Source organism: Prinia subflava, chromosome 1 (genome assembly GCF_021018805.1).
Source record: "Prinia subflava isolate CZ2003 ecotype Zambia chromosome 1, Cam_Psub_1.2, whole genome shotgun sequence".
Classification (NCBI taxonomy): domain Eukaryota; kingdom Metazoa; phylum Chordata; class Aves; order Passeriformes; family Cisticolidae; genus Prinia; species Prinia subflava.
Window position 1 is genome coordinate 70,775,446 of NC_086247.1, and position 253,583 is coordinate 71,029,028.

Genomic DNA, 253,583 nt, shown 5'->3' on the forward strand with positions numbered 1-253,583 from the left:
ATCACTTATATTGATGGAAAGACTGTTCTCTATGGATAAAGTTTATGTGAGTATTAGTTATGATATAAACTCAGTTTAAGCGGTATAAGAGAACCACACCTTTTTGAGTAGGAGTGGCTATTTAAAACACAATTTAAGGTTTTTGAATTTTAAAACTGTTCTATAAGAACAGTCAAAAAATGAAGCATCTGAGATGCATGTTTGTTCTTAGGTTCTCACAAGAGGCTTTCCTTTGGTCACACTTGTGACCATCATATGGCACCAGGATACAGAGACACTAATTTTAGGTTGATCAATGTCACTGTAGCAGTCCATCTGTGACAAAATACTTTAACTCTAAATAGATCTGCGATCTGGTAAATCTATTAACCTATTAAGTGTTTCAGCCAGTCTATATTAATGGGGTTTTCCTCTTAATGGGACCTGAGCTGCCTTGCACTGTGCAGACTTCATGGGAGTAGTGGGCAGTGCCTTGAGCATTTCCAAGCCAGAGGGGCAGGGTCTTTTGGCAGTTTTCTGTTGGTGGAAATCTTTTTGCCAGGGGCAGCAACAAAGGTCCTGTCTGACAGCTCTCTTAGTGAATCAAAAGCCTTGTGCATTCCAGTTTCTGATGTACATTTTCTTCTCTCTTGCCTTCTAGTCCCTCCAAGTTTCTTCAGAAGAAGTCTGATTCTTTCATCTGGAAAAAGGAGAAACATCTATTTGTGTTACATCAAGAAAAATTCTCCCCTGGTTGTAAATAGAACAAGGCCTTGATTATTGACTCTACTACCAGAAATCAAATAATGTGACACCTTGCTGTAAACTCACAGGTCACTAACTCCTACTCAGAAACTACTCTGGTTAGTCACCAGTGGGTGAGTCTAACTCAAGAGGTATGCTTTAAATTACATAATTTTGCCAGGGCACGTGAATATTTTTAATAAAGTATTAAAATATTTTTATTAAAGCCTTACTCCTGTTTTCAAGTTACTAAGGTCAAAAGTCAAAATTTCTTTAATCTAAAGATATGTTTTCCCACCAAAACTGCAGAAAAAGTAACAGTAACCACTTCTCTGTTGTTCTTCTTTTAAAAATAGCAAATCTTAATGATTTTTATAATGTCATCATTTATGCAAACACTACAAGTATTTTAGATCTCATGGGCCTGAAGCTACGAACACAATTATTTTATATACTTCTCATAGAACAGAGTACTTTAACAGGAAATATAGTTATTATTTTTATGATTTCAGCAAACAGTGGAGCTCCATTAAAGTGTTATCTACCTTTAATAACATCTTAATTTTCTTTACAAAATTATATCCTTTTTCAAATATTACTGCTGAGAAACACTGGCAATTGAATTTGATAATAAAAATAGTATTATAGCTGAGCTGTGTGATCTTCTGTCATATAGTTACTGTATGCCAAAGCCAAGAGGAAACCTGAAGGGAAGTAAGGGATTAGTTTGGCGTAGGGGAAAATTTTATTCTTTTTCTAAGGAGAGAGAGAAAAATTATTTAATCAAAACTATAATTATTTTCAATTTTTATTCCAAACATTGTAAGGAGTATTAAAATTATGCTTTTATGTTCTCTCACATAAAAAGCAATATCACGTATACAAACTACACAGATTTTTTGAGGATTTATTCTACCAGTTGTCTACCTCTATAACAAAATTGGAAATGAACCTTGACTCAAGAACACTTGATATCAAAATATAATAAATTATAATTAGAGAAACAAAATATGTCACATTTTACATTTTCAGACAAATGATCTAGAGTTTTGTAGTAGTGAAAAGTAGGGTTGTGCTGCAGATTTTCTAAATCTCAAATTTCACAATTCTGAAAAAAAAAATCAAGAAAGTTCCTTGCAAATCTTGTCAAGAGCAGGATAAGAAGTCAGAATTATAAGAACTGCCCAAAATAAAAAATATGTGTCTTTTTGTTATATATCAATTTAGATCCTATCTTTTTTTCCAGAATTTTGTGTAGTGTATACTGTACCTCCCATTTGTACTGTCACATTTTTATTGGTTTCTCTAAGAGTATCACCATGTGAAATAAAGTATATTAGATATGGTGTTAATTTTGATTTATGTGCTTACATAATTTTATATTAACTAAAAATAAAAAGAAAAAAGAAGCAGAGGGTATGTATTGTTTACCTGGGAACAATCTTGTAGGTTGTTTCTGAATAAACTCTAGAGCATAATGAGGGAAAGATAAGAGAATACAATTGCTAGAGAAATTAGAATGTTGTAAGATATCAAGATATTAATAAATCCTATCTAACAGAAGTAAAGATTATTTGTTTTCATTGTAATTCTAGAATAAAATGAAAGATTATCTATTTTAATTATATCTCTCCTTTGAAAATAAAAAAAGAAATCTTTTTTATTGGTTTTCTTGTTTATTACCTCCCACCAATTGATTTCCCTACTGAGAAATGCTTGTTCCACATAAAAACTCATATTTCCTAACTTCAAACACTCTTTATATCCATTTTTTTGGTCCAAGTATTAGTGAAGATACATATCAAAGGGCAAAACACTTGAGAAAATCTCGTAAAGCTCAGTTAGAAAAAACCTCTGTGAGTATAGTGTTATTGGCTTTATACACCTTACATCAACATTCATTTAATTTCCTTCTGTACACAAGAGCAGTAGCATTGAGTGGGAAAATCAGAAAATGTTCAATTCCTAATCTAAGTCATGAGTAGATCAATTTTTTCTCTCTGTCAACTGTAGCCTCAAAAAACTAGTTTCCTGGTACTAATTCAATTAGACAATGAAAATAATCCAGTTAGCAATACTGTTAAGGGGAAAGCAATATTGAAACCTGGTTCAGTTTCAGAGTTGCTGTTTTGGGGGTTTTTTTGTCTTTTTTTTAAGTGAAAAGACTAACCATTCATTTCTGACAATATAGCTTTGCACATTAATTAAGCAAAGAAAAAACTGCTTATTTTAATGGGTGAGAATGACATTTGGTTGACACTTTCTTTAAACTCTAACATATTGTCAAATTGTGTGACCTACCACATGCATTGATGCAAGATGCTTTTCTCCCATTAAAAAAAGGTTATTCAGTATATTTTGCTGGAATTCTATGTCAATATTGCCAGAACTGAATACAATTAAAATACTTCTTCTAATAGTGAGAACCTAAATTTCTTCAAAAAACAGAACTTCTATCTAATATTTGGATGATTCATGAGAACAACACAATCCTATATATAAATAGAGTATTGAATCTTTTATGGCCTAATATCCTTGACTATTTTTTGAAATAATTGAGTTTGCAGTTAGTTTCAGTCTTGATCTCACTGAAAAATTGCCACAACTCTTTAAAGCGAGTTAGATAAAAGATATGTTAATTTTCTCACTAAAGTTTGAAATATTATACAGAATATCTAAAAACAGTTAACAACATTTTTAAAAGCAGTATCAAATTTCTGTATTCTGTTATATTTTTAAACCATTTTTCCTGCTTTTGGTTTAAACATGTTAAGAGATTAATGCTATATAGTAATTCCCCACCAGCAATTCAGATGGAATGCTTCTGGAGTAAAAGACAGCTAAAGAGGAAGGATGTACTTAATTTGAACTCTAAGTGAACTGGGCTGCTGGCCTTTAAATACAAAAAGTTTGTAAGTGAACTTTTAAACTGAAGATTGGGGAAAAACTGGGATGTATAAAAGAGCATCTTTCACACAGAACACCATACCAATTGTATGGTTTGTAAAGGATAAGAAACAATCCTGTAAGAAATGGCAGAGTGCCATTTAAGTGGGATGTGTATCTTTGTGCTGCTTTACACATCTACTCACATCTGAGGTGAGAGAAGGTTCAGAGAAAGGCTGCTAGCTACAGTGGCTGCTGCACAAGGAAGAAGTAAATCATGACTCTTTAAATTGGACTAGTAACAGAGTTTTGCACAATCAGGAGAGATGGGAACCATGCTATAGGATGGGCCAACTTTTTGTGCCCTCTTCAAGGACAAGAACTGAGGGTAAACTAGCAGCCAGGTTCAAATCCAACAGAAAGATGAAATGGTTCGTGCAACTAGATGTTAGAGAATATGCAGGCTCAGGTTCACATGAAATAAATTATTAATAGCTGCCATATAGTGACAGATTACAATGAGGTAAGTAATCCAGATGACTATTAAATGAAATATGCCTGCCTAATCTTGCTTTTCCTCTATGAGATGCTCATGACCACTGTTAGAAACAGAGTACAGAGGGACATGATTATTTGGTACAGCCTATTAGAGCTATTTTTCCAGTTGTGATTTGAGGAATACTTTATTCCCAGTTAGGTACTTGCTATGTGTTCTTGATCATTCACCTCACAGAGGGTATTGCCTCTACTTATCAGATATGGCCCAAACCTGAAGGAAAAAAAAGTTGAACCCTATGAAGTCTGCTTCTAAGCTCAAATTCAACTTCAAATATGCATGCATACATCACTATAAACAAAAAATTAGTCCCAGAAGAAACAGATTTGCTCACAATGGGAAAGGGAATAAGTGTGTGCACCTCTGGCATGTGTATTTTTTTTTTAACAATGTCTTATTCTATTGAGATTTTGATCTATTTCTATTCCTCTGAAACTTACTCCATGACAGCAAAGAGGGTGACCAAAGAGAGTGGAAAATAAACCAGTCAGAGATAAATGTCACTTTTATTTGTACCAAAATTAATTTATTATCACTAGATACAAGAAACTGGAATATAGAACCAAGCAACTGTATTTGTCTTCACTCTTCCTAAGCCTATTTAACCTGCACCTGATTTAGCAAAATCAGTGTTTATAACAGTATTGGGCATTCCATAAAATAGCTCAGATCTTTGAAGGGTATAAAGGAATTTGATCCACTGAAGACTGTTGTTAAATAAGTTAACATCAGAAGAAAGTTGTTAAAATCTACTCAGTTTTTTTTTAAAAAAACCCATTGTAATATATTAGCTTTGTGCAACACTATTTCTCTCTTATTTTAGGATTAAATACAGACAACAATGATACAATTATCCTGTCAGAGATTGATATTTTAATTTTACTGACTATATAAGCATCTGCCATCAAGAAGTCACTAAAAGAATCTGTAGATTTTAGTCTGTAGATCTCATATATTTAAGCAAATAGTACTGTCTATAAGGATTGCAGAAGCACAAAATGGTGACAGCAAATATTATTATGGTCAGAAGATAAAACGCTGTTGTTGTCTAACCCCAGCCAGCACCAAGTCCCACTCAGCTGCTCACTCACTCCCCTATCAGTGGGATTGGAGAGAGAAAGAGAAAAGCTTGAGAACTTGTGGGTTGAGATAATGACAGTGAACTGACAGATAACAGCAGGCAACTAGCAGTTTAATAGGGAAAGCAAAATACACACACACAAGCAAAGCTAACCAAGGATGCACTGCTTCCCACGGGCAGGCACGTGTTCATCTCCAGGAGAACAGCACATGTAATGCTTACTTAGGAAGACAAGATAACTCCAAATGTCCTCCTGTTTCTTCCTTTTTCCTTCACTTTATATGCTGAGCATGATGCCATACGGTCTGGAATATCCCTTTGGTCACTTGGGATCCTTTTGGACAGCTGTCCTGGCTGTGTCTCCTCCCAGCCTCCCATGCATCCATGCACCCCCAGCTCCCTCAGCAGTGTGGCAGTATAGAAAGCAGAAAAGGCCTTGGCTCTGTCTAAGCCACCTCAGCAATAGCAAACACATCTCTTTGATATCAACCCTGTGTTCAGCACAAATCCAAAACACAGCACCATCCCAGCCACTGTAAAGAAAATTAACTCCACACCAGCCAGAATCAGCACAAATGTAAGAATCTCAAGGATCAAAATGATCCAAATGGAAGATTGGCAGCTGAGGTTAGATAAATCTCATCTGTTTCATCCCCTTCATATTACAAAATAGTCTTTGACGTAAGAGGGTGTGTAGTCACAAACCACAAGGTGTCAGCTTCAACCTGGCAAGAAAATATGTATATGAAAATAAAAATATTCGGTGGTCAAAGGGTGAAAGAAGGTGATATATGTAAACTTTTTGGTCCTGAAACTCTGCTTGGGAAGCTCATACCTGTCACAATACTGAAAGGTAGAGGAAGACACTGGAGTTTTGAAAGTGTCATCTGGAGACATCAAGCAACACGAGCAACATGCCTTTCCTCCTTTCTTCACTGCACGTATTTCTGATACTGTTCTGCTTCTTTGAGTTTGCAATATTAGCAAAGAATATTCATTAGTCTCCCTGAGACACCTTGAGGTGCACTAGTGTTTCCTGAAGAACTGTCTTCAATATTCTACTTACTGAAGCATTAAAAAAAAAAAGAAGAAAAGAAAAAAGAAAGAAAAAGAAAGGGGAAAAAAAAAAAAAAAGAAAAAAGAAAAATTAACCAAAAATCTTCTAAAACACAACCTCATACAGCTAGGCCACTGAACTAACAAATCCTTCGACACCATGGCTGCAAAAGTATCAAGTGTCTCATTTACCTGAAATACCAAACTGTAACCCCCACCCTCTTTTCAGTTTGCGTCCACCAATATTTCATGACTTGCTTTTTAGTTTTCGTAGATGAATTTAAACTCCTAAAATCATAGGAAAGAAGGGTTGCAATTAAAAAATACACTTATTATTTTCTCAAATATTATTATTTTCCTGAGTCCTTCCTTAGAGGTTTCCTTAAATCTTCCTTTCATCTGCCATTCATAGTTACTGAGACCTTGATACAATCATGATGTCCTTCTGAATTTCAAAGAAAATTAACACCACCAGTACAGTAAGTGCCCAGCTTTCCATCACAGGGCCAGCTACCCGTATACACCTGGCTTTGTATGTTTTCACCATAAACCACAGTTAGCATTGGTTTGACATCTATTCCCTTAGAAAACTCCTTGTGAAGACACTCCTGAAAGCCAACAGAAACTGGTAGAACACCATGAATGGGAGGATTGAGAAGGGGCACTGAAATATAAACTGTACTATTAATGCTACAAATCAAAATAATGCAATGCTGGCTTCTGACACTGAGGTATTAAAAGGAGTAAATTCCCTCTAAGTCACTGTAATGGGGTGAATGCATCAACATAATCTTGCTTCTAGTGTAAAATCACCCACCAAAATAAGTGCAGACATTTTACTTCTCCAACCCTTCAAACTCCTCAGCATTATAAAGGCCCTAAGTTTTCACCCTTTTCAGACTCAGTTCTTGACTGCTGTTCTACAGATGACTTATTCTCCCTGTAACACAGTCTTTTATTTATATGCAAGAGACTGTATTGCAACAACTTGGAACAAAGCCTGATTTTGTCAAGTAGTTGATTTAAAGGATTTGCATTTCTAAACATTCTGTATGCATTTTAATGCACTTAAATAAGAAAACCATCTGTGCATTTCTTTCTTTATTTGAAACTATGGTTGGCAAACAATCATTACAATTATAAGTAGCATACCATTAAGCATATGGTTAAATGACAATGTATTTGCTTATTTCAAGATCAATTCACTTGAAAGCACTGCTTTGGTTAATATTGAAATTCATAAATCAGAGTTTTATAATAATAAAAGACATACACCTAAAAAATAATGCTGCTTTGCCTCAGGAGAAAGTACAGGACCATTGTGTCTAGAGGTTTAGAGCTGTATATAAAGTCAGGTGGTTGGCACAGTTCAACATCCCACTTGGCCTCCTGCTCAAGGAAACATTTTTAAAATTCTGACAATCTCAGACACAGGGCCTGGAAAATATTTACCACTTTTATACGAACTTAAGGAGACCTCATCTGAGCTGCAATATGTATTACTGCAGTTCTTGCCAGCCCATAATGAAATGTCACAGTCCCCAAAAGAAAGATACTGTATGAATATTTGCAATATCCCACTGCCTCACAGTCACCTTTGACTCCCAAGATACAAGACAAATAAAAGGCAGGAGGTCAGGTCTTATTTAAAAAAAGGGACTCATAAACAAAATTAAGCAATTTAGAGGCTTAGGTCCCCTTTAACATTTATTCCTTTTCACTTTTGCTATGGAAGATGGTGAAGTCTGCCTGTGAATGTCTGCATAAAAATCACAACTGTGCATTATCTCACAAGTCATTAAAAATGTACTTTAATTTGAATTAAAAATGTGATTCCATGAACACGTTTGACCTGCAAATTCAGTTTGGGATGTGATATTTAGACTACATTCTTTCTTGCTTCAGTGTCACTCCCAGGGTAATGTGTTAAAAAATTGGATGAAAAACTGAAAGCTTCCAACACGTCTCAGCAATACATTTAGTCAACTGAATGAGCGTGAAAACACAAGAGAGAAAAATGGATATATGACTATCTGGTCTCAATTGCATGTATAGGATAGTGTTGTATTTTCTTAATTCCACTCTTCACATGTAAAAACTAAATTAACAAAATTATATGCAGACATTTTACCTTTGGACAGAGCTGAAGAAATTCCTCTGTAAAACAGCTCGTTCCATTTTACCAATGAGGGTGTGTAGTCACAAACCACAAGGTGTCACCTTCAACTTGCCAAGAAAATATTTATCTGAAAATACTGAGTTTGTCAAATGGCAAGAGAAAATGATACATCTGAGCTTTTTGGTCCTGAAGGTCTAGACAGAATGGACACACCTGCCACAATCCTGAAAGCTGGAGGAAGACTATGGAGTTTTAAAAGGGCCATCTGGAGACATCAAGTAACATGAGAAACATGGATATTTATTTATTAGTTACTAGAAATAAAAACAGATCAGATACGGTTCTTCACTTGTATAATTTACCACAGGATAATGAGGAGCTGATGTAAAGCAGAGGTAATGCTTTGCATATTTAGGATTTAAAATCTAGTGTGGAGAAGGGCAGTAACAGTTTTCCATCGATTTCATGAGCAGGATCAACACAGGGCACGATGAGACCTTCTCTCATGAGGAAGTGTTTTGTACACAGAGAGCAAAAGAAAACACTTTCCAAGGTCAATGCATTGGAGATTGGGCGAGTCAGCCCTGCTCCCTCAAGTAAATCATGCAGCTTTTTCCTTTTGCTTTCTTTCTCTTTGCTTTTCATCAGAAGAACAGGTCTTTCTGTCCTCTTCACTCCTGCTCTGACCAATCTTTTAAACTTACAAGACCATATGGAAAATTATTTTTTTATTTGTGACAGGATGAAGCCAGAGTATTGACTAAACCTATTTCTCCTTCTTTCTTGCCCTCTGGAAATGTATTTATTTTTATCAATGGAATACTCTCAGTAGGAGAGCCCAAAAAGCCACCCTAAGACACTGCTATAGCTACCAGATTAGAGCCTTGCTCTCCCATGCAAATCACAGCTTCAGACTCTTTATCAAATCCCCTAAACATCCTAATTCCACTATGAAGTTTGATTAGAGCTCTACTCTATTAACACCCGCAGAAGGACAATATATGAATTCTACAATATTTCACCTGCTTTCCCTGATTTTTTTTCTCTTAAACCACTGTAACCTAACAATTTTTCTATGCTGCTTTTCACTGTCCTGTCTACTTTTTTTTTTCCATGGCCTCCTTCATAAAATCTCAGAAGAAATACTATCTTAATTCTGGAGCTTTGATAGTTTTCGTTTGTGCTAAATTACTAAAAGCTTTCACCTCACTGGTCACATAATCATTCACAAGACTGCATACACAAGTAGTGTCATATGGCATATTTTTCGTGATCTCTCAAGTAAATACACTGGGAGAAACATCCATGCAATTTTATGCTTTATCATTCCTTCCATCTTCTTTTCTAATTCACTCCTCTGAAGTTTTAATGTCTTTCTTGGGTGAATTCTGAGGGGGTTTTAGCCTAAAAAATAGTCTTGTCTATGTGATTCTAAAGGTCTAATTTTAGTTCTCCTCTAATGCGTTCTTCTTTTTATAGCATTCAGTATTTTGCGTAAATTCTTTTCATGATTTATGTCTTCTTCTGTTGTTGCTTACACTTTTCACATAGTTGTTGACTTTTATTCTCATCTAAATTGGTCTAGTGATTTTATACTATATTTAGTCAGGATTGTTTCTTATGCTGAATCGATATTTATATGAACTAGGATATTTAGTACTGAGTCCTTCATGTTTCACTCAAGTTCATTTCAATTCAATAAGAACTTTCAGATGCTTGTTATGTAAAGGAAGTAAGAGAAGAATAGTTTTGCCTTGAATCCAGCAAATTATCTAGAGGTCCCATCCCCCCCCACCCCAATTATGTTTTCTTAGTATTCATCATTTCACTTTCTATTATAAACTAATTTAAAATTTATTCAATATTTATTGTTTAATCATTTCCAAGAGCGATAAATAGCAATATTGCACTCTTTGGATGAGTGAGGGAGGACAAGTAGCCTTCAGAACTGTCTCTGACACAAGCTCAACTCCCTAATGATGGATGCAGGAAGCAGGAGATTTGCAACAACTAAAATTTTTGTTCTGCTTTTTGTGCCATGGCCATGATTATGGGGAATTTGAGCCAACAAAGATGCTCCATGTCCAGAATTATTCTAAGTACAGCTAGAATAAAAGGTTTCTAAAGGAACGATGGATCAGGCCTTGCAGGAAGATGATATGTAAACTGTAAATTATAACAGTTTAGACTCCTTCAAGCTAATCTCTGATATTGACCATTAGTCCTGCTGTAATGTGAGCCATAATAGTTTCATTCACTTTGCTCTTTTAATTATACATATCTAATGAATATTACAAGGTTTTGTTTCCATGTTGTAGTCTGTCTTTTTGAAATATTGCGTGACCCGAACTTCAGACCTAAATGATGGATCTTTAATGATCTGTAGGTAATGAGCCTCATAACTTCCTCTTGCCAAATAAGCTTTCATTTCAGACAATTTTATTACTCCTTAGCAATATAAACACAACTGCAGCTCTTTTGTTTATGAGTGCTTACATTCTTCGTGTTTTATCCATCCCTCACCCATTTCATTTCTACAGCTATCACAGCTTTTGCAGTCTAAATACCCAACTAGAACACCCTTTAGGATACCCTAAGAAACAAAGAACGATTGAACTGGCCACTCATTGCTGACTCATTGAGGGGTATTCAAAAGCACAGGGTATACAGATGATGATTTTAAGTGGTTAAAATCATCTTGCACTGAAATGAGCACATCAGTATCTGGTGTCAGCCTGTGTAAGGGTTTCTCTGCTCCCAAGCAAGAGCCAAGGCTTCCATTTACCTCTGCACATTGTGGACTTGTAAAGGATTTTCTTTTGCATGTCTCAGGCTGGGAAAGGCTGGTACCCTGCTAAAGTCTCCTTCTTGCAGTTAGTTTGTTCCCTTTTCCATCCAAAGCATACACTGGTGACACATTTCTTGGGATGCTGGCTTCACCCTACCACCTTCCATTAACTGGGAAAAAATTGTGATTAGGACAGGCAGAGTATAAAAAACAAACAGAAGTCTCCTGCTGAGCCTAAGGCTGAACCACATGAAGAGGAGGAAGCATTAAAATTTCTGTTGTCAGTTTTAGTTAAGGCTGATAGGTGTGTTGAATAATCAGCAGGAAATCAGTGTTCCAGCCCACTGTGAGTCATAGGGGCGGATATTGTTCTATTACACTGGCAACAGGACACACTAAGGCTTGTGATGATGCCAGATATTGGATCCCTGCATCAAAGTAGAACATGTGGGCTCCCAGAATCATAGAATATGATCATAGAATATGGTCACAGAATATAATCATAGAATAGTCAAGGAAGAGACCTTTAAGATCATCAAGTCACACCCAGTGCACTTGCTGGGTGCCAACCCAGCCCCATCACTATTACCACTAAACCACATCATCTAGCACCAGACCCAAATGCCTCTTAAACATCAGGAATCGTAGCTCCACCACCTACCTGGGAAACCTATTCCTATGCCTGGCCACCCCAACAATTAATATTTTGTTTGGAGTGGATGATTCTCTCTGTCATTTCAACATAAAGTAATGACATACATGCAAATTCTGGTCTAAGCTGCAATATTCCATCTCACCTTCTCCAGGATGTTAGCTTTTGCGGTTAATTTGTCCCATAGTCAGCTGTATTACTGACAAAATATAATATCCACACTAACAGATATTACCTTAGAATTTTTCTTTGCAGTTATTCTGTTTGTTTCTGTGCTACCATGCCAAAGAATTACAGGCTGTATTTATAGCTTCTTAAAAGGGCAGAGATGCTAATAAACAGATACCTCCCTAAGTCCTACAAACAGATCTTTGGAAACAATAAAAGTCTCCCACAGTTCAATGACAGAAACAGTCTTCACTGAATATATCTGTCCACAGAAACATAAGAAAAGACTCAAGAATATTTGCTACAGCCCCTGGTTTTTGTTTTTTTTTCCCAATGGAAGATTGCAGTACTGACTTTCCTGAGCATCAATATATGAATAATACAGAAGAAAGGGAGCAACAAATGTAGAAATACTGCTGACTTGCTGTTGCCAGATGTCAGATTTGTTCTACTAGATAGGGAACAAAGAAAACAAGCAGAAAAATGTCTTTGATATATCTTGATTGTTTAACAGTTTGTTCCTGTCAGCAACCTCTTAGAAACTTCATTGCAGTGAAGAAGCTGTACCCCAGAGATAGATGGTAATCTGTTTATTTGGTTGGGAATCACAAAGACTTTTGTGCTGCGGCTATGTGCTGTCATCCATTAGAGGAACTGCAGGACTGTCACAACCTACTGTTTGCTCTGATTACACCTGCAGCCCTGATTCCAAAATGCTCTGCAGTGTCTCCAACCCAGCCTTCTTTGGTCTATGCTGCTGTGGGAAGGCATAGTAGTATGGCAAAAATTTACCAAAAAGAACTATTCATTCTGATATCAATAGCCACGAACAGAACTGTTGCCTCCTTTCAGATGATGATTACCTGTAAGGTTAAAACCTTACCTGCATTTCTACATGTTACCTGAGAACTTTTTTACAAAAGAAAACACTGACTGAAAATTGTAATAAATCATAATAAGGTGAAATCAAGTGAAGATAGGAAGACCATGCATGTCTTTGACGTGCAATTGTTTGTCTAGTAGCAGAATCAGTCATAAATTTTGGTCACAAATAAAACTTGAACTTTTCATACCATCATCTTTGATGAATCCATTCAGTTTTTATATTTATCAGACAGTACTAAATCATGCATAGGCATGCAAGACCTTTTATTAAATTATTCTCTTTAGTATAAGTGTTTGCATATTTAGATAGAAATCTACAGATGTATAGAGAAGTGCTAACTTTATCTGCAGAGGAAGAAGGTCTACTTATGGGTGTTTTTTCTTCTTTTACAAAAAAATGGAAAAATATGGAAATACAGAAATACTATTAGACCCTCACAGCAGGACAGTAGGATGCCCTGTTACCTTTTACCTTCCTTTACAAGTTAGCTAAAGTTTAAATTACTATGCTACCTCTTCTGAACACCCCTCTTTACTATCTACTGCTTAATAAAGAAGTTTAGTAAACAAGAAACTCATTCTCACACAGGAGTTAGGTGTACAAGTTCCTGGAGATATCATCAATCCAGCCAGGCAACTACAAAAAACTTTATGCACTCTTTTACCTGACTGGATGAGAACATGCTTTCCCTTATCTCCAGCATCAGTGTTATCACTCCATTCCACCTTACTTTAGGAACACCTACTGCAGGCTGAAGCCATAGACACATTTAATCATTTGAATTTAGAGTCACCTCTTCTAGCAGACTCCAGCAATTCATAGCAGTAGGAATCAGACTCAGCCATCTCAACCTCACCCTGCTCAAAAGCTTTGTAAATAAACCTGAGATATTTACTTTGTGACTGATCCTCAGTGCAGGGTAAACATACAACTGAATATCACCACTATCCTGAAAACACTACTGCTGTAGATTTCACAGGGATCTTTTATATACCATATCAATCCCTGGAAGTGCTCAAGGACAAGATGGATGGGGCTTTGAGCAAACTGCTCTAGTGGAAGTTGTCCCTGCCAAGAGCAGGGAGGGTGGAACTAGATCATCTTTTAGGCCTCTCCCCTTTCAGATATTTATAGACAAAGATTTAAGAGAGAGCAGTCACCATCTCCATCATTCCTCATTTTGTACCTGATGCTAAATATTTCCTATCTTCACATATGTAGGTGTCCAAGCTTCTTTTATTCAGTACTCTCAAATCTGATTTCAAAGTATTTTATTTCAGAGCTGTGTGCCCTCTCCTACTACTTACAACAGGATTAGTACAGAAATGTATGTCATCTTTTACACCCACTCATCCCTCTGCAATCCCTTTTCTTTACTGAAAAGTATTACTGGCACTTTCTCATTCAAGGAGATTATTGTCAAACACCACTGTCAGATCTCACAAAAAAACCACAAAAACAAACAAACAAAAAAACCACCACCAAAACCACCCAATAAAACCTTCGCAATTTGTGCTACCAGAATAGTATATTCTGACATATTTTTATTGAGATAAAAATGCAATATCATTATTACAGATGACATAAGAAAAAGGGCTTTTAGTTAATAGTTTTTTAAAAAATTCTCTACCACACATCCTGAAAGATTGATCAACAGTGTCTTCAAGAACATAATTCTAGAAATAATAATATTTTTATTGGAGATTTCCAGTTCACTTTTATGACATATTTTTGAACCAGCAACTAATGAAATGCAACAACTAGTCAGAGTACTTGCAGACATCACCTACTGGGAGATGTAGTGATTTCCATTAATGTTGTCTCATGTGGAAAAGAACATTCTTTTGACTGAACAGCCTCCTGTGAAAATCTTACAAAGATTTTTTTAAAGATAACCCACTAAAATGATTAAGTATCTTTTATGCATAAAAAGCACTTGGATTGTCTAGAAAAACATTTTTTAATTATTAGTTGAATTGTTTCTTGCACATGAAAATAAAGCCTTGGCCTGAATAATTTCCCAGAATCACAGAATGTTAATAGATTCAAAGGGACCTTAAAGATCATTTAGTCCCAAATTCCCTACCATGGACAGGGACACACCCACTAGACCAGTTTGCCCCAGGTCTTATCCAATCTGGTTTTGAGCTCTGCCAGGGTTGGGGCATTTACAACCTCCCTAGGTAACTTGTTCCAGTGTCTCACTACCCTCACAGTAAAGAATTTCTTCCTTTTCATTCCCCTTCTTTAATTTGTACCCATTACTCCATGTTGTATCACTTCTGTTCCTGATGAAGTGTCTCTCTCCAACTTCCCTGTAAGTTCCCTTCAAATACTAGAAGGTTGCTGTACACAACCTTCTCCAGGCTGAACAGGCAGGCCCCCCTTTCTCAACCTGTTCTCGTAGTGGAGGTGTTCCAGTGCTCTGGTCAACTTCATGGCCCTTCTCTGAACTTCCTCCAGCAGTTCCATGTCCTTCTTATGTTGGGAGCATTTTTTCAACTTTTCTGACTTTGCATAGAGAACCTTGCATTACCTCTACATACCTTTTGATGCAGTATTTTTCATAACCTCTGTTATACAAATCGCAAGGCATAAGTGACCACTTTAATATTTCCACTTTAATCGCATATGGGAGAACTATTCACACATGGCTGCTGCTAAAAATTCAGTGTTCGGTATTAGTTTCTAGGGCAGTGGTACCTGACATTACACCTGCAATAAGGCACTTCAAGACAACCTGGGCACTGAAGGGATTAGGAACCAAGCAGCACATTATCTTAAGAAGCATTTCTGCTGCCTTCAGTTGCAATAAGCATTGAAAATCCAGTACCTCCCCATAACCTCTATGTGTGCTGTATGACAGCACTCAGAGGTTGTCTGCCTTAAATCAAGCAGCAACTCATAAAGTTGTTGAAAAGAAACAGGCAGCCATTGCAAAGTGTTCACTCCCTCCCACAAGAAACCAAAAAATTGTAAAAGAACCTTCTCAAAGTCTCTTTTCAAGCCGTAGACAGACACAGTCAGACCTGCCCACGGAGGACTGAGAATGTAATAAAACCCCCAACAAATTCCATGTAAATTCAGAAATCCAGAGAAGTACTATTCCACCAGAAGATACAAAAGAAAATCCCAGTGATATGAATCTGCTCAGTTGTGCATGGAATGGCATTCTCTCACTGAAAACAAAACAGTGGAGGGAAAAAAGATTAATAGTTACTGAAAATCTTCAAAGCATTGAAGTCAGATCTAGCTTCATGGAGATATTAAACCATCCAATAGAAAGAGAAAGGGGCAAGTTGAAAACATGAGCCAAATTTAGCTGTCAGTTTTTGAGTGATAAAAGTGGAATTTTCTTTATGTGTCCTTGGGAAATTGCTGATAGTTATTGAAGCACATGTTCTTTCCTATGTAACTCACTTATAAGAAACACAACATATGAAAATGCTCTGGTAAAATCCTACTGCTTCACCAACATTCTTTTAGATTAAAGAGTTTTGTTAATTCATCAGAGTTAAACTGAGGATCTCCAAAGTCCAAACTGCCCTTCAAAATTCTGAAAAATCAACAGTGACATTTGTTCCTGCTCAGAATAAGCTCTCTGGAGCAACAACTGATCTCACGCCCCATAAAGTCTCTGTTAATAATGATCATAATTGCCAACAAGCAAGCACAGGGGCTGTGCTTTATTGACTTTCAGGCTTGCAACTCCTATTTTATGAAAGACTAAGGTGCTGTTCAAATTATTTCTTTGCGTATAAATTATTCCATCCTCCCTTTTGATGTAGATGTTTGATTCTCCTTTGCTTTCACAATTTCAAAACTCAAAATCGAGTTTAGTGAAACTCCAGAAAACAATGGTGTGAATATTCAAGGCCATCAGCTCCACAGCAGACATAAACCAAGCAAAATGGAAACTTGAGAAACCTGCAGCGAGCTGATGCATGTATAAAGGATGCAGTTTGCTGATGCCCTTTAACTGCTTCATTGAAAGAAAGAAAAATTCCTGTAAAAATGCAAATTGCACCTTTCTTTTTGCTTCTTAATGCACTGGAACATCTGTATCTAAGGCATCAGTCTAAAAGCAAAGACTCAATTGAATAACAAAGTGTCAGTTCAGGAACATAAAGCTGGAAATATTTAGAAGGTTGTTTTGAACAGTCAGATTTGTGCTATGTCTGAATTCAAAGCTGGTTTAGCTGCAGTGTTTATTGCTGTGAAATTGAAGCAGGTGGTAACTTCAGACAGGGATAAAAATATACAAAAATTGTTGATATCTACAAATTGGAAAAGATATTTGTCATATAACATCCCCTGTTACATGATCCCAAGAGACATCCAAGCCTGAAACTATTTCAGAGGTGGTAATGGCATAAAATATCATCCTGAGAGATGATTAATCAGAATATCTGATTTTATTCTACGTACCACCTGATTTGATCACCAAGAGACATCCATGTTTTCTCTCTAACTGCATGGTCCTGGGATTTTCAATCTTTTTTAACTCAGTGGATTTTCTCTGGTTTTGGGGTGGGTGTTTTTTAATGTCTGGTTTTCAAATTCCTGCATTCCTAATGTTTTTGTTTATTATGCTTTCCCTCCTTTTTAAGAAGGACTGCTACAGAAGGCAGTAGTACAGGAGGGCAATCCTACCAAGGATTTGCATAATGGAGCCTACAAGTCCCATTTTGACCTGTTGCTGTATGCTATGTTTAGGCACCAAACTCATACAGGTGGAGTCCAATCTCCCTGTCTACAGGAGTGTACCTGTCCACTAGGCTGCCCAGGGTGGGACTGCAGCCTGTGTGTATGGTACACTCGAACCTGGAGATGTGCTGTTTTGGGTGAGGAAAGTGCAGTGGTTCAGCAGAGGATTTAAAGCCCTCCTGAGAAGCCATGCACGTGTATGTTTAAGCAATTAGGCTAGGCCATGCTGCTTTTGATGCAGCCAAAGGCACGACTGGCTTTCTGGGCTGTAAGTGAACTTTGCTGGCTCATGTCCAGCCTCTCATCCACCAGCAGCCCCAGGCCCTGCTCAGCAGGGCTGGTGTTATCCCCTAGGAAACTTATTGATGCTTAGGAACGTACCCACCACACATATCAGGAGTATCCCGGATGGCCCACAGCTCGCCTTCACACTTTTCCAGTAGATATCAGGGTGGTTGAAGTCTCCCAGCAGGACAAGAGCCTGCTACTGCAATGCCTCCTGTAGCTGGAGCAGGATGGCTTTGTCAATAGGTTCCCTCTATCAGGCAGCCCGCAGCAGACACCAGCCACAAGTGATCCCTTTGTTGCATCAGTCCCTGATTCTTACCCATTCGCAGCTAGTTTTCAGATGCATCCTCCCAAACACCCATCCCCAAAACTCAGGATAAACTCGTCAGTGTTTTTACTGGAAGTTCATTAGTTGTTGCCTTTGTGCTTCAGAAGATAACACTAATGACAGACTGGTTGATACTGCACACTTTTTCTTGCTTTGAATTAATTTGAGACAGATAAGAAATGTGTGATTTTGTTTTGGTTTTGTACCTTTTGTATTCAAAGAGTAAGAGCTGTCATTTTCAAGAAGAAGATGCACAATGGGGACATAATTTCTATTTTAAAAAATGACAAAAAGAATCCCTTCTTTTATATCATTGTTTTGAACTGCTGGTTTAGGAAGCCAGCCTTGATGATGCAATAATAAACAAAGCCTTCAAGTTTAAAAGATGTCTTCATCTTGTGTTGAACAAAGCACAAACTGAATTTTAAAACAAAAGAGATGGAGCTATACAGTTGTATTGGCAACAAATCTAATTTCCAAGCTGCCCTCTGGTACCAAGACCAAAAGAATATTTGAAAACACTGTGCAGAGGATTATTGTTTGATCCCTGTTTCAAGCTCAGAATTTGAACTGTCCTCCATTCTCTGATGATAAACATCTCAGCCTTCATAGGCAAAGCCAGGCACTTTGCATTATGACTCCAAATGCCTTCCTGGAGATTAGGTGAGCTTGCAGGGAGCAGGATTCTAGCTCAGAGGATGTCAAGCCATAGAGGAGAAACAAAGAACTCTATTGTGCTATTGTTTCCCTCTCTTTTTTTCTTTAATTAACATTTTTCAGCCAAAAGTACCATGGAGTTGAATATATAGTGTGAGAACAATAACAAGTCAGTTTACCTAACTTTCCTCTATTTGAAAATAGGGAAAATGTAATGAGGCTGGGAAGGAGTGTTTGAGATATAAGGTTTACACCTAACTCCATGTGTTTATGAGCTATTTGCTTTTGTAATTTTTCTACTATTCATAATATATCTCCATTGCTTCCATGATACCTTTCACCACCCTCTTGTATGCATCAGGTGTGAAGGGAAGGGGAAGAAATGGAGAGCTGCTCATCTCTGCAACATTTAACATTTTTTTTCTTTAGTGCTTCAGTTTCAAATGTTAGGGGAGACAGTGAAAAACTTTACAATTCTCAGATCAGTCCCATGACAATAATTTTCAGAGGAACGCCATTAGTTACTGAAAAAATAGAACACTAATGAGAAGTTAGGCCTATATAATTTTCATACATTGTACATAAGCAATTTTTCAAAAACCACACAAATGATTTTCCTATTTCCTCCTTATTTTTACCAGTGGTTTGTTATGTTTAGGGTTTTATATATTTTAATTTTACAAATAATTTTGCTTTACACGTTGGAGATCTAGATTGAAACAGTGCTACTTTGTTGCCTTAGGAATTACTCTAAACAAGAGTAATCGATCAATTATACTTTTTGTTGATGATTAAAATTGCTTCTGTAGTTTATTCAAGCACTTGCTTGTACTGCAAATTGAATTCAGAGACCTATGAATATTAAATCAAGATTTCAGGATTTAACATTTAAGAACGATGAGAAAAAGAATTCAGTGAATATTTTTCACCTTCCATGTTATGTTTAAAATGGAAGTACATGAATTGGCCACAGATGACCAAACTTGTCCACTGTTCAGAAAATAAGTCTGATTATTAACTATAGGTTATGTTTCAGCTTTGTGCCATGCTAAGTCAAAAACCTAAAAGTTGTCTGTTCTCTCTGACAGTATACAAACATTTTTGATTTACACACGCAAACATGCGTATACATGGATAAATCCACTGTGAGCTCTATTGCTAAATGGAAGACAAAAGGGGAAGTAAAGACTTTAAAGACTGTTCTCAGCCTTAACTTTAAACAGAAAAATTCTCTCAGCAGCTGTTGCTATTCATAGCAGCGAAAAAACGCGCTGTTCTTCACCGGACATTCAAGACAAATCCTTTGCAGAAAACATAGAATTGGGATGTGACAAAAGGAGAAAGCTTACAGTGAGCAGAAATAGTAAAGGAGCAGGCAGGGTCTCAAGTAGGTTTCAAAGGCTGTAATAATTACCATTATTTTAAAAGAAGCATACCTTCCTCTCCCCAAGTGAGCTAGGCCAAATAATTCTATGCTCACTGAGAAGATAGGTTTCATATTTTGTCCAGGAACAAAATAGGATTCCTATAATAATTCAACTTCATGACTTAGAGAGAAAAAAAATCAACCTGGACAGAAAAAATGCCTATGTAAAAGGACTTTCATATGTCTACAATAGATACAAACTTCTCTGGCAATCTGAAGTGACAGTCACTGTAATTGAAGAGACACAGGTTAAAATCAATGATTAAACTTTAAAGTGCTAATCGGAGCTACAGCGTTGATCGATTTTGAACAATTTTAACCCTACTTATCAAATTATCTGCACTGACAATTAGTAAAATATTAAAATAATGAGTTCAGGAAGAAATGCAGGGTATTGATTGGAGACTGGAAGGGGAAGCAGAGAGGAAAAGACAGAACACATGAATTTCAGAATGAAAATTTTTTCTTAGCTGATGGAAACACAAGTTCACCGCTGCCTAAATATGGACAATAAACTTAAAGCTTAATTAGATAATAAGCTCTATTAAGTTTAGATGACCACTGTAAGAGAAGAGTGGCAATGGGTATTACTCATTCTGAAAAATGTATTCAGAACTAGTAAATGTTTCTGGCTGAACATAAATTATGCAAAAAGAGTGCATATATACAGACATTATCTAGATATTTTTTAGACTCAGAAGCCTTTGGAGCTCTGCAGTGATATTTTTGTGAGTTTTTTTTAATATGTTTGACCATCTGTAGTTTACTGCTCCTATTGGGCAAATACCATACTTCCATCATACTTCCCTGTGCAAAGGGAACTCTGGGGGCCCAAGACCTGTCCCAGAAAAATGTACTGCCATTTTGCATTATTGAAGTAGCTCTAAGCAACTGCAAGCACAAAGAGAGGGAATTGTCCTGATTTGCACTACCCAAGGAAAAAATATGTTAAGCAAACGTCTACCAGAGTCAAGACAAACAAGTAATGGCATCTGAATGCACACAGAGAGAAACCAGAGCCACTGAAACAGTTCAAGTGGTGAATGTGCAGATTAAGACACTTTCTGTCAAACTGATGTATGTCCACTTAGCACAATGCCCTGACTGATGCTGTCCTTTGAAACAATAGGCTGTGAATACAAATAATCCCTAAATAGCAGCAGGTCTGGATTCTGGCACAGATTCTGAGTGCTTGCAAAATGGAGAATGAGGTTTAAAAATACAGCCTTTAACCCAAATTAACACTCATGAGTCATCCCTGACTGTCCTAGCTAAAAACAGAAGCCACCATCGGATTTGAGGAAAAGATTTTCAAAATCTGCAGCAGCACTACTGCACCATATGAGTGACATCACCCTAATAAGACTCATTTTACAGATGACCAGACCAGCTATTTGTGGACAGACACCAACACAACTGCACTTTTGTCATCATATATACGGGAAAGAGACTGATTAACAAGAAGGGAACAAACGGTGCCCAAGAAGCTATGCTCTGATTTCCTCTTGTTGCAGTTTCAGACTCTTGACTGCAGCACATATTGCCCTTGTTTATCTCTCTGAAATACAAACAGGCTCTGAACCACTCAATACTTCTTCCACTTTCAACTCTATTTTTTGCTGGCTTTGTAGGATAAAGCTCTTCATGGAAATGACAGAGCCTTTAGTACACGCATCAGTTATTCTCTGGCTGCATCAGTAGAATCATCCCTGACCTACTTTCCTTTATTTTTTTTCCATCTGCACTTTTGATTATGTTCCTGTTTACAGGACTGCCACTTGATGCCTTCCATTTCCTGTTTGAAAACATCTCATGTTATGGGAAATGTTCTCCACTACTGACCTTTCCAGATTTGATTACTTTGTGACTTCCCTACCTGTTACTACAAATAATCATGCTGCCTAGGTTAGTGATTAATAGCAAACCCAGAACAGGACAGCCCTGCAAGAGACTACCAAAAGAAACAGAAAATATACAGCTGCCAAGTCTGAAGATTGAAGTATCAAACCACAATAGAAAACATTCTCTTTAATATCCTGTTTCAAAAGGAAAGGAGGGGACTATAGCTTAACCAAATGGAACACTGTGGGCAAATTTTTCAATACACCTCTGATAGTGAAAAATATTCTGAAGCATCTAAAAAGAGACATTAGCCAAAAGAACAGGAAATAGTGGTAAACAGTGAATCGTATTTTTCATAAATTCATGGTAAATATATTTTCAGAATGCATGCCTTATTTTTCTTTTTTCTCCCCATATCATTGAAATTTCAAACCAGAGTTCCTTTTCCAGAGTTCAGAAATCTCAATATGTGCTCAAAAAAGAACCATTTGACAAAGTCAATAAAGGTAGATAGTCATTTCAGATAGAATTTGGTTGTCAGTTTTCCCTTTCCAGTCTAAATTAATCCTTTATGTTTCCTTTTGAGATGACAGAGACGTTCTACACCTTTCCAGAGCTTGATTAATCCTCCCTGTTTTATGATGGGAAGCAGGCAATTTAGTACAGAGAAAAATAGCGTGACTAAAAGAATTTGCATATTCAGAAACGAGAGAGATCCATAGATTATACTGGCTGAAACAACACACACAAAAAAACCCCAATGTAACAACACTCATGGGAAAAATAAATAACTTTAAGAGCAGTCTTGGAATATGGCATAGCCAATGACAATGTCCCAATTTTGTTTACATATTCATTTAATGCATAATGCAAAATCATCAGATGTTATAAACTATCATTTTCCCATTAAAGTCAATAAGATTTCATTAATTTACACTAGCAGGATGTTTGCTTAATAAAATTTACAATCAAAGGAAAAATTAGAGCAGATGGGAGACAGAAACTAAGTAACCCTGTGTATTTAACCAAAGCAGAGAACACGAACAAACAATGTCTTTATTCTTTGAAAAATAAACAAATGGACCTCATTCAGAAAAAATCCTGAAGGAGCAGGGACAAATATTTCAACATCATTTGAAAGACTGTCACACAAAAGAGCTCAGGGTATACACTGAAACCTAAGGAAGCCTTAGGATTGAAACCAGGAAAGTGTAGTCTCCTTCAGGGAACCACACAGAATACAAGTACATACTTGAACAAATCTATACAGAATTTTCTTCAGCTGATTCCCATAACCCATAATCTCCCTGTCCTTTCTGAACCCTGACATGACTGCTAGTGCAGTCATGGGACACTCTGGAATTTTATGTTGCTGTTTCAATACCAGGAATATTCACCAAAGAACAATTGTACACTTCAGTGTGATGCACCTTGAAACTGGAGGAGGCAAAGTGCTCCACAGCCAGATAGTCTTTACAAGCAAATTACTTTGTAAACTTCTTGGCTCTCAATTTATAAAATAAATGAGTTTATAAAAATTTGTGTAGTATGAACTATTTTACTTGGAGAACATAAGAGGGTATTATCTATGTATCAGGAAATATGAATAGTTCCAGGACCAACTGTTGGCATTCTTGAAATACTTGTAACTGCATTTACAAGAATAAAGCATTGTCACCTGTATTTACAACTAGCTATGATTTTGTGTACACAAAGCTCTGTGTGAAAATTTGCTTTGAAAGGCATATAAGAAAGTTAAAATATTAAGAGTGCTTTTCTCCCCTGGGGACATAGTTTGTTCTCTTCCATCTTAGCTGTAAATTACAGCAGTCAACATGTCAAATATTCTTCAAATATACCAGCAAAGTTTTTATACAGCTATGCATATCTGATAAACAAGAAGTGTGTTTGTCATCAGCATATTATACTAGACCTTTCAAGGGATTGCTGAAATACTGAGGAGTTTTAGTGGTGTGCACATACTTCTCTGGGGCACAGATGCGGGCATAATTACACAAATATTTTTCTAGTCTAACTCTGAAAAACACAACAGACTAGGTATTTGAAATAAGTTCTATGTTTGCTGCTCGTTATTATTCAAAAACATTGCTGATGATGCTACAATTAGATGAACTTAGGCTATGCTGCATTTATCAACCTTTGAATTTAAGCCATTGTGGATCCTCTTGCTAAATCCCACAATGCAGCAGTTAATATTTTTGCATATCTCTATGCTTTTTATATATTACAGAACCACAGAATAAGCTGAGTTGGAACCGAAAGGATCATCAGGTCCAACTCCTTGCCCTGCACAACACCACCTTCAAGAGTCACACCATGTGCCCAAAGCATTGTCCAAATGCTTGTTGAACTCTGTCAGGCTGGTGCTGTGACCACTTCCCTGGGGAGCCTGTTCCAGTGCCCTACCACTGTCTTGCTGAAGAAACTTTTTCCAATATCCAATCTAAACTTCCCTTGATGCATTTTCAGGACCTATTATATCTTCCCTCGTTCTCATTTCCCTCTTTCATGCTCATTACATACGTAATGTGTAAATATATGTGGATATATTTGTGTATGAAACTTACATAAAAGCTTCGTACATGCACCTCACTCCCACAAATAGAAGCCCCCAGAAGTACCGAGTCCCCCTCAGAAGTACTGAGCCTACAGTACTGCTCACCCTAAGCTCCCCATGCTGCATGACAAGGCTTCCACCTAGAGAAAGAGAGGAGTGGTGACCTCTGCAGATCATGAAACGCATCAGGAATGAGGAGCAAACAGAAACAGCACGCTCAGACTGCTCCCTTTTTAGGTTCCTGAAAAGACTTTGCATTCTGCTTTAATTTTCTTTAAACTTTCCCAAAGTAAAGATAGCAACATAGGTCACTCAAAACTGTGTTTCAAACTTCTGTGCCTTCACAGGCTTTCCTTGCGTCTCACCTCTTACTATGAGTTCTGTCTTCCTGAGTCTTCACATCTTCTCTATACAGCAAAGAAGACAAGACAATATGATGTTTGTCTCTGTGTACAGGATAAAAGCTTTCCACTTCCCCTTCTGCCCAATGGTGATGCTGCTGCTCAAAACACACTTTCAAGTTGAAAAACCCATAGAAAGCCAGCACACGCTACAGAATTTCTGTTCTGTTGCTGACTACAAAATATAGACAGCATAACAAGCAGCCAAGTGCATACAGAAACTCTGCAGTTACAGAGACAGTTTCATTTGCAATGCCATCTATCACAATAGTATTTTATGGATCTGATTACATCCAGCCAATTATTGTGTACTGTGAATGTGCCAACAGCTCCACAGAGTATTCTTTAAATGTCCAGAATTAATTGCCACTGGTTCTTGCATATGCAAAGAACTAAACTTACAAAAACCTGTTATTAACCACCTTAAGTAGTATTTTGCACTGACAAACAGAAAATCTGGAGTAGAAAATGCTCCTATGCTTGAGAATTACTCCTGCCAAAAAAACCCAATGCAGTAAAACTTGCCAGTTGTAGGATTGGATTGTATGCCATATGGCAAAGTATTGAAGAAATAGTTTGAAAGAAGATAAAGGTTCTCATTATTTGTAAGTTGTCTTTTCATTGGACTGAAAGAGAGAGGTATAAGAGAAATACAGGAGAATTCTCCTGCTAGCTATAAGGTTTCTTGAGAACATATAAAAGCACCTAAACTGACAAGAAAGCTAGCTGAAGATTCACCAGTTTATGCATTTGTCAGGACAACTAGCAGCAGAAATAAGACATTCATCTATGTTCTACCTTATAACTTTGTGGTCCAACCTGATGTCACATAGCTTCTTTCCTCTCTCCCATGATGAACCCTCAAGTGCCATTTTCACCACCAGATGCTTAGGCAAAAAGGAATAAGCAATTTCCATTATAAGTGCTTCCCTCCACGTCAGAGGTAGCAAAGGTGTAGAAATATTTCTGTTGGCAGAAAATTATAGAAGGCAAATGCAGAATGAATTTAATTAAAATCTTATCTCTATAACACTTCTTTCTTTGCCTTAGTATTCTCATAATTTCTAAATACACTATTGGCAATACTGGGATAAGGCTCTAAAAGTATTATATTTAAAAATAATAATTTATTTAACATCAGCATATAGCAAAAAAAAATTTCTATCTCACATTGAATCATTCAAGAGGAAGAAATTATACCATTTATTAGAGCAACTTAGAACTGAGAAACACACAGGCAAGCCTCAATGCCAGAGGCATAGTTGTTGCCAGAAGAGTTTTAATGAAAACATTTCCTGAGATTTTTCGCTCCTTAATATCAGAGTTTCTTTAACTTCATTTAAAGGAATAAATGAGGAAAATACAACTATGTCTTAGTGACTCTCCCTTTCCTAAGTATAGCTGTAAAGAGAAAATAAAGAGCAATGTTCAAAAATTAGCCCAGAGGGAAGATGATTAGCTGAGTGAAAAAAATTACCACCACTAAAGCTAAGCTGAACTCATTCAGTTTAAACCAAGAGACTTTCTTTGTCATGTTGTGGGAATGTAGCCCAACACCACTTGTGCACTTTATCAAAATTAATATGCTTTCAAGTAGTGCTATGGAATTTGCTAAAATTTAGAATTTTTTCAGCTTATCTTGGAGTTTAGATATAAAAAACCTAATAATTCCCAGTGGTAGCTACTTGTATGTTACCATTCCAAACATTTTTGTGCAAAGCTCTCCTGTGTTCACAAGGGGATAGCTGTTCGCAACATCTCTTGTGTTCTTCCAGTAAGGGATAACACAGAAATTCTCTTAAGAAGATATTACTGCTGAAAGGACTACTCATCGAGTATACTCGCACTCTTGCAAATCCTGATAATTCTTGGGGCTTATGCAAGGAGGATTAAGGGTTTCTGCAGGGACTTGATTTTTTTTTTTCCAAGTAATTCAGGGATGTGCAGCAGCAAACAGAGAAACAGCACGTATGATGTTAGATTCACTTGTGTTCTATGAAAGTACAGGGCAGTGCCAGATCTTGTTCTGTAAAAACTATTATTTTGTCTTAACATTATACCAAGTTACTCTACACATAAATATCACAACTTAGATTATAGCTGCGACTTAAAGTACCAAGAGGAGAAACAGGACTATTTGCTGCATTTCATTTAACAGTTACACAAAAGCACACTGTCCATGACATTTAACAAGTTCTTGCTTTCTTTTTGAATTCCTTTAGAATTCAGAAGCTCAGCTTATCAAGGCATTAGGAGAACTCGTCAGGAAAAAGCAATGGAATCAAATTAGAGAAAAAACAGCTTGCATTAGGTTGGGAAAAATTCACTATTAGTAGTTGAGTAAAAAGATGCAGCATCTGAGAATGAAGGCACAGAGCTGACCTTATAAATTCTCTTCATGCTGTTTTGCAGATTCCAAGTGGGATTTATCATAAACAACCTAATACAGCTAGACTTTAATGCCTGTACCATCAATACCCTGAAAGCAACAGCACTTCTGCATCTCACAGAGATATGAGAGCTGAGTGCTGGGTGGTAATGTGCTGAATCCTGGATATTCTTTTACATCTCCTGTTTCCTTTATTTCTACATTCAAATAGACCTGCTCTGGATATAAATGCTCTGGAAACAACAGGTAACACCCAGAGGTGTTTATGAATATCAGCTTTGCCCTTCTACGATACACCGAGCGTGAAAAGAGGAGGGCGCGTGCTGTAGATAACTTTGCCATTTCAAGAGAGGTTTGCACTCCAACTAAAGCCTACTCAAGCAAAACTTCCTGCATTTAAGTCCTGCCTTTCCCCTTGCCTAGTTCTCGTGCAGGCCCCCTCTTGAAGCATTTCCCTCCAGCTGTATTCATTAGTCTTTTGTAATAAACACCTTACCCATTCCTGGCTGTCATTGGTTCCTGCATTAATGTGACCATATAAATAGAAATGGTATCCCTCTAAAAAGGGCCTATGTCTGAATAAGTCTGGTTGTCTGTAGAATCAAACTATACCTGAAAGTCCATTGGTACACTTTTATCCTCAGTTATTATCTTTGTTTCCACTCAGTTCTGAAGAGCAAAGCAAAGTAAAGGGAAGCCAAGGGGATTTGCTGAATTTAGTGTAGTGAAGTAGTACCTTTGGGGCTCCTGATATCACCTTTTGGCCTACCATAGCTGTGCAATAGCCCCTGGTATTTATTAAATTTTTGAGTATTGTATGATATCCATCCAGAAATTTATTAAAATAACAGAAAATTTAAAGTTGCTCAATGAAAATTTTGCCTATGAAAATATAGCTCTCCCCAAAATATAACTCTTCCCACCACGCGTCTTTCAAGAACATGTTAAAAGAAGAAGAAAAAAAATCCTAAATCTTTCAAGGGTCTGAAAGTGGGTGAAATAATTTGTAACACTGTTTGGAACAATGTTTGCCCAAGATTGAATTAAATCATGGATAGACACGTTTACTTTAGCAAGACACAAATATAGGAGCCTAACTGTCCCAAATTCCATATATTAGCAACAGGCAGATAAACAGAAATGGGCTGAATCATTCCTGGGATATGCTTCTCTCTTCATACTAATTGCAAGACACTCAAAGGTGACCATGCCTCTAACTCAAGCTTTGCAGCTGAGTGTGTCAAATTAGATTAGGAGAATCTGTTCCAGGGTAAGGAAAGATGTCAAGTTTTCTAATATCACCAGATTAGTGCACAATCAAGAGGCAGGTAGAAATCCATATCAAATGTTTCTGATGTGCGTAGTCATGTGGAGCATAGGCTCTGCTTCTGGTAATGAACATCCTCTTGGTCAAGTGATTTAAAGCTGTACCAGTTGTGGAATGCATAAGCTTGTGTAGGGTGAATTTACCCTTTTCTTTGCACTAGAGAATTCACAAAACTCCTTGGTTATGTAGCAAAGAGAGCACATCTTTTTAGGAGTGTGTTGGCACACTGTTTAATTTGAAATAGCATATGAGAATCAAGTTTAAACAAGAGGGGAAAAAAGAAAATACACGACAAAAAAGAAAGGATTACTTTATCAGTCAACAAGACAAAGCAGACGTTTACCTTGCTGATGTGTCACACTGCTTTTTGCTCTTGCATTAGGCTACGCAGCCTCAAATCCCTTATTTAAGGCCTGAAAATCTCAGTAAAACAAATAATACAGAAAAGGTAAATGTATACAATTCTTTCAGCAATTCTGCTGAAGTCATCTTGAAGGTTAGGCCATATTTGACCCTCAAGCTGTCTCCTACCTATTGAGTTAAAATCCCCTAGTCTGAGTTTCAAGACACAGCTGTCCTCCTAACTATTGTGTAATAAAGGCAGTATTCTTTATAGTTAGTTCGTAATGCATTCCACATCATAGGAACTTCAAAGAGTATCTGGCTGAAAGCAGTTCCCAGGACAAGACATCCTTCTTTATTATTGTTTGGCCTATGGGTTCTGCCTAAAAAACCAATGAAACAAGAAATCTGTACTCAGTCTTAAACTATGATTAACTCAGAAAGTCCTTTTATTAAGAAACAAACCCATTTCTAGTTTACGGCTAGGAGCTGTTTCCCTTGAAATAGCTGCTAAAACTCCTGCTGACATGAAACATTCCGTATTTGCCCTTCACAGGAACAGAAATTCCATCCAGTTTCACTGACTTGGTGGAAGGCAAACTCAAGTTTCAAAAGGACAAGGTTCACTTTCATCATTACAGGTATACATTCTCATGTCTGTGAATGAGAAGGTGACTCAAAACAAGCAGCATGGATTTACTAAATGCAAATGACACCTGACCAGCCTGGTTGACTTCTATTTTAAAATAACTTGAGTCATGGAAGATGAAAGAACAATGGATTTTATTTACCCTGACTTGACAAGACTAAATACATGCAATATTTTTGCACAGTGTCTTTTATTCAAATTAGGATCTTGTAGTCTGTATGTGTGAACTAGTGGATTGATAAAAAAATGTCTAAGTCATCAGGCTCAGAGCACCATGGTTAATGGATGATATGGAGCCTGAAGGCCAAAAACAAGTTGTTATGGTTTAGGAATGGTATTTCCCAACTTAGTGCTGCCACAGCAACTGCCCCAGCACTTGTCTTAATTTGCCCTGCAGTAGGAAGCAAGAAAGTCAAAGATCATGGGTGGAGATAAGAAGAATTTATTGGGAACAGCAATGAGATAAGAAAACAAACAGTAACAGCAACAATACTAATAGCAAAAGTGTACAAAGAGAGAATGATTTACATGCAAAATGCTCTCCAACCCGAGAACAATTAAAAAAAATGGTGAACAGACTCTCTGCGCTCCTTGCTTTCCCCTCAATGGGAAAGGAACACACTTTTTTCTGAGAACAAAGCATCATTTTCCTTGGCCCTGGCAATGATGTAAGATGGTGTAGAATAACATGAGGGTATTGGTCACGTTCACACAGCTCCAGGCTGTGGCTACAGGACACAGTGCTGAAAGGAAAGCAGTGAAAATGTCAATTGGCCGTAGTGCTGAACTGACAGTTCCTGTGCTGACACTGCCATGGGGAAAGGAGCAGCTGAGGGCGGCACCAACCCAGCCAAAACTGTGGAGCCCAGTGGAAGGAAGCTCAGCTGAGCCCAGCTGAACTGACCAAAGGGGTGCAGAAGAATGGAAATTGTCAGCAACAGCAAGACTGACCTCCAGCACAGCAGAGCAGTAGAAACAACAGCTGAGGATCTTGTGCAGACTGAATCCCAGTGGAAATGGGATCCAATCAGATGAGCAGCTTTTGCAGGGTTTGTTTGTCATTGATTTTTCATTGTTCTTGGCTAGCGGGTGGGAAACACTATCCATGGAAGCCCCCTTGCCATCTTGCCTTTGTTCTCTACTGCCAAATGGGTGGCACATGGGAACAGTCATCATATTTCCTTTGTCTGGGAAAGCAACTGGACATGACCTACAGGAAACATATGTCATCTCATTTTTTTGTTTTCGGTGGTGAGTACTTTTTTGGGGGTAAAACACTTCTCTTTGCATACTTTTGGTATTATTTTTGTTGTTATTTTGCATTTCTTACTCCATTGTCTTTTGCTTTCAGTAAATTTTTACCTCAACCCATAGTCTGCTTTTGTCCCTCCCATACCAGAAGGAGGGAAATAGGAAATGTCTTTCTTGGAGTTTAATTAATTTAATTTCCTGCTGATGTTCAAGCACCACATGACTTCAGTGAGGAGGGCATCCCAGTATCTGCAGGGAGGTCATCCAGGAAACTAATCCATGCTCTTGATGGCAGTGTGTACTGCAAGGAAAAGACACATCAGACAGAAATTTAAATAAGAGACTCTCAGGCTGCATATAATGAAGAGGTTTTTTTGCAGTGAGAACTTGCAGATGTCAAAGCAAGGTGTACAGAGAGGCTTTTCAAACTCCATCTCTGGAGGTTTTCAAGTCCTGTCCAAAACAGTCTTAAGTAACCTGGCCTGACCTACCTGGTTCTGCTTTGATCAGGAGAATGGGCTGGAGATGTCCTGAGGTCTTTTTCAACACAAGTTAGATCCTGAAATATGGATGCAGAAAAACAAGAATAGACAAAGCAGGATAGGAAGAACTGTATGTCAAAATAAAATGAAGCTAGAACAGTGAAAATATAACCAAGAAGGAATTTATCAGACATTCTTTAGAAGACGGGCATACAAGTCTCGTCTTCATGGGCCATGTTTCAAAGTTTCTCTCTTGCACACATGAAAGATTTCTCCTTCCCAAACCTTCCTTCTTCCATTACCAGGGATACTCCCTTGACAGTCAGAGGATTACAGAGTGTAGCAGCTGTGCTTCTTACTGACAAATCGAGTCTTCTTACTGGTATGCACAAATCAGTAATTTTATCACAAGTTTCTCATTACAGTAGGAACTATCTTTCCAAATATTTCATGACACAATCCCTTAATAACTATTCTGCAAGATCTCTATATAGGACAGGCAGCAAATGAATTACACATAAAGCTACTATAAGAAAAACAGGTATAAGGCATTAGACCTGAACTGTGCTTCCAAGCACTACCTTGTTGAGGTTTGATCTCTGGTGATTCACACGTGCAAGTGTGAAATAGCTGTCACAAAGGAACTCTCCTCTAATTCCTCAGTGCTTTGCTTTGTAATCATAAAACAGTTTTAGATGTGGAAGATGAACTAAATTGCAGAATGAATCTGGTTGGAAAGGACCACAGTGCGACCTGTGGTCCAACCTCTCTGCTCAAGCAGGGTCATCCCAGAGCACATGGCAGACAGTTCTTTAATATCTCCGGTGAGGGAGACTCCACAACCTCTCTGGACAATCTGTTCCAGTACTTGGCCATCTGCACAGTCCTGTGCATCAGTTTCTGCCTGTTGTCTCCTGTTCTATTGCTTGGCATCACTCAGTAGAGCCTGGATCCACCCTCTGGACATCCTCCCTTCTGATACTGACAGACACTGATGACTCCCCTCACAATCATCTCTTCTTGAGACTGAACAGCCCAAGTTCCCTCAGTCTCTCCTCAGAAAAGCGATGCTCCAGCCCTTCATTCATCTTTATAGTCCTCTGCTGGACCCATTCCAGGAGCTCTGTGTGTCTCTTGTTCTGAGGATTTCAGAACTGGACACAGCACTCCAGACATGGCCTTGTGGGGGTTGAGAATAGGGGCAGGATCACCGCTCTTGACCTACTGGCAATGCTCTTCCCAATGCACCCCACTGGATGCAGAGATGGACTGTGCTGGAGCCCGTGAAGGTCCCAGGTGAAGGGATGGCCCTTGGGATCATCCCTGCTCATGTCTGTCTCACGTACTGGAGTACAGAAGGACAATGCTCATGCAAGGCATGAGACAGAAAGACTCAGGCAGCATCAGTCAGGCTTCATAGAATTTTTGTGAGTGCCATCTCTCTTAAAATACTTTGATTATAGAGAACAGTAATAACCCTCTTGAAGTGGACACAAGAGAGTGCCTCCATGCAGAATCGGTACTTTCAGAGAGGATAGAAAATCATTCTTTCTTTAGTGATCTTGTCCCGTTATGAAGGCAAGATACTTTGACGGGCAAAGCAATTTCATATCTTGCAAGTATCTTCATGTTATTGGATCTTTCTTGGTATTATCCTGCATTTTCCCTTTCATATGCTGGGATGGTGTAATTTCTAGTCTTTCAAAAGTTTATTTCTCCTTTTCAAACAACTTCCGTATACAAACTCATACAAAAAAACTCCACAGTATTCTGTTTACTCTAGAAACAGATAACTTTTTAAATTGAAATCATAATAGTTTATCCCAAAAAGCTCTTTCAAGGTCCCACTCCACCTTTCTTCAATTTGTCTCTGAGTTTTTTCAATTATTCTGTCTTGAAATTATGATCAATAAAATTCTCTTATAAAAAGTCTGAATTGCACTTCTAAGATTTCTTTTCTTTTATGACAACAACAAGAAAAATACTCTTAAAAGTAGGATAGTTCACTTAATCATCTCTGAGATCAGGGTGTTTTCTGTTTTGTGTTGCAATGCAGTTCAGCTAGTTGCTCCTTGACTATTTCAATATCATATCCTTGACAAAGATTTTAGCGATACAGGAAAAAAGTACCTCCATCATCTACACAGCATAAGTGTTAAACAGATGGCAAAGTTTCACAAATGCCAGGTAGCTGTTGCAAAATAAAAAATCATGAGGGATTTCCATGCCATACATTGTTGAGTAACTTTGGCACAGTTCAGACTCTAAGATGTGTGTATTTGAGGAGAAAAGGGAGGTGCTTGGATGGAGTATGTGGATATTCAGAATGCAGGTGTTTTAGCTGGAGGCAATTAACCCATCTGAATATTTCCACAATGTTGTGGAAGTTTTTCAAAACCCTGCTAATCCCAGGAAGGTGTGGGGTTTTTTTTCAAGACATAGCTAGGCATGAGGATGACTATTTTATGAAATAAAGGTAATAAAAGCAAAGAAACAGCTCATGTCCTTTATCCAACTAATTCACATATGGAACTACAAAAACAATCTTGTCCATAGCTATTGCAAATTATTTAACAGAGGGGTCAATGTATCTTTTAAAGATATGAAGTAAAAATTTTAATCTCTAAAACTCTAAGCACAGGCAAGCAAAAATAAGTAAGTGCAAGCGCATATTCATCTACCCTATGTAGACTTGAATTTTTCATACCTCATACCTGTTGATGCCTAAATGCACCAAAAGCCTTAGTTCTGCAAATCCCTAACAGGTACAGTAATGAGCCAGAGAAAACTTACAGGAGGAGAGCCAGGAATCTAATCTTCTAATATGTGCACTCCCTGGCACTGTAGCCTTTTTAAGGTTGAATGAAATCCGTGGTTATATCTAATGTCTTCAGAATGCGATCCTTGACATCATCATCATCAGGGAGTGATTATCAAATTCATCACTCCAGCCCATCTGAAAAGCCTTTTCTGGGCACAGTCTGGAGGCAGCAAGCATGAGCATGTACTTGATCATCAAAATTCAAGATGATCAGTTTAGCTTTAATTAAGTCCCACATTTCATTGTAGCTGATGCAAATGTATTGCCACTGGTCAGAGAGGGCCACAAAGAGTTTCAGATTTGCTCCGATATGCTCGGGGAAAAAGGATTTACCCTTCTAGGTACTCACATGCCTTCAGTGTAACTACTCCCACCCTCGCTAGAATAACTGGAGAGAGGAAAGAAAAGGCTATTGGGAACTCTGATTTAATTTACTAAAAAAAATGAAAACATGGTTTCACTTCCTAATAGAGGGCTGCCCACTACAAACTATGGTAAAAATAAGCACAAAATCACATTCCAAGAACACTGATGTGACTTCAAGCTATTTAGAAGCAGCAAAACTATCGCTTCTTTTCTACAAATTTATAAAAGATGTCCTTTTTCAATCACAGACAGGCTGCTAATCAATTAAATGCAAGGGAAACTTTTGCCTTCAACTATAAATTTAAGATTCCAGGCATCTTTTTTTTTCTGAGAAGCTTGTTTTTTAAAATCATGCATGAAAATATTTTTAAAAGCCCTGACACTCTGAGTTTTCCTTTTCATTGCAATCATTAAAGTTAACTCAAATTTTGAAGATTTTCACTGATGGTTAAATGTTATGTTATACTAACTTAATGAGCCTTTGGATGAACATTAACAGATCAAAGGTATTAGCAACAATCTTTAGCAGAAGTGGGGGGGCGGGGGGAAAGCCAAGCATTAATGATCCTGGTAGAATTACAACTTTTACTTTAGTAAAAACACTTCATACTGTGCCTTATTTGATGTCAAAATCAGAGTTCAGGAGAAATTGCTAGTTGCCTTTTTTTGTCAAGGTAATTGCTACATATTGTTTACGAAATATTTATCAGTGCTTCCATTATAGTGTACCATCATGAGCCAGAGAAAATACAAAATATAATATACATTACCAGCAATTTTGAGGAGTTGTGTTGGCTCTAAATAAATAACAGGTTATCACGCAACAGCAAAAAATAAGTATAATATATCAAAATCCCTGCCTACAACTACAAATCTTCACAGTTACTGGAAAAACACAGCACCCAGACCTGACTCACTCAGAGGTCCAGCTGGGGAGGTAAAGCTCTTCTTTGTGCAGCTGAAACACTTCACCCCCACGTTGCACAAGTTTTCACCTAGCTATGTCCTTTTTTACTTGGGCATGCTGGCAGAGCTTACAGGCTAAAAAAATATGTATGAAACACCTGAAGTGTGATCCAAATAACTCCAAAGCTTGACTGTTTCCTATGATAAATAATGAAAATCTGCACTAATGGCTGACACAGCATCTGAAAGCCAAGGTAGTTTCACACTTTGTATCGTGGGTATTGCACAGACAAAATGTGCTTTTGACACTTTGTGAACAGCTTAAACACTGCAGCCCACATTATCCTGTGACTGGTACAGATGAGCCACATATTTAATTTCCAAGAGCCCAGCTGACAGAAAGGGCTCTGCATTTCAAATGAGAAGCAGTGCTCTCTCTCCAGGGCGCTGTGTGCTGAACATCTCAGCCTCTCACTCACTTCCATTCACTCCCTTCATACATCAAAGAGGGACAGCAAGTAAAGTAAAACTCTAAAAAGATATGCCCAGCTATTGCCTCAAACAATGGAACACCTAGAATACTTACCTTGAGGATCTTCCTTAGGTAAAAAGGTATCCATTTTCCAGCTTGTCATAAGCAACTGCCAGAGGAAGGCACTACTTCTGACAGCGAATATTCAAGCAGAACTAAGCTAATCTTATCTACAGCTACCTATATGCATACAAAAGAAATCAAGAGTTATTCTCTTCTCTTTCAATAAGTTAAAAGCAGGGGCACTGGGCTGGATCTTTGAAGTTAGTTGCAAAACTTTATTCAATATCGTGTAGAGGTAAAAAGGCTGAGCCTGTACTTTTTTTGACCACAGATGTATTGCCTGATTTTAATAAGTGCTAAACACCTGCAGCTTTTGTACAAGTGGAGACTGTCTCTGACAATAGACACATAATTATCAAAACAGCTGCATGTCTGGAATATCAATATGATGAGCTAAAACATTGACCAGTTTTAAGAAGCCAGATTCACTTAATTGTTGTTCTGTAAGTACATAAAAGGATTACAAAAATCCAGATGTTATTTACCCAATAGATCCATTTCACTTACTGCTTTTGTGGTTCCTTAGCCCAAGCAGGGAAGCAATAAATTGAGGGCACATGAGTATGCCCACTTTCACAATTTCCATGCCTTTCAATGGAAAAAAATTTCTTCTTCTCACAACTTAATTTTCAGACTTTTCCAGTCTTCAACTTTATGTAAATACAGAATTACTCCAGAATTAGCAACTATGAGTTCATACCAGGATAACTGAAGTCTTCTGTTTTTCTTTTATAATCAGAACATCTGAAAGTAAAATTTAGTTCTTTTTTCCTGCATAAGAAATATATAATTTAAAAAGTCCTGCACTTATGAAAAAATATGTAATTAAAATTATAATGAAAACACATAAAGAAAATGTATTCTCTGACTTTGGAAAAAGTATGAGAGTCTGTAAGTATATTCAAGTAGGGAGCCATTCATTATTACCCTGGATAATACACAAATGTTGAGACCCATTTCATCTAAGGCTTCTCATCCAATGAGATGATTTCAATAATTTCATTTGGAAAACTGCAGGGAAGCTAAGATACATTTTATAGTCAAAACATATACAGTATACAAGTATTTATCAAGGCTGCCTCCTAGACTAGCTAGAATTCCAGAATCCTTCACGAAATGGAAAAGAAACCAAAAATATTACAAATGAAAATTCTTACCATTTTAGCTGCATCAAGACTGTGAAAGGATGGAAGGCAGCAGAAAAAATAAAACAGCAGAAAAGTTAGACTCATTCAGAGCCTATATTAAACTGGTCATTTGAACACAGAAAGTAATTGAAGATGGAAAGAGCTCAACAGCTTGGCTGGTCCTTCACTGTGGATCACGGGACATTCAGACAGCTTCTTTAACCTGTGACCTTCTCTGACTCAAAAAGTTACTATGGGCTTGGGGTGAAAGTTGAGCTCTGACCTAGAGAAGCCAGATAACATGATCAGAACTGTCTAAAACCAGCCCACAGCCTGTGAACCTGGGGCAGCTTTAATCTCTTACTCTGAGGAGAGTTTGGCTTCAGAAGGAGACAAAAGATGGGAGTTTATGTCTCTGTAATCTTGCATCCAGCTAGATAACCATCCAAAGATGGATTAAAGTCTTCCTTGTTGGGTGAAACTTTTTAAGTACGTGTTAAATTCCAGGCATGCATGAAATTCCCATTGATCTCAGTGAGATTTGAGATTATTACTGAATATTACTTTCAGTGCTGTCTTCAGGAGTGATATTTTCCTAAACTGGGATGTGCAATGGCTAAGTGTCCTGTTTCTGGCCAGGGCAGGATTAATTTTTGCAGTAGCCAGGACAGGGGCATGGCAAGGACCTGGGGTTATTCTGTACTACCTCACTCGTTTTCCAGGAAAGGGGAAAGGGGTAGCTTTGGGTCAGGGCAGCGTGGCAGAGAGAGCGGTCAGGTACTGTCAGTGGTTTCCACAGAGAGAGCAATAATGTTTCATTTCTTATACACTCTGTCATGAGTATTACTGTTCATTTTCTTATCTCATTGCTGTTTGCAGTAAATTGTTCTTACCTTTTGTGCCCCCAGTTCTCCTCTCCAGCCTCCCACAAGGGAGCAGAGTGGAGGCCTGAAATGATAGGGATGGGGCAGAGTGAGCGAACAGTGTATGCTTTAAAGTGGCTTCTGTGGGAAGGCTAAATTGGAGAACACAGTTCCTAAACCACAACACTAAGTTAATCTTTAGGGGCAGTGTTGTACTGCCAGACTACACTGCAGAGGAATATGCTTCTGTACAAAAATTTTGTTGAGTGGTACCAGTAATGCACTTTGGATAAGTAGTAACAGTACCTATTCTGGTCTTATCTTGTCAGACAAACAACCTTAATTCCAGAATAGGTTAAACCTCAAATTAAGCTTCAAAAGCCTTCTTGACACCTAACCTGCCACAGATACCTCAGATTGGATTTTGGAATAAAGTTTTGTTTTCATAAATAAGGATATTAAGAAATAAATATGATAGAACATTGTTGTTTAAATTTTGGGGGGTTCCCGGGGGGGTGGGGGGTCCCCCAGGAGACCCCCAGGGGGAAGGGGGAAGGGGAGAGTCCGGAGGCCCCCAGGGGGAAGGGGGGCAAAGAGCGCGAGACCCCTTGCCTTAGCATTCTTATCACAGAGGTTCAAAGGGGCGCGGTAACATTCTCCAGCCAATGAGGTTACAGATACAGGATACTGCAGGGAGGGTACAGACTTGGGATAAACCATACATTTTCCAGGGGTGAGCCAGAGCAAACCATTTCCATAAAATGCAATCCCACAAGTCACCCTTTTTTCCTTTAAAATGTGAGAAGAGAAATATGACATATGACAATTAACAATTTAAAAATGAAACAGTAATTACACAATTTTGCAGCATGAAACTAAATACAATTGCAGTAAGGATTATGTTATACTGTGAATGGTTTATCTGACTTTGTAATTGCAGTAAACGGGTTATGTGGGTTTATATTGTGAGATTTGAAACAAATTAACAAGTTTTGTTTGAGCCTTTCCAGTGTGACTGGCCTAATAGTGTCTAGCCTTTTCCAACTGGCTTTTCAGACCACCACAGCCCCCAGTTTTAGGCTGAGGCGCTGACCTCTGCTCCCACTCTAGGGTCAGGAAAACACGTGGAGTTCCCTGAGCTCCTCACACAGCCTCAGATTCTCCAGGGGGCCTGCTGCAGTTCCCTCATTGGGGCTGGGAAGGGGCAGTGAGGAATTTAAATTAACTCAAGCTGCCACTGATCTGCCACGAATCCTGTAAGGCCTGAAAAGCAAGTCACCGACACTCACGGATCTGAGCCAAATCACTCCTTTCACTTTCCAACTGGTTCAACCGAAAGGACCTAACTCTGCTTGCAATTGTTTACATTCGTCCATATGTACCCATTGGGGATTTTTTTCATCCATACTTGCACCAGAAGTGTCAGAGACCTAACAAAAGACCCCCAGTTTTAGGTCATCAAAAGAAAAACAAACGGAAAAAACTACAAAAACCATCAAATACTTTCTCAGACACCAATTTAGGTTATCAATCACCCTCAGAACTAACTGAGGACAGCATAAACTCAAAAGCGTTACTGATTCAATAGTCTACCACTGAATCACGCCTTACAAGAAGACAATTCAAAAAACTGCTTCCCTTGGATCTACCCTTGTGACTTGAAAAAGCCTCTGCTTTCTGAAACAGAAAACAGAGGAATCTGCAATATGAACACACACAAAACTAGAAAGGCATAATTGTAAAACTACTTCATGGGGAAAATAGAATTAACAATTATACAAGGCTGTAAAACTGGTATTACAAATTCACTTCAGCTTTGCGGTTTGGTTTCTTAACGTTTACCTTGTGGCACTTGGAAAGCGGAAGATGGGACTGAGGGCACGTGGCCATGGTGGCCATGCGGTCACAGCACACATGGCACTAGCCATGCCGTGCCAGGTTTAGCACGAAGGGGTTAACTCTCGGGGGTTTGTTAAGGGAAATAGGGTTAGGGAGAAGGAGCAGCGAGGGGAGGAGGGAGTAAGGGTGAGGAAGGAGGTTACACAATTTACAAAACTGAGTTTTGGAAGGTGCGGGGCTTAGGCACAACTGAAGACTGCTTTTTCCTTCTCTGATGGCTGTCTGGATGAGTTCCTTTCGCTGCTGTCCAGGGGCGTTGGCTGCTCAGGCTTGATTGATGGTGTACAGGGCCTTTCTCGCTGCTGCTGCCGGGTGGGGGGAGGGCCGCCTGTTCTCCGCGCGGCTTCTCCAGGTGCTGGGGCCCGCGCGCGCTGCGGCGGGGCTGGGACCACGTGTCTGCTCACGCCGGGACTGCCCCGCGCTGCGGCGGGGTCTCGCTGGGCTGGGGCCACTCTGCCGCTTCGCCATCCGCACCGGAGCCGCTGTGCTCTCGCTGCACCGCCGCTTCGCTGCCCGCGCCACGGCTGTCACGCTGCCGGGGCTTTTGCTGCCCGCGCCACGCCACCGCGGGCCAGAGGGGGCCGCGCCGCTGCCGCGCAGCCCGCGCCGCCGAGCTGAGGCGGGCCGGGGCCGCGCCGCAGGCACGCGCTGCAGCAGCGGTCCCGCCGCACTGCGGCTCACGCCGGAGCCTCGCCACACCGGAGCCGCGCTGCCCGCGCCGCACCGCCCAGCGGGGCTGCGCAGCCCGCACAGCGCCGAGGCAGGCCGGGGCCCCAAGGGGCCGGGACCCGGGCCCGCGCCGGCCTGGTCAGCGGTGGTGGAACAGCGGCGTGGTGGCTCACGAGGTCTCTGCGTGGTGGGGGAGGGGCCGCCCCGGGCCGCGATGGCCCGGAACGGCCGCTCCACCAGAGATGGCACCGAAACGGAGTTACCATGGTCCATCTTATCTCAGGGTCGCTGGTGCTGTTGCCTCATGTTGGGCACCATTTGTTGTTGTTTAAATTTTGGGGGGTTCCTGGTGGGGGTCCCCCAGGAGACCCCCGGGTCCTTGGGTCGTAGCTGTTCCCGTGCTGGCAGGCAAAGAGACTTCAGACGCTGGTGGGGTGCTGATGAGGTGAGGGTTTATTCACTGAGGGAGAGGGGAAGGGAAGGGAAGGGAAGGGAAGGGAAGGGAAGGGAAGGGAAGGGAAGGGAAGGGAAGGGAAGGGAAGGGAAGGGAAGGGAAGGGAAGGGAAGGGAAGGGAAGGGAAGGGAAGGGAAGGGAAGGGAAGGGAAGGGAAGGGAAGGGAAGGGAAGGGAAGGGAAGGGAAGGGAAGGGAAGGGAAGGGAAGGGAAGGGAAGGGAAGGGAAGGGAAGGGAAGGGAAGGGAAGGGAAGGGAAGGGAAGGGAAGGGAAGGGAAGGGAAGGGAAGGGAAGGGAAGGGAAGGGAAGGGAAGGGAAGGGAAGGGAAGGGAAGGGAAGGGAAGGGAAGGGAAGGGAAGGGAAGGGAAGGGAAGGGAAGGGAAGGGAAGGGAAGGGAAGGGAAGAAGGGGGAAGGGAAGGGGGAAGGGGGAAGGGGGAAGGGGGAAGGGGGAAGGGGGAAGGGGAGTGTCCGGAGGCCTCCAGGGAGAAGGGGGGGCAAAGAGCGTGAGACCCCTTGCGTTTGCACTCTTAACACCGAGGTTCAAAGGGGTGCGGTAACATTCTCCAGCCAATGAGGTTACAGATAACTTGATACTGCAGGGAGGGTACAGACTTGGGATAAACCATACATTTTCCAGGAGTGAGCCAGAGCAAACCATTTCCATAAAATGCAATTCCACACTAGTAGAGAAAAGCTTTTAAGGCTGTCCACCAAACATCTGAGCATCAGAAAGGGTCTTATAGACTGAATTTCCAGTTCAAGGGCAGAACTCTGTTCACCATGTTCTGTTCCTGTTGTTATAGCAGCTCTTGCTCTGCAGCAGGAGTCACTGAGCACATGCCTGCACGCTATTCAGTATATCACTGCCTCACCCAATGGGGTGAGATACAATAAAATCAGAGAACTGATATAAATGGACCGATTTTTGTTTATGGTAACAACAAAACCAGAGAAAACTGGGGTGAAACAAAGATATCAGCAAATGTAATCATCAACTGAAATTTGTACCAAGGGTTGGCATTTCTTTAACTGCCAAGGAATGATATAATTGCAAGGCAGAAGATATTATAACAAAACTACAAAAGGTGCACAAATACTGAAGTAAAATGTACTATCTACATGCTACATATCTACAAATAAGGAACTATTAAAGAAAGCTCCACATCTCACTGTGCATTGGTTTTTCATGCCACCATTGTACTTGGGGGTGGGAGGTGCCACTGCTGCCTTGTTGGTGTATTTAGGAGAAATATTGCAAGGCAAGGGCCAAAACCATCAACATGGAAGTCTTGAAGTGGCTCCACTTGTGTACATAAACCAGAGGACAGAAAGCAGGCACTGAGTTTCTTCCCAGTTCACCTTCAGAAGAGACAAATGCATATTGGAATTTGTCCTGCCTCTTGCTGACAGTGTTATAAAGCTCAAACAAAGCATCTCTTGGCAAGTTGGGAGAGACAGAAGTCCAGCTCTCTGCACTGGGAACCTCCTGCTACACACGCTCTGCTCTAGCCCTTGCTAGAGCATTCCTCTAGCAAGGGCTGTTGCCACCTGCCCGTCCACAGCTCCCCCTGAGCCTTAGGGGCAGGTGTCACCTCACACTATCCTCAGACTGTGCATGAGTTGGCAGATGTCCTAGGCCAAGCATCTTCAAACTTATCCTGCTCTTCATTTATCCAAAGCAGTGCTTAAAGTTTCCTAGAAACACAAAGGAGAACAGGAAAGGGAATATTTAAATTATTCAACACCATGATGCTTGTGGTGCCACATGAAAAAACAGACTTTTTCAGCACTGTAGAATCGTATTTAAAATTCATTGTACTGGCATTGTTGTTCACAAATCCCAGGAGGAGTCAGCCAGTAGTATCCAACACACTAAGATGAGAATATTTCCCCAAATGTCTTTGGCTTTCCAAAGCTACTGGCAGATTGTAATTGAGACGAACATGCAAGTGGGCTAATTCACTTGGGTAAAACATATTTTATTGGCTCAGGGTCAGTTCTGTGAATAATAAAAATGAAATGCTGTGCTCACCAGAATTTATTATTTTATTCTAAATATAGTCAATATGAGTGGCCAAGGGGGACACTAGGGAAGGGAAAATAATCTCTTATCTGCAATATTATTTGTTGCATACCATTTCTTTTTCTCTTTTTTCTTTTTCTTTTCCTTAGGACAGAAAGATTTAGGTCAGGAAATATTTTTCGTGGAAAACAACTAGTTCATTTGCAAATCCTCCTTGGAATGCACATGCTCTTGGCAGGTTAACATTTGCCTAAAGGGGTCTCTGATGAGGAGAAACAAGGACTTGTGGTTCCCTCAGAGCCAGCCCTTAGCAGCAGCCTAGATCAACACACACTCAGCATTCAGAGACATGAAAACAAAAGCATCCCCTCAAAACAATAAACAAAAAGGGAAGGGGGAGGAGGAGGAGAATGCTGTTAGTGTCTGTATGTGGGAGTGAACAACAATAATAAGAATAAAATCACTACAAAAAACCGAAACTCCTAAAACCAATGTGAGATGTCACTTGTTTTGATTATGGTTTGTGTTTTGTTGGGGGATTTTTAAGGGTGTAATAGTTTTATTTTACCTGCATGATAGGGTAGACTTCATCTCTAGCGATTCAACCTCCAAGTAAGTAGTTGCCTTTTAGAGAACTTTTACCTTCTTGCTCCCTCTAGTGCTCCAAGAAACCCTGCACAATTTTACATAGTTTTAACTAGAATGTTTTCCTCATTATTTCCTTTCTCATCATGAGCAGCCAAAGCAACTTGATAGGAAAGGACCAAGACTGAATTTATTGCTGCAATAATTTAAAATGTATACTTTCACTTGGCATGCTGCTATGTAATCCAAATTTTTGTAAGGTCCTTTCTATTGCTCAGATTATTATGGCTTATCTTTTGCAGAAAAAGCAATATTCAGATTTGGGGCAAGAAGTAAAAATGTGCACAACACTACAATTGCTTTTGAACATTTTTTCACATTGATGGCATAGACCCAAGCTGTGATCATTAATTAAACATTTCTATTACCAAAGGAAAAAAAATGTGTCTGCATGTTGTACTTAGTGACTTGTCTGCATCAGGGTGCAGAGCCATAAAGTTAACCACGCTCAGCTTCGACTAAAGAAGTCAAATAAGTTTCTAAGCTTAAAGGAAAACCCAGCCTCTACTATCTGTCACCATTTACATTTGCCACAGACTGCTAGAGATGGCAACAAGACTGAGCTACTTGATTATTCATGAGAAGCAGCACTGGTACATTTGCACAGGACAGCAGGTAGCAAATTTATCCAATTCCCCAAACACCATTGCTTCTACATTTTAAGAAGCTCACCTTTTAAATTTTTTTTTAAGAGAAGCTATAAAGATTGGCTCTGAAACATGAACATAGCACAAAACACTTACTGCCCATAACTGCAATTGGCCTAAGACAATGCTGCTTCCAGGCACCTCAGCGGAGCAAGTTAAAGACTGAAATGACAAGTTAGCATGACAAGACAGTGATAATTAGCTTCCTGAGGAGTAGAAGTACTTACAGTATAGGCATCTGCAGAATCTGCTGTGGAAAACATTGTTCTGTGATCCAAACATGGGCAGAGCCTAGAAAACTAGCACTTTTAGTTTTTCCGGTCTGACTTTTGCCAGTGGCAAGCTAAAAACGTCCTCATGGCAATGAAGAATAATGAGACCAAATCTTCTGCTGCACCAGCAAAATCCTCCAGCCACTGTGTAAATTAGGTATGGGGAAGAGCAAAGCCCTCAATTCTCTTAGTTCTCAAACACATTTTTAAGCTACTTTTGCTACACACAGGAATATTACGGATCAGAATTATATTAAAAAAATGCTGCATTTTTTTTAATGTCTACAGATTATTGTGTCAAGCTTGCCACAAACAACAGTGATCTTAATAAATAAATATAATTTCAAGTTCCCATGTCAAATAAACTGTCATATTCTTTATTGATACATCAAGAGGGCAACATTTTTTGCTTGCATGACTTCAACTGAAATTTTGTCTCTTTCACTATGCTATGTGCCTAAGTTTTTGAAGAAAGACTTAAGCCAACAGCTATGTAGAAGGAAAAATTATAATATAGCAATGAATACTGGAAAAAGTTTTAGCTACATGCCCAATGCTGATTGTCATGGGTTAGCACTGGCCAGATGTTAGTGCACCCATGAATATATGTTTTTTTCTCTAACAACCCTTGTGGGATGTGATCAGGAACAGAGCAGAGCAGGCTTAAATCTTGAAAACAAAAAAAAACTCACTAAAACTTTATTAATTACATAAGAACAGGGACAGAAATACTCTTAAACACACACAGAGACAGAAATAAAAACTTCTTAGAACATTTCTTCTCTTAGTTTCTACTTCCCCACCTATCACTCTTCACAGACTAACTCTTGGGTTTTAGATCAAACAATCACTACTCAAAAACAAACTAATCTTCAATTCAGCAAGGGAGAGAGGAGTCTCTCTCGCACTACAGACTGTTTTTCAGAAAACACGGGTCTACTCTTTATGTGTTTCTATGTCACTCATAGCACCGCCCGGAGAAGTCTGCTAAGGTGACACTCTCTTTTTCTTATGTCTAGCGCTCTCACCGCTGTCTCATAGGCTACAACTACATACAGGGCTTTTTAAGGATGCTGCATGCCGAGCTCTCCCCTTTTCACACAGGGGCCAGGGTTCTAGGAGCAGGTCTGCCCCGAGGGCAGAGGGCACCACTTTACTTTCTCCTTCTTTTCTCTGCTCGCTCTAACTTTTCAAGTGCCAGTCACTGTAGCAAAAGCAAGGGGCAGCTGCATCTACTTAAAAATGCAGTTTATGTTTAAAAGAGACTCAAGTTTAGTCTATGGCTGACATTATGCAAGAAAAGTCTAGCTCTAAGGCTACTCTTCTCATTCTTCTATCGAGTTCTTTCTAATCATGCTTTATCATCTCGGTCTCAGGCCGCTTCTCTCTCTTCGAAAACCACCAGTCATGAGAATCAATGTCTAAGAAAAGTTTTTTTTTGCTAAGCAAGGGTTAACAGTTTCTTCTCGGCAGGGTGCAGGCTCAGGCACTCTCAGGATCTGCAAACCTTCACCTGGTTGGGCACGTTCTCCCGGAGTTTGGGGGGGGGAGGAGGGGGTGAGCACACACAGCAGGCACTTCCACAGTTTTCTACTCCTCTATCTTGGACGGGGCAGCTCAGTTCCAGTCCTGTCCCTTCTCTTCTTCCCCCCCCCGGAAGCTCCGGCTTACTTGAGCCGACCACGTGTTTTCCCTCCCCCACCCAGCCTCGTGGCCAGGCGGGGGAAGGAGACTGGAGACGTCTCTCTGCTGAAGCCCGGATCTGAAAAGAGACTGAGCCCCTCAGACTCCCGCTTTTAACTCTTTGTGTCCTCAGAGGCGTGTCTAAACCTCCGAGTGACCAATCCAGGTGCCAGCAGAAAAGCTGATCACTGATTGGACTGCCCACATCTCCCTGGAAAAATTCACCTCCCCCCCCCAACTACGACAGTCTCTACCCCTCGCCTCTGAGGACACACTGTCTTAAAGTAACAACTAACATTACATCTATAAATTTACATCATCACTTAATTCATGCTTTGCTCTTGTTCCTTTTTGATCTTATCTCACAGTTTTCATTTTATCATTCTTTCGATTCGATTCCCGGTCAGGGAACCATGAATGTCATGGGTTAGCACTGGCCAGATGTTAGTGCACCCATGAATATATGTTTTTTTCTCTAACAACTCTTGTGGGATGTGATCAGGAACAGAGCAGAGCAGGCTTAAATCTTGAAAACAAAAAAAAACTCACTAAAACTTTATTAATTACATAAGAACAGGGACAGAAATACTCTTAAACACACACAGAGACAGAAATAAAAACTTCTTAGAACATTTCTTCTCTTAGTTTCTACCTCCCCACCTATCACTCTTCACAGACTAACTCTTGGGTTTTAGATCAAACAATCACTACTCAAAAACAAACTAATCTTCAATTCAGCAAGGGAGAGAAGAGTCTCTCTCGCACTACAGACTGTTTTTCAGAAAACACGGGTCTACTCTTTATGTGTTTCTATGTCACTCATAGCACCGCCCGGAGAAGTCTGCTAAGGTGACACTCTCTTTTTCTTATGTCTAGCGCTCTCACCGCTGTCTCATAGGCTACAACTACATACAGGGCTTTTTAAGGATGCTGCATGCCGAGCTCTCCCCTTTTCACACAGGGGCCAGGGTTCTAGGAGCAGGTCTGCCCCGAGGGCAGAGGGCACCACTTTACTTTCTCCTTCTTTTCTCTGCTCGCTCTAACTTTTCAAGTGCCAGTCACTGTAGCAAAAGCAAGGGGCAGCTGCATCTACTTAAAAATGCAGTTTATGTTTAAAAGAGACTCAAGTTTAGTCTATGGCTGACATTATGCAAGAAAAGTCTAGCTCTAAGGCTACTCTTCTCATTCTTCTATCGAGTTCTTTCTAATCATGCTTTATCATCTCGGTCTCAGGCCGCTTCTCTCTCTTCGAAAACTACCAGTCATGAGAATCAATGTCTAAGAAAAGTTTTTTTTTGCTAAGCAAGGGTTAACAGTTTCTTCTCGGCAGGGTGCAGGCTCAGGCACTCTCAGGATCTGCAAACCTTCACCTGGTTGGGCACGTTCTCCCGGAGTTTGGGGGGGGGAGGAGGGGGTGAGCACACACAGCAGGCACTTCCACAGTTTTCTACTCCTCTATCTTGGACGGGGCAGCTCAGTTCCAGTCCTGTCCCTTCTCTTCTTCCCCCCCCCCCGGAAGCTCCGGCTTACTTGAGCCGACCACGTGTTTTCCCTCCCCCACCCAGCCTCGTGGCCAGGCGGGGGAAGGAGACTGGAGACGTCTCTCTGCTGAAGCCCGGATCTGAAAAGAGACTGAGCCCCTCAGACTCCCGCTTTTAACTCTTTGTGTCCTCAGAGGCGTGTCTAAACCTCCGAGTGACCAATCCAGGTGCCAGCAGAAAAGCTGATCACTGATTGGACTGCCCACATCTCCCTGGAAAAATTCACCTCCCCCCCCCAACTACGACAGTCTCTACCCCTTGCCTCTGAGGACACACTGTCTTAAAGTAACAACTAACATTACATCTATAAATTTACATCATCACTTAATTCATGCTTTGCTCTTGTTCCTTTTTGATCTTATCTCACAGTTTTCATTTTATCATTCTTTCGATTCGATTCCCGGTCAGGGAACCATGAATGTCATGGGTTAGCACTGGCCAGATGTTAGTGCACCCATGAATATATGTTTTTTTCTCTAACAACCCTTGTGGGATGTGATCAGGAACAGAGCAGAGCAGGCTTAAATCTTGAAAACAAAAAAAAACTCACTAAAACTTTATTAATTACATAAGAACAGGGACAGAAATACTCTTAAACACACACAGAGACAGAAATAAAAACTTCTTAGAACATTTCTTCTCTTAGTTTCTACCTCCCCACCTATCACTCTTCACAGACTAACTCTTGGGTTTTAGATCAAACAATCACTACTCAAAAACAAACTAATCTTCAATTCAGCAAGGGAGAGAAGAGTCTCTCTCGCACTACAGACTGTTTTTCAGAAAACACGGGTCTACTCTTTATGTGTTTCTATGTCACTCATAGCACCGCCCGGAGAAGTCTGCTAAGGTGACACTCTCTTTTTCTTATGTCTAGCGCTCTCACCGCTGTCTCATAGGCTACAACTACATACAGGGCTTTTTAAGGATGCTGCATGCCGAGCTCTCCCCTTTTCACACAGGGGCCAGGGTTCTAGGAGCAGGTCTGCCCCGAGGGCAGAGGGCACCACTTTACTTTCTCCTTCTTTTCTCTGCTCGCTCTAACTTTTCAAGTGCCAGTCACTGTAGCAAAAGCAAGGGGCAGCTGCATCTACTTAAAAATGCAGTTTATGTTTAAAAGAGACTCAAGTTTAGTCTATGGCTGACATTATGCAAGAAAAGTCTAGCTCTAAGGCTACTCTTCTCATTCTTCTATCGAGTTCTTTCTAATCATGCTTTATCATCTCGGTCTCAGGCCGCTTCTCTCTCTTCGAAAACTACCAGTCATGAGAATCAATGTCTAAGAAAAGTTTTTTTTTGCTAAGCAAGGGTTAACAGTTTCTTCTCAGCAAGGTGCAAGCTCAAGCACTCTCAAGATCTGCAAACCTTCACGTGGTTAGGCACTTTCTCCCGGAGTTTGGGGGGGGGAGGAGAGAGTGAGCACACACAGCAGGCACTTCCACAGTTTTCTACTCCTCTATCTTGGACGGGGCAGCTCAGTTCTAGTCCTGTCCCTTCTCTTCTTCCCCCCCCCAGAAGCTCCGGCTTACTTGAGCCGACCACGTGTTTTCCCTCCCCCACCCAGCCTCGTGGCCAGGCGGGGGGGGGGAAGGAGACTGGAGACGTCTCTCTGCTGAAGCCCAGATCTGAAAAGAGACTAAGCCCCTCAGACTCTTGCTTTTAACTCTTTGTGTCCTCAGAGGCGTGTCTAAACCTCCGAGTGACTAACCCAGGTGCCAGCAGAAAAGCTGATCACTGATTGGACTGCCCACATCCCCCTGGAAAAATTCACCTCCCCACCCCCAACTACGACACTGATACAATGGCAGATGCTGTTGATACGCAGCTGTACCTTTTGAGAAATCAGCTCAAAACATTTTAAATGGTAGATATAATTCAAAGTCATATTCCTTTCTTTAGAAAATCAATTCAATGTGAACCAAGAAAATGAGTCATCCTTGTTTCCTTCAAGTCTTTAATGTTTCTGGCTGTTCAGAGTTTTCTTTCAGATCAAAGCAAGATAAAAGTGAATTAAAGATTCTTCTAATCTGTTATTCATATCTGATTAAAATATATTTCCTTTTACCTATTGCATAATATGTCATATATTTTGTTTTATTGTGTTTTGGCAAGAAAATGGAATACAATATGTTTGAGGAAAATGAAGTTTTATTTAAATTTAGTAAATCCTTTATCTGCATTTATATCAAAACATAAAATCTCTACAGAGGTAAGTAAATAAGTAAGAACAATAATTAACATATCTGCCACCAAAATAAATGTTTATACTTAGTTGATTAAATTTGTATGTTAAAAAGAAATAATAAAATTTTCAAAATAATCTAAGCAATTAATTGTCATTTAGGCTAAAAAAAAGAAAAGTATGGGTTTAGGATCATTTTAAAAGATCTGCTATTTCATTTGAAAAACTTCAGAGCCATAAGTATTTTCTTCATCCACTTCTGCTCCTGGCCTTTAACCCTCCCACATGAAAAAAACAAGAAAAAAATCCTACACAAATCCTACACAAAACAAAACATTTTTGCTACTGCCCTAGTAATAAAAAAAACCCCACAAATAAAAACAAAACAAACAAACAAACAAACAAACAAGAAAAGATGCACACACACTGCCCATCCCTCCCCCTGCCCCTCCCAAAAAAAACCAAAAACAAAACAAACAGGAAGAGAAATAACAAACAAAACCAAAAAGAATGGCTTGTATCTCCCTGGTCTCTTATCAAAGACTATTTACTATTCTTAGTAAAAGATAACTGTTGATGCTTTTGTGTAGATAAAATTCCATAATTGCAGACAATATATCCCTATATAAAGATCTTACTTCAATAGATGGTAAGTCCACATAAGGATTTTTTGTTTCCCCAAACCAAACAATAGGGAAAAAAGCTCTGCTGTATCCTCAGTTAAGGTACTATCTTTGCAACGCTGCTAACTGACATAAACGCTTCTGCTGGGAGAAACTGGATGAAAGGACAGGTCCTTGGTTTCTCGTGCTCTCTGGTACACTGCCATTGTTCTCAGGCATTCCTCTGCCTGTGTTACACCTACCATAGTGGCTTTTCTGGGCAGGTATTGTCTTTCAGATGGCCCTTGCCATCTGACTTTGCCTTCATAACGTAATTGACTTGGACTGCTGCACCCATTCTGGGCTTCATTAGTGCCAAAGGGCAACATAGAAACATACTATCTGTTTTTATGTCACTTTATATTATTGTGATCTCAATTAGTGTCACAGCTGTTTTATATGCTTCTTGGCAACAGAGGCAGGAACTTCAGCAACTGGGGTCACCTTGCAGCATTTTGTACATGTCTCCATGTCCCATTCCGTTCAGAAGGAAGGAGTGGACCTGAGGACACCAGTCAGAATGGCAACTGCAGCCCCACCTATACCAGTATGAGAAGATTCAAACATTGAACAGAAAAAAATAATTGTATAGATTTCCCAACTCTATCTGGATCCACTGAAAAAGGCCTAAAAACTGACCACTGCTTTAGAGACACTTTTACTATTTGGACCCTTGATTGTGTCAACAGGAATGTCTCTTTGAGACATCCACATTTTTCACCACTTTCAAAATGATATGAAGAAAGACTGGTAGTCAAGCTGGTATTTTTCTCTAGCCCATGAAACCAACTAAAACTCTAGTTTGTAGAGTCAATGAAAATTAGTTGCCAAAAGCCCCCCATAACTTTCTGCAATTATTGAGGAAGCATGTTCAAACCTCAGGACTGATTAGGCACATAGAGAAAATCTCACTCCCACCCTTGAATGTTGAATGTCGGCTCAAACAGAATCAAAAGTTGCTTTCTTGATCATTATCTAATGTTTTAAGTAGTTGTTCTTGTGAACACAGCTGCTAGGAAACATTCTTTAGTATATAGATCCCCACACACATATTTTTTAAGTGGTACAAAGTGTTGGCTTTCTTTAAGGTTTTCCCGAACAAGGTGTTTTTCCTCTGACACCTACTGATGCACTGTCTGATTGAAGACATGGAACTATTGGAGCAAGTCCAGAGGGGAACCATAAAGTTGATAAGAGGACTAGAGAATCTCCCCTACAAAGACAGGCCAAGGAAGCTGTGGCTGTTCAGCCTGGAGAAGAGAAAGAGACCTCACAGCAACCTTGCAGTACCTGAAGGGGCCTACAAGGGGCCTATTCTTCATCAGGAGCTGTAATGATAGACAAAGAGGGAATGGTTTCAGACTGGAAGAACAGGTTTGGACTAGGTATTCGGGAGAAATTGTTTACTGTCAGGGTGGTGAGGCACTGAAATAGATTGCCCAAAGAAGCCACAGATTCCCCATCCCTAAAGGTGTTCAAAGCCATGTTGGATAGAGGTCTGAGCTGTCTGGTCTAGTGAAAAGTGTCCCTGTCCATGGCAGGGGGGATGGAACTAGATTATATATCTAAGGTCCCTTCCAAACCACTCTATGGTTCTAAGATGCCAGATAAGTGCAAGTGTGAGTTCTGGTACTGAGCAGAATAGAGGCAAGACATCATCAGTGTCTTTGAACTCTCTGAGAGTAGTAAATTTATTTAGAGAAATTGCTCTGATGATTTAGCAGAAGTGAAACAGAAAAAGTCACAGCTCTTCAGTACTCCCCAAAGTGACAATTTTGGGGAAGCTTTTTGCATCCAAGATCTGGCAACCGATAGGCAGAGCAAAAGGCAAAATATCTACCAAGGGAAACATTTTCCTCAGATGCTGAAGCTTTTTCAGCTGGCATCTATTTAAAGACCTGTGTTGCACACAGTATCAAAAAAACATGAAGTCAGCTGCCACTTGACAGCATGGGGTAAAAGCCAAAGCCTGAAAACACTGATCGATAACTAAGAAAACTAAAGCCTTCTAAAAGAAGAATTATCATTACCAAAGTCATAGCAAATGCAACCTTGGTGCAGACAAAAATCTGGTCCTTCCTAAAAACTTGTGGCAGTTTCACTGCTACACCTATGTATATGCAGTCACAGGTAAGTGACTAAGTAAGGGAGTAAGACTAGCAACAAGAAGTTTTTCAGTTCTTCCTGCAGTCAATACCTTGGAGTAGTCAAAAAGAGGGCTCTTCACACTTTGTAGAGACCTTCAGATACAGAGTTACAGTGCCTTCTGTCAGTTTCCATCCCTCAGTTCAGAGACAAAGTAGATCTTCAGTGCTCTTGCTCTACTCAGCTGAAGGTTGTGGGTTAAAGCTAAATCTATCCATTTCACAGTTGGAAACGTATTATTACGGACATCTTTATTTGCACTTAGATTTAAGGTAGAAATCTATATAGTATTTGCAAAGAAAAACTCAATAATTTTTCAAACATTTCTGCAGACTATTTCAAAATTTACTTAATATTTTATATCTAGAAATACTTAAATGCTTCTATTTTACCCAATTGCTGGACACCCAGCAAATAATTTTTTAATTGCACAGCTTGCAAAGACCTCAAAATATAATTTTATGCATTAAATTTAATTGCTGGTTTGTCTACAACATGCAGGTAGTAAAATTTATCAACATGTAAACAGCCTCTGCTCTGGGCCATAAATAAACATTTTCAGTGTGTAGCTGGCCACTGACAAGTGCCACTTCTAATCTCTTAGTTAACTTTGAAAGGGAAAATAAACCCTAACAATACAACACTTCAACATGATTTGTATGACCTTGATTCTTACCTTTCACATACTGAGAATACTCTTTTAGCTAGATTCAATCTATTTTGTATTCACACTTTGCTAACAGAATTATTTATAACAGACTTCTAAGAAAACAATTTCAGGTTCTTCTTATTAGACAATTATCATTAGCTGCAAGGTATCAGATGACTACAACTGCTCAGCTAGAGCATTACATGCATATTCCATTTGATTCAGCACAAATGTCACATGCTCCTTCACTCACATACTCAGATATAATTATATAAGTTTTAAGGACCACTTCTCAATAAAATCTAAGGTAAAAAAACCTCCATGAGCTTTCACATTTGATGGAAGTTGAATCACATTTCAAAATATTTTAGTCTGAGGGAAGCACTGAAGTTTTTTGGGGGGTCTGCTTATTGCATATAGCAAGGTAAGTAGAACAGGGTTAAGAGTGATGGAAAAATGATATATGGAATAAAGTTTGCATTTCCCTGTTTCAGCACACACTAAGGACAAAGGCATTTCTGATACTTTTCTTGAATTACATGTGTTACACTTTACTATTAATCAGCATTTTTCATCTCAAAAAGAGGATGAAAGGACTCTCATTTGATCTTACCTTATACCACTGCACATTAGAGGGTCCTACTTTTTTCTGCTGGGCACCTCATTGCCAGTTGATCCCAAGTCACTTCTTTAAATTGCCCACAGTATGCACAGGCAGCAAAATTATGTATCTATGGTGTTCTATAGATGGAATAAATCAGCTGCACATGAAAATCTCAGCTATTGACTTTTGCTTATATAACTTATATTTCATTTTTCTCCATTTGTATATCATAGAAAGCAGATATGAACCTTGGTGCTTTGATCAGCCTAAGCTAAAAATGTGCATACACCTCTACAGTGCAGCCTCTGATCATGACTTTTACAGGGCCATTGTGAAAGGAGTCAGAATTTTTCCCAGCACACAACTCCATGTAGTAATAATCATGAGGATACTGCTGGAAATATATTAGAATATGATAGAAAAATTTAATAAAGAAGAAAGATGATTTGATTTGTTTCAGTGATCCCTATCATTATTCAGCATGGAGAATTCATCTGCTAAAACCTTCAGCAGTACCTGGCCTGTTGATAGCAGCAGATTGCTGCTTTCTGCTCAAGAATGAGACAGCTGTGATTTCTGCTCTGTACCTGCTGCCCACCCCCATCCCACCTGCAACAGCATCAGTTCTGTTGTAATGGAAGGGTCTCATACACAACTCAGGAAACATTTTCTCTTTAGCTGTTGTGGGTCTGAGCTAGTCAGCTCTCAATCACTTCAAGTAAGATTTTTTGCTGCTAGCTTTGATCTCCTTATTCTTAAGAAAGAAAAATTGAAAGTGCTGACATAAAAAGATTAGATCATATTAAACTGAATCAAAGAAAGTGTCAGCTTTACTACTTACTAGGAAAAGACCAGGAAAGCAATATCCTTACCTAAATCGGTTTTAGACAGATCTAGGAGTTGAGCAGTTCCAGTAAGAGTTCGATTCAACTTCCAAATTTATGTGATTTCAGACCTCAGTGATTCAAATTTCACAAGGACAAGCAAGTTCAAAAGGTACACAATTCCTTTGCTGAAAATCATATTATACATCTACTCTGGGCAAAATTTATCATCTGTGGTCATGACTGAACCAAACCAGAGAAATAAGTTCTTTCTTTCCAGAAATAAAAATCTATTCAGAACTTAAATATGCAGGCATATTCAAAGGGGCACTTTGTGAGTTTTGCCATCCTGTCCACTAATAGTATCACCTTTCCACCCTCATTGAATTTGTGATACTTTGATTTAAAGTTCAGACTTACTGTTTATTTTTGGTCACATCATTCTATTACTGTATGAAAATTAAAAGAGGCTTGAAACAATCTGCTCAAAGCTTGGCCAAAGCCCTGCTTTTGACCTAGGCTGTGGAATAGTCCCTTAAAAGGTATGACTATCATCTTCCTAGTTTTAGTGTTGAATATTTCAGATATTCAGTTGATTTTAAAATTTTGATTTTAATTCTATTTTATCATTCAGGCTGAAGGACTTACTTTCATAATCAGAGAAATTTCCAGCTGAAATAAAATGAAACTTTCCTAACAAGGAATCACACAAGAAAACTGTTGTTTAAAATCCTCTGCTGTGTTTGATTCCAAATCCAGAGGTGTTAAAAGAGCAGATATTTCTTCATGAATTATGAATTCAAAGATACTTTCATCATTAATGTATAATTGACCTTTTCTGTCAAGATGCCTAGTTTAGTGATTTATTTTGATAAATAAATAAATGAAAAATCTTCAAAATACTTTTGCTGAAACTTGCACACATTAAGAATGCCATAAGTTAAAGAAAGGGAAAATATCCTCTGAGACAGGACCTGGTACAGTGGCACTCAATTAGATTTTGACCTTCTTTACCCATAAAGGATTGGTAGACTGACATTGTTTGCTACTTGCCTGGATTAAATTGGGTCTCCTGAGATGCACATGAAGTAATTTTAAAAAAGAAAAACACAGTTAACTGAATTTACTCAACACTCAGTCTGAAGCAAACCTTTTTTACTGTATTCATCTATTAAACTAATATAATCTTTCATATTTTAATCAGAAAAAAGTGACACTTAATTAGTGTTACACAGCCAAGACTTGAAGAAGCTCCTCTCTCTGAGAATTCAGCTAGGCTACCATTTTTCAGTCTCACCACAGTGAGTCTTGTGTGTTTTTATGCTTCCCTTGGTCTAAGCAAACTGCAGGATTGTTTTATTAATTCAACTGCCTGACACCCTTCCTCAGCAAGAATAAGCATTATTTTCACAATTTCATACAAATCACGTCTTTTGGATCAACTGCCTTACACTGCAAGGACTGGAACCATCTCCTTTCCCAAATCCTTAAATTTCCTTGAGTACATTTCATCATCTTTTTAAGGACTTGTGGTGGTTGAGACAGAGATATTAGTTTGTAAAAACCAAAGAAAAACAATCAGTCATAATATCAGCAATCTACAGGTATAGACAAATCAACAAAAATAAAAGAAAAAAGCCAAAAACTCTGTGCATGTGACTGCCATACCTTTCCTTTTACTTTTTTCAGGTAAGAGCTACAGAAATGTTCTTTTGTTGAGTGGTTTCAGACTATGACTCAGAGATCCTTGGCTGTTCCTTGAACACTGAGTTTCTTCCATGCTGAGGCGCTGAAATTAAGCAGGCTACTTCAATGATGGCATATTTTCCATTTCTGCCCAAATTTTCTACATCTACCTTCTATTTTCTTTCATGTCCACTATTTCTCTCACTCTCTGCTTTGTAAAATTGACTGGTTTTTGTCCTAATTGGGGACCTTAGAAACCTTCCACTCCCAGCCTCATGAAGAAATTGAAGATAACTGTTGTCACATCAAATATGGGCATCCCATTGTGCTGTGGCATCTCTCCCAGGGTGGTGGCTGTTGGGGTTTAATGGTTCCTGGGTGCTTTGAGTCCTGGGTAGCTTGGCAGAGTTCTGGTATTATACCAATCCATTCTAATGATAAAGCACTTTCATAAGGTCACTCACTCTGATCCATATGTACATGCAGACAAAGCTTGTCAATCTTTAGGGTTTTATTTATTTTTAAAGGACTTAATTTCATCTTTTTTGAACTAGGCAACCTGAATTCCTGATTTTAAAAAATCATAAAAGGCCAAAGCAACATGAACAAATCAAGCCTCAATAAACAGTCTTCTGAGTCAGCTTGCAAAGCCTAAAACAAATATATATATATATTTAATGTTTCATCATTGTACAGTACTGGATTATAGTAGCAGCTCTCCAATATTGGCAATTTAAAATCAAATTCTTCTGTCTCAAAGTGAACTTCCCTTGCCACTGCCCACCCAAAATCACATTGTAGCAATTAGCTTCTAAGTCACTGGTTTTACAGTTTCAGCTATTTGACAGTGTAGTCCAATAAAAGTGGCATGAGCTAATTTCATAGGAACTTCAAAGACTTGTTTTGGATGAGGCAGCCACTTAGTACAAAAAAAAAAAAAAAAAAAAAAAAAAAAAAAAAAAAAAAAAGCTTTTTTTCTCCAAGCGCAATATACAAGGAGTTTTTATTCATTAAATGTTCATTTATTTTACACGAGTATAGGCTGAAGATAGTGGCCTCGTCTGAAATATCCAGCATTGTAATATATTTATTGAGAAGTTTATTGATCACAGTCTGAATGTATACCTTATTTGCTTTCAACATTCCTGTTAAACAGCATTTTAAAATTCTCTTTGAAGAAAAAGGAAACAAAAAGATTTGAAAAACAAACTAGGTCATTAAAAAGGTACTTGAGAATACTTCCAGCAGCAACCCGCAGGCTGAGGGTAAAGCTCATTGTCAAGTGTGATTTATGAAAACTTTTCAAATTTACTTAAGATAACTGGGAGGCAGACTAGGCTAGTACACTAATAACCTCTTTAACATAAAGCCTTATGGAATACACTGCACGCTTTATACAATGAGAAGGTTAATTTAGCTTGTCACAACATAAAAGTGAATTAACAGGGAAATCGAAAGGCTCTCAATTTGTGTGATAAAATAAAAATACGGGGTGATAGCCAAGCTATTGCTACCATTTATTTGCCTTTTCTTTCCTTATTATGTAAAAATTAGATATTAAGTGTGCATGCGAGTAAGTACTATAGTTGAATGCAGAGCTACCACAAAAAAATAAATCTACTATGCACTGATATTTCAGATCAGCTTTTTTTCCCTCTACATTAATTAATTAGGCCATTTGTATTTTAAAATTCCAGTTAAATTAAGAAAACATTACTTTTTGGCAGATTTTTGTTCCACATATAATCAGTTTCTTGCTTAACCAAGAACTGGTACCATTTCTACTGGCCTACAGATGAAAACTCACCTCTGCCTCTACTATTTGTTTCTCATACACAAATTTCTCACAGTTGAAAAGTTATTGCATGTAGCTTGTGTGTACATCTCTGCAAACACACACACACACACCTACACACACACACAAGTTATGTTGAGGCTGTATCTTATTCTGAGCCTAGACTGGGAGACGATCACGATGAACAACTGGAGACCCTTGTGAAGAACACGAGACTCCTTGTTGCTGTGTTGCAAAATTAATGAACACCTGTAAGATATGATAAAAAGTAGGATTTTCAAAATAAAAGCACTTGAATTCAGACCTTGGGGATAGAGGCAATGGTATTTCTTAGCTACTCTCCTTAGCTTTTTTGACAAAATAATTCATAACTCATGTTGAGGGAATCCCTTCTAAAAACCTGTTTTATAAACTCTAGAAATAATCCCTATTCCCCTTTTCAGCTAAGACATGGGTTGATAAATGATAAAAATTATGGTAAAATGAGTTACTGAGATACAAAAAATACATTTTATGCACAAGTAAATGTGAAACAAAGGTTTTAATTGTCTTTGAATGACATACCTAAAGAATCTAAGTCTGTTGTTTCTGTCAATAAATGTTACAGATGAGGGTGCAAATATTTCAAGGTGAAAGCACACTTCTGATTCAACGACTAACATTTCTCCTTGAATTGGTTTGGTTTACTTTAAACGCAGATCTTACTACTTAAAGTTGTTTCAATTTTAATCACACAACTATTTCACAGCAAGGCATGTAGAGGGAAAAATGACTCTTCTTTATTCAAATGATCCTCTTTGTATGTAAACAAACTTGGGGTGCATTATAAGTGCGTTTGTTACTATGAAGAACAATTTTCCTGTTTAAAACTGACACTCAGAGAGAGGAGGTAGTGGTAGGTGACTGAGGTGATGCATCACCATGAAAAATGGAGAGGAAGTAAACCTGAGTGAACAATGCCTGAAGAAACAGGCTGAAATTATCTTATATGCAGTCACTCAGTGAATAGATCATTTACAAGTAGTTAGTAGACCAGCATAGAGGAGAATAATTCAATAATGATTTGCACATGGGAAAAGGGAACAAATTCACACCATCAATCATAGAAAATTAATATTTTGACTAGATGTGCCTCTCAGTGTGCAGAATGAATAACAAGCAGTTGCATATGAAGATGCTGTGACACATCACAATCACCCAAAAATCCCATGCTTGCCATGAATATGTTCTTCTTTTTCTCACAAGAGGATTTCACAGTCTTTAGCAGTGAGGTCTCTTCCATCTGTTGGTGCATATAAAATTCTCACAGGAAAATGTTCCAAAAGTCTAAGGTTTACCATGATTTATAGAGACCAGTTTGGCCTTTTCAAGGACATTGGTAGGATCCCAACTCTTGGATTGTGGACGTGATGGTTCACAGTCCCACCTTGTCATCCCTCATAGTCGCAGATTCATCCAAGCACAGATTATGTTTTTGCACACAAGTATGTGGCCTGCTGTGATGCTTTTACTATGCTCACCTCCAGCATAAAAGCAGCGTGGGACATGGAATCACTGTGTGACCTGAGATGGCCTGGAACTGCTGGAGTATTGCATACAATCAGGTAACCCAGTAAAAGATAGAATATTCTACTACATCAATAGCTATGACACACAGCACATTTAGGGAAAAAAATAATTTTAAAAACATGGAATTTGGGAAAATATGGGGGCTGGGAAGAAAAGAAAGAAAAACTATAAAATACCTGCTCTAATGTGGTTTGGCTAATGGAGTAGTGTTTGATTTGGAGAAAAGCTTTGTGATTCTCTAGGACTCTGAAGAGCTCTGCTAAACATCCCTGTCTTCTTGGTACATGGTACTCGAGCAGGTTAAGATGTTGTCCCTGAAAACAAGCAAAAATTAAAAAAACCAGACACAAGTGAACGTACTTTGTGATGAAGCAACACTTGCTTATAACCAGTCTAACTTCAATATGCTCTTATTGCAGATTACTGTGGAAAATAGGAGCTTTAAAAAAGAACACATTTTGTCTACACTCACAGCACAAAGAGCGGTTCATACTGAGCGTGCAGATTTTGTGTGTATTCTGAGGTGACAGCTTGTTAATCTCATTTCAAATCAAAGATATAAAACTTTAGGGCAATTTTACTCTAACAGACTAGTGCTGTTAGAATGTTACAATGCAGCCTGGGAAAAGGCTGAGCATATACAGATGCCCAGCTGTCTGAGCTCCTGAGTACAGGCTTATACACATAACCCTAAGATAGACGTTGCTTTCCATTATTCTTTTCCTAGACACAGTTAAAGTAAAAGCCCTTGAGAATTTTTACTGAAACGTAATTGCTATAGGTCTCTTATAAGGCTTTGTATTAAATCAAAGAATCTCAATAAAGGCTGAGACTTATCAACTCTGGGCCTTATCAGAAAGCAAGCAAAGCAAATAGTCTTAGTGACTACACTGTAGTCCTACTTCAGGTAAAGACAGATTTGAGCTCAATTTTGTCAAAAATAAAACAAAAGGAAATTTTCAGTCAGAGAAAAGACCTTTTTATTTACATTGCCTAAATGCTTGTTTGGAGTTGATTTAAATAACATCATAAATCCATCTTTTATGAATCGCTTAATAGAAAAATAAAAGGGATATGTACTTTTTCCAAGAAGATCAGTATATCCAAACATGTAAATATCCAAACATGTATGTACTGTTCTTACCAGCCCCAAATTAATCCTTCCATATCCTACAAGGAGTTTTATCTGTACCTTAAACTGTGTTCCAGGAAAATGCAGCTGTAGACAGTCCAAAATCATTCTTCCATAACTTATTTCTTTGCTAAGCCAAACTTTGACAGAATAACCATCTCCAAACCTGGGAATGAAATGCAGAAATATAAGTCCATGAAGACACCATGAAAGGGAGAACACTTGGTTCAATTGACTTTTTTTCTATGATTATATCAAATATCACACATGCCTACTGTTTTATCACTGTGATTTTACTGTAATGTTATTGAACAACAGAATTTCAATCAGGAAGTTTTAAAATTAATAATAACAGAGACAATAACATGTTATGTCTAATTTTAGTTACTAGTGTGTTTCACTACTCAATATACCTCAACCTTTGTTATGTAAACTATGCTTTAATTGCTATATTGCTTTAGTGGTCGGTATAAAACCATGAAGATTACCAATCACATATACAGAAAAAGAAAAAAAAAATCCTTCAACTTTACTAATGAGAAAAACGGGCACATAGCATGATTTTTCAAATCTGTTAACAAAGCTACACATTCAAAAGCAGATTTCAGCAGTGCGAGTACAATGGTGTTTTAAAGATATGCAAAGGCAAGTGTAGGGATATTTAGGGATATGGGAAAGTTAATAAATTTTCTTTGTCTCTATGACCACACAATCTCTCGGATTAATTTAGGAAATTAACTTCTCTTTCTCAACAAAAATGTGCTAAAATTTAAGTACAGGCAATCTAACCAATACTGTATTTTTATTAGCTTTACTCACTGCAGATGGTTATTAAGGAAAGTTGCAGTGAACCAGTGAACACTGAAATGACAACCATGTTCTTATGCACATTTCTTCATCAACGGAGGTTGTGCTGCACCAGTCCACAAACTGGGGTACACAGACAGAGCTCAGCAGAGACATAGGACAAAAAGGGGCTGTGCTGTGCCCCTTCCCTGCTTTGCAGCTACATGTTCTCCTTCCTTTGGGTTCTCCTTCTTGGTTAATCGCTAGGGAAAAACACCAGCAGGAGCCACATCAGAAGAGTTTTCCACTGCCACTGCTGTTCCCCTGTTGCCAGTGAGCAATGGAAAGGAGGAGCTGAAAGGGGGAGAGGGACCTTGGGCAGAGCTGCCCATGTCTCCTCAGAAATCTGTCACTTCCTCTATCTTTCCACTGACCATCACTCCCATATCCTTCATTCCAGCACAATTCCCTTTTCTTTGTTCTCCAGTGTGGCAATTATTCATTGCCAAATCCTTTAATCTAGTGGTTTAGTTCCTAGAGATTACCTCTGCAATATGCACTTGTCCAAACCCCTTCTCTCTCGTGTCTTTCCTGTGCACAACTCATGATTCAGGCTAGCAGCTGGTTTAATTGGGTCTGTCTGGTGAGAGGCACATTTTCATGTCAACAAAGCAGAGGATATATCACAGCCCACTCTACAATGATTCCCTATTTCAATACATAAAAAAATGTCTACAGATTACCAATCAAAGGGTAAAAAAAGATAGTAAGAACTATTTTGAGATATATGTCCAGTTTAACCAGTGCATGAATGATTCCCAGCAAAATATTCCACATGAAACACCACATGTTCCTCACCTATAATAAGTACATAGCAATGTAAGGGCTTTAATTTTTATTTTGCATTGGGTCAGAAACTCTGTTGCTATAAAGGAACAGTCTGCATTTATTTAAGAGCACTGCAAGTCTCCATAATGAAATAAAATAGACTGCAGATTTTATTCTATTAAGAATTTCACATGAATTCAAAATGCAATTTCCAAGGATCTCAAACAAAAATCCTAATTTTTTTATAATAAATATTTTACAAATTTTTTTATGTAGTACAAACAGTGGCAGCTTCTTCATAAAAATGACAAGGCCCCTTACAGATAAATTAGTGTAAGGATTTTTAGTCTTTGCTTGGTTTGTGGGGTTTTTTGTGGGTTTGTTGTTGCTGGTGTTTTTTTCTTTGGTTGGGTTTATTTCTTTGTTTTGTTTATTTTTTTATTTTAGTCAAATGCAACCACTGAACTACTTGAAATGGAGTAGGAAACATCCTGATGCAGTGTCCTGTCTGTTGGTTCCTAAAGGATGTTCCGTGAACTAAATTGTATTCAGTCCAGACAGCGGGGTACTAAATATTTGCTGGAGAGTGTAGCCTGACAGATGAACAGTGCTGATTCATCAGAGATCCAGAATTAGGTGGAATCCAAAGCAGTGTCTGGCAGATTTGCTTTGCAATGATTTACTAAGTTTTAAATAGATTTCTAATTAAATGTTTTAAATGCATAGCATCATCCCTGAAAAAAATACATATGACAATAAAAAAGTTGTTACAAAGATGGATATAGTTAACAAGGGTATTCAATTTAGTTGACAGCTAACCTGAGGCAACATTTTACAAGAGATCATTGATTCTGATCAGTTTTTTGGCATTTCTATACAACGACTATTGAATTACAGTTTGAAAAATTCTGGGTTTTATGAGACATTCAACAGTCTCGTAAAATGAAATTGCTGTATGCAATGAAGTTTCCAAAGAAAATGAATCAAAATTCTGATTAGCAAAGACAGAGGAATCTGTGCTACTTTGGTTTAGCTCTAAATTGTGAATGGCATAAGTGCCAGCATGGCACCAATAAAAAGCTTTAAAAGATTTTTCTTCTTTTGGCTAGTAGAGTTATGATGCTTCTTTACCTTGATTTTATACTTCATTTTAGTACAAGAGCTCCCCATATAGAGTAAGCTGATCAGCAATAAACATTTCCCCCTGCTATAATCAGCAAGCTGCTTTCAGCAGTGCACTGAGCAATGGAAACTGAGTTGACCATTTTGTTCACTCTTCCTCTCTGATTCAGACAATTTAATTAATTCAGAAACCCAAAGTGGAATTACAGAGAAAATCACAATCTGGTTTGATTAGCACTCTTAAGATCAAACCTTTAGCACGAAATAGTTCAAGACCTAAAGAGGAAGACATTATCATTGAAATGGCCTAAGTTGAGCCGGCAGACTCATTCAGCAGCCATCTGCTGCAAAAGAATCATTTCTTCAAAGCTATTCAACAGAGAACATATTGTGCACTGCCATGTTACTTCAACAACACCTCCATTTCTATTTTTGTATAAACAAACACATAAGCCCACATATTCTGACAAAATATTTTTCTTCTCTCTATCCTTCCTTGTCTTCCTCAGTCTAACTACTAGTTCATGCATGACTTTCACCTCATTAGAGGTTCTGGGAGTATAACTTATTGAGTGTTTTTTCTGTTAAAATACCAACATAAGACTGAAGCTAAAATATAAATTCCCAAATTGACTGTAAACTAATTAATTTGACTATTTAACAAAAGCATCGGCTGCAGAAGCAGGAGCTTAGCAAGAACTACAGGAACTCCACACTTTTAATTTACATAGGTCCTGAAGGTATCTGAGCACCCAGATAACAGGGGAGCAAAAGGAACATAAAAAGGTAACAAAGAATGGAAATATTTCCATAGCAGGAATTACTAAATAGGCTAGAACTTTTCATCATGAAAGAAAGATGACGAGGTGGTCAAAAGGTATTTCTAGGGAGCCCAGAATAATGATTATGCAACCAAAAGAAGAAATAATTCTTCATCTATCTGTTTCTCATGCAAGAGCAGGGCACACAGAGTTAAATTATGGGAAAAGAAATGCCAAGTCAGTAAGATGAAGTAATCTTCCTTACACTGTGCAGAGAAAATGTACAACCATTGACATGGGATGTGCTAGATGTCAGAACTTGACATGAGTTGAATAAGAGACAGAAAAACTCATGGTGGGGATCTACTAAAATCACATCTGATTTAAGGAGCCTCACAAAAAGAAATTGCTAAAGGTAGTTGAGTAATGTGGTCAATTCCTATGCTTATCTTGTTCCTGTATTTTTCCCTTGACTGCTTTCAGAGTGAGAATACTGTGCTAGAGGTGTTTGATCTGACCTCAGGCTTCTCTTGGTATAAATGCCACCAAGAGGAGGTCAGCCTGGGTAAATCACCCAAATAGTTCCTTAGTTCTCAGAAGGGTTTTGCAGCCCCACAGCCACACTGCCAGCAGTACAAAAATAGTTTATGTAAATCGACTTCAGATGTGTCTACGCAAGCTCCAGTCATGCACTGAAATAAAGTGTAACCAAACCTATACTGATGAGGAAGTTCCCTGGATGCTTTCCTGGTCCTCTTTTAACCTTGCAATGGTAATGGAAGTGGATTTAGTGGCCCAAAGGCTGAAAATTCTCATGAATATCAAGGAGAGGAGTTGCCACTTGGGGCAGAATAGCTTCTCAGTGTTCCTTTCTGCTCATTCCTTGGGGGTCCTGGTTCAGAGGTTTCAATGGGGACAAGAATTCTTGTTGAAACATAGCTGAGCCTGCATTTGATCACAAGTATTCCATAAAGGAATTAACCCTATGGGTTTTCTTAAGCTTGACCCATGAAAACTTGCTTTATGTGAAGGGTGAAAAAGGAGTTACACTATCAGCAGATTTTTATTAGCTTAAAAAAAAAACCAACCAACCAAACAAACAAAAAAAAACCACCTACAAAACAACCAAAAACAAACAAACCCCCAAAAACCAACAACAAAAACAAACAAAACAAAACAAAAAAATTAAAAACAAAACAAAGTTAAAAAAAACCACAACAAAACAAAACAACCAGACAAACCCCCGTGTTTTCATTTAAAAGCATTAGGAGTTTGCTTGTCTACAAATGAACAAAACCAAACTTTGAAACCACTGTATTAAGTTACAGCAGGTCCAGATTAAACAGCTCATCAAATCACACTCTTCACAAAGCCTATTTATCAACTCTTCTCTCCCCCTGTAAAATTTGCTGCATACAGCCTCAGGAAAGGAGGAACATGGCCCCATTTCCTAAACTTTGAGAAATAAGAAAAGCATCTAATCTCCCATATGCTTTTTTTTCCCACTAATCAAAGCATACATTTCCTGGAGAATGTTGTGCTATATTTATATTATATATATATATACATCAAAAAATTACAGCTCACAGAAATTTTACTGATGGAAATATAATGTGCATACTTTGTGTATGCACTAGTTTGATCAAAGTATTGCTTCAAAATGACATTATTAGATTTAAAAAAAAAACAGTAAAGAGAACATTGGCACTTAATGTCTGCAAGGAATTGCATCTTTTAGAATATATGCCATATATCAAAGAGAGGGAATAATCTTCTACTGTGCTGTTTATCCCTCTGCTTTTGTTGATATTCATTTGCAGGCAGATATGGTTCTACTTTCCCTAAGTGAATAGAATCATGAAATCGTTTAAGGTAAAATAGGCCTCATCTCAGCAAGATAACTTAGTACACCAGGATAATTGCTGAAGCATGGGATTCACATCCAGGTCATCCCTCTCACAGCCTTAGTCACAAATACAATTTACAAACAGAACAAATCTTGAACAACATTGAGAACAAAACACTTTGAAAAACATTAGAAAGAAAAAGAAAATAAAATTGAAATAAAAATTTTTAAAACAAATTCATCACAGTTTAAGATAATTTTAAATCACATGATTTATTTAATTATTTCATCTATAAAATAGATGAAATGATTTAATTATTTCATCTATATAAAAAACAAGTAGTCAATACCAATGAGGAAAAAAAAGGTAATTAATTTTTAAATACTTGTGTTTTTTAAAAAAATGCTGAAAACAAATGCAAATGCCCTGTCACTTGTAAAATGAGATTTCCTTCTGCATTTATTCAGAACCTCAGCATTGCTGAACAGATAAACTTGATAAGATGCAAACAAACAGACATAAATAAATTATAAAATCTCTCTTCTATGTACTATTTATAGAGTTTGTTTTATCATTTTTTAAGCAATCATGATTTTTCCAGGGTAACAATAGAAACACAAAACCAGTTATTTAAATGATGACTAACACTCGTTTAGGTATATTGTACATGCACTATTTGTTCACACACACTCAGGCTTGTATATCAAACCATCTAAAGTTAATTTCTGTATTCAATAATACAATTGTCATAACAGTGACAGTCCCAGATTATGAGCACTGCAGGGTACAACTTTGCCTTGCTCTCTGTGCGCTTGTAAATTCTTAGGTGTGATTTCTAAATATGTGGTGAAACCCTCAAAAAATCTTGTTAATTGTTTATGTATGTGCACACAAAATCTCTCCATATTTGAGCTTGTTTATCTGCACATACTGGCAAGTATCAGGGATTTTTTTATTCTTGTATTATTTATATATTTTATTCCCAGAGAAACAGGAGCAGCAGCGCTATAATCCTGTGTAAAGTTGATGGTACAGACTATGAAGAACCTAAACTGTTTCCTCAAAGCACCTTCTGGGGCTCAACAGCTAAAAGGCAGAAGTAAAGTAACATTACCATTGTGGGTTTGCATGTATTGTTTTTTTAATAACATAATCATCACTGTATTACACATTAAAATATGTATTTAAAAACTTATCAATGCCTCAAAGTCAAATCTCAAGCTAAAAAGTGTTTAATGGAGACAAGGTGTGAAATTAAAATGTAAACCACAGTTATATTTGCTTTATGTAATAAATTTCAGTTGCATCAATCACACAGCACCCTGTCATGAAATCCTTATTGTGTATGCCTTACAAGATACACTGGATGTACCTGCTCAGACAAGTGGCTTTATTTGCTGCAGTGCTTAGAAAATGCTGCAAATAAGAGAGCAGACTGATGAGAAAAGGGAAGAAAAAGGGAAGAAAAAGGGAAGAAAAAGGGAAGAAAAAGGGAAGAAAAAGGGAAGAAAAAGGGAAGAAAAAGGGAAGAAAAAGGGAAGAAAAAGGGAAGAAAAAGGGAAGAAAAAGGGAAGAAAGTACTTCATGGTTCTGGAATGCCCTGGGGAAACAAATCTTACCCTTTCATCCTCATACACCTGGTGTGGTCTGTGGTAATTCACGTAGACCACATCTTTCTTTACTGCTTTCCTGTCTTGTTAAGGGCCCACCTGGAGAAGAAGGGTTCCAGCTGGCAGGAGCGATTCTCAGTGCCTTCTGGAACACCCACAGCTACAGCTGAAGTTAATAGGAGTTTTGTTTGGAATGCAATGTTGAACAAATGCAAAATATTTAGTCAGAAACTGCTCAGATGAAATACCCAAACTCTCTCAACTTTAGCACCAATCTTTGGGTACTCCTCTATAAAATGGGAATAATTGTTTCAAATCAAGTTTCCCAGAAGTGCTGTGGAAAACAAAAATGCTGATATTTGTGAAGCCCTGATCCAATAAATGCAGATAATACTGTACTTAAGGACAGGTTTGAAAAACTCCTAGTAAAACACATACTAGGGAAAGAGGAGAATATTAAATCTTAATTAGTTGCTGCTGATTTAATGATTTATTTAGCGATAACATGCAGCATCCTGTGGAAAACATAGTATAAAATGACCAAAAATAAAAGCATTCTAATGCATATGCACAGTAGGGCGGAATAAATATTGCACAAAGTTTTCAAAAGAGTCAAAAGATATTGTTCCATTCTGAACTCCTGATGTGTGCGTTTTTTAAATTCTAAGAACTCTTCTTCAAACTTTCCTCTGGAAAGATAAGCTAATAGCTATACTACATGACTACAAAACCTCTGCCTTAATACATTTTTTGTGTACAAGAGGAAAGCTTTTTTGGTCAAGAAGAATGAAAATTACATTAATTGTTGTATTTTATACCATGTAAGAAACTTATTGCTAGTATGTCAATTAATAACACTGTGTCCATCAAAGGCTGAAATATTGAAGAGAACTTTAATTTTAATTCTCACTTTTCCATTAAAAAAATCTACATGTGTAGCTTTGAGGAAAGCAATAAAACATTCCCAATCAACCTTTAAAAAAAAGGTAAATTATAAATAGTCTGCCAACATATTTTCCATTCTAACCCAGCTATAGCAAATGAATTAATTGTGGGGAAATTTAATCAGATGACTTGCTGATAAAATTTGAGCAAAGACTTGATGTCCAGCACCTGACAAATTGATATGGGTTTTTCTGATATGAGAAGTCTGTCCAGATGGCCCTAGAATGAAGGATAATATTCAAAATGTTGCTCCCAGAGAATTGGCCAGCTGTATCTCACATGAAAATGCTTCTGTGAATTTTCAAAAAAAACCTTTAAGTATAATGGAGAATACTGAAGAGAGCATTTAAATGTAATCCATTCACAATTTAGAGTAATTGACTCTGTTGGCAGGAGTTGTCTGAAATTAGGCTTTAATGGGCACAACTGTTAACACATCAATCTCAGACAAACTACATCTAGAACTAAGATGCTAAGTTTTTGAAAATTGTCCTTCAGTTTATTCTTCTACCTAATAAATTTCATGATATTGTTTATAAATTTGCCACCTACAATAAAAAGCCTTTCTAAAGAAGTTTTACCCTTACTATTCTGCTGATAAATATCTGCAGGTAGTTTAAATCTGTTTAAACACATATAAATATAGTCAAGGTTCAGCAGCTGGGAGCAGAAACCCAAACATCGACATTTGTAGTGAGAAGACATTTTTGGATAAGCATTTTCTAACAGGCTAGCAGAAGGGCTGCAAAACTGGAACAAGTCTCACACATTAGAAGTAGCATCACTTTTTATATCCCTATGAAGCATTTATGTTTCACATTAGCATCTTCCTGGAGTTCACCCATACCCTTCATAGCGGAATTTTGTCCTGCCATCTGACAAAGCTGTACTCAGTCCAAGATTATGATCTTTCACATCTGCCAAAAGGCTGAAATTGTAGCCATACAGAAAGAGCTCAATCCTTGAACTTGCCACCACAGAGAAGAAGTTAATTTAGCAGGGCCCCAAGGAAGATTCATTAAACCTTCATCACATATCCATCAAAAAGGTGATCATAATCTGAACTCTGTAGGATGGAATGGTACTAAAGAATAAACAAATGAAACAATTTTGAGAACTTCCATCAAGACAGACAGAATTCAACAAGAAGAGAAGAAAGAATGTCATTTTGGTATATGTTCCTACATTTAGAAGAGGAAAAATTATTGAGACATACTAATAGAATTAAATGTAATATCAAAATATGCTTCTATTTCTTATATTACTGGATTTATTCTTTTATAAATAAAAGCTGTATGAAAGTGATCTTTGTTTTAAGTATTTATTTAGTGGTCAGATTTCTCTCTTTGCAGTCTTCAAAGCCAGATCAGTACACTCGTTGATTTTAAAGTATTTGTTCAACTTGATTTGTAGAAACAAATTGAAAACATACTTAAGGATATCAAGAGCTGCTTATAAATAAGAACAATTTTTTAAAAAACAATCTGTAAAATCTAACAAAGAAACCATTGTAATCTATAACTATCACCCCATTAATTTATTTTAGTACCATTCTTCTCTGTTAATATGAATGTGTATACAACTAGCCTGATTCATTCAACACATAGCACAAAAAACACCATCCAAAAATACAAATTTTTAAGGGTATTGGTAATTAAATTAAAACAGATACAACAAAATCAGTTTTGTTTATGTTTTCCTTGTATTGCTTCATGGAACTTTTTTTTTTTAACAAAGTTAAAGAGGTGATGGGTTTTTTACTGTGCGATGGTGCATGGGACAAATATAATCGACAGTGGTAATGGCAGGAAAATACTGAAACACTAGGAAAAGTCTGGTGATTATATCAGTGGAGGTGGCTGTTGAGGAAAACATTCTTTCTTCCAGGTAGATATTTCCTAACAGAGGTGAATATTAACTAATCCTTGTGGCCTATCACTTTAGAAGAAACGGTATTTTCCTCTATGCTGATCAGAATGATAAGGCTATTAAATCATAGAGAGGGAAGGAAAATGGGAAGGAAGGAATCACTCAATAATCTTCCAAGTTCTGAAAGCTTTTCAAGATGTTCACAGCTGGAGTAGAAACTGAGAAAATGAAGATTTAAAATTATTAAAATGCAATTATTTCAATGGATTTCTTTGGAGTTCTGCTTCTCTGCCCTTTCCTCATCTCATGCAGATACGAGAATTCTCCATATGGTACATGGTAGCATACCAAGAAATTGTCTTCAAGTAAGTTTGGAACTTTAATTGCACAGAATCTACACTTTTTTCATTTCCTAACAATTACTTTAAGTATTAGGTGTGTGATTAGCCTGGGTTAGCCTGGGTTAGCCTGGGTTTTATGATGAAGGATCACACCGGCATGTGTTGGAGGCCTGTTAGGAAGCTAGACTAAGCCATAAAATAACAGGAGTACAAGAACAGTCTTTGACTTCTCCCCAGCACTTGTCAAAAGATTTCCAAAGAAAACACAGAAATGTCTTTTCTGCAAGCTTTAACAGCTGTGTGTATGTGACATTTGAAGACTGTGCTCTCTACAATGGTTTTGTTCTCTCCAGCCAAGAAAAGGTATTAGGCAGTTAGAAAAAAATTCAGAAAACTGCATGATTTTAATTAAGTCCTTTGATAAAGGATTTAATCATGGCTATTTTTTCTTAATAAAGGATTGTAAAGTTTAAAAAAAATTCAATATGTTCCTGAACAGTTAGCATGGAAAATTTGGAGACCAAATCAATCAATAAGCTAGGAGTTAAAGGGATTTTAGTCCTGCCTTAAATAAAAAATCTTCATGCAACTTGAGCTACACAGTTTGTGTAGACACTCTCAGCAATATTGATCTCAAGTACACATATTTTCCCATGTGAATGTCACTGATGGACGTACACTAAACTGCCCTGAAACACATACCTGCTGATAGTATGAAATATTCTTATTACAGAGAAAGTTTGCCTTTTAAAGTTACAATGATTTTTAAAAAATAATTGCTATGAACATGGCTGCCAAATATTCCTGTTATGACCTTGCTTTAGTGAATTTGAAAGAAGCACTCATACAGCCTTGATTCCAGAATGGCTGATCTGTGACTATCTCTATAATAATAACAGTACTAGTATCATCTCAATAAGAAGTAATATGATGGCACTTCCAGCAGGATACTTCTGCATTGATTTGCTAACTGTGATCTGAAAGAGGTTTATCTACAGAGGCAGTGCAGCAAATTGAGAAATCACTGCCTTATTTATATGAATACGGCACATACTTATGAGTATGCTTTTGATGTCTTGTTTCTGTAAGAGGGAAGATGAAAAGATGCTGCTAAAGGAAACATCAGAAGTGGCAAAAAAAATTACAAAGTCACTGATAAGATAAAGGGGAAGGTAGCCATGTGGACTGATTTTACCCTCTCCAGGTCAAGTGCAGAAGACAGAGACATGTACTCACTCCAGAGGGTCTGAAACATAAAAAGGGAGGACTCACATTCATCCCAGCTGACTTTATACACTCAGCTGAAGTGCCTCAGTAATACTGTTCTTTCCTGACTGGGAGGACACCCATCTTCAAAAAGCATTTTCACCTGTCCAAGATCTGCACTGTCCTCTACACAGTGAGCTACACTGTCCTCTACATATGAGCTGTTTCTCCTACAAAAGAAATAAAGGATGCCTTCACACTCACTAATCTACTCCAGTTAGTGAGATAACAGGTCATTCTATGCTATGAAATTTGGGAAGAGACAGGATAGCAAAGGCAAAGACCTCAACACAAATGAAGCAGAAACTGCTGCAGATCAATTGACCTTCATGCCTCCAGAACTTGAGGCAAACAGGGACTGAAAGGTGTGCAAACATGAAAAGAAGGCTACAATCACACAGAATCATCAGAATGAGAGATGCAAGCATCAATTTTTTTTCACCATCTGGATTGTAATATCTCTAACTGAAAGTTTGTCTTCATGAAAAAACTTGTAAGGAGAGAGCCAGTCTGAGTCAGGCCCATCTTGCTAATGAAGCTGTGAAGCAATGATCCATTGTCCCGCCCAAAGGGAAGGCCAGAAAGCCAAACATAATGTCTGCCTTATAAACGGGGCAGACAGCAATTCCAAAGCATTTCTACAGAGCTTGTTCCCAATGTCAAGTGCATCTGCACTTAAGAGAACTAAGTGCTGAGCCAGTACAAAGCAGTGTAGCTTTGCTGCTTGTAAATGAGCTGTATCATCTTACACAGCTGACTGTCTGCGTGTCCTAACAATTACATTTACAACTGAATGTAAATGTTCTAGCTATAAGTTGCAGCAACTTTCCCCTCAGCTTCTGATCCTTTTTCCTTTATGGTAGTTTGAGCTCATCCTCTGAATTAAACATCCTCATTAATAGGTATTAAATTAACTCATGAACAGAGTTCAAACAGAAAGAGGCTTATGTGCATCAGGAAAAGGATGCAGAAAACAGCATAAATATCTGCAATTGTCAGTGAATTTTGTAGGAAGCAGAGAGAGTTCAAAATAGATGTTCTTGCTGGCTGCTGACCTGTTAAAAACGCCTCTCCCTATTATGCAAAACCCTCAGAAGGAACCAAACCATATTTCATCGCCATGTTGAATTCTCACAATGTATTCCTTAGGTTGTGTGCAGAAGTGCTTCTTTTTAGATGCAGATCTGTCTCTTTCAATTACCAATGCAGACTACAAAGCATTTTAGCAATGTCACATGTCAATTTAGCTTCCTAAGTTATCCTAATTGGCTCTTTTTTAACTTCCATGACAGCAGGAAAAAGAAGATGTTTTTAGTCGTCATTAGTGTTTATGCCTTAGCACTACTAAAGCATCTAGCCAGCTCTTAGCTGGAATAAAGATGCAGGAGATTTGATGTTGATGTATAATACCTGTTTTTAATGTGCTGGGGAGAACCAAGACATTTGAAAGCTCCATCGACCATAATAGCAAGCCTTGTGCAGAGAGCTTCACATTCTTCCATACTACAAAATAAATCAAGGGGAAAAAATAAATATAGTTAGTAGCGAAAACAAAAATAAAAGGGAAAAACATAAATAATGAGTAGTATAAACATTGCTTATACCTGACTTTAACTAAAGTGGAAGAATCTGGACAGCTGCAAAAATAGGTGCACAAAACCTTTGGCTCCAAAAGGTAACAGCCAAAGTTGTAACCCTAATCAGTATCTACCAACAGTTATTACCACATGACAGAGAGAAGAGAGCCTTAAACCATTATTTATATTTTTAGTCCATGACTAACTGGACAATTCTGGTCAGAATGTAAAGGTATCATTACCACAGGCAAATGCCTCATAAGCAGTCTCAGGAATACCACTGAGGGAGTCATGAACTCTGTTATTCCCTTTAACTCTTGTTTATATTTATTCTGAGCTAAAGGATAAAGGGAAAAGTATGAAAAGCATGCTCAGCCTTTCTTTTGCATAGTACTTGGCCTTGAGAAAAAGTTACCCTCAGCCTGATTGCAGGATAGAAAATCCAAAACAGTGCAATCCAAACTGAATTTAGGAAATGGAAATGCATCTGAATAGAAAAGCAGGGTCCTCCTCAATGTGACTGCTTCAGATGGTAAATAATAGCTTTAACTTGTAAAACTTAGGGCAGATGGGCTGCTACCCTACACATTATGCAGCATTTTGTGAGCAGCTCTTTCAAATAAGCACTTTAGATATAAGGAACCAGTCAGGACACACCCATGGTCTCAAAGAGGACTCAAAGAGGTTTGGTGTTCCTACAATTCACTGCATGTCCTCCCCAACCCTTCTGAGACAGCTGAACAAGAGATGTCTTGTGGACTGCCATGGGCCAGTCCAAATGAAAGTGCTTTGACTGAACGAATGCTGGCAATTAAGTACTGCCCTAGGAACAATTTCTTTGTAATATGACAGGGCTGTGGTGAGAATTGCTGTGTCTGAGAGAGACAGGGGGGGGGCTGACACATCTTCCCACAAATCAGGAAATTCACTGAGTAACTCCTAATGCTTCCCTTGGCATAACGTTCCCCAGCTGTGGCAAAATTAAACAGATTTAGGGCTGTAGGGACAGTCGATAAAGCCTCACTCCTCCCCAGTTAACTCAGAAGTTTTGCCTCTGAAATGTAAGTAAAAGATTGTCTCTGAAAAAGTAGGTAAACAGTCCTCAAAACATGATTTTTACACAGCAAACCCTCTCTACACCTTACACATGTATTTGCTGACACATATGAAAGTTCATTTCATATGTAAAATTCCTGTAGGTATTCAAGAAAATAATCTCAAACCCCAAATGGCCTTCAGAAAATAGTATAAATAGTATAAAATAATTTCTCCTTTCTTGACCCTGGCACAACAATGTGAACAGTATCACTGTACTTATTGTCTGCTTCAAGTCATTCAGTTGTAGAGCTAAATGTGTAGTTAGCACAATTTGATGGATTCTGTTTGTTTGTTTACATCATATTGGTAATGAGATCACAGGTCTCTTCTATTTAGCTGGTGTTTGACAACTAAAGGCTCTTAATCTGCACTGAAAATTCAAAGCATATTTTTTCCTGAAAATCACTGAGCTGAATTCACAATGCGTAAGTATGTTCCCTAATTGAGTGTGCTGGTAAGTACCTGGCCATCAAACACAGGTTCATGATTTTCAAAACTCAGCTCCCATAAATAAAACACTAGAAATTTTTAGGAGAATTTTTCCATCAATGATGGACTGGGACAACATACATATTTTAAGAATTTCTAAAAAAATCTTAAAATTTAAAACATTGGAGGGATTTTGGTCACATTCCTTCATTAATTCATCTATACTTCAAATCTCATTTAGCCAAATGTTTCATTGCTATTTTGATTTTTGAATTTTGTCTTCTCTGGACATGATTTTATTTAAAGATATTTTATATATAATTATAAATACCATATATATATTACCTAAGGGAACATTTAATGTATTTCATTTCACTATAGATGTTACAAAACAGTATTGATGTTTCCTCCATTAAACCAATATACCAGTGAACATATCAGAGAACTGACAAGATATTTAATGCAGATGGACTCTTCTAAGAGGATGGGGTCTCTCCTACCATTTCCAGTAATGCATAACAGAACAGCTGATACATCCATCTTCAGGATGCCATGGCTTTTGCTCTCTTCAGACACTGATGCAAAGCAGAAGCTTAATAAAATCAGAAGGTTTTTCACTCACACCTCTCTTTGTAAGGATTTTTAAGGTAGCCAGATATAAAAAAGTAACCTAATGTTCCAAGAAAGAAGAGACACTGCAACACTCATAAAATAGCATGGAAAAAGAAGAATCAATTACACCATCTTTGCTGTGGCTGCAGCCCCTTGAACAACACCCTATTCTTTAAAAATTAAATATTAAAAAATATTTGGGATTTGAATAGGTTCCCTTTTCATGGATAGGAAGGAATTTCCATAAAATTTCAAGACTTAATCTGTGTTTTACAGCAAAGTGAGCATGTCTTCAGAACACACTCCTCTGCAGCACAGGAATAGCTGGCTGCTGGGATAAGGGTCTTACCTGTGGGACGTCAGCACAGCTGCACAGCCATCCTGAACTTCCTTCAGGATTGCTTTCCAAAGGTAACGTTTAGAGCAGGGATCCATCCCAGAGCTGGGCTCATCCTACAGGAAAAATGAAAATGACACAGCAGCATGGAAAAAGAATACCGCAAGTTCTGCCCAGCATGAAGAATCAACACAATTCACAGTAAAATAATATATTTGTCTCTTTAAATGTCACATTTTCAGAGGGTCACTTAAGTGACAACCTGATCAATGTTTTGCTTTAACACATACAGTTTAATGTCTAAATTTGTGGAAAGCACATTTTAATAAATAAGTATACATACATAAACAATATTTAAATGTAATCTATTTGTATTTATAAGTGCTTATATTATATATAAATTTTATATATCATATATGTGTAAGTATTATATAAAAGTATTTATTATATCTGTTTGCTTATATACATATACTCTTTTTGATAACAGACACTTGCAAGTGGTTTTTCTCAGTTTCTGGAAGGGTTTGGTGACAATTTCTGATCTGCATACACATCTGCCATGAACACAAAAAAAATTGAGAAGTCCTATAGCTCCCAGGTGGCTGCACTGCCCATCCTGTATCCAGGTGTTGGATGTTTGGATTTGACATCCTATACCAGTTACTCCTACAGCCCTTTTAGAGGAATTTTCACCCACAGTGGAGAGAATTCATGGGATTAAATAACATTAACTGAGTGTAAACCAACTGGCAGACCCGTTTCCCACTCAGATGGCTTTTATGGAGAAAGACGTCCTGCTACAAAATCTACATTTCCCCTTCTTATCTATTCCTCCTTTCCTCACTAAATCAAATTTTTACTTCATCCACTCATGGAAACAAAAGGAATTATATTTGATTGACAAATCCAGTCTCTGTTACTACAAAACTAGGAAGAAGGAAACTCTTCCAGTTGCCTTTTATCCAGTGGAATTCCACTGGGAGTATCAGCATCTGTTGGACAGATATGGCTTTGGCCTAAGTATTTTGTGCAAGAAATCCCAGCTGAAACCTGGAAGCAAAGTTTTCAAGAAACAAAGCACACAAAACACCCAGTTTGAAGCTAATTTTAGTGCTTCACTACCGATGTCAGAGGTTAAAAAATTCAGTTCTGTCTCCCATTATCTGTGGATTGCTAACAACAAAAACATAAAAAGCAATAAGCATAAAGAGCCCACAATACTACTCAAATTAATAGCTATGATCCTGGATGCAATTTAGAAACAGATTCAGTAGTTTATATTGGTGTCTTTGCTTTCAGACAAAATAATAATAAAAAAAATCCTTTTAAAATACTGAAAAACTCCTTTAAAGTCTGCTAGCTTCCTAAAGACAACAAATGCTTTAAAGAATTTGACATATTTATATATCTTTTTTTCCTCTTTTCATTCTATATTCAACAGTCTGTGCCCTGCAGCAAGAAATTGGCTGAAATGGGTACTTGCAGTGGTACACTGTCATAAAGACATTCAAAATCAGTTGAAGCATTTCCTAAGATCAGGAAAAAACACTGATTTAAGATAATCTCCTCCTTTTAATAGCTGGACCAGGGTCAGTTAAAGCATAAAATGTAAATAAAATGTCTTCTTTTAGAAGTGAAGCCATGGAAAGCAGTTAAGAGGCAGCAAAATGTGTCTAATCTTCTGAAACATGAACCCAAGAGAACATCGATTTTAGCTGGCTCAACTTAGCCTGCAGTCTCTACCTGGATGCCTTGGTTTCCCCCTCAACTCTGAGGAGCAGCTTTCCTACCCCTGACTGTTTTGAAAGGTTTATTGCACTGTTGAATTCTTCCCAGCCAAGTTTTAAGAAAGCAATGTTCACTATTCTCCAGTGAAACAATAGGCAATGGTATGAAAGAGAGTGCAGTGTCATACTGATGCAGTTCTCAAAGCTTTGTAGCTCCCTGCTCTTCAATACACAAGATATTGTTTACACTGGAGTGGCTGGTGTCAGGCCTAAATGGGCAGCAGTATGCAAGAACTAAAACAACCTGGGATAAGTAATTCAAATAATATAATTCTTAAATATTCTTTGACTGTGTGACTTGTGAATGCAACAAGTAAGAACTAGCCAGATTTATGAAATAAATACAACCAAGCAAGAATTAGGAGTATCCTGAAAGAACATGGGTCAATTAAACATGTATTTGGACCACGGAATACTACAATTGTATTTGTGTTGAGGGCTTTTTTTTCTGCTCACCCAATTGCTCCAAGGAAGAAAAAAATAGGAAAAAAAACCAATTTCACTTTCTATTTTTGTGAGCACTGGAGAATAAAATTAAAGTAATTCATATAGCAGCACAAAGAAGACACTTGTACATCTGTATATCAACTACTCCCTGACTGATCAGGAAACTACCTGATTTTCTTCAGAGCAACATAAAAGACAACAAAATTCAATGTAGCCTATTTTTCATAAGCACAATATTACTTTTACTCACCAGCAGAAGTATTTGGGGTTTACCAACTAAAGCCACAGCAGTAGAGAGCTTCCTTTTTGTGCCAGCACTGTAGGTCCTTACCAGTTTGTCAGCATGGGCGTTGAGGTGCAACCGGTTAACAAGGTCCTCTGCAACCTGTGGTTTGCAAATTTGAAGGACAAAAAGATGAGCCAGATTAGGTAGTGTTTGTGCATAGGTTAAAGAACATTCTGGTCATGCATGTTAAGAAAATGTACATGTTGTTTCCTTATTTACCCACACTTGCTGCATATTTTTACTTTTGAGTCTTAAGCACAGACAAAAAGCTGCTATGGGGCCTCTTCACTCTTCAAAAATGATATGGATTTTCTCATATAGAAATCTGTCTTTGTCACTGCTCAGCACAGTCATTTGTATCTGGGTTGTGTCCATGGGTAAATGATCTGAAGTGTCTCTCATTTCAACTTATTCTCCACTATTTATTTGATCAAATACCTGAGCAACTGAAAATTCAAGCGAAAAAGAAATTCTCCATCAGCTACAAAAAAAACGATGAAAATGTCAGAAAAGCAAGTCACGGTTGTGGATTTAGAGTTTCTTTAAGCCAAAATGTAACAGAATTTCAATTAATATAAATTTTGTAATGACTAAGAGGGGTAAAATGATCCTAGCTGGATTGGTTTTAATTGCTTTAACAAGAATGTATGTTCTGAGCAAGCTGGGAAGGCATGTGAGCACAGCTGGAGACAAGGCTCATGCTGTCCCCTACAGCCTTTCTTCTTTACCCTGTCAGAGAGAGTCCTGACATACAAGGCTCCCTAAAATACTGGTGCTAGAGAATATTAAATGTAGCAATAATCTTAATCCATCTGTATCAGCTACTACTGCTAGACTGTCCAAGGAAATATCTCTCTAAACCATGAGGGACACAGCAGCAACTTTCCTACTTGCTGCTGCCAAATGCACCCTGCCAAGCAGGAGGTGTTTGGTGTAGACTTCTGAGGGGCTGTGTCATCAGGAGTGATCAACTCTGTAACAAAGCAAGTGAGCTCTTCTACCTGCATGTAGGACAGCTGGAAGCTTCTTGTAAAACAGGAGTTGCATGGTGCTCTTATTGCCCAGCCTTAACTGCCAGAGCACCCCCAGCCATATGGTTCATTCTCTTTGCTTCCTCTATACCACCTTCAGCAAAAAGCAAGGAGGGACTTGAAGGCTTAGTCATATCAGATGGACAATCTCCAACTAATTGGAAAGTCCAAGTGAAAAAAAATTCAGTAAACAATATTGTGAATTAATATTTACTATTCATCATAGACAAACTGCCACAAGCATAATAATACTTTCTATGGGAAAGTACTATGCAAACACCTTTGGAAATTATCAAGATATTCAAGACCCTTTTAGCAAGATTTTTCAAGTGATACTTATAGAAGACATCTCTGAGAATAAGTTGTCTGTAAGAAGAAACAACAGTGCAGGGGTGAGAATCTATAGTATTCTTGTGAGGATCCTTGGACTGGTATCCATAGTCACTGTGTTTGGGGTACCTGGATGTATATTTAACCTGACAGCAGTGCGTGTTCTCATACAAAAGCCACATTTCGGAAATATTGCTGTCTACATTAGATGCAGAGAGGGTTTGTTTTTGTTTTATTTTTTTTAAGTCATAACAACTGTTGAACTAGCCACAGGTAATATTATACTGAAAAGTTCAAGCCTTCTGCTATATCAAAGTTAATTCACAATAATTTACTTCCAATTAGAGATTATAGATGTGGCTTTAAAAATGGTTAAGCACCTAAGCTATATTCTAAGGTAAGATAGTGAAGCTTTGTTTTGATATGTGGGTTTTTTCACTTCCAAATATAGGTCTCATTATACACAAAACCAACACACAAAGTCAAGTCTTCTAAAGAATATGGTAGACAGCTTATCTTGTCTACAAAAGTGACTCGACTGCTACCATGGAATGCATGACTGTTAGTGATTGAAGGATTATCCTCCTACATATTCACCAACAATCACACAAAGTACACAGAAAAGCTCATAAGAATTAAGATCAGAAAGTGAAAAAATATGCAATTCCATGTTTACACCAAATATACATTTTAAACTACAATAAGCTTCAAGAGTTACTAAAAAATAATCAAGAGAGGAATATGCATCACAGCTGAAATGTAGTCAAAATTATCCTGTAGCTATGACTAGAACCACTCTTTCTAAGACTGCTTTGAAATATCATCTAAAGTCAGCAAAATGCCTTTTTTGAAAGAGACAATGAATTCTCTGTGGGGAAGAATTTAGAAGGTCCAGAGAGAGACAAAAGTAACCATTCAAGTTAGATGGTCTTCTTGTAGTCAGTAGCCCCCAAGGAGACTCAATCATGTCAGGTATAAACATGAAAAAAGCTCCTTGTAGGGAGCAACATCAAAAAGAATTAACTTTGCAAGATTTGTAATTCCTCACATGGAATTCTCCTCTGTCTGGTGTGTGCTCAAGCATTCAGCATGACTGCAAAATCTCCTGTTTCACAAAAGGAGGTAAAGCCTGGCAAGCACCCTGCCACAGAAATTTTTCAAGACAAGGTTTAAAAGCTAAATAGGTAAAAAGAGAGGGGTGGGAATCATTTCATAGTACCCACTTTGCTGCTGCTTTAAATGTGGAGAGCTTCCAAGATAAACCGTGCAGATCATCACAGTGTATAACACAATCTGGCCTGATACCTAGATATGCTCCTTTGGTGCAAAACATATCAAATAGAACTGAATTGGAGCTGAATGACATCAGCAACATAAAGATAGAAGGAAGGGCCAACTTTCTCATTCCTGAATATTTCCAAGCTGTTCCTGAAAGTGTCTCCTATTCCTGATAACCCCCTCAACTCTTAAATTTCAAAAGAGCACTGCAGACTATGGTTCAGCAAATATAAGAATATAGAGCTCAATCTTCTTTGAAGAGATGACCCCAGACTTTTTTCTTTAATGCATATTATAAGATTTCCAGTAATGTTTCAGTTCCATCAATAATACCTAAGCAACTATAAAACAGTAATTTGAATGAAATTAGAAATATTACATATTAAGTATATATTACATATTAGCTATTTTGTAGAGGAGCCTAAATATCTCCATTGTAACTTCATTTGCCCATATAGCCAGTGGTTTGCATCACAGTAGACTGTAAAATAAATACAAAAATCCCTCTTAAACTACTTTAAATGGAAGTCAGAATTGAGCATGTGATCAACCTTCAGATATATATATTTATGCCAGAGAATTACAGTTCTAATTCTTCCTTCCTGTAGTGAATGTGAGATAAGTACAAAAGCACCTTCTCTCCCTCCTTGTCATATTCACCATGATGCTCTATTTGAATAACGTTTCAATGACCTTCAGCAGCAAAGAGTGAGGAAATACACCGATTTATTTAGCAAGCTCTTAACATTGAGGCAAAATCAAAAGCTACAGTTATATGCAAATATATACATTGTAAGCACACTTGAACCACGAAAATTTTTAATGCCGATTCATGGCATTAAAAACCCCTGTAAATTTATATTTAAACTTTTTCCTTCCTCCCCACATCAGCAGTAAAATTTGTAACAGACTTCACATCTATCAGCTAGATATTTCTCTATTTTCCAATATTTCTTAAATTTTTACTTCTTTTCCTCATCAATTGTAATATACTTAGCCAAAGATTTTCCCCAAAATTCACTTTGGCTAGTCCACTTAGCTTTAGAAAACGCATTGGAATGAGCCCTTCAATCTGTACCATCTAAACAAAATCCCCCAATACTTTGTGGAGGTCCTAAAGACCTATAAGATAACTCAACTTTTTGCACACATGCCGATATTTGTGGGAGTAAAGGTCAAAATAGGCATGGTCTCCTCCATCCACCATGTAACTAAAATTCCATTGAAAAGCAGTAATTGTGTAACCACTAAGGCCTATGGCTTTCCACTGCCTTTAAAATGACCTGTAATATTCAAGAAAAAAATTGAGTGGTGTTAAGGACTTTCTGTCTGTGTGACCTCCAGAAAAACTTGGAATTAGTGAAGACTCAATCTATTCAAAGACTAGAAACATCATAGTGTTTCTATCTTGACTTGAAAGGCTGTATTCATCAGTGTATTAGTTTTCATCATTGCTGACACAATAAATAAAATGCATATCTTCTTGCAACTTGAAAAATGTAATATGAAAAATAACTTTATATGTCGAAAGCAGTAATTCAAAGTGTCAGGTTCTGAGTCAGTGGATACAGTGTAGTTTGAACATCCTAAATAGGAATCATTCATCAATTCCAAAATACAAAACAGTATTTATTTGACTTTCAAGTTAACTCAGAATTGTTAGATTTTTTACATTTGGAAAGTGTACATGCATGGTCAGGTTTCTGAGAAATGATATTTTTTACCCCCAAATCTCATAAAACTATACACACTAATTCTGCTTGGGGTCCAAAAAAAAGTGAACATACAAAGAATGAATGAAATTACAGATTCTCATTTCCAGCTCATGTAGAGTATAGCATGTTAGGAAATCATTGAGATTCTAGAATCAGTGTAAAATCTCCCCGGAGTGTTAATGAAAAGAGAAACCATACTGACATTCCAAAAAGTTACCTCAGAATACCTGATAAAGCTTCTTTTGAGATTTGCAACAGAAGTTTTAAAGGTAATGAGGGATGCCATTTGATGCTGTGCTGATAATTTTAATTTTTTAACAAGCTGAGTGCTGTATTTTGGAACAAATTGAGATCTAGGAAGCTGATATTTAAAGAAATAAAAATTTTAAAAGTACTATGCTTAATCACTATCCTTCTAGATAACCTAAAATCTTTACTCTAATTTTTCCAATTTTGAACAAAAAATTTCAGAGCAGATTTGTGAAGTATAACAAAACTTCACATTACATGCGAAGCTTAACATTGATAGTAAATGACCCATTTTTCTCCTCCTTTCCCATTCATTTAATTACTGTTTTGGAACATTAAGTGCACTCAACTTTATGTCAGGCACTTAACTCCTGCTGCTGATAAATCTGTCTAGCAAAGGATTTGGTCCTTGAAGTTAGTGCTTCAATAGACAACTTCAGCAGCAACACAATCTGTAACTCACCTGCCTGCTCACCAATTTCTTAAAAAACAAAGAGAATTTATGTTTCTTTCCTTATCAAAGCAATGTACTCTCTAGAATATATGTGTCTGTGCATATTAGTGTAATTAGTCACTGGTAAATATTCAGAGGCAGGCTTGGAGTGCTGTATCATAGGCAGGAGGGAATGATGAGAAAATAATAGCTTATGTTTCCATACAGCTGCTCCTCTAAAGCATTCCAAAGCCTTATTTTCTTTATAGGCAGATAGAATGCTCACTTTCTCCAGGCACCAGCCATTTCTGAGTTGAAGCAGAGCAGCTGCTGAGTGCTTGACAGCAGTGCCACACAGTCAGAAGGGCGCGCTGACAAAAACATTTGTTTTCCTCTGAGATAGCTGCATTTCAGTTTTTGATGGAAGCAAATCAGAGCAGCTAAATATTATTTGCAGGAGTGCTTTGATGCCTTGATCGCAAGCATATGGCAACAAAGTCTGCTCTGCAATCTATGCAGACAAAAAATTAAGACAACAGAAAGGAAGAATTATCTCTCTTTCACAAATGTGATGCTAAGGCACGGAAGGCTGACTATACAGAATAGTCTAAGCCTACACCTAGATCATCTGAGGCCCAGGAATGTTAACGTTTGTCTTCTCTCAGTGCACACTGTAACACAACTCGTATCTAAATGAATGATTTTCATCCCTTTGAAGAGGGACATGTGACATACCATACCACTTGAGGAACTCTTTCCTAGCCGCTATGGAAGACCTGTCACTTCATGGAGAAAACAGGTAATTACAGTTGAGGGCTTGAGTGCAATAAAAACCATCCCTTAATGCATTTCTTTTGGATAGAGGGAAATATATGCAAGTTTTCAGTACTCTGCTAGTAGTCTGAAGTAAAAATTAACACAAATAAGTTATGAAAGGTAAGCAATCAAATAAAAGACTGTATTATAATTTCTGAGCAGTCTGCAAGTAACATGTTGTTAAACCAGGTGAAAGTCCAGGCTTTGTCCTGGACAAGGGATACTGCCCAAGACAAGGGGAAAAGACTTGCAGGAATAATATTTTTCCCCCAGGCTTTCATCCAAATATACCCAAATGATCAGCTTAAGACAGCAAAATTTTAAAATATTGCCTGTCCTGATGAATAGTCAATGTCCCTCATAGGAATCAGTATTTTTTTCTCAAATGGCACCTGTCTGCTGAGGAAAAGAAAACAGGCTGCAGAGAACCAGAAATCAGCCCTCTCACATACAGTCAAGGAACTGGTTGCAAACCACTTATTAGACCCCAAGGCAACAGCCAGAAAAATGCTGGGTAGTAGGAAAAAAAAAAAAAAATTCAGTTCATGCAGTTTTGCTTCTGGAAAAATGAAAGGAAAACAACAGGCAGTATTCTGGATGTTAGGAGGGCAGTGCTAAAGGAATAGCTACTACTTCAGACCAATTTATACAGCAGGAATTGACAGATACAAATTTCATATCACACTACAGTTTTCTCATTTTCATAGAGATGCAATTATGCAGAAAAGACTGACTAGCCCAAGTCAGGTCATATTGCAAACTTGCATCTGCTGATAGAGAAAATCCTCCCCTCCCCCCCACCTTCCCATATTTTACATTGTATCCATTTTGTACTTAATTTCTGGCATTAGTTGACTGGTAGCCTCATTACAGAAAAAAAGAGCTGTCTGCTGATCAGCACTGCTACACCTGTGTCTGTAAATCCAAGAGCTTCCAGTGATATTCCTAGATATTCTCAGCTTCTATGCTAGCAAGCTCTCAAAGCATTTTCTTTGGCCTGTTCTCCTTGGACAACCCCAAGCTTTGTGTGGCAGCTGGAGCATTTAAGAGACTGCTCCCATCTTGTGAATTTTAAGACAGCAGAGTGCTGACAGCTCCTATCCCAGTGCAACAACAATTTTTAGTTCCTTCAAAGTTAAGTCGTATCTCTGAAGATCAGAGTTTTTCAGAGAGACAAGACTCAAAGTGTGGTGTTCTCTCAGAATTCTTTAGATGTGATAGTGAAGGCATCGAACCATTCATAAATTTCATTTCTTTTAGGGTTTTTGTACCTGAGATTTCATTTGCAATAATGTTATTTTACTATCTGCAGTGATATTATTGTGTTTTGAACAGGCATAACAGACAGAAAAAATCCAAGTTATTTAAATAAAAATGTGGTAATAAAAAATCTTACTGCTAAAGATGCTAAGATGAAATATTAGATAGTTTTTCATGTTAGAAAGGTACAATTGTTCTATAAACCCTGTAGTCCAGCCTGGCAATAGCTCCCTCTGCAAATCTGTTTTGGGTAGTTACCTTATGGATATCCTGCTTTGGAATTCCACGCAGTGTGCAGTAATAATAAAGATGCTCCCAACCCGTTAAAAGTTCATCCAAGGCATCTTGCTGTGGACAATATCCAATAAGAATACCTTCAGAGCTAGCAGAGAGTATATCCATTTCAGATCTGTTTAAACAAAAAGAAGATTTCAGTGCTGCTTAACAAACCCCAGTGTCCCGGGTTCCACTCTTGGGATACAAGACAAACACACATAACCTCAATTCTGCTGCTAAAGGAGTTTGAGTATCTTTGCCATGGTTACTTAGTGCAGCACCACCCACACACAAGGCACCCTTTGTGTCCCTTTTGGGTTAGCACACCTACCAGCATGTCACTGTTGTGACAGCCTGTGTGTCAAGGTCAACAGACCAACACATGAAGAAGAGACATCCATGAAAATTAATGCTCACCACTTTTACCTCTCTTATCTTTTTGGCAGTACCTGCTCTGAGGAGACAAATTTCAAATGATACGTTGGACATATGGGATAGTATACTATGTACAATATTATACCCACATCAATCACATTGAATATTGAAGAGGAATGACTGGAGAGAGGGGAATGTTGCTGTGTAATCTTTGTGTGTCTGTGACCACATGTATGCATGCATGCATTCTCTAAACATGAGTAAAACACAGTATATTAAAGCCTAGTAACTTTAAATACAGGAAAAAAGTATACAGTTATCCTGATTTAAGAGACTTTGGCCTTCACTTTGTAGCTCTACAGCATTACTTGAAATTACATTCATTGCTAAGAAACAAGCTTGATTGCAAGGGTGTCTCATTACCCATAATGACACTGAATCTATCCTATTTATTCCAACATCTAATTCAACACTCAATGATGCTGATTTACATGTACAGAAAGACCTGTCAAAATGAAGATACTCAATAATAAAAAATCTGAGCTTTCAAAGAAAAAAGGTTTTCAAAAGATTCTAACAGAATGTTTTTCCTCTTAGTGGTTCTCTACATTTCTCATTAAAAGAACTAAATATATGATTAATCATTTAGACACAAAGTAAATGCATTAACTGCAGGATCTACAAATACCAGCACTAGTGAATATATAAATATGTATCTCCTGCTAACAAGATTCAGGAGTCTAGGCAGAAAAAAAAATCTCTCTTTTACATAATGAACCACAGCATGAAAATATATTTTAATGCTTTCAAAAGATAAATTAATATGATTATGACAAACTTTCTGCGGACTTATTAGAATGGGCCTTTGCTGTTAATGGCAAAGATACAAAATCATGGTATCTGTGTTGGTTTAGATGGTGCTACAGAAGTTATCTGCCTGTAGACACCTCTCTAAACAATGGATTAGCAAAAGGTGGAAGGGCAATAGGGGAAAGAGGATAACAGAAGTGTTCCTCATTAATTTATATCGACTTACAGGACGTTTTCAATGAAGTGTATATATATATATATATATACACACATAATTTTTACTGTCGCAGTTTCCAGCCATGCCTATGGCAAATTAAGCCCTTTTTCTGTAGTCATGTTTACGATAAGGTATGGATTCAATGATGCTGATCTTTTTGTACAACCAGTCAGAAGCAGTGGATTCCTTATTTAATTAATTCCAACATAGCAAAGTACTGTTCACAGTGAAATGTTATCTGGATGCTGTCAAACATAGAGAGATGTATCTGAGGCTTGTTTTGCTAGGAAGATTCACACACAAGGTTTTCTGTTGGTGCAGCTGCTGTCTTTTGAGAAAAAAAGAGACTGGGCTTTTGCTAATATGCCAAGTTCAGTCAGAAAAGAACAAATCACACTTAGGGGTAGTTTCAGGGACATTTACTCATATGAACCCTGTAGCTGGACAAAAACATCTTGTCTGCAACAGGCCACTACAAAGAAGAACAAAACGTTAAATATGGACAGCTGCAAAAGAACAAATGCATCTCATGTTCTTTAGCTAGAACTAGATTAGAGCATCCTTACTCGGTTTGCATTGGGCAATAAAAAGTGCCCTCAGTGCTAATTGTACACACAGGGTTCTAGTGCTCTTCCTATGTAAAGCACCCAGCTTTAGGTGAACAGTATCTCACCCGCTGACCTTCAGCTTTCATAAAGTGAGGGCAAAGTGAGAATGCAACATTCTTACTCAGTTTGGTCCCTTATCTTGCAACTTTATCCATTAGTGCTGACCCTGAACATTTCAAGACTTCCCATTAACTCAGAGATTCTACTGTATTTACTAAAGAACTCACGGACCTTTCCACCTCTCTCCTCCCCCTCATCTCTCTATCTGTCAAATCAAAAAGTATCCAACCAGAAGACCAAAAAAAAAAAAAAATTAAGATTCTTATCTTTTAATCATTTTTTTAAATGTGCAGTATACAGCCTCTTCTTCCCTCATCAACATCAGAGTAGATTTCCAAACCAAAATTCTGGTATTATCATTCAGTTTTGTTTAGCCAAGTCCTAAGCATTTTCTGAAGATATAAACAATATTAAAAAAAAATAGACTAAGAAAAACACATTATTATTTTTAATTATACAACATTTATTTTATTTGTATACTTTTTTGTATTTTATAACAGAAAACAAACTCCCATCCTCAGAAATTGATTTTCCTTGAAATTCAGTTAATCTCTCAGATTTAGTTTTTATGGGTCTAAATTAAAGGAACATTTAAAGTAGTGATGGCATGATACCAGAAAATCTTCTCAATAAATTATATACTGTAAATACTTTCCCCTTTTCTTTTTTTAATTTTTGATTCAATTCATTAAAATTATTTTAATCCTCTTCTTCCTTATCAAACATCATCATATATGCTATTATAAGAATCAAATTAGAAATATGTTTTTTAACATTTTCTGAAATATAGATTAGCATGCAGCAAAATGCTGATTCTTTTTTTCTCAAGCTAGAGAAAAACAGCTGTTTGGTTTCTGCCCAATTATTATCAAAATGCCAGAATTTTTTACTCACATTAAAAACAAGAAATACAGGAGGAAAAAAGCTCTCAGGCTTTTGTCCATAGTACAGTGGACACAATGACATCTTGTGTAATATCTAAAAACTATAGGGAGGAAAGCAGGCTTTTACACTAATATACAACTTTCTGTATCTTTATAATAACACAGTGTACTTGTTATCTTTAAATTTTGTTAGTAATTTTTGATTATATCATCTGATCAAGAAACAAAAAATTTTCTCGTTCATTTTTAGACTACATCTTTATGCCCAGTCAATACTTCCCCTTGTTAGTTAAGTTCTCCTTTAGAGTGAACAGCTGCAACAAATGACATCACCAGAATATTTCCAGAAATCTTTATATTTTAAATATAGTCTTAAAACTGCCGAATTGCATTTCTAGAACTCCTTTAGAAATGGTCAACAGAACATCTGGCATCCTCAAAAAAAATAGTGGAGTCTATTGCACTTGAAGTATGGAAGATTTTCTATTCTATTCCTGTCTAAGTACTTTGGTGAGAATCATGATATTTTGGTGCAAGACATCCTGAGAAAACATGCAGGACTCAATAAGACTTTCCTCACTATGGAGTGCTCATTTCATAGTTTTGTACTATTGAGGAAAGTAACTTGCTAAACTTTCAAGATACTGGAATCATAAACTAAAATCAGAGTATAGAAAATTTTTCTATTCAAAGTTGTTCCTCCACTGACCATTTCAAGGCTTTTAACATTAATCTATTTATTCTGAGTGCTTAAAGAAAGCCCTGCAATCTGATCTCAGGTTATATGGGGCTGGCAGGGGGCACTCCGGTCAGAAAGCCTTTGCTGACACTGAAAAGCAACATAACCACTGGGATGAGGGAACATGATCTTGGACAAAACCTGTTTCCTTCTCCTGTGTAAACTGGACCTGCAGTTTCCAGAAGGCCAGAGTGGCTATTGCAGAACTAGATTTGGATCTTCTTTGTTACAGTGGTTACCACCAACATTGCTTATAGGCGGTTGTGGGCTGGCATTCAAAGGTAAACCTCAGTGTTGGGTTTCCAGAGACAACTTAGTACTCCTGATATCAATTTTACTGCTAATTTTGGAAAAAACTGTTTTGCTTTTGGCTCCACTGTGCACTTTGTTTCACTTTTATATGCTTTTTCTAAGTGCAGTGATATATATGGTACTTACAATACCAGACATATATATATCTGCTTCTGCAGAGAGATAAATTCCATTAATTAGTCAAAATGAAATATAAATTTACAAATTACAAAAGTACTTAGACATTTCATTGTCTTCATAACTGCACATTCAATTCAGTGCATACTAATGCTCAATTACCATTACAAAAAAAATCAAGGTTAAAATGTAATTAATGTAACTATAGCTTCAGTATAATTAGACTAATTATACTGATATACAGTGTAAAAACAGCCATTTCAGCCATTATATTGATGTAAATTTATTCTTCCTTTCAAGTTAAGCTATTTGAACTACATTTTTAATTATTTATCAGGCTGAATATCATACCTATCAAAAGAGCTGAAGTTCTAGCTATAAAGAAATATTTTACTTTTCCCTCTTTGTAGAGTAGTTCTTTGGTCTTATGACTTTGTAATCCAACAGCTGAGACAACTGAAACTTAATTCAAATAGGATGGGGAATTGCTGTCATGGAGGATCTCTGTGCAGAAGGAAGATGGAAATTCATGGGAGATAAATTAATTACACAAGGAAGACTGCCAAATGCTTCAGTCCTTGATGGGGCAATTTATGAACAAGATGTCACCTGGTTTATCTATTTTTTTGTATATGCATCCCACTACACTCCAAGTATGAACTTAAAGTCATCTCTACCCAGCAAAGTACAAAAGACTGCAGAATAGAGGGCACCAAAAAGGCAAACAACCATCAGTCACATTATTCATTATTTTACATTGACCTTACCATGACGCTTAAAAGGATTTTGACATTTTCTCTTAAAAGCTGTGTTTAGCTCTCCTCACTTGAGAGAGGTTTTATGACAGAGTCACTAAAGAGGATTTAAACACGAGTATAGAAAGGGGAAGAAAACAAAGCTTGGCCAAAGTACACACAAGCAAAAAATGGAACAGATGTACACTATCTGCTGATACATTAGCCCAGCAGACATTCAAAGACTATGAAGACTCACTTTGTTCTCCTTTGTTATACCACTTTGTTAAGTGTCAGCTTTTCTTTGTACATATTTAATGCAGACCTTACCTCTTCAAGCTTTTTGACAGAAAAAGTAACTACAAAAATGTTTACAGTTTCATACACTACCTTTCATTTAGACAGCTCCCACATTGGTGGCAAACTAGTTATGGCAGTAGAGCCAAGCATGAGATAATTTTAGTCCATTTTTACTCCTGTAGAACAACAGCTGTGCTACAGAGAACACAAAGAACTCTTCTAATTGCCAAGCAGGCCATGCAGTTAATTATTAAACATATTTAAGCTTTGCAACTCTTTAAAAGCCTCTCGGTCTCATGATGCCTTATAAAACCATACTTTCTGAATACAAGTAAACAAATGTTATTAAAATAAGCTACTTTCTAGCAATTACCCTTTTTGTTTTTGATATTTCTCCCCATTATTAAGGGTACTGCTGGTACTTTGCTATCACTATCTTGTTTCCAAGTCTTCTGAAGTAACTGTTTCTATGCTGCTTGTTCCTTTGGCACTCTTCAGTATTGGGATGGCAAATATCCCTAATATGGAGACACGCTCCCCAGAAGCTAATTACTTCTCTGTTTCATTTGCACAGATATGTCACTGATAATAGCAATATAATGAGGTACACAAAACAGTGAAAAAGTAAGATCCCCTGTGAAAGACATTATCTTCACAAGATTAGCTGTGGTTCGTGTGACTCCTATTATTTCTCTGACTGGACTCGTTTAATCATGTAACAGTAATAACTAGAATGGGCCTGCAAAGATTATGTAAGTTGCCTAAAACATTTTCTGCAGAAGGTAATGAAAATCTTAAAATCCTAAGTTTTTGTAGACTGCTCAGCTTGTATACTATAAATGTGCATTGGTCACACAAATTGTAGGATACAAAGTTCAGGAACATAGTGCATTTAAAATATCTACTTAATTTGTAGTGTATCAAAAAGAGAAAACCCCAGTTAAAACAGATCAGAAGGCTTCCCTTCCCAAAAATCATCTCCCACCAAAGAAGGTCAGGAAAAAACAATTTGCAGAAAAGATGAAGTCAGCTCCAGTATTTAACAAACATTCCCACTTAATGACACCCTGACTTATGAATCCCAGTGATACTGAAAACTAACATACATAGTACCTAGCTTCTATGGATTTTATTAGCTTTTGTTATGAAAACAGACACAGATCTCTCTCAGAGTCTTAAGGGGTTTTTTTGTTGGTTTGTTTTTTGGTTTTTTTTTTAGTCTTAAACATTCAGCAAACAATCAACCTAGAGGCAAACAAACCTTTTTAAAGTACTTGAAGACATTGTGAATCTGCTCTTATGCCCTGTTGAAAAGGAAGTTTCTTCTCAGAGGTATATCCTTTAAATTTCTTTGACATTAAAGCAGCAGTTCCTTGAATACAAGTTGATTATTTGTGTGTGAGGCTGTTTCTCTATAACCTCCAGCACTTCTAAGATGGTTTAGGTTGACCTTTCAAAAATTCTACTAGGCATTCAACTTACACCTTTGAAAAATCCCATCTTCCATTTCTAGAATTCATGTTGTTCCAAGGTGCAACAGCTGTCCAATAAAATTCAAGGCCATTATCAGCCCACCTGCCTCAAAAGGACACTCCTGACTTCATTTTATATTCAATATCAATCAGGAAAACATATGCATGGATTTTTTTCAGGGTTTTTGATTGATTTCTTTGTTTTTAAATTTGTTTTTTAAACCAGAAACTTTCAAGCGTAGTTATTCAAGGAAATGGAAACCGTTATGAATTAAGGATTTTCTGTATGGAATAAAATTACTTAGGTTCTCCAATGTTTATAATAGTAATTTTACATACTATCATATTTACTTATTTGATCTTGAAGAATACATCATCCAGGCAGGGTTAGATTAGACATTAGGAAGACATTCTTTACTGTGAGGGTGGAGAGTCACAGGAACAGGTTGCCCTGAGAAACTGTGGATGCCATATCCCTGGAAGTGTTCAAGGTTAGATGTAGCTTTGATTAAGCTGGTCTAGTGGAAAGTGTCCCCACCCACATAGGGGGGTTGGAACTACATGACCTTAAAGGTCTTTTCCAACCCAAACCATTTTATGATTCTGTAAAGGATCAGTCAGACTACAGTATCTGGTCCTTTCACGGTGACAGAGGACAAAAGACATGGTTTTTCCACTCAAACCCTAAAGAGGTGGGATTTACATCCAAGCTGCACTATTCATCAGGAATAGGTATCAGGGGTAATGTTTTTATGGAATCTCCTTCATGATGTTTTTAAACAAATTTTAAACAAAAAAAAAATCTAGTGCTGACCAAGAAGTGTTCTGCAGCTGTGATCAGCAGCAGGTTTTTTCTGCTGATTGCAGTCTCTGTGCCAGGAACACCAGGCTTCTGAGTACAGTACCAGAGTGAGAAAAGGATAAGTCTTCTTACCATAATATCCCCCTTCCTTCATTTATCTGAGTCATAAACACAAATCAATCCACCTAAAATTCCCTGCCACTGGTAATTTTAGTTATCCTTAGCTGCTAAGGAATGGTTCTCCAGACCTGTTGGGGTTACCATCTCACTTCTGGAGGAGCCAGCAAACTTGCCTTGGTGATTTTCAGTGCTCAATGCACCATGATCTGCTCAACAGCAGTTTCCAAGGTATGAATCAAGGAACAAAGTCAGGAGGGACATAAATTTCTTCTCACAGCCTCAAATTGTTTGTTTCTCTAAGTTTAGCTACTGTATGATGGCAGCTCTTACTGAAGGCTGCCTTCTTGAATTAGCCTTAAGTTTTGAAAACTTGGGAATATGGGATTTACACTCACTTCATAAACCGTAAACACAAAAAAATCCATAAACTCGACTGACATCATCATAATACAAGGTGATAATTAATGTTGTCAAGGGTATTTTGTACACTGAAATTCAGTTGTCTAAGGCTTTCTCTCAAGCCTCCTACATGTGTCAAATTTCATTACCTATGTTTTAGTATATGGTAAACAATATTGCATCTTAATATATACTTTCATGTTGGATTTATAAAACACAGTATGGGAAATGAAAGTGACACACAAAATGTCCAGGGACAGCATTTAGCCTACTGTCAAAAGTCAGTAGCACATAAAACTGACCTCAGAAACATTTTTATCTGTTTAACCATAGATAAAACAACACATCTGACAAAAAGGAATCCAGGCATTGTTGAACTGTTTTGTAATATTTTTTTTTAAATTATCTTACGGAGTTCTAAAAAAATGTATGGTAGTCAGCAAACATATTGTGTCAGTATATAAAATAATGAATTGTATTCTTATAAATTTATATTTGCTTTCAAGTAGATGTTAACATTTTGGAACAGTCAGACCAGATCAAATTATTTGCCCAAATACAGACCTGGAAACCACATTGCACAGGGATCCATGAATAATGGAATAAACAAGTGGAACCCAAGGCAAGTCCCATTAAAATCTACAGCAAAATACTGCTCAGAACCTAAACAAAACATGGGAGCTTAAATACCCTGATGCCCTGATGGCATTATTTTATATAAAAAAAGATACTACAGATAATTTTATTTCTCCAAATCTCAAATCCTCTTCAGACTCATGCTATAAACTTCTGACTTTCATCATATCCTGGTACAAAGCCATCCATCAGTTCCAAAAAATGACAAATGCTGATTTTTACCTAGTTATAAATAACTTCTTTTTTCATTTTGCTTAATGTCTGAAATTTTTTTTATTCTGTTTAAGAAAGAAAATTATAAAAATTAAAATGTCTGAAAAATTATAAATGAAAACAACCATCTTAAAATTCTCACCAACCATTTTAAAATCTCACTCACACCTTCTCGTCTTAACAATAACTTCACCAAAATCTGCTTGTTTTTTTAAATCATTTCTGCTTTATGATCAACATTTTTTATGACTTGCTATGCTTAATGAAAAAACACACTAAAGTAAAATTATATTGATAGTGGTGAAATTGTCCATTTCAAAAGTGCAAATTTTCCAGAAAACTGAATTTTGCAGTTTTCCAAGACTGCAGCTACCTATTCTTTGAAGTTAAATCTGATCATAATTATCTTTGTAAAGAAGTAAGGAAAGCACTTGATTTCTAAGCCAAAGAAATTTAATTTGCCATTTTGAAAATTCAAAAATTCTTCCTTCAAAAAATTCTTAATTAAACTCTTGACCTGTCCTTTTCCAAAAAATATTTTGAAATGTACATCATCTAGGAAAAGAAGAGATCCCAAAATCCATTTTTATGTGTATATATGTATTTACTAATGACTGAAAAAAGTAACTTTCTTTCCCCTCTAATTTTGCTGGGAAAAATGAAAAGTATTGGTTACATCTAACCTGAAGTCCATTATTCATTTATCACTCCATCAGAATGATAAATATCACCAACAATACCTCCTATCCTAATTACATAACATATTGGTCAAGTAATTAATTAGTGGCTCTGAAGTACATAAGTGTAGGAAAATATTTTAAAATTACCCGCTTGAAACACTGCTTATCTGCCTAAGCCTGGAAAACTTTCAGTGCAGGACTTGTAGGGGAATATATGTCCATATTTAAAATATGTTAAGATTTTTTTTTAAGTTTTAAAAAGATGTATGTTAAGTCTTCTTAGAGTTTCTCTTCTGCTACCAGACAAGTTTATTCTCAATTAACAGAGTTGTCAAACAGAATTAAATAATGCTAAAATGCTTTTCCACAGGGACTTAACAGCTACAAAGCAATATACATTTAAAAGGGAACAAAACAGGTCCCTAGAGTACAGTATAAAGGACTGAAGACGTGCTGAGTCTTTGATCATGTGCATTATCAATTAACACTATTCTGATCAAACCCTGTGTTATTTACCCAGTAGGAGTCCTGATAACAGCACGTCCTGCAGATGGGATGATATCTCCAGTCAGCATCTTAAATGTTGTGCTTTTCCCAGCTCCATTTGTTCCCAGGAGTCCAAAACACTATCAAAGATATTAAAAAAAAAAAAACCCATATATATATATATGTTATACTTTTAAAAAAGGAGAAATATTACACTTTCAAATTTCTCCCCTTTCTACATTTCCTATTGTATGTCTGTAAGAAACTTTATATGGATATGTGTGCAAATTCCCTTTCCCACAGAAAATCAGTTTAAAAAAACCCATATATATCGTATCCTGATTACCCCCTAATTACTAAAAGTGACTTATTTAGGATTCAAGCCCTCCTCTTAAAACCCTGCCCAGCAATTAAACTCATTATTTATCCATATTATTAGTAAATGCTACATTTTAACAGAAGGATTTTAAGTCCTGCTTCCAAACCCTGGATATCAGTCTCTCAAGTCAATATTTCCAAGCTTCTCATGAGCTGCTTCACCCTGTACAAGTGAACACCAAACATCCAAGAGACACACTCATTTTGAACTCTTATTTCAGGCCCCTAGCTGCAATGATTTAATGTTTAAGCTAGGATAGGATTCATGTTAAGTCTACACATAGCCCTTTATGATTTTGAAATACTTTTTTCATGAACTTTCTTATTGGTTGATAGGCTTTAATCAACAATAACATCCTCCTGGTTACCTCAGTTACCCAACAGCTGATCAGTAAGCAGCAGGACATCACTGCACTTGTGCTGCCATGTGCAAGTTACTCAGATACTCCGATTTTATATTAGCAAACTGGAAAACTCTTTTCTTTCTCAATAATTTAGAAATTAATATCAGTAATTCCCCAAACCATCGAAATAATGAATAAAGCCCCCAAACACAAATGTGTTCAGCATTAAATTTATTGTATATATTTAATTTGTGATGATTTCACCATGGGAACTAAAAGTGTGTTGTGGTATCAAATTCAAGATTCAGTCCATAGTTTGCTATTGAGCTGGGTATTCTGTTTGCTCTTTGAACACTAAACTGCTATGCTACCTTACTTGCTATTTATGTTAGCTTATACTACAGCAATTTGGTAAAGATAACCTAGAAGTAAAAAAAATTAAGACTGATGAATGTTTAACCATGAAATAAATGAACAGTTGCTTCTGCTGCACCACCAGAGTTTCTGCTTTTATCCCGTTACTGATTTTCAGAAATTACTATAACTGAAATTTTTCTGCTGCTGTCTACAGACCTTTCTCTGTAGACACACTGAGTATGTCTCAACAATTGCTCAGAATAAAGTGTTACTTTATAAAAGGGGAAAAAAGGGACCCCTTTACCTCTCCCCTTGGTATGCCCAAGCTTATGTTTTCCACAGCTGTGTTCTTCTTACTGAAAGCTCCATAACACTTCCTGAGGTTGTACAGAAGTAGGACATCATTACCAGTCCTTCCACCAAAGAGTCTCTGTCGCTCCATTTCTACATCAACATCTTCTGAAGGGCTGTCCATGCCGTTAACTGAGCAATGACTCCTACAAAAGAGGATGACAATAAGTGATACATGGCAAATTGGTCATTGCTCCTCTCTGCATAATTTATTTTCTTGGCTGTAATCCCTTGGCATTTGGTGATTAATTCTCTCAGAATTCAAGGGAAAAACACCTACTCGTATTTTTTCTGTAGTTTGCATTAATTCAGGTACACCATGTTACCAGAAGGATTCCTTTTCAGTTGTTCAAAGAAACACACTGTTTTCTTTCTCCAAAAATTAGTTCAATGCCCACTGTGGCAGAATACAAATGATAACACACCTTGGTTTCCAGAGGAGATCCCAATGAAGGAAAAGACGTAAAAGAAGTAGTAGTGTTCCCTGAAGGGACATTTCCACAAAAATCCAGCCCAGGAAATCCATCTCAAAGGGGCTCACGTAGGAATCTATTCCAAAGTTCCTGGTCAGGTCAAACTTGATCTGATTGTACGAAAGCTCTATTAAACCCTGGCCTAGGCAAAATTGTGGGAATATGATGAATGCCCATTTGAGGATATTGTAGATGTTCTGAAAACTCTGTATTAAGACATGGCAGGGATGGAGGAGAATAAAGAAAAAAGGAAAAAAAAATTAGTTTTCTCCAACAGCCTAATGAGCACACTTGCAAAGCTGGATACTGTATTCAAATCTCACTCACGGTAAACTGAATTCTAAAGTGCACATTGTGACCTGTTTTGGGGACAGGGTTTATATCATACTGCATTTTAGACTTTCTATAGCCATGGCATTCTAATCTTAGCTGAAGTTCACAGAAGATATCAAAACACATGCAGCCATGATTCTTCTATTTCCTTAACATTTTGATATTTGAATACTATTGAATCTAAATCACCAACTTAAACCTGAGCAAATACCAAATTTTCTTACACACTTTCATGACACATAATACAGATTTGACTTCAAACATCAAATTTTTGACCTGTACATGAATAGGGAGTCATACTAATTCGGGAACTCCTTTCCATCAAGTTGTTGAAATACCATTATGACTAATTAAAATGACATACATGGAGTGAGAATTCACTGTATAAATTACTATTCATACACTGCTTTAGTGATCCTAGGAATATTCAGCTTATCTCTTATGTCAATATTATTCAAACACATTTTACAATGCATATAATCTATTTAATGGACCAGAACAGCTCCCACTATGTGCCAATTACAACTTAATGGTCTAGAAAATGTCAAAGTTTCAATTAACACTGTTTTTCCATTATTACAGCATGCTTTTTTGGGTTATAGACAAGTTAAAATTCAATACACTAATAGTCAATACACTATATTCTAGGACAGAAAAATCACAAATATTTAAAACCCGTATGTTTTTCTTCTGGGAAAATCTTATCTATATAAATATATAAACACACATATGAGCATTTTCAAATATATGCATGTATGTGTGTGTATACATCCCAGTTATGAAAAAGGTAAAACAAAGTTTTTATACTGACCTTCACTTTGGAAATTATAGCTAACAAGCGAGGCAAGAGAGTCACCAGCATGGTACAGAGGCCAAACACAAAATTTAAGGAGATGTAAGAAATAAAAGCTACATCTGAACTCGAAAAGAATCTGGATGCAAGATACATCCAAGGTAAAGTTGCATATCTGAAAGTTTAAAGAAACAAAACTGTTACAAATAAGTTATGGTTTTGCCTCACCACCCTCAAAAAAGTCAGAAAATAACCATAATTACTGTTCCTTATTTTTAAGACAGACTAACCACTCTTCGGAACAAGTGATTGAAAAAGGGACAATTTTGGGATACATATTCTTGAAAAAGTTGGCTTATACTTCCATAGATGTACACATATTTTACTGCCATGTTATGTGCAGATAGGATCCATTTTTGAACATATCAGCTGCAGATATTTACTCTGACTGTTCCAGAAAGCTTGCAATTCTGATATCTGAGTGACTGCAAACCCATGCACCTTAGCAAGCCTCTAATACAGATATAGAAATAAAATCAAATATTTGAAGCTTAAATCATGGATGTTGAGCAGTTATCTTTTCTGAGAGGCTTCCACAGAAAGAAAAAAAAAAAATAAGGAGGAGGTAGTGAGCAAAGAAAGAGAAGAAAAAGAAGAAAAAAACTAATAATTTTTGAACTGGAACTAACATTTGTTCCAATGATATGTGAGAATTGAAAAATCCTACAGACCATGTTATTACCTTAAGCAGGTTGTCAGTAGAGTAATAGCTATCAAAAATGAGTGCATAACACTACAAGGATAAGACAGCATGTCCATGGCTACATCTTCAGTGAGAATCTTTAAAGAGAGGAGGAAGGCATCTCCATTATGACAAGACAAATGATGCCTATCCAGAATGAAGCAAGCATATTTTTTTATTTATAAAGAGATATTAGTAAAGATTACCACAAGGCCCAGGCAATCAGAGCATGCATGCCATGTAAAGAAAATTTATTTCCCGTTCAACGTAATGCAAGACATTACAATCAAAGCAGCAGTATATAGACTGCAGGAGCACAGGTATCAGCACACATTATTGCACAACAATAAGTATATGTAAGTATATATGCAGTGTATATATAAACAATTCCTATACAATATTAATAAGTATAAGTGGTTTAATAGTGAGCTCAATCAAGAGCAACTAGTCAAAAATCTGTAAATTACCTGTCCATTGCCTAAAGTATAGTTTAGATGACTAAACTAAGTCATAAAAGTCCCTTTTGAATTCAGTATTCTGCACTTTATAGATTAATCTTTTGCATTGGAGAATGCTAAAATCCTTTACCTTAAAACACAAACTTGCAAACCCTGTTGGGAAGTAATAATAATGTTATCTTCAGTTTACAGGAAGATAAAGATTAAATGACTTAATGGTTAGGTCTTAAATGAAATTGTAAGTATTCAAGATCCCACTATACTTTTCAGCATCATTTTGCCAGTCTTAATCACACAATCTTTTCTTCCCTTCATGTACATATGAAAGTCACTGTTCTCAGAATAACAATATCATAAATACAAGTCCATCCTTGGAAACAGCTCAGGAAAGAGACGTGATTTACAGTGCTGTTGCTCTGCTGTAAATTAAAGCAAAATTTGATTTGTTTGCCTGTAGCTGCTAAGAAATGAGTAAGACTTTCAGATTCCTAAAGCTACATGAACTTCAAATGCAGCCTTTAAGGTTGTGGCCAGTCACATCTACATTTCTGTCACCTTACTATTCCTTCAGCTGCAGCTGCAATTTAGTATTTTTCAATATAAAAGACATAATATTTTGGACAAAACTCCTTAAGTATTTGGACTAGAAAACACCTCTGAATCATCCAAAAGGGAAAAAGATGTAGTTTAGTTACATTTTTAAAGGAAGCCACTTTTAAAGTAGCACACTAAGAAACTTGATTATTCTTTCAAGCACACTCTCTTCTCTGTAACTTTTTTGTATAAGTGGGCTATTTTTATCTTTGTTCTAGATCAGAAAATCTGCACAAGTGTACCCTGAAGAGAAAAAATATTTTTAAAGGAAAAAAATCCAGATGATGATGGCAAGCAGATGAATGAGGATTATATGCACAGTACTGGGGAAGAATGAAATGGTCACAATAGGCTTCATCACATTTACAGTGTAGTTAGGCTGAATAAGGGATAGATTAGGAAGAGTGGCAACTCTGAGGTTTATCAATGTCCTTGAGACATGTTAAACTTACAGACAGCTACTGGATCTTTAACATATGTTAATACACATTGAATACAAAGATTTTCTTGTTAAAAATCACTGCAACATCTGTTTTGTCAGCCAAAACTGAACAGTACAGGAGGGATTATATTGAGCTGATTAAGCTGCATGTGCAGTCAACAAAACACAATCAATTTTCATTCAGTGACTTTTTTTTCTAAAATACTCAAAGTTTAACTCAATATTTTGGTTAAAACAATGTCAGCATAACTGACACTTTTAGTACACTATGGGGAGGGCCAAAGCCCAGCACACCAGAAAAACCTGTCATGACTTCAGTAGACATACAGGTCTATACTGTGTGCTCCACTTGCTGTTTGGCTAAGATTTCTATAGAAGCCTGTGGCTCTCTGATATGACAGCAACTGGATCTCAAGAAAGATTCAAAGGTTGTAAAGCTAATAAAAATAGCTGTGATATGTAGTGGTGTGAAATCTTCACACTAAGACTGGCTAGAACTTGTGCCTTTGACTTGAAGGAATCACTTGATGGAAGTGCAGAAGAAAGGAAGTGAGAGTGGTACAAAAGAAAGCTACAGAGAAGAGGAAATTATGAACTTAGGATGTTTCATACAAGTTATTTACAACATCCTAGCATCATGACCTCTAGAATATTTCATACTAATTTGTCTAGGCACATCCAGGAAAGATGAGCTCAAACTGGAATTATACAGAAAAACTATAAATAGAATTATGCAAGGAATTTGGAAGGTTTTAGAAGACAGGACTTGGCTTGATTTGGCTTGAAAAAGGCATTTGATGGAGGATAATTATGATGTATGGTTCTGAATAAACTTAGGCTAGAATTTGCAACAAGAGATCCAGCTTTGAGGATACCTAAACAGTTTCCAAAAAATTGGTTGCTGGAGGCACAAAGCCTTGAAAACAGTTTCAAGGTACAATATAGTAAATTGGGGTGTATTTTGAAGGGTTTATCCAAGACCTTTCCCAGAATAGAGCATGTCCTTATCTTGTAGAAGGTTCTTTCTTCTTTCTTTCCCTACCATTCTCTCATGAAGCAGATATATTTCATTATCTAAACATCTGTCATGTAAGATATCCACTCTCCCCGACTAGGGCAGCAATAATTAGTTGCTTGAAATAAGTAATAAACTTCTCAGAAGCCTTTTCCTTTAACAATTCATCTTCAGCATTTCTAACATCACCTCAGACAGAACATGGGAAGAGTTATGAGTCCCAGTATGTTTCAGCAAACCTGAGGCTTCTGTCCTTAAATAAATAAGTTTAAAATCAAGCTCTCTGGGAAATCTTACCCTGAAATCATGGTGTATTACATAAGCTGTGCATGTATAAGAAACAACTTTAATTTTGCCCCTCTAGTGACACAACAGAATAATTTGATTTAATATCAACTAATTAATTTGCTTGACCCCAGGGTTAAACAGCCTTACTTTCATAGAGAAATCAATCCTCTGTTTAACCAGTTATTTTAATCTTCTGTAACAGGATTGGTTTTTTGGTTGATTTTTCTTTGTTGGTTGTTTGTTTTGGTTTTTGGTTGGTTGGTTGGTTTGTGTGTTTGTTTGTGGTGGGTTTTTGTTGTTTTTGTTGCTGTTGTTTTTTTCATGCGAAGCTGAGCAAGAGCATGGCATGGTAGAACTTTCCTTTCTCACAGTACTATTGGGAGACAAATCTCCAACCAGCCCACTACTTCACATTGGACAGACCTATCATTGGAAATATAAACTCCTGGAGCTATGCTGAATTACAGAAAGTGGTTAGAGCTGTAATAAAACCGCTTCGTACCTTCTTGATGATATTCTGCACAGCTAAGCACTGAAATTCTGACCTATGTTAATATTCCCTCATTTTCTAGAAGATAACATACAATCCATTTCTAACAGCTAACTACTGTTACACAGGCCAAGTATCTTCTGAGACATTTGCACTTTTTTTTTTTTTTTTTTGTTCAAATGTGTGAGTAAATTTCCCTCCACTTTTTGTGTTTAATTTTCAAACTCCCATTTCAGCCTGTTTTCTCAGTTTTTTTGCTGAATCATAATCGCTAACAAAGACCGAAAACCATGCATCCAGCAGCAGGTGCAAACCACATCTAAAGATTTATGTTTGTTTCTTAGAAGCTGTAATTCCGTAGTAGCATTTCCAGTCACATACCCAAAGAGTATCAGCAGGAGAACAGTGGCTGCCAAGTTCTTTCGGAAAGTGAAGGCTGATAGCTGGAAGGCACTAATAACACCAACACACAGGGTGACTGGAACCATGTAAAACAGCTAGAAACAGAAGGAAAAAAAAAGCATTGAGCAGGTGAGCATCTCTTACCAGTCTTATCTAATTTGCATAGAAGGGTTTTACAAATTAACTTCTCCATACTCGCAATACAATTATACTATGAGTAAGGAAGAAACACGCAGAAGAGCTTGGAGATTTGATAACTGTGCTTGCTGTGAAACTGCCCCCTACACATGGAAAAACCTGACAAGATAAAATCTGACAATAGAATATCTCCCTTAATCCTATTTCTCTTGACCTTTCCAACACATCTATTTAACAAGCTAACTCTTCCAGATAATGAGTCCATGTGGGGCTCCAAAACGTCAAACTACACTGTGAATACAGAGGCTTGGTTTCAGAAACAGCAGTTTCACTGATTGGTGCTGCATTCATATGGGAGAACAATAATGATGCAATTTAAAAAGAGATTTTAATGAAGGACCATGTGTGCTGATTAAGCAAATTACATCTTTTATTGGGAATGGACACAATATGTAAAAGCATTACAGCCATTAGGCAACAGGGAAAGCAGTTTCTCTGTTTAGTCTCTTGACATAACAGCAATCAAATTAAGCAACCATATTTAAGGGTGGCAGGGTGGGATTAGTACAGGAGATTCATATCCAAGTATTCAAGAGAGGGGGGTTTCTGCTTGCAAATAGCAATGTCAGGATGTGAAAAGCTGACACAGCTCCATTTTCAGTGTTTGCCTACTCTGTGCACTGAACCTGAGCTCACAAGGGCATATGCTAGCTCCATTTCTGCTTATGTAATATTTAGCTTTATAGCTTTAACCAAATAGAACTGAGATTCTGAGATACAATGCAATAGAGGCAACAAATCAAGGTCTAGCTAAATATTCAGTGTCGAAAAACAACATACTGTTAAAATTAGACTTTCATACCAAACCACAATGAAAATCTGTTCCAAATTAAACCACAGACCAGACCAGATCACGTCTTTGCTACTGGGAAAACATACTTTTTTTGTTTAAGACAAGGGCAATGGAGTAAAATCTAGATGTATGCAATGTTCTCATCCTATTCACAGGGTACCTTTTCTTTGCCATATACAAGTATCACAACATATCACGCACAAATATATGTTCCAGTCTTCCTGAAGCTGTTTAAAAATATTGTAGAGAAGTCACAAAGCATTTGAGTCCCAGTAATTTTCAACAGACCTGGGGCTTCTGTCTAGGAATAAATAAATAACTTTAAAATCAAATTCTATTGGAAATCTTACCCTGAAATCATGATGTATTACAGAAACTGTGCATGTACAACAAAACAATTTTAATTTTGTCCCTCTAATGACACAAGCTTAATCTGAACAAAATTTCTCTATTTCTCTTTAAATTTTCTTAGCACTTACACTTTTTCAATTTGTTGAACATAGTAATGAATATCGTTCATGCCTATAAATACAGTAAGAACAGCCTGATTCTCATGAGAGCAATTTCATGAGATTTCATAAATCAAATACTTCTGCAGGCCTAGTAAAGATTCTGCTGCCAGTAATGCAGGACACAGCCTATAATACTTAAAATACATAGAGGGATTTAAATTTTGACAGTTCATATATTCATGTGTTCAGTATCCCTAAATGATCTGTAGCACAATTAGCATTTAAAGGAGTGTCTGTTCTTTCCCACATCATGATTGATCATGCAGTACTGTGTTGAATTTGTGAGAACATTTTGAGAGATTGGCAGAAAATAATGAGGAGTTGACTTTGCTCACAAGGAGAAAGTGAATGATGAAGGACTGTTTTTAACCAAGCCTTCTTATCTGAAGCAGCAGTGAAAAAAAACAAACCAAGATTGACTGGCCGAGTAAATAACATGTGGAAAAATGTGCTCTTACCTAAAGATTGCTCAAGTGTGAAAATTCTGATTTTAAGCATGGGTGAGTGAAGATCTAATGTCTCAGAATTAGAATGGTCTAAATGAAAACAGAATGTTCCAAAAATTTCTATTCCTGACCAGGTTGGAAAGGACTTTGGTCAGGTCCAAACATTAATCCAGCACTGCCAAGTCCACCACTAAACCATGTGCCATATCTATATTGCTTTTAAATACCTCTGGGGATGGCACTCCACCGCTTCCTTGTGCTGCCTCTTCCAGTGCTCGACTCAAATAAAAGGTGCCCATCATAAGTATTGCTCATATTACGCACAGTAAGACATAACATAATTATCCCTTAAAGCAGCTGACCAGTACTTTCAGTTTTCTCCACTAATTTGTAAGGTTTTGTGTGTGAAGATTCTTTCTATCTAAGCTGATTAGCCAAATTCCTTTTATTTGTAAAATAGTTTACATAGCTAGAACTAAAAAATCATTCAACATTGGGAAGCAGGGAACACAGTTCCTGCCCTGCATCAAAGTAGGAATGGTGACTTAATGTTTGTTATCATGTCAGGCAAGAGCTGTCACTCTGCACAATTCAAATCTTATTCATGTATCTTGTGACCTTATCTCCTTTTGCTCATTTATACGAAGCTGGACTAAAATTTACACCTGGGCACATGCTGGCCCACGTAATACATACCATATCACAGCAGAAGTTAGCAAGCCAGTAAGTTTTGTAGCCCAGGCCTGTGATGTGCTGCAAGCGTTTTGTCCCAGACACTCTGTCTTTCACTACGGCAGCCCCGATGGAGGCAGTAAGGATGGAGAAGCCCAGCATGATGCACAGCGCTACCCCACACTGGCGAACGTTCTCCATTCTAGGGTGAAAAGCACAACAGTGCAAGGAAAACACAATGGGGAAAAACCCCTCAAATGCTAGCATTTTTCTGGCCAACTTCTCACCAAAACACTAGACATTAGGACCTTAATCCTGACTGTAAACACCATAGAATCACAGAATGGTTTGGGTTGGAAGGGACCTTAAAGATTGTCTAGTTCCCACACCCTGCAGTGAATGGGGACACAATATCTCTACACTGTCAACATCTAATTAAAAAACAGGAGCAAGATGTTTTAAGTTACAAAACTATAGGTGAGTTACATAGCATAGCATGTGTCTGAGTTGTAAACTGAAGCTTATGCAAATATTTCCCCTTTACAAAAAACTAAAATGCAAACACTCAAAAATAATTTGAAACAGTTACCCTGTTTAAAACTGGTAAGAGACAATCAGCATAAATTCAGTATCTTTCTTTACAAAATACTGCAGCCATTTTTGATATAAACAGTGGACTTGACAGACAGACCACACTAAAAAATGCTTCTTCAGTAGAACTGAATTGTGTCTATCAATTCACAGCATCAACTCCAGTAAACATATAGTCTTATTTAATTCATAGTTTCAATTGTCTGCTGATTGCTGATGTGAAACGTTTTAAGAGTTTGCTTACATTTTGTCCTCATCCAGCAAGGCTCCCCCATACGGTTGGCTGTAGAGTGTTATACCTGTGAAAAGAAAAGTAAATCATGAAATATTAAATCTCATTAAAAACTTCAACTTCTGGAGTACACTTTTAATACTTGTTGCATATATGAATAAAAAGGCTAAATACTTAGTAATCAACAGAAAGAGGTCAAACACCAATCTGCAAAACCAAACACTGTCTCTCATTGAAAGATTTCCAGAGTTTGAAACCACTAAAAACTAATGAATAAACATAAGCAGTAGTTGCTTTTGTGCATTCTGAAGTTCAGAAACTGTTGAACTGAAGTTCAACAATGCTATATATTGCTACAGAATCTTCATCACAGAAGAGATCAAATACAAAACCTAAAGTAGAATTTGTTTGTATACCAGTATTCTGGGGTAAGGTAGAATGTTACCACTTGGTTTAGATTTAAGACTGAATCTTCCAGAAATTTTTCAATTACTGCTGTTTTGCTGAAAAAAAATGTTTAGCTGAATTCACAAAAGAAAAAGAAAGTCACACCTTTGATTGAAACTCTAGAGCTCTATATTAAAAACATGGCCAGTTTGGGAGACCAAGAGAAATCCTGATCTGGCAATGAATTCTTAGGCTTATTTTGGTTCTTGGGGCAACCAGCCTGTAGCAATCTAGCAAAATTAACTTTGGAATTGGAAGGTAGTTTATGAACAAAAGCTGTGTCATTCTGCTTTTCTTCTTTTCAATCAAAAGAAGAAAAATAGTGGAGGGGTGAAGGTGCACAACATTGTCTCTGCAAAAGCTGTTCCACTGGACTTGATGCTGTTTGTGACTTATCTCTGCAGGTGTGCCTGACAGATGTGCCAGCTGCACCGGTTTTGTGCTGGATGGAATTAATTTTCTTCACAGTAGCTGATATGAGGGTCTATTTTGGATTTGTGTTGGAAACAATCTTGATAACACAGGGATGTTTTAGCTCTGCCTGAGCAGCACTTGGAGCCAAGATGTTTTCTGCTCGTCCCCTACTCCACCAGTGAGGAGAACGGGGATGTGCACGGGGAGCTAGGAGGGGTCACAGTGGGACAGCTGACCCTGACTGACTAAAGGGACATTCCATACCATATGGCATCATGCTCAGCATGTAACATGGGGGAAGAATGAGGAATGGGAGGGATGTTTGAAGTGATGATGTTTGCCTTCCTAAGTCAAGGTTAGGTGTGATGGGGCCTGCTCTCCTCAAGGGAATGGCTGAACTCCTTCCTGACCACAGAAAAGGGTGAATGAATTCCTTGTTTTGCTTTTCTTGTGTGTGTATGGTGGTTTTTTGTTTGTTTTTTTTTGTTTTTTTGGTTTTTTTTTTTTATGTATTAGACAGCCTTTATCTCAACCCATGAGCTTTATCACTTCTAATATTCTCTCTCACACACCACTGGGGGAGAGTGAACAAGTGGCTGTGTGAGTAAGCCTTAAATTAAACCATGACATCAGCATTATTTGATTAGTGTCTAAATAAATCTATGCTGTTCCAAATTAAAACAAAGAAACAAACTTAATCCTAACAGCAATTATATTTTTTTCCAGTACCTTTGATAAAGATATAAATTGTTGGGAGCCTGAGATTGACTCTGTGGAGCACCACTTAATTGAATTTGTTAAAGTCAAGCTGTATAAGGACAAAAAATATCTTCACTCTAATAATAGGTGCAATTTGACTAAGCACACATTTATTTTTCCTCTTTAATTTTTCACTCCTCATCTTCAAGCCAAAGTAATCTAAACATTACTAAGTCACTGCATGGTAAAAAGCTGAAAAACAGGATGATTATTAACTCACACACAAAACTTGTACAAGGTAAAGATTTTTCAAGTAACAGCTAAATGCAGTACACTGAAGCCCAACGGTAGTTAGAAAAGCAAAAGAAGATTCAAGCTGATAACATTTTCATGTATCACTAGTAGATACCTTGCTATTTGTAGAAGTCTTTCATGTCATGTGCCTTCAGGGACTGTTTAAAATTTTCTTTTGTTTTTCTTTTAAAGCATTAATTTTTTAAACAATTGCTGCTATTTGTTCTGAAGCAAAACTGGCATATCAAAGAAAATTATTTCTTCCCACTGGAACCACTGAATTTCCATTTATGTAAAGGAAAAGTAGCATGACAGAAAAAAGTTTAGTTTAGTTTAGTTCCCAGAAGGTTTTTCTAGGCTTTTCTAATGCTTGAATAACAGTCAGCATATTAGAAGAAATGATCATAGAATATGCAGGATTGGACCATCACCAGGATCATCAGATCCATCTCCTGACCCTACATAGGACAGCCTGAGAGTACACACCTCGCTCCTGAGAACATTGCCCAAACACTTCTTGAACTCTGTCAGGCTGGTGCTGTGACCACTTCCCTGGGGAGCCTGTTCAGTGCCCACCCACCCTCTGGAAGACAAACCTTTTCCATTAGGACATCCTGCTTAAACCTCCCCTGAGTCAACTTCAGGCAATTCCCTCCAGTCCTGTCACTGGTCACAAGAGTGAAGGGATCAGTAACTGCCTCTCCATTTCCCTTCATGAGGGTGCTGAAGGCTGCAATGAGGTCTCCCTGCAATTTTCTCTTCTCCAGGCTGAGCAAACCAAGTGACCTCATCTGCTTCTCATAAGGCTTCCCCTCCAAGGAAGGGGCCTCCTTGTGGCCCTCCTTCAGGTACTCTCTAATAGCTTAATGTCTTTTCCATATTGTGGCACTCAAAACTGCATACAATGTTTAAGGTGAGGCCACTCCAGTGCAGAGCAGAGCAGAGCAGGAAAATTCCCTTCCTTGCCCAGCAGCAAGATCTCAGGGAGGAACTAACAAAACTTTCAGATTACTGCATTGGTATTAAACAAAAGTCTACAGCAGTTGACTTGGGTTCCATACACAGACGTGCACCGTCTTTAACTTTCTCATACAGAATAAAGTGAAACTGAAAAAGAGATAATTGTAGGGGAAAATAAAACCCCATGACATTAAATAGCATAATGCTCCTTGTAGTATTGTACCATACAATACCAATCAAAAGGCAAATTACACAGAATTAATTTCCTTCTGTGGAAGAGTTACAAAAACTAATCACACTTCTTAAAAGTAGCAAATATTTTTGACAGTCGTCTTCCATTTAAACTATGTAGAATGAAACAAGGGATTACATTTTCTTTTAATTTGCACTCACAACTGAAATTAAAATTCACTAAGTTGTGGATTACAAGTAAGAAAAGTATGACTATGCTAAACTAAGTTCAGTTGAGCCTAGAATTCAAAATTTTATCACCGCACTAAATGTAATACTTTCATTCAGTATTTTAAGTTTCTTCAATTAGTTGGGGGCACAACAATCTCTGAATTTCCTACATTTTTAGTATGATGATTTCTTCACCCCATTGTCAAAAAATAAATGACTAATTTATATAAAGTCAACAATTTGGCCTATAACTCACAGAGGAAAAAAGTTCCCTTGATTTCAAGAAGTAAGTTATAAATTATCTTCAAAAACTAGAACAAACCAACAGAATTAATATATGGTATTTGCTATTATATTTTTTTTTTATTTAAAAAACCCTCCCATGTACTTCTCTAACCTATCCCTTCCTACATTTCTTTTAACCACCTAGACTATCTTTTTTTACACATCTCTGTCCCAATATGGCTGTTAACATGATGTAAGATGTACTTTTTGATACTTTGTTGCCTTTATATGCCTTTTTACTACTCAAAGCTGCTATAATGAGGCTCATTAAGATGAAAACTATCTGCCATCTTTGAGGACTTAAAAACTATAAACGACAGATAAACTAAGAAGTTCTAAATTATAAGGCTCCTATTAAACAGATGCTTCTGGTGTTTATGCAAGGATTTTTTAAAGGACTGTACTTGCAAGCCTTGTGTGAATAGCTCTCAGGGCAAGTTTTACCATTTCAGTATTCACACAGGAAAAGCAAGCCAGGCAATAACACCAAATATCATATGATTCAGCACTAACTCTGTCTGCTCCTTTTCATAAATTTCTCTGCATAAAAATTATTCCCTCCACATCCACAGATTGCCATTATATTCTCTCGACTTAATCACAACAAAAGTTTTGTTTATTGTCCTAAAACATCCTTTGTCTATGTCCTCAGCATGCAGTTGGTCACATCATTTTTACAGTGATGACAGGCTTTTTTTATGGGCAGAGGTGAAATATTTTAACAGACATCCATTCCAACCTTTCAAAACCATGTAAAAGCAATTCAGGAATGGGAAAAACTGTGACCATGGAGAATCTTACACTTTAATGCTTTATCCAGAGACAACGAGAACAACATGAGGAAAGACTTTCTTAGACCTTTTAACCTTCTTTAATATAAAAACGAAGAGTTGCCAAAATGAGAGGCATGATTTCCCCTGTTTGAGCAGAGTGAAGAGGGCATCTCAAAGAGAGAACATCTCTGTATGCATGCTAGTTGATATATTTATGTGTGTATTGTTTTGAAAAGGAATTAACCCAAATGTCAATCACAACAGAGAGCACAAGCAGCCAGCTACTTTGGCAATATATTTCTTAGCTTTTTATTCAGCGATGAAGCTCCTCTTTTTTTTTTTTTTCTCAGTTGTTTTGCCAAAAGTTGACTACATTTTTGGTGTGCCTTTTCTTTTTTTCCCCTCATTTTTGTCTTTTATTAATTTAAAAGGTTCAGTTGTCATCTCCTGTATTGCTCAATGAAAGACTTTGCTTTATACAACTGAGAGCAAGGGCATTTTACCAGTTCTGCAAGCCACATTACTAAGGAAAAAAGAGGTGGGAAGTAGTCAGAGCTTGACAGTTTAACTATAAATTTCAGGAGTAGCACAGCTGGGGCCTAGGCAGAAGAGTGTATTTACTTTGAAAATGACACTAGGAACCCCATGCTGCATGCTTAATAGTAGAAGAGTCAGTAAACTATTCATTGTACCCTCTTCAGCTTCCCTGTGATCTCCCTATTGTATTCTCCCTTCCAGGTAGAACAATCCTACTCCTTTCCTTACATTGTTCTTCATTAAACAAATTTTAGATTCTAATTTGTTAAAAAGACATTCCTAACCCAGTGAAATAAATTGTTCATAAAATATTAGAAGGATTATAACATTTCCTACAATAAAATACTATACTTTTCCATTCTGGATAGGAAAGCTTGCAAGAAAAAGAAAAATGGATCCACATTAGACAAGTTTGCTGTAAATGTTCTGCATCCTGCTCTGTTGCCTTTCAGGAGCTGCACAACTCGGGACACCTTTCCCTATACCAACATCTCATTAACAGTCTGCAATCTGTGCCTTCAGGAGAAAGTGCTCTAGATCTTTTATCTAACATCTAAACCAGCTGACCCTTGGTCAGAAAATAAAGGCATACACAATCTGGCATAACTCTAGAGAGTTGGATGTTTCCATCTTATACATGGTAAAGAACAGAAGACATTGGTAGTCCAGCCTATCCCACCTGGGTGCAACTTTACACATAAACACTCTTCAAAATCTGTGGGTTTTCAGTAAAAATGAGGAAAGTGATATGAACCTGGTAATACTTTTTCACTATCAGTTGGAGAAATCTAGATGAAAAAATCTTAAAGGTCCTCAAGCTTGTTTGCCATCACTGTAGATTAGTCAGAGCTGTCCTCAGGTATATTTCATGGTTCTGCACTGTATTTTGGGTGTGTTTGAATCTGTCTCTTGACACTTCTTTGTCTCTTGTGTCAAACTGAGTCTTACATACCTGGATCAGTTTAGATCTGTGATACTGATTCTAAATACCATGATTGTGGCAGAGTTCAATAGAAGACCAATCTAGCTTTCTTTATTCCAGACATTTTATTTCAGATTAAATAAAATATTATGTATAAGAAAAATGGAGATAGAGTATGTGTGTGTGTGTATATATATATATGTGACAATATTTCGATTTATATAAAATGAAACATTACCCCTAACTGAAAATTACAATTTATATTTTATGGAGAATTTCACAGGCAGCACCATAAATGGTTTCTATTTTAGTTTCCCCCACTAACTGGACATGGTTAAGAAGATTCCACCCAAAGGCCATTTCACAGTTTCCTTTGTAATAAGGTTTAAAGTTACAATTTGCAAAGCATTCAGGAAACTATACAGCCACTTTCCACCAAAATTCAGCTGAAAATTACTCCCTTGATCTCTTCTGCTCTTTTGAAGAACTGAATCTGAAATAAATGAGGATGCTACATGAAAGCTTACAATGAATCCTTGTATGAAAGTTTTTTAAAAATCATTGACTTCAATAGGAACCCTAAAATGGGGTAGCTGCATAGCAAAAGGCCATTCTATATTGAGGCATTTTTGTTCTTTGAACAATGATGTAAGAACTTTTTTTGACCACGCTACTCTACAGACATCATTATAGATGACAACCACTCCTCTTTTCTTTATATAGCCTTACCCTAAGAGGGAGATGATAGTCCTTCTCCTATACTCCAGCATGATAAACACATTCTGACACAATGTTATACAATTAGGTGTGAAAAATAACATTTTTACTTGATCAAAATTCTATATTAAGCTTAAGCAAAAAATATTGCCTTTTAGTTTTTTATTCCTCCTACTTCATTATTGTATTTTTATTTGCTCACAATTACATTACTTAGTTGTAGGAATGAAGCATTTCAGAAAGAGATTAGAAATCATTCATATAAGCCTTAATACCAGTCAGAGATGAAGGGTTTTGACAAAAATCCAGCACATTTACTTTCTTTGTTGAAATGTCTTACTAACTTTTAAAAATCCATTTATTAACATGTCCATTTTCATCATCTACCACTGATTTCATAACCCACTAAGAAACAGAATGCATTTGATTTCCTCCACAGTTGAGGCTGATGACTTTTTCCCACACTGGGATCACAGACTTACATGATGATGAAGGTAGAGGTGGGTATCCACATGATAGAGAAAATTACATATTTTTATATGATAACTACTACTGAACTGCTGCTCCAAAAGAGACATCTGATCCATTACTACAATTAACTGACATAAACTGATTGGGCCAATTTCTATTGCTCCATCTAGTTACATACATCTCCAGCTGGGCAAACACATTTTCTTCAACAGACACATCACTCTTTACATGAAATTACAAGAAATGAATATTGTAACTTCCCAAGCATCCTCACAGAGAAATTTACCAGTAATCCCAGATTGTTAAGAGGAGAAGAAATTTCTCTACTGCAGAGAAAGTATTTGAAGATCAGTTTACACAGTAGCAAAAAGGACAGATTTTTAAATCACTAAATAAATATAATTTCCTGCTGCTGCATGCTGTAGAGTCAGTAACTTGGACTGGCACAACAAAAAGCAATAATCAAATTTTTTCAAAAGTTTTTGAACAGATACAAATCCCTACGGATATAAACCAGTGCAGGGCAGCATATGTCCTCTATATGCTTGGGTAAAATTTTTTCCTCCACACTTCCATAACAAATCATAAATGTATATTCCCTGTATCCTCAGGACAGCAGAAAAGACTTTAGACTAAAGCAATTAGCCTCCTGCTCAGCTCCTTCTTATCAAAACTTTTTCACAAACATGGACCAGTGCTCCTGATCTCCATTGAAAGTTACTGGACCTGTACTTGTGGGCAAAGCAGGTAGAACTCAGCATGTGGTCTGTAATGACATTCCCCTCCTTCAAATATCTTGGGAGAACCCCAGCTGGGTTCATGTTCAGGAAATACACATAGCACATTACTGCAAAGTGAAAGGGTTTCTTCGCTTTTCTACGAGCACTTAAACAAGTTGTTGATTTTGTTGACCTCCCTCGAGGTTGTTTCAATATCACAATTGCTGCTATTTTGGTTACATCCATGGAAATGCTCTCTACTCTATTGTAGTAAGCTTCTTGCTCTAAAGCAGTATTTTTTGGTTTTTGTAAAGGAAGAAAAGACTTTGTCCTCACAGTCCCTTTTAAAGGGCTGAATTATTTTTATGTCTCTTAATACATCAACACCGGTTCTGTTGACAGGAAAAAAGTTGTTCTGTGAAAAAACATGCCATTAATGCAAGGCAGAACTACAAACCCATGTTTCTGCAATATCTTAACAAGCTTCCTCACAGCAATTTCCAGCAATATTCTAGAGCTAACCTTGCCTATAAACAGAGTTTGGTAGAAGGAAAAAAAATCAAAAATAACAGATTTCAGTGCTGGAACACAGAGTGTAGTCTTATGGCTGCTAACTTACAGGACTGCATATAACAATTTGAATAACAAAAGCATATGAATAGTTCTTCCCTGTTAAAACAGTGTCATTAAATGAGAGAAAGTTAAAAGTCAAAGTGAACTGTGGCCCACACAGCCAAGTGGCCCATACAGCACTAGAAAAACGAGCTTTTTAGAAATAAAATATACATATGTATTGGTCTCCACAAAAAATACACACATATACATGTGTGTACACACATGTATACAAATATGAGTACACAAATACATACATGCAGATATCTAGATAGGTAACTTGACCTCTCTTCCCAAGATTTCTGTGACTGTTCCCTCTGAATTATGGCTCAAGAGCATGATCAGTCCATCTTTAATGCACTTCTTAAATAGTTGAAGACATAAATAAATTACTTTCTAGTTCTTAAGCTCTACTTCTGCAGGCAGCGAACATATTTTGCCACAAGATTATACTATGAGCCCATACTTTTACAGATGCCAGTACAAGATTTGAAGTACTTCTTAAGCACTGTTGTGCTTCCTGCTGTGTTTCTGTGTCATGCAATATCAAAAAACATATCATTCCCACAATCTTTGGGATAGTTATGATTTTCTGTGAGTGTAAGCAGGACAGCAAGCCCTGATTCTCCACAGTAGATATAAAAGTAAGGGTACACAAACATTTAAGTTCCAGAATGGGATATTTAATGGAACAGAAAAAAAAGCTAACTTCAGTACAACTCATGAAGTGCAGGGAAAGTTGATTTAAAATTGATTTCTATTACAAATTCTCATTAAAATATCCGATTTCATTTCATTAAAAGTTTCTGTCTGAACACATGACCTTTGATCCATTCTCATAATCCATTTAGAAAAATAAAACCCCAGCTGTCCTGAAAGCAAGTCATTACTTTTTTTTTTTCTTAGACGTTCCAGAAAGTTTCTTAATGAATTTCTGCCTTTAGATTCTCAGAATTCCTTCCCCATTTTCATTGATTTAGTCTTCTTTCTTCGTTTAAAAACACTTAAAATAATTTTACATTACAGACAACCATCCTAACTTTACAAGAACTCTTAAAAACTGGTCATAAGGTCTTTTTAAATTTCTCTAAACCAAATTCCTATTTAATAGAATCTTAAGAATAAAAGGAACTGGAATGAATAGAAGTTAACCTGAACTTCTGAAGTTAATCATGCCCAGATTTCAGACTAGATTTCCACATCCTAAAAGTTCATCTGTGTTAACAGCTGAGTCTTTGGCTGCAGTCAATTTTAGATGTCAGTTCATAAAATTTTTACTTTAATAATTTTTTTTAAAGTTCAGGGCTATCTGAATCAGAGAATTCACATGTCAGATACATTAACTGCTTTTTTTTTTTTTTTTTGTACAATAATAACATACAGTAGCCTTTTTGGTTCCTTGAGTAACAGGATGCTATGAAACATCATATTGCTGTGCAAATTTGTGGGTTAATCTGGATTTGTCCTGGATATTTATATAAGGAGATACAGCAAAATGTCAAAGAAGTTACAAATCCATAGTCTGTTGTGCCTTAGTCATCCCATTTAAGTAAGCTCTAGCAGTAGTTTCAGAGGAAATAACATCCCAAGCCAATTTACACTTACTTATTCTACATGAATGTCTTTGTAAGGAATTCATATGGCATGTTGAAATTTAAATTCAAATTTTACCTTACTGTGTACTACATACTCCACATAAACTTTCTGTGTAATTAAAAGTTTAACTTTTCAATCCTCCAGAGAAATAGGACTTTGAAATCCTATTATAAGCTGAAAATTTTCATACTTACTATAGTTTATTTAAAAACTACTTTCCAAAATATAGGAATAAATACAAAGAAATACTATTACCATACTGTCTCCAATCCACATTAGAAGGTAAATTGACCCACAGAATGAAGTTATTGAGTTCATTTAAGTAGGATGGCAGTGAATGGAAACCTTTTTGGTTATACCACACCTGGAAGAAAGAATGGAAATTGTTAGTCAAAAATAAGCTCACATACCTTTAAGAATTTCATGAAGGATATCTAATTCTTCTGTTATGATGTTTCTTTATAGAAGAAAGTCAACCAGGCAGAACAGAATCTGTTGATTTGCATAGGTCTTTCAACAGCAAGAAGCAGTTTTCTATTGGAGCTGTACATATATGTTCATCATTAAATTGATATTATCTGATTGAATTGGAACACTGTGTCCCCCTTCCTTTACACACATTTGGCTGACCAAATAGAGGGAGAACAATGTGAAAATAATACCTGCCAGTTTGATCAAAAATACAAAAAGATGAGTAAAACTAATTCTAGTTAGAAGAATCATTGAAATTTCAAGGAGATTTGTCTAAATAATACCTGCTTATGACACACAGCATAAAATATCTAGGAACAGAATATTCTAAAAGAGGGAAAAAGGAAAAATCAAGGAGGCAAGGTTTACAAGGTATGAAGCTGTTCCATAGACAAAGCTGTCTCCACCTTCAACAAGCATCAGTGGCTTCTTGGACATGGAAATTGATGTAGACAAACTTTAAGGCAGAAAAGGCAAGCCAGTCTCTCTGAGGAACACAGGGAAACAATTCTGTTGTATTACATACTTTATCTTTAGATCATGCAGATTCACCCTGACTTGATAAAATACTCTTAATTCATACTTCCACTTGCTAGAATCATTGCTGAGAGATTGCTATGTCCCAAAACCAAATAAACTGAGGTTTGAGTTTCCTCTGTAGTTAGAGATTGATTCTTATCACCCATTACTATTAATCATAGTGCCTTTGAATCTATATTATCCATACTGAAAACTAGGTAAAATTATTATGTTTATTTTCAGTTTCAGTGACATTTAAAACTACCAGATTACTATTTTTTTCTCACATCATATTACTATTTTTTTCTCACATCATAGCAAACTTTCTTCTCCCCTTTTTTCTAAAACAGTTGAAAAACTCCTAACCTTTCCCTCTTTGATATCAGCTGTTTGTACTCTGCATTTTGTACATCCTAGGTAGCGCAATTCTCACTGTCTCTCTGGATTCTGAATCATAATGCAAAATGAACAGGATTTAATATACCTCTTTATTGCCTTAACACTCCTCTTCTAAGATTCAAGTTTCTTTAGATTATTTCTAGAATTACCATCTATACAGTTATACCATAGAAACTTCCCTAAAGATTCTTCTATAATTCCTTTAATGCTGTCCACATTTATTTGCAGATAATTCTGCCTCTTTATTTTTCTTCCTTTTTTCTCATATTATCCAACTACAAACCTTACTTGGACCCTAGTTACAGACTTTGTTTTTTCTGACACATTCTCCTCCATATTTCCCAGTGGGGGCTGCCTAATCTTCAGTTCTGTTTCCCCTTCTTAACAATTTTCTTCTGATTAATTCTGCTGACTACCTACTTCTTTGAATCTCTACATTTTTGTGAGAGGAGGTTTACAATACTTTGACTCTCCATTTCATTTCCTCCCATCTATCCTAGATCATGACATTTAAAACCACAATAACCACTCTGAGGTCCACTGTCATTTCTTCTCTGCCTCTCACCCTTGAATCTTCTTTGCCACAAGTTCTGTTAGTATTTAAAAAAAAATTAGCAGCTTTGATCTGCCATTATTCTTGCCTGCATTACCTTTCACATTTTCTACTCTTTTTTATGTGGTATAAACAACAGCTTGAAATCTCAACAGCATCACTGAATCAAGGTTGGAAGAGACCTTTAACATCATCAAGCCCAACCACTAACCTAGCACGACCACTGTAACTGCTAGAACACTAAACAACATCACCCAACATCAGATCCAAACACTTCTTAAATAGCTCCAGGGATTACTCCACCAACTCCCTGGGAAAACTATTCCAATTCCTGATCCCCTAACAGCAAATTTTTTCTCTACTATCTAATCTGAATCTCGCCTGTTTCAGCTCAAGACAATTTCCTCTTGTCTTCTCTGCAGGAACAGCAGAAGAGACCAGCCACCACCTCACTACAGCCTCCTTTCAGGGAGTTGTAGACAGGAATGAGGCCCCCCTGAGCTTCTTGTTCTTGAGACTAAACAAACCCAGCTCTCTCAGCCATTTCTGATAAGACATGTTCTCTAGACCCTTTACAAGCCTTGTTGTCCTTCTCTGGATATGCTTCAGCACCTCAGTGTTAGTTTCAAGTGAGACGCCCAGAACTGAACACAGTACTTGAGGTACAGCCTCACCGATGCTGAACACAAGGGGAGACTCACTGTCCTGGTCCTACTGGCTACCTTATTCTTGATACAGACCAAGATGTCATTACCTGGGCACACACTGGCTCATATTCAGCTGGTGGTCAACCAGCACCCCAGGTCCATCTTCTGCCAAAAAGCTCTCAAGCCCCTTCTCCACCAGTCTGTAGCACCGCATGGGGTTGCTGGGACACAAGTGGTGGACACAGTATTTCATCTTACAGAACCTTGTGCAGTTGTCCTCAGCCCAATGACTTAGTCTGTCCAAGTCTCTCTGAAAAGATTTCCTACCTTCAAGCAGATCAACACCCCCATGCAGCTTAGTGTATTTACTGAGGGTGCACTCAATCCCCACATCCAGATCATCAACAAGGGTGTTAAGTAGGACCAGTCCCAAAACTGAGCCCTGGGGAACACTGCTAGTGACCAGGCACCCAGTGGATTTAGCACCACAACGCTCTTGCCCAGCCATACAGTCAGTTTTTTACCCATCAAAGAGCCAGCCATCCAAGCCACAAGAAGGCAAGTTTTCAAGGAGCATGCAGTAGGATATCGTGTCAAAAGCTTTACTGAAGTCTGGACAGACAACATCCACAGCCTTTCCCTCAACTGGTAAGCAGGTCACCTTGTCATAGAAGGTCAGGTTGGCCAAGCAGGACCTGTCTTTTATAAACCCATGTTTTCTGGGCCTGATCCCCTGTACGTCTTTAATGTGCCATTTAATGGTACTCAAATGTCTGAACTCTGATGCATCCACATTAAAAAAAAAAAGGAAAAAAAAAAAAGAAAAGAAAAAACTGTATCATTTTCCCCTCTTTGCAAAGTCATAAAATTCCTTTGTTCTTTTCCAGTTCAGTCTCCACAAATTATTACACAAACTAGAGCTCTCTCATTAATCAACAAGAGCGGTCTGTAACAAAACGTAGTGAAAGAGAATTTAAGATTCCCTAGGAAAACTGAAAATCTTTGCACTGCAGGACCTCCTGTACAAATAGCAACCAGGGCAAAAAGACAGAAACAAGTGATCAAGGGTAGCCTGTCTTTTTCACAGTCACATACACCCATCTCTAATTCTATCATTTTTTGAAAGTTTTTTTCAGAATAGAAAGTTTTGCATACATACATAATGAAACTCCACTACAATTGTGTCTGTTGTACTGGAGGGGGAAAAAAGGCAATTAAAAATACAACAAAGCAAAATTTTGTCAACACATCCTCATTTAATTCATGCAGGGGAAAGGTCGCAAATGTTCGGAGACCACCTTTTAAACACAATCAGTATTCAAATGAATACCACAATAGAGCATTGTGTTTAACAGTATATTTCAATATCCAACATGTTAATTGGAATTATCCTCCAAGCTGCATTATGTAAGTGAATCAAACTACGAGGAAATCACCAAACTGAAGATGGCTATATAATTTATTATAAACTGGAAAAAGAGATATTTAAGGTTGTTCCTTACATCAGAAGGTACATTTAAGGTCTTTTTTCTAAAGACTGGTTTTTATTCAAAATTGTTAGCAAAGGTAAAATATACAAGAAGGAAATGTATTAGCTGTAGCTGAAATATCTTTCATATTTCTTTTGCACCACACAGGTAATTATTTATGGAAGGCAGAAAAGAACTGAGGAACAAAAAACTATATACATCAATATAATTAATTTTTATTTTATTTTATATTCTATCCATAGTTAGGAAAATTCTTTCCCAAAGAAAAACACAACCCATCACCACATTAGACTGAAGCTCTCTGAAGATATGTTTTACATTATTACATAATCTTTTACTTGCCGTTAATATTCCAGAACAAAGCTAGACTGACATTTCAGCTAACATATGGCCTATCAAGAAAAAAGGATGAGAAGGAGCAGAGAAGTCCCTAAGCATTGCTGGACCAGACTCATGATTGATATTAAACTAGAAAGATGTAATTTTTTCCTCTGAACACTTATACAATTACTGTACTGTAAAGCCTCAAGTCCTAACCTTTGGGACTGGGAAAAATGTACTCTTCCAAATGACATCTGAACAGTACAATTTGCCTTTCAGCAGTATTTAAAATTACCACATATTCTTCCTATATTTCATTATGATATAAAAAAACAGCAACTCTGAAACTATTTTGGAAGAACCTTTTGGCCATATTACCAAAGGAAGCCAGAAAATATACAGTCATGAAAAATACAAAAAACTTGAGAAGCTGTGCTTTGTCTACGTAGCACCAATCATCAATGAATGCCAATAATCAGTGTTTTTAATTAGTCATATTTGTCTTGTTGTAGATATACTCTCTCTTGTGTGTGCACATATACACATTCTTTATGTGCATGTGTATACCATATAAGTAATTTATACAGTACAGTATGATTAGGTACAGTAAAATAGTTACTAAATAAATAGTTTTAATTTGAACAAGAAAAACTGTTGGCTTTGCAGGTAGTGAAGAAGAACATATAAAGATTCAGAAATTTTCTAAAATGAAGTGAATCATACAGCAATTCTCTTCAAATGCAAATTTCTCATTTTCTTTCATATCAGGCTATGTAAATGGTACATTCACTGTCTCATGAACAAACCTGAAAGGTCAAAGTAAAAATCTGGTCATTAGTTACTGAAAGGTTAATGCAATAACTTGACATTGCATCACTTGAAAGACATTTCCAGGAGATGCTTTAGATAACACAGTGCCCTTTATAAATTCACTCCACTATTTGCTTTGGGTCTAAAATATGAAGCTTACTTACTAAGAGTTTAACTATAATTTATCCCAGTCCTGATGGCAGGTGGAGCTCTATACCAAATACACTAAAAAAAAAAAAAAAAGGACCTGACAAAAATGGCAGTGCAAGCATGTCAAAACAAGAGTCTAAAATTATTAAAGACACATAGGAAAAATGGAAGTAAGAAAAAAATCTTGCTGAAAACTTTCAGGTTTCTCATGAAAGAATAATGGAACTGCAGTTGAAAGCTATAAAATATATGGGACTAGAAGAGAGATTACAAATGACCAAAATGAAAATCTATACATGCTCAGATTTCTATATAAAATAGGGAGATTTCTAACAAATTATATGGAAAAGGTATTAGAAACAGGAAATGATTTCATGAAAAACTAAGCATGAAATGACATTGGACTGGAGAAAATCTGTATTATTTCTAACACTTTGTCTCAAAATGGGTTTTGGGATGGAACTTATGTTGTTCTTTGTTTTCTTTTTTTAATAAGAGCAAATAAAATCTATATTTACATTAAAAAAATTTAAAGGCAGAAGCATCTTTCTTTCATATCCTAATCTGGAACCTGGAAAATGCACAGCTTCCTCCCAAAATATCTTGTTTGCCTCAAATGCGAAAACAGACACCTCTCACTGATATGCATCAATACTTCTCCAAGACTGCTGTTCCTCTACTTGTAATGCATCTGCATTTGAATGGATCCCAAAAATCAAAGAACAAGGATTATTCTAAGCACAACTGAAATAAAGGGCTTTTTTTCTGAAGGCCTTTTGGTATGCAGTGGAGAGATACAGTATCTCCATACTGTGAAAACTTGGGATGAGACCTAGAGGATAACAAGCACTTACCAAGGCAGGGGATTTTATTTCCCTTGGAACGTTTTAGAAAAGTTCTTTTGAGAAAAGAATAGCTATTTATTATGCAGAAGGAGCTGCTCTAGAAGATATCTTTACTCTTAGGGAGAGGGTGGTGAGAAAAATGAAGCAAAGTAAAGTATCCCTTGTAGGCATGAAAAAGCATCAAAAGCAACCCATTACACTGCAGTTCAATGCACTTTGGCCAATTCTGACATTGACTTTTTGTAGAAAACAAACAAAAAATATTATTTGGCTGGACTAGCTAAAACAAGTTTAAACTTAGATTCTAAAATTAGTTCACTGGAAAAAATAATAAGAAAAACGTATATCATTTGACTTGCTTAAAACTGTTTCTCTAACACAGGAAAATACTTCAAGGATTATGAACAGAGAATTAGACTATAAGAGACAGAGGATTTTTTTCCCAATTATTCAAGTGCAAAGATTTCAGGTAATGATTATTTGCTAAGTGTTGTGATGTCTGAAGTCTGAAAAAGTAATCAATACATACATACAGATGTGCACATATACATGAAACTCTTACCTTAGCCAGAGGCTGAGATTTGGTGTTATTCAATTTTTTATCTTGAAGTTCAAATGCTTTCATCCCTCCAAAAGACCAACCACCATATCTGGTAGTAGAAATTAAAAGAACAAAACGTTATCTGCCTTAAGCTTTGCAGTTTTCTCGCAAGGATGAAGTTGAGATAGCTACACTAATGCTTTATTTTTCAACTGAAAGTAAAACTTCACCCCTCACAAACTCTTTCCTTGTTAAAAAGGAGGGGGACAATGTAGTTTTTAATCAGGTGAATATTACTGGCTTTTTTCTAGCAAAGGCATTCCCTTAGATAAGAATTTTTGCTTTCTGAAAGCTGAAATCTTTGAGGAACAGGAAGGTTTGTGAGCAAGTGAGGTATTACTGACTCCCAGAAGCATCTTAAACAGCCTTATTTCTTCCTAAACCATTTGTATACTAGCTCAAATCTTTCATCCAAAGATGTTTACCTCTATTTATATCAAATCAAGTGCACCTTCTTTTAATACATAAGTGGCTAACACTTTCTTCTCCTCTATAAAATCATACATGATCTAATATTTCCACTTACATTATCAGTGGTGGTTGAGTTGTAAAGGCACTCAAGTAAACTCCAAAATACAGCAGATAACCTCTGTTGCTGATATCACAGAATATGAAGTATTGCCAGGGGCATACCAGCCCTTTTTACTTCAAAGAAAATATTAATTGGAGCATATCCACCTCTATTTGATTGAGTGTCTGAGGAATGGAAATCATATTGTTCACCTGGTTTAGATATGCATCTCTGAGATGCTGAAATAACTCACTACATGGAAGAAACTCCAGAGTATGCCTAAAGGTAACCATCATGCAGCTGCTGGAGGAAGTTCTGAGATGTGACCACTGAGGGTCTTGCATGTTACCTTGAATAGCAGCCTAACTCTACACCTTGATAACAATCACCAGATAAAGACAACGACCCTTTATATTCTCCATGACAAATGTCTGTGCTTTGGATCAGAAAGAACTGTGGGCTTTATACACAAAGGATAAACAAAGGCTAGACATTTTAAGGTTACCTTGTTTTGTTGGAAGACGTCACTAAATACTCTTCCACAGGGAACCCTGAAAGATCATACAAAATATGTCCTTTCTTATTCTTCACATAGGGAGCAGAGGTGTTGAAACTTGGGCACATCTGGAAAGAAGTATACATAAAATAAGTAAACCACTTTCTAAAAACAGTGGCACTACGTTTAGCCTTATTTTTGAATTTTATGTAGATTTTACAGCATTTCTTTTTAACTGGATTTGCCTTTCTCAGCTTTAACAGGTTTTCAATAAATTATGAATAGTTTTATGTTTATAAAGCAACTCAAATGATTGTGCCATCTACATATTAGAAATCCCTTTGATTTCTCTTACAGCCCTGTCAGTCAGTTTGCTTTGAAAACATCAAAACTTGTATATAAGTTTAAGAATGTTTACAGCAATGAAAAAGGCAAGACTCCTTTTTATTTGCTTTTCCTGAGAAAAAACACAAAATAGACACCAGATAAATATGAGATGAAAGAAAAATTCTAATTAATGTTATAAGCTTCTAAAAATTTCATTGATGAGCTGCAGAGAAGAATAAAGGAAGATGGCTTCTAATGATTCAGAGGGACATTCTCACAACCAATGAAAAGGTGAGAGATATTAGACTCAATTATCTCAGAAGCTTTATAAAGTACTTTATGACAATCACCTGAAAAAATTTAATTTTTATTTGATGTCTCAACCCTACAGAAAATAAAAATTCACTCTCAAAGATTGCTCTTACATCACTCACAGATAAAATTTCTGCCTCCGCTGTCAAGTGACTTCTTTCAGTTTTCATCGTTAATACACCTCTCCTTGGGTGAAAATTCTCATCTGTATTTTATTCAACCTTCTTGTATTTTAAAGGTATGTCTCTTTAGTATTAGAAGTAAACATATTCCTTATCCAGAAAAGTAAATAACAAGTTTCTTTCTTCCATTTTCCTAAAACGGTATTTCTATATTTCATACACAGTTTTTACTCTAAATAATTATATCTTTATAACCAAAAGAAACCTTTTTGCTTTTGGGGAAATACATTTGTCACCTCAGACACAGTTTCATATTTTTGTTTATTACTCAACTTCAGAGCAAGTCAGCAGGAAAAATCATTAGTTAAGAGAGTCAGAAATTCATTATGTTTTTCAAAATCCTTCATTTCTTGAAGCCTGTTGTATTTTGAAATCCAAAATCCAAACCAAAAGCAAACTCTAACAATTAAATCTTATTCATGTGTAAATTTCCTGATGGGTTCTACAAGCTAGGTTCACCCACCTTTCCTCTTGAAAGTAGGTAGTCTTGTAGATGCTATGGATTGTTATGTTTTAAACTTGTTTGATATGGCATTTTTTTCTCAATCTGAGTCCTACAACATATTTAAAGTAAGTTGCATCTGCTGGAAATAGTTCACCTGTCTCTGATCCTGTTAATTCACATCAATTTATAGCCATTCCTAGTGCACATATGTGTTCATGTATATAAACAAGAAAATTGTGTACAATTTCATTAGGTGAGACAGAGGTAAATCTCCAGTCATAACAAAGTCGGACCTGTGAGGATTTATTTCCTCATCACTTTCACCAGCCCTTCAAAAACAGTAGCCAAGGAATTAGAATATACACATACATATTTTTTACATATATAAGTAAATAAAAAATTGCACACCTCCTTTTCAGACACACATCTGCATGAATCCTGAGGTGACACAGATTCCATCTTCCAGCACGAATTAATTTTTCTAATGGGAATAAATATAATCAAATCATAACTAGCAAATGAAAGAAATATGCCACTTAACAGAAGAAATCCATAGAGTAATGAGCAGATCTGGCATGCTAAACACCTTTTTAGCACTTGACTACAGCAGCAGCTGTGTCTAAAGTAATTCAAATGTTACTCATTTTTATCAAAGTTGATTTATTAAAAATATTTATATAGGCATCAAATGAGTTTCATGTGCCATATTTGCAGCAATTATTAAAGCATGGTCACCACTGTATTCCTGAATTTGGAAATCTAGAATGCTTCCTAACAAATATTTTCCTTATTTTCTATTCATCCTTCATATGGACACCAGGCTTGATCAAAATCATCCTGAAATTAATGCAAAAACTGCCACTGACTTTTAAGCTGTATGGATCAGACCCTTAACAGTAAAGCCTGCTTTGTTCTTCACCTGGATGCCAGCTCTTTTATCAGAACCAATTTATCACTTACTCCATGCTGCCAAAAAAAGCCTAAGATAATCCATCACACAGAAAGAAATAAAAAATGAAATGTTCAACACTTAAATTAAGGAAATAGTTAAATTAGTTGCAATTACCCATGTTGTGAAAGCGTGCATGTCTGGTTCCAATCAGAGAAATATCCCAGTAGAACCTGAGAAAGTTTTCCTAGGTTATCATCTTCAGTGCTGATCAAGGAGGGCCATAAGGGGTATAAGGAGTGAAGAGGAAAGAAAAATAAAGACAAAGAGAAGAAATAAAGGCATGTTAATATGTCTAGCTCTATTAATCTTCAGTCTCAAGTCCCCATGTATTTCCCAAGAAATTAAAAGATTATAAAATCCATGCATAGGAAACATACCAAAATAATCTCTTTTCAAAAAATTCTATGTGAACATGTAAAGAAAATTCATTACAATTGTGGCTAGACAAATCTCAACATTTACCCATAGGCATCCTTCTCCTTATAATCACGCATTCCTAGTGGTTGGCATTACTAAAGTGTTTTTATGCTTATAAAATAAATTTACATTTATAAATTCAAACAGCATCTTGTTATATTCATCTGTATATGTGCTCACCTATATGTTTTCTTAGCACTCTATACAGATTAATTCTTCAGCTAAGGTGTATTAAAAATAAATAAATAGTCTAGTTGGTTTCAAAGATGAACATATGGAAATTAGGTTGAGTAAGAAGAGCAGCAGGCTTTGTGAATACTGTGTGGTATTTTCAAACCCAAGAATTGTTTTGAGAAAACTTCAGACCTCAGCAATTTTTAAAAATTAAGCATGCAGAGGCTTGTTCAAATACACTTGCTCATTTACGTATAAATGGTCATGGGTGGTATTGATTTGGGTTCAATTTTCCCCAAAGTCTTTGCCTTTTCCTCCAGAAAATCCTTCACAGAAAGTTTCTAATTTTATCTTTCCCTTACAATAATCTATAAAAGTGTAATCTACTAAACATCTAAAATAACCCCCAGGTAACTATTGCAAAAAGTAACCTGTCATTCTTTCTAGAATACAAATAAGTCTCTAAAATAGGAAAACTCAAGGGTAAAGATCCCAGAATCCTGGATATCGACGATGATGGATGAGTCCTTTACCTAAAGAAGGATTCCGCATTGTCGTAAAGTCTCGGTGTCAGCTTGAGAGAAGGATAATCGATAGCCAGCGGCTTCACACTGAACAAGGCCATTGCCAGTGCCACAAAGAGGACGGGCAGCAGCACGTGTGACAGGCTGCCTCTCCAGTCTCGCCTTGAGTGGTGAAACCTCTTCATCAGAAGGGCAACCATCTGCGTGAGAACAAGGCGGGCTCCGCGCACGCTCGAGGCTCCCGCAAGGGAAACATCTAAGTGAGACAAAGAAAACCTCTTGACAAACAAGGAAAACCAAATTGGACTTTCACGTGTTACACTGCCAAAGACAGAATATAACAGTCTTCTAGCTCTAACAAAATCAAACTACATAAGCATAGCATGTTCTCCTGAATGGAATAGTATAGCCCCATACCCTATCACCTCCAGGTAAAACCAATTAACTCTTCCCATGAGGGAAAACATGTTCAGTTTATACATCTCTATAGCTGCCCATGCACAGCTAATGGCTTACTGAATACTATTTTCCCTAGGTATTCCCTAGGGTCCTGCACTGGTTCAATCACTCTTTGTGTATTTCAACCTTTTTTCCTGGACAAATTACTCTGACAAACCTGGCCTGTATTAGCACCAATGTCTTGATCTACCTTGACTGGAATCAGCAGCAACTTTGTCACAGAAATACCAATGGATCCTCTTCACACCATCACAGTTGCTAGGCACGTGCATTTTCATAAAAGCATTCCCTTCATTTCCCTGCTTATATGAGACTGATAAAATCTTCATATTTGTTAGCCAATTCAGTTTTCAGAGCTCATGGGCTGTCCTTCAGATTCACATGGGAGTGTGTCTACAGCTTATTAACATCTCACAAATCAATAATTTTCCCAATACTCTCCCTTAATGTTATTTTATCATTCTCTGTCAGACACTTGTGAATCACACCAATCTCTCTGCCTCCGTTTTAGCCCTTAATGCCTTCTAGGCTCTTATCAAACTCTCTTGCCTGTGGCCTTGCCCAATTGAATGTCCTTCAACCTCTTTCCTTCTTCACAGCATAGCAGTGTCGGCAGATTTACTACCACAGGTATTTGTACCGTAGCAAGACTGAATAGCCTGTTTATTAGAGTGCTCAAAGTCATGCTGTATTTTATGAACACTTGTGATTTCCCTCTCATTACCTTCCCTTCTGTGTATTGAGAACATTCTAACTGTTATTTACGCCTTCCATGTTTAAACAGCCATGTGTTTGGAAGTTCTCAAGAAACCTCAAATTAACTGTCCTTCTCTTAGGACAATTTTTTTCTGAGTTAACAGAATTTTAATGCCAGACCCTTTGCATGGTTCTAATAGAGTATTTTTAGCCAAGAAGTGAGGCAGACAGGGAGAAAAATTAATCAGATAATAAGCCAAAATTCTGACCATGGTCACTGAAGAAAACAGCTCAAATTCTGTACTCATTACTTACAGGTTAATCACCCTCAGTCCCTGGGAAGGTCACACATCAAATTCTCCAGAAAATAAAACCCAGGATACAAAAAACAAGAAACGGCCAGGAATAAACATGATATATTTGACCTGTGTCATCTCAGAGCTCAGCATGAACATAGGACTGGTTTAGTGAATGAAGGATGAGCAGTGTATTTTAGCAATTTATTTTGATTCAACAAAGCCTGTGACGCGGCCTCCCACAGTTGAATGGGGTGTGGAGGACAACAAGGACCACTAGCTGTACTGACAGGCACCATCCTGTAAGCTGGGAACAAGGATACCAGATCCAACTGAAGACCAGCTGGTTTGCTGGGGTATCCCTTGGGGGCAAAAATGAGCAAAGCCCTGGCTAAAGTACCTTTGAACACAGATGTGTGTGCATACCTGCACCTGGAGGGGATCCACCCTGTTTGGAGTCATCTTTATGTCAGGCACTGGGGACAAGGAGAACCTCCCAGCAGCAGGAGCAGCTCTCTGGCAGCACCAAAGAACCCTAGTGGCATCAGGGAGCAAAATCTCTGCTCAGGGAAAGGACAAGCTGTAATAGGCACCTATTGGTAACTGGGAAATTCTGATTTCATAAATCAGAAAAATAAATTTTACCATGAAGAAAAAAATCAAAACTCAAGACCAGCCTGGACATGGCATTAAGTAATCTGCTCTTGATCTGCTTGACCCGCATTTTCAACATTAAAATTTTCTGATTTTAACAGACTATAAATAACTCTAATTAATTTGGGGGTTATTTTGGAGGGAGAGCAAGGGGAGAAATTCCAGTATTTATTCCTTTAACTCCACAACCAAATGTTACTTTTTTTTCCCCAGAAAATCCCATAGAACAGAAATTCTCTTTAAGATGTTCTAATCACAGCCATAGCTTGCTAACTTGACAGGGATTTAAGGTTTTGAATCTCTGGAGAGAAAAGTAGCTTCAGAATTCAGATTCTGATTCAGCTTTCAAGTGCCCTGATCAAGAAAGGTTACATTATAGGCTTAGAATTTTTTGTTCTGTAAATTGCAGTTGGAGGAGAAGACACTCTTGTTAAGATTTTTGTTGGTTTTTTTTTTTTTTTTTAGGAAACTTCTCAGGAATGTATTAAGTCTTTCATGTTATCATGGTAAGACTCTCAATAGTTGTCACAATACAAAAACTGAGACACTCAGAGGCAGAAAAATTTTCGAGGTATGAGTATTTTTAGACTAAAACATATCCAGTAAGTGCTTCCAGATCAACATCCCTGAAATTCTAAAATATACCATATCTCATTTATCTAAGTAGCAAAATGGCAGAAAAGAGGCACAGAATTAGATTTTTTCTGTAGTCTCAGACCTGCTTATAAATCATTAGCATGAGATGTGAATGAAAGAGCCTTCAAAATATTTGACTCTTCGAATCTCTGAAAGGCAACAAAGACATACTTTCTGGGGACAGAAAGCGAAATCAGAGCTGCCATTCATTATTTTTTCCTTGACAAACAGAGTAGAGAAAAATTATAACAACTTAATTCAGGTTGCCAAAGGAAGGGAATCTGTCACTATGAATATAAATAATTGTCCATTTTGTCCAACATCCTGACTCTTACTCAATATTCATAATGCCAATGAGCCAAGACACATCCTAAGAAGATGTAATAAACCATTATAGTGGAAGTGTATGTGTGACTGTTTGACTCAGGCACTGCTTTTTTTTAAAGTGATTTATCTTTTCTGAAACCACCTATGTTTGTTGTTTAAAATTCTAATTGAAGAGGGTGCCAAATATCTTTCTGAATTATCTTAAATTTCTGTCTTTATGACCTTGAATTCTGTCATTTCTTTGTGTTTCAGGTACAAAACAAAATTCTCATTTATTTATTTTGAATTTATTCTATTTGATGATAGTGGAAGGGCTCTTAAATCTTCTTTTAGGAGACAGGTTATAGAAGTTTTCAATCCATCTTCTGCATGAGTAATCTCAACCTTTCACTGTCCTTTTATAAAAATCTTTATAGTCCTAATCAACCTTGCTACTTGTCTCAAGTCCTCTTATATTAACACTGTATCAAGACAGAATGTGTTCAATGCAGCTGTCTATCAGATGTGGAAACGCTGCTGATTTATACAGTAGTATTACACATTCTCGTACTGATCAACTTGTTTTCTTTATGCACAGTACCACTTCATCTGACTGCACTGTGAAAAGTAGCCTGCATTCAGCTTTCCATAATAGACTCAATATGGCTTTCAAGATTTCCAAGGTGTTAAATCACTCTTTCAACTAGAACCTACAGAATTAATTTTTGCTTCATAAAGCTTGTAAGTAATTCACCACCTATGTCTGATATGTGTGTCAGGATACATAAAAACAGCATGCATTTATGGGAAAACAGCTTCTGATTATCACTGTGAATCATAAGGGCTAGAAGACAAGACCAGCTGACCTCTCTGTTATGAAGTCAATTTTTATGCAGAAAGCTTATGAAAATATCCTCATTAATAATTTAGATCATAGAATTAAAAACCTGACCCAAGTGTTAGAAGCTGTCTTGCTTGACTTACAATCGCAATTATCCACCAGAATTGCAATTATGTTCACAATTAACTTGTACTTCCCAATTCATCCAGACTCTCCTTTGTATTACAGACAAGACTTTTGCTAGTTTCCAATACATATAGGTTAATATTAGGTACAGGGAAACAGACTGAAATCCAGAAACAATAGTTATCAAAATCCTTGCCTACAGACTACTCTAGAATTAGTCTAGAATTGTAAAATTCTCTAACTTGGTATCAGATGGTGCTTTTCTCCTGTATTTTGCACTTCCAGAAAACAATGAAATTCTAATCTTTTTCATGGTGCTGAAGGAAAGATAGGCTATGCATCAAATAAATTAACAGCCAGGAGCATACACTTTCAATTCTTTCAGTTCTGTTTGGCCATTTAGACAAGTCATTTAGATCCAGATTTTGGGAAGGTAATATGGGAACTGCAATACCCTGGCAAAACAGTTAAGCTAGCTCAAATGAAAACTGTTTGCATTGGGAGGCAGTACATATTTATTGGCTTATCAGAAGTTTTGTGCCAACAAGTAGTTCTAAGCTGAGCAAGTGAACTGACCTCATTCTGCATTTCAGCACATGCCATAATGGCCCAGAGGCAGTGCTAGCCCACCAATCTGTGCATAGCATTTCTTTAGAAGACATAAAAATGTCCTTCCTCTTCTTGTACATTTTTCTACTCATTATAAAAATTAGTATAATATTGAATTTGTTTCCAGGAGGATTTTGAAGACAGATTTTCATGTGGGGAATTGGAATAAAAGGCATTTTGGTGGTGTAAAGTATAAAGGGAATGCATCTGGTCTTTGTTTCATACTATGACTGATTCTTGCTGATATATAATAATGAATTCTCTCTATCCAAAGCTGATCAGAAAAATATTTCTTGTGGGGGAATTTCACAAGAGAAGTTCCCTTGGGGCATTTTTAGATATGAATCTTCCTATTCCTCCCCTCAGGCTATTTTTAATTTTAGGCATTGTGAATATTTCTTCTAAAGAGTTGATTCAAATTATTTCCATCTTAAGAATTTCCTGTCTTGGAGTTTCTCCCTACTCCATACAGACTGACTAATCTAATTAGGTAACATTTTTGAAGGGAAAACCTGTAGGATTTTAATTAAAAATTTAGCTTTACATTCTGAGTCACAGATCCCAAAACAGGATTCTGCATGGGCCTGAAGACCTTTGAGACAGAGTAATAGAGATCTAGGCAACTGCAGTGTTCATCAGCAGAATTAACATGTTTTAAAGCCAAAGAATTGGTGTCTGTCACTCCCTAGCCGTCTAAAGAACTCTCTTGACAATTCAGATCTCCCAAGTCTTTTTCCTCAAGCCAGACAGTTGATTGATTAGATGATTTCCTTCCCTTATCTGAGATATTATTCTTGTTCAAGATCTGACATGTTTAATATTTAATCATACTGAAGACCACTGAAAGGAGAGCATGAACAATACATCCAATTCCTATTGAAAAATCAAGAAAGAACCACCATAACTGGAAAAATGTGCTGCATACTCTCACTGAAGAAACTCCAACACCCAAATCTCACAATCTAAAAACTTGTCCCTAGAAAAACTACTAACAAATGCACAAAGGAGCCTCTTTAATCTCTTTATTATTTATTTCCCAGAATCAGAGGTGTGAACAAAGTTCATTTGTATGCAAAAAGCATAGGAAAAAATGGAGCAAACTCCTTTTAAACTTATCACTGTATTTAGAAGAAATACATCCTCAAGTCAGGCCTAAACAGGGTAAGAATCCTCTACTCCAAGCAATGTGTAAGGGGCTGAAGGACTGGTAGGATGCAATTGCATTTAAATCTTAGAGCAAGAAACACTTCACAGTACCTTCATACTTGACATGGTGGAGACATATGTCTGACTTTTGCTAGTTAAATGAAAGACAGAAGTGTAAAGTGGGTTTGTGCAAAAGGAAAAGGTAAAACATCCAGGTGTTAGAGAGCAAAAAGCCTTCATCCATAAAATAATTTTCTTTGCTCTTACTTGCAGCATTGTTATCCAAGCATTGACAGAGGTGTATCTAAGCAAGAGCGTTTCATCCTGGACATCACTCTTTGCCTCCAAGACTTTCATTCACGTTTGTTGTAGGGAGTAAACACATTGTACAGACAACATAAGGCACATAATTAAATGGCAATGGAAAATACATGTCCAGAGAACAATGAATCTGATGAAGGGCCTGGAGCACAAGTCTTATGCAAAGTGGCTGAGGGAGTTGGGGTTGCTTAGCCTGCAAAAAAGAAAGCTCAAGGGTGGATGACCTTATCACTCTCTACAACTGCCTGACACGAGTTTGTACCCAGGCTGGGGGTCAGTCTCTTCTCCCAGGAAACCAGTGACAGGACAAGAGCAGTCTTAAATTACACTAGGGGAGATTTAGGTTGGACATTAGGGAGAATTTCTTCACAGAGAGGGCAATGCAACCGGGCTGCCAGGGAGATTATGGAGTGACTGCCCCTGGAGGTGTTTAAGAAAAGACTGGATGGCACTCAGTGCCATCATCTAGTTGATATGGTGGTGTTAGGTCATAGGTTCGATTTGATGATCTCAGAGGTCTTTTCCTACCTAAATGATTCTGTGATTCTGATTCTGTGATTCTGATTCTGTAAATTTGTTAACCAAAAAATGAGCTTCCTCTTTTTTTATTATTTTGTTGGCAGAAGAGGAACTGTTAGAAGGAATTTTCAGCTTACAGTTTCACATGAAATATGATTTATACAAACACTTCAGGCATCAGTCTAAAATACTCTATTCCTCTTGGACCTTAACCCTAACATGGCATTGGTTTGGGATAGGTAACTAGCAGAATGGGAAATAATTAAAATTAGGACTAATTTTTTGAATACTGAATAACCCAGTGGAGGAGAATACATTAGGATTCACAATAAAATGGCTCTCAAAATAACATGAACAGAGTATATCACCTAGATTTTCAAGAGCTCATTAAATGCAGGAAATGGTTATTCCTGTCCCTCAAACTCTACAACTTTTGTAGAGTTTACTAGATGAATTGATCAGAGTCCCTACCTGAGTCTACTTTTTTGGCAGACAACCACCATGCTGCTGCAAAGATTGACAAAATATTCAGAACAGATTTTAAGTGTAAAAAATAACACAACTCAAGGTCTTTATTTTGTCTCCAGGCATAACATAGCCTCATTCACAATATGAATACCATCCTTTAATTTCAAGAAGTTGCATTTTCTCAAAGTCACCATACAAGAGGTATGAACAATAGATGAAGAGATAAGCGCCACTGAATGCAAGCAAAATATTTCTTCACGATTATACAAAGTAGATTAAAACAAAAAACTAGATTCTAATTACTTTAGATGTTCACAACCACAACTACTTCTAGCCATCATTATATTTCTATTACATGAAACACAAATTTAGATATATGAAACACCTATTCAAGACAGAAAGAAGGTAAGCCAGCCTCTTTAATTAAAAGATAACTAATATTCACATGCCTACAGAATTTCCTGACTGTTTTAACCCTCTATTAAATGCAAGAATACTCAATCTCATACCAATGCAAAAAACAAAACCATTAAGCTTTGTCATCCCTTATGCCAAATAACAAAAAATCTTTTAAAAGTAAAAGTGCCACATCATACAACAGCACTTCATTTGTGGTAGTAGATAAAAACTTTAAAACAGATGTGCATCACAACTATGCTTTAAGTGTAAATTTGAGGAAGCAAGAAACTCCAAATGGCATTTAGCAAGTAAATAAAATAGTCAGAAAGACAGTGAACCGAGACCTCTGCTTTTAATTTATGGACCTGCTTTATACTCTTGCCTTCCCAAACCTGTTTGTCTGTTTTATCTACTCATTGCATTCAGTCTTAAAACTAGACTGCAAGCTGTCAAAGGTGGTAAGGACCTGGGTTATTTATTCTTACTATTAGTCTACAGGGTGTCTGGAACAACAGGGCACGACTTCAGATTTGGTTTCCAAGGCATCATGGCTCATGCAATAAACAAAAATAGCTACTACAAGCAGCTTGGAAAAAACAACACCCTTGCTGCTGCTCAAGTGTGAGCTGGTGTCAAAACACCCCTTGTTGTTTTTACTAGTGTGGAAATGGGCAGGAGTGCAGACATAGCAGAAACTTGACTGAGGTTATATTTATTTGGGAATGGAACACTTCCAGGTTATAAAAGCACTGTAATTACTTTCAATGAAGGGAATTAATTTTTTGAGTGCAAAATACTCTGTTTCTTTGCCTTCTCCAGCCATAAGAACACAAACAGTATGTGAGCATAAAGAAATAGGAAACAATGGTGCTATCTTCCTATCCATCACCCTACAGACACCACAGAGAGCCAAATACAGTTGCTACACTGACAGCCAAGCTAACCTGGTGAATGGCCACCTAAGCTAGTCTGGGCCTGGTGGATGAGGAGAGCACACTGCTGAATGCACTGTTCCAATAAATCATAAATAGAGGGTTTCAATTGTTTCTACATTTGTGATGCCTAAAACAATCTCTTCTGTTAAATTTTTATGGTTTTTTTCTGCTTTGACGTCATTCATATCTCTTCTCTTCATTTTAGCTGGGATTTTTTCCAGCTTAAACCATACTGAAAAAGAAGCTGTATTTAAACACTAAGTATTTTTTTTAGACTTTTGTAGTGAACTCTACTGTGGCAAAGGCAACTTCACCATTATGGGATGGGAATATTCTTTGGAAACAAACAAACAAAAAAAAAAGACAAATATTCAGTCAGGTAGACAGATTATCATGTCTTGGAAAAGAAAATTACTGCAGAATTGAAAACCCTAAGTCCCTGATTTTGAGTTTCTGCATGGCTAACTTGCGACATTAACAACTATGCTAATTCAAATTTCCAGGAGATAACTGTGCAAATAGATATCATTTTATTACAGTACTATCTCCCTTGCAGTAGTGCACCTGCAATGAATTGCCACATGGAAGAGAAGGCAAGTAAAGGAACAGCTGAAAAAAGAGCACAGAATGTGGCTACAGCATGGAAGCCTATTTGCACCTTCTGTTTGTACTCTTTGAAGGTACACCCGTAGAAGAGAAGCACAGGCTGTCAGAATTGGGAAAAAAAAAAATCCGATTCATTTCATAGGTATCTATATATCCATGTCAGACTTGGCCAAGAGAAAGAATACATTTGTGCACGTACAGTGAAACAATCACCAGATACATTTTGTGCACTAGAATATACCTTCTTGTTGCGATAAGCAGTACGCTTATTGAGGTTGGTTCCTTTTCTTTCGAGAAATGTAAACCAATATCCAGAAAGCTGTTAGAATTTAACCCCCTGAATTCAACCTACAGACTCAAGTTACAACATTTCAAGACTGAATCCCATGCAGACAATAGGGCTAACACCCACAGTATTTTTGCTGTGTTTGGCGAAAAAAATGGTGAAAGGCCAGGACAGCAATAAAATCTGAATGTTTGCTCTACCATTTTCCATAACATTATGCATGAGACTTAGATAAGTATCTTAGCATTTCCAACTAGACAGACTAAATACAGCAACAGGAGAAAGAACTATATATTCAAATCAGGTATTCTCAAACACTTGCCACTGGTTACTTCCTCCTCAGAAAGGGAACTTTTAAATAGCAACTGTCCATCCTTGTACTGCAGATGACTTCTGTCATGCAGATGACTTCTGTCATGCAGATGCTCAGTTTGCTGCGAGTGGCCTTTGAAAACACCGTGTACAGCACTCTGGAAGAAGCCTCTTGGAATTTTTCAGAGAAAACTCAGACATTAAACAGAGGGCCCACATTTCACTGTGACAGACAAGGACATTCTGACCCACTTTAACTTTCAGAATTTTTGCAAGTATTACCTTAACACAAACAAAGCATTTGGTCTAAAATACTGCAGCTCCCATGATCAGGAATATTTTTAGACCATATCTCTACTGGAGTTATTCTATTAATAAAAAAATCATATCGAAGTTTGTGCAGGGGAACAATTCAAAACTGAAAGTTCTTCAGGAGGCATGTTTTATTCAGACCTGAAGCTCTAGTAAACAATTGAAAAATGTGTTTGATGAATAATCTCATTCCTCAGGCATTCTCATAAATAGTGATCACATAAATAGTGGTATTAAACAGCTTCAAGGATCTGGATTAGCAGAACCAACTGCTCCATTTTTTTCTAATGTCTCCAATGAATACAGTAACCTAAATAAACTGTAAAATAAATCTAGAGACAGATAGAAAGAGAAAAAAATTACATGGCTAAAAATTTCCACCCGTACAAAGGTCCAACACCTGGTCTACTATCATGAAGTCACACTTATATTTCAAATGAGGAATTGGACAGCAACAGTGTAATATACATCCTGTATCACCTTGTAACAAGTTTACCACAGGAAAAGGCAGCAAAAAGAAGTGCACTCCTAAATGTTCCACAAACTGCCCTTCATACTGAAGCTACCTTACATGTTGTTCCTGTAGCTCCTAAACAGTTTTTTGTTACTTTTTAGAGGAAAAAAAAGAGAAAACACACACACCAAAAAAAAAAAAAAAAAAAAAAAAAAAACCACCACAACACCAACCCAAAACCACCTGTTGTACTGCAGGATGTTGCTAATATTGAGAAAACAGATATGTGAATATTGCTAAAGTCTTTGTGGGCTTTTGTTGCACAGAAGGAATGTTTTAGTGACAAAGCAGAGACAACCATTTCAGCAAAGGTGATGCTTTTGAGAAGGCACTGGACAGGTGAAAATCTAGTTTCATGTAGAAGCATCAACCTCAAAGAGAGCCTTACTAGCACAACTATGATGCATAGCACACCTTCTTCATACATAGGGTACTTACTCAATAAATGAGGCAAGATGTCAGGAAGATTTCATGAAGCCCTTTCCCTAAGCAATGTTCTCTTTCAGAATAAAAAGTAAGCATCTTACTCTTGATGAGCATTTCTTAAAAAATTTGGTCATTTACATTACTTACTTAATTGAAGTTAAAGTATCTGTATTTGCTGGTGCAACAGCATTAATAAAGCAAAACTGTTTTTAAATGCTTGTATACATGTGTCTACATACACAAACACATGCTTTCTTCATCTATAAAAATATATATACAAAACCACAAAAATATATATAAAATATCTGCTCCACTTGTAAGCTCAAGCAAGGCAAGAAACCACCCAAATTTAATTTTCATATAAAACCTAAAGACTAGCTATTAGCAACAAATACTTTCTGACACCATATGTATGACTATGTGTTGAATATCTAAGAGTGAAAATTTTCTCCAACACATAGACCCTATATTACGAAGGAGATAAATAATAATTTCTCAAGAATATGAGATGTAAACACTATCTTTGGAAAAATCGAATTGCTGAACAGCAAAAACAGCATGATCTGAAAGAATTTAACTGTTTAAACTAGGAAGAAAGTATTACTAAATGTGTAGCAAAAGGCATATTAGCACTGGGCAACCTATCATTGCTGTTACCAGGCAATCCATTGTTGCTTAAATGTGGGATTGCATTTTATGGAAATGGTTTGCTCTGGCTCACCCTTGGAAAATGTATGGTTTATCCCAAGTCTGTACCCTCCCTGCAGTATCCTGTATCTGTAACCTCATTGGCTGGAGAATGTTACCGCGCCCCTTTGAACCTCTGTGATAAGAATGCCAAGGCAGAAGGCTCTGCCCCCTCTTGCCCCTCTACCCCTGGAGGCGTCCGGACGCTTCTCTCTCCTCTCCCCCCCTTCCCCCTCCCCCCTTTCCCTTCCCCTCTCCCTCAGTGAATAAACCCTCACCTCATCAGCATCCCACCGGCATCTGAGTCTCCTTGCCTGCCAGCGCAGGAACACCACGACCCCAAAAGACCCCGGGGGTCTCCGGGGGGCACTCCCCGGGGACCCCCCATAAATTTAAACAACAACACTTAAATACCAGTTGGTTTTTGGAAAAAAGATTATCATTTAAACCACTTACTAAATACAGATTTTTTGTGATGTTGCAAATGTGAAAAAAGGTGGAATGCCTGCAAAAAATGAGTGCAGGTCATTCTCAAAAGCAGCAAATGAGCACAGGAATGCTGGCTGCCAGATCTCAATTATCTTTTCGGAAGAGCTCTATTTCAAAGAAGGGCTTATAGGCAAGATGTAAGAGCTACACAACTGAGATTATCTGATCACTTATTTTTCAAGATATTAAGGGGACTCATGTTCTACCAATTACCTCTGGAAAAATAAAATATTCCTAATGCACCTACAACTATCTGTATTCTTTATCCCTCAGCTCAAAGAAATATCTAAACACAGTGGAAGGGCCACCAAATAGTTTCACTTCTAAAGCAAGCACTGTTAATAACTAACACACAAACAACTCAGGTTACAACAAAGGAAAGGAAACAGGTTGTCAGAAAAAAATCAGGTTCACAATATTCTCATACTTGCATTATCAGGTAGTAAGATCTGTGAGATGTTAGTATCAAATACATTTTTCTGTTTACTAGGCCCTTGAGATATATAGAAATTCAATAAATAGTCCTCACCATCAGAGGTTGCATGCATACCAGTTCTGGTGACGCACAGCTTAGATAAGGTCCCGCAGAGGATTCTGCTTCTTCCATCCTAGGCAGTATCCTCTGCCACTAGGCAGGATAGAAGGGGCATCATTTCTTCCATTTTAAGATGGGCTATGCAACAGCTTTCCTGAATTTTCTCAGATTGTAGTCTGAAGATTACTGTTTCCAGTTTCTAACTTACTGAAGTTTGAATCTCTATAACACAATTTACTGGTTCAAGCAAACCTTACACTCAAAATGAGATTCATATGTTTTAAGAACCAGCAAAAATAATAAATTACAGTAAAGGGGCTACTAAATCCCTTTCATAAAGTGATTTTTATGAAAACAGCTCAATTCCATCAAGACAATATTTTTATGAGCAATTAAATTGATTTTCAAAATCCAAATTTCAAATGGATTGTTGTTTTGTTCTCTGGTTCTGTACTACTTGCAGAAATCTAGAGTCTTTTTTTCAATTGAGCCCCCTTTTGGAAAGAGCTTTACTAACCATTTTCTTCTCTAGACCTGAAGAGAGCAGAAGGTCTCTGTGAGGAAGGCAGGTAGGGTTAACTTCCCCTCACATATCTGAAACAGGGAGATAAATGAGAAGGAAGGGAGGCTGGGAATATGGATGAGCTTCTTAGCATTGTAAGAGTAGCATCCTTTACTAGAAAACAGTTGTGTTTCCATGGTTTTACTGGCAGACCTCTATTGTCTAGGCCTACCTAAGAGGGAGTCCAAGATATCCATACTGTGGAGCAGGCAGCAATCACAAAGAAAACAACTGGTAGGGAAAACATTTGGATGAGAGTGTGTAAAAAAAGTTAAACATTGGAGGAAGGAGGAAGAAATTGACCATTTGCTTTCAGAAGGATAGAAGGAGTTACAGTTACACACTGAGAAAACAAATTCATATATAAACCTTTAGCAACTCAAACTGTCTTATTTTTGAAATCAGCTTTTTGTGATAATTGATAAGTAATGTTATAAAGATGCTCCGTCTTATTCTATGCTGCAGAGAATCCTGAAAGGGTGAAGGAGGAAAGATTGGGGTTTGAGGAATATAAAGCCAAATATTTGAAGTGCTTATCAAATAAAGTTTTCAACACATGCAAGAAACACGATATTTTCTGCAAGAAACTAATTAAGCCAACATTAAAAAAAGCTGAAGAGAGATACAATGTAGCCAAGATTTTTAGACCAGCTATTTTGACATTTGTTTTTCAGGGCTTAGTGCTGAATTTAAGTGGTAGTGTTACCTATACTGCTAGACTGCCAGAGGACTGAAATTTACACTTTATCTTCTCCTTATCGGAAGATAACAATAGTTTGAAAATTTTACTACCAGCGTTCATGTCAGCAGCCACTTCTAAACAGAGACACTGATGCTTTGTGTCTACAATATTCTTCTCATAAATCAAGTTACATTTTGCAGGGTGGAGTATTGAAACAATTCTGATGTTCTTTTATGTAAATTTTACAGGTAATTGAAAGAAGTGAGCTCCATTAAAAATGGATGTTAGAACACAACTTCAAGGATATTGTAGAAATCACTCTCAAGCCTCTGTTTTGCAGTTACAGTGGATTCAATTTGTCATAAAGGATTAAAGGATACTGTTTAACAATAGAAGAAACCACTCGATCACCTACCAACAGACATCAAATTCCACTCTGTTGCTCATGTGTAGAAATCAATAACACCCTTTACTACAGCATATTTTCTGCAAAGACCCAAGCCTTGTGTCAAATGCACGAGGAGAAGCAACCTACTTCCCTGGCTAGAATCACTCCAACTGCTAATTAGCTTTTGCATGTCTTTAGATTACAGCTATTTGCTTTCTTTCTGCTTTAGCAGACAATATCCTCCATGCATTAAAAAAAGAAAAATAGGATCTTTTAGCAAACCACTTCTCTATATTATTTTTATAAACTATGTTAAAGGAGCCCTGATGGTGCCTTTATAAGGACTTTACTGCCAGCCACCAATATTAATTCTTCTCTGCTCGCTTTCTGAATTCTCTATTTCTCCCTAAAGTCATTCAAACTTAAAAATGTGCACAAAATGGTTGTACTAGTATTGTAGCATCAGTCTCATCAATTTTGAATGGATAGTCAAAATGACCTCTTTGCATAATTTTGTGCATTAAGCTCAAGTATAAATCACCTTAGCTGTCTTAAAATGCTTCTCTACCAGGATCAGCAGATAACTCAGAATCAGTGTTTTCCAGGATATTACTCCCCATTACATGGACATGCCTAGCATTTGGCTTCATTAAAATACTCTTTATTTAGAATGGATTCTGCTTTTTAAGTGACCCAAATGAGTCCTTCGGACTGGTCTTACTTATCATATTTCTGCAGTTGTCCTTTTTTTTCATCAGCAAAGTTGTGTTTACTTCAGCATCACTCACAAAGATAATTAAAAGGCAGAGTTGAAATCCAGCTGAAATTCACAAAAGTTCTTCATTTTGCTGTTTCACTATTAATGACTGCTTTTTGTCAGCTACAATTTCTTAGTAAATTAGCTTTTAGATGAGCTTTATGAGTACCTTATATCGTTGATCTCACCAATCCTAAAAGGAGAAATGTCACATTTGGCCCAATGTGGTTCAAAATGGCTAACACCAGCTGCTTCAGAGAAAGAGTTAAACAATGTTAAAAAGTAGTTATGCATCAACCTGCTTCCACACCCACACTTTCAGAGGCTAACTTATCCAAGAAGTTCAAAGGCATATAAACTTTAATAGCACTTCTGTTACCATAGCGGTCCATATTACGCATCCATTAATAACCATTCTTAGGCTTTTTTAAACATACCGCAATACTCTTAGTCTCTGTAGCATTATATGGCAAGAAATTTCAAATGTTATGTATTACTGTGTGCAAAAATATAATGAATCAATTTCTAATTTTTTACAGTTTAGTTTCACTATACCTCAGGGGCTCCCACTGTAGTTTACTGCCAGAAGGGACTAGATCCAAAGTTGGTATATCCCAGAAATTTCTAAGATAATAAATGCTAAAAAGTGAAATAATTTGTCTCTTTGGCAAATCTGATATCCTAATTCAACAATACTGGTTCCTGAACGAGCCAATGAAACCACTAACTAGCCTATTACCTGCTTTTGCATATGTTAAGATTATTTTGTCATTTATCTATGGTTAGCTACCCACCTCTTGGACTTGCCCTTAGCTCTCCTAGTTATTTCTGTCTATATACTGCCTGCTGTGGATTATGATAATTTTGTTGGCCTCCACAGAGTTGGTTTCTCCATTTTCTCTAGGTTATTTGGCTTCAGTGGTCTTGTCAAACAGTCATTGCAAAGCTCAGTCTAACCATTTTTTGTGTTTTCTCTATACATCTACAAAACAGTAACTATTGTGTGCTTCAACTGTTCAGAAAATAACACATGACTGCATTATAATATATGCATGCACTATGTCTGCACACACAGTCACTCCTGACTTAAAAACAAAATTTTAACTGTTGTCACAAAAAGGTGAGTTTTAGTCTAAGGTTTTTTCATTAGAATAAAACAAAAATTTTGAGAAAACTGTCCACAAGGAAACAAACTGCTAGATATTACAATGTGCTTTGCATCTTTAAAACTACCAGTAGTAAAACTGTTACAATTAATTTAATTAAAAGACTGCTACTTTCTTTTAACATTTGCATTTAGAAATGTTCAAATAATTCTGAGTTTATTTTACATTATTTTCGTTGCTGACCTTAAGCAGCAACCAAGCACCAAAAGGCTACTTGCCCATTCTCCCCCTCCTCCAGCAGGATGGGGAAGAGAATAGGAAAAAAAGAAAGTGAGCAAAATTGTGGGTCAGGATACAGGCAGTTTAAGCAGTAAAGGAAAAAGAAAATAAACCCAAAACAAACAAACAACAACAACAAAAAAAAAACCAAAAAAACCCCAAAACAACCAAAAATACCCCTACAAACCAAAGAAATCCAACACAGATAATGCAAAAGCAATCACTCACACCACCTCCCACAAGCAGACATGGTCAGTCACTGCCAGCAATAGCTGCCTCCTAAAAAAAGCTTTTATTGCCAAGCATGTCACTCTGTGACACTGAATAACTCTCTGGTCAATTTAGTTCATCTGTCCAGGTCGTGTTCCCTGACACTCCCTTTCTCATCCTCACCTTACTCACAGCAGGGAAATGGGAAAAGAGAGAGCCTTGGCACTGTAAATACTACTAATCAGTGAGAGCCCAAACACTGGTGTGTTATCAACACTGTTTCAGTCACAAATCCAAAACACAGCACCCTAAAGGTTGCTATGAAGAAATTTAACTCAATTCCAATCAGACACAGTACACTCAGACACTGTAAAACACAACTAGAAATTATCTCAGCTCTGAATTCAGTGAGATACTGCTATATTTTGCTGAAATAATGTCCCTTGCATGTTTTTGGCATTGGTCATCGGCCTAAATTGTGTAGTGATTTTCTGCTGTTTCATTTAAGAAAAGACACACACCTCTCTGCTGCGCCTCCTAGTCTGAGAAACACTAGACAACATTTTGGTTTCTGCACAATCCTGACACCTCATTGGCTCAGCAGCAGTAAAGGATAGACAACAGCCCTGCCTGAACTCAGATATGTGCTTTGTGAAAGTGTCTCACTAGTCCAGATTGTTTTACAAATCAAATAACAGCATCCTCTGGTCTCCTCAATAATCCCAGCTGCTTGCTCCAGGGGGTTTTGAAAATTCATTTGAGTACTTTGACAACAGAAAGTTTGACTGCCTTTGAACCTGCTTTCAAAGACAGTTATACAAGTCAAGCTATTGCCCATGGAGTATTCTGGTTAACCTTGACAATGATGGATACCTTTCATGACCATTTCCCTGATCCCTTATGCCTACACTTCACAGCTGTCCCTAATGATGAATGACAGTCATCTGCAACGAATGACAATTTTCCAGTACTCTCATCCCCAAAGAAACGGCATTATCATCACATATTCTTGTTATAATTTATCAGGCTGAAAAAATACAGTCTTTGATTACTCAGTTCTGTATTAATGTAATAACTTGAACAAATACTACTTTATACATTTTGAGATGCGGATGGGAAAGTATATCAAGTTCTTAGGTAGAATATACTGTCTTAATTACTTAAGGAACTGTAAATCTTACTCTTTAATGAAAATGCAATGTGGAGAAGAGAGATTGTTATGATTTGAAACTAGTTCAGATGTCCTAGCTGAGTCTTGAAGAAATAAATTGACTGTTATAAAAAAAGGGATATTCAAAACACAATTTTGCATAGAAGTCTCATTCTCATCACTGACAGAAGTGGCAATTTTATTTTCTTAATGAGGTAATTTTAGTTTTATACACTTACATGTTCACTGATTCAAGAGGGACTGGAATAGCCCAGCAAACAAATCCTCTGGAAAAGGTCACCTATTCAAGCTTGCATTTTGTGAGAAAAGGTCTCACCTCAGGCCACCATTATTGGCAATGATTACTTATTAGTGGCAGATCAAATTGAATTTATCTTAACAAATAAAGAAAGCTTGGCTAAAAATTGTTATTTCTGTTGTGGCAACATTAAAGGTCCGCAGATCAGGACTTCATAACAGAATTTCTTAGAGAACATGGACATGAGGTATTTTGGAATGAGAATTGAGCTATCCCAAACTGGGGCCCAGGTTTGGGCCTGTGTAGAAGTAGATAAGCCTGTGGCGCAGTTAAAATTTAGATAAAGGTGTGTGTATGTATTAGATAGGACATTTATAGTGAAATTATGGCAGCTACCTTAGACTGAGATTGTTTGCATTCTTTTTCACACTGAATACCAATTAGAAAACACGTGCAACTGTAAATTATCTGAAATTGTATTTAACCGGCCATTTCAGGGTATAAAGGGGAGAATGTATGATTTCACCATATTGGTTGTGCTCTGTGTTGCTCTGTCCAGCTTCCATGTAATTAATAGAGGCCCTGGTTTCAGGACTTCCCTTTTCCTGTACTTTATAGAAACAAAATGAAAAGCACTGCACATAGAACAAAGTACTTGACATCTAACCAAAGAAAACTATAATTTAAATGTCAATCTTCAAATAGAAAGAAACGTGATAAGTATAAGAGCATGAAAATCCCAGAGCCAATGTGAAAACATTCATCTGCTTGATGGACACTGACATTAGAGAGCTTGAGTCTCAGATTTTGTAAAGATCATTAGTGATGATTAGTGATTTTTCTTATAAAATGAATTTTTAAAAGAGAAAAATCTTCCTGAGTTTTCAGAAGTGTTCACAAGGACCTCCTCCCAGGCTTGCAGGGCAGAAAAAGAGAAAGTATGAAAGGTTTTTCTTTAAAACAGGAATGTAAAGGAACCTAAAATAACATGCCACTTAAGAAGACGAATGATCTCCTACTACAAGGGGAACCAGCTTTTATTTTTCTTTTGAATTGTACATGAATGAACATGAATGTACTTTTCTAAAAGCTTAGGGATTTTTTATATGTGGTATACATCTGCAATATTTCTCCATTTTCAGTATGAGACAAAGAGGATAATTAGTTTCCAGGGACTGGTATGAAGCAGTAAGCCAGTGCCTGTGCAGCAATAGAATGCTTGTGTGCATGTACACAGAAGGGTGGGAAGATGACTGTGAAGTGATAGAGGTCAATCACAGCAGACATATAAAAAGCTACTATCCAAGGCAGACACACAAAAAAAGGAATTACTACCAGATGGTAGCAAGCAGTTTTCTCCTTTTCCTTGTGCATTCCTCAACTCTGGGAACTTTGTGCATGCTTACATTTGCATTTTTGATCTTTATAAAATCTAGTTGCTTCAGAAGCATCATTTGTAAACATCACTTTTTACTTACAGACTGATTCAGCACCGTTTTTATGGTCCAGGTGGGGTGCCTGTGGAACATGGGGCATCTTCTCTGAGTCCTGCAGCAGCTTCAGAAAAACCTTTCATGAAAGTAGGAAAAGGTATTTTAGAATCCATTTTCTCAAACTATTATATATATATATATATATATCCTAAACCATCCAGACTGTCAGAAATTACTACTGACTACTGTAACCACCATGCTGGAATATAGCTATAAAATTAGTCAAGCTCTCCAGTGAAAATCTTGGGGATAAGGGCAATGAAATCAATGTCAATAGATGCAAAAGCACCTATGAAAAACATTGCTGACTGATGAGCACTAATATCTGCAAAGATTTTTCAGTACTGTCTGCCCTTGATTGACTTTTTATACTCCTAAACCATGGTATGTGTTGGAGCTCAGTTACTGCAATTTTTACCAAGGAAACAGCTTAACTCTCTTCTGATGTTCCAGCTAGAAATCTGTGGGCACAACTACAACTGTTACCAAAGAGTTCTAGTTGTACTAGTGCAGCTAAATCTAGTTACAAAATTGTACAGGACCAAGAATCTACAGATTCCAGGGAATTCACAGTGTCTAGGGACACTCAGGAAAAGTTCCCAGATATGTGCAAGCACATAAACAATAATGTTACTGAAAGACACCTAAAGAACAAGGCAATCAGAGACAGACAAGGTGAAAAAAATCTTGTAAAACTAATACTACAGAGAGGACTGGGCAACAATGTGTGTTTTGTAGCAAAATATTAGTGTTCATACCCCAAATTGGGTAGAGATGATAGGATCCGGTTACCTAATATTGCCATGAGAAAAACTGAAATTATTTTTTTATAAAAGCAACAATCTAAAAATATGCACTAGACTGAAACTGAAAGGATTGAATTTTCTTAAGTAGGGGAACACATGTCAGAAGGGACTTATAGTTAAAATTATAAAAACCCAGCAGAATTCACCAACTTCACAGTCACAATGTCTATTCAAATGGTATATACACTTTGCCGAACAGATTGGTATCCAACCTACTATTTCTTGCTTAAACCTGTTTCACAGATCTGTCCGCACAAAGCCCATTGAATTTCAGAGATATGTATTTCATTTATTTGTACCTCAGCCTTGCAGAAGCTTGGAATGGCTTTCATAGTGAGCCTTATTCACACACTCCCCACTTCTTGTAAGCTCAGGCTACAAAGACAATTAACATTTTCTTATCTTAACCTGAACTGCAATTTAAACAGTGATCTAAGAACCTCAGATAAAAACAAAAAAAGAAAAATTAACAGAAAATAAAGGTGCCATGAGCATCTCAAATTAAACAGAAAAAGAAAAACCAAGTTTTGCTTTGTTTTGATGAAAGTTTTCTTTTGCTCTTTCCTCTCTGTTTGGGTTGAGCTGCAAGGCAGATTATACCCACAGTGCAACTTTCAGAAATCATTAAGAAACCATTTATTTCTTCCCACAAACAAAACTGATATCAGCTATAACACAAAATTCCTTGTTTCCAAGGAGCTCATACAATAGACAATAAAAACCAGTCAATGTGAAGTACTTTATAGCTCTTGAAGGATATTTCTTGACTTTCTAAGGTCTGACTGTTACAAAAACCATATTTTGCTGAGTCAATATAATTGCCATTTAACAGTGGTTATTGATTGCATTTGTTACCTGCCAGCTTTCAGGGAACAACTTTGGCCATTAACAACTTCAAGGCGAGAAATTTCTGTCCTGATATTTGTATTAGACCCTGGAGGCAGATCCTGACAGCCTAAAGCCACATTCTAATTTGTTTTCTTGAACCTGCTTGCTGATGGCTCTGAACACTAATTTCTGTCAAGAAAACCTAACTAAACTGTAATAACTGAATCACAGAATCACTGAATATCCTGACTTTGAAGGGACCTCTAAGATCATCTAGTTTCAACTGCTCTGCGGTGGACAATGCCTTCCACTAGACATGATTCCTCAGAACTCCATGCATCCTAGTCTTGAACACTTCCAAGGATGGGACATCCACAGCTTCTCTGGACAACCTGTTCCAGTGTCTCACCACCCTCTCAAAACAGAATTTCTTCTGAATGTCTAATTTAAACTGACTCCCCTTTGTCCTGTCATTGCATGCTCTTGTAAAAAGTCCCTCTCTGTCTCATAGGCTCCCCTCAGGTACTAGAATGCCACAATCACCTCAAAGCCTTCACCTCTTCCAGCTGAACAATCCCAAGTCTCTCAGCCTTTCCTCATGGGAGAGGTTCTCCAGCCCTCTGTTCACCTTGGTGGCCTCCTCTGGACTCACTCTGACAGGTCCCTGTGTGCTGGGGCCCCCAGAGCTGGATGCAGCCCTGCAGGTGGGGTCTCAGCAGAGCAAAGGGACAAAATTCCCTCCCTGGCCCTGCTGCCCACGCTGCTTTGGATGCAGCCCAGGACACGTTTGGCTCTCTGGGCTGTGAGTGTCCACTGCTGGGTCATGTCCAGCCTCTCACCCACCAGCATCCCCAAGCACTTCTGGGCAGGGCTGCTCTGGATTTGTTCATCCCCCAGACTGAGCTGGTACTGGGGATTGCCCAGACCCAGGTGCAGCACCTTGCATTTGATCTTTTTAAACCTCCCATGGGCCCAATTCTTGATCCTGTCTAGCTCCCTCCAGATGACATCCTGTCCTTCAGGTGTGTCAGCCTCTTGGGGAAACCACAAAGTAACTGCACCTCTGTGGGTAGGACAACGCCTACACTACAAAATGCTGCCTGCATGTGTTTACTTCAGGGTCAAAATAGCTGCAGACACATTTTCTTATTTAATCTCTGTAATGTCGCTGTAGAGAGAATGTAGCTATACCTTAAAGAAAAAAAGGAACAAACCCATCAAATGCTTTTGTAATACATCCTATGGCTATTGACATTGACACATTCATTCATTGACACATTCATTCATTGACACATTCATTCATTGACACATTCATTCATTGACACATACTCTGATACCATTGCATACCAGTCCTCCCCATGGTATGCAGTTTTCAAACATCCTCTTAAGAATGGGAATCATTAGGGACTATATTGTACAGAAGAGGTGATAATTTACATGATGTTGCATCAGATATTGTGGACAGAAGTAGTATTAGCCTAGCAATACTATTAACAAAGTGAGTACTCTCTGAAACACACACATCTAGGACATGTCAGGTTTAGGCACCATAGCAAAGAGACAGTATATTCTTGCTGTGCCTAAATGGAGGTGTATTCTCAACCTTAGCAGAACATCCTTTCCTCACATGCCTTAAAAATTCCTGCTGGCTCAGTTAGTCAGTACAGTGTTAATGACAGCAAGGTTGTGGGTTCAATCCCCATTTGGGCGATTCTCTTGAGACCTGGACTTGATGACCCTTTTGGGTCCCCTCCAACGCAGAATATTCTGTAAAATTCTGTTTAATTTCTCTTTTGACTAGCAAGTCTATATCTGACCAAGGACTTGTCCTTTTCAAGGGTAAAAAGTGTTTTTGTCCTTGAGGAAACAAGTCTGGCCAAATGACAATGCTACAGTGAAATAGATTAATGTGATTGTGCCATCACCAGAAGTTGTTGGAGCACCCTGAAGCTCACTAGAAGATGCACATCATTTCAAGGAGGTATATGGCTTTTCCTGGAAAGTTTTCATGCAAGCTCTCAGGTCATTTCAAGGAAAAGAATTTGAAAGCAGTACTCAATTAACAAATTTTGAAACATCTTATTTTGAAAAGATGTTACAATCATTTTGCTCTCTCCTCAAACAAAAGCAAGAATGCAATAAGCTTTGAAATCTCCAGAGTTGCCAGAAATTGAAACAGCACCCCCCAGAGAACTCCTAGTATATGCTTAATTTAATTAACTACCTTTCTATTCTCCTTTTGGTTCTACCAGCACTTTGGATTATGCATATTATAAAATACACAAATACAAATGTTTTGAAAATATATCTAAAGCCTAAATTTCAGCAAATATGTTAGTGAGATAATAAAGGTGTCACAAATTGATTTCTTAGAACTTCAAGATTCCTTTGAAATATGAATAGAAGTCAATTTTCCCTCAGTGAATATGATTTTTAGAGAGTATGAGGGTCCCTCAGAATGAAAAAGAATAATGGTGAGTGTATAAGAGAACAAAAAGAAAGGAAAAAAAAATGATAACATTTTTTCCTTTAAGGTCATGGTCCTTTGTTTTCAGATTGAATTGCTTAAATAGATTAAATAGTGCTATTATGTACTATCCTTTTAGTTCTCAATGCAAAAAGGCTTTTGATGAGAGAATAGAGAATTGAGATTGTAATGACAACTAATGATGAGATGCAGAGATGACAAAAATCAGCCCAAATTAATGCATTAAATCTTCAAGCTGAAGAATGATACATGAATATCTAATACCACATTTAAAGATGTTTTTAAACTTCCCCTTCACAAAACAGCTAAAAGCAAGCTCTCAACTGAGTCAAAGATTCAGCTCACTGAGGAATGTTACTCATATCCATGACAATTTCAAATTTACTTCCTGCATGTCAGTCCTGACAAGTCTTGTGTTATCCCATGGGGATGGAACCCAAAAATATTCTCAATACATACATTACCTCCAAATCTGTAATATTTGGCAATGAACAATATTATTCCTTATACCATGTTAATCATCTTATATAAGAAAATACAAACTTTTCAATAAATTTTTGACTTGCCTCATAGACTTGTATCACAGGAATGTATTTTACTTCATAACATTAAATAACATTTATTAAACTTGTAAACAATGTATGATAGGAGACATTACTCTCCTATCACCACTTGAAGTAAAAAAAAAAATTCTAAAGGATTTATAGTACAGTACTTGGATAATGCTGGTTTAAGGAATCTTGTTATTCAGAAATTATAGATGGGATAAAAAGATTCCAAGGGAAAAAAGCTCTTGCTTACATGGCTATTTACACAGAGCTACATTTAGAGTAATAAGCTAGATGAAGAGTAGTAAGAGAGTGATAAGAGAGTCTCTTCCTCTTTAGTATATACACACACATACATGTACATATATATGTGCGTATATATGTTCATGAATACATATATCAGACTTTCTCTTTCAGTATAGGTGGAAAATATTCTTTATATATGTTTCATCACACAGTTTGTCTAAGTCCTAAGCTTCAGAACTAGTAAGTTGGAAAGTATTCTTAGCAATTTTTTTCTGTCCAAAGAACCACCTGAGCTGAACCACCAGACTCGAAAGTTCAAAGCTTATTCCAATGTTATGGATTCAGGACAACGCTGGCTCTCAAAGTCAATGACACATTACATTTCCCTTAAGTTAATGTAAACAATTAAGGGTTATACAATTCATCAGCCATCAAATTAGATACTTGAAATTAAAAAAAAAAAATACAATAGTAGAGTGGGTGTTGAAATTAACAGCAGAGCAAAACTATAAAGTATAGATTTCACCATTGGGAGGTTTTGTTTGTTTGCCTTTTTTTTTCTGTTTCTTGGAAACATGCTTCTCAGCAGAAATTTTGCAATATAAAAGATACAATCAAGATTCTCTAACCAAGAAAATGTCATTACACAGAAAAACAACAAGTACCTCTTCTAGAGTTGTGTCAGAAATGCCATAGCCAGTCACATGTAGATGCTGAAGGCTTTGATCTAAAGCTTGGAAAAGACCTTTAAAAGAGGTCTTATCTGCCTTTTCTGGTATCACGTAGGTCAGCTCAGTCCCACTGTTCTCTTTCAAGAAGGCTTCTGGAATGTGGGTCTGTACCAGAGATGTGACCTGAACAATGTGCTTAGGGTCTTGGATTTCAAACACAGAGGGCTATGAAGAAAGAAAGATAATAATGTAGAAATAGTTAAATATTACTAGAAGTATTGGTCTTAATATCAGAATTCATGCAGGAAAAATTCCACTGATGAAACTGCATCACATCTGGGATACAGAGATTACCTCCCAGGAATAAAGGACAGTGAGAATAGCCCCTTTTCAGCTAAATACTGATATCCACCATTTTCAAAGATGCTATTGTGCCCATCTAAATAGCAATAATAATATCACCCACCCAAAACAACCAAGGAAGCTGATAAAAACATGTTTTGCTGTTTCTCTAATAATCTATAACACATATTGTCCTTCCTTGGCAAGGGCATACATCTCCCTTAAAATATATTTGGCAGGCAGTCTCCAGTTCAGTACAGTACATTCTTAACATACCTTTTTTATGAGTGTTAGACTGTGTCCCTGGCCATATGTCTCCCTGAGATAAGAGGGAGAACCACAGCACCTCAGCTGGCCCCGTTGCAGGATGGCAATGCGGTCACTGAGCACCTCGGCCTCATCAAGATGGTGAGTGGTAAAGATCAGCGTGCAGCCTGCAGGAGAAACATTGCTACGTGTCTACAAAACCTGGTTTCTGGGGAAACCCCTCACAAGGGTCCTTTAGTCTTAAGGAAACATGTTTTCAGGACTCTTCCAAATCTTAACTACAGGACACGAACAAAATCTGCCGTCAGAATTACAAATTAGGTTAGATTCACTTCTAAACTTGCTTTGCCTTATTTTATACATAGCAAACAGTATTAAGGCTTTAGAATCTCCAGCTGTTATAAAAGCTTAAAAAATTCCTTAAAACAACATAGCATCAGTGTGTCTCAGTGGATAATTCAATGTGAGTTATTACAGCTAATTGAGTGCTCACTAGCTGAAGAGTTTGCTTCCCACAATCAATTTCAGCATTAGTGCAGCAGATTGACTGATGAACATATTTTCATAAAAGTAGATAAGCATCTATATACAGGTATATACAAAACAGGAAATGGAAACCAGAAAGTAATTTTGAGAAACTGAAGAGAGGGGAGAAACTTCAGGACAGGATATAGAACTAAGCTCAGTCTTTTTTTAGATTGGGAGTCTTTCTGTACAATAGCAGATAATTCTTGTAATGCCCTTAAAAATACCAAGTCCAGCTTAATGTTTCCTCAGAAAATAACGTATTTAGCTTCTGATAATATTTTGACTACACTTTGACTATCCAGTTTAAATTTATTAAAGAAAAAAACCCAGAAAATATAATAAAAAGCAAATTATGTGCATAAACTTTGTACCGGCTTTGTACTTCAGAAGAACATCCCAGATACTACGGCGAGAACATGGATCTACTCCACTGGTGGGCTCATCCAGAACAACTGTCTTTGAGTTTCCAATGAAGGAGATGGCAATTGACAGCCTTCTTTTCATTCCCCCAGAAAGGGCTCCAACAGGTTTGTACTGATGTTGGGATAAATCCACATCTTCCAGAGCTCTGAAACAGGAGTACAGAAACAGAAGCAATTTTGAAAATGTTTTTCTAGTCACATTCTGTCGGCTCAGAGAACTACTGAAAAGTCACTGTAAATGGAAACTGATAAAATTACTCCAAAAAAACCTCCAACTGATTGTATAATTTGGGGTCAAAAACAAATTGGAAAAAAACATCTCTCATAAATGCTTATCATCACCAGATGTACAGATTCTAAATAAGTATTGTAAAGAAAAAAAAGTAAAGCTAATAAAATAAAAACTAGTTTGTCCAACAACTTCAGCAAGCTCCAGATTACAGCCCTTTTAAATAATGATAAAGACTGCTAGTTTCATAATGCAAGCAGCGTTTCAGGTTTTGCAAACTACTTAAAGAGCGCTCGAGATGCCTGAGATTTTAGGAGATGTGTAGTCATTTGAAGTAAATAAGGTAATACCACTTTTTTTTTTTTTTTTTAGAAGACGTGTTTGTGAAATAAACCAATTAGTAATTAGTGATCCCTGGGTTGAATAATGCTATCTAATCAAAACTAATCTAATTCCTGTGTTAAGGACTGGGAGATATCTCACAGATGTTTCCAATTCAGCCCTTGCGCTCTCATGCTGATCTTTCATCTGAGCATGGTATGGAAACATGGTTAATAAAGGCAACACTATAAGGCCTTTAACTTATTTTTCGTCACACTGAGCATCCAGTCACTGTACTAAGAGCTTTCAGCTGCTATCAGCTTGGCAAGTAAGACAGAAGGCTCAACAGTCCTAAGCTAAAGTCTTGAATCATTTTGGAGAATATACAGTCTGTAAGCCACGCCATTTACCCTGAGACAATTTCTCATTTTTAAGAAAACAGGTTTCAATAGCTGTTCTATAGACACATATAGATACACTGTATCTATAGATACAGTGAAGAAAGTTATTCTTAATCTATTTGGAAGCCCACTTTTTTTGGTTACTAAAAAGCATTTGTTTTATTCTTTTCTAATTTCTCTGAATTCTTTAAAAGCATTTGTTGCCTTTAAAAATAATTGTTCTTAGTAGCAAGGCCTGCAGAGTTCTAAGTGTCCTTATGTGCCATTAGTATGACAGACTGCTGCTAGAATTACAATTCAGCAGTCTAAGTACCAGAAGACACAGAATATTATTTTTCATCAATTTTCAACTATTTACTAAATTTGTTTTGTCTCTGTAGCTCTACAGAAGGAATTCTGTTGTTTCTGGGGAGAACAATGTCCCACACCTGAGTTTGTTCAGATCAAAATTTAAAAGTAACAGGTTTTTATGATAGTTACCAAAAAGAACTATCAAAATGGAAAACCACTTTGCAACACATGCCTCTGCATATGCCTGATTGTACACTTAGGGAGAAGTCCCATCACCTTGACATTTATTTCCATTGAAGCATAGAAATGCCCAGCCCTTTACAGAGTCTAGCATGAATCAGAAGGTAAACAGGAACTATTTACACTGCCACACTGTTTGAAAAGCATACCTTTTATTCCTGAAATAGAATAAATGCAGTTTGTTATTAATGAACCACATCTCAGCTTGTACAGTTTACTAGTTAGTTTAATATACACTAGGCAAAAATAAGATCTAGTCCTATATCAAAGCAGGATCAGCACAAAAGCACTAGAAAATGTTTTTAACCTGACAAATGCCAAATCCTCTGAGCTCATGTCAGAGCTCTGGCTGGTTTATCCTATTGGATTTTTCATTTTTAAACCTCCTCATTTATTGAAAACATTTCAAGGCTGGATTTGGCAAAGGAAAATGAGGTGGCCTACTTAAAAAGATTGTAACAAACACAGCCTTCACCTGGATTTTCTGGTTCTCTAACCTCTCCGCTGCAGGTGAGGGAATACAGATAATACATATATAAAGTAATTTTGCTGATTTATCTAAAACTCAGGGCAAGCACAACAGTTTTCTTTCAACATACTTGCTTCTCCAGCAAGGATAGAGGTAAGACAGGCAGGATGATGTGGAACACTGCAATTTCTACAAGAATCCACTCCAATGAAAACATCATTGTTTGATGGTTCTGTATACCAGGTTTTTAAACAGTTCTACTACAAATATATTCAACTAAGAGTTAGAAACTAGGAAATCTATTTTCAAGTCACGATTTCAGGACATGAAATGTGATAAAAACTAACAAAACCCTACAGTTTCCACTGTTTTCTTCTTGCAAGTTTTGCATTTTCTCTTTTTTTATTTGGGTGGCTTGCAATAGCCATTACCAATTTACTTGACAGATTTCAAGAAATGGAAGGAAAACGTACCCACTGACTCTTTGATTGAGCTGTTCCTTTGTCCACCCGGGCGCCTTCACGGACCCGTAAAGCAGGAGGTGCTCCCGCGCCGTCAGCGTGTTGAAGAGCACATCGTACTGGGGGCACACCCCCAGCTCTGCCCTGATGGCAGCCAGCTCAGTCCGTATGTCCTTCCCATCAACAATTATGGTGCCAGAGCTCGGTGGATACAGACCAGTCAACAGGGAGCTGATATAAGAAAAGAAAAAAAAAAAAAAAAAAAAAAGAAATTCAGCAAGATAATGTGCAATTACCTCATCACTTATATATCCTGAGGCAGGTTTCACCATCCTTAGAGCATCAATTCAGTTGAGTACAGTTTTGGAAATATCACTAATTTTGGGGGTTGGTTTAGCTATATTTTTAGGCTTTATAGGTTTGGTGGGGGTTTTTGGTTGGTTGGTTTGTTGGTGGGTTTTCTGTTTTGTTTTTTGAACATGATCTCAGGAGTTCTCCATTTCCCTTTTCCCAGAACATTTTTTTTTTTTCCCTACTAAATCTAACGGGTGATTGTTTCCTTCTTCACATGGGTATTCTGTGAGGAGTACTTCCCACTTAGGTCCCATCCTGCACCACTGGCTTAATGAAAGCTGATTATAACTAACATAAAGGTAGAACCAAACTTCTTAGTTGAGACATTTGTAAAGGTCATTTTTCATTTCATTACTTCCATGTCTGGTCAACTGCCAAGAAAGAAGTCCCCTGCAATCTCTAGGGACAAAAACACCATAAAACTCCACATTCCCCCTGTGATGAGTACATACAGACTACCAGAAAGGAACACTCCTTCAAGATGTGTTCAGCTTCACAACCAGACATGCCCAAGTCCTACTTAAGCTGTTCTTGAGATACCACATCATGGTTTAAGTGGCACAGAGAACTCAGTTCTCTACTCATGACATTCCTTTTGTCGTAGATATACGACCTTCACTTTCCATGTGCTTTGAGGACTTTATCAAATATTTTTTTGGCGGGGGGGGAAAGGCATAGCAAATAGTTCACAGAATTTTAAATTGAAAAAGCATAGCAGAGATCAGAGGGGACAGTAACATCATTAAAAGTCAGACTTACATAACTGTTGTCTTTCCAGCTCCATTAGGTCCCAAGAGTGCTGTTATCTGGCCCTTATGGAAAGTGAGGTTGAGATCTTTAACAGCAGCCTTCTGACCATCCAGGTGCTCTTTGGTGAGGGACAGCAGCACGACACCAATGGAAGTTCCTTCAGGGCAAGGGACTTTCCAGCTCTGAGGTGCCAGGTCTGTGTGGGGAAGAGTAGCAGAACAAGCAGGTTGCTGAATCTAAACATGTGTGTGTAAAAAAGCAATCTCAAAATAACTTCTGCTATCATTTACCAAAACCTTGAACAGATGTTCAAATGGTCTGAACTGACACAAACTACACTGAAATGAAAGATACCATACCAATTAATATTTTCTAAGACTTTAGCCCATTTGCAGTTTTAAAAAGCAACCTATAACACTTATGCCAAGTTATGTGCATGTCTACATATGTCTTGATAAAGTCATAAAAAAGTTGCTATATTTTATTTCTAGTAAAAATATACTTACAATAATATTACTTGAATTGAATCCTTTTTCATGCCCATAAGCAATGGAGAATTCTGTGTAAGCTACTTCACATATGTCATCCAGTTTCAAGCACACAGCACTGACATAACACTCACAGACACAGGCAGTAAATCTTCTCAATTCTCCTCAGTCAACTAAGCAAAGTAGATCTCTGAAATTATTCAGAGCAGCAGCCTAATCTAAGCAAAAATCTAGGTCCTCAAGGCAAGCAGATATTCAACAGTGTTCTAACTGTGAGGTAACACCCTCAGGAAACTGAGATGCCATATGACACCCATGAAGTTGTCTTCCTTTCCATGTCAGGTTTGCACTACTTTCCAAACATGAGCACAGTCAATTCGCAGCCCCATTACATTATTATTTTTAATATTTTATTGACTCATTGTTACTGAGAGATCTGGCAGTGAGTTGGTTTATTTTCTTTTTAAGCAAAGGCAAGCCATATTGGAATATTAGTCCAAAGAAACAAACTTTTATGCCTAAGAATTATGAGAGAATTATTCTAATGAATATACATGTATGTAAGATATTTATGGTTTATAGTTATATTCTTTTCAATACTTCTACATAAATAAAATGCAAACATGATAAAAACAGAGAATTATCCTATACATAAAAAAGCTTGAATCCTATAAATCAAATGATAAATAAAAAATAAACATAATAATTTCAAAGACTGGTTTGTTTACACAGTGAATGAAGAAGTTGTTTTGCTGCTTTCATACTCAATTTTAAGCTTCTGGCAAAAATTCCTTCTAAACTTGAGGTCATTTGCTAGCAAGGTACTACCAGCAGTTGTGACACTACTGAGGTCTCCTACCCATGCACCTCTCTTCCAGGTACCTTTCTGCTGTTTCCTAAATTTACATCCTTTAAATTAACAAAAAAACATTCAAGTGTCGAGTGGGCCTCAGACAACATAGCTCAGGAAAGACTCAGAGGGAGAGCTCCAAGTTACTAAGAAGCACTAAACTGATTACCCTGGGACTTCTCCAAAGGGGTGTTTGTTCCAAGTGGGTACGCAGCACCCTGGTCACTGCCAGCCCTGCTATAGTTGTGGTTCCAGCTGATAGGACCTACACTCCCAACTCCTCTCTCACACACCTCTGGTTTCCTAAATGTTCTCCACGCCCCTGGGACCAGTCCTTACCTGGGCTGTACAGAACAAGTGAAGGAATTGTCTGGACACAAGTCACTTTTCCGTTTCATGAAAATTCTTCATGGCTGCATTTATCCCATTGTCATTAAAATGGCACACAATTCTTTTAAAGGACAGCATGCTCCTTTGCGGCATGACAGTTTTAGCAATCACACACAGGCAAATTGCTACCAAGCACATGACATGAGCAAAAGCGACCCACCAAATGTAAGCAAACACTTAAATAACTTGAGCCAGAAACCATACTAATAACTGGCCAGGCAGAGAAGTTTATGTCTTTGTTTTCCACAGGTTATGTGGTGAACCCAGAGGGAAACCCTGGGAATCTTCATTTTATGTAAGGACCAAACACAGTCATCTTAACAAAATGGAGTTCCAAATTGCAGAGATTCATACAAAACTCATATAAATTCTTTTTCCACAAGTGTTTAAAAGAACCTCAAGACATTCTGAAGTCTTCTCTAATCTAGGAGAAAGCCCCTGTAAAACTGAGTTGTTCAGTTTCTTCACCTATGCTACAGACAGCTGGATCATTTCTAAGATATCGTAATGTCCAAAAAAAGCACAACAACCCGTCATGTTGTTCTAAGGCCCAAGATGGAATATAGGTGAGAGTGACTTACTCCTTCATTTCCAAAACCTAAACTAAATGTGGGAACGTCCTTAAAGGGACTGGAGAGGGAGAAAAAGGTAAAAAAATCTGAATTAATTGTAAGGAAGTGAACATACACAGAAAAGTAGTGAAATTATCTGGAGGCTGATAAAAATTAGTTACAATAACAGCTTTCTAGACAAAAGGCTAAGAAGTAGAGACAGAGAGAACAGTGATTATAGAAGGGGGAAATTAGAAACAGAAGGGAAAGAAATTAACAAAGTTAATTTTTCCACTGAAAAAAGAAGCAATTTTTTTAAAAGTTAATAAAACCCAACACTTTTCAAATTCAATAAGAGTATGAAAGATTCAGTGAACTCCAAAAGATCCAGACAAAACAAAGAGGCAATACAATGGGACAGGATGAACCCAAAAGATACTTATTTTACATCTTTTAAAGAGTTTTCTTAAATATTTCTGTACAATAGTTTTCACAGAATGAATCAATCATTACAGGGGATAGTAAAATGTAACAGTTACTATATAATATTCATAGTATATACTATATAATGAAAGAGAGAAAGGGACAAGATCTAAACATATAAAACAGGACCAAGCAGTGATAAAAGCAGATTGACTATGACTAGCACACCATTAAGAAAAAAAGAAGTCATTGTTCAAATTTTATTACTACAAACCTTTTTCTTGGAAGTTTTCATTGAAGAAAAACATGTTAGAATTCAGATAATGTCTCTTGCTTCTCTCTGTACCACACAGGTTCTTCCAGTAAGAAACAGTAAAGGGAAAGTACCATCGGTTCCTTAATCCAAATTTTCCTATATTAGAATTATGATAAAAACTGTTGAAAAATTTAGTCATTTTCCATCTGTTTGCAGATTAAAAATGTTCTATGCTTTGCTTGCTTACAATGAGCTGGTTAGACCATTTAATTAGCCCAAATATTTTTCTTTGCTTAAAAATTTTAATAAAGTGTCAAAATGTAATTTGGTTATAAAATAAGGTTCTTCCATAAAATAATCAAGCCTCAATTATGCTTTAACCTGTCTCCAAATCAGCTACAAAATGTAAAAGAATCAGAAACTTAACCTAATCTTGTAACCCATGGTGAAAAAATGCACCATCAAATAGCCTGCTAAGAGAAAGAGCCTATTTTTTATTATAAAGATAGTCCATCACACCATGTCTTTCATTAATATATGTAAAATGCAAACAAGTCAGCCACTCTAAGAAACACTTATTGTGGCACATAAACAAAAAGGGCAAAAAACACACTCCTATATACAAACTGATCTTTGTCATAGCCTGATCTTTTCAGGCATTACTTACCCATCACACAATACACACTCTCCCTGTATGAAGTGTCATTATGTTTGACACTGAAGGGCAAGTGTCAATTTAAGGCAGAGTTTTAAAATTCAGTTGCATATTCCACCCACCCCTATCTTGCAAAATGAAAACTAATTAATTAAAGGCAAAATTAATTTTAATTAAAAAAATACAAAGTAGCCAGAAGAAAAAGTGACATATGCAAATCAGAGGAAAGGTAAATCATCAGAGGAAAGGTAAAACATACAGTGAGGCATGAGGCTATGATTAAAAATACATCGACCAACTCAACAAGAGTTACAAAACTTGATTCATGAAAAAAATTTTTTAAAAACACCATTACTTTCTGAAAATGTACTTGAAAATCAATTTGTTTTCTCTATGCACTGTACTGTGGACTGATTGGGACCAAGATACAGTTACTGCACTGTCTCAAGTTTTTATGATCTGAAAAACATGCTGTTGTTCATGGGTTTCAGACCAGGTACTGATAGGAGAGTCACCATTTTCCCAGGAAGTTTTGCTACTAGATTAAGCTCTCTTACTCTGAAGATCCAATAAATTCCTAATTCTATCAAATATTTGGCCTACCCATCAGCAGACAAAAGATATTTCATGCCTGGCTGCAAATCCTAGTCCGTGTATTGGCACTACTCAATATTTATGTATGTAGGAAGATGTCGTTTCCCAGTCCCTAAAGATAGAGAGTTTTGCACAACAGAATCATAACTCAGAAAAATACGTATTTTTGTTTTATTTACATAAAACCAAGAAAGACAACACCACAATAAGTGTTTCCTATAGTGGCTGAACAGTTAAGAGAATATTGGATGAACAATATTAAATAACTTCCTCAAAAACATGGAATAAGAACAATGATCTTACCAGGAATAATATTGCTGAAATACCAGCCACCTACAAAATATAAAATGGAGTCAAAGAACATCATCCAGCACATCCATCCAAAGGTCAGGTATCCTCCTTGTGCCATTGACTGGTGCACATTATGCCACTGAATTCCTGGTAGTAATAACAATGATTTTTTAAAGGTCAAAGCTAAATCAGCACAGCATTAAAGATCACAAACACATCAACACCAAGCACTTCTGGGTATTTAAGCACTGGCACCAGACAAATCATAGTTTATAACAGTAATCCTAACGAACAGAAAAACATTTCTATGCCTCTCCAAGCCTGTGTTTAGAACAGCAGGTGACACTGCTGCTGGGAAAATATAGAGAAGCTGTTGTAGAAAGGGCTGCTTATGAAATTTTAGCTGGCCCTTAATTTGGCAAAAGAAAAAGAACTACAACATTGACAAAATGGGGCAATGACCAATGAATCAAGCTTTAAGCCACTCTACTGATATAAAGAAAAGGATTACACAAAGTTTAATATAATTTCTATACTGCTACATCTGAAGATTTAAATCTCTGAATTCTAACTAAGAAGCTTTCTGTACATTGACTGCACTCAGAGGTAAACAGAAATGAACTCACTGAATAATTGTCATAAAGTTATTACATTGCATAAGACATGAAAAGAAAAAAGATGCAAACACTAGTGCTACAGAAATGTACAATGCTGCTAAATGGAAAACAAAACTAACAAAGTTGTAAATTTATTTAAAAAATTGCTCTTTTTTTTCACTGAAAATGCTAGTTTGTTTGCAGTACAGTGGGTTATGATATTGCTTCTACAATTCTTTTTCCACAATTGTCAAGGAAAGTAGTTTTTCCCCAAAACACATTTTGCCCTTCCTTCACTAAAGTTGAGTCATTTTGATGAAATATCTGATGGGAAATTTATGTATTATTTTCTGCAACTGTCTCTTCCACTCTTGCAAACTGTTGTATCATTGTGGTACTTTTTGATAGTTTGAAACATCCACTGTCATCAATATTGGTCTTGCCATAATAGTAAAAAAAAAGGATTACATCTCTTTAAATACCTGAACTTGAGCCAGCTTGTTAACTCATTAGAGACTTTTTCCAAGTGTAGTTTTTGAAATAATAATTACAAAGCTTTTATCCTAACCAAAGAGCTTACCTATTTCTTGGCCTTCAAAATATGTAATGAAAAATATTCCTTCCCCAAAGGCGGTTGTAGAAAGAAGACACTACAATGACAGAGGAGAAGGAGCATGTGAACATCAAATAAAAAAGTTGTTAACAAGTTCTATGACATAAAATATATTGTGATACTAAAATCAAGCACAAAGTAAATAGACTCTTTTTTCCCTCTAGGCTAATGGTTGCTATTTCATTTTATGTTTTAACCATACTCCCCCACAAACCTTAGTAGTATTTGCTCCACCTAACAGAGCTCCACTGATCTAGTTATTAATACTGGAAAGTGTTATTTTATCTGACAAACCGACACTGAAAAAATGAGCATTTTTTAACACTGTATGAATTATTCCATCAGCTTAGTTTAGTGAGTTATTTTGAAATAATGAAGCCGTAATTTGTGAAATAGGGTTGACTTTCTATGATGGTGATATTTGATGTCACACTCATACAGTATAGTATGTTAGGACAGTACAAAGACCTAACACAGCCTATGGATCACATAGAACAGGAAAGGACCTGAAAGAACCTACACCAAAGAAATATATACCTCAGGTTATATGGTTGGGCAAATTTCTGATCTATTCTCCAATTATATTAACAGAAAATTGATCACTAGTTTTTTTCCAAAGAAATAATGACTTTGAGAAGTGGCATGTCATCAGTTGATCTTGAAAATACACTAATGTACAAATATTTTGAGGTCAAGACATTACGAGAACCCACGAGTATGAGAAATGCAACTGACTGATATTTTCTGTTTACAATATTGCCCCAAAAACTTATTTTTCATTCCTTTCTACCTTCTAAATATTTTCTCAGTTGGAGATTTATTAGTGTGATTTATTTCAATGATCACAAAAGCAAACAGAAACATGAGAAAAGATAAATATGTTATGGTCCGAAGTTTTGAAGCTATAGAAATTCACAGCATAGTTGGAGGAGGAAAATTAGAAAAGAAGAAATATTTACCATTATAATCTGGTTGGTGAAACTCAGCTGGTTCTGCAAGACCAACAAAACTATGTAGGGTAAAAAGCTGATCATATAGACAAGGCTGGCACTCAGAGCTGCTGTATCGGCACTGCTGAAAAACGCGCCCAAAAAGTAGCTTAACATGATAACTGTAACTCCAAATTCCAGGAGAAAAAGGAAGATAAGGAAGCCATTGCTATAAGCAAAGATACCACTTGCTTTTAAAATGATGGCCAGAGCACAGCTGCTTACTGTGAGCACAATGACATTCTCCAAAAACCAAGCAAAGAAATGAATGGCTGGATACACACCCATTGTCTTCATATACTGCAAGACAAAATAGCAAAGAGAGTTAAAGTTAGGAAAAAAACTTTCTTTTTGTTTCTCTTTCTTTAACAAAACATGTTGTCACCATAACACTGTCAGCTTCCCATAGGATCTCATCTTTCCCTTAAATTTCTTCTTTCTTTTGTCTTGTGCTCTCCCTTGGATCAGCTATGTTCCTGAGCAGGGCAGTTTCTGAGATCATCATACACGAGCACAAGGAGTCACCACGCTCAGCAAAACTCTCCTTTGCACAGGGTTTCAAGAACAGATGTCAGCTTACTGGTTCTTGCAGTGAGAAGTTTGCCTTTTTATACTCTAAAAAGTACTGAGACTATCCCCAGCAACGTATATACAAATATTTTTTCCCAGCCTGTTGATTTTCTGAAAGAAACATAGTTTGTAACCTTTATGTATTACCAGGTAAATAATAATTTAGCCAGGTATGAAGAACATCCCTCTTTTTCTAAGAGCATGTGTTTGGATACAATCTCATAAGATCATCAAAATTAATATTAAGTTGACTTAATATTTTGGAGCATTAAAGAGACTTTATTTTGTCTCAGAAAGACTAGAGAAATTATATAACCCCTCAATAATTCCCCAAATAAAAAAATCTTACTCAAGAAGTAGTTCTGCTGATACAGTGAAATCAGTGTAATTCTTAAAAAATGTATTTATCTCTATAGAAAATGTATCACAAGGACCCTGTCCTTCCAAATGCTTAGCACCTGTGAAGGCTAGCTGTTGATAGAAGCAAATAATTGTCTCATTTTCTTTTTGGTATGCAATCTCCTTTCCATTTCTGATAATTACACAGTACATAACAAATTCTTAATTTATTTTAGGTACTTTTATCATTACAGACTACATAGAGCAAAATATGAAAAAGAATACAGAACAGAAATCATTCTAATCACAAGGCCTTCCCAAATAACACTTTCCATCTTCAACTTTTGCTTGTTGCTTTTTATTGCATGGACAATATTTGCATACTGATGCTCAAACAATGTTGTGAGTCTGAGTTGGCAGCTAGAACTAGAACCTACTGCCCAGAGGAAACAAGTGAAAACAAAGCCATCTGGATTATGAGTACTTAAAAGTTCCTCACAAGTTTTGCATTTCAGTGCACTTAAATGAATAATTTTTTTTTTCAGAGGTTAATCAGTCTCTTACCTCTTCAAGATGAATTTCTCTTTCATAAACCAGTTTGCGAACCATACCAGCAACTGAAACCATCCATGTTAACATCATCATAAGTGGGAAAAAGAAACCTATGTTGTTCAAGAATCTATGAAAAAACAAATATGAAGAGCTGTCAGCCCATAAAGATAAACTGTTTTCTAGCAGAATGTTAATAGGTTAATAACATGCACAAAATAAGATCTGACATCAACAATAAGATTTATTCCTGTTCTGGTTCGAATTATTTATTTTTTAAGTAACAAGCTAAATGTATGTATTGGTACAATATTATTATTATTCTATATTATAGTATTTTAAATCATACAGTTGATACAATTACTCTTTAGGGCTTCATTCAAAGTCAAACAAAATTCAGATTTGTGTTGATGGCAAAGTAATACATTTGGACAAAAAGAAATAGAATGACCAGTCAATTTTCAATCCACTTTAACAAATTTATTACCACTGACTAATTTTAAAATCTAATAATTGTGATGCTTTGATGGTTTTACAGAGAACAACCGTACACTTTTGCTGCATCAACTTCACCTTTCAAGGGATTGATTTACAGTTTGTGTACAGGACAACTAAGGATTTTAAAGGTATCTCTTAGAATAATCCAAGTTAATTGCACACTATGTTGACACAGCCTCTGTCCAGCAGACTACTGCACATTATGGCTGCAAGCATTTTGTCAGGGGTTGTCTGCCAGACAAACGTTGTATAACACGTTATGTTAAACACAGCTGTTGGACAATATTTGCTGTGCTATAATACTCCAGTATTGCATGTACTTGTTCAGGCCTGTGCAGAAATATACATTCACCCACTGGAAAGTGGGAAACTAGTAGGATCCCAAGTTCTCTAGAACTAATCTAACAAGGATAACACATCAAATTAAAAAGCTGAGATTTTACTTACAGATCACTGGTGTGACAAGGGTAAGGCATGGCTTGCACCTGAACTGCTGTCTCTGAGGTGTCTGTCCCAGTCTGTGCTGAAATAATTGCCCTCTCAATCATGTCTTGAAGAGGAATAAAGACATGGTTATATTTAAACCCATCAGCTGGCAACTTGTGGGGATGGGATTTCCATGTTGGGTTTTTAATCAAATCTGTTCTCATGCTGTAGAGAACACTGGTTCTAATGGTATATGAAATGTGTCTTGGAAGGAGATTGCTAGAATCTTGCCTCTTGTCCTCTGATGTATTGAAGATGATACCTGATACAAAGAGAAAAGAAGCTTATGTAATTTATGCTATTTCCATAGTTAACTCATGGCGAATTACCATATGATATAGGATGCATTAATCTGCCAGGGCAAGCCTCCAAGCTTTCTTGATCCCAAGCCCAAAAATGGCAGGTTTCAGAGACACATTTTTCACGTTCATGAATATGAAATGTAAAATATTATTCACATGATAAATGGGTTCATAAAAAATCATTTTTATCTGAGATGATTTGTCTTTTTTTGAGCTGTAGTTTTCTCTTTGCATCCACATTTAGTCCTTTCTGGGGGACTGATATCAGTTCCACAGTAAAAGCAGCAGCCTTAAAATTTGTGCATCAAAAAATAACAGCTTCCATAAGTAGATGACAAAGTAAACAGTACCGTCCCACTAAAATTTACTCTGATATTAATCTTCAAGTCAGTTGCAGAACTTCTAGTTTAGCACAGCAGAATTCACGTTTGTTTTTCCTAGCTCTTTGTAAAGGAAAAAAAAACCCAACCAAACAGAGGAAAGCTCAATATGTAGCTGTACAGATGAAGCCAAATACATGAAACTACTTGTGTTCTCTTTTTTTGTGATCCAGACTTTTTAGGACTTCTGGATAAATGCTAAATGTAGCCCCTTTCTTCCTTGGGAGAAATGTCTTACCTACCATCTGGCTCTCTAAAAGATAATAAAATACAGAATACTTTACTGCAAACCTGATTTCTTTCAAATGGCCATTTTCCTATTTGCACAAACAGTTGATTTTCTAAGACATTCTGTGAAGCTATGAAGGCTCTGAAGATCACAAAAAAAGAAAAGAAAATTCTATTCTAGTTTAACATCTTTCTATGGAAAGGAATATACGCCTACATCAAAGCATGTAGCACTGACATGTTGGACACATTAGATTCCTTAAAAAGCCATCTTCTCTCTCTAATAATGTGAAAAGATGATAAGGCCATAATGCTGAAAAATACTCCAAATAAAATGTCTTGGCTTATATTAGCATATGACCCTTCCCTAGGTAAGTGGAAGAAAAATGGAAGTAGAATTTGATAATTCAGTTTTCTGAGGGCAAAGATTTAGCTGTCCATTTCTTTCCTTAGAGAGGTAAACAGCTTGCCTTCTCCAAAACACTCCTGAACAATTTTCCTTGTCTCAAGGAAATAGCCTGTTGTTTTATATTGCTAGAGGGTGGCAATTTCCAGGGTACTGTGCAGATCACAAAACGAGCATGGGATTCCAGACTGAACAGTTTCCTTCTTTACAACTGCTTTCTCATGTCTTCTGTTGTACACTTATAGGCATAAGGGGGACAAAAACCCCCAAAACAACAGTGGGAGAATGTTGTGGAACACTTTTTACAGAATTCAGGGGGCCTCTCTTTTGGAAACACTGTATGCAATTTTCTGCAAGACAGGTGTGTATGTTATGGAAAAATATTCTTGCCTTTTAAAATCTTCTGTAAAATTGATTCTCAGCAATAACCATATAATGCAGGTAAAGGAGAAAAAGTGTAATCCCAAGGAAGAAAAGCAATTCTTTAAGAGCTTATATACTCTAAATAAAAAAGCTAATTTCTCTCAGGTGTCTTTCTATAAAAAATAAATTTTAAAAGTATGTAATCTAGATGATCTTGTCACCTTTGCAAGTTTCCTCAGTATTTCACTCTTTTAAAAAATATTTTTCTTCTTTAAATATTTATGGCCATTCTTTTAAATATTTTGATAGAAATAAGAGACTCCAAGGATTCATTGGGCCATTCCACAGTTAAAACAATACAGTTAGTCTTTCCAGCTTATATTAGAACATTCAAATGTGCTTTATGTTGACTGCATTACATGGGATTCGATGCACGCTTAGAAAGGTGTATCCTTAACCTACCTTATCAATTAACACAGGCAACAACTAAAAAGTCTGAAATTTTCTGTAAAAACACATTTTACATAAGGTACTTACTAGCCAAAAGATTGTTCTTCTGCATGAGTTCATGAGCCTTCTCCTCCAATTTCTCTATAGAGTCAAAAGGCTGGAAACGGTCCAGTGACACACAGGAAGAGATATTTACAACAAGTCTTGTCAACAGGTCAATCTGTTTACTTGTTGAGCTGTTAAGCATCTTGTTCATCATAGTTTCTAAATAAGGAAACAAATTGGACTTGCTCAGTTGTAATGGTCAGAACAAAAAGGTGTCCTGTCAACTGCACGTCCTGTAAGAGTAAATCCTCTTTGTATTAAAAAAACCCAATGTTTAAAAAACATAGAAATTTTAGTGTGAACTTGTGGAAGTGTAGTTCATGTCTCAGTGGCTTTTACAAGCCCTCAGCTGCTCTTTCCTTCAATTTCAGAGGAATAATAAATGTAATAAGTTCTAGGAGAGTTCTAGAAAGAGCCTACACCCCGGAAGTTATAGGACTTCTAACCTTTTCTTATGTTTCCATAACTACTTCCACAAATACAAGGGAATTACTGTACCTCAGACATCATAATAGATATATTAATCTCTCATTTAGCAAGATATTATCCAGTTCTTTTCTCCTTGATACTGTGAAAACTTCAAGAACTACATTATATAGAGTGCAAACATTTTGACTGGAGTCCTACATTTAAAAGCATCTGAAAAAAGCCTCATAATCTCCTAATTTTTGCTTTATCTATGGATCCAGGATGAATGTGTATCTTAATCAAAACCTGGTCTCTAAAAAACTCAACGTTTGGAGGAATTCAGATCTTCATCTGTTGGTAGAGAATGTAGGGATGATGCCATATCCTTATGTTTGAGAGAATAATCAGAAGGATAGCATGATCTAGAAACAATCTTAACCCATCTAGATTTAACAAAAAGATTTGAATTTCTCAGGTAATAAACAATGCTATAAAACAGCCAACACAATTTCCATCTCAAATTTTCAACACTCACTTGAAGATATAGGCTTTAAAAAGGACAGGTGATGACCTCCTATGATAACAGTGGTGACAGACAAATCTTGGATCATAGACATTAGTCAGCATCAGCACAGGAAATATTACCATAGGAGGGTAGATAAGTGGAAAATGTATGAAGCAGTCTGAAGTAGAGGCATGATTAACAGTGAGAAAGGGTAAAGTGCACAAGGAGAAAGAGCAGAGGAACTGACAGTCTAGAATTCAAAAGACAGGCAAACGATGACAGGGTGAATCCATTGGTTGAGAGAAATCATAACCGAATACAGTTAATAAATGTCTTATTTATGGCTATCCTTGAGGAGGACAATAAAGGAAACACCCATGCTGCCCCTTATTCCCTTCTCTAGAGAGAAGAGAATATTCCTAACATTAACCCCGAATGGCAGAGTTTTCATATATTTTTAATATATATGTATGTAACTATATGTAGCGCTATATACATTATTCTGTATGAAGACAGGCTGAGAGAGTTGGAGTTGTTCAGCCTGGAGAAGGGAAGGCTCCAGATAGATCTCATAGCACCTTCCAGATCTTATTGTGGCCTGAAGGGGGCCTACAAAAAAGCTAGGGACAGATGTTTTACAGGGGCATATACGGATAGGACAAGAGGGAACAGCTTTAAACTGTGAGAAAGCAGGCTTAGATTAGAACAGGTTGTCCAGAGAAGCTGTGAATGCCCCAAGCCTGGAAGCGCTCAAGGCCAGGTTGGACGGGGGCTCTGAGCAACCTGGTCTAGCAAAAGGTGGCCCCATGGCAGAGGGATCAGAGCTACACCATCCTTAAAGTCCCCTCCAACTGAAAGCATTCTGTCACTGAGTGGTAGATACTCACACAGGATCTTAACTTGAAATCAATAATTAGCTAAGAAAAGCTTCTATCATGAGTTAAATTGTTGAATATTTTTGCATAAGAAATAACATATATATTGCTGTTGGCTTGGAGTGTGGTATATTTCTGGAAAAAAACATTGTCTTAATGTGCATGAACTTCTGTACTCCATCACAGAAATAACACATATATGAAAAAATGCAATCTACATGAACATTTTAAAATCAAGATCTATAGATTTGATGACTTTTTTTCTTCCCATTAATAAATGTAGCAATTATGAATGAAAAACTTGGAAAATTTGTGTTTACTATTATCTTCATATTTTGTTAAAAATCAAGTCAGTCCTTATCTTCCACTCAGCTTGTTTAACTTATCAAGTGACTGGGAGAAAATTAAAATGTTTTATGTAAAATCATTGGGTACGAGTGCTATTTAAGTAAAAAAATAGTTGCTGGAAGTTGCTTTATATTGGAATAAATCAGGAATAAACAAAATTAGGTCAAATATCTAGAAATTTAGAAAGTTTCTAGTTATCAGAAGATTTGGGTGGTAGCACAGTTTTCAGTATGGCACTACAGCTATTTGTTTCCTGCCTTCTAAACACACATGAAACTATTTCATTACAATGAGGGCAGCAGAGGGATAGCACAAAGGAAAGCTGCTTGTTTTGGTCTTGTTTTTTTTTTATCACCATGGCTGTTATACACAGAGTCCCATGTAGCCTCTGTAAGAGTCCTTGATAGTGAAAAAAACAAAATTCCTGTCTGGGAGAAATCACAGAAGAAGGACAAGAGAGACTCAACAAGCAAGAATTTAAAAGGGGAGCTTGCAGCATGAACACCTCCCAGTGCCTTCTGAAAGTTTCTAAGGACTGTGCCCAGCAAGGAGCTCAAGTTCTAGTGGGACAGGGTTTATACAAGATCGGTAGGAAATTATTGCATGTTGCTGGGCTGCAAAGCAAGCATAGAGAAAAACAATTGCCTTGCCCACACACAGCCAGCTTAGAAAGTAAAGGGACTAAAAACCACAAGCTTTTCAGCCCTCAGCCTAAATATTTACCTTGCTCAACCTGAGTAACTCTGACAGATCTCGACAGTTCAAAATCCTGCCAAACAGTTTTAGAAATTGTTACCCTTGCGAGGTCTTGCAGCATGATGATTTTATAGAGACATTGGAAGAGTTCTACATCTATCCACTCTGTCCAGGACATTTTACAGCAGGAGTAGCACAGAAAACACCAGTCTGTTAACACTTTTTGTATCATTGTAGAGAAATAAAAAAAAGACACAAGCACCTTGTAATTTGAGGATAATTAAAAATCATCTGTATGAGAGTGTAGATGTGCTAAAGAAGGGAATATTTGCTTCAGTTAGATGACAATCACAGAGATCAGGAGATTTTAAAAAGCTGGAGCTTTGGATGAAAATAAAGATTGTGAGTGGTAAAACCAGTAACACGGATATATTCAAGGTTGGATGCAAGCAAGGTAATTACAGGGCTAAAGAGCTGATGCACTGTAAGATTAATGAAATTTTAAAAAAACCCATAAGAACAGAGTTAAGTTACACATGATGGTGTGTAACATTATTTTATTATGGTGTAATAAAATGAACAAAAAGTACACAAGCTAAGATAAAAATAAGAGTGCATATCATTTTTCAAGAAACAAAACAACCAAGTGAATCTATACAAAGAATTATAATAAATGCAGAGGAGTGCTCTGGCACTTCGGAGAGATCAGTTTTACAAAGGCATAAATGCTCTTGTGATCTCTAGCTCCTATTGATTTTCAGTTTTTATACAATGTTAATTTTATCAACTATATTCCCTTAAAATAAGGAAATTCTAGTTTCATAAGCCACTCTACTTAAACTATATTTTGTCCTGACCATCCAAACTATTAACTATTTATTACATATTATCAAATGTCCTTTAGCTCTGTTAAAATGCTATAGCTTGAGAAACACAGGTACAGATTTCTTTGATGTTGTCTGCATCAGTGAAGATGGATCTGATAATTCCAGAGACCATGATATCTATTTGATGAAATATTGTTTTTCCATAACCTATCATGTAGTTCTAAGTGTTAGGTCCACACACACAAAATCCAGCTATTACTCAACTAATAGATTGAGATGGCCACGTTTCCAGCACACCCTGAAGTTAAAGAGACTTGCTCTTTCCTCCTTCCAATCTTTCCAATATTGTGATGCTGTGGGCTTGTTTTTTAGCTGCATTATGATCTGTCTTCACCTCAAGGAGTGAGCTGTGCCTAACCCAGACTAGCCAGCAGTTCACTGGTTAAGAAAATCATCTGAAGAGAAAGCAGATTCAAATTTCAGTCCCTTGCCTAAGGAGGACACAGAGACCCGATGTTTTCCAGTTTGAGTTCCAGATACCATTTGCCATTTTTCTCATTGGAAGTGTGCACAAGCAGTCCTAATCTTCAAGGAAAGCCTTCAAACCAAGACAATTTCAACTAAACCTCACAACCTGTCTGCTAAAGAAAAGCCACATCAGCTCACACCAACAGTGTGAGCAACAGACTGCACCAGTTCAGGGCAGCAGTACAAGTTAAGACTGAGAACACACTTCATTTACAAGCTCTCAGGAGCCTCCATGGATTTTGTCCATCTCCTGGCTAGAGGCAGATACTGAAAACCAATAAAATCTGTATTTCAGGTACATTTATTTATTTTAGCTGTAGTCTTAATTCTTTGACTGTAAAGCAGACTGAATGACTTACATTTCTGTAAAGTCAATTTTTTCAAAACTATGAGGGTCACAAAGTCCCTCTGTGCCTGAGAGCTCATCACTGTCCTCCTCCAGAAAGCGACTGGAACAGGTCTTTGTTTGGCTCATAATTATCCTAACAGTCACTGACCTGAAACCACACAGATTTGTCCTTTCTCTAGCAAACACACAATCCTCCTTCTAGGAGGGACACATCTCCTTTTGCCCATGATGTCACACTGTCTGTAATTGCATTTTATCCCACTTTCCTCTCTTGCTGATTTTCAAAATCATGAACTTTTCTTAGATGACATTGGAATCTGCTTCAGTACAGAGTTTTCCTTCTGGCACATGCTGGCAAGCATTTTAATGATCATGCACCTACCTTACTGGTAGCTGGACATACTTAATTTTTTTCAATTACCAAATTCTTATAAAATCTTTAAGTAATTTAAATTTACAGCATAATTGTTTCTCTTCTCCTACTTGAATCCTTGAATATCCCAAAATTATTCAAAATAATAATTCCCCTTCTCCTCTATTAAGAACCATTTCCCTTGGGCTATCTTTCTAACCCTGGAGGCTCCCTGTTTGACTGCCAGGACTCACTACCAATGCAGAAAAGGGGCAGCCAGGGATGGCTGTGCCCAGGGGGAGGCTGCCAGGCAGACCAATGAATCAGGGCCACTCCTTTCCCAGCAGAGCTGCACAGAGCTGGGTCTGATCCAGGCTGCAGCTCCCTGGTTGTGAACCATGACCCACACTTGGTTGTGGGGCTGAGCCCACACTGCTTCCCATGGGATGGTGTCCTGCCCTCAGCATCGTCCCCATGGCCCCACTGGGCTATCCCCAGGGCTGGGACTGGCCCAGGTTGATTCCTATTGACAGTGCAGCTCTCTGGTTACAACCCTCTCTCAGGCCTTTCTGAGGCTCAAGGACACCACATGCAACGATGGATTCTGAATAAATGGAGAAAAAACACAGAGGTTTTGATCAAACACACTGTATCTAATCTCATTTCCTATTTGTTTCCTTTAAAATTTACTACAAGATTTACTACTTCATTTCCACCTAGTGGAAATGTGGCTACTAGGTTTATATCTCCCTTCACTCCTTTTAAGTATGGATGATACGTTGGAGATTCTCCCATGACACTTTTCCACTTCTGACTTGTTACCAATATTGTTTCAATAACTGAAATTTAAATTATCCAGTCACTGAAAAGAAAAAAACCATTATGTTTGGGACTAACTCAAGAAGGTAAAGTCTCTTATTACATTTTTTTTACTATTTTTTATGGTTAATTATATATCATAATTACTATTATCACTGAGGGAGGTAAAATATTCCATTTCAACTAAATATAGTTCTAAATTGAAGTCTAACAAGGCTAACCATTACAGGTACTTTCATATACCTACCATATGCTTGCATTTTTTTAAGGAGTTTTTCCGTGTTGATATCCAAATTACTTTCTATGAAATGCTTTACAAAATTGTTTTGCAGTGCTTCCTGAAATGAAAAGTGATATTTGTTATCTCAGGTTTATTTTCTCTAAGAAAATATCATATATACATATGTATTAATGTTCAATTCCATTACCAAGTTTTCCTGCATGACACTGCAGAAGTCGTTTAGCTTCTCCGTGTCTTTGGTCTTTCCCTCTTAAGAGGTTAATGCCACACTTTTCAAATAAATGGCACAATGTGGGGAAGAGATTTAGGAGAGGTGACAGAGGAAGGCACAAATATGTAGAATAGAAAAACCCCAGTAACAAGAATGTCTTTTTCTTTTATAGTCAATATTTCCCTCATCAGTTTTTTTCATCAGTTTCACATTTTGCTGGCAAACATAGGCAATGAACAAACAAGTAGGAACACCATTTTATTTCCACTGCTGCTCAGTGATATTAGAGCAATACTGGTCATAGTGAGGCAACATTGCTTTAAAGTAATTTCTTGTCAGAAGTTCCTCAGCATCAGTCTGTAGGTTCATAACCTAAAGCTAATCTGCCTCTATTTCAGCTCTTCTTAAATCTGAGGTCAGAAATATGGGTGGGTTTGCATGTGTAGAAATACTGTCTAGATCCAACAGCAAAAAGTTGGAAAATAGAAAGATGTCCCATGGTTTACCAACCTGCAGTCGTGAGACTGTGAGAACATTTCCACTGGTTTTGAAAACCTCAGACATCCTAAGCCATGTCTCAGAATAAGTCTTCAAGTTTTCCACAAAACCAAAAGTGAAATTAGCCTGGGAAAAAAATACATGGAAACAAATGAAGTGAAACGTGTGCAAAGTAAATTTTGAAAAAACTTGGCATGCTTTAGATCTTCTGTAACTCCTTTCCATTCCATTTTGATAGTCAGCAGTAAGAATATCCATATTGTTTTGGGGGTTTTTTAATGTAAGAAATTAAAACTATTTTCTCGATATGAAGCAAATGAAAGTTTTCATGTGCTCTATATGTTTGCCACCTGAAGTATAATAAAGAGTTCTTTATTTTACAGTCTCTTTCATAGAGAGTATCATGGGAGTGCTTGAGAAAGACAGAAAAAATAAACACGGTCAGGACATATTCAAAAGAAAACCTCTCAGTTGTGGGTCTTTTATTCAAACTAGTTTGACTGAGTACATAATAAAACTAAAATTTGGAAGCACAGTTTGGACAATAAATATAACTGATCAATCAACCTGTTTCAAAATACTCTCAAAGGGAAAGACTTGAGTAAAGCAAAATATTTTCTGTCCCAGTCAAAGACAGGTTACAATCTCTCTTAGTAAACAACCAGCAATTTTTTCCAGCCTGTTTTAAACAGATCACAAGTATACTCAAGACTAGGAAATATTGCAGTATCTTTTTGTTTAAATTGCTGTTATCAGTCACAGAAGTGCATTTAAGAACAATCCAGTATAGCTGTTATGATAAAAATTGTGACATTCTCCAGCAAAGAGTGTCTGCAGTGAGTTGTAAACTCCAATCTGGGACCCCACTTTTTGCAGTAATGCCTGTTGAAAGTATACATTTTCTACCATATTATTTTAAGTGTCCTTTTCAAAATCCCACTTGAGATATTTAGAAAACAATGAGAAAAAAACATGAAAAAACCATTTCTGGTGGCTCTTTCTTCCTCTTTGTAACACAGAATGCCCCGAAGAGATCTTGCATGTAATTTTGTTTCCCTGAAAATCATTATGCATTAACTGCTATGAGAATCCCTTTTCTACTTTAAAGAGTAATTCATTAGCATTAAAGAGAAAGTGATACTAAATGTTAAACTAAATCTGCTGTCAACTAGACTAAATAAGGTCTTCTGATCAGAAGTAACACAGAAACCTCATGAACTGAAACCCCCAGACCAGGCACGATGGTGACAAGATGAAGACGACCAGGAAGGCTGCAAGGGTGGCAAACAGGCACTCTGGGAGATTGTTTTCTCCCTAGGACACAGCAACCACAGGTCACACCAGACCACAAGGAGATCAAACTTTCAGACACCACTAGAAACTATTGTACCAAGTAGCTTGTAAGATCTACTCTCAGTAGAGCTTAGTGCTTCTTAACTTGATTCTGAACAGAACCAAGCAATAATGTTTGTGCTGAAACTGTTTTCAAAGAGCTACAGTAACTATAATGTGCTTCTATTCACCTCTTTATATACATATATATAAAATTACTTTATAATCCAGCAGCATGGATTTTTTGGAAAATATGAACTTTCCGTAACTTATTTGAAAGAAAATAAAAGCAGCATAGTGGAAAGCTGTGTAGAAGGTACAGTGTGTAAAGCAACATAGAGGAAACTGAACAAATACCTACTGCCTATCAAAAAAGATTTGAGGAAGACTATATATACACACACACACTACAAAGCGGGAAACCACTAGAAAACTTCCTTTCAAAGGAAGGCTACATCCAAATAAGAAAAAAACCCCCAAATCTTAAGGGAAAAAAAAAAAAAAAAAAAAAAAAAAAAAAAAAAAAAAAAAAAAAAAAGAGTTAGTTCAAAAGTGGTTTTGCTTTTTCATTCATGACTCTAGGCATTTGGGAAGTTCCTGTGTCAGAAGCCTTCCCTTCTGTTCCCCATGCAGAACATTTCGGAGAATCTGTCTGTAACCAAAGCAGCAGTAAAAAAACCAGTCATACAACTTAACAAAATGAACAGTAAGTAGTTTCCAGGAAAAGATTATGTTCAGCCAAGAATTTCAAAAGTACTCGAGGATTAAATAGCTGAACTACTCACTGTAGTGTAACCTCCTGATTAAAATTCCCTTGTTATGAGGGAGTGGAAAATAACAAATGCAAAGCTATTTATAAAGATGCTAGGGGAGTCAGAGGATTGCAGACTAATAATTCTAAAATCTAAGTAAGTTTTAATTTTTTTATACTAAGAATAAATTACAATAAAGAGTAGTTGTAAATATAGAATATAAATAATTACAGCTGGGAGATAAAAACATATGATATTAAAATAGAAGGTGCCACAGTCTGAAGTGGAAGAACAAGCAAGTGAGGAAGAAGTGGTTGATGTAGAACTCACCACAGGCACAATAAATACTAGGAATTCATATAACCCAAAATGCAAGAGGACAAGATATAGCAGCAAAGTCCTGGCAAGCTTGACCCGAAAGTTTTTGGAATAAACAGAAACTACTTCAAAAGTGATTGCTGAATATAAGATCAACTCTGATAACCTTCTGAAATAAGAAATACTTCCATGACATCAGTTCATCAGTGGCAAAAAACTCCTAGTTATGAAAACAAAGATCAAAGACATCACATGTGGCCTTTGAACTCCTGGATGCCAGTTGGCACTGAGCTGTTTTACCCTCAGTCATCACCACAGCCTTTTTCTGTGACTGTCACCACCATCACACCACACGGTAGAATTGCTGTCTTCTCTGAAACTCAAACCCAACAACCTCACAAGGTATCAAAGACTGGTCAATTACACACTCTCAAATGTAAGAGTCCCTGTGGAAAACTTAGAGAATATGCCAGAGCATACAAACATCAGTATTCTTCAAAGATGTAATCTACTACATTTTTCTTCTAGTAAATAGATGACATGTGGTCATACAGTCTAAAGGAAACCAGAACTGTTCCAATTTCAGTAAGACATCAGGCCCATTCATAATTGCTTGTTAGAATTACAGGACTGGGAAGAGGAGCAAGAGCATATTTACAGAGATTTCTGAATAAACTGAGGAATTTTTGGGAGCCTGAGAATATTATTAGTAGAATAAGAGTTTCTACCAGAATCTTTGTATTGTTCCAGAGCATTAAACCCCACCCCCCCAAAAAAGTCAATCAACCAAGAAACCCAAAAACCAACCCACAAGCCAACTTCTTTCTGATCTGTATTACTCAGTCCAGATTTCACTAACAGGTCTGTGAAGGAATATATTGTATGTGAAGATATTTATCTTTCCTACAGATGTTTTCAAAAATGGAGGTTTAGCATATTAATTGGCAAAATAATGTAGACATGTTTTAAGCATTGTATTTTAAATGTCATTGTAACATAGCAATGCCTTAAGTTTAAGCTTTTATATTTTCAGATTCTGTGCTGCCTAGAGGTGTAGTTCTCATATTAAGTGCTCATAAACTCTCTTCACAGACTAGGTAGACAAAACAAATCCTTTTCCTCAAGACCAAGGACAACTTGCAGCCCAACACCACAAACAACGGTGGACTGAGGAGAAAAACAGAAGGGACCTCAAAACCTGAAGCTGTAATTGGACAATTAAACCTCAGTATGCAAATGGATCAAATCTTATAAAAGTGAGACATCTTGTGACCAGTCAGCCATTTTTGTGACTATTCTTAGTCCATCTTGGGTGTATCAAGCTCTTATACTGCCCAAGGTGTATCCTAGAGGCCTTACAATAAATACCTACTTTATTCTCCAGCTCTGTCCAGTCTCTGTTTCAAGTCAGCCTTCCCAAGGCATCAGTAGAACACAAGTTCAAAAAGATATGTAATATTTATAATTTCTTACAACCCATTCTTTATAGAATTTCCACCTAGAAATATTAAGAACAGCTCTATTTTTACTTAAAATTTTAAATTAATTATGCTGTACAGCAGAGCAATAGCTGATGTTCCCCAAATTAAGTTATTTAATATAGATATGAAATCACTCAATCCTTTTTTCCAATTCAGAAAGAAACTATAAAGCTATGTATTATCTTCTTTCTATAGTAGGGAGTTTGGCTTAGGGTGTTACTATTTTTTAGAACACAAATCAGAATACCACAAAGTTTTCAATTAACAGAGAATATAGTTGCTATCACATTTTAAGTTATTATGGTCTTTTTGTGTACCGCTTACAAGCAGCAATTTTTTTTTCTGAATTTCCATTCTTGCAACAACTAATATTGCAGAGTAAAAGTCATATATTTAGAAGATCAGTGCAAAATTTGCAGAGAAATCTAGAACAAGTCATAAACCCTTCTCTTACAGAAGTACTTCTGAGCTAGGCATGAAGAAATATGTCATTGTCAATAATCACACTCAAGACAGAACCCCAACCAAGTAGCAGAAATGGAGAGATAGTAAAACTCTTGAATACCACCACCAGCATCCACCCATACAGCACCTCAGTTATGACTGGTCACTCAGCTAGTGGTGTTACAAACAATCAGTAAGGATGAACTATAGATTTCTTAATTTATTTTTTTTTTTAATTCAGCTCAGTGATTCCCCAAGAGCAGGCTTTTGTTCACTGGGGACATCCCTTCCCATAGGTCTTGATGCCACCCCATTACAGTTCCCATGATAAGAAAATGTTGAAGGCAAAAGCCTCCTAGAATATGTGCATCCTACACCTCAATTCAGCGTGATTCACATGACATTTCTGCTAATGTGTTATTTTTAACCTTCCTACACGTGGTTTAAAGGACTTCAAGCAAAATTCTGCTTTCCACACTGAGTTTGAACCACTGTAACAACTAGGATAAAAGTTAAGACAAGCATTAAGTTTCAAGTGGGAAAAAGGTGAGACCTCAGGGGGCAGCTTGGATCTGTTTTTCTGAAAGGCAATTATCCAATTGCTTCTGCCTATCCTGAAAGAAATGGACCTTCAAAATGAATTACAAAGACAAAATCAATACACAGAAATAGTGGCGTTTTTTGATACTCACCTTCTCCATCACCAGGTCAATCATGTTGATGTTTGAATTGTACAGTATCTTCCCATGTAATAAAGGTTTCAGGAAAGTCCATAGCAAAGCCCCGTTAGGAGCCTGCAAAATCTCCTGATAAAGCTTCAAGCAAAAAGGAGCTGCAAAAACAAGGACAGACACATTTAAGACAGACAACACAGGTGAAACTGATTTTTTTTTTATTCAAATAAAAGCTTGAGTTCTATTTTAGAGTTTACCACAGCACCATGCCAAAAACTGTTACCAGTGGTGTTGGTAACAACATCATCCAACTGCCACTAAGCAATCAGGCCCCTGTACAACAGAAATTGTTTAAACACAGTCTATGATAGTGTTGAGGATGCAGAACTCTAAACACTGAACAGGAAAAAACCAAATCAGAATCTAAAGAGTTCCTCACATTTCTGAAAAGCAGCCCAAGAATCCCGTCTATCTGAAGTATCTAAAATACATAATACACCTCTGTAAAATACATTAGCGCATTTAAGAGCGGAAGGACACACGCAAAACCTCTGCCCACAAAAGTGAATTCAGAGGGAAGAGCCACTGTAAATGAAAGAAAAAATTCCTTCCACACTCTCCATTGTTCTGCAGCTTCAGATTACCATATAGAAAAAGAAGTAGGAATATAAAAAATCCTTCACAAATACAGAACTTTCCTTTTGTATAATCTTACCAGAACCTACCAAAAAGACAGGCAAAAAATTGCCATGACACTTAACTTCTTGATTTGAAAAATCCAATCTATTGTCTTTTCCATTCCTTAATAAAAAAACCCATATTCCTACATCACATGGAGCTACTAATACATTAGGGTGTATGTCCTTCAGAATTAGGATCTAAGGAATAGTTTCCAAGATATCCCACTGTATTTGTATTCATGTAAAGGCAATGACTTCCTATAAAAAATATTTAGATTTTTATCCCAACTCATGTTTTTGTGCAGTTTTATTATTTATTACAAGTGTTTTCAAAATATGCCATTTCTAGTGCTCTGAAGAAATATTAAATAATGTCATTAACTCCTCAAGGAAGACAAATCTTTTTACGTAATGGAAAACTAGGCCAGAATCATTTAAACTTCTAACAAAAGTTAAAGAAAGATGCGTCAGAAATGTCTCATTAAAAAAGGCCAGATCTTTGCCCAGATTTTTATTTTCTTGAATGAAACAATCATTACTAAACACAATCCTTGCTAAACAGTATCAAAGAATTAAGAGGCTACAAGTTGGCCAGAAATGTCAATAGACTAAGGACACAGAAGACTTGCTAATCTGGGTTTGCTGTGATCTTCAGAAAATCATTAAGAAGTGTTTGGTGTACACAAAATACATACAAGTTAATCACTGTGAAGAGGTATGAATCACATTTCTGTGGCTTCGATTATTTTTTTTAATTTTCATTTTCCATTGCCCCATATACAAATTTATAAAATACGGGCAGCAGTATTAATTCACTCATGGAAATGTTGGAACTAAGTGATGCCTTTAAATATTTTAGAGTCCTGTGGTAAAAAGCAGACTTACGACAACTTGAAAAAAAATTTTAAAAAAGATCAAGAAACAGTGCTTCTGGCCTAAACAGCTTTTAAAGAGACTAAATTCCAAACAATCTGTCTAATCAGCCATCCAGCTGACTTCATTCTTCCAACAAGAGGGAAAAGCAGAGCTGCCTGCTCACCACTACATCCCACACATGTGGGTGAGAAGGCCAAAGCAGAGCCCTGGCTCCCTCCCAAGGGTCCCAGCCAAGCCAGGAACAATTTCTGCCTGTAGAAACCAACAGATGACAGAGGCTTCCCCAGTGACAGTATGTCACTGTAATCTTCTCTTGCACAGGGCCACCTGAGGCACTAATAAGGTTATTAACAATAGTAAAATTAATCAGGCTAAGTCAAATGTGCATTAAGGAAAGGGAGTAAAGGTGAAAGTATATGCGAGCTAAGGGATTTTTCTGAACACTTGATAAACAGAATAGGAATATCAACCATTAAAAAGCCCATTCTATCTAGAAGGTTTGCATATTTTACTGCTCAATAATACCACAGCTTTGTGTTCACCCAAGAAAGGCAAGCAGCAATAAATTCTCCATCTTGCATCTCAAAGATACATTTTTAATGCCAAGTGCTTTAAAAATGTTAATAAAAATGTTTCAAAGACATACTCTTTGAAATACTCTTATTTATTATTTTCAAATATAGAAAATAAAACAATCTCTTCTGTCTCACTCACAATTATCTCATAGCCACTTAACTTTAACTGATCAACACTTTGTGCTCAAGATGACAATGTCAACTGAGATGTCAGTGGGTATATAAACATTACTATTGAAGTGAGGGGAAAAACTTCTCTTAATTCTGAATTCATACTGCAACTTATCATAGATATTTTTTCTTACTTGAGTCTTCAGGAATGCCATATTTTGCCATATTGTCCTCCAAAAGTCCCATGATTCTGGGCATGTCTACAAACAGTTTTGCACTGCTGAAAAATGAAGATTCTCCTTTACACACTGCCTTGATTACAGACTCCAGGGATCCAACAGCTGAACTTCTGAACTGCCCACCTTGCAAAAACTAGAACAAATGAACAAAAATACAGATGAATCAAGGCTGCTTTAAGTAGCTTCAAGGAGAAGCCCTGGTGTTCCGTCAATATTGACGTCTAAGGAGATTGACAAAATTAAGCTGTTGAAACAGCCCATTAGGATGAGGGCCTGCTGTGCTCAGTTCTGTTTTTCTGATCACTACTATTATGGGAAAAGATAAAGTAGTGTTAATTGTCAGTATACTCAATGAAAGACTAGCATAATGTACTACACTGAAACATGAAAAATACTGTGTAGAAGTTACGCAGAAAAGGAATGAAAATATCAAGACAACTAGAGTACAGATATCCTGATTCCAATGCTAGTTTTCACAAAATGTGCTCTTCTGGTAGATTATTCCTGTGTCACAAAGGCAGCAGAAACAACCAAAGCCATTTTGTTATGAACATTTACAGTGAAGACAGTAGCTAATAAGGAAAAAAAATACAATATTCAGATGCACATGCCCTAAAAGCCTATTTTTCAAGTACGTCTTTTAACTTGTTAGATGTGCTTACAGTTTTTGTACATCTTGAGTCATACCAGCATTTATTATTGCCATTTGTTCACGACTAGCATACTTCTAATGAGGAGAGAGAGCAATCTGACTGCTTTTATGGCTTAAGCATCATCATTCACCACATTCAAAAAGAACGAAGAACAACAATAGTCTCATCCTCTGTGTAGCTCCACTTTCCAAATAATGGGCTGGATTGTAAGTGATGTCTCATGGAAGGATGTACAGGTGCACAGCTCTAAGAGGACACAACTGCAAGGCACCGCGACTGAAGGGCGCGCTGGCTCGCCTGATCCTCCTTACTGTTGCAGATGCTTGTCAAGAAAGGCATAAGTAGACTATCACACATCATTTGAAGACTCCACAACTGGCAAGTAGAAAAGTGATAACTCAAACACACAAATTCGGCACTGAAAAGAATTAGCATTTTATCATTGGAATTTTTTTAAACAGAAGAGTCAATTTTCAAAGTAATGCAGCACTTTACATAAAGACATAATCACAGACAGTTTGGAAATTGCGCTGTTAGAAACAGTTTATCCTGATCAATGCATTTATTGAAGTACCAGGTGTTTCTTTAGCAATCCTAGAGGAATATTAGTAAGTGTTGTTTAAAACTCAATGTTAGCTGCTCCCTAAAATCTTACTTTTAACATACAGTTTTAGCACATAGCAAAGTAAATAAATAATACCCATATTTCATAATACAATCATCCACAGCTGTTGAATGAATCTGCTGTCATGGACTTCACTGGAGAAATAAACTTATTTATCCACAATGCTGTATAAAATTTGTTATGAATCTTTATTAGTGACTATTTGCACTAGGGGGATAAATGAGGCTTATTTCAGTCAAAGAGCACAAACGTGCTAATTAATTCCAGTTCCAATCAAAATAACGTGAAATTCAAATAATGAATATTTATGTGGTAAGCTGCCACTAACAGGCTGAATCTACTTACTGTCTTTCAACTAAATAACCACTGACTCAAAAAAGATATGTTTCTTAAAATTTGGCTTTGATAAAGTATGAGAAATATATAGTATGGATCTCACCAAAAAGATGTTATCTTTGATCTAGCTGGTCTAGTTTAAACTGTATAAAGTAGGGCTGTAATCAAGACTGATGAATCCAAACAACCAGCCTCTTACAAATAATCAGTCAAGCAAGTTCCTGTAACAAATTCATGGAAGAGGAAGGCAGGTAAGGAAGATTAAAAGGTTATCTGGAACTGGATTTTCAAATGGAGGCAAAAACCTTATAGTATAGGAGCTTCTGAATGCCTAAAAAATGTTATGAATAAAAACAAATTCACATGGAATAAAAATACCAGCTACTCAGAAAAAGAAACTTGAAAGTCATACTGGGCTACAGCTTGCACATAAATCTAAAATGAATTCTGAATCACTACAGTAGAGAGAAATAAAGAGAAAAAATAGTGCAATTTTCCTGGAAAACTACAAGGAGCTTAAAGATAATTCAAAATTCGATGAAACCAAAGGGCTAAAGGAAAGAAGTTCAGAGAAATAGATAATCCTAATTCTTGGGAAAGAACATAAACAGAACTAAGTCTTTTTTGTCCTGAAATTGACAGAATCAGGGGGATAATAGCAATATTGCTGATTTGATTAAACAGTTTTTCAGAAGCCTATCAAATTTAGATGGCATTATTTGAAAAGGAGAAAAATCATATATACTCAAGAAGGAGTAGTTTAATGATCCAGGAAATAATGGATACCTGGTTCTGATGTTTATTAGGGCAAGATATACAGTAAATTTTAAAGTTGCCAATATTAAAGACAAAAAATATTTGAGAAGTAAAATTTAATGCTTTCTCAAGTTAACACTCCTGACCAACACCACATATTTATGTGGGAGGGCAATTCCTTTCTTCACAAAGAAGACACATGCTGACTCAAATTCAGGTGAAATCTAACAACCAATTAATGTTCTTGCTCTAGAAAATATTAATCGTTCATCCAATTGCTGGTTAATACTGGTGGGTAAAAAATGACATTAAGAAGATATTGCAGGCAGCCTGTTAACAGGAACAAAAGCACAGGATTACAGAGAAGTTATTAGTGTTATTTCTGTGAGCCCTGAAAGAAAAAAATTGCCTAAATTTGCCTATCATTTAATACCAGAAGGCATTGCAGGAGAAAAGATCAGAATGCAATACGGCAAAACACCAAATACCTAATTTAAAGCAAACTGAATAAAAAGACAAAAAAGGTTTTATGTTGTAATAAGTGCAAGATCTTATTTATCAACTGAAATCATGAGATGTTGCTAGACAATGGAGGTCACCTCAGTATATCACTCATCCTTAACCATCTAAGAGACAACTGTGTGCAGTTTATGAAAAAGTTGAATGCAAGTTTAGTAAAATCACTTTAGTAGGTATAGACAAGAACAAGCAGGCTACAAGAGTCATCAGTTGTAATTCCCCTCAAACACTGTTCACATTTTTTCTTCCAGACATTCAGGATTAGCCTTAAACAAGCATGCAAAAACAATGTTAGGCTGTTTTAAGCAACTGAGAGCCTGACCTAAAAGAAAAAAAAAAAAGAAAAAAAAAATCATTTCAACCTAGCAAAAGAGAGAAGGACTGCAATTTGCCTCCCACAAACATATGGGCAAGCCAGAGACATTAAAAATGCTACAGAAATTTTTTGATACAAGAACAAACATAGTAGTTAGAAATAAACCTAAGTCAGAGTTTTATTCATTTAAAACCTCAACAGGTTGTTCTGCAATGATAGGTTCATCAGAGAATTTGTTCAAGTTAATGGAAGGATTACAGAGTGAGGCTGCCTCTCACAATTAACAGCATTCAGCAACTCAGGAAGCCCCCTGCAGCTTATCTACTGATGAGTGACAAGCATCCAAAAAAATCAGGAATGAAAACATAAGTGAATAATTTCAAACAGCAAAACACAAGCAAAAATCATGATTGAAATCAGCACTGTTTTTTTGCAGGGAGTTACCCATTCACTCAGTGTTTTTAACAGTAGAATCTGGCACCACATTCCAGTTACTGCTGATGGGTAGATGATGAGTTTTTACATTATCTTTTATTACAATGTGTGTATCTTTTCAGTTCAACTTCATATGTTATAGACATAGTAAAGTTATTTCTTCCTTTCAGATAGAAATCCATGTACACAGTTGACAATTACTTTATTACCTCTTTCATTATAGAAATATTTTTTTTAAATCAACTTCAATGTCTTTCTGAAAAAGGTCCACATATTTTACCCCAAAAACATTTGCATTCTTTATCTGATAATCTTTCAGTGTCACTGAACTCCTTTGCTCTTGGCAATCATGAAAACAAAAATCCAGAAGGATGGACTCTTTTGGAAATAGAAGAACATATTTAAGGGGGGAAGTGTGTAAGCAATATAAGCACTTCAGTGGAGCACTTATTCAATAGCACAAGTTTGCCCACAATATAGAAAAGAAGAAAAAAATAACCAATAATTAAATCTTATTGGAAAGTACAAAAAAAAAAAAAAGAAGTAAAACATGAAAAAATTAAAGGGCATTTTTACGAGTCTTCAAAATTAAAACCAAAAAAGTCACAAAGACAAAAGAGCCCTTGAAATCAAAAATGTAATTTATTAATAAAATAAATAGGCATTGATTATTTTAATCCTCCACAAATTATTAGGTGACCAAAAAGCTCCAGCAATTATGTAAGAAAAAGGGATTTAGCAAAACATTAGAAAATAAAGGCTGTACCAAAAAAAGTGATCAAAAAAGGTTAGAACTAAAAAGGAACAAAAATTCCATGGTCAAATCTATGGTATGTTACGGGATAATAGGGGTGGCCATTGAGCAAAGCTTAAAACTGTGAGCAGATGGCCCTCTGCTGTTCCATTTGTTCCTTTGCAAACTTTTTTGAACACCCCTTTTTGAGAGGTTCTTCTATCAAATAAGAAACTTCGGGATTTTAGTCCAAAAAATATTTCATTTCCTGGAAGGCAAGTCTGGCACAAACAGAGATTGTTTAAGGAAAGAAGAAAAAAATTCAAGTGTCTGATGAAAGTCACTGTTCATTGTGGCAGCCAAACAGCTACCCCAAAAAGAGAGGCTCAAAACCAAAACTGATAGATGCACCAGAACAGCATTTTTCAACTTGTCTCTATCACACAGACTAGAAGATCTCGAAAAAGGTAACAATAAGGAGAATAGTACTTAGGGCAGTGTTTACTCTGTACTCTAGAAATAAACCACATTGCACCATTTACCACTGCAGGATCTTTTAGAGGTTTGCAATTTTAAACCAGATTCAATCCTCAGTTTTCCACAAAGGACAACAAACACAAAAGATAATGCCATGGGGGTCAGAAGGTCTCCCTTTAGAATTGGAACCAGCTTAGAGACAGAAATCTTTCTGATGATTCATTTAATGCTAGATCCACCGTGGTGCTGGCTGTGTAGATGTGCATACAGCAACTGCTCTTAAAGGCAGGAACAAAATACATTCCTTCACTCACAGCTCATGACACTTTTTTTTTTTAATGTCAAGCAGAACCATCACACAAACCCCTTAGGTGACACAAACAGAAGCACATGGCAGATACAAGAACTGCGTAGGCTGTCTTGAACTCATATTATTTAAAGAAAACCAAGCTATTTCTGTAAACAAAATAATTATCTGTTGTTAAAAAAAATAAAATAAACCAAAGAAAAAACAAGAAACACTTAGCAGGAAAGGCCTGGCCAGCTATCTCCAAATCACAGATAATACTGACAAACACTGAAGTAACTTAGACCAGGATCTCATACATAGGGAAAAAAAAACCAAAAAAAAACCACCAAAAACAAACAAACAAACAAACAAACAACACAACACCACCAAACCACAAACAAGACATCAATCATCTCAGAACTACCAGATTGCTTAAAAGAGACCAAATTAATCTTCCTAGGGTTTATGGACTCTTCTCTGCATTCACAACTTTCTAGGAAATCATTTCTATTAGTGTGTCTCCTTACTAAGTACATATCCCCAGCTAATCACCTCACCAAGGGAATTAACTTTGCACATTGAAATCCTACGCATACCTGCTGCAATGCAGAGATGTCAAGCACACCAATATTTTGAATTCCTTGGAGGAACTCTGGAAGCTTTTCCATGACATGGTGGACTTTATTGAGAAGTGAACTGATACTAGAAACCACATCCAGTAGCATATTTAATACACTGCCTATCTCAGGTGGTATCTGGACCTTGGAAAAGAAGGAAACAAAACACAACAGAAAATTCCAGTTAGAAACAAATTTTAAGCTTTCACTGAAACACTCAAAATTATTCAGTCTTCTTCTAAAACTGATTATACAATGTTCCTACAAACACGTTCCATGTTTAACAAAACTCCTTTTAATATAACTCCCCAGCTACTACTAGATTAAGCTGAAGAGAAGTTCTCTGTAATGTAATGTTAGATCTGGCTTATGAAAAATCACAAATTAATATTCAGAGAGCATATTTGCACCTCCCAAGTTGAAGAGAGCTTTCCAACCCAAGATGCTAAAGGGATCTGTGACCTTCTATCCTTTTAGAATTCAGCGTAAATGGAAACTTTTCCTTCACCACTTTAAAAATATTCAACGCAATAATTTCATATTTTAAAAATAATTTGTAAGTTAAATTAAATCTAGAAACCACTTTTATTGGTTAATATGACCCCTAAAGTAACTAACTTTCCTGCCACACTCTTCCTGCCTTTGAATTTTTCATGCCCAAAATAACTGTGTGCATTTTATTACCTACTTGACCTAAGTTCAATTGGCTGTTTTCTATTTCCACCATGCAAATTCATCATTATGGATTTTCTCTCTGTTCCCTTTGCTTTTGGGGATTAGTTAGATGATATGATAATACCAACTGATTCATTTTTATTTGTCTATGCAAAATAATAAAACCACTATAATCTCATTATATAGTTTCCGTTCTTCTTCCGATTATCTATTTTATCCACCTTTGTCCTCCTACTATAATGTCTGTGCTTGATCTTCCTCTCAGCCTTCACCAACTATTAAGTAGTAAAAAGAACCAATAAAAAAACCCAACCCACCAAAAATTGAAAGACACTCATAAAAAAAATCTTATTTGGCTAAGAAAGTAGTAGAACTTCTACTATAATTTAAGATGAGCTGACAATTGTTTTTACTCTTTGCTAGGACTTGATTAGGTTTCCATAGAGTTCAGTAGAAACACTCATCAGAATAAGCACTGGTTTATTTTTGTCTATTTTTTGTTTTCCTTTCTGGGTTTGCAGATAATTCAGAATGTAAAATCTGTTCTTTTCCCTCTGGTATCTTGATCTATTGTGGGAATTAAATTCTATTTAAAATTCTATGTCTAACCTGCTTAACTGAGCATGCAGCATCCAGAATACAACCAGACTCTTATTGCTTTAGAACAAACCTTTCTTCCTCTCAATGTTATATTTCAGCTATTCATACTTACATTTTCTGTTCTGTCAATCAACTGCCCCCAAAAGAAGTGAACAAAATGCCTTCTAACTATCCCATTCAATAATTCTGCTCTTACAGATAAACCCATTATCTCACTGAATACCCAGATTCCAGATTATCTGTAGTTGTATAGACAATACAGTTGTGCTACAGACATTTGCATCCACAGTACTATGAATACTTCCTAGAAAATACTTTTTTCATTCTTGTGATGTGACTTCTATGCTGGTTTTAGTTCAAATGTCAGATCAGTCTTGCACTCTTACAAATAATGAAGAGACTAATTGCATGAACTGCAAACTTTGCTAAAGATTAATAAAACTGTCTTTGACCTCCTGTGTTTTCTGCAAAGCTTTCATAATTAACTCCTCAGTGATCATTTTCCTGAGGAAGCACCTCATTCTTCAACTGTTATATTTTGTTGTGCCAAACCAAGACAAAAAATGCAATATGTCCACTGTTTGCTTACATGGAGAAAGAATATCCGAAGTAATAATATAATTATTAATCTGTGTACCTGTATGTTTCATACTGTCTTCAAATAAAACCATCTTACCTTGTAAATGATGTGACGTACATTCAAATTTTGTATAATCAATACAAACATGGTATACAAGTCCAGTGCTGGTAAAGAACATAATTCTTCCACTGCCAGGGAAGTTCTATTGCTTTCAGGCATCTTTAGTAGCAGGCTAAGTACTTCTTCATCACACCTTCCAGTTAAAGCTACCACAAAGGCACTGTAAAGAATCTGTAAATAATACATGTATTAAAAATGCTTCACTCTGAAATGCATCACCTTTTTTATAGTCAACAAGGTGAAAATTTGTGTTACAGTAACATGACAATTTGCAGACACCAACAGACCTGAAGTAATAGACCATATGGCTTTATATCAGAGAGCTATGTTCTTACTTTGTACTCCTTGTATGTATAAAAAGATAAAGTATATTTCTTATAAGGGTTTGCTTTCATTTTTCACTGTTCAATCATTCACTCTTGAGCATTCATGCCATAAGCAGGCATATTTACGATGCTGAGCATACTCCTTCCAGCAGATACACACCTCTGCTGCAGAAACCCCTGAAGATCAAAATCTAGGCATGTGAATCACTAACATCACACAATATGGTCCTTACCTCTTTCAAAGGGCACACTAATTTAACATTTGGGGATGCCTATGTGGCATAACATCTACTCTGAGCCAGCTCACATTTCTCACTTAAATACTATCCTAAAGTACTATTTAATAGCAGCTGAAGGGGCAAATGCCTAAGCAGACCTTGGATGAGATAATGAAACCATCTTGGATAATGGCAAGTGACTCAAGTCCAGATATCTCAGGAGTTCTTAGCTACCCATTCTCAACAAGTAAATTAAAAGTTTTTTAGGAGCCTGTAGGAGCCAAAGTACAGGACTCCATTGTACTGCTTAGGACAAAATCTGCCTCTACCCCCTCCCCTGAATGCATCTCTTGCTGCTATCAATCAGGGAGAAGAACTGCAAGACAGTCAGGATATGCGATTTAGCTCTGTAATTCTATGAACATTTTATTTTTCAACTTAATAATTTGATCTTTTGATTTTTGTTCTGGAACCGAATTTTGCCTTTGTGACTCCACAAGGTTTTATATCTATTTAAAGAAATATTTTTGTGTGTGTGCATTCAAGGAACAGAATACGAACATAAGTCTGCGAGCAGCTTAAGATGAAACTGATTTGGACTTCTTGCTGGGGAAGAAATTTGACTGTGATGCAATTCAGAATTTATTTCAAATTTGCCTCACATGAATATCACCATTTCAGTACAGTTTTAACACATTCTATGTTTTATCCCCTAGGTTATGTTCCTCTGAACTTTCCTTGCAGCTTTCTGAGTACCAGAGCTAATCCAGATCTTACATTCAGTAAATGAAGGTTTACAGTCTTCAGGTTACAGGTTTTAAATGCTTTCAAATAACTTCATCACATAGCAATAAGCATGGCCAGCACACAACATCACAGCAGACATTATGGGTAAGTATAATAAGCACAAAAAATTCCCAGGCTTACCCTTACTGTTCCAGAGGCGAGCACTATAGTAGCATATAATCACAGAAATGTAAGGCTACAATGAGCCTATAGCTATCATTAGGTTATCAGACAGTGGCTGTATAGACAATAAACATAACAGGCATGCCTAAAATAAAGCTCTGAAAAGTACTTGTGCATCTTTCATAATCAGTAAGACACAGAGGCTTTTAATGCTCCAGTTGGACTGCGGGAGAATTTAAGCACTAAGCAAACAAAAAATTCTGTATATTTATCCAAATGTGAGATGAGCGTGTATATATCTGAGCTCTACATATGACTGGAAAAAAGTAAGGATGGAAAGTAATCTGACAATTCAGCCAATTAGCATTATTATTCCAAAGGATCAAAGGTGCACTGAATCCCATTTAAAGGAATTGCTTTCAGATGACTTCTCTCATTACCATTTAGTGGTATCACAATAACAAGCTAACAATAAAGGCAGTCACGCTGCCACAGAGGCAGAAGAACAAATCATCTATAAGTAGTTATGACGGTCTGAACTGCGTTTTAATGCTGCGCTTTTCCCGAGCAGAGCTTGCGATGGTTTCTGCAAGCGGAGCGCCACTGACACCCAGTGGCTGCTTGGCTGAGCTGGTCAATTTACACCAAATGTACCCTCACCGCCTGAACAGACTCTGGCAGCAGACAGAACCTATCAGTCAGCTGGCATTTCTCATGATTTCAGCTGATCACTGGGATCACAGGAGAAGCAATGGCAACACTCATTCCCTCAGAATCCCTCAGAAAACTTACAATAATCAAGAGTCAACAACTCAAAGTGAAAGTAAAGCAAGACAGTGGTAAGATAACCTAAGAACAGTGAGGAACACACAAAGGAATTTAAAAAATATATACATAAGACAACTCCATACCGCTAGGAGCGGAGGTGGGAAGGTACAAAATGACGTCTCCAGAAATCCTCATCTTTTCTACAAAACTGAGACAGAAAAACTCCAATTCTGTGTCAGCACAAGAGGGTAAAACATTGCTGAAAGTAATGAAGCAGTGCCATTTAGACCAAAGGAATAGTGCTACAATATATAGATCTCTCAATGCATCACTTTATTACTTTAAAGTCCTAAAACTACCGAAGTATTTTACATGGAAGTGATAAGTGAAAATATAAGATTCCACACAAACAACGTCACTTGTTTTGCTTCATCTAGCACAACATGCTATAGGTTGGCCCACTAATTTGTCACCTCTTTTTGATCTTTTACCTCTGAATGAGAGACACTGGCTTCCAAGAGGGTCTCGAGAGTTTCTTCAGAAATATTGACGGAAGAACCAATGTCCAGCTTCAACTGAGTAATATTCTCCACAAAATCTTTGACTTTATCATCTGGAAGAGAAAGAAAATAGTACTAAGGGCAACAATTTGATTAATTAAATTTCCTACGGATTGTATCCTTTCCATTCAATTCACTGTGTGTGAAAATATTTCCTTAAGTCAATAGTCTCCATAAACAGTGTCCCATTGAATTTGAAAGAACAAAGAAACAGTTATGAAATTACACTAGAGAGACTTATTGAAAAAGTGAAGAAAACTGGAACCCACCATTCATAAGATTAAACTTGCTGAGGAAAGCTGCCACTGGATTTCCCGATAATTGTAGCTCCAAATTTTCAGTCACCCTGTAATGACAGCCTTATTTTCATAAGTCATCAGAACCAAGTCATAGGCATTTCCATGTATAAAGACACACACAAATGGTGAAACAGAATTAAAGGAGGCAATAGGGCCCCATTATGCTCTCTGTGCACACACTGTGCACGCAGTCAGCACCTCCACAAACTTCATGTGGTGTTTATATTTTGCAGCGGTCATCATATTTCATGCCTAAATGAGACTGTATATGTAGAGATACACTTAGATATCTCTACATATATGCCTATGTAGAGCTAGATTCCTATAATGACTAAGGGCCCTAGCAAAGAGTAGCTTATGGAGGACAGGTCTAGCAATATATCACTTCCATGTTTCTCACTGAACACTCATTTTTAAAACCTAGAGATACAATTCACTGCAGTTCAGGGTGAAAAAAAAATGTCTATCTAATTATAATTTAAGTAATAAAGAGTTTGCACACAGATATGATTTTCTCTTCAAAACTGTATATGAGCCCATGGTATTTAGGAGCAGCATCTAGGCTCAAGGTCTTCTGTATTATTACTCTAATTCACAGACACCATTCAAGCCTGTTATGAAAACAATCCAACAGTCAAACCAGTATAGCAATAATTATAACAATGTCTACCTTCTAGCTGATTGCATATTTGAAATACTCTGCAATAGCAGCTTTACTTAAAATCTAATGGTTTTCCTCAAGCAAATAACTATCAGAAGTTTTTTGGAGTTCAATCCCATCAGTTTCCAATCACCGTACTGTGTTTCTAACTCTTTGAACTGCTGAACTGATCTGAATGCTTAATATCTCACAAAAAGATATTCAGCTATTGAGATGAAAAACTGTATCAAAAGAGCTATAAATAAAAAATTTGGATATCAAAATTTGTACCTAACTGCAGCTACAGGAAATTGAAAATTTTCTTAGTTGTGATACAAAGCATTCAGCTGGTAGAGCAGCAAGATCTGCTGCAAGTGTTTGGCAAAATATGTAAGGGCTTTTGGAAATATTCAGTTATTCTAATTATCTTAAATAACTTGTACATTTTTTCCACTCACTTTTAAGTTAAATGTACCAAACTTTAAAAGACAGTATTTCTCTTGTAATTACTTAATTTAGAACACAGAGATATGCACAGAATAACATCACTAATGATGGAAAACCATTTGGGGTATCAAAATATGAAAGGCTTTACATTTGCAGTTGTCTCTGGATGTTCCCCAACATTAGCTGGCATTCACAGCTGTCACTGCTGGTATTCTGCAAGGCTCCCACAAAGCTCTCCAGAGCATTGGAAAGTTTTTGGTTTATATATGCCATACTCTCACAATCCCCCTTGATGAAAGCAGGCACATATCTTCCAATATCCTGCAGAACACAGTGATGATATGGTTAGTAAATACATGAGATTGTTAAAGTTTGAAGTAGCAGCTCTTGGCAACTAGATGATTCATATTTTCAAAGGAGAATATGGGCAAGGTAATATTCTCTCAGTCATTGTATGATTAACTGAAACTGGATTAAAATTAAACATTTCCAAGAACCAAGGAATTTTCAAATATTTGAGATTTGGAAACAATCAGATTGGGAATTTGAACTAGCCTGTCAAGGAGAGACATCCACTTAATAGAAATACCAACCTTTTAAAATTTGTTTCAAAATGAAATGAGCTGTTCTTTTTCTCTCTTTTTTGTGGGTTTTTTTTTTTTGTGTTTTGTTTTTGGGTGTTTTTCGTGGTTTTTTGGGGGGGGTTGGGGGGGGGATTTGGTTGGGTTTTTTTGTGTGTGTGTGTTTTTTTGTTTTGTTTTATTTTAGTCTGACCACTTTTATCGTTTTCCAAAAAAAGTGTTTTGAGCAACATCAGTTTCTGTTCAACAAACCAAAATATCTGGATCCTCATAGCCAAAGTCTTTCATGCATTATGTTCTGTATAGTATGCACTTTTATATTTTTCCTGAATATTTACAATTTTGATTTTGCAAAGCTTTTTTAATATTTGCAGAAGTAGATCATAGAAGGTTGGTGGCTACACAAACACATTTGGCCTACACAAGTCTGCTTTGAGGTATGAGTGATGCCACTTGTCATCTGTTCACTTCAACATGTTGCTGTTCATATCAGAAAAATGTCCAGATAGATAAAGCAGCAGAGCTATTTAATAAAGAGAAGATAAATTCTATGCTAAAAAACATGAGTTCAGTATTTTGTCTATCCAAAGGCCTGCTTCCAACTCTGGGTGAGTATATGCCAAATATTACTCTCACCTGCTGGCAATTTCAGGTTAAAGAAGAACAGGCTGAACCCAACTGGTAATCATAACTGCTATTTTACCTGGAATTATTCTGGCCAAAAAAATTTATTTGTTTTTAGTTTAATTTCACAAATGTTCCTGTGAAGATTTAAAAGCATAAATGTACTATAACTCATTGAACTAGCAGAATGACAGAATTCAAAGAAATTAAAAATGGGCTGCTGTTTGACATTGATTGATAATACAGTCATCCTAGTTATAAGACTTCTAATAATTCAAAGTCATCCTTACAGCTTCTAAAGCTTACCAACATCTATTTAAGGATTTTCTTCTCTTTCAAAATTATCAGAGCTGTAACTATTTAAACCTCAGGTTTGTGGGGACTTTCAGATAGTAGGAAAAAAAAAGGGAACTTTCATTAGTTTCCAAAGTTTAATGCATGTTGTAAAGTACACTTCTAGGTGAGGGAATCATTCAGACCTGATAATGATCTTGAACCACAGCAATCCCTTCAAAGACAGAGAGGAGCAAGTGACTCATTAATCCATCTTTACACTTCGTAACAGCACAGAAAATATTGCTAAAGACAATGGGTTCTTCTGTAAGAGAAAATGTCCAGATATAGTCAGATAAAAAAAAATTGAAATCAAATTTAAAGTTAGTCAATTAATAAGGGAGAGAATTTTTTTTAAAAGTAAGGAACATCTGATGTGTTAAGACACAGAGAAATATTTCTAACTTAATTTTTATGTCATTTCGGAGGACAAGAAAGGCTGGTTTGACTCAATTTCAGTTACTCTTCTCCATTACATTTTCCTGATCAATAATAAGAACATATCTACCTGTTAGAGAACCAGAGAAGGAAATTTCCTATTTGCTCTTCATGAGCAAGAAGCATAACTGTGAGAAGCTGAGTGAGTATATTAACTACATCTACGTTTTCCTTGGGCAGGCTCCCCTGATGCTATTTCCCTGTAGGAACACCCGGGTATTAGTAACCCTCCGGTGAGCAGTAACTTTCAAACCCAGACTAAAAGGGGAGTGAAACAGCAGTGCACGAGCATTTTCCATATCTTGGGATAATGAACCCATATAGGATGATAGTATTATCCCCCTGGTCATCCATGGAGACCATCTCTACCCAAGCTTACAGCCACCATATCCTTGGAAAAAGCCTCCTTTCTGCTGTCTGCAGTTGGTTTGTACATCGGATAGTAAGGAATTTGACTTGACTGCTGAATTCTCATTCAATACCAAGGTATTTTTTTTCCTTACGTTTGATTCTTAAGTCAAGTAGAAAGAATAATAAACATTAAACACTGCTTCTAAAACAAGCAAACCTTGATCTTTCTCATAGAAGTAATATAGTACAATTCCTCAACTCAAACCAAATCAAGCAGTTTTCATCTTTTGTCATTAGGTTTCATAATGTTTTCTGTAACAAATTAAACATTATTAAACATTCCCACAAAGAGAGGATTGAAATGAGAATGACAGAAATTTAGTTCCCTAATCTCAGTTCTCTCAATAAATAGACTGTTCTCAGAGGTCAAGGACAGAACACCTGGCTACACAAATTCAGTATCACTTATCCTAGCTCAACACCACTGCCGTTTTACTCTTTGGAACTACATCCATCACAGGAGAGTGGAGAAGACAGCCAAAGCTGGGTTGTAACCACATCTTACACTCTTTTGAAAATTAATTTGGCATAAGACATTACAGATCTTATCCCTTGCTCTAGAAGGGCAGGTTAATGTCTGCTAATTGCTCTTTACAAACAATTCTGGGCATGGTTGGCTAAAGTATGAGCTTTGGAAAGTGCTGGCTTCTGTTTTCCAAAGAAAACATAATACAAAGTTATACTTGGGTCAATATAAAGCCATTCAATATGATGCGCAACTTAGGAGCATATTTATCAGGACTAGAACAAGGTAACATATAAAAATTGGAAAAATTTGTTGAAGGTTAAGTTTTTCAACTACAGGTAGCTAATTCACTGACACGACATGGCCAGAAGTGGGAGATGCTACTTCCTTTAAATACTTGCCCCATTTTTCCTTACTGTCAACTACATGCTGCCCTATGGCAGGTCTGGCTCATTAAGTCATAGTTTTGTTTTGTTTTAATTCAGCACACAAGCTGAGGAGGAGCAGCAAGATATCCTGCTTTCACTGGGATTTTAAATCTATGTGAACACTCCAGAAAGAAATCATCACTTTGTATGACCTGCATCAGATTTTTTTCTGTGTCTCCATTGATTTAATTTCTAGGCATCAGTATGCTTGCCTTGCTTGGCATCACCCAAACATTTTTGTACAAAAGTTTGCTTAGAGTAAAACCTTAATTTAACAGCACTAGCACATGAGGACTCAGAGTCACTACTGTGGTAACCAACCTGAAAAGATTTTGAGAATATTCAAAATGGTAAATTGCAATTTCTGCAATAGTACGACACTATCAGGGTGTAAACGTTCCTGAAGGATGTTGCAGATTTTAAATGCTCTGTAGAAACATCAATAAGAAAACATTATTTTCATTCCAAGCATACCACGAAAAAATTTCAAGAAGTGACAATGCACAAATACAGTCTTCAATGAACCACACAAGGAGTTCAATATTAACAATTAATACATTTGTTTGAACTATCTCAAAATAAGAATACTTCCATGTTAAAAAAATATACTCTAAGAGTGCTAGAAAATACCTTCAGAAAATAAGAAAAATCATAATAGCTTCAAAAATACTGAGAGCCCACAGGATATGCTGACTTGATGGCAAAGTGCAGATAATCAGCATGTAAGGAAAACAAACCACTTTTCTAGTACTTGCTTCTGATGTTTTTCAACAGATTAGGTTCACACTTCACCCTGACGGAAAACAGTTTTATGTATTTGCATAAAATTAATCATAAAGGTCAAAATACCATATCAGAGCACCAACTTTACAATGCCATTTCTCAGCTGGTTTATGTAAGTAGGACCAGTAGCTCCACCAGCAAGATACTCTTAGAGCAGTTTGAGCAACCAACCTGTGGCTCATTTGATATTGTTTCAATGCAGCAACTTCAGTCTAGCAGCCTCTTTATTAAGTAAGCCATCAGTAAATCTGAAGCAGTTTCTTCTGCTTATGGATTACATCTGATCTGAGTAATCTGGCAAAAAAAATGATCGTGGGGCCAAGATTCCTTCAGACATTGCATTTGTTAAACTGAAAAACTTAACACAATAACCCTAACATAAGACATCGACAAATTTAAGTTAAAGAAACTTTGGACAGCTGTATTGGGATATAGGAAAAAACCTCCACACACACCACAAAGAATTAGGCCCAAGCATTCCTTAACATTTAGCTCCATAGGCAAAAAAGACTGCCGCCTGCCCATTAGTGGGGGTTCAGTTTTCAGACCCACAAGGATTTTAAAACACAAATATCCTCAAATATTTGTTTCTAGAATAGTTCCAAAGAAACCAATTCAAGTATCAATACATATGATTAAACATATATTGTAAACATAAACTAAACACAACAATCTGGTCCACACAATGTATTATGTGTTCTGATATCAAATACAGCAGGGCTGAACAACACAACTTGGAATAAATCTGAAATGAAACACTGATTAATAAAAGTTTTCACTGAGCTGTTCATAAACAGAGAGCCTTACTGTCATTGTCAGCACACTTCCCAAAACGAGTACATGGAAAGCACTCACCTCAGTTCTTCCGTTACATCCTTATGCAAATTCATTAGTAAGAATTTTATTTTATTCCCATCACGTTCTGCAGTAAACTGAAATATTATTTGCAAAATCTCTTGCATGATCTCCAGAGTTCTGCTTTGGTACTGAGTAGAAATGTCTCTATATGGTGCATTATAAAAAAATGAATCAATGAAGTCAACTCTATGAAGCTCAGTACTGTTTTTATGCAAAGCTTCTTCTACAACATCAAGATCAGCAATTATATGGAGGAGGCTGTTTAGCATAACTGGAAAAGCAGCGCGAGTATTATTCAATTTCTCTCTGCTAAAATGACTGTCACCAAACAATAGATCAGTATAGTCCTTCTTAGACTTATTTTGGAATAGCTCCAGAAAGGCAATAATATCTTTGACAGCCAGCAGTAGGTCATTTGATGAACTTTCATCAGTCATAAGGAGAATTAGAGCATACATTATTTTAGAATAATTTTTGTTACACTCACATAGAATGTTCTTCACAATGTCTTGTATATCTTCAAAATTTCTTGATATAGCATCTAAAGATGATGCCTTAAACTGCTCTAGTAAAACATCAGGAGCCATTGAAGAGGATTGTCCAGTTGCAAACTTTAGTAATTGAGACTCTTGATCTAGCACCACAAGTAAATGCCTAACACTAAAATTCAGCAATAAATTTTCAATGCTTGTAACTACAGGAAACCAGAAGTTCTCAAAGTTGTCAGATATACTGCTGTTCCCACTTAAAGCTGATATTGCCATAAGCATTGCATGTGTCTGGTTTCCAACAGATGATAGTGTCATTAAAGGCTGAATTACAGAAAGAAAAGAAAGGACAGCTTCAGTATTCAGGAGTCTAGAAACCTCACTGGTCATATTCCTCACATTAGTAAGAACGCTCTTAAGTGATGTTCTTGACTCTCTGTTCCAGCTTAGGCTACCATAAAGATTATCCAGCTGTTCAAGAAGACTTTTGGCCATCTCCATTTCTGACACTGAAATGTTGCCCAGAGTTTCTACAATTTGTAAAGCCATTTGGCTCTTTGGTGTGGAGGAACAATTGATTGCATGTGTATTGTTCACCTGCAGTTGCACAGCATAAAGGGACAGCTCATTCCAAAAATCTAGCAGCTCTTTGAGAACTGAGCTATTTATATGATGGAGCTCAGAAAACTTCAAAATGATAGAGTTCCATTCTTTGATCTGATGAAAAAAGCAAGTCAGATTGCGAGTGATATCCATCTGAATGTCCTCCATAGAGCAAGCGAAACTGTCATCCAGAGTAATGAGTTTAAGCTCCTTAATCACTTCGATGATTGCACTGTAATGAAGAGTAGAATTGGAATGCACAAAGTCACAAGGATTAACAGTGGGATCACTCTGAGGGGTTGCTGTTGTGAAAGTCCAGCAGAATGCTGCAGAAAAACAAACAGAGGCCTCTCCAGGTTCATCAGAGGTGTCTGACAATGTCTCCAGCAACATCAGAAGATCTTCTACTTGGTTAGAGAACTCCTCATCAGTAAACATTGACATTTTTTCTTCCTGAGTCAGTATGAAAGCATGTATTTCAGTTAGTGCTTCTGTGATGTTTGCATGAGCCAATCTTTCTGTAAGGCTGATGACATCAAAGAGAAGATTGAGCACATCTTCTGTATTGTAGAGCTCATCTTGTTCAAAAAGCTGTTTTATTTGGGGTATACCAGTCAGGTTCCAGTTATGTGATATGCTCACAAATGCATCCCACCAGTCTGTTAAAGTACCTAACTCAGAGTTCTCAAGAGAGAAAGATTTGATATTTTTGAAGAAATTTTCTAGGTTCTCCTGGACCTGTTTGAATCTACTTATCAAAAATTCAATATCCATGTCTCTCATGTTTAGCACCAAGGCAACCATACTCTTTAGAAACTCCTCTTCATCTCTTAATGGAAAGACAATAAAAGTAGGAGAATTGAAAATTTCAAGTGCCTTCCTTACCAGTTCAATATTCATACCTGCTGTTTCTATCAGTTTCTGAGGAAATGTTTTGTGTTTATTCCACAAGTTTGAGTCAAGTTTTCTAATCATATATTGAAAGAACTCCATCAGCAAACTGACATTTTTCCCATGCAGGAACAGTTCCATCTCATTGTCCAAATGAGAGGAGCTGTTTTCTTGGACTTTGAAAGTTTTATTTTTCAGAAGACTTTGAATTTCTGACAAAAGTTCCACTGACATAAGATGAATGTGGTTAAAAGGCTTAAGGAGCATTCTTGAAGTCCTGTTAAAACCACGGGGGGACTGACTAAAACGGGTCTTATTTGACATATACAATGAGCTCCCAATTAAATCACTGATAATGGTTTGTATTTGCTCTCCAGAAATATTTAAAAGTTTAAAAGTAAATTCAAGCACATTAATGTCATCTTTTACATAAAATTCAGGGAGAATAAATTTCAAAGTTTTTGCTATGATATTGACATAAACACTTACACAAATCACATCAGAACCACCTAGGGAACATTCAGGGAGTGTCAAATTAAAAAACAAATTAACAAAGTCCATCACATTCATTAGTTTAGCATCTGTCTCAGCATTTCCCAGAGACTGCAGAAGAAACAAAACATGTTTTGCACTTTCAAGGTGGGAAGGTGACTTGTATTTTTCGGTGAGATTACTTAATCCATGTACCCATGTGTTACAATCCTCTGCTTCATCCATTGTCCTATGAAAGTTTAGAAAGGATTTAAGATGAGATGAAAAATTTGTTTGCAAGTAGCTTATGTCTTTCACAGTACTGTCCAAAATGAATTTGGTAATATTCTGGAAAATGCTGACACAAACCATAAATTTATCTTGAGGTATACTTTTTAAAAACGCAGATGTGTCATTTATCTCAGTGAGAATGATTTCAAGTTCCTTTTGGGAGAGCTTAAGAATAGTAGAAAGGGAATTTCCAATGGAAAAAACACCTGCACCCTTTTCTTCTCCCTCAGATCCTCCTGAGATGAAGGCATCAAGCCATGAATTGAAAAACTCTTCATTAACAATCTTCAGTAGAGATTTCTGCATTTTAGTTACCATGATACCCATTGTCTCTAAAACACTCTCTAAACCGCTATCTTTAGGCAAGTTTGTGCCATCTAATGCATTGTTAATTACACTTTCAAGGTTAACAAGGAGTGCCTCAAAATCTTTCAAGTCATTTAAATTGCCCCGTTCCTGAAATACAGCTTTTAGTAGCTTCATTGCTGCACCTGTAGCTTCAACAATAGCCATAGCTGTATTATTGCACAGTCCATCTTGAGTTACATTTAAAAGGTTTTCAGAGAGATATGCCAGATCATCTCTTAGGCAGACAAAACAGGTTGAATTCAAATCTAAGATTTCTGATGCTTCTTCAAAAATCTCTGTCCATGCTTGAAGCCATGAAAAAGTGCAGTGCAAAGCAGAAGGCACACTTACCTTATCTCCCCAGTTAGTTACATTAGACAGGACACTGTCCAATGGAAGCAGAAGCAAATTATAAACCTCCTCTGAATGTTCTGCAGAACTCATGTTTGCTAGATAAAAATCAGTGCACCCATTATTTACCAGGCATTCTGGAGACAGATCAAGAAACTCTTCCAAATAACACAAGACAGCTGTTTGGAGCTCTTCATCTATAAATAAAGTTTTAAGGCTGCTCAGGGTGTCATAAACAACTTGTATATCTTTTTTTCCATTCTGTGCAAGAAATTGTGCCTGCAACTCTGTGTAGTTGTAAATTAATTGTAACTTTTCACAGAGAGACTTACTGGTGAGGTTCCAGAGAAGATCGAAAGTTTCAAACAGAAAATCAAAAACTAGTTCCTTATTTTGCAAATCATGCCATACTTGAGAAGATGACATACTTTTTGAAGTCTCATAAAGAATTTTTAACAGAGTGTTATTGCTCTTAATGTTTAAAATCACATCATTCTGGTACAGAGAGAAAATTTTTGGAACAAGTGAGGCCACACTAGTACTGTTTAATTTTTGGATATTTCTGAGGAAATCATGCACAATTTCTCCTAATTCTTGTACTTTATACATAAAAGTTGCATTTGAGAGAAATAAAGAGGAGGTATTACTCATTCCAGGAATTGTGCTAAATGACACATTGACATCATTACCAGACAATGATCCAGCTTCATAGAGATTTCTTTGGAAGTGTCCACTTGAATGTTTTAAATGGTCCAAAGCAGTAATATTTAACTCTGCCCAACCAGTCAGGACGTTTTTGAGCAACACCATACTTCTATTATAGATTTTATTTTCTGTAATAGAGGATAAAATTCTAGATAAGGTCTCAATTACATCTTCCTCTTCTACTTGACTCAAAAGAGAAACCCTAGAATCAAGTTCATGGAAAACAATTTCCACTATATGCCAGAAAAGTTCTGTCTTCTTTTTTGTCCAGAAGGTCTGAAGAGGCTGGAAACTTTTTTGTAGCTCATTATGGAGTTCAGACACTGCAAGTGAGAAATTGGTGGCAGATTTCTCCCTGTCAGCAAAGTCATTTATCCATAAAATTGCATTATTCAAGGCATTTTCAATTAGAGACTTGTTTGAAGAAACTGAGAAATCAAACATTATAATTTTTTCTATTACTTCTACAAGATGAAAAAGATGATCCCTTTTCTTTTCACCAGAAATCCTCACGTTTTCTTCTGTCTTCAAAAACTCTTTGAAAGATGTCAAAATCCTGAAAAATTAATCGTAAGGTTTTTTCTTGTTAGTTATCTAGCAGGCAGACAAGAATTTTTAAACTATGTATTATTTAATTTTAGAATCTATATTTATTTACTTAATTCAAGGAAATTCCAAATATAATTTAAATACCAGCCACAAATTAATCACCACAAAATCTGAATTAGCAAAACTTGACAATTGCTTTGGTTTTCAAAAATGTGAAAAAACCTACTGGAAAGTCACAACCTCATTCAAATCAAAACCTGAATGTAGACAGCAGTTAAAGAATTGTGTATTTATCAAGCTTGTGAGCCACAGAAAGTCCAACACCTTTGAGTACATCACAATTTCAGCTGCTGAAAAGAACAACGGTTTTATGTTCCACAGGCTAATTATTCTACAGACAGGAATGTATCAATAAAATTGATCAAAACCTCTGATTTTATATGATTTCTAAAGAATTCTTTGTTTTGTCATAATTATTGAAAGCTAAAACATTCCAATGGACTGCCTGATAGCTGAACACTCCTATTTTAATATCTACAAAATCACAGTGAAAATTGGAATGCACCAACTGATGTTTTTATTGTGTCAGTGTTATTTATCAAAACAAAAAACAATTACTAACTCCATAAGATTGGTCAAGAGGAGGTGCATGGAAAAAGAGCCTTTGAATGTAAAGGCCTCAAGCTGAAAGTGTCTTCTCCTTAAATATAATTTCTTTCTCTACAGACTCTGCAATCAACAGAGGTAGAGCACAAAAGCATTGTGTACTGCAAACAAAAGGGTAAAACTGCTAAATATACTTTGTTGTTGCTTACAACTGCAGCAGCACAGCAGTTTCGTTTTATAAATTAGAACCAAATTTCAGAACACCCTACTAAATTTTTAACAACTTGACTGCAGTCTCTCTTACTAGTTGATAACTAATTGTTTCTTTCAGATTTATCCTCAGATGTTGATTTGTATAACATGAATCATATACTCCTCCAGTTATAGTGTTTGATATGAACAAGTATGAGCAATGAAAAACTGCTGTTTTAATATCTTCAAAATCATGAAACCATAGTGAAAATTGTAATGCACCAACTGATGTTTCTATTGTGTCAGTGTTATTTCACTATTATTTATTATATTATTTTATATTATATTATTTTATTAAATTATATCATTTATTGTTATTATATTTCAGTATTATAATATATATTATACATCAATATTATAACTCCCAGAAGCAATGCAAGTTGTCCAGTGCGCCATCAGAGAAGGCAGAATCAACTCCTGTGCTCTGCCACAGACCTTTCTTGAGGCTCTGCCAACTCTGACAAACATTAACTCCCTTTATGTACAACTTAACTCCTCTGTAGAGCCTTCTAGATCAGGAATATTTGAACAGCTTGACAAAATATATCATTCTTAATAGCTACAGGGCTTACAGACATATCTTCATCTAAAGTGTTTACATTTGCATTAAGTGATAAACCAAACAGATAACTTGAAACTGTAAGAAAAGTTCAAAAACATCAAAAGGAACCATAGACTCAGAGTGCCCCAGATGAGATTGAAAACTACACATTCTAATGTGTTTAGAATGTGTAGTAAACTACACAACTAATTCTATGTGTTTAAAACTCTGTTTTCCATCATTTGTAGCTGTTGCTGCAGGCTCCTGTTACAAGATCTCCCGCAAAACTGAATTTGACTTCTACAATAAAAACTCTAAATATTTCTCATGCATTGGACTTGCTATACATGAGAAGTATTACTGAGTCACACCAATTACTTGTGGGAATTAAACTTTGTTTGCAGAACAAGATAAACCTTCAGGTCCTAGTTCAAACTGCCAATTATCCACAGCTGCTAATTTCTGTGAGTCCTGATCTTGTAGTAGTCAGGTCCTCTGCTGAACCTGTAGGAAGCTACACCCTGAAGCACAAACTTAATTTCTTTTCCAGAATGTGTAAGCATTAGCAAGATTATTTGACTGTATACAAGGTTTTGAACTATAGAATAAAAAAATAAATCACAAAACAGACAAGAATCAGGAATCAATTAAATGTAAAGTGAAAACAAATATTCAGTTTGATGTAATTTTATAAGACAAATTGCAGAAAGATACGTATAAATTACCAATCATGAGATGAAACATATCCTTCTGAAAAATAGGCATCTGACTTCTCATTCCACTGCTGGATCCGGGTATTTATCTCTGAAAAATATTTCCTGGCTTCCCTGTCATCTAGAAATTGAGACATTAAATCAGCCATGATTCTTCTAAGTTCCAAAAGGAGATTCTGAGAGAGATTGCTGCTGCCGAGCCATTGCTCAAGTATCTAATGGATTGAATACAAAACAGAACATCTCATTAATCAAAGCTTTCTTACTTAGGCAGTACACAGAATTTGCATGTCTTTAAAAAAATTCACATAGTCAATGATACCAAAATCTCTCCCTAACAACCTCTCTAGACTCTGAAATGACTGACATGACAAAGGTTGATTTTCAATACAATTTTGACTGACATGCAAGTTGGCAATGTAACAGGCTACAGCACACAGACAGCTGACATCCTACATGGTCATTCCTAAAGACCCAGAAATGGAAAAAAGATGGACTGAGGCTGAAATCAACCAAAAAGCTGACCTCCACAGCCAATTACTCAGGCTTGCTTTACCAGATTTCTGCCTGTTTCCAATATGACCGAAGATAGCAGCCTTAACATTTTTGGAGTCCTATAACACAGAGATGGTGAAGGAGCCTGTATGCTCCCATTGTAGCCCAGAAATAAGCATGACAAGGCCTGGCCAAAACTACTGACTGCTCTCCTTTCCTTCACCATTACCTTTCTTTTTAATGCCAAGTGAATGTAACAGATTAAGAGATATTCTGTTCACCAAGATAATACACAGTGTTCAGCAGCTTACAGTATTTCTGGTTACCATAAGAACATCAATCCTTGCTAAGAGTTTTAAAGTCATGGCTGAAATTATTACTGGATTTTTCTACATAGAAATTAGTACATTCATTTTGGCAATCACATTGAATTATTACCTCCTGCTTCATACTTCATCATACAGCAGGGAAACCTTCTCAAAGACTACATTTTTGAGGAAATACACAGTAAGTTGTATGTGTTTTCTTTAGATAATATTGCAAACATCTCCAGAGCAGCTTGATACATGATTCTTCTTTTTTTTTTAGTGGAGAAAAACGTGATATTTCAGTACAAAACCCAATACCAGTGTTAAGGTAGCTAGGTGTTTTTCTCAGGAAACATCTGAATGTTTAATTCTTTCATCCATCAAACTACACATATGTCATTAGACATAACACATGCCGAGCCATTCTGCCAGATCAGAATTTTAAGATGCTCTGTTGGAGGTATACTTTTATCTTGCTTCAGCCATTATTGTTGAGACAGTGAAGGGGATTAATAAATAAATTCATTATATACCAGTGGAGGTGTCTAGTCACTTCACTTTTTAGTTTTGTTCAACTTTCAGTCTCAGGTGGAGCAGTAAATGTCTACTGGAACAATAAACAACTTCCTCTGACAGGTCTCTACATTGCAGTATATTTCATTACATTCCCTATTAGATTTCAAATATGAATCTCTGTTAATGAAAAAAATCTGATTAGGTGGACACCTGATGACAGATTGTACTTCCACTGTAATGATTCTTTATAAGGATTATCTCATCTTATTAGCAAGAAAGTTCATGAAAAAAATTTAACAGATAACTTAGATCTTTTAACTGAGTTACTGCTGACAATCTACATGCAAAAGCTAGGAATTCAATCAATTAACTTATTAAAGTTACCAGTGCATAGAGTTTGAACTTGCTGACAGCATGAACAAGATACAGTTTGGCCTCATGCTGTGCAGAATTACAGCCCTCTCCATTATTCTCTTTGTTTGCTTCATCTTCTGGGACAAGAGCCAGAGCAGAGCACACAAACTGCTCCAGTGTCTCTCCTGTGGGAATCTGGCAAGGACACAAGGAATTGATGAGTATTTCGAGAGTGTTGCTGAGTGTTATCTCTCCTATCAATTTACTTATCTAGCGAAAATAACACACAGCCTCTTCAGCGAGAACAAAGCCCATTTAACCCAGCCTCATCTTCCCTGGCACAAACTTCAAAGTACTCCACATGCAGGTTGCTGTATAAAATACCAGTGTCCCCATTAAGGTGCTCATACAGCAGGCAGAGTGATGAGACTTGTACATGCAAGGAATTTTCACCTTGTAGCTACACTAGTATTGCCACTTCTACAGTAATTTGCAGGCTGGTGCTGAACTAACTTGACTGTGATACAGTGCCCCTAGAGTAGAATAACTATGTTGAAACCACTGCACAAGTATAAAAATTACTGATATGAAAAGCACTTAGTACAATGATGCACCTCAACCAGTGATTACGTGCAGCAGACTGGTTTTAAATCTAGGTTGGTGGGTTTCAATAGAGTGGCCTAGAGAACAGAATTGTTTCTTCCTAGACTAATTTTTAAATTCTTTAATGAAAGATTAAATATCCCCAAGCCTATAAATATTATTAAAGCTTACAAAAATAATGCCACACATTTTAATTCTGTTATTGCCTGAGAGACTTTGCACCCTTGCTCCTTTCTACTTTGGCCAGAGAATTCATTAAAAGTTTTGCAGATGCTTTGATACCAAACAAAATGGGGCACTAGATACAGTGTTGCCCTGAGATCTCCTAGTTTGCTGAGCATTCATAGTAAAGTAGAAGTGTGCAGCTTCTCACACTTGTAAATGTAAACACAAGATCATGTTTTGTAAATACTGCCCTCGTTATGGATTCCTTCTCCAAGAGAAGGGGAGGTTGAATGACAGCCTCCTTGACCAATGTGGGTGAGAGGTGGAATAACCACCCTCCAATCCATGGTCATCTTGTGAGAGGTACATGGTAGGAAGAATAAACTAAGGGTGGGCTCTCCTGCCTGCTGCTCTGTTTGAACCCAGACCTCTGTCTCCCGGAGTGTCCTTATCTAGCTAGGCTCGTGGTGATAATACAGAATTGAAGTGCTTGAAACAAACATAGTCCAGGCTTCCAAACATTTGCTTTCATAGTTTTTGATGGTCTTCAATGGTCCAACACAAGCACAAAACATTGAGATACTAGTTTAAATAGTTAGCAAATATGGTTGACTGGGATTTCACAGTCAACCATAGCTACCAAACTGCAGTTGAATTCAGTTCATTTGATATAACAGGCCATGACTGATATTTCATTAAAAGGCCATTCAAAATTCAAGGGTTTTTTTTAATAATTTATCCATTTGTTTAAATCAGCTATATTTACAATGAACTCTTCTGGAATGTAACTCTAAACTGTACTGCTCTGCAAAGAGCAAACATATTTCACATAAATACCAACATGTTCTATTAAAAAAAAAAAAAAAAAAAAAAAAAAGGTAGACTTAAGTACAAATTCAAAAGATGTTTTAGGTTTTCTGCAGTTCAAACCAGACCACCACAACAGACCACTTTGCTCTAGAGAATAGGTTAGAACATCCTATCCGAAGAAAGGTTTTCTTCTAAATGTGATCATCACCAGAATATTTCATTAAGCACCACTGAGACAGCTCAGTCTAGTATATTCATATCAAGACTGCACAACTGAGAAGAAAGGACTCTTGGTCTCCCTTAACTTACACACAGAAGAGACCAGCATTCTTTGTCCAGAAAATCAGATGAAAAATGCTACCTGACAAACTAATCCTGTCAGACTCAAATCAAGGATTTGGTTAAAAAGCTTAGTGGAGCAATCCTCAGAATTCTCTACAGGACTGGATAATAAACTCAGGATTCTGCCATATACAGTTGTGACTTCAGAGAAGAATAAATTCATTAGTGTACACAAGTAGACCTATCAGTATCTTCACGTGCAGAGATTTCAGCTAAAGCTAACTACATTTATTTGATGGGAATGAAACCAGGATATTTACAATCTTGTAGCTGCTTCACAAAGCTAAGCTACTGTAATGCAGGAAAATACATTCAGGATACAAATAAAATATTAAAGAGACGGACACCAAAATTTTCAACTGATTTACCTCTGTTAATTGTGCTGTATAACTTAGCAGCTTCTCAACATGAGGGCCAGCAAAACCAAACCTGGATTCAAGTTCTGCTTTCACAGCAAGCGGATTCCACAAAACATCCCCAAAAGAAAGATTATATTGAAAACCTGTAAGAAAGGAAGTCTTTTGTTTATGTAATTCATTCTTTTCATTCATGTTGTTTCTTGGTGGTTCACACTTGTTGAGATCCAAGTTGTACCATATTCCCAGCTTTTTTGGGGACAGCAAAATGGGTGCACCTGAACACCAATTTACCTAGGATAAAATCCATTATTGCACCAGTGGTGAAGTCAGTTAATGTGATGGCACTTCAGCAATTGATATGGTGATGGTGGGATGCCCCTTTAGTGATTGCCAGCAAACTCAGTGGGGTGCCATTCTGAACTGTACACCGTCATGCAAAGGGGTGTGTATGTACTGGATTTCAATCACTACTGAGAGTGAGAGCAACAGGAGAATACCAGAATTTCCAGAGGAATCAAGTTCATCCTCTGTGCCAGCACTCCAGCACACCGCCTTTGTCCCATATCAGCCTTCATTTTTGCAGTTGAAGTGGGATTTGAACTGTATATTACTTTTAGCCTGACCTTCTATACCACGCAGGCAGCTGCACCTATACATTGTGTGCTTCAGTTTGCCCGTGAAACTTGCTCCTGACCTTTTCTTGTTTTGCTGGGGCCAGCCTACCTTCTCCAATTAAACTCATCTTCCATAGTGAAGTAGCAGATGGAGAAATGTAACCCTTCAGCTGACAGCAGAATTTATGAGAACAGAAGAATGAAGCTTAAACCACTCATAGCGCTTAACATGCATGTCCAAAACAAAATGCTCCTGTCTATCAAATGGAAGAAACTCTCCCTTGTACTTAACTAGTCTCTCCAAAACTAATTGCTGAAAGATCATTCTGAACACCATGTATTAGACCAGTTTATCTGATGCTTTGTTTATCTGATAAAGTTTAGTTATTAGTATTGGGTTTTAAAAAGCACATCAGTAAAGAACTGGGTTAGCAGTACGGCAATATAATTTAGTACCTGCACATCAGGAACTTAGCAGAAGGTCCAACAGTTACTATCATATATTTCCAGCATACCAATGAGGTAGCTCAAAGAAAATCTGAAGTGAATTTCTTACCTTCTAAGCTCCTATCCTGTACTGATGCAGCAGTCAAATTCAGTGCCATTTTCACCACTTCATAGAAACTTTGGCCCAGTGGCATCACAGCTAAATCCTTCAATGATGCTAAGGTACTGAAAGTGGAAAATAAAACAAAAATTGAGCTGTGTATACACCAAAAAAACCTGAAAGGACTTGCTGGAAAGCGACAACCTTCAAGCAGCTGAATAATAAAGCACTTTTTTTACTATTGAAAAACTGATGTTTTATGAAATTAGAGTTTAAATGAACAAAACACAAACTGAGATTTTACAGTTAGAGTATCAGTCAATTTATATTTTACTTCCCATCAATCTGAAGGAAAAAATATTTTTAAAGCAACATAATACTTGTTTTCACAAGAAGTTAAAGTGCAATACATAATGGCAGTGACAAAAATATATCTATTGAATTTCTTACAAGTCTCTGTCACCTTAGCTATGAAAAAATGTCTTTTAACGTAACTGTAACTTACTACTTAAAATTGATGGAGAGAACAGACAGAGGGGCAGAGAAGAGATGGGGGGAGAAAAGACCAGGCAAGAAAAGACGAGGGGAGAAAAGATGGATAGAGGGGAAAAAGATGGACGGGGGGGGGGGGAAGAATGGCCACAAAAAAAAAAAACCAAAAACAAACAAAAAAACCCAAAAAAAAAAAAACCCAAAAAAAAAAAAAAAAAAAAAACCACCACCACACACACCAACTACAAAAACTGAAAGCCAGTCATGTAGATGTGAAAATTCTCTGTTAAGTACCTCTGAAACACAGCAAACATGGTACAGACCAGAAAGTGAGAAATGTAAATTCAGAACCTTTCTGCAGGGTAAATTCTGCCTTAGATAAGACCTCTAGGACGTAGTACAGTAATATGAAACTAGTCAAGAAACAAGCACTTGTTTTGTGGTTTGCTTTCCAAATCACATTAATGAGGGTAAATTTGGCCACTGAAGGGCACAGAAATCTTAAAACCCCCGAGCAAATGAAAACACCAAAACTTATATGTAAATATCTGAGTCTCCTTTGTAGTTTTGCATATTAATAGCTCAGAGAACAAGCTGGAATAAGGTTACAAATTACTCAGGCATAAGGGTAAAACAAAAATCAAGCACCAACATAGGTTCAATCCACATATTGTAAGAGAGACTTATTTCCCAGTTTGAAAAAATGTTACATCATCATGTCCTTATCTGGGTGGGGAGTTATTTTTGTTTGGGTTGGTTTTTTGGGGGGTTTTTTTGTTTTGTTTTGGGTTTTTTTGTTGTTGTTGTTGTTGTTGTTTTGTGGGGTTTTTTTGGGTTTTCTTTAATTTAAAAGAGAGACAGTTGGATGATAAAGGATGGCAGAACAGCACAATAATTTCTTTTTCACAACCTTTGGGGCCCTGTTTCCCCAGGGCCTAAGGCTGGTGAGGTACATGGCCAGTCTTGCACAGGCACCCAGGCCTCTCTTGCTTTATGACTGCTGCTTGATTACAAGGACAACTGCCTATCAACCTCTTACAACAAACTGCCTACCCTGGCAAATACATATCTGACTTCCACCTAACAATTAGCTTATTTTACCAAAACTTCCTGTAGATACATGTCTTGGTTTATGCTTTAATTCTATGCCTTCCTCTGAATCCAACTGTCCTTTACCTGGTTCAGAGTACAGCCTCTGGGGGGTTTTCTTACTGCTTCATTTCTTGCAAGAGAACACCTAAAGCTATTTTGACAGCAAGAGGCTCAAGAAATAAAACTGACTAATTTTTCTGATACTGACCAAGTGCTACACGCATTTCGATCTGATTAGGACCAAAATTATTTTCTTATATTCATATGTTCTGTCTTCCAAAGACCCCTAAAATACATTACAATGTTCAAAGCCGTATTATGTGATGGACTAATTTCAGGCATTGCTAACATGAAGCTGCTTATCAAAGACTCCTAGGGCATCTCTGCTGAGTTTGGCAAAGTTATAAAGGAATCAGTGTGAGTGAAAATTCCTAACAGTTTTATAAAAGCAAAATCTGGTAAAGAGAAGAAAATTTTAGCCTCTTTACACTGTTAAGGATGATTATTTTATTAAGAAAAACATGAGAAGAACAAGAATTTCAGATAAAATTTTAAAACATAGCACTTTCAAGAACCTGAAAGTACTTACTTTTGAATAACTTTTAGAAACTCTGTTATGGTAGCTAACTCATCTTCTGTATAAAAGTTGTTCAGTTCAAGATGAGGGAGAGAATGAAGAAGATTCCAGAAATATGGCTGCTTGTACAGATTTTCTGCTCTAGAAATAATTTTCTCTGCTTCATTCAAATCCATCTTTAGGTGAAAACAAATAAAAATTACATGCAAAGCTTCCAGTAACAGGAGAAAAAAAATAAAAATATAAAAAAAAAAAAAGCAGGTGCCTGTTATTTCTCTGACCCTCTTGGATTTTAAACCATTCAAAATATTTTTCCAAAGTGGAAATATACCTCTAGATTTGGTAATATGCTACATTATTTTGGTGGTATTTTGAACTCGTGGAAGCTTTATTTGACATGTCTCTCTGCTCAGAGCTGGAAGTAAAGCTAAGGCACCTCTTTCTGCTCTAAAGTGTAACCAAGGGAAGGATTATCTTTGAGCTCTCCAGCACAAGAAACCCCTTAGCCCCACAATGAATTTTTAAGTTTTTAAGGGTATAAAGATCAGGGGACTGTCCAGGCCTTGCCATCCTTGCCTCACTTCTCTTTGCAGGGCTTGTGGGGGTCTCAAATAATAACTTACAAGGATGGCTCTTTAAAGATGAACTGCCTGGGACAAAACAACATCATTCATAGGACTACACAATACGATGCTTATGCAAAACAGGATTTATCACACTTTTTTATTATGCAGTATGTGCTACTCTAAATTAATGTCACACTAAGGGTTTTTTGCATAATGGTGACATGAGCATGGCTTGTACAAAAAAGAAGTTTGTGCATACAAATTCTGTTTTGAATAATGATAATCTATTGTCAACTTAATAGCTTCTAAATGTTGAGAAATACATTCTTTCTATTCTATATTCCATTCCAGAAATGAAATTTAATATTGATATGGCTCCTTTCAATCAAAGATCTTATGAGCAATTAAAAAAATGTTACTGTAAAATGCCATCTAATTTCAAGTTATAAACTCAAAGTCCAGGTTTCATGAAGTAGCAGTAACAATCATTCCAATATAGAAAAAAATACATCTGATAGATGTACTTGTAAATTGCTCCAAATCAACAAATATCCTTCAAATAATTGAATTTTAGCTACTAGAAACCTAGACTGGTTTAAATACGTAATCTAGAAACCATTGAGCACCTATCAAATTTACAAGACATCCTTTTTTCCCTTAAACTTTTTTTTAATAGTTTACTTAAACTTGACAGGATACAAATTTCTAATGAATATAATAAAGATGCCTCAAATCCCAGAACTGTAATCTAGAAATAGACTAAAAAATACTTACAGTAAGAAAAGTGGTGATGTTATGGAGCCCTGTAAAATTAAATATTCTCCTTTAAAGACAAGCATTATTAACTTCAGAAGAACCAATCTTATAAGCAAGAGCAAGCAGTGCACAAAGGATGTTTCTAGAAAAGTAGACACATGAAGCAACTAATATCCCAAAGACAGTGGTTCATTTGATTTTCTATGCTTCCCAATACTTTTGCTGTAATCTTAAGAATGATTTAAAAGAAATTGCTTACTGTTCAATTTTTCAGTCAGGCAAAATCATCATATCAACACTAGATGAATGTCCTGGTTACCAGATGGCCAGGCATGAAAACTATGATTTCACCTGAATATTTCTGCTTGAAAACTCAGCCAGAGACACAGGGAAGTGGGAGGTCTTCAATGTCCCCCTGTTACAGCAACAAGACTGGAACAGGAGACTCAGACCCTGCTGTTTTTAGTCTCACTCTTTCTGTGCAAGCCTGAAAGCCACCTAGGGTCACCAGGTTTGAGTTACTGCTGTTTTCCATTCCTATACTCTTTAGTACAACAGAGAAATATGGGGAGGGAGAGCTAAATCCACATAAACCACTTTTGAATGATAGACCAAGTAACCTGGTGTTCTTACCATGATCCTTATCTTTTAAGCTTTCCTCTCAGTGTTTTCATAACTCTCAAGTATACAAAGGCACAGTTTTAGAAAGCTAAATATTTTTTCTGGTAATTTTGATGGCCACAGTGTTCATAATCATAAGTGGCTTTTTTTTAGATCAGCTAAAATTTAAGTTGCCTAATTTCATTTTTAAGATCAAACTATTCTTTCATTTGATGGGTATCACTAACCAATAGGCAAAGAAATTAATTTTTAGAAATATCACAGCTTACCTGAGAGCCTTGAGTTTTCTTCCCACAGCTTTTCTAAGGCCATGGCTTTCTCTGTAGTATCAATAAATTCCTTTGCAAGGTCTTCTATCTCTTCCATGAAGTGTAGATCAGGTCCAGTGCCTCTCTCTGGATCACTTTGGGGGCTTGCACTATTTTTTGACAGAAAAAAGAGGGACAGGTGAGGTAACAAACTGAAATCAAATAACTGAAAAATGTTCATATACTCACAGCAGTATTCTGATTATACTTTGATGATACAATTATGTATTTATATAATTTCTATTTAGTTCAATTCATTAGCATGCAAGTTGCAGCACTGAGTCTCAAAACCTCAGGAAAGTGAGCAATGAAAAATTGCTGAGGTTACCTATGCCAATTCTGGCAGCAGCCAAAAACAGACACATCCAAAAAGTCTTTAAAGTTTCCGAACACAATCAACTTTTCTCCCCTGGCTTATCAGGTATCCTTGTGGCAGTTCTTTGATGAGAAAGTTCAAGCTTTCTTATTGCAACTAAGGTAACAGTTTGTTTTTCTGAATACATGCAGCAACATATAAAATCAGTATTTTATCCTTACTATTGGCTTATTCCTAATTTTAGCTTGCTGACATGCTACTTGTAAATGTTATCTCTTATTTCTATCACATTGCTACCTGGCGACTACTCAATAGCACAATTTTCTAACAATACAATACTTTTATATGAAACCAGAAGTCAGAGTCACTTAAACACCCCTTTACAGGGCAAAAATACTTAGACTCTCCTAAAACACCATAAACAAGGAAATAATTATATTTAGCATATTAGTAGGCAGTTAAATTCTGTTTTCTCTAATAGGAGATTCAAATGACCTTAAAAGCTACATCTTGTCTAGCAAAAACGTTGCTGTTTTGCATTTAAAACACAATTAGCTGTCACAGAATCAAAGAATGGGCCAAGTTGGAAGAGACCACAATGGGTCATCTGGTCCAACCTGCCTGCTCAAACAGGGTCACCCCAGGACACACGGCACAGGATTGTGTCCAGAAGGTTCATTAATATCTCCAGTGAGGGAGACTCCATGACTTCTCTGGGCAACCTGTTCCAGTGTGTGCACCCACACAAAGAAGTTCTTCCTCATATTCGGGACCAACTTTGTGTGTATCAGTTCTGCCCATTTCCACCTGTCTTATCCCACTTACAAAAAATAAAGAGTTACATTCCTTTCCCATCTAGTTTATATGCCAATACTTGCTTTCAGCACAATTTTTATTTATTGAAAGAAAAGCCTAATGAGAAACAATTCACAAACCAAACAGAGCTATCAACCACCACTTTCTCATTCTGTCTCTTTCCCTCCCTCTCTGATCCTCATTTTTTCAGATACCCAGAGTGCTGTTTGCAACTTTAGATTAAGGGGGAAAAATCATCTTTAAAAAATCAAGTTCTTAATTGTTTCAGGACAGCTACTTTTGATCCCTACTTGGCTAACAGACAGCAGGTTTTTGGAAAACTCTTTCACTAGCCTCAAACTTCAGCAGGCTAAAGGCAGAGCAATTCCTCAACACACATTTTTCCCTTTTTATATGAATGGAGTTTTAAAAAACAGTTCTCTGTTGTTCAGAAGGTGGCTTTTAGGGGGTTAGAAGTTGCACTTTAGCTATTGTCTTTGAAAACTACTGCATAAATGCCAATATTACTGAAACTCCCACTGCCCAAAATTTCAGACGGCTTTTTGCAAAGCACTGAAACATTACCTACATATTGAAACCTTCCTATCACTCTGCTTTCTGAGCATGAACAAGAGGCCAGCACTTGACCAGAATAACAACCATCACATTTGGTTATGACACAAATCCAACTAGAACTTTAAAAACCCAAATCTCTAGCTCAGTTTCCATGGGACTTTCCCACAGATTTTTTTTGTTGGGGTGAGGGGGCAAGGACTGGTTTGGAGAAGGTGATGGTGCTGGATTACTTTGGAGCTTGCTGAACTTCAATTTGACAGCTAAATTCTCCTAACAATGTTGCTTAGTAACCAGCATTTAGATAAGTGAACCATACAGTATTCAACCAAGATTGGTTACCCTCCAAACTAGACCCAAGTCTTGTATCCTGTCTACAAATCTCCCTGTTTTAGAAACACTACAAACAAAAATGCTCAGGGGAAAAAGGCCACCTTACTTATGTAGGAGCACACAGCAAGACTTAATGTCTCCAGAGGCTGCAGGGGCTGCCTGGCCTCCATGTCAGCAGCAGGGGACACATAGCAGTGACAGAGGAAAGCAATAACCCCATCCGCTCTCCCTCTATCACTGACTCTGCTGCACCTTGGATTTAAAAGCTTAGGTTGATAAACAGCAGGGAAGCAACAAAGAAGCATTCTCTTGGCATCTAATTTTATGTGCTTTAGCCACTTGTTTGATGCACAGCAGAAGCACATTAGATAAGACAGACTGAACCGACAGCTCGGCTGGGCTGTCCTATCACTGTTGCCAGCTGGAGGACTGAGGATACAAGGCACTGCCCTGTGAGGTCCCACAGAGCACATGGGGCTGGGGAAATGAGGCTGGGAAGATGCACGGACTAGAAACATTTGAGAAAACAGCAGACAGCACTTTGGAGCAAGAGCTCTGAGGAGGGCAAAGTGAAGGGAAAAGCATGTTGGTGGTGAAATGGAGAGGGAGCTGAGAAACACCAGGGAGATGTAGATATTTAGGGCATGGCAAAAGGAGCAAATTCAAGGCATAAGGCCCTGCTATTACAGACGAGAGGGCCTGTGTGTAATCTGAAAGACCCATAGAAATGCCACTTTCCTAAGCACAAGCCTCTCAGGGAGGCCTCTCAGCAGTGCAAGAGCAGCTGTTTGGACATGCTGGCTGTGAGCTGTGTGAGCTATTAGCTTTGTGGGGATTTCCAGGTCAGCAGCCATGTCAGCCAGCTCCCATTTGTGACCCTCTTTTGTCATCAACACCCCAGACCTTCCTCTGGTTATTCTTGGATCTGAGCACAGCCTCTTTTTGAAGGGGAAATTGCAACAGGCATGATATTGGTTATCAGGCTCAGTTTTATGAGACAGAATAAATTATTACAGAGGTCTTACTTGCTGAATATCTGCGTTATGATGAAAGGATTTTATTTATTTTTAACATGGGAATAGAGGACCACATTTAGCTCCTTATAAGAGTGCTACAAGTTACTACTGATCTCACTCAGCACAGGTTACACAAAATTGCAGGAAGATGTCACCATCTTGCCAGAAAAATAAGAAACTACACTTCAAAACCAGCTGCAGAGACAGTCAAAGCAAATAATTTTCAGACAGCGTGCCAGCAAAAATACTTAATTGTTGTACTGTTACTCTCCCAAAGAGCCTTCAGTGTGTGCTTTCTGGAACAGAAGGTGACACTAACTCACTTGTGTATGTGTAAAGGAAGCCCAGCAGTTCCAAGGAAATTCCTTAGCAGCAGTTACTAGGAACAATAGAGAAGGGAAGCAAAGGATAATAAAAAGCACAAAAGGAGGAAGCCAGCAAGTTGTAGGAGAGGACATACATAATTAGAATTGGGGTGTTAGATGAAGGAGTTAGGGAGCGTGTATGTAAAATTTCATTATCATCCATGGTAGCTCTTCCCTCAACTGTACATTTCCACAAATTTCATGAGAACAGAAATCATACTAAAGACATATATTGGTACAAGATTTGACCGTGACAAAGTGCTGCAAAAGAGCAAAAAGGCTCTGCATCTCTTTAAGCATGTAAAAGTAATTGTCATTTCCTAAAGCCATGACTTAGAAATATTAATTCTCTCCAATTTCCTCAATTACTCACAATGAAAATGAGAACATATCAGAGTTCATCTGAGAACTCAGCTATGATGTGAAATGTCATTTAGACTGGTGATTTTCATAAGCATCTCAGCAAACTCATCTCAACCTCACCCCTGTCAACACATTAATAATTTCTGAAATTGCAAAGCCCCAGCTGGCTTCCATTCTGCACTATATCAGAATTATAAGCCTGGAGACATCAATACCAATACAAGTGCTGGACAAAAACACACTGTGTGTCTCTCACAGAAAGATCTTTCTCTTCCATTTTTGGTACAATTATAACCTTCCTAAAATGCAGTGGACCAAAACATATAAAGAACTAAAAAGAAAAATTCTTCTTAATTTGCTCTAAAATGAAGAAAACCCATGTTTAAATTTTCTTTTCTCCCCAACTCTCTGGCAATCTATAAGCAAGGTCACAAAAATTGCTTCTGTTTCTGTTTTCCAGCTACACAGCCTGCAAAGACTATGAAAGCTGGCCCAGACCACAGAGTTAATATTGCAGTAAGTTGCTGCAGCCATAAGCTATCTTGAAGAACTCTCTCATTTGAAGATATACCTCATTAGAGAAAAATCTGTCCCTCTAAGTGATTCTTACACAAAGACTTTTTGCTGGTGCTTAGACCTTCCTTGATTTTGTTCTTCCACACCTGCTCTTGTACATGAGTTCTTCTGTTGCTCCCTCACCGGAGAACCCAGGCCAGGTATTGATAAAGCAAAAGGTTTAGAACAGTAAGAAGAAAGGGGCTGGTGTGAGCAGACCTGCTCTAGGCCAAGCTAGGAGCTGAGGCAACCCTGGAAAACATGCCCTCACCAACAGGACACTGTCCTCCAGGACCCCAGCCTGGAGGCAGACACAGGGGTGGTACAGGGGTGGTACAGGGGTGGTACAGGCTCCAGAGAAAGCCCCAGCAAGGCAGGGTGAGCCCAGGAGCCCAGTCAGGTGCAAAAGGAGACAGAGCTACCACATGGGTATGGGTAGCTCATCCAGCAGAAGTGCCAGACAGACCTGGGCTTCTACCACATCTACTGGGTGAGGCTGCTCAGGCTGAAGCTAAAGAAAGAGAATACAAGAGGAACTTGTAGTTAAATAAAGAGAAATAAACTAATGTGCTTAGAAATAACATTTTAGAGTGTTGCTTTAATGAAACTTGTGGTTCTGAGAATAGCTTAATTTTCTTTTAGGTATTGAGAAGTCTAACTAACATAGATCTAGGATTCTAGACTGCAAGGGTAAATCCCACCATATTCTGCAAGATTTTCCAGGGAATCCAGAGTGTGGGATTGCATTTTGTGGAAATGGTATGCTCTTGTTCACCCTGGAAAATGTATGGTTTATCCCAAGTCTGTACCCTCCCTGCAGTATCATGTATCTGTAGCTCTATTGGCTGTAGAATGTTACCGCGCCCCTTTGAACCTCGGTGTTAAGGGTGCAATCAGGGAGGGCTCCTCCTCTTTTGCCCTCGTGGTCTCTGGAGACTGCTTCCTCCCCATCCCTCTCCCCCCTTCCCTTTCCCTCTCCCTCAGTGAATAAACCTCATCTCATCAGCACCTCAGCAGCCGTCTGGAGTCTCACTGCCTGCCAGCACGGGAACACCCACGACCCTAGAGCCCGGGGGGCTCCCGGGGAACCCTCCCCGGGATCCCCCCCAAAATTTAAACTACAACACCAGAGTACTGGCAAATCATGATGTTTCCATGCAGTGCACAGAAATGTGTGGGTATAAGGTCGTAGGACCCCTGGGCTGTATGGGTTTTATCCTACTTGCATTCTCTCGATTTTACACTGTGCTGCACTAAAATAAGGTAGGGAGTGGAACATTGTGGAAAGAACAGGCAAAAATGTCTTTTGCCATGGGAGCTCCTGAATACTTCCTTGTTCCTCTGCTCTGAGATACCAGTGGGTGTATCAGGCTACAGAATCATATCAGTGAGCTGCCAGCCAGCAGCTTTTGCAGTTGCTGAGAAGAGGAGCAAGGAGCAAAGCCACAGAGCTCTTGCAACTGGATGCTTTCCAAGTCATCAGATAAGGTGGCAGATCTTGCTGAAAATCAAAGTTAATGTGGTTGTAGGCTTCACCGGTCTCATCATCTCACCATATCACAGGCTGTCACTTGAAGGGACAGGGACACATCTGTGAGGGCATGGCCTACACCAGGATAACTTCAACCTGGGCTCAGCCTCCCTCATGGTGGGGGCTGCCCACTGACTGATAGTTATTGGTGGTTTATGGATTCCATGGAGGTTCCAACAGTAGTCATAGAACTATTTCCTCCCAAAGACTACTACTACATTTCAAAGTGATAGCACTAAAGTGGTACATACTGTAAAAACAAATGGTCAAGTGTCCATGCAAACAATGCAGCCTCTGACTCACCCTTAATAAACACGTTATTGACATTAAAAATGTTCCTTTATCAGACCTATAGCTTGATATAAATCCTTAAAGGGAAGATAATTGCTATTAGTGTTCCTATGCCACCCCATCTCTGCAGTCAACAGGGACTGGATTCAGCTTTGACTGATCAAACTGACAGTCTATATTCCTAAGGCTGTTGGCAGCCAGCATAAGTCAGAGCATCCCTGAAGTTGATTTAATTTATACTGATGGACCTGGTGGAACAGACTGACCTCAGAATGAACTTCATCCTACCTTTTTAGCCTTTTTCCTTACCTAGGCTATATGCTACTGAGTGCAGCCTATTGAGTATATAAATATGGATACATGTATGCATTTTATTTTTCAGTTGAATAATTGAAAGCCACTGAATAATTGCCCCAGTTCTTAAGTAGGTCTAAGACTGCCTCCAGGAAATTCTTTCCTGATCTTGTTTTGAGCAGGAATATAAATTGGGCAGTTCAGTCAAAACAGTGTAAATAATCATGCAGAGCAGTCAATACAGTTTGTAGTTTCTAGAGATTTAACATATTTAGATGGCATCTGAACTACTGACGTAAATAAAAGCTATACTTTTTATGGCACAATTTTTAAAAGAACAACAGTTACTTTAACTCTGGAAACCAGTAATATTGTATTGCTACTGCAAGTAAGAGGCTACAGGCTTTGTACTGAGTTTTAAAGACCATAGCACAGGGGCTTGCACCTTTGGTTTGCCTGAACTTGTCCTGTTTTTGTTTTGACTTGGGTTGGCTTTACTTTTTTTCATTTTCCTGGCCAGACAACTCTGGGTATTTGTTGTATTTTCACTTGTCATTACATAACACCATCATAGTTTTACATAGATAGAAGTAGCAAGTGACCATTCAGAGCAGAATGAGATATTTATGATTAACAAAGCAGTGCAGAAGAATAAAGACCCCGTATAATAGCAGAGGCCTTGAGAGGTGGAAATGAAGTGTACTGGAGTATCTGGGATGATAAGAGGTGGGGCACAGACTGGCACTGAGGACCCCGTGGCTATAAATAAGTCACCAGTGTTCAGTTAAAATTCAGAGCTATAGATGGACAAAGCTAATTTCTAAGTATCAAGAAAAAAATAACAGGTAGCTAACATATGTAAAAGATACCATATACATTCAGGTGTACCACATAAATTTAAATGTATCCCAGAGATGCAGACTGATGGCAATAAGCAAAGTATAAAAGCACACTAGCAAACATAAGTGACCCCAAGTGCACCCTCAAGTGAAAAAGAATCCATCAACACCACATTCCAAGGGGTAAAGTGCTGTATATCATGACTTGCTATAACAACCCCATCACCGCCCATCTGCAGCTGTTGATATGACCCAGCAGCAGTGGAAAGGTTGAGCATAACCCCAGAGAAAGGACTAGAAAATTAGTGCTCATGTAACTCATTAGTGGGAGGAGGAGAATTTTAATACAGGTATTTTTTTCTGTAAGTATCTTGCGTAATAACGCATCTTGACTAATAGTGGCTTAAATTGTTAAGATTTTAATTCTAGTAACAAATTCTTGCTTTATGTAGAACGTGTTTGCCCATAAGCAGGGTTTATTTTGTGTGGTCTTATGTTCAATTAGCAGTTCTTTAAGTGTCCAAATAACTGAAGTAGACCATCTAGATCAATAGATAAGTATTATGGCCTATTATTGTGATAATGAAGCTTTCCAACTTGCTGTATGCTGAATTTATTGCTACCTATAAACCTCTACAATAATAAACCATAAATATTTGATGCTCTGGCTGGCTCAGCCTGGCTGAGCCCTCTAAGATCTTTTGGTAGATATTATCAATTTTCTAGGAATAAACATATAGATATAAGTGTATATATTCTGGTTAGCTGACCCTAATTTGACTTTATAGTTATATATTTTGAAAGGTTGTTTATGACTATACCCTTCAGCCAGTTTGCATAAGTGTCTTTGCATCTCAAGCATTTTTGAAGTAGATTAAATTACTTCATTTCTTAAAGAAAAATTCCAAATTCAAATCAACCTTTTTTCTTTCTGCATTCTAGGATCCTGTGACAAGGACTTCTTATGGATAACTTCTTCCAAACTCTTTCTTATTACCAAACTTCTGCTATTCCATGTTAGCTCTTTGTGGGTCTTACATGAAAGTTATTATTGTTTTGCTTTTCTGGGTTCACTTCTCCCACCGTGTGTGCTCCTAAGCTATCCAAAGTTTAAAACCCCATTTTGGTGCTCAGCTTTGCTCTCACGTAATAAAAGACTCTCTAGTAAAGGATAAAAGTATGCTGTCATATGGTAGCAGCAAAAGGGAAAGAATACAACAAGGTACCTCTATAATTATATCTCCAAAGAGTGTTCAGTATCTAAAACCAGCATGAAATGCCCAAGAAATGCAAACAAAAATTAGCAAGAGGTATGACTAAGACCTTGCATCTTTCACAATCAAAGGAACACCAAGGGAAACTTTTAGCACAGAATAACAGTGTTCCTATTTTTCCTGTCTACAAGGCAGTAAGAACCTTTGCTGTAAAAAAAAATGCACTGGGATGGTGACAGCTGTCAAATTCATACAGCTTACCTAAAGCGGCCGTGTCTCAGTGTTGTGTAACTGGTATTCCTGCACCTTGAACCAACGTTACAGAAAAGGCTCCTCATGAAAGGATAAAGGCCCCGACTCGGTAAATCACGAGCTTCTGAGTAACCTAAAACCAAGCAGCACCAGTAAGACCAGTAGCACTGCATTTGCAGACTGTATCATCACATTGTGTCCCCTTGTCCTAAAAAGCCTCTTTGCCACCTGCAAGCAATGAAGTTGTACCAATATCAGGTGTCTCATTTAAGAAAAACTCAGTCATCACAAAAAATGAGTAACCTCTGTATCGGATGAGGACAACAAGCTACAGGTGACATTGGAGAGCAATCTTTGAAAAGCTGATTTTCCTGGTAGCAACATTATTGCAGTATCATGCGGTTGCTAGCCTCTCTGCCCCAAATCATGTGACCTGGATTGGAATACAGACTTCTGCACAAAGTGGTATTTCCTCTTTTCTCGCAGACTTTCGAAAAATGAAGGAACTTGTATTCAGCAATATCTAAACATGCGTCAGTCAAGACTGTCTAAACAGCCACTTTTCCATAGCTCTGGAATTATCCACATCTCTCAATTAAATAAATGTATATAGTGCAGGCTAGATTCTCTCCAGATATTTCACTCTACAGATCTAGAATTGTTTTACCAAACTGATTTTTAATGTAGCTAAAGCTGGTTTATCCCTATTCTACTGGCATTGGTGCATAACAGAATAATAAACTGAATATATTATAATAAATCTAAATACAATATAATAAATCATAAATAATACTTTTCTAAATTAACGTATTTTGACAAGATTAAAACAAAAATAGCTTTATAAGGTGGAGGGAGTCATAACAAGTTTTGAAGTGTTAAGGGAAATGGAAGAATTTAACAAAATATTAATTCTCAGTCACAGGAATTGGGAAGGGGTAAGGTTCATCTTGTCTAATTGCAAATATCCACCTCTGAGGCAGTCATCTAAATTCCATTACTAAATAGAAAGCAACAAATAGAAGTAAAATCCAAGTAATCTCCCTTACTCCAAACGTGATGTTTAAAACTTGTTTTACCAATCAGATATAAAATGTATGTATCTCTTTCCCACCTAAACACAGCTTCCTCAGTTTTCAGCTGGAGATTGAATCCCACTGTAGGACTCTTTCCATTGACTCCACTCCATTAAGTCCCCCCTTCTAGGCTGTCTTTAGTGTTTGCTAAATACTTCTACAAGTAGAAGCAACCAAAATAGAACACAAGTGAAACAAAACATACAGTTTTCCTTGTATTTTGGGGGCTCCTGGAAGCGGATGGCAGCTAGAATCAAGAAAAGTACACATGGCCACAGTATTTCAGTGAGAGAGAGGATCTGAAAAAGGAAATCAGAACATCATCAGTCAGTAGAACACAGGGTTTGGGAACAAACCATTAAAATTCATGTGTCTTTTAATTTAAAATAAAACCATTAAATATCTTCTCTACAACTACTTAAGGACAAATAAGATCATTAAAGCAAGTTAGCAACTGACACTTCTATTTGAAATCCTTATAACTTTATGAAATAAACAACTTTCAGAACAGAGAAGTAGTTTTCCTTTCAATTTATAGTGTTTGTAGATACTTTCCTCAGGCCAAGACAGAGACTCTGGCCAGGTGATGACAGTGACCTTCAACTTTCCTGTACCTTAGCCTCGTAAGAGGTCAGCAGCATTCTGCACCTTGCATTCATGCTCCCCTGACCCCTTCCTGGTGACATACCTCCTTGCCCTTCCCTGCCTCCCTGGCTGCTGCCAATGCACCCTTTCTGTCACCTGCACTCAAATGCTCTCCAAAAGCCACCTTCATCATCTCCACGAGGGAAGACCAAGTGAGACCAAGCTAACAGGCCTGAGTCTGCCCCAGCCACACATATCTCAGTGTTCCCATTCCCAGGGCCACAAGGACAAGGCACACAAGCTGATGTGCCACGGGACTCAGATTTTGAGTCTTCTCTGAGAAGATTGCACTTACAGAGTGCATGTTCACACCTCTGCAGAGAGAGCACAACCTCCCAAATGGATTGGAAGGAAGAAAAAAAACACAAAGAAAAGCAATTGCATCAGTTTTCAGCAGCAGAAATGAAGAAACTGAAATTGAGACAAGTTTCAAAAGATTTCCCGATTCACCAACATTAGGATTCACCAACATTCCTGATACCAACATTAGGAAAGTGTGAATAGGGACAGAAACACTGTAGAAATGACACCCATGCTGAAGATCTCCCATTAGAAGCTGTTAACGTCTCTGGAGCATACAGGGAATTTTATTTCTAAACTGTCAGAGTTCAACCAAATTCCATAATGGAAGTGATTCCTAAACTCGGGTATGACAGAAAAATGCCTAAGAACCATAATGTAATGCTTAAGAGCAAAATCCAGTGGCAGAGTCTTCCTGTGGAGAAGGATATCTGTGCTGAACATGAGACAAGGAACTAAAGGTTTCCTGACCTTTAGGGAAACTGCCATTTATCTAAACTGATCACACTCAAAACAATACAGGAGCCAGCCTAATAAAAGTGAGGATGATACTTTCAATCTTTTAGGGATTAGCAAGGGCCAGCTGCTCCCCAGGGTGCAGGGATCTGTGCGTAACAGTGCCACCCAGCAGGGCAGGGGACCCACCCCACGGACCCCAGAAGGGGAGCAGGTGCTATCAGAGCCAGCCTTAACCAGGAGTCCATCTTCTCAGTCAATGTCACAGCAGGTCAAGCCAGATAAAGGGCTGAGCTGCAGAGCAGTATGCCAGGCAGGAGCAGAGGGTACAGAAACTCCATTTCAGCTGGGCTTTGAGCCCCAGTGAGGCTGCTCAGAGCCATTAAACTTAGCAGAGGCCCAGAACCCTGACAGCATCCTCCCCTCCTTGGCATATTCATCCCCATTCCTCCTGTCTGGGGTCAGATGGACGACCTTGCTGTGGAGCAGAGCCATTGCTGCAGAGTATCCGTGGGCTTTCTGTGGTAAAGGAGCCAGCTGCAGCAGCAGAGGGAAGGGGCACTGCAGGAGAGACATGGGAGGGGATGTCACCAGGCTGCCCAGGAGGGGCTGGAAAGGATCCAGCTGTCCCTGGAAGCACACAGCACCATGACAGCCCACAGGCAGTGGCTGGGGAAGGTCCCACAAGTAGTGGGAGACCAGAGCTAGCGGGGTTAATAGGGGAAGGTCCTGGACAGCCACAGTCTGGGCTCCCTGGTGCCACCTCAGGGCTCAGGGCAGGCCCAGCTGCAGCCAGGGCACAGCAGGGCAGGGGGCCAGGCAGGGTGCCAGGGCAGCTCTGCTGGGAGCCCGGATTTCCAGGTGAGCCAGAGCCAAGGCTGGGCCAGGAAAGCAGCCTGCAATGAGGGTCAAACACTGCCCTGCCATCTCTGGGAGTCCATGGGAGGAGGGTACAGCTTGGGCAAGGACTGCTGCTCCCGCTGACAGGAATTTGGGATAAGAACTGAGAAGGCAGCTGTAGAGGAAACAACAGGCTGGAAGACTCAATGAACCACCAGCATGCTGCAGACATTAAGTATCCCAAACTCATCTTAACAAGTAAGTTATTTGTTGTAAACATGGGAAAGTAATGCTGCTGTATAAGGCTTACTTGTGTTCAAATAGGCCCACAGAAGGTCCAAAGAAAGAGTATTTGTGAGACTGCAAGATTGCAGTCCTTGCACAGGCATTGAGGGGAAGTGGAGCCTCAGAGCTCATGGCATTCTGAGGAGATATACCTGGGAGGAATGGTGAGTTTTGGTAACAGAGATATAGGACACAGCTGATTTTAATTCCCATTTTCCTATAAATTAGGGCATCAGAATTTGGGAATCACACTTAATCCTTTACCTAGCTACAAATTTGGAAGTTAATAAACATTATTTAAATGATAGTTAAGAAATGCAACGATGGAAGACTTAAGTAGCATATTTGCCTGGTATTGTGTATCTCCTGAGCTTCTAGAGTCTGTAGTTATGAAATAAAAGCTTCTGAAAACAGAAATGAGGATGTGTCTTTGGCACAACTGCAATTTCAAACTTCAACACGTCAAAAGGTACAAAAGAACCTGTCCTGCCTTTGAATCATGTTGGTAGAAGGTGCTGATGCCAATCTGAATTTCAGTCAAAAGACCTGTTCCTTACAGAACTCCTACATCTGTCACAGCCCCTTTACCCTTCACTGTGTAACATGGACTAATGCCACATGGCACTCACAACACTTTGCTAGTTCAACAGCCCTCACTTCTCTTCCAGCCCGAACTCCTGACAAATAATCATGAGGAGAAAATTGCCTTATACAGACAGATCTACATGATATGGAACAGAGCTGAAGCACATCAGATCTTTCAGGAGGTGCCTCTCTCTTCAGATTCATAAGGGTCTGACCACCTCAGCACAGGTGGATGATCCACCTGGGTTTCTCCTCCAATAACTGCAGATGGAGCACCTTCACAGCTCAGTGTTTGCACAACAGCACACAGGGAGGTTTTTTAAGTTCCCCAGGGCAGCTTCTACCTCTCAACAGACAGAACGAAGTTTGCTTTGGATCACCCTTGTAATTCCTGGCTTGGAAAAATCTGCATCTCAGTGAGTTCTTCATTCAAGAAATTTACCAATTAGACAAACTTAAAACTTACATGAATTAAGGTGTTTTTTTGTTTTTTTGGTTTTTTTTTGCTTCAGAAGTATATGAGGGAACACTACACAGAACAAGAGGAGAAACAGATCCACATGCAGGAAAACAGGAGATACAGAGAAGCCACTTGATGCACACCGATTGAACAGAACAGTTCAGGTATGGAGAAGAATACGACCAACTGCATCCTTCCTCCAAAAGCATATTTTTTTATATTAGAAAACCTCACTTTCATTAATTTGGGGAATAAATTCTTCTCTAAATCACAGTTTTATTGAGGCTAAATAGTTCTGAAACTGAAAGCTATGTGTTTATTTAATTGAAATAATCCTATCCAAAGCAGCCAACATGCTTCACTGCAAATCCCCAGATCATTACAGACAAGTGAAATCAGTGTGAAACTATTAATTGCAGTGACCTTTTTTTTTCCTGCAAAAATGTTCTTTCACTTGAGAAAATTCACTTCCTTCTATCCTTAAAAAATTGTTTCGATCACAGTAAAGGTAAAAGACGTATTTAATTTTCATCATTTTCATTTTGATTTCTGTTGAAGTAGCTGTCACATTATTTTCCATATCAGAATTTGAAAGGTTAAATTAGGCTTTGGAGAGCAGATAAGACAGGAAATTTAGAAGTTTATACAATTTCAATACACAATGCATTCCCTGTATCTAGACTTTGATCAGTGTCATGCAAGCTTTCTTACATTCCCTATAAGCACCTGTAATGTGAAGAAAATTGATTTTCTCCCTTGCCACTGCTTACCAGCCCTGCTAGTATCTAATGTTAATTAAAAGATAAGCAGTGGCTCTTCAAAACTTTTATGAGTTTTGTTTCATTTTCAAATTAGGAAGCATTGCTGTATTCAGCCATTTTAGAACTAAAACAACATGTTCTCTACTTGTGTTTTCAACAATTAGGTGACAAAAGGCAAAACAAGGACTACTTGCAGCCAGCCTCTCCTTACCAATCTGCAGTGAAAATGCAAAATCGATAGACACAGTCTTTCCAACAGATACTAAAAAAATTTTAAGTATTCTTTTTTTAAGCATTTCCAAACACTCACCGGTTGCCTCACACGGCAGAGCCAATTTTTCCAAAACAGAGCCTTGAATTGGTGTACAGCGTGCCCCATATCTTGTTTTCTTTCCTTCATCCACTTGCAGAGCTTCTTAGGGACTCTAACTCAGAATCATCTCCCCAAGCAGTCCAAACGTATTATTCAGAAGCTGATTAATTCCAGCACCAGTGAAGGGTGCAAGAGATTTGCCTGCTTCCTGAGAAAAGATGAGATTATATTTCTGCCTCTTGTTTTGCTTTCGTTGAGGAATCTCATCTTTCTGTTTTTCTTCTCAGTGCAATGAACAGTAAGGGGATGGGTTTATAGAAATGCCTTCAGGCTGCTTTACTCCACAGCATACGTTCTGCACTTGTTTCTACTTTTCTGGAATAAAAATGGATGCAAAGAAGGGGGGGTGGGGGAGGGTGGGAAGAATATGTAACACACAATTGTCTTTTTCCGAAGTTTTGTGACTTTTTGTCACTTTAGTGTTTATGTCTGTTTGCTTGCAGATACTTATATTTTTGGGAAGAAAAATAATAGTAGGAAAATAAATAGGTAAATAAACCTGTTTCATGACATAGCCCTAGAAATCCCACTATGTTCCTAGAACATTCTTATAAGTATACATCTAGCACTGTAGCAGCCCCAATGCATCATTATATGACTGTTGAATTTTCTCTTGTGGAGGGTGTATGTTTGACATTTCATTCTCCTTCACCTGTGCAACAGGCCATCTCGACAGGTTAATAGATCTTAAAGGTCCAAAAACATTTTAAAGATTTATGCAAAGTTGTTTATTACATAAATGCATATGTCTGAAGGTAAAAGAGTTCTACATGAGTAGTCTTACAATTGGTTATGAGCATAAAGTCTTAGAAGAATGAGACGCCCGAATAAACAGCAGTTTTAACATGGAATTTAACACAACATCCCAGCCTCAGGGTAAAGCAACCCCCAGCTCCTGTCCCCAAGCAGGGATCCCAACAACAGGGCCGCGGTGGCAGGAAGGGGTCCCGAGACCCCGAACCCCAAGCAGAGTTCCCGGCCGCAGGGTCGCGGTGGCAGGAAGGGGTCCCAGGGTCCCAAACCCCAGCAGAGTCCCCGCAGCAAGCACTGCAAAGGGAATGAGGGGAGGACCCCAGGGCCCTGATCCCATGGGACAAAGACTACAATAGATGGTACCTTTAGAATCCCATTCGGCTCCCTGGCAGGGCTCCTTCCTCAGGCTGCAGAAGGTGGAGGTTGGATCGATAGATCGGATTGATCAATCAACACCTTCGCTTCCAACCCAGAGGCCTTTTATCCGTAAGTCACAAATGCATATTCATACCTTTATCTACACTACCCAATCTAAGTGCAATTTTCTAAGTTTGTAAAACTACGAAAAACTATGAGAAGCAGTATCAAAAACCTATGCATATAGCATATCTATCAGTGCAAAAACTCTGTCTTACTAGCGTAAAAGTTCTGTCTTATTGTGCGTAAAAACGCAGTGTAGTGAAAAACTTTATCTTACTTGCATAAAATTTATATCTGAAGTTGTAAGCAGTACTCTACTATATTTTTGTTATGTCTAAACTATATCACTGAGCCTGAAGCTGTGAACTTTTACACTAGCAATTAGGCACTTAGAGTATGTTTTCTTAAAGTTAAAGCTTAAATCTCTACTTTATGTATGCATGGCTTTACATTTTCTAATTTGTCTAAAGGCTTTAATTCAACTCCTGTACTTTTCTCTCTCTTTGGAGAATCCATGGAAACATGGACTGCAACACACCTGCATAGAGAAGGAATATTCCAACAATAGAAAACTCTGTTAATTAATAGCCACATGCTGCCTGGGATGCAAATCAGTCTTACAGCAGCAGTTCCTTCAGCAAAGAGATGGGAGGCCAGCTCCTTCTGCAGAAGGGGAGCATGTGCTGACCTGTGGCAGCAGAGCCAGTGGGAGACCCAGCAGGAATCTGCTGGTGCAGAAGATGACCACCCTACCAATCGGAATGACAGTGTGAGCAGAGGAGTAAACTTTCTGGATTTTTTGTTCTACACAAATGAATTGCCTAAGAATCTGATCCCCAAAAGCTCTTTGTATGGTCAATAGAGACACACGATACAGCCGTTATATAAGGTAATTCAAACCCCTAGAATCTAAGTCATGATTCACATACACACACATAAGATAGCATGATGGCTGAACAAATATTCTTTATTTCTTATTATTGCTAAGTAAATTGCATCACTGCTCTTTCTACAAATGTATTCCTATTGAATGAAAGACACACCCTAACATTCACAGCTGGTTTTCCCCATTAAGTGTAAAATCCCCCAAAATACAAAAACTTTTTGGATACAGAAGCCATCAAAGAGGAATCCAACTTCCATTAGATTTAAGCCAAGGCAGCAATTTATAAAGTTAATAAATCTGCTACTTCTGCAATGAACAACTGCACATCAGTGGGTCTAAATAGTTGTGCCAGTTTCTATGGGATGAGGATCAGCTAATGTTGAATACCTTAGCTTCCTTTCCCAGGCTTTGGATTTGGGTCACCCAGCAGCAGTTTTGACACCTCAGAGCACATTGTAATCTTAGTTACTCCACTTCCTAGGAAAATGACTGATTAGTGTGTTAAAATGTCTGTATTTGAAATGGTGCAAATTTCTGTTTTAATTTTACCTTTTCCATGGTTCAAGGAATAGAGAAAAAAACATACTAAGTAGATGTCATGAATTCACGAATTTTATGTACTGGTCAAAATCACCTCCCAAAAAGCAGAAATCACAGATGAAGTCATGGCAGAATACAACTAGCTAAACATCTTCATTTTTTAAATATGATGGGATTTCCTTTTATATTCTCTGCTCTGAGACTGAAAAATTACTGAAGTAATCACTTAGTTCAAATGGAAATGTGAAAGTCCTCAGGACATACTGAAAAACTAAATAGTTTAATGTTTACCTGAATGACCTTAAGCTCATATGTACCTTTGAGTCAGGATTAACTAAAATCTTACCAAGGAGCTCCACTTCACATTTGGATGACTCTTCTGCTTTTAGTCAAGCATTGCTAAAATTCCTGCTATTTCTGAGTATGGACAGTCATTTTTCTTGCTAGGATCAAAGGTAACATTCTGAGATAGTAGTGAGACAGATTCTGTGCACAGCAGAAATATGCATTTTTAAACAAATTTTTTTCAGCAACTGAAATTGAAATACTGTTAATTGTTAATATGTGTGGGATTGCACAGCCATTCTGGAAAGCCAGGGAGCAGAATCTATAGAATGTTATTTGTACGAAATTATAAATTGCTCAGCATAATGAATTACAAGCAGTTAGTTATCAAAGCAACTGATATGGAAGAGAGTCCCTGTCTGTAAGTGGCTGGGCTAAAGCAGCTCGCCTGAACCACTTGCCAAATTATTTTGAACAAGTCTTTCTGCAAAATCTCTGTTCATCCAACTGTGATGTGTTAATTTATTATGCTCTATATAATTACATTCTCATAAATGTGGCATTCTATTTTCACGCTACAGGAACGATTTTGAATGCAATTAGTGTCCAGTACTAATGAACTACTGAGTCCCCATTTTACTATATAAGACACTCAAAAGACAAACACCTTTCACTATCAAGTTATGTTGACTTCATTTGTCTCTTACTTCATTAGAGAAGTCTCTCATTTCCTATAGAAAGTCATTCTTGACTAGTTTGATGTCCTCCAGTAGCAGACCTGTTTTTTCTAGAATGAGATTTAGGAAAGTAAAAGATATCCCAGGAACATTCCACCAAGAACAATCGCTGCAGTGACGTTCTGGGAAATTACCTCTAAAAGTAATTTTAGAAGACACAGATTGTATGAGCTTCATTGTATTTCTTTGAATGTCATAGAAATATGAGAATTATTAAATCAAACCATCACACTCCTGCCCCCAAACCGAACCCTTGGCACAAAAGATAATAATATGAAAATGAAACACAGAGGCGGGAAAATCAAAGGATTAATGAATGTTTTTGGAAAGATGTATCAGCTACGTTGTTGCCAACCTGGATGCTCTTTTGAATCCCTAGGTGTCATCAGGACAGCATCAAGCAGTATCCTGTGCAAGTACCAGCCTTAAATATCTATATTAACTATATAATTATTTCACAATAAACAACAGGCAATAGCTATAATATAGCTATAATAGCTATGTTACATTATATTATTATTAACTGAATGCTTTCAGGGCTCCTTGACAAAGTAGCTGTAGTCAACAGGTACATCTTGAGTATTGCAGGGCAAATTAGAAAGCCATGGATTTCATCATGGTTCCACTCACTCCTGGAATGGAAAAAAAAAACAGGCCCAGAATTGTGTCTTTGAGTAAGAGAGAGTGAACAAGAGAGTGAACTGCCCTTTTTTGCTTCTGCTTAGCTTTAGCAGGCTTTGCCTTAGTTTTAACTTAAAACTTTAGCTTTATAATATACAAGTTATCCAAAATCGCTGGGGCTGAAAAGGCAGAAAACCTCCTGCCAGCATCCAGCTCTGGTTTCAAAACTCAACTGCTTTATAACATACCATCAACACGCCATGTCTAGCCTACAGTTTTAATACAATGTAATTAGAGTAGGCTGGCAAGCACTTTCAAAGAAACATAATTTTATATGTTAAATAGGTTAAAGCCCGGGAGCCAACAATACTGCTTGGTATAGATAGGAATGCAGCCAAATCATGTGAGAATACGGCTGGGAATCTGGCAAACTAACCTATTTTCCTATCTCCACCCACCACTTCTTTCACAAGGTTGATTAAGTGATCACAAGGCTTTCCTTTTAACAGTAATAGGAGTACTACTTGTAAATATTTACATGGGCCAGACCTGTGTTCAGACAAAGTGCCTGCAGGATGACATCAATTAGTAGCATCTTTCCTGGGAGACGCTTTGTGTGTGCAAAGCTAGAGCTGGATGAAAAATGTTAGTTGTGGGCAAGGTCAAATAATGGGGCTGATTAAAATGGAGCTATGTGTTAAACCAACAAAACAGACCAAATCTCCCAAGGAGATTAGTAATTTGTTTGAGTTTCTGGGTAGCTCTAGGAAATTCATAAAATGACAGACTAGTAGTAAATGGAAAATTTTCTCACAGCTACATGCTCAGCGCCAACAAGAAGCGTCTGGAATCAGGCTCATGTGTGATGTAAAACCAGCTCATCTGTCTTTTGCTGCTGCTTCACTTTGTTTGTAGCCCAAGCAAAAGCACTGTACCTGTCAGCATTACTCTTTCTTCTGTTATTGCACCACAGAGTTTCAGATTTAATATTGCTCTGTTCAGTGACCTCCTTTCTCTTCAGCATAAGACTTTCTGCATTTGTAATTTAATCTGTACTCTGGAGTATAATATTAAATGGTAATTATTTTAGAAAGATAAAACATGACTTTTAGTCACTAAAAGACTGAGAAAATTTCAACATCTTGTAGCAAACCATAATAGTGACGTCAAATCACACTACTGTGCCTTCTTGTTTTCAGTTGTTGCACACAGATCCAATCCTCAAAACCCAGTTTGCTGCTTCGGTTTTCTTTCACCTGTCTTGTCAATGGCAATTAAAAACATCCCTGATTCAACCATATAAACATTTTATTTAAGAGTATATATTGAGATCTCGACTTGAAAAAAATCCAGTTCTGTTAGACAATGCACTGAAAATTCTTCACAAAGAAGAATGTTAAAAAACGTGTTGCTTATTACATGTATATATTTTCAAGAAATACTGAAGTGATCAAATTACTACACATGGTTTTTAAAGGACAGATAAAAACTTGTGCTGTCTAACCACTTCTGGACATAGGTCATTCCAAAATGTTCCTTTTCAGGATTTCTCAAACCTTCCATTAAAGAAAATCCTTCTCTGAAATATATCAAGATGCTAAAAATAAAAATCCACTCTTTAAAGTCAGTATCTGAGTTAGTTACTGCTGTTTTTCAGTTTCTTGCAAATGTAAAACCATTGCATTATAGCCTGTTTTCATTATGATCTCAATCATTTCTTTAACAAAATAGTAGGAATGGGCCAGAACACCATGAATCACAAAACAAACCATTGGTAGGAACTTTTTTCTCCCTTCCTGCTTCCACCCTATTCATATCTTCTGCCTTTCTTCTTTGTTTTTATCCCTTCTGATCCCTGGATTAAGTTGATTGTATAGTATTTTGCTAGGTACAGGATAGCACAGAGAACCACAGCAGGCCCTTGATTTGAAATGGGTTTCTGGGGTTTGCAGGATTTGTCAATCCTTTGGAGACACAGTGTTATGTAATATTGAACAGATGTGTAATATCATATGCGTTTTTTAAAACATCACCATTCCAAATCCTGATTCATGCTCTACACAAAGAATGATAATGGCTCATATTGAACAATTGACTTGCATATAAAATCTGTAAATATTGTATAACTCTCCGTATGACCTACAGGAAGGTAATTTCTCGGCCAGATGCACACAAGTGACTCATTTCTTTATCTCCCTGTGCAGTTGCAGTCATAAGGGAAAATACAATTGTTCTTATCAGGGTAACATTCTGGCAAGTTTCCTCTGAAGTGAGGAAAGCTATTTTATTGCATGTCATATGTGTCAGTAGAGTGACCTCTTGCATTAGGAATACAGCATCAGAGGACAGAGAACAGCAGAAACAGGAGGATACTTGGTATCCTTAGACCACTAATTTTAAGCTTCTATATACCCCTTTACCTGGTGGGAAGCACAGAAGTAAAACTTTTAGCAGAAAAAAATGTACATCGTCCTAAGGAACACTGGGAAGGAGGAAGGACATACGGGCAAAAGGTGAATGGCTCATCTTTCAGAGGCTTCTGCCAGGGTCTTGGCCATTGATTTAATACAATAGTTGCCACACCCCATGAATGCAGGGCCCTTGGCTCCAGCTCGGCCAGGTCACAAGCCCATTTATATTTTAGCATCTAGCACATAAGAGTTTTCATATTAGTTCTCAGAAGTTGCCTACATTATCTGACTGTAAATACAAAAACATCTTGGTTTCATTTGACAGCACACACTGTTAAAACAATTCAAAAAATTATTTTTAACAAGTTTTCAGATTCATTCTGTCCTTCCTTTAAAAAGACAAGTCACATCATTTTAGATTCATGCCTCCAGGACAACTGTAGTAATATGCTTCCCTAGAGCTTTACAGTCACATTAGATGTTTGTTTTCCAGGTAAAGCATATTTTCTTCTCTTAATGTACTTCTTATTCAATTCTGTATATTTCTTATACAACAGCCAACTGTCTCCTCCAAACCCATTCTGGTCAATTTGGTATTAGACTTCCTCTACCACAGAGAGCAGCACGCACTGAAGTGATCTTGTTTTTATCTCCTTGTTACCGTTTTGAGAACAGGACCTTGAAGAGAAAAGATGTGCTTTGTTGCATGTTTCCCAAAGGACTTCACAGACTTCATGCAATGTCTAGGCAAGCACCAGGCATAGTTAAACACAGATTTTTTTTTATTATTTTTATTTTTCATTTTTTTAATAAAGGATTAACAGTTCAAACTGAATGTGGAGCCATTTCCACCTCTCTCCTTCCCTTAAGGTTAGAGGAAAAAAAATTTTCTCTGAAAATTTATCTTCATTGTATATCCTGAGCATAAATGAGAAAATGTGGGTTTAAAATTAATAGAAGACTATATCATAACTTTCTAAAAGTTACTAATATGTTTTCCAGCTGAAAAACTAATCAAATTTAAGGAGACTGATCCTCACTGGCAGTTTGCTGTTCATGAGTCACCCTTTCTTTTTTAATGTTTTCATCACATTTCTTCCAGTCTCTGTCACTTGGTGATTCTGCCTACTACTAACATCACTGTCTCGTAGTTCTAACACTTGTGCTTGTTAACAGCATTGCAGACTACAACCCTCACAGAGAAGATCTCATTTTGCTGGGTCAGCCACAACTGTTCCAAGAGCTTATTCAGACTTTTTGACCTGTGACCCCTGCTACGACTAGATCCTCCCCTACTGCAGTAGTAAGAAGGAAAATTTAAAAAAAAAAATTAAAAAGTAATAAAAAGAGATAAACTCTCTTTAACTGACCACGTATTTACATTTGAACTACAGCAGCAAAGCAGCAAGGAGTATGATTTAAAAAAAAGAAACCAAACACTTAGGCCAATGTTAGTGGAAAAAACTACAATTGCAGAAGGGGTTTTGATGGCATGTACCACTAAGAGGTATACTCCAGTTCCTCAGAAGAACTGGGAACCATTGCAACAGTGAGTGTTACATTCTGAGAATGAAGTTGAATACCAATCTTTAAAAAAAAAGAAACAAAGCAAAAGCAAGGAAACAGAAAGGGCTACTATAATACAGGCCTGTGAACATGCTGTGCACCTCCAGAATGCCTTCGGCTCCTCTTCATAAGCAGGAGTCTTGCTTCAACAAAAGATTGCTAGTACTTCAATGCAAAATTACTTAATGCACAAATATTTCCTGGGTATTGATTCAATTCTTTAGTTAAAATATTCCTGGATCGGTATCTAGGCAGTACAGATATTTAACAGCTCAGTGTCAAGTCCTTAATGCTTAGAAAATTCAGTCCCACACTTTGCAATTCCATGAAATTTTAATATATGAAAATAGTATTGTTTATTTGTCAAAGTCTGCAAAAAAAAAAAAACTGCATTCACTTTAAGTTTTCAAGTGAAGCAACAGAGACAATTATAACTTACATAATTTTTTATAACAAGAAAAGTATTCTAATTTTTAAGTTAATTTGCTGGTATGCACATACTTGGCAATAAAGTTTGATTTTCCCTCTAGTATTTCTTTTACAGAAAGGATAAATAAAGCTTTTACACGTATTATCACAGGCTTGTCCTTCACAACAGATCTACTTTCCAATTCACAGAAAAGTGAGTTTTATATCCAGCAATGCATAACTAAGCAAAACTTAGCTGAAGTCCATTCAGTACATTCAGTTCCCAAGGAACAGTGACACAAATGATTAATTTCCTCTGACAAATGGAATGCTGTAAGTTATTCTGAGGCAAAAGATCTGTAATGTACAAAAGTCAGCCATGACTGGATCTGTATAAAGGCCTTCTCCTTCTTTAAAACACGAGATGGAGATTTCATACTTTCCCAAGACTTTTCTTAATGAAATATCCCACTAACTTCTGTGGCCTCTGCTGGTACTCCACCAGGACATCGTGTGGGCTGCTGATTTGATCCCCTTCAAGCCGATTCAGAAGAGTGACACACACTACAGCAGCTAAAAATTAAAAGACAGCATTAGTTAGGAATGACACTCTTGCATTATACAATCCAAAAGCATAAATGTTTGAACAAACCACTAAAAGAACAGAAATACAAGAGAAAACAACCCCAAGAAAGAGTGTGCAGTACCATGAGATGCTAGGGGACTAGCATGCCATGGATGATACAAGGTAGAAATAGTTTAAGGGAACTGCTTGCTACACTAATAAAGCCACAGCTCTCAGGCAGCTGCAGACACTTATTGTTGTATCAGGATCCCCATGTTTTCCTTGGCAGGAAGTATATTTCACAAGTAGCCAGGACATGACTGGTAGGAAGTGACCTGACACTGCTCTAGCAGAGCCAATTACAGTCCCCCACTGAGTGCCTGCCCTGTGGGTGCCAGGAAGCAGCAGATGAGCTGCCTCCATGGACAAGGAACACTGCAAGCACATGAGGACCCCAAAGATCCTGTCAGGTTCATATGCTGCCTTTCAGTAATCAGAGCCCAAAAGGCAAAACCCCTCCTTGCACTCAAGCTCAGGTCTATCACTCAGCCCCATAACTCTGCTCTGTCTGGGGTTTCTGCCAGTGGCAATTTGCAGTGCACAAACAGGAAATACACATTACAGACCTACAAAGCAGAGACGGCAAAAGGCCTCTTGAATTGCTCAGGGATAGTACTGGTCGGATTTTTAATCTGTTTTAAGCCAGTAAGAACTGAGTGTCTTTGATATAACCATTCGCCTTTTTGCTTGTATTTCCTCACTTTGACCTCCTCAAGCTTAAGGGAGTTTGAGAAACATTAGTGTTTCAAATTGGCACATTCCTTGCCAAAGAAAGTGAGAGAAGACAGTTAATATGATAAGAAGAAAGACACTGTATTACATTATTTGTAATTGCCCTTTTTTACTTAGCATGCATTAAAAAAATTAACTCATTGTGATTTGGAATGGTTTATTCAAGACACTATGAAAAATCCTCAACTGTTTTATAGTCACAGTCTTACGTCTACAGAAAATAATTATGTGTTCTATTTCATATGAAAGTATAGAAAATGAGTATAGTTACATATATATATATAGATCTGAGAATCACCTGACTGCTTAAACTAAGTTTCTTTCTGTAAACTTTAAAGGCTAACTGGAGAAAATAAATGAATGCCATACGCTAATTAGGTACTTTAATGATTTACATGGTTGCCGTGGGCTGGAATAGCAAATGACAGAAGTAAACCATGTAAGAACTGTGTGAGGAATTATGATAAGTTGTGACACAACTTACACATATCAAAAAATCATAGCAACAAAATTGTAAGCAGAAATATCTTTTATATAAATTTACACGTGCAGAAGGTTAACATTCCTTTGCAGTTTTTAGCCACAAACCCCCTGCAATAGAGAAAATTTCCTATAGCCTGGATAAAGTGACTAAGTTAGTTCACCTTTGACACCGCTGAGATTACACATTGCAGCAAATACAGACGACTCCATTTCAATGTTTCTGACACCAGATTCATAAGCATTCTTCAAATATTGCAGTTTTTCTCCTTCATCATATAAGCAGATTGCACCATCCAACCTGCCCTGTCCTAGAAAGTAATTTTGTAGAACATTTCAGAGTGATGAATTCACAGAGCAAATTCAATTTTGAAAACACCCAGTTATTACAGTTTCCTCCATACAGTGTTCAGCTTTTACTACTACTCTTCATTTTTGTGCACAAGACAAAGATGACAAAGTGATTCTTAGCTATTGCTAGAGCATATACATATTATTTGTATTCTTTGTAATGTGAATCACAGCGATTTAATTAGTCTTCTTCAGCTTCAACTCTCAAATTCATAAACAGAAAAATATATGTAGTACATTCTCATACATACAACAAGTATCAAAATTCCACAAGAAACTTTAAGTTGTATGAAAGGGCTGCATTTTTAATATGTTTAATCACTGTCTAAAAAAAACCACCAGGCTTAAAGATGCTTTCCTGTTTTTACCTTAAAAGGATGAACAGTTTATCACTTACAGACTTTCCAAGATAAGAGATGCAGAGTCTCTTAAGCTAACTAGCTAATATTATTGTAAATTTTGAAATTTTTTTACTCAAATTATTCAAGAATATCACCTACAGACAAGGCAGCAGCAGGTAAGTACAGTAGAGTTGAATTACACAGTATTTTACTCAGTATCTTCTTGGGTTTGGGAGTTTTACTCCTTAATTAATGTTCTCAATCCTGATCTCAGCTTTTGCTGTATGAGTTGAAAACATCCCTGACACTTTTGTTAGCGTTGCTTGCACCCGCGGTTGGTGCCTGAGATGCATGACCTGACAGTGTGCGCTTCTGCCCAAGCTCAAGCACTATGATGAAGATCATTTGTCACCTGCTCAGCAACAGGAAGAGAAAGTGGGATCAGGTGCCACTTACAGTCTGTTCTCCTAAGGTTTGAAAGGTGTTCTGAATGAACATCTCGGTTTGGGAGATCAAAAAGCACCTGAATGCCTGTATGTTTAACCAAAACAGGCCTTGCAGGTTTGCATCTCCTACACAGCAGCACTGACACAACTCAACAAAACATTATCTGTGGTTGTCTGATCACTGCTTTGATCAGACTGAAACAAGTTCTAATCCTTTTTTTCAGAAGATATTTACTTTAGGTACTTAACCAGTGCAAAAAAAAAAAAAAAACAACCCTAAACAATCACAAATAATTCCCACTCCTCTAACCCCCTTGGATGCTTCAATAAATCACATACATTTTGTGACAAATGTACCTAACAGGTACATAAGAAGTGTATAGTAGATTATATATACTTCAGAGGATCTATTAAAGCTGGTGAGAAATCTCCACAAAATTAAAAGTTTGATACAGAAAACGGCTAAGTACAATGCTTGATTTTATGTAGATGAAAAATAGGTTAATTGTGATTTGTGAGACAATTCAGAGTAGAGAATGTGTTCTGTTAGTGAGCTGGAAGCATAATGTTAATATATTATTCAGTATTTATCTACTGCTGCTTACCAATACCCTTCTGTTAGTCTATCACCAGCCTTACCTTCATAGAAATCCAAAGTGCACATGGTGTTTCCAATGACTGTATTGAACTGACCGATTTCTTTACTGCACTGCATCAGCTCCTTGGCCAGCTGTTCGTCCAGGTTAGTGCTGCGAATTACTGTCTTTCCCAGAACAACCTGTTCCAACTGAGGCTTGAAGGTGGCATCCACAGACTGCCTAGTTATAACCACTGAGCCTGGCTCCAGACCTGTAGCAAAAGGAAATAACAATGCAGTTAATAAGTGGTTTCCAGACACATAAAACATACATCTTGACCCAAACCTACTTGCTTTAAAGGCAGCAATTTTGCCTCTGAATCCACCAAGAGAATTTTTGTCCACGCCTAGCTGCTTCAGTTTATTATTACTAATAATTTCTGAAAGAATTAAGTTTTTCGTTTTTCACTTATATTTTCCATACAGGACAGGAACGTTCTTCTTCTCACATTGTCAGATCTTTAAGTGCATTTTCCCTATGCAAAAGCAATGTTACCTTTACTTTCAAAATTACAGATGAAAAAATGATGCATCTCCTGTGGAAACCTGTTCTGGCCATTAATGAGCATTAATTATGCAGAGTAATGCTTGCATGCAGAGTGACGCTTTACTCTCCTGCAAAGATACTTTAGTTTGCAGAAAGAAAAAAAGAAAAAAAGAGGGGAAATACCTATTCCACCAGAGGTGCCAATGCGAATGATGGTTATGTCGGAACACTTGGCGTGATACAACAGTTTGATCAGCTCGTGCAACATGATTGAAATAGAAGGAATGCCCATACCGTGCTAAAAAGGAAACATAAATTACTATTCCACATTCCCATAGACAACACAAAATATATATGGAAGAAGCAGCTGGACAATATCTCCTGCCTCATATTGTTTTCCCAAATGTCACCTAACTCACTCACACAAAATCCTCAACCTCTGGGCCTACAAAAAGATACTGAAAGGGCCTACAAATAGACTCCCACTAGCTTTGGCAGACTGTTGATGGAATACAGGAATTCTAAAATCATTAATTACAGAACATTTACATGTTTTCAAAAGTACAAAGAGTTTCCTTTCCCAACAGCTGACTAATGCACTTCATCATGGAGCATTTCCCAAACACAAGAAAAACCCCTCTGATTTTTCACCAACCTGAAGTGCTAGTGAATAGTTACGCTAATTTTTTCAAAATACAGACACTGTGGTTTAGTCTTGACATTCAGAAAATTACACTAATTTCATATTAGTTTGCACAATATTGTGATAATTACAGCTCACACGAAAGGGTGCAAAACAATACTACAGTATTGCAATTGCAATTGAAGCATGTAATTCTAGCTACAAATTAAAACTACAGATTTCTTTATAATGCATACATGGGTTGGCAGCACCAGTCTGATAGAATGCTTCTCTTAAGCACGTTTGACAGTGCCATTGCAGATACATAGCTCTGGGTGTGGTACAGACATTTTTTTCCAATACCCCACATGCACCTTTTCCCCCCATTTTTCAAGGTGCAGAACGGGGATGAGGCAACAGTAACTGCTCAAAAAATAATACGGCCATTCCTCCAAAACCTCAGTGCTACACTGAGGAAAAAGGATGCAAGAAGGAGCAAAGGTATTGGAGATTTTCCCTCTTACAAAAAAGGGCTAAAAAGGAATCCTTAATTAGCTGACTGCACTATTTTGAGCAGCGTGATTAGGACTGTGAAGCATTTAAAAGAAACATGATTTCAGGTTTTCTGCATTTTTTTATTTTTGCTCAAATTTGACGCTTTGAACAGCATCAGAACTGAACCATGCCCCGTGTCAGATGAGGGGAAGTACTCACACTGACGGACAGAACAGGCCCCACTTTGTACATTGCGTAGCGGTCGGTGCCCGCGCAGATGTTGGGGTAGTCACAGCCAGGGCTCCCCAGCCCCAGCTCCTCCGCTATGTAGGCGATAAAAGCTTTCATCCGGGAAGGGCTTCCTCCAACACACACAAACTGGGGTGGACAGAGTTCAACAAAACAAAATCAGCTGCGTGATTCCGTGTGTCAAAGAACGTGCGAAGAACAACATGGGCGGGCAGACGCCTTTGGTTGGCATATGAGAAGGACCATCCCAAGTATGGTGCTTCTCATAATTGTTCTAAAATGCCATGAAGAAAAATTACAGAAAAAAACCTCAACTGTCTATACAGCACTCAAATGCCTTCATCCTGCTTAAACTAATGAAAGATAAATATTGACATGAAGACCCAACAAACAGAAGTTGCATCTGAATAGAGCCTACAGCACTTGCCTTTTTACTGGATGAAAAGAGACAGCCAAAACCAATTATTCCCAGCTTTGCTGGATACTGAAAGTGACAAAAAACCACAAAAATTTTCCCCTTTTTCATGTACTCCTTAATCTCTGGTAGGCTGGCATATTTAGTCTTATTCTGAGGACAACTACACTTTCACCTTCTGCAGAAAAGCTCAGGCTTGGTGAATGAAGTAAAAGCATCTTACCTTTACATCCCCAAACAACTTCGGAAAATCATGGGTACCGGTCCCAAGTGCAAAATGGTACAGGATGTCTTCTTTCATTTTCTCCAGGTGAGGGTTGCAGAGATGAATAAAATTCTCTCTGCCAATGCCAAGACAGCAGCATTGTGAAACATATAGAAAATATACAAACCCCTACATTGAACAGATGACAATTCTTCAAAGTCAAGCAGTCAAAATTGGGATACACACATACAAATGCCTGCACCATTTTATTTTGATTTCTTGTGCATTGTCTGTAAACATAACTGCTTTATGTCTCATAAAACATCACAAACGACATTTCACATTCCATTCATCACACAGCATGAAATTGCTGAAGAAAAGCCCAGATGTTCAGATGCATTTGCGACAGTGCAATTTTTATCCTAAACAGTATTAAAGCTGGGAACCAAAGAGGGTCTTTATGGTGAACAGAACAATGAGAGCAGGACCGGGGAAAATTCAGTAGCCCACCATATTACAGAGGCAATCTACAGCAAAGCTGAAAAGAAAATTTGACCTCTGTTTTGAGTGAAACTTTGCCGACACCTTAGGAGAATGGGGTGATTTGGGCTTTATGGACAAGCACACACCAGATTTCTGGCAATTTGTTTTACTCTGTCATACAGACAGGAGGAAAAAAAAAAAAACCTATGACATGAAACCAATAACAAGGGTACAAAGGATCTGACTAAGGAAAGAGAAAAATGGAAATCTGAAGCAAGAAGAAAACCACAGAAGAAAAAAAAAATCAAGAAAAAGGAAAAAAAAGAGATAAAAAGAAATCACTTCTTCCTAAGTGCTTCTTGTAAACAAATGATACATCTTAAAAGAAAAAAAAATATTAATCTGTCTGAAGAGACGGGAAATGATAGGACAAGGAGGGAAACCTGAACTACTTGGCCTGTGGGATCACCTTCATGGAAAATTTGATAGCAGACTAACTAAACAAGCTGAATGATTTATAAAACGTCTGCCTTCTCTGCTTGATGTTTTAAGTTCAGTTGAAACAGGTAGGAAAGACTAGCCAATAAGCACAAGCTTAAGCAGAGCACTAGCCAGCACTTCAAAGTAATTTCTGAGAGATGGAATCAAGCAGTAAATAGCTTCCAGACACAAGAAGATGACTTAGTAGCTTAATGAGGCTACTAAGGCTCAGTGGAGGAACAGCATGGCTCAGCAAATTCAAACTGCTTTGTCAAAGGAGACAAACAAAAGAGTTCACCTGGACTTCATTCAAAAAATCATTAGAACAACTCAGGAAGAACTCTGAAGCCTAAACAGAGGTGTTTAGCACTATTTTAGTTGGTCTAGGTCACCAGGTTATCTTGTCTGCCTTCTAATGCCTCTCCAGAAAGGCAGTGCTTCCCCATGGTTCCTATGCCATAGCTGCCTGTGCAGGATGAAGGAAACCTACAGTGGCCAAGATGCCCATGGTGAGGTCACTGAACTGCTCCTCAGAGAGCAAACAGTTACAACCCAGATATTCTGAGTATAGCAACCTCTTCTGTTCTTGATGGTGTCTCTCCAACATCATTAATCATTCACTAACAGCTGCACAACCAAGGAAAGAGGTGTCATCTCAACCCACCCCATCTGATCCTGCCCACTGAAAGCAATCACCCTCAGCAGGTGAAGGAGCTGCCTACCCAGGCAGCCAGTCCATTCACCCCTTCAGTAGGGGACATTCTCTTCCATTCACCCTTTCATTAGGAATTCCCTTCCATCTCCCATGGGACCCATTTATCTCTCTTCATACAAATCCTGCCTGAGGTGGAACCAAAGGCTTTGGCTGCCTTTGCTCTTCCTCCCAAGAGACCTGTTTGACTCTAAGAGAACTAAAGAGCAGATTTATGGCCTGTCATGAAGACACAGACAACCTAGGAATTCACCTGCTCATATTAGCAAAATTTTTCCAGGCTGCCTCCCCTGAATTATTCCTGTTCAGTTTTGTGGGACTCTACATTTATTTACTGGGTCACTCACTAATGCAGACCCAATATCTGGCTGTACTGAGGTCCATTGGAATGGCTGTCACATACAAAAGGGACAGGATACCATTTGAAATCATTTTACAATCTATCCTCTGGGAAGCAAAAAAAATTATTTCCTTCTTCACGAGAACACTGGCAATAAAAGCTTCTCTCCAGGAAATAAATCAAGAAAAGGCGAGGCCTCTATTAAAAGTGCAAGGAAATTCATGTGGTAGGTGCCAACACCACTGTCCTCATGCCTGGCCAAAACACAGCCTCGTTCCTCATCAATAGCTATATTCCACCCTTTTCATCTCACACCCCACAACAGCACTCTCTGACCCACCACTGTGAGGGGCTGTTATCAACTTGCCCACCTTATCTGCACATCTGATTGTAGACTTGGACCCTGGGGTAAAATGAGCAATAAAAACTAGCATATTGTTATGTGTACATAGGACCAATGCCATGGAATTACAGGAGAGGCAAAGTTTGCTTGATAAAAATCCATGGCATGCAAAGCTCAGGGGCAGAATTTTTTTTCCCCTAAAGCTGTTGTAAAGCACCTACAACTTCTAAGGGTGTAAGGAAAATACAAACCCAAAGACTAAACAGGCATATAGTAGGTTTTAGTAAAATAAGCTTAAAGTAAGTATTAGAGAAACACACTGAAATATTTGTTTGAACTCTTGAAGCGGCTACCAAATTCAACATTTCAGCAGCTCTGGATTAAAATAAAAAAAACACAGCACCCTGCTTTGAAAAATTCACTGTTGAGAGAAGTTCATAAGGCTAACCAGCAAAGTCCTCTGCAGAGGTGTGGTAAAGCAATAAAGCATGCAATTGCCAAAAGAGCTGCTACTGGATACTGGGCATTATTATCATAATTTTTATCTTAAACTGAGTGTGTAATGAGTTTGGGGAGGAAGTGTAAATGTAAACTTGGACAAAATAATTCATTTCTCAATCTTACTTTGAAGCCTGTCCATCATCAGATTTCTTCTCTTTTGAGGAACCAGGAGCCATGTATGCTTTATACCTAGAATTTTATTAAAAAAAAAATAAAATAAAAGTGCATCAGAATAGTCCCATCTGTAAAGCTGGAAGCATTAACAGAGAGAGAAACCTTCTGTATTGATGACAACCACCATGAATGTCAAATTCCCCAAATAATCCAGCCACACTACAGCTTTTATAACTGGAGCAAAAGGAGCAAAAGGAGCAAAATGAGCATCTACAATTTTTACAGCTGAGCAACACCACTTTCAAAGCCCTCAAGCCTAAATTAGTCCCTTTCTATTGCAACCCCCACGTCGCTACTACCTCTCTTGTGTGGTATGAGCAGCTGCAGGTTCACTGGCCACAGAGAGGCAAGTCTCATTGCTAACCAACTCACCCGCTTTCTTCCATAGCTCCCACACCAACAGTGGCTGCCGGACCAGCTTCAGTCCCCTTCCACCTTTGGCCCTAGAAGGTTTCCAAAGCTCGGCTCTAGCTGTCAGACGCCTGAAACCCAAGTCCAGGAAGCATCTTACTCATAATATCCTCCTCATTAAACTCCTCCTACTGACCTTAAGAGAACTTCTTTTTCCAGCATAAAGCAAGGAACAGGAAACCAAGACAAGACTTCAAAAAGCCACAGCTCTCCAGAAGACATTTTTTTCTGATCCATTACCTTAACCTACATGGAAAGCCTTCTCCTTTCTGCATTCTTCTTTGAATTTAAATAGGCAAATGTATCACTGAGGCTTTCATGCTGCTCCGAGGACAGAATTATTATTATAGAATGATTAATTTGTTATTATTTTCAGAAGTGACTAAGGTGACGTGCCAAAGTTGGTACTTTCTGGGAATGCCCTTACGGGAAATAATGAATCATAAGGTTTTGCTCTACCCTCCATTAAGAAGGGCCTGACAGCACAGAGATTATAACAGACAGGACTGTAATCCTTAAAAACTCCAGGATTACATCACAAGGAAACAGAAAGAAATCAGTCTTGCAGCAGAATTACATCATATACGAATTTCTAACAAAGTGCACAACCTAACAAAATAAACAAAAGACCTGCCTGCTAAAAGCATCTGAATAATGGAAATGTATTAAAATTTATAAGGGCGATTAGTTATCTTCATTTAAAATACCAGCCTTTGTTAAGTAGACCAAAACTTCACATGTACTAAGTATACTAAATGTACCCAACCATCTATGGTCAAGCAGGTGACGTATAAAAGTTGACTTTATAATCAACTACACTTCCTTATAGTATAGTCAGCTACTACTGGGCATCGCCATTATACCATGTACACTGCAGGAAAAAGACATCATTTATTCCTACAGTGTCACAAGTCCTGATAAAGAGGAGTTAGAAGCTAGGAAGAAGAAATAGCAAAGTTATTTTTATGTAGCAAAAGAAAAATGGCTCCAAATAAACAGAGGACATTCATTCAGCTCTTGTTCACACTATTAAGCATCCACGCGATTTTAAAGTGTTCTGGGCTCTGATCGCCTAAGTAATCACAGATGATGCACTTCAAAAAGTTGAGAACAAAGTTCTGACAGTCCAAAGGTCCGGCATACCTCCCCCAAGAGCACCCCGCTGGAGGTGTCTTGGCAGGAATTGGAAGATGGAGCAAGCATAAAGCAGCTTTCCCATGGCAGACCGACAGCAATCAGGTAGCAGCTGACAAGCAGCCAGTTAATGTAAAACCACAAAACCCTCACAGTGTCTAACCAAATGGAAACTTTTACAGACATGTCAAAAGTTCCTGCAGTCTTCCTCAGCCAAAGTTAAAGTGGTGTTCTATAATAATGTGCTCCCAGCGGGACTCAGATAAAGAAAGGGCGCAGCCTGTTTTAAGGTGCATGCACATTTTAGAATGGTTTGGGTTGGAAGGAACCCTAAAGATCACCTGGTTCCAACCCTTCTGCCATGGGCAGGAACACCTTTCACTACACCACGTTGCTCAGAGCTCCATTTAGCTTGTCCTTTAACACTGCCAGGGATGGGGCATCCACAGCTTCGCTGGGCAACCTGTTTCAGTGTCTCACCATCCTTACAGTGAAGAATTTCTTTCTATTACCTCATCTAAGCATCTAAATCCTCAGACTGGTGCTTTAAATCCATGCAGTATCCACTACAATTGCCACCTCTCATTTCCCCCCGCCATCCGTCATTTCTGAAGGAAGCACGCAGTCAATGGATTCTGCAGGGAAAAGCTCTTGTTCGGTGTTCATCCATCATCAGGAGAAGCTGAAGTCGCTGCAAAACTCATTGTACCCCGCTGGTCCCCTCGCTGCTGGCGGAGCGCTCCCCCGGCTCCGCAGACCCCCCCAAGCAGTCCCGTCCGCCCGGACACCGCGGCACCGCCGAAACCAGCGCTCGACCCGAGCGCCGCCCGCCGCCCTCGCCGCCCGACCCGCGCCCCGGCCACCGGGGCTGGGAGATGGACACCCGCCATCCACCCGGGAGCGGGCCGCGGGCCACCGGAGAGACGCGCTTCTCACCGGGAGCAGCGCGATCCGCCGCTGGGAAACCGGCAGAGCCGCTCGCTGTTCCCGGGCGGGCTGCGGGGCGCCCGGCCCAGCCCCGCCCGCCAGCGGCGGCAGCGCCCGCCCCGGGCCCGGTTAACTCCCTGCGCGCCGGGGAGGCTGCGGGAGGCGCCGCGTCCGGGCGGGTGCAATGATGCCGGGATGCATCCGGAGTGCGGGGCTCGGCGGGAGAGCTGCTCCAAGGGCACGGGCGCTGGGGAGGACCTTATCATGGAGAGAGGGAGAGGGATAGAGATGATAGAGATGATAAAGATAGATGCTAGAGGTAGAGAGAGCGAGAGAGAGAGAGAAGTAGAGAAGGAGGGAGAGATGCTAGAGATACGGATACAGATATTCATACAGGTGACAGCCGAGCATAGCGGAGTCGGGTCGGTGCCTGTGTCTGCCCTTGTGTGTGTCGGTGCTCACACACGGTGCTCCTGCTATAGTGGGCAAGGCAAATATAGTGCGAGAAAAGAGCAGAGAAGTTTTCGGCTACTGGAAGCGTAAATTTAACATTGTTAACAGTGACTGAAAAGCCCAAAAGTAACCAAACCCACAATCCTGCAATGCAATTTCTAAAGTAAGTTTTCGTACCGGACGCACACTGCAGTTTGTCATAGTAGGGAATACTTGGGAGACAGACCAACTAAAATCTTCTTAGTAGAGAACTTTCTGTGCCTCAGGACAGTAAACAAATTAGGCACAAGGCATTGCTGAGATGTATTTATTACAAAATCATGTATTGGGCATTTAGAGTAAAATTTATTCATATCCTGTCTCACACCAAAGGACTTTGTATGGGAATATAAGAGAGAAATCCCTTGCACAGATGCATTTCTAGGCATAAATGACATGCAAGAGGAATTGCTCAACTAACTGAGACATTGTCACCTGCTCAGCTTGTTTAGATTTCCAATGGGTGAAACAGAAGGACAGGTTCCTAATCCACCTTTCATTTTCCTGTTCTTTAAATATTTGTCTAGATTTCCAAGCTATAGTAGTAGACAAACACCTTAGAAGAGTGTTTAATTCTGTGGAAGAAAGTTATCCTTTCAACAGGAATATTACCTACCCCTTCATCCCGGGTCCAGTGAAAAGTCTGCTTTACCTTTCAGGTCATTTGCTACTCAGCCATATATTAAAAGAATAACCAATGTAAATTGCTTTTTTGTAAATAATAAGGTTACTGTAGTTACCTTGTCTTAAATGTTCGATAAATTATGGATTTCTATGAGTCTAATAATTTGTAGTAACCTTTGTTCTCAGTTATCACTAGGAAAACTTTAAATCTCCTTTTAGCTTCCTGGTTTTGTAGTATAGTGTTTGGGTTTTCCTTCCATTTTGTATTTTAGTGGGAAGGATACTAATGCTGCTTAGAAGGGTGAAAAATACACAGCTACATACTGGAGTAGTAACAATAATATGCAACTGGTATCTGCTTTCGGGTTTTTATATTGCACGGAAAATTTGAGCTATGGAAAATAA

General features: G+C 37.4%; 2 protein-coding genes across 3 annotated transcripts; both read right to left on the reverse strand.

Moving 5' to 3' along the window:
* Nucleotides 1-58,524: 58,524 nt before the first annotated feature.
* ABCA13 (ATP binding cassette subfamily A member 13) lies at nt 58,525-231,851 on the reverse strand. The gene is made up of 55 exons (XM_063399467.1): nt 231,783-231,851; nt 227,346-227,439; nt 226,077-226,200; nt 217,292-217,440; nt 216,420-216,448; nt 215,092-215,255; nt 212,928-213,043; nt 211,767-211,900; nt 209,509-209,673; nt 207,818-208,020; nt 200,994-205,700; nt 199,677-199,783; nt 197,759-197,877; nt 196,223-196,395; nt 194,958-195,034; nt 194,620-194,741; nt 191,884-192,078; nt 189,912-190,076; nt 184,132-184,309; nt 181,714-181,853; nt 176,707-176,820; nt 175,992-176,082; nt 170,020-170,196; nt 167,765-168,065; nt 166,835-166,949; nt 165,332-165,661; nt 164,340-164,409; nt 163,176-163,310; nt 161,642-161,779; nt 158,675-158,861; nt 157,574-157,792; nt 155,099-155,295; nt 154,209-154,366; nt 153,585-153,815; nt 147,989-148,079; nt 128,549-128,795; nt 127,539-127,628; nt 126,881-126,953; nt 125,216-125,334; nt 124,161-124,248; nt 117,649-117,757; nt 107,558-107,612; nt 106,747-106,924; nt 104,081-104,196; nt 99,689-99,845; nt 98,497-98,750; nt 98,025-98,217; nt 96,672-96,781; nt 86,660-86,810; nt 79,254-79,388; nt 76,782-76,885; nt 74,127-74,219; nt 61,402-61,507; nt 60,386-60,523; nt 58,525-58,889 (listed from the first exon to the last, which is right to left on the reverse strand). The coding sequence occupies exons 1-55, from the start codon at nt 231,849-231,851 to the stop codon at nt 58,800-58,802; spliced, it is 12,390 nt and encodes a 4,129-aa protein (XP_063255537.1). The 3' UTR covers nt 58,525-58,799.
* A 7,012-nt stretch (nt 231,852-238,863) lies between these two features.
* On the reverse strand, nt 238,864-252,343 carry UPP1 (uridine phosphorylase 1). Of its 2 annotated transcripts, none has more exons than XM_063399480.1 (8): nt 252,072-252,343; nt 249,540-249,605; nt 246,576-246,693; nt 245,908-246,066; nt 244,755-244,869; nt 244,087-244,296; nt 242,474-242,620; nt 238,864-241,045 (listed from the first exon to the last, which is right to left on the reverse strand). In XM_063399480.1, the coding sequence occupies exons 1-8, from the start codon at nt 252,326-252,328 to the stop codon at nt 240,906-240,908; spliced, it is 1,212 nt and encodes a 403-aa protein (XP_063255550.1). In that variant the 5' UTR covers nt 252,329-252,343; the 3' UTR covers nt 238,864-240,905. The 2 variants fall into 2 exon arrangements, with proteins under 2 accessions (XP_063255550.1, XP_063255561.1); XM_063399491.1 differs by lacking the exon at nt 252,072-252,343 and adding an exon at nt 249,963-250,254 and having other exon boundaries at nt 238,890-241,045.
* Between the last annotated feature and the right edge of the window lie 1,240 nt (nt 252,344-253,583).

What these genes read in the sequence shown, in the direction of transcription:
- ABCA13 (XM_063399467.1), bottom strand. Translation starts at nt 231,851, where the DNA reads ATGGGGCACGCTGTACACCAATTCAAGGCTCTGTTTTGGAAAAATTGG. An exon ending in AATCTCAGCCTCTGGCTAAG is followed by an intron (nt 117,758 to 124,160) that starts GTAAGAGTTTCA and finishes TCTTTCTTCCAG; the next exon opens with GTGTGGTATAACCAAAAAGG. An exon ending in CTCCTGCTGATACTCTTTGG is followed by an intron (nt 99,846 to 104,080) that starts GTATGTGACTGG and finishes TTAAACTTTCAG; the next exon opens with ATATGCAACTTTACCTTGGA.
- UPP1 (XM_063399480.1), bottom strand. Translation starts at nt 252,328, where the DNA reads ATGATAAGGTCCTCCCCAGCGCCCGTGCCCTTGGAGCAGCTCTCCCGC. An exon ending in AGTTGTTTGGGGATGTAAAG is followed by an intron (nt 246,067 to 246,575) that starts GTAAGATGCTTT and finishes TGTCCACCCCAG; the next exon opens with TTTGTGTGTGTTGGAGGAAG. An exon ending in TAATCTCAGCGGTGTCAAAG is followed by an intron (nt 241,046 to 242,473) that starts GTGAACTAACTT and finishes TTTAATTTTTAG; the next exon opens with CTGCTGTAGTGTGTGTCACT.